Below are 259,414 nucleotides of genomic sequence, written 5' to 3'. Positions count from 1 at the left end.
TCCTAAAAATAGTAAATATCTCACTGCTGTCAGGAACTTTCCCAGAGTCCCGAAAAACTGCGGTTGTCAAACCTCTACTAAAAAAGAGCAATCTAGACAAAACCTTACTGTCTAACTACAGACCAATATCAAATCTTCCTTTTATAGGCAAGATCATTGAAAAGGTTGTCTTCAATCAACTGACCAAATTCTGCAGCAGCTACGCTAATTATTCTCTTTATTCTCTTTCCGCCTCTGCCTCGGGATGCCCATCCCGAGGTAAGAAGAAGTTCCACCGTGTCCAGACGACTGACAGATGCCCATCCCCAATTTGAGATTACGCCAGCTACAGCTGCAGACTGACTGACCATCCCAGCTCCATCTAAGGCAATTCCACCACCAGCCAAGAGAAATATGACCATCAGACCATCCCAGCTCAGACCACTACATCCCCAACCAAGAGCAAAGACGGATTATTTGTCTTATTAATGCTGAAGTTACAATATTTGGTATTAAATGCTAAACTAAAATCACATTTTTTCCTCTCGATGCAGTACTGATGCGCTGGGTGTTGAGATCTGTTTGGTTATAAGCATTATTCCAAATACTCTGTTCATCAGAACAAAGAAATTTATACAGACTTGGAACAACTCGAAGGTGACTAAATGATGACAGAATTTTTGGGTGAACTATCAGTTTAAAGCAAAAATAAGTGTAACTAAACAATAGTATAAAATGGACTCTATTAGCGCTATTTTGTCAAATCTCTTATGTTTGTTGTTACATAATCCAGTTTATCACTAATAGCATGTTATACACATTATTGATGACAACAATTACAAAAGAAGATAGCCTACTGTTAAAAGGCAGAAATATATCACTTTAGTATATTTTTTTCAAAATTCTCATTTTTTAAATATACTAAACTACACATTTTAAAAGTGTGTTAAAAGTTTAATTTTGTAATTGAGTAAAAGCATCCTGTTAATATAATTTATTATATTTAAAGATGGTACAATTTTTGTTTGTGTATTTGCAGTGTATACTATGAAAAAAGGAAATAAAATAATATTTATTTTTCACCAGGGCACACTTCTCTGGCACACACACAAATACACACAGAGGTTATTTACAGCGCACAAAACCCCCCAAAAATTTCTGTGTTTGTTTATCGGTCCGGCTAGTGTCTAATAATATAAATATTTATATTTTATTTAACTTATGTTCATATTCATTTATATAATTCTTTTATTGTATAATAACTGTCTTAAATAAATAATTTGTTGAATTCTGTTGCATGTTAAATATTTTTAATACATAATTTGTTGAATGGGTTCTGTAGATTTTTAAAGAAAAAATCCTGTCGCATATATAGAAAGAGAGGGGGACATACATACACATAGCTTTTGAGACTGGTGTTGCAGTCTAAATTCAAAATATTGGACAAGCAAGTTTAACCAAGGTCCTTCTTGATTTCTGTTGCTTGTTATTAGACATAATCTACAGGAACTCTCTTGTTTGCAGATGTGTACCGAAAGTTGAGGGCAGTCCAAGAACGTGTGCATGAGCAGTAAAGTTTGTTTATGTTGCTGCTTTGAAACTGTCTGTAAACATACATTTTCACTAACCTATTTAAATCTATAGACGCCGACCATGTCTTTATAGGAACCTGTACAAACATGTACGCTTTTAAGTAACAAATAAATAACAAAACTGACAGGGATAAGTCAAAAATCATAACTCATTCACCATCATAGTAAAAAATATACTGAATTAGGCTGCGGTATAGAAAAGAGAGAAGGCAAGTAATAACTGCTGTTTCTCATATTTTGCATGGTACAATGACTCATCAGCTCTGGCAAGGGTTGATAGGGAGTCTAGGGACTGGTCTAGGAAATCACAGCGCTTTAGTTGTTTGAAACAGTACTTAAAGTTAAATATATCGTGTGTGGCCAGCCACCAGCGGAAGAGTGAGTGCACCAGTTCTGCCTGTCATCCCAAATTCTGATATACATACATCTCACACTGTATCAAGGCCCTAGACGATATACCTCAAACACACTCACACAGACCCACACACCTGCTAGATTGTTTTTACACCTCAAATGACAAAGAGACAAGCAACACAATCCTTAGTACATTTGATGCTCATACATACTGAAGAAACCACAGTCACTTATAGACACATGCTGTGGTGCGCACAGACGCTCAGAGTCTCATTGACTAAAAATCACTTAACCACTCAAGCGTTAAGGCAATCAATAGGTCCTTCAAAACAGAATTGCTCATAAATGTCCCCGTGAAGGTGTTTAACTGCGCACATACATAAATTATGTAATGTAAGGGTGTGTGTGTGTGCGTGGATTTGTGCGTGTAGATGTTCTTGTTCTGCAGTGTCCACAGAGTTTGACATCATGGCAAAGCTAGCTGAACCGATTAAGATTATACAACTCTACAACCTTAAGTTCATATATATACAGGTTCTTGTCATATAATTAGAATATCATCAAAAAGTTGATTTATTTCACTAATTCCATTCAAAAAGGGAAACTTGTATAATGTATACATTCATTCCACACAGACTGATATATTTCAAGTGTTTATTTCTTTACATTTTGATGATTATAACTGAAAACTAATGAAAACCCCAAATTCAGTATCTCAGAAAATTTGAATATTGTGAAAAGGTTCAATATTGAAGACACCTTGTGCCACACTCTAATAAGCTAATTAACTCATATCAACTGCAAAGGCCTTTAAATGGTCTCTCAGTCTAGTTCTGTAGGCTACACAATCATGGGGAAGACTGCTGACTTGACAGTTGTCCAAAAGACGACCATTGACACCTTGCACAAGGAGGGCAAGACATAAAAGGTCATTGCAAAAGAAGCTGGCTGTTCACAGAGCTCTGTGTCCAAGCACATGAATAGAGAGGCGAAGGGAAGGAAAAGATTTGGTAGAAAAAGTGAACAAGCAATAGGGATAACCGCACCCTGGAGAGGATTGTGAAACAAAACCCATTCAAATATGTGGGGGAGATTCACAAAGAGTGGACTGCAGCTGGAGTCAGTGCTTCAAGAACCACTACGCACAGACGTTTGCAATACATGGGTTTCAGCTGTCGCATTCCTTGTGTCAAACCACTCTTGAACAACAGACAGCGTCAGAAGTGTCTCGCCTGGGCTGAAGACAAAAAGGACTGGACTGAATATTGTAATTTTCTGAGATGGTGAATTTGGGGTTTTCATTAGTTGTCTGTTATAATCATAAAAATTTCAAGAAATAAACACTTGAAATATTTCAGTTTGTGTGGAATGAATGTATACTTTATACAAGTTTCACTTTTTGAATGGAATTAGTGAAATAAATCAACTTTTTCATGATATTCTAATTATATGATATAGCTTTCCTGTACCTCAGTGGTAAGAGCATTGCGTTAACAATGCAAGGTTGTGGGTTCAATCCCAGGGGATTGCAAATACCTATGTAAAATATACAGGATAAAGCAATGTAAGTCGCTTTTGATAAAAGCGTCTGCCAAACGCCTAAATGTAAATATGACCAGCACCTGTGTGTATGTTTATATATATATATATATATATATGTATATACATATGTGTGTGGTGTGAAGCAGAAGTTATTAAGATAACTGCCGTTAATATAGAAACTGTGTGACCTTGAGACCAAATGATGCTGGTCAAGTTTTGCCTACGTTGGGTTTGCCTACCTGTTTTTCAGTTTTGTAAACCTTAATGCAACACGTTAAAATAAAAATGAAGAGATTTCTGTGGTGAGCATTTGGTGAAAGTGTCGGGGATCGAAAATAGTGTTTCCGACAGAAGTCAATGGAAAATCCCCACCATGTTCAAACAGCAACATGTGCGTTTTGGTAAGGAGAGGAGTGGATCGTCACTAGAGAATCTTAGTGATATTGATTGAAGAAAGTGCTTTCTGAGTCCTTGCCGTGTGCTTTTATCTATTCTGTGTGTGGTTTAATATGTGAGCAGAAAAACTGAGCGTGGTACACTGCTGAGCCATCCAAAGAAAAACAGAGAGAGTTTCTTGTTTCGGTTAATACATAAATCACCTCTGAACACACAGCACAAACACAATGAGAAAGACATATCAACTGAAACCTGCACAGTTCTTTTAGCCATTTTCATCTGGAGTAGCCACAAAACACCATCACACCTTACTGCCTCTGTTTATGTGTTTGTTCATAACCTGGGGGGGGGGGTGTTTACACTAGAGTTTTGGTGTTAGTGGAAAATAATGAGAATCATTTTTCACTATTAAGGTTTCTTCTGTCTCTCTCTCACAAACACACACACACATTCCCTAGAGGCCAGATGCTTGCAATTTTGTGTCTGTTGACTTATTTACATCTCTGCTATCACATGGTTATATGAATATTCATAATCAAATCTGCACATAGGGGGATCTGCACCCTTTAACACAGGCACCTGAGAAAGTGTGTGTGGTAAATGATGCAATTACACAATATCAAGAACATTGTGAATATACAAAAACATGTTTGTGAGCACATTTATAAGAATCAACATGTACAGGGCTGTTGTTAGAAAGTAAGTTTGTGCTTCAGTCAGATACAGTACAGTATACTCAGTAAGAAAGACTGTGTGTATTTAAGTCGGTTGATTATTTCTGTGTTTAAGTGCAGAATTTTTTTTTTTAGAGATGTTATATATTGTTTCTATATGTATCATTTTAAATTACTATTTAAGGAATAGTTCACTTTCAAAATGACATTTCATCATTTACTCACCCTGTAGTCATTATAAACCTGTATGATTCTGCAAAACACAAAAGAAGATATTTTGAAAAATGTTGGTAACCAAAAACTGTTGGTCCCTATTGACTAACGTTGAATGGAAGTCAATGGGGACCAACTATTTTCTGTTGGTTAGAAAATATCAGAAGGAAGAATGACATGAAATGACAAAAGCATATGTAATTAATGACATATTTTTCATTCTGAAGTTGATATATTCCTTTAATTATTTTTTATTTGATGATGTCATTCACAATTCTTCATAACAAATGAAGAAATCCCTGTTGAGAAATCAATGTAAAAAACAAAAATGGCCATAAAAGTGGATGGAAAATGTATGTGGCATTTTTATAGTGCTTATGTTATTTTTATTTATAATATTTTTATAAACATTTACTATACAGACTTCATGTCGTAAAAAACATTTTATGGTAGTACTTATTTTAATTCCTCATTTTTTGTATGCACTGGTGCAGTTTAAGTTACATTAAAATTTCTAGGACAAACTCTTACTGTCCCAGCATCTGTAAAGTTTTCCTGTATAAGGTGAATTATGTCACCGTCTCGTCGGTTTCCCTGCCTGTTTCCCCCAAGGACTCTCCCGCACCTGTTTAGTGTTCGTAATCATCTCACCTGCCCATCATCCGCCTCATCACTGGACTTGTATATATTCACATATGCTATACAAAGCATTTTCGAGTCTTAAATGTTTTGGCTATTTAAAGTGTTTAGCTCCTGAATTGATCTAGTTTGTATTCCTGCAAGCATACCGTTACAAATTAGGCTCTTGGTGTCATTTTCTATTGTTCAAAATAAGATGGATAACTACACAAAGCTATCAAAAGTGACACTTTTGACAAAAACGTCCAAGAAAGACCCTGGGCACTTTCATGCATCTGTTTATGCAAAACACACCCACGCAGATTTCCACCACCAGAGATGACAACAAGGATTGTATGATCTCTGTCACTCTATGATTTGTCTATTGCTTTTATATTACAGCACATGTTCTGTGACGTGTGAACAGTTGAGTCAAACACAGGCTCTTGTCAATTATACCTGACACTGCAATCTCTGTGACCTTTTCACAAATCAGATCTTCTTAACTCATCCTAGCACTGACATCCTCTGCCTGTGTCATGATGATTTTAATCACGTTTTCTATGACTAAACATGATACTGTATGTGATGTGGTGACATGATGTTGTTGAGTTCAAGCTGACAACACAATGACACTTTTGCAGAAGTTAAGTTTATTGCCAACATAAAGTAGACCCTTAGGGCAAAATCTTGATGTTGTATGTAAGGAAAATAATCTGTAATTAATTATTTAAAATTTCTGTTATTCTGTAACTGTGCATCCTTAGTTTGTCTTGATAATAGCATTTATGTTTAAAGGTCAGCCAGTCTGTTCTTCAGAACATATCAAAATAACCCAATTTACTGACCTCTCACAGAATCTACATTGGGAGCAAAATATTAAGTTTATTTTCCAAAATTGAATATTTAAAAAATATTGATTATGTGGTTGATATGTGGTGCTTCTGTAGTGTTTGGATCTAGATAACTTACTTGATGTAGTTTGTTCATAGGAAGAAATTGCTTGATGAGCAGTGATTAGTCCCTTAATGTTAATTTCTTATTGATATATAACCATCATATTATCCTCTATGCATAAGATGACAGTCTTTCGTTGTGATTTTATTTGATGTGTTTTTAATGGCCATTCCGTCAGATCATGTGAGATTTGTGTGGACTTTGCAGAACAAGAGAAGTGATTTCAGTAGTTGGCCATTAAACCATTTCTGATGTTTGTTGAAATGGTCATTGACAGTCAACATAAGTGTGCATTATAAGCATGTTGGCTAGCTGTGTCAAAACTTCAATAAATTAAATAAAAGTTTATTTATATAGAGATTTTCACAATGTGCATTGTTCCAAAGAAGCTTTACAGGAGCAAATGAGAAAAACAAAAAAACACAAAAAGTTAAAACATACTTGGGAGAAACCAGGCTCAGTCAGGGGGCCAGATCTCCTCTGACGTGTCATAGCTGCACTCAGTGACCCCGACAAAAAGGCATCGGGCAAACATCCACGAAGAAGAGGGAGAGACCACCACCCACGACCCAGGAAGTCCCACTCGATGAAACTGTGCAGGTCTATCCTGCTCCCACTCCGCTATCGAAAAACAGAAAACAGAGGAACAACCAGGGAAAAATAGTAATGGCATAATGTAACTTTATTCCTCTGTTGTCCGACATCGACCACAAAACAAGAACAAACCAGACCCACACTGCCCCAACACATGAAATCCCCCAACCACAACCAACAAGCCCCCCCCCACTCCCCACAACATCCACCCACCAACCTTCAATCAGGGTCACTGAATGCAGCTATTACTTCAAACTGCTGTCATGTATTGTAACTTTAGCCTCCCTATATAATATACTCATGTCTTTCGTCCTGTGCCCGTTCGTTGTATGTACTTGTTTGTACCTGTACTTACCTGTGTCAAGCAGTGGCGGAGCTAGAGTTTTTCACATGGGGTGTCCTGGGGGTGGCCAAGGCAACTTCAGGGGGTCCATAGACCATGATAGAAAGTCAGTGTGTAATAGTGATGCGCGGATGGTGGTTAAATCCGCAGGCGCTGCGGATGATCCGCGGGACGGGTGTGTCGGGTAATAAAAAAATACATTCTGATTAATTGGGGGTGGATTATGTCATATACAATATTAACAAAATTTCAAAAAATTCAAATTTGTTTTAAATGCATTTTAAAGAAGGCACTAATTTGCACACTGTGACAGTGACAAAACTAAACAAAACATGGCAAACAAAATTAAGGGCAAACAGGCAAGGACCAAAAACGGGATGGGGTGCGACAATAAAATGAACGAACATGGGAGGGGGGGCGGGGGAAACCGAGAATACATGGAGGGATGTCAAGAGGGGCTAGGACAAGGGGGAACAGTCTTAGTCCTAGGGGGCGCGCGAGAGCGCGGAGTCTTGGGGACATAGTGAAGGCAGACTTGGCTGCTGGCTGGAATGCCTGCATGACCGGATATGGTGAGGCTGGATGGGTCACCGGCTGAAAGGCAGGGCGAGTCACCGGCTGGGATGCCGGCCGAGTCACCAGCTGCACCGGGCTGGACTGCCGGACTGGACACTGGACGCGAGAACACCTGACTCGGGACCACTGGACTCTGGACCACCGGACTCGGGACCACTGAGATGCCCGCTGCACCGGAATGGATACCGGTTGGATCACCGGGCTGGATGCCGGCTGCTGCTCCGGAAGTAATTTTGAAAAATATAGGAGATTTTGGTCCATGTTTCAGAAATGAAATAATCTATGTAAATCAATTTTCAATATGTATTTACTTTTTTATGTTTTTATTAACTAATAATAATTAAGATTAGTACTAAACATATATACATTTGTACCCATAAAAGAAAAAAAATCCCTCTAAATACTATCCAACCATACAGTAATTTTTTCATTACATTTTGATATATTCAGCATTTTTTTTTAACTTCTGCATATTGCCCATAGTTAACACAGGAAAGTCAGAAGAAGCTAGTGGGTCTGTTGTCAGTGTCACTGCAATGGTAAGAGAATATTAAAGAGAGAAAGGCAAGGATGAGGTCTGTGAAAGAGACATTGGCACCATATCTGTAGATAACTCTCAGTGGGTCTAGACTCTCCATCTTCTTTGAAGTTTGTACCAACAGTAAATCCCTCTATTTGGCAACATGCCTTTGCTCTTGTCTGACCCTCTCATTTTCTGAAGCATACAACAAATCTCAATCTGTTTCAGTGTGATATTATAAAAGAGCTATTGCCATAGGCAAACCACTTGACCGGTTCTGCAGCTGTGTGTCAGTCTTGTCCATGTCCTTAAATCTCTCAGCTCTCTATCTCCTTTCTTTACCTTTTTCTATCCTCCTACTCATCTCTCTCTCTCCCTTTTTCTATTCTCTCTAACTTCACTTTTCATATCATGACATTGCCTGGGACCAAGTTTATTTTCTTCTTTTGCTGCTGAACATCCATTATTTTTTGCCATTTTAACATTTCACACACACACACACACACACACACGCGCGCGCGCGCACGCAGACGCACGCACACCCACACACACACAATGGGGACATAATGGAAAATAAATAAAAGCTAATTTTAATTTTAATTTTAATTTTAATAAAAAACATATATGTTGTCTTATGCCTAAACCCATTGTTGGGAGAAATGCGTTACAAAAGTAACTTATTACAGTGACATATTACGTTTAACTGTAACGCAGTAGTGTAAGGCATTACTAATCAATTTTCAGTAACATTTTACTCGGTACATGTTAAACACTTGGGATACAACGCCCGCGAGACATTAAAAACTCAAAAATCCCGCAAGTCAGTTCTATTTCCTGTTCGTGAATAGATGTTTGTGGTGTCATTCATCTCCCTCTGGCTGGCATGATTTCAGGCTATTGGCCCCCGCAAACCTAGCGCTAGTGTTGCCAGAGTCGCTGATTTCACGCACAATTGGGCTGTTTTGAAAATGCAGTTGCGGGAAAAATTATAGAGCCGCAGATTGCGGGTTTTTGGGCTACTTTAATAATTGCTGCGTCCGCCTAAATGTTTATTTATATTCTAAGGATAAATGTTACCTGATGAGATTCTTAATGTGTATTGATGCTCGGATGAATAGCTGCAACTTCAGGACCGGCCCGTTCTCAAAAGTGTGGGGAACGAGTCTGACAGGCAGACTACAGTACAGGGAGGGACGCGGGAGCTCAGCTCAACCAAAGAGTAAAGTATAGCGGTGGTATGAGACAATGCATCCGAATGATGTTTTTACTAATGTTTCGTCAGGTGAATGTCACGTTGCACAATGAAAGAAATCACGCGTGACTGTACAACAGTTGATTCTTCCGGCTGCAAATATCACGTTGAGCAGCGCTATACACAGTCTAGAACAACTAAAACATTGACGTGCTTGTAGACATTATACATAAGAAATAAGCATGGTGAAATTTATTGCATAAGCAAGTCTTACGAACAGAAACACGTTTCTCGTCCATATCCGTGCGTGGCCTCGAGCACACATGGGATCTTTTTTAAAGGGACACCCAACCCAAAAATGAAAATTCTGTTATGGATTACTCGCCCTCTAGTTGTTCCAAACTTGTATAAATGTCTTTGTTCGGTTGAACACAAATATATTTGGTAGAATGTTAGGAACAGAAAATTATTGGTATAATTGATTACCATAGCAGAAAATTTCCTAATGGTGGTCAAAGGTGACCCAGAATGTTTTTGCTTTCCTAAATCCCCCAAAACATCTTTTGAGTTAAACAGAACAAAAATGATATACAATACCTAGAAAACCAATCAGATAAGCAAAAACAGCAATAGAAACATCTTTTGGCTGTTCTTAACTTTGATTTGACACCAGAAGATAATTGGGCTAGTTTTCAACCTCCTTATTAGATTGGAGTGTTTCAAATACATCCATTTGAAATACAAAATGCTATTAATTTGTAACAGTATTTTGTATTTAAATGCGTTTAATCTTAGCATTTTTGGTATTTATTTTGTGCAGCCTAGTTAATGAATCAGCAGTTAATAATGAGGTTGATGGTAAAATGTATTTTTTATTTTGAAAATACAAAAATACAAATTTTTTTTTTAGAATGTAATTTTCTACCTCTGTAGTTATTTTGGTTAAAGTAACTCAAAAGTAATACAGGAGTCATGTAACGCATTACAATTCTGAGACAATAATATTGTAAGGTAAGGGATTCATTTTAATTAGCAATAACAAGTAATCTGTAATGTATTACGGTTTGGAAGTAACTTGCACAACACTGCCTAAACCTAACCCTCACACAAACATTTAAACATTTTTTAAATGTGAATAGTAATTAGTATTTTAATAAGATGGTTTAGACTTTTAACTTACCTAATGGGGACATACTTACTATGGTGCTACCAATTGACTTGCATTGCAGGGTTATGCATCGGATTTAGAGGTGACCAGGTAAGACCCAGTGATTTTAAAAGGGTGACCAAAAAAATCCTTACACAGACAGGAATTCTTTTGTTTCTACCTTTTACACCAATTCTTCATTACACTTAGTTTGCTGGTCAAAAACATGAACAAAATGAACGTAAAGTAAACAATTTATTTGCAATGCTTTCATAGGTCTTTTCCTGCTTACTCTTGAACGTGTTTGTGTTTTGTTTTGCTAATTAAAAATGTGCCATACAAACAGATAACTGTTGGAACATTACAAAAAGATAAGATGTTACAAATAACAAGAACATTAGCAAGGGATTACATGAAACAAAGTGTGTGAAACAAGAAAATGAAGTCATTTTCTGTTATCAACCACATGTACATTCTTTTATCAATTACACATATATTATAGTGCTGTATATGCACTTTTTTAAATCAAGAGAAATCTAACACCTTAATTCTTTGCAAGACTGAATTTGTAACTGAATTATATAAATCAAATGACATCATTGCATTTCTACAAAATATCAGTACACAGACAGTACACTGTCACAAAGCGGTTAGCAGCTTTTCAGCTATAGTCCTCAGACTGTTTGCGTCAGCGTATGACATCATATTAACGTGAGAGTAATGTTCTCGCATTACTTTCAGCGTATACGTTAAATGATCTGCGCAGCACTCCGTAAACTCAGACACATCTTAAAACTGCTTCGCACAACAGAGGTGGGCAGATAGGTGGCCATCCATCATTCAGGGGTAGCCGTGGCCACCTATGGCCACCATGTAGCTAGGGACACAAAACCAATAAAAGTCAATGCCGTTGTTCAGTCACCAACATTCTTCAAAATATCTTCTTTTGTGTTCTGCGGAGGAAAGTAAGTCATATCGGTTTGAAATGACTAGAGAGTGGCTAAATGATGACAGATTTGAACCATCCCTTTAATGCCATCACCAAGTCGTTTTTTATTTCTAAAAAACAATTCAAAAATAAAATCACAAACATACCCAAACTCACACATTACATTCAGAATGGGGGTCTGGCGGAGTTGGCTGTTTTTTTGTCATTAACAAGACATGATTTGCTCCATCGTGGACTAGAAGATGCAATTACATTATCAGACCTTAGATAGATTTTGGAAAGCGCCTGAATAACACTTCTGCTTTGCCTTTAATCCAAATCTTGGATGGTCAACTCAATGAGGATGTACTTTTATGAGGCTTGACCTTCTTTAGAACCCCTGTTACAGCATTGGACTGCAAGTGACTTTTGGTCAACCATGCTTAAAATCTAAACACACACACACAAATTAGCTTTTTGAAGTTGAACTGACGTTATCCTGAGGTCACTGTGTTCTCCATTTTTATTAAAATTTTGTCATCCATCTCTCTTGACTCCCTCCCCGTCATTTCTGTCTCACTCCATGTAATCTATTTTTTTCCGCACTCCTCCATCCTGATCCTTTCATCTTCTGGTTAGAAAATGTTAATTTAAGATCAGACCTTATCAATCATACAAAAAGAGCGTCTGCCTGTTAATCCTCTGACCAAATTAAGCATTTATGTAACACTCTCGAACACTTCAATTCAAAATAAAGACAGAAATAAAAAATTTAAACGGCTCTTACTGAGGCTGCAAACTTGGCAGTGCATGAAAAATGCTCAAAGCGAACAGTGAGAAAAATGATCTCTCTCCATCTTTTCTATTGCATCTCTCTCTCTCTTTCTCCCCGTTCATGTTATCGATCCTCACAAATGCAAGAACTTTCATAAGCGCTTTGATCTACAGGGAAAAAGTATTTTTTTTAAATATTGAGGAGACTATTTCAAAATTGCCACTGTCTATCCTCTCCTTCCAGTCATCACACATATTTTCTGCTCATGTGTATTTACTGAACCCTGCTTAGCCTTTACACTAAACTCAAGAGTGTTCTTTTGATTGTCAGCTCAACAGATGGGCACTGTATTACTCTATTAAACACAGACTGAAACAGCTGGAGTCATCTCTTTAAAATACACAAACACACACACAGCTGGACATTGAGAGAGGACGCTGCTCTCAATGGACCCATTGTGTCCCCCCACGGGCGAGGGCTGGATTGAGTGATGTACCGCTCAGATAGACATAATACCACCCCCACCCCTCCAAAGCTCAACCTTGCACAATGACTCTTGTCAGTGGGTTTGCGAGGGGGTGAGCAGAGATTCACATGTTATGTTACGTAGCCAACCAGCTTTCTGCCAACTAATAACCATAGCTGCAGGACAGACAAATTGAAAAATGAAATGATATATTTGTCTTTGTCAGTCATTTTTGTGATAGCAGCTTTTTACCCCTGCAAAATAACATATTTTAATCGTTTTTGTTGTTTTTTCTGTAATTTTTACAGAAATAAATTATGGCAGTTTAACCAGTTTTTATTTTTCTGTAATTTACACATTTTCACCTTATTTTTATAAATACATGAAAAATCTGTAGAATTACGTTAAATTAGAGTTTTGACATTATGAGTTGAAAATCTGTAAAAAAAAAACGTAAACATGTTATATTACATATACATTTGATTACACTGTAAAAAAATCCAGTAAAAAAACTTACATTTTCTGGCAGGTGGGGGTGCCAGAAATAAACGTTAAAGTAGCAGTTTTCCCTTTAATATTACATGCTTTCATCGTTTTACTTCGTTGTCCTTTTTATGTAATATTTTGGTTTTTGGCCGTAATTTTTTAAATACATGAAAAATCTTTTTTTACAGTGTACTTATGTTGTAAGCATAGCTTTGGTCAGTGTACTCCTGAATCATCCGTATTCTTTTCTTATAACCCCTTTAAAAGTAAAGATACAATCATTGCAGAGTTATCAGGTCCAGCAATGCTTCTTATATATTTGTTCTATTAATTCTGCATATACTTCCTATTTCCTATATCATTTTCTGTGTTGAAATGTCTTTAATGTTAATGGTTTTCATTGGGTTTGCGCCTTTTATCAACCAAGTTGTTTATCATATATTCCAGTGTACAGATAATCTTGGCTCAGGTTTGAGCACTGGAGTTGTCATGTGATGAAGATCATGTTGACTATACTGTTTTTCCTGAAGCTACATTGTGACTCTCACACAGTTAATCTGTGATGTTGTCTACTTGCATTTGCAGCATCACCATGGCAATGACTTTACCTGCAAACTGCTGGAAGAGATATTCCCAAAATGGATTTATGACCTTTATTTTTAGAAATTGATACAGTCCTTGGAATTACAAAAGCATTACTTGTGAGATGTTTCCTGTGATCGAGATGAGAACAAAAACTTGCATGTGTTAAATAATAAGGCTACCAGGAAAATGCAAGGAAGGATGGATAAATTGTTTAAGATGGTAAGTTGTGGACATAGTTTAGCCATTACCACAATGTTGCTCTCTTTGATTGAGTCTTATTCAACCATTCCACAAACCAACAGAATTTTACACTATGGATCAGGATAAGGTAGGGTGCACAAAGTTACTAAACTGTAAATGGCTCGCAAAAAACATTTAATTTTAGTCTCTGGCCATGACAATGGTTTTGATCATAACATAAGGTTGGTGTTGCAATTAAGCTTTTTATAGAGAACAAGTGTATATTTTTTCCCAATACTTACATGTAAAAACATTGAGGTTGGTCTTGAGATAGATTATACCTGTCTTGATAGGTCCTGGAATGATAAAGTTTGGGAACACCTTCCATATACTATTAATGTGCCTCTGAGTTTTTCAATGCTGAGGAATTATTCCAATTGGTCTGCTAAACAACTTCTTCCATACTCCCGATCTGTGGTGGCCTGACTGGCGTGTATGTCTCAGGGGTCGGCAACCTAAACCACGCTTGTCACTATTGGCACAATGAAAGGAAATCAATGGCACGCCAAGCACATGCAGTCAAATGTGATATTAAGTCCAAAATGTATATTATTTGTTTAGTTTACAAAAATGTTTAAGCCCATTTCGGATTCCTATGATATACTACACATTAATCCTTATAGTCGAGTATAGTTGTCACGTCAGGCAGTAGCGCTCAAGGAGTTGACACACAGCCAGGTGCTGATCGAGGAAATAGTGCCTTACAATCTTCAAAGAATTAGGTCTGTATGCACTCAATGTTGTATGCCATTTACACACCTTACTTTGAAACAAAACACAAGAAGATCGCTGAGATAAGAGGCATGATGCAGCACCACAAAATCTCCCTGTAAAATCAGTTTTATTCATGCGGACCGAAACCTTGAATTTAAAGAAAGGTATATGTGCTTGTTAATATTATTAGCCTTCAAATGATTTTAATTCCAAAATGAAAACTCAGTTTTTACCAATTTTCAAGTCATATTTTTTTATTGTGCATTTCAACCAAACTGCAGTTGGTTTGTATTGGTTTAAGCCATAATTACTAAAAAAATACAGCTAACTAGCACAATAAAAATATGATAACATAATACAAAACATGATTTTTATATTTATCTAATTTTAGAAACAAACTCTTCAAATACACTGTAAAGAGGGTCGCACACAAGATGCAATGCACCCGTCTAGACCAGCTGGTATTGCACACCGGACACAGACATATGCGCAAGCTCTAGTTCAAAGTCTACACCTGATTCAAGTTGGACCACGTTATATATATTAAACAATATGTGGTGTTTGAACGTTATTTTTCAATAGGCTCTATGTCAGCTTGTTGAATCCGTTATTGTTGTTCTCTGTCTGCTATTAATTTGGTTTAATTGAGTAAAAAAATCTGTTTTTTTTCGTTATTCCCAAACAGATCCATACAGGCCTACTGTTTCTTGCAGTCTCTAGGATAGAGTATTTTCTCAAAAAATTATGATTCTGACAAATTACATGTATTTAGGTGTGTGGCGCTCTGTGTTGCGGCAGAGTGAATATCATGGATCCATTTGAAGATGTTAACATTATAACTTATTATATAACAAGCAGTGTGAATAATTATGAACGTTCAACTATAGCACGCAGAGAGTTAAAATCCGAGAGGATTCAAAAATGTGGCAGCGCACATGCAACCTCTTCCAGTAAAGTGCTACTGTAATACACGCATGACATGTATCCCACAGAGATGCGAGAACACATTGGAGATGCACATGCACACATACACAAAAACTGTACATTCTATGTTACAACTTCATAAATTGCACTAATAAATTCACAAACACATGTGTGAACATTTGCTCCCCATCCTTTAACATGCTGCACAAACACATGCACATCACCTCCAGCGTGGCTGTGGCACTTTGAGACCGGATGTTCCTTTGTGTGTGTTGAGACCTGAGTGTGGAAATGAACTGAATTGAGGACTAGCACATCCTTTTGAATCTTTAATGCAGTTTTCGTATTTTTTCAGTGAATTCAGTGTTTTGTGAGGTTACACAATAAGAGAGAAACAGAAGCCTCAGCAGCATCTGAGATAACTTCACCGGGAGTAAACTTGTACACTCGACTGTAATTGAATCGATGAAATGGAAGGAAGCAATTAGAACCTTTGACACAAGTGATAAGTAATATGTGGAGAGTACTTATGCTCTTTTGAGCATCCTCCTATCTTATACTGTATGTACTGTACATTTAAAGCCACCATGATGTTGTGACCTAGGTTATGTTAAAAATGTTAACATTTTCAGCTGTGATTTGATGTTACACATCTAAACTTTGTTCAAACAAGCTGCAAAAACTAATTATGTATCCACCTTAAATTTGTTAAATTGATTTTCCCCAAATCGTATCCACCTGGTTTTAAAAATATGATTTTAGACGTGTCTTAATCTCAACAGTCAATCAGATTTCAAGTAATTTTTCGTCATTCATGACATGATACAAAGTGCACAGTATTGTTTGGATCTGTCTTCAGACTTTCTGTGACAGCTGCTTTAGAAAAAAGTGTCTTGGTATTGTGCTGACTCATACAGTACAGTGAATCTCAGTAGCGGTATTAACACAGAGTGGCATGGCACTTTACACGCAGAAGCCATCTGTACAGTCCAACAGTCTGGTGTGTCAGTGGCATGTGCTACTCCGTACACTCTCGAGATTGCATGTGCCACTCAGGTTAGTGGCATGTCTAGTTTTGAGTGGTATGTTAGAGTTAAGGTCTTTGCACATACAGTTCGAAACGTTCATATGCATTTCTTTGTATTTGGCGCTTGTTTGTACGGTGTCTCTGAATTGTTAAACGTCTCTGAAAATGCCTGCTATGGATACAAAAAACACATTTTTTATGCCGGACGAAAATAGCGGAGGAAGTATTTAAATGTGATTGACACGACGCAAGGTCGTATATATATTTTAACGTTCGGAAAATTTGGACACAAATGTCGGACTCAATGGGTTAGGTTAGGGTTATGGATAGCGGTAATGTACCAAGCGACCGTTAGGGTTAGGGTAAGCGGTAATATACCAATCGACCATCACGATGTCCCATTCATCAATAATTCATTTTATTGCCCTTTACGTGACCTAGTCGATCATTTATTACACCAAGCAATCACAACACAACAAAAAATGTCACAATTATGCTGCAGTCACTCCCGGAGACAGCACAACATGCGATCATCCATAGTCCACGACAGCCACTAGAAACCGGACATGTCACTAAATAGTGGCACATGCCAGAGCCCTTGAACAGGCATATGCCACTAGAAACCGGATGTGACACTAAACTTAATGGCATGTGCCAATGTCTTCTGTGACTGAGATGTCATGCCATCTAGTGTTAAAAACCCCCTCACGTGAAACCTTACTATGGCAACCAATGTAGGTTGTCTGAATATCGAGTACACTGTTCGATCAAACAATTCAGATTTTTATGTCTTGCAAAATTACAGTGTGATGAAGAGTCAGTCTCAAAGCACACATTTGAAGAAAATGGATTTGTGTGCAGTTTAAACAAAGCCATAATGCAGTATCTCTGTTTCCTGAACAAGCTATGAAATGAGAAAACAGCAACCAGTATTATGTTATTCGCACTGCTTTTATAAGAACACTTTCATTTTGCCTTGCATGTGTTTACTTACTTGATATAAAAAGTAACTTAATTTTTTTTATAATATTATTAAAAATGACGTTCAAATTTATGAAAATATCGAGCGAGTCACTTCACGAAACGTCAACATGTCGCCAGTAGCCACTTTTTGGAATTAAGTGCTTTGGGAACTCTTAAAACGGCGGACCCCATACACTCCAATTATATGAAGCATTTACCAAACAAACTCAAGAAAAATGTCTCCTACATCTCGGATGGCCTGATGGTGAGTAAATAGACGGAAAATTTGAGTTTTTGGTTTAACTAACTCTTTAACATGTTAAAACACAAAAACTCTAAACGCAAACTCCATTCTTTAAACGCAATGGAGGAGAAGTTAAGAGAGAAAAAAGGACAAGCACTCGAAGCAGAAGAGGAGGAAGACAGAGGAGAAGATAAAACACATGATTAAGGAAAGAATAAGGCACAAGGAAGAATAGGAGAGAGTAAAGAAGAAGTAAGAACATACACAGTGGATAAAAATAAAGAAACTAAGGAACAAATTGATTAATTAAAACCAGACTCAGACGCAAGCTCTCACAGGAGCATTTGGAAGTTTTTATGTTGATGGCAACAGAGAGGGACATCCTCTTCTCTCTTGATTCGGATCTGATAATTGACAAAAATGCAGAGAAAAGTGAATTGTTTCCTAAAGTTATTCTGTTGGCCTTGGTATGTATTTATGTATAATTGCACCGCTTGAAGAAACATTGAAATCTGTTTATAGTTACAGCAAAAACTGTGTAACCTAAGAATAATAAACAGCACATAAATTAAAATCTTTAGTTATTTAGACTGATAAAAAATAATTTGTATTTTCTTATTCATTATTCAGACATGTACACTGTGTGTGTGTGTGTTTATGTGTGTTTGTGTGCGTGTGCACACATGCGTATTGGGCCGGTCCAAATGAAGTCCAGTGCCGAATATTTGTCCCAGTACAGCCCTGTATTATGCTGATTAATCCGTTGCAGCACTCTCTTCCTCTTTTGACATTTTGTTCCATTCTTTCCCATTCTATTCTTCTGTTCTTTTCTGTTTCCCAATCCAAGTCCCACAGGAGCAGATTACAGCTGATGCTTTTGCCACACAGTGATGCTTGGAATGGATTTGTACTGTAAGTGCAGACAGAAATGTTTTTATTTTCCTAAAATAAATATCTTTGTTAATTTTCTTATGTCAGTGTGTGTGGATGACTCTGTGTACAGAACTGTGTGTGGTTTTGAAAGTGTCCCTCAGCCGAGGTCACACTTATAAGGTCTTTATCAGAGATGCCTATCCCCAGGCACAATGGTAATGAAACTACATGAAACTGAAATTAAATTGCACGTTGGCATTAGGCAGTATATGGCATGTTCTAAAGAGATTTCCAAGAGAAGTGTTCACTCCTTAATCTCCCTGACAGACACAGTCTGCGTCTAAAGTAGATCTTTCAACGCTTAAATCTGCCCTAGTCTTTACAAAAGTTGCAGATGACTGTTAGTGTGTCTGAGAGAGAGAGAGAGAGAGAGGTAGAGAGAGAGAAGGGGGCACAGTAGGCTGTAATTAAATAAATAAGTAAAACATCTTGTTTAATTTACAGTAAAAACAAGCAGCTGTGGTTGCCACGAACTGTCTCTGTAAACAAACACATTGACAATGTCTTGTACGTTTGAAATTATGTATTCAGTATTGTATTTTTGTATAAACGATTCAAGCTGTGATCAGGCTACCTGCACATAATAAACTGCCTACACTAATTTAAAACCTAAATATCTTTATATAATTTAATTGTTCAAATGGAATGGAGCTGGGGGTGGAGGTGGGAGATTGTCAGCTCTGATAATTAAAGATAATAGATAGATTAAAGGTAGATTTAGAAGAAGCATGCATTATCTTTGAATTACATGAAGCCAATTAGTTTGATTCACGCTGCGCTATGCCCAAGTACATGCTAATGTATATATACGTTTAATTATCTATCTCTTTCCAGCACTTTTCAGGTCTTAATAAAAAAACAATTTTGCATCCTTTGCTATGACAATATTTGTACTTTTTAAAGAGATCGTATTGGTCTTTAGTTTGTATATTTTAGCCTTCTCTGATAATTAACCGTAGGGAATAAAGATAGAATACATGTACGTGAATGTGTGTGTGTGTGTATTTCAACTTCTAGGGGTAGGTTGCGATAAAGGGTATTTACGCTCCCTTGCAGCCTTCAGACCGACTCTCAAACCAAAGAACATCAGATTAACTTTCCTGTTATTTATTGTTCAAAACAAATATAATTAATAGATAACAAGAGTTTGGTTTCATTGAAAAAAAGCAAAATGAATGTATAGACATTCAGCGTTTTACATTTTGCACTGCATTAAATTACATTTTAGCATTAACGGAAATGTTCCTAAAATAAAGGAAAATGTAGGCCTACTGGTAATTTTCTGACAATCCGTTTTTTTATAGGATTTTTTTTTACAGAGTATGCTGTGTTAGTCTGGTGGCTGGAGTTGTAAGAGGTTCCAATCCACCGGCTATCGGACTTTTGAAAGGAAACATTCTTTGCAGCAACCAATCACTGTCGCGGGGCAAAGCCACAAATAAACGAGCAGGCGACAACTCGCATTGACTCCAGGAGACAAAGCGAGAGAGAGAAAGAAACATACACAGTGAAAGAAACTCAGCAATCACAGTATCGTAACAATGTGTTTGATAATGAATTTGACAAGGCTTTCTAGAATCTACAATATGTTGTCATGTGGTTAAGTGCATATAATGGCAGCAGTTGAGTGATTCAAATGACTGATTAAAATGGAAGAGGTCTGTCCTTCTGCCAGCAGTCTCCATCCTTCACTGGACATGCACCATTGCAATTAAGGCATTCACATTTGCCAAGAATGAAAATATACTCGTGCCTGCTCTACCCTTCAGTAAGACCCAGAATTTCCCCCAAGACATCACAAAGACCGTAGCAGGAAGTTTTTAGTGTAAACACTCATAAGCAAATCATATTATAAGGTTCTATCTCGTTCCGAGTAGTTTTGCATTTCATACAGCAAAAATGTTATAAAAACCAAATTTCTTTCATACTCGAAATAACTGAGACCCTAAATGTATTCTAAGTGTACAATATCAACATTTTCTGTAAATAGTGATTTTGGGAAAAAGTCAAATGCAGGTAGAACCTTCTAATTTGAAAAATCACTTTCTGTTTAGAATTATGAGGTTATATCTAGGGACATGTAAAATTACTTTCTAGAGTTAAGTTTGGCTGAAATAACATGATAATGTTAGTTGTTGTTATGTTGACATTGTGGACTAGTTTGCCTTTATGGCATAGTATTGTAAAATGTAAGGCATTAATTGCCTCATGACATTGTATGTAATATCTCAAAAATGACATTGTATGTAAACAGAGGAATTAGGAAGCTATCGCTGCTGGCTAGTTTGGTTTCTAGAAATATAAAACATCATCTCAACAAAAAAAGAGAAATACTGTTGTTTGAGCTACTCTCCTTGACCAGAGTTTTAATATAACAGTAAACTTTGAGGTTTCTTTAAAACATTGTTTCGTGTTGCACTATCCTCAGATATTTCCCCCTGTCACTGAAGAGCCCTTGCCACATGACAAAGAAAGCTGATCATGATTTAGTCGTCATAGTGCAGATTGGCACAAAGACAGAACCTTATAAAACCTTATAAAACCAAATTATCATAATTTTTTTTAGATAGAACCATTTTTTCAAAAATCCAGAAATGAACACATTTAAAAAACAAAGATAATGTAAATAAGTTAACAGAATAAGAATATGTGCATACCTCAATTTTGACCAAAATGTAAAATAGAAATGTATAATTCCATGGCGACGACATGTATTCACCCACAAATATTGGTATTCCTATAATTACAATACTTTCCTTCGACCCAATCGGTTGTTTTCATATAGAGCTAATTATATTTCCAGTTTCCTAACCAGAGAAAATGCCATTTTTAAATTATTGAGACATGTAGATATTCTCACAATGTTGCAAATACCTTTTTTCATAATGTTTCAATGAACACAGACAGAAATACTATTTATAATAAAATCTATAGGACACTGTAGACTTTAAAACCGATCAACATATATAACATCAAAAATATATAATATAAAATTCTTTAAAAACATGATGTGTATAAAATAAATAATTTATATTGCACCTTAAACATTTGCGAGGACTGGTATTAAGAAACACTGGGTTATAATTAAGAATCATCCATGCCTCGTGGACAGTGCTCAAGACATGTAGGGCTGGGCAACTGCGCTCCGAGTGACCCGAGTTCTAGTCCTGGCTCCACCACCATCTCTCTCCCACTTTACTTTCTAAAATGAAGTAAAAGAAGTAAAAAAGAAATCGTTATTTCATTGTATAACTTTCGTATAATGAAAAAAAAAAGTTCTTCAATCAAAACATACAGGAAAAGTTATTATTTTGGAGAATATTATGAAAAGACTGTTGACAATATTAAAGGAGCCATTCTTGTCCCTCTTTTAACAAAACGACTGGATTTCTTCCTGTCTACATAAAATCCTTCCTTCCCAAACACTCTGATTGGTGAAGCTGAACAGGTATCTTATGATTGTAGTGTGTGTGTGAAGATGTCCTACCTGTAACATATCAGCAAGCTTCCACTTCTCAGGCTATTGTGATTGGTTAGTCCCCTCTCAGTGCGCGTGTATTCTTAAACTTTGGCTTTTAGCAATAAACTGTAACAATGACGTCATTCACTTCACCAGTTAAAAACATGCGGATCGATCAAAGTGTAATGAAGGTCTGCTAGTGCATGTGCAAACTTCAATCTTTGTCAGAGATTGCAATTTTTTTCCTTCTATGGTGAGGGAAATGACATCGGACCGATTGGGTCAGACCGCTCATATTAATTATCACTAATAAAAGAAGCGTTAGTTTTGCCTTTTTTTATATTCGACCTAAATTGGAAAATATAACAAGCAGATTGTGTCAGAAATAGGACTCAGATGCGAGAAAACATTTACATTAACATTTATGCATTTGGCAAGCGCTTTTATCCAAAGCGACTTATATTGCATTATCCTATACATTTGTTTCTAAGTATGTGCAATCGCCTGGGATCGAACCCATGACCTAGCATTGTTAACGCAATGCTCTTACTACTGAGCTACAGGAAAGCTGTAGAACAGAGTTAATTCAAAACAAGCAACAAAAATAATCCAAATCAAAAATAGTTCAGTCCAGCTGGGCGAACATGCGCCGATATCCACAAGGGTATTGAGAGTAAATGGCCGAACGAGAGAAAGGTCCAAACCGGCTCTCTCATAAACTGCCACACTGTGGACAGATGCGGAGAAAAAAATCCTGGTGGTAAATACTGCGTAGAGAGCACAAACATCAGTATAATCCAACTGCGAACAACAAACAATACATCGTCACGAGTGAGGGAAAGCAACAGTATAAATAGAGAGGGAGAATAATAAGGAATGGGTAATTACAGATGCTGTTGTGAGTAGCTTAACACGGGACCAGGCGGGAGGTAGATAAAGGGAACAAACCAAAAAAAAATTAGGGACAGGGCCTGACAGATTGACTAGGAGACATTTGCAGGTAGGTTTTCAAAGGACGTTTCATAGAAGTTTTTTAGAGGTATGGCCACACGCACATACACAATATCCGTTTATTACACAGAATAGCTTTCACAGCCGATGTTAAAGTCATGGAAGCTGTTATTTGACCGTTGGTTATCTTAGAATGTGTGCAGCTGAATTCTTAATACCAGCTGTAGGACTGTGATGAAAGTGAAAGTAATTAATTGTGCAGCTCAGTCATATGTTTACAATCTCTGATAACCAAACACTACTTGTGCAGCTCTTTCTTTTCTCTAAGGATGGCCTCAGTTCTTCTTTGGCGTATTCCTTTGGGCGGAGGTTTCCAAAAATCAGAATAGTGACATCATTTACCCGGGAAGTAGAGGGCTGTAGTCCGATTCCAGCCGTTTCCTGTAGTCATTGAAAAGTAATTCTGTTAAAGACAATTTGCTTGGCATTGAACTTTGAGCTCTAACAGCAACACTACACACTAACTAAAGTTTGAAAATTGGCATCACGGGGAATGGCCGCTTTATAAAAGTCATAGTAAAAATGAAAAATAGCCTTACACCAAAAGCAAATGAAGCGATTTGCACAAGTAAATAACATACAAGGTCAATTCAAAGACACAAATAGTATGTGGCAATCATTTGATGCGTGTTGAATGAGTTTCTGCATGTGGTCATTTCCTAGTTCTCTGTGCGTGTCTTTATTATTTCCCAGATGTTTTTAGACTAGTCTGTCTAGCATCGTCCCTATATGTCATCCTAATCTTAACTCTGCTGAATAAAATCACTTCGCCTGGTTGCCTTTAAATAAAACAAAGCGTCTATAGCACCAATAAGTATCGTCGGCTGATCAACATAAAAATGTAGGCGTCATGACTAATTTAAACTTGCTGTGGGTTATAAAACCTTATTATAAGACTCATTTGAATTAAGCTGTTGGTGAGGAGATCATAGCCCTATTCAACCTGTATGCACACTGCTGCTGCTCAGCCTGCTAAATGTTTTTTCTCTGAACTAAGGCAGAGAACGAGAAAAATATATTTAAATTTGTATTCACTGCATGTGCTTTGAAGGTGGATTTTGGAACATTCTTCTCCTTAAAACAGGGTAAAATGCTGCTGACGCAAGTCAATTTCCCCAGTTTCCTATCTTGGATGAAAAAAAAAACTGTTTTAAATGTGATGGATTAGCGCTAAAAGATATAGAAGAATCAGATAGAGGGATAAAAATAAATGTATTAAACCTATTTTTCATTATAAGTAACTTTGAACCTTTAAGCTGAATGTGTTTATCCAACTGACCCTTTCTTGATATATAATTTAAAGTAATACAAATTATTATAACAGCCTCTAAAGGTAATAACATAGTAATAATAATTGTAACAACATTGTAATAAAATGTTGCATTTCATTATTGCTGTTTGCCATTATTGCATATTGCTGTATGATGTGTCCATAACAGAGTAACATATATGGTTTGACAGTTTGCTTACATCTGTGTTTTTTCATGTGTGAAGTTTGTTTAGGTTTGTGTCTGTGGAAAAGAGTGTAAATAAGGACGCCACTGTCTGACTCTCTTTTTCTCACTTTCTGTCGCTTTAAGGCAGCATGAGGAAGGTTTAATTTTTTAACGCTCCCAACCATAACAGCACCCAGAGAGAGGGAGGGAGAGAGAGAGAAAGAAAGAGAGAAAGAGAGAGACAGAGCGTGAGAGACAGAGCATACGAGGGGGAGGGAATAGAGGAATGAGAGGGGTGTGTGTGAGGACACAGAGAAGGAGGGATTTTGAGTGATCGGAAAAGAAGGAGGGATCTGAGTGACACAGGAGAGGGATGGAGGGAGGGCAGAAAAGAGGTGAGGGGAGGGTTTAACAAAGAGATAGAAAGAGAGAAAGAGGAGGTAAAGCAAAGCATGTTGCCAGTGTTGGCTCCATAACTCGATGTGTGCGGGGACAGAAAGGGAGGGAGAGCTGACACACAGTCACACGTTCACACACTTTCTCAATCACTCTCATCCACACACACACGTCCTCTCATGGAATCAGAGGTGCCTAGCTGAAGAGACAGAGGAGACTGATACGCACGGTTGTAGGAGTGAGAATACGTTCATCAGTGTGCGCTCTGATCAAAATTCTGGAAAATTGGGCTAAAGCAGAGCGCAGGTACATCGGGCTGACCTAAAGGTACCTGGGGATGTTCTTCAAACGGGACCTTCATTGCAAAACCAGCAAATGGAGATAATCAACACCTTGAAGCGCCTATGCCAGACAGATGCCTACATCATTTAACCTAAACATTCCGTTCTCTCTCTCATCTCATTCCTTTATCATTACCTCCTTCATCTCCTCTCAGCCTGTGTGAAGAACACGGATCCACGGTTCTTGCTCAGTGCCCGGTTGTCTTACAGGAGACTAGGGGAGGTTTGGTGCTCCCCTCTGCTCGTTCTCTCTACGCACTCTTGCTTGTTTATGAATGTCACCTTTATCTATGGAAGCAGCTGGAATTTACAAACACTCGCACACAAGCTGGCTGAGAAGGAGCAAAGGGAAATGTCAGGAGGGCTGAGAAGGAAGAGAATTTGTTTTGCCTCCAATTCCAATGTCAACCTCATTCGTCAAATCATCTACTGACCCAGACATGAGGTCCAGGGTCAGATGACTTTTTCTAATTTTGTCTTCCTTTTTGGGGGTCACAGTGTGATGGATGCAACACCCAAAATCAGGTAATGGAATTTCTAAGTTTCCATCAGGATAATGTTGTTTTTCTCCTCAGGATCTTTTTTTATTAATTAGAGGATTGTTGAGAGAGACAGGAAGTGATTGGGAGAAGAGAGGGGAGTAGGATTGGAAAAGGACGCCGAGCCCGGACACGAACTCGGGTCTCCCAGGGCACAGTTGCACCATATATCCGGAGCTAGGTCTACACAGACACAGGCTCCGACCACAGGATCTGTTTTTTTTTTTGCTTGTCTGTCTTTCGTCATTCATCTCACTGATCTGAGGAACCGTATGATGGAGCGAGTTGACATTGTTTGCCTTTTTTCTGAACTTATGGAATCTGCATAATTTCTGAGGATCGGCAGTCGATCAAGAACTAATGCTGAGAGAAAAAAAGTTAAAAGGCCAGTGCTTTTGCCCGACAGGCTGCAAGAGAATAGCAGAAACGCCAGTAAGACACAGACAGAGAGAGCATGGTGGCGCTGTGTCACCTATCTGTCAAAATACCACTACAGCTCCATGGATCATGCACTTGCACTTTCCCAGTCCATACACTGCGCATCGAGACCTGAAATATAGCAGTTACATTTAACAAATCTCAACAACGAAAGTTTCTATTGACCAAAACTAAAATACCAGGAATTCGGTGTTCCGGGACTATTTTGATAACGCAAGAAGCAAATAAAGTTTATTGCGAGCTTCATTGGTGTTATGCCCCATCCCCTAAACCACGCCTCTTTTGCCGCCTATTAAGTTGTGACACATCCTTCTATTGCTTCATTTTTAACATCTGCCCTAGTCTGCTCCTCTTCTCCGTGGCCCTGGGTGAACGAACTGGTGGGCAGCCCACTGACGCCCTCTGCGCACCACGGGTGAGCGGGGCACAGCAAAATGGCTGCCCTCGCCAGCTCGCTGATCCGGCAGCGAAGGGAAGTCAAGGACCCCCAAGCCAACCGCCAGATCCCCAACAAACGCAAGCCCTGCCCCAAGACCAACAAGTCACTTTGCCAGAAACAGATCCTCATACTTATCTCCAAAGTCCGACTTTGTGGCACCCGAGGGAGAAAGTTAGAAAAAAGACCCGGTGAGTTCCTCAAAACCACTTTCTTTGCAGAGTGTTTCAAGTGTATTCAGCTTGTTCACACTTTTCTAACACCATCCATGAGCAAGAATATACATATGCACATGGGAAATAACTTTTTAGAATAATGACATATTAATTTATAAGCAGGCCTACATGTAGTCTTTACCCACAGGGCTACAGCACAAATAATTACAATTTTACAAGTGACCTTTATTCATCAAAGGAGTTTGCTTCATGACATATTTTGAATAAACTTACTTATTCAAGAAGATGCTATCTGTCCGAATCTTAACTTATCAGCTTGATGTACTTATTGGTATTTAAGAATGTACATGTGTTCAATAAGGAATGAATATGTGGTAACGCTGTGTTTGGTCAGTAAGTCTTAAAAGCTTGTGTAGATATTGTTTAGATAGTTTAATTTGTGTGGGGCTTCTTTGTAATCCTTCAGATCATTTCTCGGCATGTCTCACTAGTGCTTTTGACATCACCTGTTAATTTATGACCACCTGACTAACCTGACACACCACGATCCCTCACACGCACATAAAAACGTCATAGCTTCATTAACAATGAGCTGTTCATTGCACCTACCTTCCGTATCTGTGTGTTTCTGTGTTTTAAGGGGTAGAATTTTTCTTTTATAAACCTCACAGAACAAAAGCACTTTGTGAATACATCGTTCAAATGAAGATATAGATCTTGGCACTGGTAATTATAAAGCCAGCATGTGTCAATTTATGGACTATGGGATTGTTAAGCCTGATGTCACACACCACATAATATGGAAGGACATATACTGTTTCCGGGTTCAAACGCTCAATAAGATGCTATTGCTGAACAACAAAAATAGCCAATCTGTAAAACTATTGGAAAAGTCAGCCATTTATTTTTCATAATTTATTCAAATATTGATGTCGGAGATTCCATGAACCTGTGACTGTAGTGTATACTTTGAGTTAATAAATGTTTCGCATAAATTTGCAATATGAGTAAACAGTACGCATAAACAGCTCGTAGCCTCGTTGAAACGAATAGATGCTTGCACCCGAAAACGGTATTCCTCACATCACACCTCAAGAAGCGAATGAGCATAATTAAGATGATAAAGGTAATGTTAATAATTCTGCTCCAAACTTATTGGCAGTTTTGTTTTGTCAATTTTTTATATTAATTTATAGTAAATTATAATTTTCAGGTAAGTTACCTTACAAATGGTTTGGTTTGCTTGCCTCTGTATATTGAGCGGAGATGACAGTTCATCTTAAAAAGATCATAGAAGAATGAACATGAAACAGAATAATGGATCCCCCATGATGCATTATACAATTACATTTTATTATATCAAGTACAGTATACCCAGCTGTATGAATAGCTACATTTTACAAACATTTTCTTTTGAGGAGAAAGATAATTAGAGGTTTACATGGAAACTAAAATCAAAAACCTACTTACTTTATTTGATTTTGCTTTGGAAACATGCACAGATGGATTTATAAAATGTGAAACTTTGCCTTTCACAGCAGGGGGAGCCGTAGAGATTGATGAAGTGGAGAAATGCAAAATGAATCGGAGTTTGTGCAGAAGATAGCAGCATGCACATACACGACCCCTCTGGCTTTCTGGTTGAAAGACGGGAAATATTTTATCAAAGTAAATGAGTAATTCGAAAAAATAAACTTTATTTTTTCATGCAAAGTACTTGGCATGGCCTGAAGGAATGTTTAATGCAATTTTTAAATAGAACAGTAGGCTCCCGGAAGCACATTTCAAATAACTGTCTGTGAATATTTGCCTTTGTGCTTATGTTGCTTATCTAGAAGGACAGGCAAGCCTTTGATACATAATATTTCTTAACTGGGTTGATTCTGGACTATACTTTGGTCTAGTGTTGAAGTTCATATGATAAAGAACAAACATTTGTGGTGACGTCATAACCTGGACCCTGGAATATATTCAGTCATTCACATAGCCACTTTCTTCAATGGACCCCATTTGTTCTTCGGGCACAGCTGTGTGCATGTCACCACAGTGGGATATTTATGACATGTGTGTCCCAAGTTAATCATGGTAATCGCCATGGAAACCATACTCCCGTAACGTGGCATCTGCTGCCGCAAAGTGCCCCACACCAAGTGGTAATTACTTCTATGAAAAATGGTGCCGGTTGGCGGTATTTGGCGCATTGAAGAAAGAAACGTTTTCTGTCAGTTTGGGGTGGTATGTATAGCTCAGTCTGCTGCATAGCGCTCATGTTCTGTGCTTTTGTTACCTTTTGATGGAGAGGATCAAAGACTGCACTTATACTGTTTTGGCTGTAAGCACAAGACAGGGAGTGCTGCTTAGTGCATACTTTATGAAGTGCTCCCTGGTTCTGTAGGTACATTTCTTTCCCGTATTGTGAATACATGTGAATACTATGCTCTTTTTTATTATCTTATCAATGGCATGTAGTGAACTTCTGAATTAAGCAAGCTAATGTTAAATCATGTTTCATTTCTTTACAAGTTGAAGTGGCATTTTGTAGTCTCATTCACCTATTTTAACTTTTTCATTTATCAGGTGAAAAAAATATATCCCAAGTGATTTATGGTGTGGATTCATTGACATTTTTTTATTTAAAGGAGCAATTTGGAGATTTTACATTAACATTTATGCATTTGGCAGACGCTTTTATCCAAAGTGACTTACATTGCTTTATCCAATATATTTTACATAGGTATTTGCAATTCCCTGGGATCAAACCCACAGCCTTGCATTGTGAACGCGATGCTCTTACCTAGCATCATCTAGCGGTACAGCTAACTTCACCCCTCCCCCTCATTGTAATTGGGAGAAGTCCCCTAAGTTTATAAGAAAAAATAAATTGATTATGTATTATTTATTACAGGTTTTGGGTGTTAATGACATAACAGCGTTAAAAACAGATTTGGTATGTCGGGGATGAGATAAAGGACAATATTATTAAATAAGTGGTGGTGTGCCTAAAATGTCTGTCAGATGAGTTATAAAGACATTAGGAAACTGATGATAACCAATCGTCAATCACAACTTCCGCCTCAGCACTAACCAAGGTCATCCCCACCCCTCCAATGGACCACAAGCACATACAAACAGTCCTTAGCTGCCAGTCCATTTAACAACATTTTAATCAATGAGTGATATTTTAATCTAAAAACTAAAAAGACAGAGTATAGGGTATAATAACACATAATATTCTTCACCCAGGACAGGTGATGTACTCGCTGCTGCAAGGGTAGTCCTTTTGCCTCAAGAACATGTGTGTGTTAGTCAGGCGACAAGAGGACAATCAACGATTGGTAACAAAAAAGATTTATGCGGTGCGGTATTTGCTGATCGTTGGAGCAGTTCATTGTTACTGGGTGATTCATTCGCCCACACAGTCTGCCTCTTATTAACACACTCTGATTCATCAACAACACTGTCCAGTCCCACTGTCCTCCATTAAAAGCTCTCCATTACAACTTCTTATCTCACACACTCTCTTCCTGTCTGTTTTATTATCGTGGTGTGGGGGATCTTCTCTTATTGCATGGGCTAGCTTTCTTCTGTTCCTTCTCTTATGCTCTCCTGTGTTTTCTCTTTGTTCCATTCAAGTCTATAGCTGCAATGCTTTTGGCTGGGTTGGGTTGTTTGTCTTGCGTAGACAGTAGCACAGACAGTCATTGAGACTGTATAATGGGGAAGTTGTCTGCTCTGCTTTTGGGCTATTGTCCTGCTCTTATGGGGCAACTGTAGACGTCTGTTTCAAGCTCATTACACTGGGTGTATGAGGTTATAATTCTCTCTTTTTGTAGTATAGTAGCCTAGCTGACATGTATTCATCTATTATCTTTGTCTCCTCAGCTCTTCATTGTTTTCTCACAGATTTACAGCTTTACTATATCAAAGCATTTGTGTGTGTTGTGTTTGCCTGTGCAGGCAAACATGGTAAAAAAACATGGTAACTACACTGTAACACTGAAATCACAAACTGAGAAAAAAATATAAAACATTAAAGATTCTTGGTTTTAGGGAGCCTATTTTAGTTATAAAAAAGCCCACACATAATGTATGCCTGCAAAAGTCCACAGAAAGCTTTGCTTAGTCATCATAACTCAGTTTTGAATGACTGTTTCTGCTCTTGCATGTAGTCTTCAGAATTCTCAAACTCTTATCTGTTTTATATGAATAATCCGGTGACTGCTATTTCTTCCTTAAATTTACAGACTATCACAAAGATAGAATTATATAGGTATAATATATGGTATGCTTTATCCCCTCTTGATGTGACCTTGGTCACACACACAGAAACTCACTGAGACTATTTAAGGTAATATAACTCAACACAAGATGAACAACCTAACAAGAGCACACGCATAAACAATTCAAAGCATTAGTACGCACAAACAAAGACACAGAGAGCATGTTTCCTTTAAAGGTGTAGTGTAACTCAACCCAAGTTGACCAGCTAAATAAAAGAACAGACGTCATTCAGCTGCACCTGCTGTACAGTATAAGTGGCACTGTGAATTCCCATATCTCCCTTCAGCCTTGCTAAGCAAAAATACATTTCCATTACTGATGGCTTTAAATTAGTGTTTTACTTTAATGATGTTATTCTAAATCTCGGAGGTGTAGATAAAGTTAATTAGGACTACGGATGGTTGAGTCCCCATACATAATGTAATGTAAATTACTTCCTTAATGTCGATTATTATATTGACCGGCCTTAACTCGAATACCTAGATTTAGATGTTGTTTTTGGTGGCCTGTTTTAGTTTTAGTATTAGTCATGTTCATACTCTTTAGTCTAGTCAAGTTTCAGTCGACTTAAAGTCTGAGCAGTTTAGTCTTATTTAAGTCAGAATTATCCATGGTTATTTTCGACCAGTTGTAGTCGACGAAAACGGATGACATTTTAGTGTAGTTTTAGTTGACGAAAACTGATGACATTTACTCTAGTTTTAGTCAATGAAATTTTTGTTTTAGTCTCCTTTTAGAAATGCAATTCTATTTAACCCAGTCAATACAGTATAAGTACCTAGTAGTTTAGATGAAACCAACATTTTCTTAAAGCTAAAACCGTTTCAAACAAGGTTATCTTATTATATAATTGTTACCCTATAGATTTAAGAATACATTAATTGCAGACAAGACGCTATGATTTTAATATACGGCCATCGGTAGGGGTGGAAATCTCCAGGCACAGTGCGATTCAATTATGATTGAGAGGGCTGCGATGCGATGTTTAAACGATTCTCGATGCATCTTTTTCCTGTACAAATGTTATTTTTCTTGCTGTGTGACTTTCAAAATCAAAGTATTTGTAATTACCCATACCAATTTTACTTCCAATATCCTTTATTAATAAAACAAATGGAATTTCGCAAGTCCACTGGAAGGTTACATTTGCCAGCATTGCAAAGAACCAATAGGAAAAAAAAGAGTTACTGCCCTCAGTGGCCTGTAGTAGCATACAAAAGGCAGAAAATACTTTTTTGAACATAGCACTGAGATAGAGAGATTTAAGGTTTGGTTGCACAGGGCAAACATTAGGTGCACAAGTATAAATTTATGGTTATTGTAACAAATCTCAATAAAATGGAAGGAAGGAGGCGGGAACCGGCAAACATTTAAACATTTAATAAAGTAATATAACAGCCGGCGGCCCCTCACGGACGACCGCCGGCGAACAAAACATAATATAAATACAAACATAACATAAGTTCGGGCCCGGTCCTCTCTCTTCGACGGTCCGGTCGCTCGTTCCTTTTATATTCTCCCATCTCCTACGTGATTCGAGGCCGGTGTGCGCACAGCTGGCGCTAGTTCACAATTACTCACCGGACTCGAACCACGGTCTCGCCCCGCCTACTCTACTACATACCCCCATCACCCCTCACAGGCCGGGGGGTACCCCCGCGACTGTGCAAGCTCCCTCCCCCTCCCTCGGGAGGGGGTGGGGTGGGGGGTATGCAGCGACAAGACGAGACAACGGAGACGGGAGCCCTCGGAGCGACCGGAAAGAGAGAGGGGAGAGAGGGAAAAAAAAATCCGGTTCCCCGACATGCTGCCGCTCGTTCCTGAACCAGCCGGAGTACTCCTCCTTCGCGGTGCCTTGCGGTGGCCCTGGGGCTTCGGTGGACGGCTCGACCGTCCGCCCCCTGGCGGCCGGCGGTGGCTCCTCCTTTATCCGGGAGTCGGGGCGGGTTCCCCGTCCCCTGTTCCTCCCCCTTGGGCGGACGGACGTAGGCTCCGGCCTCTGGCAGGCGGTGGCTCACCCGGCACTTCCGCCCCCTGCTCCTCCCCCTCGGGGGACGGACACAGGCTCCGGCCTCTGGCGGACGGCGGCAACCCCCCCGCTCCCACTTGGACGAAAGCCACCCCACCTCGACCCAGGGGCGCGGCAGCAAAGGTCGCCGTTCCACCGAAGTTTTGACGGTGGCCGCACTGTGCACTTCCGTTTCCCCACAGCCACCGCTTCGGGCAGCCACTGGCGGACGCCCTTCGTCCGCGCTGCCCGAACTCTCCGGCACCGCGAGGCCACTCGGCGGCGAGGACTCTCCGACAGCATGTCTCTCCTTCCTCCCGGGTTTCGGCACCAATGTAACAAATCTCAATAAAATGTAAGGAAGGAGGCGGGAACCGGCAAACATTTAAACATTTAATAAAGTAATATAACAGCCGGCGGCCCCTCACGGACGACCGCCGGCGAACAAAACATAATATAAATACAAACATAACATAAGTTCGGGCCCGGTCCTCTCTCTTCGACGGTCCGGTCGCTCGTTCCTTTTATGCTCCCATCTCCTACGTGATTCGAGCACGGTGAGCGCACAGCTGGCGCTAATTCACAATTACTCACCGGACTCGAACCACGGTCTCGCCCCGCCTACTCTACTATAGTTATCATCATTAAAAAACAATTATGCAAGTCCAGTTCATCATGAAAAGGCAGGTAACTGACAAAAGACATTCATGTTACATACAGATGGATAAATTAGGGCCATATAATTTTTACACTACCTAAATTTGTTTTAATTTTTCTCATTTGTGATTTTCATTTTTTACTATACAGTACTGGTATATTTGTCAACATAAATTACTGTAGTATACTATAGAATTTACTTTAGTAAAGTGCGGTAAAATTCTTAGATACTATCGTGTTTTTGAACTTTACTATAGCATACAGTGTTTATCAATTTTATACAGGGGCACTACAATTTTCAATACCAAATACTATAGTTCAAAGTATTTTTTGTTGTTGTTGAGTATTCATTTAATGGGTCTTTGGGAAGATTGTAGAAGTTTTTTGTTTGCCGATAGCTTCACTCAAACATTAATCGTCTGTAAAATAAACTCTCGGAACAACTCTGGAGATCAAGTTCATTTGTTCATATCCTCATAGTGCAGACGAACATAAATCCTTGACCATCACTCGTGTTGTATGTTAAAGTGTGCATATAATTCACTCAGACACGCAGAATAGCCATATGACATTTAAATAATAGGGCAGAGTTCAGCCCCAACAAAACATTGCAAAACGTTTTTTAGAGAGAAACGCTGGTGCAGTTGAACATCCTGATGTGATGACGCAATAGTTCAACTATGGTAGCTGAGATGGTTATTCTTTATGTTCTTTTTTAAGATTTTTTGGAGCCTGATGAAATTGGTATTAATAAGTGTTGAATACTGAAAAATAAATCTTCTAATATCTTCAGTTATGCTTAAACAGAGCTGCAGCAGACACATTCAAACGACTTTACTTGGACCCATTGTGCGAGCTGTCTCTTTTAATACCGCATGGGTTACATACATGTTGCTTCTGATTGGGCTTACATTCTTGACAGTCTCTCCATAACAAGAGAAAAAATATCTCAAACCCTGTTGCAAACCAGGAAACATGTCGTTCCACCCCGGAAACTGTAGCAAAACGTTGTGCACCGGTTTGAGCTTGAACATGCCCCAGGATTTCGCTCCACATCTAGGTTAAAGCATCAGATGAAATAACATTATAACATTTCGTCTCGTCTTGTTTTGGTCAATGAAAATCAAAAGACATTTTAGCATAATTTTGTATACCACATTTAGTACATTATACATTTAATTATAGTCGTCGTCACATGACCAGGATTTACGTTGCGTCTTGTCTCATTTTCGTCACGTGATAAAGGTTTGTTGACAACGAATTTAGTTATACTTTTCGTTGAAGAAAGCACCACTACTGCACACAAACAACACCTGCTTAGCACCTTCCCATCAAAGCCCAGAATATTTTGTGATTTTTAAGGTCCAACTTTGGTTTATGGAGTGTACAACTACAAGGTGTAAAAACACTTTAATTTTCTAATAATATGCTAATATGATTAATATTACTAATATCACTAATATATCTAATCCTTCTCCATCCTGTCAGCCTACTCTGATCAGATTGGTCAGATGGTCTCATCTGCTGTGATTGGTTTACCACGTACAGCGTCGCAAATGAAATTTCGGCAAGGATTAGACTGAGTGGCGCAAATCTGACCCTGAACTGAAATGAAAACGACAGGTGACTCGTTCCCGTGATTCAGAGTCGACTCCTTTTTTTCCCAAACCAATAACTTTTTATTCATTCTTTTTTGGGTGTACAATTTGTCAACATTACACACTGCATGAAATGTTATTTTAAGGACATTGAAATAGCTACTCTTTACCCCAAAATAGCAATTCTGTCATCATTTACTCTCCTTCTTGTCATTTCAAACCTGAATGACTTTCTTCCGCAGAACACAAAATAAAATATTTTGAAGAATGTTGAATGTTGTTGTCTTTTGTGTTCCGCGGAAGAAATAAAGTCGTACAGATTTGAAATGACAAGAGGGTGAGTAAATGATGACAGAATTTTAATTTTTGGGTGAACTATCACTTTAACACACACCTTGTGCATTTAGAGCACAGTGTCCTTAAACAGAAATGTCCTTGTGTTACAGGGGGTGTTAGGTTGTGAACTGAGTCTCAAGTTAAATCTCATCCTGGATCAAATATGCAAGCGTAGACACAAAGGCACACACATGCTCATGCACAAAAACACTCGCTTGGAATTCACATGTTGATCATAACACATGGAGTTCACACCTGCTGGGCTGGTAATCCCTGTCTATGATGTGTTTGTATGTGTGCTTCTTTGAAAAATTCATACGTACACATCTCCCTTTACTAGAATGGTTCGAAAACAGGTGTGTTGGAGAGCGGGAAAGAATCATTTTTATCATATGTGCACAGAAGGTTTTTAACAAGCAGGATCCCTGTGACTGGAGTTGCATAGTATGTGTCAATCGTTAAACAGTGTGTGTCCTTGTCGACCTCAGTTTAATCAGATAGACTTTTGCTTCCTCAGATCCTCCCAGAGAAAATTGTATTGCTCAGAGATTGCTCTTTTAGAGCTTAGGAGATTTGAGTTGCGTTTTATTTAAATATAAACTCAGTCTCAAATGTTCATCACGCTCTTGTAATTTCAAACCTGTGTGACTTATTTCTGCGAAACACAAAATATTTTTTTTGTTGGTAGCCAAACGACGGTCGTACCCTTTCACTTGCATTGGTTTTGTGTCCATACATTAGAAGTCAATGGGTTCCACCGTTGTTCGGTTACCAACGCTCAAAAAACGATTTCAAACGATCTCCAAATCCAGCGTTATATCCACAGTTGATATAAAATTCATCAAAATGCGGTAAACAATCAAACACCTTAACTTTGCGAACGCATGCTCTCTCTCTCTCCTGCTTACAAGTGAAAGTGACGTCTGTGTGTGCTCCTCCTGCTCTCCTGCTTAGTCCCTTAGTCCCGACCTTCCCCTGGGCGTCTCGGCGGTTCCAGAGGTGTTAGAGATATTTTCCAAAAGGTCCTTTTCAGGACTGAGCATTCTCCAGCGCGGCATCTCCCACTGTTCTCTTGGGTGCGGTACCCTCATCGAGGAGGGGGATGGACACAATAGCTGCGTCAAGTGTCTGGGCGTCCAGCATGCTGAGGCAGCTTTCGTTGACACATCTAGCCCGCACTGCAGACAGATGGTCATACAGAAGTTGCGGTCACGGGTTGCTGTCTTCCTCCGGGAACCAGCAACCATTTCGTCTGCAACCCGGGCCATGACGTCGGTGGCTAAGACCCCATTGTCCACCAGTGTTAGCGGCTTAGTGATGTGGGGACCACTGCGAACATAAACCCGCCAGGCATGTGCTCACGGGCCGCTCGCACCCCGACTCGCTCTTCTGACTGTCCCCCAACCGGTGGTGGCAAACCCTCCGCATCCTTAGGCACGCACTCGGATTATCCATCCTGCAGGTCCACCTGGCCAACGTGTTGAGAGAGCTCCAAGAGGGTAAGACCAACCCGGGTGTAATGCAGGATCTCCGTGCCGCCACTCTACGGGCAGCCAAGGTGGCGGCACGGGCCTTGGGTCGGACGATGTCCACGGTAGTGGTCCAGGAGGACACCTCTGGCTGAACCTTGCGCAGATGAGTGACACCGAGAAAGTCAGCTTTCTTGATGCACCCGTCTCGCAGGTGGGGCTTTTCCCCCAGCACAGGCGGCACCCCGGAAGCAGAGGTCGAGGGGGAAAATCTCCACCCCGTTAGCAACCTTTTCGCAAGAAGCGACACTGATGGGAAGACCCCAGGGAGAACAACATCGGGCCCGACCTTCACCGCCACGTCTCTGATCGGTCGGTACGGGACGGCTCCTGCCTCGTCACCAAAGCCGGACCCTTTTCAGGGCCTGGCGCCCATTTACTCACAGAGTTTTTCCGTTCTCCCCGGGTGTACTTTGCAGCCGATCCCACACTCCACTGGACTATGCTCGGCAATCCGATCTCACGTCTTGGCGAGGCGTGAGGTCGAACACACACGACCGCAGCCACCACTCTCAAACTGACAGTGCATGCAGCTGTTACGCCAGGCAGGTAAGTAGGCGGAGCCAACCTGCCCTCGGGTCCCCCCCTGCTCCGGCACCGAGATCGATTGGGAAGACCCAACCCCATCCGTGTTTTGTCCAGTACGCACACTGCACCTCTACTTGGACCGCACGCAGAGCTTCAGGAGGTCTGACCAGCTATTTGTCCATTTTGGATAACAGCAGAAGGGGAAGGCTGTCCCCAAGCAGAGACTGGTGCACTGGATCATGGAAGCAGTCACGGCGGCATTCCGATCACAGGATCTCCCATGCCCATTGGCAATAGCCACCTCTGGGGCAGTGCTCTGTACCTACTGTAAAGTATTCAGACCCCCTTAAATTTTTCACTCTTTGTTATATTGCAGCCATTTGCTAACATCATTTAAATTATTTTTTTCCTCAGAAAAACTGCCTGAAGAGCTCAGAGACAGAATTGTGGCAAGGCACAGAAAACATTTCTGCTGCACTTAAGGTTCCTAAGAGCACAGTGGCCTCCATAATCCTTAAATGAAAGACGTTTGGGACGACCAGAACCCTTCCTAGAGCTGGCCGTCCGGCCAAACTGAGCTATCGGGGGAGAAGAGCCTTGGTGAGAGAGGTTAAGAAGAACCCAAAGATCATTGTGGCTGAGCTCAAGAGATGCATTCGGGATGCATTCGGCTGACGGCTGTAGTTTGGGGACCCCTGATTTTGAGTCTGCTTTTTCCAGTGTCACGGATTCAATGACCGAGAATATTGCAGTCTCGGTTAAATGACCAATCCTGCAACTAGATAAGAGAACTGACTGCTGATTGTGGTCGTTTTCTTTACAGAGAAAAAAGGAAAATCATCAGCTGTTAAGTCTTATTGAGGTGAGTGCGGGCAAAGAAGAGCAGAGAATGTTTTAAACAGAGTACTTGAGTCAAGCGAGTTGTTGATTTTAGAGTGGTAGTGCTGAGTTTTCACAGAGGAGACATCAGCAGAGAAAGAAGAGAGGATAGACTGATAGAGGTCAGTAGGATCTTTAGATTTGCGGCACTTTCTCTCAGCAGACCTGAGCCTGGCGCGATGTTCACTGAAAACATCAGGAAAACCAGGGGGCAGAAGGGGATGCACAGGCTGGCCTAGATGTAAGAGGGCATAAGCTCTTTAAGCAGGAAGTTAGTGTGGAGCACAGAGTTTCTGTGGCGCTGTTAGTTTCTAACAGCGAGAGCTATTCAAAGTGAGGGAGCGTGGCATAGACGGCAGAGGATAAGCAGTCAGGAGAGAGTGTACATAGGTTTTGCCAAAATGTATTACCGTTGGGGAAGCATGTGTAGTGTCTGGAGAAGTAAGGTCGAGATCAAGAGTGATGAGGAAATGATCCGATGTGTGCAGCGGGTTGACCTTAGAGTGATGAGTGGAGCAGTAGCGTCTGTAGATAAGATCTAGTTGATTACCAGACTTATGGGTTGCTGAAGTGGTAACGAGCTTAAGGTCATGCAAAGTTGTACCACCTCCAGGCAGCTATTTCAGTCAGAGCAAGACCACAGTCCTACCTACCTGAATGGAGAAAGAGAGCTATATGTGAAGTTGCTGGCAAAAATAAAAATGAAATAGCATATTTCTGAACAGCAATTCAACCTGACATCAACTTTACCATAATTTTTTTTTCCTAACCTGAAATAGCAGTAAAAACACTTTTTTGCTACTGTGCATGTACACAGGTAAAGCACATTTTGTAGAGCCCTGACCCAGAGAATCATCAGTCTTTATTGATTGAAGATTGGATCTTTTTACTGGAAGGCAGGACTTCCTTCGCTAGAGCGACCAATACATGTAGCATTCGCTTCCTACTCATAGTCAGTGGCACATCTTGTTATATATCTATTATCTTTTGGTTGGTCCAAACACTAATAAACATCTTTGTTAAATCTATGGTTGCTTCTTAAAAACGTAGACCTATAAGCACTGCCGGGAAGAAATACATGCTTTAAAAAGTGATCTGTAACGTATTTTGTTAGATTACAGAAATTGTGTAACTTCATCAAAACCAGCTTGAGTGGTTTGATAGCCTGTGCAGGAAGACCAGCAAGGAGAGCATTGCAGTAGTCCAACTTTGAGATTACCAGGGCCTGGACAATGAGTTGTGCCACACGCTCAGTGAGATGGGGTCTAACCTTTCTAATGTTGAATAAGGCTTATCGGCATGACTGCCTTGTCTTTGCAATGTGATCATTGAAGGACAGCTGCTCCGAGGTTCCTGGCTGTTTTGGAAGGAGTGATTATGGTATTGCTAAATTGGATAGTGAGATCATGTTGGATCGTGGGGTGTGCTGGAAACACGAGTAGGTCTGTCTTGGCAGGGTTCAGCTGGAGTGATGCTCTTTCATCCAAGCTGAGATGTCTTCTAGGCAGTATGTAATGTGAGCTGCTACAGTGGCATCGTTTGGGTGAAATGAAATGGAGATATGGGTGTCGTCAGCATAACAGTGATACGAGAAGCAGTGTGCCCGTATAATGGGTCCCAATGATGTTGTGTACATGGAAAAAAGCAGCGGTCCAAGCACCGATCCCTGAGGGTCCCCAGTGATCATGTGGTGAGCAGTGGACAGCAAGCCCCTACATGACACCCTGAAGGATCTACCGGAGAGCTAGAATTTGAACTAGTGGAGAGGAGTGCCTGAGTTTTCTAAAGATGACAGGGTTGCTAGCAGGATCTGGTGATAGAAAGTGTCAAACGCTGCAGATAGGTCTAGCAGAATCAGGACAGAGGATTTATAGTTGCCTTGGCTAGCCGCAGTGCTTCTGTGACCGATAGCAGTGGAGTGGTTTGTTGTATAGCCAGACTGCTTGTCATCTTGTAGTTTATTCTTGGATATGTTAAATATACTGGTGTGCCTTGCTGGTGTCTTTGCTCGGTGGAGTCGCAAGTCTTTACACTTGTCGGTCTTGACAAGAGGAGGGCTGAACTTGATGGCTGACGCTACCAAAGGCACCGCTTAAGAATGTTTTTGAGATTAGCACGAAGTGAATACAGCTGAATACGCCTTCTCGATTAGCAAAACAAAGCCTGAACGACTTGAATGAGCCAGGGATCGAACAGCGATCATCTAGCTCCGTTCTTTTGAGTGCAAAACTATAATGTCTAGCCATAAGGAGCAGCTAACGGCAATTTCATGTGAGTTCAGTAACAGAAAAACGCTAACACCTTAGCTCAAAGTCAACGAAAAAATTTAATAAACAAAATCAAATAATCTTAATTTATTTTAATTTAATTTATGAATTATTAAATTGACAGCAATTTAGCTGTCCCAGTATTTTAGCTAGTATTATAAGATATAAGATATTAGATATTATTGTATAAGATAATAATAGCACTTCTATATTCACTCAATGCAAGAGAGGAAATTGCAAAATAAAGCGATGTCTTTACTTACTTTCTGTGCCTTAGAGGTGGAAGTTTTGTTGCTGTATGTGAAAGAAAAGCTTGTGGACTTCATTAGAAATATCGTAATTTCTGTTTTAAAGATGGACAAAGGACTTACACTTGTCCAACATTAGGTTGGATAATTAATGACACAATTTTCATTCTTTGTTGAAATATCCCTAAAAAAACATTTTTTCTGATCTTACTTTACTTCAAGGAACTTTGAGTGATTTAATGGCATGTTGTTAGCCAAACCTGTTGTGAGCCAAATTAATTCATTCTGTAGTACTGTAGTTCGTCTTTGTATGTGATATTTCGTGATTTTTTTCTCATGATACACTAATAATTCATGACATGATTAATTATTGCTTCATAAATAAATTTCTTACCAAATACTGATTAGGCTTTTAATTACTGTCAAAGTTTATGACCTATTACTGTATTACCATTTTATGTATTACTGCATTAGCATGTTATAGAAACAATAATTTCTCTATTTAAACCCTTTTAACTGCTGTAATTGTCAGGGTTCACATGATCCGTTGTGTTCACATGTAGAAGTGGTTTCAGTTTTGATTTAGTTTTTGACAAAGACAATGTAATAAAATTATATTTGAAAATCATATCATATTATATGAAATTATTATACATAATAATTTCACTTACATTTTGAATGAATTACTTGCTTCAGTGAATTGTCATGTTTCCTAATTTCTTATGCTTTCTTTTTCATTAGAGCTGGAATGGAGCATTGAATAGATAAATCCATTTCGACATATGGTTTCTTTGTAACTTCTCAAACATCTTAAATTTTTTTGTTTATTTTCAGATTAAGATTTAGAATTCATGATTGTTAATTTGGTCCCTATCTGCGTCATTATATTGTCAACACCTCAAATGTGCCTTTCTTTTTCATTTTTGGTGGGTTTTAAAAGGCTGTTTTAGTGTGTGTGTTTACTGTTTTGTTTAATTACAGTCCTTTGTGAATATATTAAACAAATTTTGATTTACATCATGCCAAAAGTTTAAAGCATTCATTAATTTCCCACGACTCCTAAATGCTCCCCTTTTGTCCCTGTCTATATTTTTCTTTACTTCATCTTTCCAGCAATGTCTTGAAAGTTAGTTGGCAGATTGCAGCTTCATTAGGTCTTTCTCTCTCTCTGTCTCTATCCATGCTCATCTGTCATGAATCTGTTTTTCTGACTCTATTTTTCATAAAATGAAGGCACCAGTATGTGTGCTAGGACCCCTCAGTTGTGTTTATGCTGACTCAACATACATTCACTTTTATTCTTAATATAAAGTGACTGGTCTATGGAGGCTGGATTTCCTCTAATTGCATTGTGGGACCCCTGCGATGTGTCTGCAGATGGGCGGGGCCACTCTGCACTTCCAGGGAGTCCCTAGTCAGCAGAAAGTGTTATGGGAGGACGACAGAGAGACAGGGGAAGACATGGCATGGTCAAGACTAGTGTCTCTGTGGAAGAACAAAGTATAATTAAAAGACTCTTAATGGATCTATTAATGAATGGAACAAGTCTGTGTTCGTGCATGTGTGCGCACACTCAGCATCTGCTATCACCACTTTAACCTCATGTGGTATCTCCAAAGCTGAGTATGCAAGAGTACATTTTCCAAGATTATTACAGTTTTCTCCTTTCATTATGCTAACAATTAAAAACCAATTAACGCTTCGCACGCATCACTATTCAGTAATTTGGTAGATTTTTGAAGCCTGTGGCAATTTGAAATAACTGACTCCTTGTCTTCAAAGATTTATTTCACAGTTTTCTTGGAAAAGTTATAGTGTTATGGTAAGCGATAGTGTGTCAGATGTGTAAGTCATTTCTCAGTGGCACCTACAGAGCTTATAAGTACTGAAGAATTATGTTCTTGCTGTAACATTGTCTTTGAAAAATATCAGGCTGACAGAGGAAAAGGAGTGCATGGGAACGATTTATAAAGTATGGTGGACATAAACTTTTCAATCTGGCTCATGAATAATAATAAGGTGGCATAAGATTCACAATCCGTTGATTACTTTTGACGATATAAGGTTAATTATATAATTACTTCACATTTCATGTTTGGACTACCAACTGCATGTTATTTAAACACTGTTTGGGAGATGCTGTTTTTAAAGCTGATAAAATACATGGCCGCCTAAAAAATTGTTGTAAATTTTAGAAAGAAAAAACTAATTTCAAATAATTTGGTGGGTTTGTCTTATGTGACTTTCTTTATATCCTTTCCAAAAGGGTAGAAAAGGACTTATCTCGAATGTCATTAACACATTTACATTATAATCATTTACATTATATTCATTAAGTATTTCACCTACTTGACCAGCCTATGTTAATTATTGAACTGATGTTAGAGAAGGAAACGGTCTACTAGCTTACAGCTTGCCATCTGATTGTGTCCTTTAATTGTCCATTAGCTTCTTTCAAGGTCAGCCACTATAGGTATACATGTCACCTGAAATATAAATGCCTTTTTTAACAGCAGGTCACCCTGTCATTGTTCCTAATACGTTCTTAAGCTGGGATTTGCCATATAAATGTAAAAATGGGAGTCAAGGGAGGAAGTGAAGGATGCATTTTCTGTGTGCTCATGAAGGGTTATGATAGCGTGTCACAGCCTTGCAAGATGTTAATGTTGGACGCATAAAGGGAAATAAAGACAGGTTGTTGGTTTTAGACATTTGCTTTTATATATTATTAATAGTCTGTTACCAATGTAAAAAAAACTGTTTAAAGTATGACTGATTCTCTTTTGGGCCAAATGTAAGTCATACTGTAGCAAGGCCTGTCTTTCCTTTTTAGTAAAAAGCACTTTTTACCCACAAACTATGGGGATCAAGTGAGGCAATTAGTTGTGTTTTTGTCCAGAATTTCAAGAATGCAATAATTCCATTGATAACCCTTACTATCATTACATGTAGTCAGGAACAAGCCTTTAAAAGGCTGCCAGACATTTTCACAGATCCCCTCAAGGCTGCTCAGGGCTTTTTATAGACTTAAGGAAAGCCCTTTCCCTTCTACGGTCTGAGGGATTTATTTGAGGAATAGCTGGCAACCCAGATTTCGCATTACTGCCGTGAATCAATGCAAACATGGCAACAATTAATGAATCTCCTTTGAGGACAGTGTGAATAAGAGCGAGTAAGGTGGAAGTGGGGGGGCACAGGGGGAAGCCTTGGCATGTGTTTGTGTTTGTGTACAATCTCTGCAGTGTGTGTTGTCATCATGTCTAAATGAGTACAAGTAGTGTGAATAAATTCTTTATAAGAATAGTAGCCCTATTCTTTCACAGTTCTCTAAATATATCACGCACACACATATTATTTGTATCAGTAATGAACGAAAGAGTGAAAAACAAATGCTTATATTACAGAAAATGTGTGTATTAGTCTTTTGTTTCTCTGTATTGCATCACCAAATCATCAGATTTTTTTCTTGTATTGTTATGTTTGCAAATATAGCGCACATTGAATATGTCATTAATAACATATCAATGATATGGATATGGTGGTCTAGTGGGTTAAACCACTGAACTGGTAAATCAAAGGTTGCTGGTTCGATCCCAGCAGCCACCACCAGTGTGTCCTTGAGCAAGACACTTTACTCCATGTTGCTCCAGGGGGATTGTCCCTCTAATAAGTGCAATGTAAGTCGCTTTGGATAAAAGCGTCTGCTAAATGTCAATGTTGGATCAGTGACTGAGCAGGTCAGATTATTTAGCCAATCACAGGAGCCCTGCATATGTTCTATATAGTATGTGTGGGAGTATTATACATACATTCTGGACATACTACATATGCCATGTTTTAATTTTCATGATTGTGGACACAAGTAAGGAGCTTCAAAGGTCGTAGGGTCTTGTATCACACTGAAGGGGCTTATTTCGCGATAACAGCTGGCTGCTTGTTATCCTCCTTATTACATGGCTACTTGCCACATGAGAAAAAAACTGGACATAAAATGTGAATTTGAAATAGTTTATTATATATTTATAATTTTTACATAATGTATAATGCCATTCCTTATAATAAGAGGAGATAACCTGCAAGAGAAAAGGACAAGTAGACTGAAAGAGAGAGGCACGGGGGGCACGGTGGCTTAGTGGTTAGCACGTTCGCCTCACACCTCCAGGGTTGGGGAATCGATTCCCGCTTCTGACTTGTTTGTGTGGAGCTTGCATGTTCTCCCCGTGCCTCGGGGGGTTTCCTCCGGGTACTCCGGTTTCCTCCCCTGGTCCAAAGACATGATTGGCATCTCTGGAAAATTGTCCGTAGGGTGTGAGTGAATGAGTGAGTGTGTGTGCCCTGCGATGGGTTGGCACTCCATCCAGGGTGTATCCTGCCTTGATGCCCGATGACTCCTGAGATAGGCACAGGCTCCCCGTGACCCGAGGTAGTTCGGATAAGCGGTAGAAAATGGAATGGAATATATATACACTCATTCCTTACATAAAGTGTGCTATAAATGCAGTTTTGTCATCACGGTTTGTTTCTGCATTTTCAGATTTTTGCTTTTCAATATAAAATTGTTGTGCTTTAGGATTATGTTCTATTCTATTATTGGTTGTTCATTACAAGCGAAGGGGCATAATACTCTCTTTCGTTGCCACATAAATGCAGACTGCATGTTATGAAGACACTGCAATCTGACATCTCCGGCTGCCTCTCAGCGTGTGTTGAGCAAGTTCTAATTTAGTATGTCAGAATTAATACATGCGAACGTTTATAAGAGCATTAAAGCTTAAACTAAACCTTCATCAGAAAATGTCAAACTTTATTCTTAAAGGAGCAATGTGGAGATTTTAGCAGCATTTAGTGGGGAGGTTGCAAATTGTATTCAACGGCTCACTCCACCCCTGCTCCTTCCTGACCTGGCTGACACAGGGTTAAGATGCTGTGGTCTTTTCGCTTATTTGCAGACGGAGATAACCTATTTAGGAAAAGTGCTCCGTAGAGCAGTTTGGTTGTTTAGGGCTGCTCTAGAAACAGCATTCAAAGGTAATAAAAACATAACATTTCATAATGAACACTTCTGAAGAGTTATGCATGTTATATTGCATTTCTGTCAGTAGATCCTCTTAAATATATTGGACCTTCAAGACTCTGATTTTGCATTTATGTCCTGAACAGAGGGAAAACATCTTAGTTGCCTAATATCGCTTCCGAAGGAGGAATTAAGTAAATGAAAGTGAATGAATGCAGCCTGGCAGTTTTCATGCTTTAATGACTTTTGACATCACAGCGAGTGGCAGAGAGGTAGACGAACACCTGATTAGCATTGTGTTCATGTCTTACTGCCGTGACTCTGACTGGCTGAGAGAGAGAGCAAAGGAACATGGGCGAGAAGGAGGCAGAAGGACAGAGCAAGAGAAAAGCCAGCTCAGCACTTTCCGAGAGCACAAAAAAGAAGAGAGGCTGGATAACCTAGGAGGGGAAAGAAAAAACAGACACACACCACACAGGCTAATTGCTTCTCTTTCTCTCTTTTTATTGCTCTCCCTCATTTTGTGACTCTGGGTGAGGTTAAAAAAGCAGGATGACAGTGTCAGGAGCAATTGTTGTTCTCTACAGATAAACTCTACTGCATCTCTGGTCTTGTGTGTGAGGTTATAACAAGGCAACGTGACAGACTACAGCAAGAGTCGTCAAGAAAAGACACTCACATACAGTCCATGTAGATTTGTATTAGTTATTTTAGTAAGGACCGCTCATAGATGCTCATGCTATGTAATTGCGTGTAAGTATAATTATATTAAACTTACCCTACCCCTAATCTTATCCTCAAAACAGAAAATACTTTTAGAAAGCAAAATATGATTTTGTGAATATATGAGCATTTGAAATAGGATGGAATTTCCTAATGAGTATAATGCCATTCATTTCTGTGTCATTTGTAAACCCCTGTTGCCGATCCATCGTGTTATGTGTGCACAACGGCAACTAAATAGTACCCAAAGAGTGTAAGAACAACAGTGACAACTTTGTGCAGTGTCTACCTGGCATAAATCATAATCAAAAGATATAAAGAACTAATTTGTCATTATATTTACATTTAGTCATTTATCAAACGCTTTTATCCAAAGCGACTTACAGGTGGGGTAAGCAATGGAAGCATTGGGACAGCATAATGACAACAAAAGCATAATGACAACAAAAGCATAAGTTCAATCAAAAAAGAAGACTGGTCTCATATAACCTAACACAGTATACAGAGCTAAGTTAGTTATTTTTTATAAAGAGTAGAGAAGAAATAGAAGTCATTAAAATCTACACGAATGGGCCTTTGTGTAAAAATAATACAGTATGGTTATCTAACACTAGAAAAGAAAGATGAAAGTTAGTCACATACATGCAGCAGACTTGGTGTCTAGTGTGAGTGTGTGTGCGTGTGTGTGCGTGCATGGTTGGGACCATTTATGGCCAGACAGAGCTTTTGGATCAAGTGGCATTGACAAGTACTCACACCAGACCATCCCTCTATCAACGCTTTACATCTATCTCTGTCACAATGCTTGCAAGCTATTACACACTGGCATGCATGCAGTCACTATGTATTATTGAAGACATTCAAAGCTCTTTATTGCTGTCATGCTAGAATAATTATATTTAAAAAAAAAACAGAAACTTGTAGATTTGTAGTAAAGTTGGTTTTGGAGGTCCTGCACAATATTGGTATTGATGTTTGCAAAAAAGTAAAGCCAAACCTGTACACTCACACAAAATAAACAATAAACCAGTGTTTTCAATCCCAGTGCTCTGCACATTTTGAAGGTCTCTCATATCTGACACTAAAGGTGCGGCCACACTAGACTTTCAGTATGCAAAATTCTACACAGAGCCCTGTGTGTATGGGTAGCAACCATAAACTGGAAATCCCAACATATCCTCCAACTTGTGCGGTTACGTTCTGTGCCGAGGCTTCGGAGCGTGTGTCGTTAAATCCCGGAAGCTTTCAGTGAAGCGCGTATCGAGGCTTGAATCGCTTTAGACCACTGACGTCATAGATGATGTTTGAAGCCTCACTTCAGCCTGAGTGGTTCAATAAGCGATTTGAATCTTGCCGCAACATTTTGACAGCCATATAAACTAAGTTACACAAGCACATTCACTGCCCTCTGCCCAGTTAAGCCAGACACTTTCCAGTTTCAGAAAAATAATATTGCCCCTTCTTCCTATTTTGACCAAATAATTGAAACCCCCATTCATTCAAGGAAAATACGTTTATTACAGTTAAGTTATAAAGTCATTAAATATAACCAGAAAATACACATTATATTCATATAAATAGATAAGTCTATGTGGAAGTAGATTTTTGTTCTTCAGCGTTATTTCTAAGCCCTAACTGGCGCGAAGTAAAGTGTATAAGAGACCACATCAGGCACATCTGTAATATATATTCTTGTTTTACACTATTTGGCCACCAGGTGGTACTGAGAGGAAAATAAGCCTCGAAAATGAACCCTTTTGTAAACATCTCGGCTGAAAATCTTCAATGCTTCATGGGGCTTCATCTTACCACCACTACCTCCAACCCATACGACATACTTATGTCGTTTGTCCCTTCCTCAAATATGACAAAGCGAGCGTTTACTAAATTAGCGCCTCTCTCGGCTGCATGCAAAACTATTACCTACCTTCATTATTTAAAGTAATTTTTCGGAATTATTCTTGCAACTTTCTGAAGAAAATGTGAAAGAAGCTTTCGTGGCAAACCGCGAACCACAACATGTTGCCTGCAGTTATCTACGTAATGTAACAAGATCGTGCCTTTAACAAATACATTTTTTACGCTAATATCAAGTTTACACATAAAATTATCATGATTAACCACAATGTTAACATGCCTTAGCATGATCTTAACACGATAAGCATGTTAATAACATGAGATTACCACGATTAGCATGTTTGCTTTCATGATTAGCAAATTGCTAACACGATTAGCATGTTTGCTAGCAAGATTTGCATGTTGCTAACATAATGTCAACACGATTAGCATGTTTGCAAGTATGTTTAGCATGTTGTTAGCATCCATTATGTTAGCATTATGCTAACATGATTACCATGTCTCTTGAATGATGATAACATGATTAGCATGTTTGCTAGGATGACTGTCATGTGGCTAGCATCATATGCCTAGCCACATGTAAAATGAAATAAATAATGCGTGAAAATATAGGTATCTAGGTCTATGGTCTATGGGCCCCATTGTTAATTATACGGAAATTTTGGGTGGCTCTTACACCCCAGGATTGCAACCTACACCCAATTGTGAGTGATATTCTTACAGAGCCTGATTGCTTCTTCAAATGTGGTAACCTGCATGTTTCTACAAAATCCTCGCTTGGAGCTACGACCCGTCAAAGTTGAGCACAATGTTGGGTCAATGGGATTTTTCGGGTGGTTTTCTGCACCCCTATCGCACCCCCCCCCAGCCGATCGCTTCTAAAACTCATAGCAAACCATTCCTGAATAGGACGGTCGATTTGAGGAATCATTCATTCGTGGCATTTAGCAATTCGTGGCAAATCTATAATACAACGCTTGTGTCGAAACAAGCTACGTGCACAAACGACCTATTGAGTCATTTTTACTTTGAGGACAGGCAGAGAAAAGCTATTGAGAAAAAATCACTAAGTAATTTTTCATTTATACATCATGGGTTCCGATGTTTTTGCAGTTTTGTTGTTGTTTTCGTTATTTCACAGCTGTACAAAATTGGATTATGTAATATTAGCATTTTCTCCAACTGAAAAGATCAAGCCGAGGCATATCCATCTACAATAGGTAACACGTCATCCATTATGTACTACAAATTTGCAGGTCAGAGTTAACCAAACTTTCGAAGGCAGCAAAATGCGAACATTTTCTGCAGAAGTCGCTTTCACATGTGCATGGGAAGTAAATGGAGAATAAACTCTAGTTTGACCGAGTTTTGAGTTTAGTTCGTGGAGCTCTCGTCTAATGAGCTGATTATTTAAGTAAGGTGTGTTAAATATAAAAGAAATATATGTGCAGACTTCCAGTCTATGTTTGTTTATCGGTCTGGCAGGTGTCTAATATTTATATTCATATTAATGTATATTATTTTTATATTGTATAATAATTGTATAGAATTATTTCAGAAGTACAATTTTTTTAAATTTTGTTGTGTTAATTTTATTAAATAAACAATTGGTTGAATGGGTCGTGTAACGTTGTCGCATTTAAAGAAACATCTAGCGGTTGAGCTTGGTATCGCAGTCAAAATTCAAAACATTGGAAAGGCCAGTTAAGGCAAGTAACAGTTCTTCTCAGTTTCTTTTGCTTATTGTCAGAAATAATCTACAGGCACTCTATTATTTGCAAAAGAGTACTAAATGTGTACTTTAAATCCACTCTAAAAAAAAACAATGATTTAATTTACCAATAAAACTTTCAGATTTATTTGAATTCAGAGTAAGATGGGTTCACTTGCAAATAAACCTTTCATAGCCAAAAAAGTGTCCTTTATTCTTACTTTCATTGTTTCATCTTTTCTTTCATCTCATTTTTTTCATTCTGACTCCGTGTGCTGTCAGCTGTATTTTCTTCCATCTCATCCCCTTCACACTTCACTGCATTTTCTCTGTCCTGCTTTCGGCCAGCCTCAGACATTTTGCTGCACGTTTAGACACAATTCATTAAACTTTACAGAGAAAAAGGTCCATTAGTCTGACTTTAATTAATCCCAAACGGCACCTTCCTTTCAGTTCTGATCTCGATGTGTGGGAGGAATTTCCTTGACTTTTCTTATACATTTGTGTTTATTAAGATGCAGTTTGCTGAAATGCATGTTATTAGAAATAAACATGTATGACCCATGACGTCAATCCGATTTATAAGCCTGTTTATAATAAAAAATAAATGATTATAATATGTTATTCATAGGTAAATCAGAAGTCCTGATGATTTCATAAATAGCTGATAGATAGACAGACGAACAGCTTACATTTATAAGACCTAATGCATCAAATTACAAACTGGTCATACACAGTATCGCTTTGATATATTTTCAATGATTTAAAGTCCCATGCCTTAGGTTTGCAGTGAGTGGGAGAAGTTGTTCTGACGTGTAGGGCAATTATCTGATGAGAATTGTGAAAGCCGTTCCCAAGGCAAATGATTGATTGTCCAGCTAAATATTGTCATTACAAATTTTGCCACCACTGCCCTGCCCACCTTCATTACTCACAGTCACATTAGGCCGCAGGGCGCATCCACTGTAAGTTTATGCACTTTAGCTGAAAACGTCCCCTGAATATGAAGTGCGCACTTGTAGGTACATGCTTCTGTTAGCTCAGCAGAAAATAGTTAATCATTTATTATTTGAAATGTTTTCGGATAGGTTATTGGTAGGATTGATCAGGAGTTGCTAAAAGCCAGTGTCAGTAAACAACAAAATGTACAAACGTTATGTGGCCCAATCTTAACTTCTGGTAGACCTCCGCAAAGAATCAATAACTGTTCAATTTTAATGTCATTTAATACAATTAATATGCAAAAAAGTTAAAATAAATTAAATATATATTCAATTGTTCTATCACTAGCCACTACGCAGATGTAACGTTCCACTGACAGAAGACCAGACGCGATTTCTTTAAGACTGCAAGGGAAGCTTAGCTTCCCATATAATTGTCAAAAAATGAATGTTCAAATATATGTACTATTATGTTAACATTTTATAGACTAAAAATGCGTTAAACACGTTCATCCCGAACGAAAACAATTTCGTTCAGAATCAGCTACTTAGGTCTGCTGACTCGATTTCCTTCTCATTCATTCCCGTAGCGTACAGTGCATTACTCTGTTGAAGCCCAGCGTCCATTGACTTCAATGGGGCTGCTTTAAACAGTTTTTTTCAGTGCTTAGAAACAATACGGTCATTGGATAATGCTGCGATTATGTCCCGCCCACGGACGCTCAGCGTCTCTGGGATGAATGGAGGATTGGGCTGGCCCGGACTCCGACCGTCTGCGTGATGATTGGAGGGTCTGTCATCTCTTTTAATCCACTTTTATGTCCTAAAACGCTCGTTTTTTGGGGTCGACAGTTTATAAAAAGTTTTTTTTTTTTTAGCTTGTTTGCTAAACACATTGTCACATATCAGGTTTTAGACATTTTTTTTTTTTTTTTATAAATCATAAATGACAAGGAGGTGGCAGCTTCTCGCAATGCAAAGAGACGGTTGGTGTGGGCGTGGTCTTCAGATTATGACGCGTATCACTCTGTGTTTTCATTTCCAACTCAGTCCCATCGCGGATTTTGCATGTGTAGTCGAAAGACAAAACCTCAGCTTTACAAATTGTTCTCATTAGTGGCAACAATTGGAGCTACATCTGCAGGTGTAGAAAGGAGCTTCTCATGTTTAAAGCAGCTAAAGTCCTACACCCGTAACACAATGGGCCAAGGCCGTTTAAGCAGCCTAGCTCTGCTGGCCATTGAGAGGACACTGGTCAAGTCACTGGAAAAGACGCCTAGTTGGTACAACAGGGTTACAGAGCATTTTCTTGAAAAGGGACGAAGAGCAGAATTTACTTATAAATAAATGGACAATTTTTATGATTTAGGCCGAAAATGAGCTTCCCCTCTTTAAAAGATCAGCAGCCGCCACTGCAGAAGACGATATCACAGATGATTAGGTAAATAGAGAATGTATTTAATAATTAAAAATGGGAACAAGAACCAAACAGGGTTATCCACAAAACCCGAAACAAAATAATCCAATGAGAAAAACATCCATGGAACAAGGTAAAACAAAAACTGTCACCTTACATTAATACTGGACAAAGAACAATGGGCAAAGGAGAGTACATATAGGGCATTTTCCAAAAGGAAGAGACCAAACCTATGCCCTACTCCTAGCAAAGTGCTGAGCCCTTGAAGTCAACTCTTTCAGCGGTGTAGGGCATTACTGTATCTCGTGTATGCGTTTGGAGCTCCCTTCACAAAGGGAATTGACTGCCCAAATATTACCTTTACGACGCCGCATATGCACTCGGTCCCGGCCAACTGAACGTGAATTCATAAGCTTTGGCTTTTAGCAATAAACAGTAACAATGGCGTCAACTTCACTTCATCAGTTACAAACATGAGGATCGATTGAAGTGTTACGGAGGTCTGATGGTGCATACGCAAACATCAATCTTTGTTACAGAACACGTTTTTTCCTACTATGTCGAGGGAAATGACACCGGACCAGTTTGGTCAGACCAGTTATATTTTAATAACAGAACATTACTTTTGCCTTTTATATTGGACCCGAGTTGGATAATAAAAACAAGCAGATTGACTAGGAGACTGTAAGCAGGACTTCAGATGCCATTTCATAAAAGTGTTTTAGAGACCGAGGTATGCGGACACACACACACAATATCAGTGCATTACACAGAACAGTTTTCACAGCTGATGTTAAAGTCATGGAAGCTGTTATTTGACCGTTGGTTATCTTCAAATGTGTGTGGCTGAATTTTTGTTACCATCTGTAGGACTGTGATGAAAGTGAAAGTAATGAAGACAAATGTTTACAATCTCTCATAACCAAACACTACTCCAGCGGCTCTTCCTCTTCTCTGAGGAAGGTCTCGCCCCTTTTTTGGTGTATTCCTTTTGGCGGAGGATATTAATGGAGACTATATGGAGAATATCTAATGGAGATTATGAAAACCCCAATTTTTCTGTTTAAGTGCTATAATCGGGCTCGTGTGCATCTAGCAACCCAGAAAACGTGAAAAATAAGAACCCAGTAAGTTTGTTTTGATTTGCCTTTCCCTGCAAGCATGTGAGAAATCGAGCCGTTCAGATTTCGCTCCGGTTGTGATGTGCAAAGCAGATTTTATTATAATGTTACCGCCCCTTAATCTACACAGTCACACACACCGTGCCCCCCCATTGTTGTTTTCACAAGCGACAGCGGTGTACGTGAAGCCATGGATAAAGTTCGTGGACAACAAGCAATGTAGTCGCTGCAAAGAGTCCAAACCAAGGAGGAGACTGCAAGTGTTAATTTCGTTGTATTCGTTAACGACATGTTTTCACTGATAAGAACGAGACGATAACTAAATAAAAATGAATGCATGATAACGAAAACTGTAATAAAAATATACTGATAGTTTCGTCAACTAATAAAAACGAGACCAAAATATTCTTGTCCCACCTGGCGGACATCAGTTTGCGCGCATGTGCTGCTTCTCTCATATAAGCGGTAAAGAGAAGTCTCTGGGGTTAAGCAGGCACAGACATATAATCTCTGTCTCCAGACGGTTTACAAAGCGTCTTGTTTTCCTTCACGAACGCCGGTAAAACACCGCAAACTTGAAGCGCGACTGCAGGCGAGACACCCCGAAACACATCACAAAGGCAAGCTCAAACGTTTTTATATGCCTATGTTAACTTATCCGCTAACACGAGCTGCTACATGAAGTGAAATGCAACAGTCAGCCATAAGAAAACCAGCGCTCTCCTCTACTCATTATAGAAGTGATGAAGTGAGTTAAACTGTACATTCGAACCAAAATGTAACATGTTTGCATGACTTAAGAAATATAATACAAATGATGTCTTTTTGAAAGCTATTTATCATCAACTTCTGTCTGAAACAAATACAGTGCAGGCAGCAATTTTCTTCGAAGAGGCTTGCCATGAGCCAATAGCGTTTGAGTGTGAGAGCGTTCAGAGCGTTTCATTGGTTGAATTAACTGATTGAATACGCCCTACTTAACGAGTCATTTAAATCAAACGGGATTGAATGAAGTGGAACATGTCCTTCATGGTCTAATGTTCTGTGTTCCAACAATGCATATCTATCTACTGCTTTTTTCTGAAAAAATAAAGATAATGATCTCGTTTAATTTCGTTCTGAGGTGAAGTAAATTATATCAAAGGAGTTAAATCTTTGTCGCTTTTTTCCAAAGCAATTTACATTGCATTATCCTATACATTTGCTTCTAAGTATGTGCAATCCCATTAACTTGCCGTTGTTAATGCCATGCTCTTACAACTGAGCTGCAGGAAAGCTAAACCATTTCAATTTTAGTAGACTAAATATAATGTAAATTGATGCGACTAAAATGTTTTTCATATTTCGTCGACTAAAACTAAAATGATGGGGTTGACCAAAATGTGAAATCACATTTTCGTCAAAAGACTATGTCTAAAACTAAATCAAAATTTGCTGTCAAAATTAACACTGGCGACAACAGTGGATTTCTTTTTTTTTTATGGATATCCCACAGAAACCATATCGAGACCGATCAGAACGAGACAAAACTGCCGATATGAGTAATAGACTGAAAAATCTTTCACAGCTTAGTAGTTATGCTTCACGTTGTGTGTATCGTTATAACGTGTCAACGACAATCGCTTAACTCCACGTTATTCCGCTAGAATCTGCAGGTGCGCAATCCGTGGATTTAAGGCAAGCATACACGCACAACATGAAGGCTGTTTGCTATGACAGGTGTTTTTTGTATCCAGACGAATGATTTGAGACATAGAGGAATCTTTGTTATTTTTCTGGCTGTGAATATAATTTTGAAGGCCCCCAACGTTAGGAAAGAGTAGCTTTGGATTAGTTTTAAACAAGCTCAATCTTGTTTGGGCAGTGCCCTTAATAGTCAATTGTTTTGTGATTTAGTCAAAATGCAATACAGGGTTTTCACATGGACTGGATAATTATTTGAAATGAACGCAAACAAGCAAATTATTGAAGCTAGAAGCTAAAATTGACTCTCAGGGCAATGGGAATCAAAGCTATTTGCAGGGAACATTTATGCATTCAAATAATGATTTTATTCAAGGCGACCTACTGTGCACTTTTACATTTGTCACTACATGCCTTCTTTGGAATCTAACCCATGCCTACAAAAAAGTCTCTCACCGAATAATCCTGTCTTAACAATTTTTGTCTCTCTTTCCTTCCATTCTGAGTGACAAATGGCAGTGGAAAGTAGACTTCTGTGAAGGCTTTTTCAATGGTTTGTGTGAAGTATGAGAGTCTTCCTCCTTTATTTAGAGTGTGAATATCTTTCAATGAAATAACTATGTCATAACTTTTGCCCACTGCGCTCTTGCTCTCCTTCTGTAACACTTTTTCTCCCCCTCGGGAACGTAACGATTCTATATCCAGCTGATTGGTTGATGTATGGTGTTATTCAGAGAGATGCAAAACCACATAACTCACCCTGACGGGGCTTATAGGAGAGATAGCGCTAGGGAAGGAAAGAGAGCCTGGCAAAGACTGAGAGTGAAATACCTTAAGAGAGAGTGAGATCTCAAACCAAGTGATGTCCCAGTGGGCCAGTGTGCCTGTGTAACTTTTGTTGAAGGCTGGGCTCTTGGCACACTGGCATCCCTGAGCGCACACACTTAAACGAACATCAATATCACCCATCAGAAGTGCCCTTCACACCACTGTCCCAGGGAGGCGTTTTATGGTTATGCAGGGCAGACAGTGAGGGCTTGTGTATCTCTGCCGCTCTGTGTGTGGATTTCAAAACATATCATGCCAGTGATACTTAAGAGGCAGACAAAGACGGATCTGTCAGAGGAGAGAAAGAAATGTGCCTTATCACAGCAGAATGCATCGTTTCATCTGTGAAAATATTTATTTGCCTGCTATTTGCTACTGTTACCGCATTTGAAGAGATAGAAAAGTCATCAGGACACTGTAGCACATATCTGATGCAGACTACTGCATCCATGAGTGAGTTCAAAAATCCACTTGTCTCCATTTCTAAAAGCTTTCCCGAGTAAAACAAGTTTGCTGCTTTTCCGGTCTTACTCGCATCCATGGGAGACATGCATGGGATGGGAGACAGGCACTCCAGCTTTTGTTGCAGAGTTCCCAACCATTTGTTCGCAATCTATTCCGCTGGTTGGGGAACCCCCTTCTGTCAGTTTTTAATCGTTTTTCAGTGGTCGGAAATACAGTGGTCTGTTTGAGTTCCAAATGCGAATAATTGAGCTGGACTGGCCCACATGAGCTCTGGCCCGCCAAGAGCTGCATTTATCACTGTCTGTGGAGAAGCCCATCCCCCCTATGAAAGTGACCTATTTGTCAGGTATGGTGACTCATACCCAAAATTTTACTCATTGAGTGAGTAGTGAACACACATACAGCAAGTGGTGAACACACATTCACACGGGGCAGCTATCACTGCAGCACCCGGGGAGCAAGGTGCCTTGCTTAAGGGCACCTCAGTCGTTACCCGGCGACCCTGTGGATCAAACCGGCAACCTTCTGGACAAAAGTCTGACTCTCTAACCATTAGGCCACGATTGCCTATACATACATTATTTCACATAGAAATATACTTTTATATACAATTACGTATTTTTGCAACTACTGGTAAGTGTTCTCCTTTTTCTTCATTTATCCATCAGCTAACTATCATGAGCCATGAACGCCTCTCTTTGAAGGGTCAGATAGAAACACATAGACATAATAGATACCTAGACACCGCATTGGTCACTTGCTCCGCTGCTGCGACCCGGCCACCTTCAGGTTGTCCCTGCAGCCCCGCCCCCTCCTGTCCAGGCGCCCCATCCTCAGGCGGCCCCCTGTGGACGCAGAGCATCGCGAAGGAGAGCATCAATTACACCAAAAAAATGCACATAACAACATTACATCGCAGTATATTAGGTAAGGTGTCTTTACAGGATCTTCACGGGATGTGCGTGAATGCAAACACAGATTCCAGAAAATCACTGGCAGTGTGAATGAACAATGTCTAACGATCCCGGGACAAATCAAGCATCGATTCATCGATTCACTCTCGTACATCGCCACGTCACAACCTGTGACGCTGGCCAGATGAGGACTTTAAACCCGGAAGGCAAAAATCTTGCAAAAAAGCTCAAAATTAACTAGTTTTCTCTACTGTAATAACTAACAGTTGCTACATTGTTTTCAATGATGTGCAACACTACCAACTCTGTTAACATCTAAACTAATGTTGTTAAGTGTGTCATGACGCTTTAATGCAGAAGCACGCACACACATCGTCTGCGCTTCTGAGAGCAGTGATTTGTCTGTGGACAGTCATGGTGGCAGCCAGACAGTGAGCCATGTAGCTGAATGTTAAAACTGTAGTTTAGCCCCTCAGGGCCTCACCTTCAGAACTGATCAATGGACATTGGCAAATATAGGCCTAGAGAGAGAAAGACTGAGAGAGACCAAACTATTTCTGCAGTGTTTTACACAGAGGGAGGTGGAGAGACAAAAAGAAACTCATGTGAAAACATTAATGTGTGAAAAAAATAGTTCTCATATATAATACATCAGAGACTGTATATATAAAGATCATGTTAATGTATGTAGACGTTTTGCAGTTTAAGGTTAAATGTTGCATTTGGAACTCTATTAACAGCCTGCATTACAAGCAAATATGAATATTTGTTTGCTTGTAATACTTTATATGTTAATACTGGCAGTAAAATGTATTATAAAACAACTAATTATAAAGTTTTGCTAAGGTACAACTTTATAAATTAAATATAATTTGAAGTAAAGCTTTGCAGTGCTTTTAGGGACTACCCAAGCGGCAAGCTTCCCGATATCTCTTGTGAAGCCAACACGGAAGTGAATTAAATGCAATTCATCACCTGGTCATTAGAGTCCGACTCCAAAAGAGAGCAGAATCTTATTGAGGCCTATGTTAAAGTTAGCAAAGTTGCTTGACCTGATTTTGCCAAGTGGTTGATGTCCTCAGGGCAACATATTTTTGTTGACCTAAGGACAACATTTTTATAAATAAAACCTAAACCCACACAAATATGCGGTGTAACAAATCTCAATAAAAGGGAAGGAAGGAGGCGGGAACCGGCAGACATTAAACATTTATTAACAGAAATAAAAACAGCCGGCGGCCCCTCACGGACGACCGCCGGCGAAATAACATAAACATAAATACAAACACAAGTTCGGGCCCGGTCCTCTCTCCTCGACGGTCCGGTCGCTCGTTCCTTTTATATGCTCCCATCTCCTACGTGATTCGAGGCCGGTGTGCGCACAGCTGGCGCTAATTCACAATTACTCACCGGACTCGAACCACGGTCTCGCCCCGCCTACTCTACTACATGCGGTATTGAAGTGCGCATGCCAAGTGGAGGTAGCTGTATCCCTTCTAGCTATAACATCAAAACAGCTCCTCGGAAACCTACGGGTGTTGTCGCGGACACTACATTCTTTTTATACAGTCTATGGGACTACCCAATATAATATATTTTAGATATACCTTAAAGAAAGCTAGGGGGGAAGGTCTAATACAGCAACCAGGTCCAAAGCTTCAGTAAATGATGACTTTGGACAATAGACACTTTACCTGTCGTCTGTGCTTTTTATGGGATTCTTAAATATTTAATGTGCAGCCTTTTACCCTTAAAGTCAGTCTCACAAAAACTGTTTATTTCTTTGGCAGAAGTTTATGGGAAAGTATTTTTGCACAAAACACAAATTTCATATTACTGCTGTTTGCTAAATGCTGAAATATTTATCTTATATTTATATTAAACGTAAGGGATTATGCACATCCAGTCGTCTGTTATGGCAAAATAAATCATGATCGTGTCTTTTATAACCCAGATTTTTTTATAACAACAAGCTGGGTGTACATTTTCCTGCTCATTACATACTTCCCACATGAGTTATAACTAAATATTGATTTGAAATATTTTAGCAGCAGTTTTCTTTAAGTTGACATGAAATAACAGACAGCAAAATTATACATAAAAAATATAAGTAGTGATTAAGATGGCTTGCAGTACCTTGATGAACAGTGTTATAATTTCAGCAGTAACGATTCTCAGAATATAGCAACTGACCAACCAGAATGTAATATTCAAGAGTGTTATAATGTGCAATATTCCTGAAAACATTCTGCACATTCAGGTGTGTAAGAGTGTCCTGACCATAATATCGGTTTTATGAACAGTTAGTGGTTTAATATACGTGGTTGAGCACAGTGAAATTTCATACTAGTAATATTGCATTGACCTTCTCATTTTGTTACCAGTGTCTCAGTGGTCCTATTTTCCCCTAGTCTAGTATTAACACCCCTTATCAACTTTTATATTTTATTTGTTGTGTTTTCTTCCTCCTCTTTTATCTTTGATAGTCTCTTTATATCTGTTTCTTTTATCATTCTGTTCTTTTCCCAAAACCCACATTCAATAGCAAAAAGCTAATTGCATTACTGTATATTAAATTACAGTCATGTTATTAAATTGTAATAATACCACTACATTATTAACTCATCATTGACTATAGTGCTACCATTTTTTTCTTCTGTTGATCACAAAATTTCATATTCTGAAGAATTTAGGAAAGCAAAAAGTCATAGGGCACCTTTGACTACCATTTAAATTTTTCCTTTATCTACACTGTAGGAAATATATTGTGAAAATTACAGTAATTTACTGGCAGCCATTGACAAGTAATACACTGTATTTAAAAATACAGTAAGTTACTTGTCAATTTCTGCCAGTTAGTAACTGTGGTTGTTTTTTACATTAAGTTACTTGTCAATTGCTGCCAGTTAGTAACTGTGATTGTTTTTTTACATTAAGTTACTTGTCAATTGCTGCCAGTTAGTAACTGTGATTGTTTTTTACATTAAGTTACTTGTCAATTGCTGCCAGTTAGTAACTGTGATTGTTTTTTACATTAAGTTACTTGTCAATTGCTGCCAGTTAGTAACTGTGATTGTTTTTTTACATTAAGTAACTTGTCAATTGCTGCCAGTTAGTAACTGTGATTGTTTTTTTACATTAAGTTACTTGTCAATTGCTGCCAGTTAGTAACTGTGATTGTTTTTTTACATTAAGTTACTTGTCAATTGCTGCCAGTTAGTAACTGTGATTGTTTTTTACATTAAGTTACTTGTCAATTGCTGCCAGTTAGTAACTGTGATTGATATTTTACATTAAGTTACTTGTCAGTTGCTGCCAGTTAGTAACTGTGATTGATATTTTACATTAAGTTACTTGTCAGTTGCTGCCAGTTAGTAACTGTGATTGTTTTTTTACATTAAGTTACTTGTCAATGGCTGCCAGTTAGTAACTGTGATTGTTTTTTACATTAAGTTACTTGTCAAATGCTGCCAGTTAGTAACTGTGATTGTTTTTTACATTAAGTTACTTGTCAATGGATGCCAGTTAGTTACTGTGTTTTTTTTAAAGATAATGTAGATGATTTGGAAATAGCCCCTAAAAATATAATTATTAACATGGTTTTAGTTTACTTAATTTCTTAGGATTATTGCTTAAAAGTGAACCTAGAGCCAAACCCGAAATGAATCTCAGATCACTTATTCTGGTTTGGTATCTTTACGACTTAGAGTTTCTGACTGTAAGAATAATACTATTAAGAAAAAAAACATTGTACAAATTCAATGGAGTTCAAGCACTTTATGCTTGGACTTTTACAAGTGGATCACACTGTTTGACAAACACATTGTCTCTATTTTAACGTAAAACACAATTTGAAAACATTTCCTAAACAAACAACAAAATGCTAAAATATAATTAAGTAACATAATAATAATTCACAGCTGAACAGGTTGTTGTAATAAATAGTAAATTATAATATATACATTTTAGATTAAATAAATATTGACCTCAATCTAGTTATTTTGCCAGTCAAACTCTGTGAAGTCCCTGATGAAGGAAATGACACGTGGGTTCATGTATGACCTCTTTCGGTTTACTGACTTTCTAGTTTTCTGGCTTCTGTGAAATTTAGACCTAGACTTGCTGGACTCTGGATTAATCCTGACAAGGAACCTGTCAGAAATGCAGCAGGACATTCTGCATGCCCACACTGAAATCTGATGTTTGCAAGATTTCGGTGAATTTTAATATGCCAAATAAATGCAGAAATCGAAGCTGCATTGAACTCGGACTCTTTACACGTATAAACCACGATGACACCGTAACGTTTAAACTTCCACCTGCACTGTCAACAACTTACTACTGTTTTGTTACTGTTATGAAGTGACAAAGTTTAGTCCAAAGAAATGTAAGATATTTACCGCTTCTACGCAATCTGTGCAGCTACACTCCAATCAGATTTGCGCAGCGCTGCATGACGTTTAAGTCATTACTGGGGAGTTACAAACAGGTGAGTTTGATCAGGGTTAAGGCTGCAGGAAGTTGATGTCGCAGGCCACAGAGTTTAGAACCACCAGTAGTCTACATCATAAGCCTCAGTCAATGAGATGCATTTCTGCTGCTTGTGAACGAAACCTCGTGACAAATCAATATATTATTTATTTCAGAAACGTCTATTTTCACAAAAATATTTAATGATCAATTCACAGATTATCAGATTATCAATAATGTTTAAAGTCTAGTTGTGGTGGACTCAAAAGAAAAAAAGCTATTACAAGCTTGTGCAAGACATTTGTATCCTTTAAATAATGATCATACTTTGTTTGTCATGAACTGTCACGGATCTTGTGGCAAGACAGGGCAGGAGAACCCAAGTGCAGGCAGACTCAGACGTAGGGGTAAGGGTAACAAAGGTATTTATCAAACAAACACTATAAATAGACAAAACAAAACCCACGAGGGGGAAAACAAAACAGGATAAATAATAATTACTAACAAGGACAAGAACACTGACTAACTAGACTATAAAACAAACACTGGAAACAAACACTAAACTAACACTTACTAATACAGGGAACAGGAACAAGGCAAGACGAGATGAGACGAGAGCATGAATATCCTCCAACACAACGAGGTACAGCTTACAATGAACGTGTACAGGACAACGAAACATGAGGACTCTTTATAGACAAACAAACACAGGATAATAACAAGAAACAGGTGCTGGGGATTAAGCACTCGGGGAAAGCTGACGAGGAGTGAGAGGGGCGGGGCCAAAGACGAGACACGAGAAAGAACTATGTCTTTCCCACATAAAACCATCAGGCAATGCCATGGCTCCACTCGAGACAGGAATAAAACATGACATGATAGTGGAACCATGACATAAGCCCCCCCTTAAATGAACACCTCCAGGTGTTCATCAAGGGGTAACTAACAAGACAAGACTAACTTGGACAAGGACAAAAACCAGACAGACAAGGCAAACATGACAAGGGGCAAACATGACAAGGGGCAAACATGACAAGGGGCAGACACGACACGATAATCAACGGGTTGGGGTGGGACAATAAAAATAACAAACAAGGGAGGGGGGGCGGGGGCATACAAGGAAACATAGGAAGTCCAGAAGGGGCAGGGCTGGGTGGGGAAGTTCCAACCCTTGGGGACGCGCCAGGGCGCGGAGCCCCAGGAGGCTTGACAGGGGTAGTCCTGGGGGGAACTGTCCTAGTCCCCTGCAGGACTGCTGGACTGGACGGCGGCTGGGCAGCCGGACTTGGGTTCCCACGCCATGTCTCACCTCGAGTTTCATGACAGAATGAACGAGCCAAAGACGAACCCAGTAGGCAGCATGGACGGTACGACGTCGTCCTTGCGGTCTCGCCAGGCCCACTTAATGCTTGGATTCCGCCAGGGGAATTATGGTGACCGGGAGTTCGCCAGGGCATTCTCGGCGGTGGCGGAGGTGACCGATTTTTGTGAGGCGGAGCTGAAGACGATCTTCGGCTGCTGCCTCACACGGCTCCTCACACCGTCGGAGAAGAGGCTGCTGGCTCCCTTAGGGTTTGCGGACATGGTCAGGTACGTGGCCAACCGCGGCGATCCCGGGGGTGGGGTTCCACATGGGACTTTCACCTCACGGTCGAGCGCTGCGGAGGGTCTCGTCCTGGCCGCCGCTGCCCTGGGGGAGTCAGTACCCTCTGGCTCGAGCTCCACGGCCGCCGGTTCTTCTGATGAGTGGGTGGCTAGAGACTCGGGGGCGACGTCGCGGGAAACCTCCTTCCCGGTACTCCCTCGGTCCCCCACTGGCCCGGCTGAGTCAGCCGTGGGCCAGACCGACCGAAGAGGGAGGAGAAGGCCAGGTGGAGGTCGTCTCAGGCCTAAGTTGAGGTCAACTTACAACAGCAGCAGCAACCGGCAACAGTTCCGGGTTCCCCAAGTCCGGGTTCCCCAAGTCCGGAGTTCCCGAGTCCGGAGTTCCCGAGTCCGGAGTTCCCGAGTCCGGTGTTCCCGAGTCCGGTGTTCCCCAGTCCGGTGTTCCCCAGTCCGGTGTTCCCCATTCCGGAGTTCCCCAGTCCGGGGTTCCCGAGTCCGGAGTTCCCCAGTCCGGTGTTCCCGAGTCTGAAGTTCCCCAGTCCGGTGTTCCCGAGTCCGGAGTTCCCCAGTCCGGTGTTCCCAAATCCGGAGTTCCCGATTCCTGTGGTGTCTAACCCTAAATATTTTTTGGGGGGGCGCTGTGGGGAGGCGACGGTCCGTCCGGCACCGAGCCCGGCCCAGCAGCCGCCAGAGGGCGCTGCCCACCCGCTGGAGAGCGCTGCCCAGCCGCCGGAGGTCGCTGCCCAGCCGCCGGCACCTAGCCCGTTCCAGCAACCGGCACCAAGCCCGGCCCAGCCGCCGGTGCCAAGCCCTGTCCAGCCGGCCTTCCGACCGGCGCCAAGCCCTGTCCAGCCGGCCTTCCGACCGGCGCCAAGCCCTGTCAAGCCTCCTGGGGCTCCGCGCCCTGGCGCGGCCCCAAGGGCTGGAACTTTCCCACCCAGCCCTACCCCTTCTGGACTTCCCACGTTTTCTTGTACATGTTCTTGTTTGCGTAGTTGTCTGCTGTTTGCTTCACGCCCTCGTCTTGACTTGTTCCTGTCTCATTGTCCAGTAAGTGTTAGTTTAGTGTTTGTCTCAAGTGTTAGTTTTGTTAGTTTAGTTAGTCAGTGTTTGGTGTTAAAGTTTATATATTCCTGTCTTGTTTTAGCCCACCGTGGGTCTTTGTTTTGCATGTTTTGTTTAGTGTTTATTTGTTAAATAAAATCCTTGTTACATCTACACCGTCTGTGTCTGCCTGCACTTAGGTTCCCACGCCATGTCTCACCTCGAGTTTCATGATATTGTTTTGGATTATGTCCCATTTCAGAGGTGCCCTGAATATCACACAAAAGTTTCTCAATTCCAAGATTAACTGTAATACCTGTGAACTGGGAAACTATTTATTTTAATTATTTAAACCCTTTATAATAAAGAACTATGAACATTTGATTGTTGTGATATACCACAGGCCTGTCTTGGTTAGGTTAACAAAGTAGTTTTTTCTAGCACTTTATTGTGATTTTCACAATATTTGATTGTAATTTCTCACTGAATATACTTTAATGCTCTGTGACCCCCAATAAGTTATTTCCAGTGCATGAACACAGTGAATTACTGTAAATTTCACACAGTACTTGTTTGTTGTGACTTTCTACAGGACAGCACAGATTACTGTGACTTAGTACAGCACATTCTCTTTAATGTGATTTAAAAAATATTTTGACCAGTATTGTAATTTCTCATTGAAACTACAGTAATTCACTGTGACCCCTAATACAGTTTTTCCAGTGCATGAACACTGTGAATTACTGTAGATTTCACATGTTTTTTTACAGTGTAGTCAATGATGTCCCAGTAGTGTCAGTTGCTAACATTCTCCAAATATCTTTTATTATGTTCAACAGAACGAAAAAATGTATGGAGGTTTGGAACAACCTGGGGGAAAGAAATTCATGACAGAATTTTAACTACACAAGGCTACAGTGTTTACATTTCAACTTATAAGCACACATAGTGTAACACATCCGGTATCGGGGATGAAATATCGCACACAAACAGCGGGTAGAGTGTCAAAATGAAAGATGTGTAATGAATCCATAGAATAAAATAAATATCCAAAGGGGAAAAATCCAAATGATAATCCACACAACAAAATAACAGTCCAACAGAAACATCAACAGGAAACCATGCAACAACGAGTCAATGGGAAATGGGAAATAGGAGTCCGAGGAATACAAAAATACATTAATCATTAAACATACGTTACGTTACTTTAATAATTGACCGAGAACAAGACAAAACTGAAGGCTTAAATAGTGTCCATGGGATTGAATACAGGTGGAGTGTAATAAACAACAGGTGCGGGGTAATCAGTACTGTCAGGGGTGCGAGTGCATGATTGTAATCGTAGTCCTGGGGTAAAAGTCTGATGAAACTGAACATAGAGTGCTGGGGAAGGTGTAGATGACAAGGAGGCGTGGCAGACAACGATGGGGACGTTACACAAAGACAGCATGTTTTAATGAAATTCTCTCTCTCTTTCTCCCAGAACCTCAGCTCAAAGGCATCGTCACACGTCTGTATTGTCGGCATGGCTTCTACCTGCAAATGTTACCCGATGGCACCTTGGACGGCACAAAGGACGAAAGCAGCTCCTTCTGTGAGTGCATTTAGATTTTTGTAGAATTGTGGGCCTGTGGGGCTGCGTGCCCTCAAATCTTTTTTAAACTGTAGGGGATTTAATGAGGAACAGTATTATTTAAACACTATCCTTCACCAAATATGTAAGAATTATCATGAGCTTTTATCACAATTATAAGCAATATATTCTCTGTCACCCTTTGTGAGGGAAACAAATATCAGCCCAAAATCCGATGAATTCAAATGATAATGATCGATTATACTTATCTGGATCAAAGTTCATGATTTGGGGAAATCAATTAGCATTACGAGCGGGTAGCAAGTTCCAGATTATGAACATGAACTACAAACAACGTCACGTGTGAAATAAAACAGGACTTTATTACCTAGACTAGCCACATACTAACCTGACATACACACACATACAGTTTAAAATTGTAAGAAGGTTGGTGTTGAAGCAGAGAGAAGAACAGAGCATGGATTTATGGCAGTATATGATATTCAGAAGATCAATAGCCTGAACTAAACATCAGTTTCTTCTTGTAAAGCACCTTTGTTAAAAAGATTAATGATGCTCTATGCATCCATTAATAAGACTTAGTATGATACTTGCACGCCTTGCCCATCAAAAGAAAGAAAGTGTCCTGATGCAGTTTGTTGAGGCTCCAGTTGATCTTGGCTGGATGTGATCACAGAGAACTAGTTTTATGCAGAGGATCTGTATCTGGAAAGACGAGGCAACAGCCTGGCACAAACTTAGTGGTCAATGGTCAAGTCTTCTAGTCCATCCTTTAGAGATAGTTCTACCCTTGTAGAGGTGGCAAGGACAGAACCCGAACAAAAAGAAAAGAAGAGATAAATAGAAAGAACGAACGCCTCGAGAACCAAAAAAAAACCAAGAGACTCTTCTCGTGGTCTCTTTTAAACTGTAAGGATGTCACAACCTACAGACGTGACTGATCCAATCAGGAGATGGCAACTTTGGAGGGAAAGTTAATTTGTCTTTGTTTTCCACCATCGTGTTTTGCATGTGAAACATCAATACATGGTGTAGAGTATTTAGCATAAGCCAAATGGTCGGAATCATTGAAAGAAGCCCTAAAAAAACCCTCCTTGTCCTGGTTTCTTGATACCATCATCAAAAGACCATAGCAAAACCTGGCTCCAGGGGTCTCGTTTTAGGTTGTGCTATCTCACTGAGAGTTAAGATAACCCTCTGGTTTCTCTGTGGGATATTTACGAGTCCTAAGCTTCAAAGTAGGTGAGATATCTCTCTGTATCATCTCTAACTTAACATCTGAGGCTAACCAGAGAAACTTCTCTGACAAATAGGAACTTATGTGATTAAAACTGTCTTTTTCCATGAATGTATCTAAATGTCGAGGTTGTGGCCATGCCCTCTCTCTCTCTCTCTCTCACATTCTCACTCTGGATAGAGACATGGCATTGCTTGTTTGGCATGCCATGTGCTCTCTCGCCGGTCTCGTCTCTGTCCCCGCCCCCGTCTTTGTCCCCGCCCCCTGGTTTCCTTGTTTAGCGTCCCATCGGTGTTTGATTCCCCTCACCTGCCCCTTGTTAACTGTCCTTTGTTAGTTCCCCTATTTAAAGCCCTTATGTGTGTTGTGTTGTCCTGTGCTGTTTCGTTTTGGTTCATTGTTTTGGTTCTTTGCCTTGGTTCGTTGTTGTGGTTAATGATCTTGTCAGTTTACCTTGTCTGTTTACTTTTTCTAGTAGTTTTTTACCCCATCGTGGATTTTTGTTTGAGTAAATAAAGTTTGTGTTTTGCACCGCTGCCTGCACTTGGGTTCTGCCTTCCCCAATTGTGACATGATTATAGTCTCCAAAGAACTAAGTTGATTTCAAACATTTTACACGTTAAAACTCATAAAAACATCTCATAACAACTCATAATTAAAAAAATATATTAGTGACCTATAATCAATCAAATTGTGAGCAAAATTTTTACTTATATTTTCCCATTATTTCATGTTCCCTATAATACTAATATTAGAACCCCGTAATTAGTTCATATCCACAGTAGCTTATTTATGGGTATCCTGATTACAAAATGTAGTGTATGTTCCACTAAGATAGTTGTATTGCATACTGCAGGTTAATGCATACCACGTAATATTAAAAATAGTTACCCCCTAGTTTTAAAATAGAGCATAAATATGTTTTATTCCCCAAACTTTGCATATTGTCCCCCTTTACCTACAGATATGTACTGTAGAGGTAAATTGCGGGCCGTTGAATGGGTCCTGTAGTTTGGTCGCATTTAAAGAACTCATATGTGACCCTGGACAACAAAACCAGTCTTATGTGTCAATTTTTCGAAATTTACATTTTTACATCATCTGAAAGCTGAATAATTAAGCTTTCTAATGATGTATGAGTTGTTTAGGATAGCAAAATACATGGCGGAGATACAGATGTTTATAACACTGGAATCTTAGGGTGCAAAATCTAAACATTGAGAAAATCGCCTTTAAAGCTGTCCATCAGAGCTGCTGTAGCAGACCATCCACTCACAAAAATAACGTTTTTGAGTATTTATGGTAGGAAATGTACAAAATATCTTCATGGAACATGATCTTTACTTAATATCCTAATGATTTTGGGCATAAAAGAAAAATATATAATTTTGACCCATACAATGTATTTTTGGCTTTTACTAAAAAAGTTCCCGTTCTACTTAAGACTGTTTTTGTGATCCAGGGTCACATATGAGAAATTAAAGTCTGGTCACAAAATATTGGAGAGGCAAGTTTAGACAAGCAATGGTTCTACTCAGCTTCTTTCGCTTGTTATCAGAAATAATGTACATGCACTCTATTATTTGTGAATGTGTACCGAAAATTATGGGCAGTCCACGAACGAGCACATGCATATGTTTGTTTATGTTGTTGCGTTGAAACCATGTTAGGACCAAGGACCATTTGAACCTGAAGGGTTCCATAAAGACCATTTAACATCCATAGAAACTTTCTGTCGGACACAAGATTGTTTTGATTATAACAAAAGAACAAAATTATTCTTATAAGAAACTGTGACTGAAAAGGGAACCAAAAATGATTCTTCTATGGCATCAAGAAACTTTTGTTGCACCTTTTTTTTTAAGAATGAAAGTACAAACATTTCTTTGGGGCAATAAAAACAGATGCCAATGAAAAATTAAAAGATTCAATTTCTGACTTTTAATTTATAGCCTTTGGTACTTTGAAAAATCTAAGCACAGTTTGATCACATTGTTGTACAGTCTACAAGCCAGTGTTATTAAAACGTACCTTCTGTTCTCTTGGCTGCTGGAAGAGAAATGATTTGTTTATGTATTTGTTAGCGTCCTATTTTACCACATGGATGATATAGCCAGAGGAATATTAAAGACTACAAAAGTATTTTTCACAGGAATCAAATTTAAATCACAGGGAACTCTTTTTGATTTTTTAGAAATAACTGGAATATTAAAGAGACTTTGTATTTTTCGTCCTAATGTGCAGTATGGGTTCTCCTGATATCTGCAGTATTCTACTCATAAATTGCATTTGCCTTGTGAGACACATTTCTGAACACGGCAAAACAGATGCCCTGTAATGTCTTTTTAATATGAGAAAGTAACAAAACAAAACAGTCAATCCCAAAAGGTTTTTCCACACTTTCCTGCAGATGGCTTGAAAAACTTTGAGAGGCAAAACTGTTATGTCAGTCGATAAAAGTGTTTTCATCCATAAATCTTGAAAAAGTCATTTAACAGTGAGCTGCTGGCTGATTCGGAACGGGTGAGGTGTGATTCAGATATTATGTAAGTGTGTGTTTGCTGCAGTGGGTTTGACAGAGGGAGACCATCTGGGAACAGATGTGGTTGGTGTGTGAAAGTTAAATAACTTTTGCTGGCGCCTCTTGAAATGTGTCTTCTTTTAAAGGTGAAAGAAAGCAAAACCGAGATGATGGGGCAAAACTGTATGATTGTTGTCTTGATTATATTGCTATTATTAAAGACTGTGCATTGAACTGAGATCAAGGTGAAAAATTGCCATTTCAGATTACCGCTTTACCTTGCTATAGTAAATTACTACTTACACTTTTATAACAATAAGAAAAACACTCAGACCAGAGCACTGTTTGAACGCATGTTTACGTTTACTGCGTCATTGCAATACTTCAATACACCACATGGGTGCGCATGCGCAAAACCCATGTTCTATTGCCATTATCTTAGAACATAACAATTCCTCCCCTCCAGCATTGAGCTACTCACGTTAATTAACAAGGGTTTAACATTTACCAACCCAACATTGCACAATTTATTTGAATAATCTTTTTCTTATTTTCTTCACTGTCTGTGCTCACAGTGCATATAGAAATATACATACAAACATTTCTACAAGTCCAGTTTCTGAGGTGGGTTACGGACACACTCAGGATAACTTTTAACCTGATGCTCAGAACTTTGTGAAAGAGATTGTGAACTGGATGTTTCGCTGACTTCTGGTACTGGCACAACAGTGTTTGACGGAGGATAATCTAGTGTAATTAAAACATACTCATCTGAGTCTTGGGAGGTTCCAGGGTGTTCTGCAGTGTTTTGAGGAACATCAGCCTGATTGGTTGCAGCATCGAAAAGCTGATCAATGTCTGCGCCAAACCATATTGTTACCAACTTCATACAGTATTGTTCAAAATAATAGCAGTACAATGTGACTAACCAGAATAATCAAGGTTTTTAGTATATCTTTTATTGCTACGTGGCAAACAAGTTACCAGTAGGTTCAGTAGATTCTCAGAAAACAAACAAGACCCAGCATTCATGATATGCACGCTCTTAAGGCTGTGCAATTGGGCAATTAGTTGAAAGGGGTGTGTTCAAAAAAATAGCAGTGTCTACCTTTGACTGTACAAACTCAAAACTATTTTGTACAAACATTTTTTTTCTTCTGGGATTTAGCAATCCTGTGAATCACTTAACTAATATTTAGTTGTATGACCACAGTTTTTTAAAACTGCTTGACATCTGTGTGGCATGGAGTCAACCAACTTGTGGCACCTCTCAGCTGTTATTCCACTCCATGATTCTTTAACAACATTCCACAATTCATTCACATTTCTTGGTTTTGCTTCAGAAACAGCATTTTTGATATCACCCCACAAGTTCTCAATTGGATTAAGGTCTGGAGATTGGGCTGGCCACTCCATAACATTAATTTTGTTGGTTTGGAACCAAGACTTTGCCCGTTTACTAGTGTGTTTTGGGTCATTGTCTTGTTGAAACAACCATTTCAAGGGCATGTCCTCTTCAGCATAGGGCAACATGACCTCTTCAAGTATTTTAACATATGCAAACTGATCCATGATCCCTGGTATGTGATAAATAGGCCCAACACCATAGTAGGAGAAACATGCCCATATCATGATGCTTGCACCTCCATGCTTCACTGTCTTCACTGTGTACTGTGGCTTGAATTCAGAGTTTGGGGGTCGTCTCACAAACTGCCTGTGGCCCTTGGACCCAAAAAGAGCAATTTTTCTCTCATCAGTCCACAAAATGTTCCTCCATTTCTCTTTAGGCCAGTTGATGTGTTCTTTGGCAAATTGTAACCTCTTCTGCACATGCCTTTTTTTTAACAGAGGGACTTTGCGGGGGATTCTTGAAAATAGATTAGCTTCACACAGACGTCTTCTAACTGTCACAGTACTTACAGGTAACTCCAGACTGTCTTTGATCATCCTGGAGGTGATCATTGGCTGAGCCTTTGCCATTCTGGTTATTCTTCTATCCATTTTGATGGTTGTCTTCCGTTTTCTTCCACGTCTCTCTGGTTTTGCTCTCCATTTTAAGGCATTGGAGATCATTTTAGCTGAACAGCCTATCATTTTTTGCACCTCTTTATAGGTTTTCCCATCTCCAATCAACTTTTTAATCAAAGTACGCTGTTCTTCTGAACAATGTCTTGAACGACCCATTTTCCTCAGCTTTCAAATGCATGTTCAACAAGTGTTGGGTTCATCCTTAAATAGGGGCCACCTGATTCACACCTGTTTCTTCACAAAATTGATGACCTCAGTAATTGAATGCCACACTGCTATTTTTTTGAACACACCCCTTTCAACTAATTCAACTAATTGCCCAATTGCACAGCCTTAAGAGCGTGCATATCATGAATGCTGGGTCTCATTTGTTTTCTGAGAATCTACTGAACCTACTGGTAACTTGTTTGCCACGTAGCAATAAAAAATATACTAAAAACCTTGATTATTCTGGTTAGTCACATTGTACTGCTATTATTTTGAACAATACTGTACGTGTAGGTGAGGGGAGAAAGTATCGTTCCAGGTTGCCACTTTTGTGTAATTGCCTATAGTCTCTAGAAAGCACATTTTGACCAACTTGGAAGGTTCTGAGCTTTGACCGTTTTGGATTTTGGGTACATCGCTTATTTTTCACATATCGACGCAGGTCAGGTTCAAGTAAGTCTTAACGTGAACGAAGACTTCTTCCCATAAACAGCGTGGCTGGAGACTGACCCGTGGTTGAGTGAGCGGAGTTCCTATAATTGCCATGTTTTCCTGCAGGGGCACTCTCTCTCCTTCCATGGCTTTTAGATAGTGCTTAAAGGACTGAATATAGCGTTCAGCGAGGCCATTCATGGCCGGCTGGTAGGGAACAGATGTGGTGTGTTTGTTGCCATTTACTGAATTTTCTCTGACAGAAACTGGCTGCCATTATCACTGACCAACTGCTCTGGTAAGCCAGTATGAGAGAACAATGTGCAGAGAAGGTCAACAGTCTTTGTAGACGTAGCATGCTTGACTGGAAATACTTCTGGCCATTTTGAATATACGTCGACTACAACAAGGACCATTATGTCAAGAAAGAGTCCAGCATAATCAATGTGCACACGTTGCCAGGTACTAGTGGGCCATTCCCATCTGTGCAGAGGGGCTGCCTGTGGCTGACGCTGAATTTGTTGACACCCAGAGCATGTTTTGGCAAACTCGTCGATTTGCCGATCAAGTCCAGGCCACCATACATAGCTTCTAGCCGGACTCTTCAATTTTACAGCTCCTTAATATCCGCCATGTAGTGCGGAAAGGACCTTAGCCTGTAGGTTTGGGGGCACCACAACACGAGTCCCCTACATGATACATCCTTGTGATATTGAAAGCTGTTCGCAAATTTTTGAATAATCAGCAAGCTGTGGATCACCACTAACGTGCCATCCCTTCATTGTCAGATCAAACACTTTGGCCAGTATGGGGTCACGACTTGTTTCCCTCCTCATTTGAGTGCTGGTGATGGGTAAGGGTTCCATTTGGGTGATCTGGAACATGTCCGCCTCTTCTTCAACAGCAGCTGGGCACTCCTGAGGAAGACATGATAGTCCATCAGCATTGCCATGGTACTTCATACTTTTATAATCATGAGCACCAAGGAATAATGCCCAACGCTAGAGTCGTGCAGCAGCCTGTACTGGAACACTTTTACAAGGGTTGAAAATGGCTATTAACGGTTTGTGATCAGTGACCAATGTGAAATGTTTCCCATGTAAATACTGGTTGAACTTCTTAACTCCCCACACCAAACTTAAGCCTTCCCTATCAATTTGAGCATATTTGCGTTCCGCAGCAGTCAAAGATCTAGACGCAAATGCAATTGGCCTCTTTTTTCCGTTAGTCATAGTGTGAGACAATACAGCTCCGATTCCGTATGGTGAAGCATCAAAGGTGAAGAGGAAGACTGAGATCATAGTGTGTTAACACCCTTTCTGATGTGATCAATAGTTTAGCTGTTTTGAAGGCTTTGTCACACTCTTTTTGACCAACTCCAGTTGCTTTCCTGTTGTAGTAACGCATTCAATGAATGTAACGCAGTGGAAAGTTTTGGCAACAATTTGTGATAATAATTGACAAGCCTCAGAAAAGAGCAAAGCTGGCTCACATTTTCGTGTCTTAAAGACCCAATTCACTTTATCTGCCGATTTGTGCAGGCAGCCTTTGTCAACTTAGTGTCCTCAATATTCAATTGAATCTTTAAAAAATTCACACTTACTTTTATTCGCTCTCAACCCATACTGCGTAAGCCTCGCAATAATGAGTGTTCAAATTCTGGGGAGGACATGCCCTTGAAATGGTTGTTTCAACAAGACAATGACCCAAAACACACTAGTAAACGGGCAAAGTCTTGGTTCCAAACCAACAAAATTAATGTTATGGAGTGGCCAGCCCAATCTCCAGACCTTAATCCAATTGAGAACTTGTGGGGTGATATCAAAAATGCTGTTTCTGAAGCAAAACCAAGAAATGTGAATGAATTGTGGAATGTTGTTAAAGAATCATGGAGTGGAATAACAGCTGAGAGGTGCCACAAGTTGGTTGACTCCATGCCACACAGATGTCAAGCAGTTTTAAAAAACTGTGGTCATACAACTAAATATTAGTTAAGTGATTCACAGGATTGCTAAATCCCAGAAGAAAAAAAATGTTTGTACAAAATAGTTTTGAGTTTGTACAGTCAAAGGTAGACACTGCTATTTTTTTGAACACACCCCTTTCAACTTATTGCCCAATTGCACAGCCTTAAGAGCGTGCATATCATGAATGCTGGGTCTTGTTTGTTTTCTGAGAATCTACTGAACCTACTGGTAACACGTAGCAATAAAAAATATACTAAAAACCTTGATTATTCTGGTTAGTCACATTGTACTGCTATTATTTTGAACAATACTGTAACTCATGTGCATTTCAGTTTGACCTTCTCAAAGTACTGTTTGTAATCCTTGTGTGATATTATTGATAGTGCCGATTCCGTGTCAAGTTCCATCTTTACTTTCATCCCTTCAATGACTGGAGAAACCCAGATAATTTTGTGTTCTGTCTCTTTGAGAGAGTGCAACTCTAAGCATGACATACCTGCAGCATCTGAGCTTTCTGAATTTGATTCAATAAGTTCATTTACCTTCCTACTTCCTTTTCTGGCAAATTATTTTCCCTTTTTCTCGGATGGTCTGATTTTACACATTTTCTGCATGTGTCCCTTTTTGTGAGATTGTCTACACTCTTTCTCTTTAAACCAGCAGTCAGCTGAATCATGTGACTTTCTACCACAACGGTAACTTGCTGAACTTTTTTCACTTAGCTTTGTTGCAAGTTCATGTACTTGGCATTCTGCTGGCGATTTCCTTTGCAGTTCTAGTGTATCTCTAGCTGCCATTTCCATTGCTCGCACGAGCATGAGCTCTCTCTCTGTAACAAGCCTCTTTGGAGTGCTCTCTCTGTGCAGACCGCAGACGAGCCTATCGCGTCAGACAACCCTTTGCCAAATTGGCAGTGTTCCGCAAGCCTTCAAAGCCCGGCCATACATGCAGAAAATGTTCTCATCGGAGAAAGCGAAAACGCTCCGCAATTACCAAGGGCTTTGGATTTAAATGCATTTGCAGAACATCAACAATTTCTTTAAATGTCTTTTCCGCATGCTTTGTTGGTGCAGTTAAGCTGAGCAAGAGGTTGCATGTTTTCGCTTCCATTACACCCAGGAGAACGGCTACTTTCCTGCTCTCCTTGATGGCATTGGCTAAACAATAGTGTTCAACTCTCTCCATATATGACGACCAATCTTCCACGGTACTGTCAAAAACATCCATTAGTCCGACACAGGCCGCCACTTCCGTTTATTTTTCCCGTCCCTTACTTTGTTTTAGTTTAATAATGTCTCTTTTGCCATTACTCACGCAAGAGTAGGCCTTGGTGTTCCCTGCAGCCATAGCAGGAAATTTTCCAAATTAGACAGGAATTCCACTTTTGAATGTGTTCCATTTACATTGCACGAGGGGTCCTTTGAATCTCGTTGCCAATTCTGCTATGTTCTACACTTTCATAACAATAAGAAAAACAGTCAGACACTCTGTTTGAACGCATGTTTTCTTTTACTGCGTCATTGCAATACTTCAGTACACCACATGGGTGCACATGTGCAAAACCCATGTTCTATTGCCATTGCCTTAGAACAAAACAAATACTCATACTGTACTGTTAAGTGTGTGTCGTCTGTGTGTGTGTGTGACATCTGAAGTCATTTGCCATTTTAAACGCTCTAGAAAATAAAGAAATCTGTAAAGGCACCATTGACAGACTAAGCCAAATAATCTCTGCTTCACACGTAAAGATATCTCTCCCCCACTCTCTCTTTCTTTGACTGAGGTCTGATGTTAGTGTTCTCTCTCTCTCTTTCTCTCTGTGTTTGAGGGTCAGATGTAAGAGGTGTCCTCTCATTAGCAGTAAGGGGGTCTCGGTGAAGCTGCTCTATATGCAGCACACTGCGGCGTATGCTAATTACTTCCCAAAACCGCCAAATCAGCACCAAGAGAGAATAAATAATTAACACAATCTGATTCATATCTGGAACCGCTCTGTTACAATGATATATGATTCCAGCATAAATGGTTCTAACAGTTGCAATATTCCTGATTGATGCACAGTTCCTGATAGAGTTCCTGATAGAACAGTTTTTATAGCCAAGTGTTCCTGAACATACGAAAACACTCTCATGTAACATTTGCATTGCTCAAAAACACAATGGAGAGGTCTCTCAGAGATGCTTAAAGCTCATATATGTTTAAAACCAGATTCAACCCACTTTATTGCAACCCAATATGCCTATAGTCTTGGCACTTCTGAATAGGGATGCACCGATACTACTTTTTCCTTTCCGATCCGATTTCGATATCGTATCGGCCGATTCCGATTCTGATCCGATACTAGCACTGTTTTTCATGATCAAAGTCGACTTGCATATTTTAACTTTTATTGCCAGAGGTGGATAGTTAAGCATGTTTACTTTCAAGTACATTTTAAAATATCCGTACATAATCAGAGTACTTTGGACAAAAAATGATTTCCTACAGTATGAAGCACATCATACTTATTCCACTACAGTCCATAAATAAATGTTGTTGTTTTTTACTTTAAATCCATGAGGATATTTTAATCTACCATTTTCCTTTACTCAAGTAGGCTATTTTTAATTAAAAGTGTAATTTATTTACTTAAATGTAATTAAGTGCTGTATTAAACTTAAAAATACATACAAAACAAAAATGTGGTCTCATAAAGCACATATACTTACAAAATGTTTAACAAATAAATCTCTGTTTATTACACAAAGCTATATCAATATAAAAGTATTCAAACTCGCTCATGCACATCCTGGACACAAAATGATGCGCTTAATACATTCGCTTTCTACGTTATTTAAAGTCATGCGCATTGGACGCAGAATGATGCGCTTAATGCACCCGCTTCACTCACGAGCATCCAGGATAGAGATGATCCTGTTGTCGCGGGGATCTTTGCTTCCCAAGTTCAAAACAGTTATAACACAAAGAGAAGAGATATGTTATGTGTTTAAATCATAGAACATTGAATCCATCCTAAAGTTAAAAGTTATGTATGAATGACGCATAACATAGTCCGCTTCCAGTGCTTGAATCTAATAACGATACACTCGAGTGCTGTCTCCGGCAAAATGCATTTTAAACAAAACCACAATCTATTATCTAGTGATTATGAAGTATATTGAAAACTTTGGAACGAGTAACGTCCTGACTGTTACCGGACACACGCATGCTGGATGGAGATTGACAGATGACCGCACCAGCGGAGGTCAGAGTTTTTTAATTATGCTTTATTGGTTTATTCCTCGCATAAAGCTATCAAAATACATGACATCGAAAACAGTGCATGACAACGTTTATGGTAATTTCCTGATAGTAAATCATTTTTGAAGCTCTAGAGTAACATCCACGGGTATCGCAACGGATCGGACTGAAGAAAACGTCTCCGGTTACTTTCGTAACCTCGGTTCCCTGAGAAGCGGGAACGAGACATTGCGGAGACCGCATATGAAACTCCTCCTCTTTTTCACTTTTCCTGAAATCTTATAGGATAACGCCAGTAAAAAAACTGGCCAATTGTCGCAAGAATGCAACCGTATGCAAATACTGACGAATCCAGACAGTATAAATACAGTGCATGTGACGACAATCCTCAGAATCTACGAGAGAACGCCTGCACGGTGATAAGCGGCGAACACGGCGTTCTCCGCAATGTCTCGTTCCCGCTTCTCAGGGAACCGAGGTTACGAAAGTAACCGGAGACGTTCCCTTTCGAGAGCGGTCACTTCGACATTGCGGAGACCGCATATGGAACGGTAGTACAATCCCGCCGTGAGAGCTTGCAAAATCAGCCAGAAAAACTGGGTTAAAACACACAAGCATGGGAAGCATACTATTTTAACCATTCACGAGGTCGCTAAGCGTCAACAGCTGATTGGCTTAAATCGGCCAATAAACTGCTAAATCACTGAACCGGCCAATGAACTGCTATATCGGGCTCCTGCCAAATTTGCATATCCAAACCCAACGAATGCAGCGGGCTGCGCTGAAACAGGGCAGACACCACAACAGTAAGAGCCAGCACGGTATCCCGGGCGGATATAACAGAGATATAAAAGTACACCAAGCACAGCATAAACAGCAACGCGGCAACCACTGTGTAGCATAAGCGATTATAAAGTAGAAGATAAAGAGTCATCAGCACTCACCGAGAGGACTTGAGACGACAAAGAGGACACGTCCAATCTGTAGAACCTGGCGAAAGTGTTCTGCGAAGACCAGCCAGCCGCACAGCATATGTCCTGAATAGATGTGCCCCTAGACCAAGCCCACGAAGAGGCGATAGCCCTAGTCGAATGAGCTCTGATACCGAATGGGCAGTTCTGTCCCTGACTCTCATACGCTAAGGTAATAGCGTCCACCACCCAGTGAGAGAGCCTCTGCTTTGAAACAGCCCGACCTTTAGTTCCCCCACCATAGCAGACGAAGAGCTGTTCAGACTGCCGAAAACCGGCCGTGCGATCAATGTAAGCCCGCAAAACCCTTACCGGGCAGACCGCTCTCGGAGCGTTTGCATTCTGCGAGTCTGACGACTCGGAAAACAAAGCGGGCAAAGAAATGACCTGTGCTCTAAATGGGGTAGACATAGACTTTGGCACATAACCCGATTTCGGCCGGAGAGTGACATTGCAGTCGCCGGTTCCAAAACGAATGAAATCAGCGCCGACTGAGAGCGCTTGTAAATCCCCTATGCGCTTAGCCGAAGCAAGGGCAAGAAGGAGAACGGTTTTTAGAGTGAGCTCTCTTAGGGAAGCCGCGTCCAGAGGCTCGAATGGGGGAAAGGAGAGAGCCTTCAACACCAGCGCTAAGTCCCAAGGCGGCACCGAAGGGGATCGCGGTGGAAAAAGTCTCCTCGCTCCTCTGAGGAATCTGACTACCAGCATGTGCCTTCCAATGGATTGCCCATCAACCGGGGAACGAAACGAGGCGATAGCAGCCACATAAACCTTCAGTGTTGACGGGAGTCCGCCGCTGTCCAGCCTGTGCTGCAGGAAGCATAAAATATCAGACACGGGGCAGGACATCGGGTCGATATTGTTACTACTGCACCATTTAACAAACACCCCCCATTTGAGAGCGTATAAACGCCTGGTGGAAGGCGCTCGACACTCCGAAATAGTGTCAAGTACACGCTGAGGAAGTGCATTTAAAACCCCCGAAGAGGCCAGGCATGAAGACTCCACAGCTGCGGGCTGGGGTGAAATATCGTGCCGTTCGCTTGGGACAACAGGTCTCTCCTGAGGGGAATCCGCCACGGCGGTGCCGTTAACAATTCGCTTAGGTCCGGAAACCACGGTTGATTCGGCCAAAACGGAGCGACGAGGATCACCGTCGCCGTCTCCTCTCTGATTTTGCACAGCACCAGGGGCAAAATCTTCACCGGAGGAAACGCGTAAAGCCGAACGTTCGGCCATCGCACCGTCAGAGCGTCGCTCCCCATGGGGGAATGGGTCAGCGAGAAATACAGCGGGCAGTGCGCGTTCTCGCTCGTCGCGAATAAATCCACTTCCGCCGTCCCAAAGCGCTCCCAAATTGACCGCACTGAGTCTGGATGAAGCCTCCATTCTCCGTGCGGAAGACCCTCCCTCGAAAGCATGTCCGCTCCGCAGTTCAGACGACCGGGGATATGCGCTGCCCTGACAGAGAGTAGATGCCGATCTGCCCACAGTAGGAGACTCGCAGCCTGTTTGAAAAGAGTTCCTGAGCGGACTCCTCCCTGGCGATTTATGTACGAAACCACGGACATGTTGTCGGTGCGAATCAGGACATGTTTCTTCTCCAGTCTCGACTGGAAAGTATGGAGAGCTAGAGACACCGCCATCAGCTCCAAGCAATTTATATGCCATTTTCTCTGTGACTGTGTCCAAAGGCCGGATGCCGGCATGCCCTCGCACACTGCACCCCATCCCGAGGACGACGCATCCGTCGTAACGACTATGCGTCTCGTAACCAGCCCCAGGGGAACTCCCCGACTGAACATGCTTGGGTCGCGCCATGGGCTCAGGGCACTGAGGCAACTGAGTGTAACCGGGACTCGCACTCGACCCGAGGACCATGCTTTCCATGGAACACGAGCCTTCAGCCAAAACTGTAGCGGTCGCATGTGCAGAAGACCCAGGTGGCAGACCGCCGAGGCTGACGCCATGAGACCCAATAGCCTCTGAAACTCCCTCAGTGGAACAGACCGACCCGGCCTGAGCAGATGTAGAGCTGAAGAGATGGACTCCGTCCGCTCTTGAGAGAGGCGAGCGCGCATCTCCACTGAGTCGAAACATACCCCCAGATACGTTATTGACTGACTCGGAGTGAGCTTGCTTTTCTGCATGTTCACGCGTAGCCCCAGGGATGTCAAGTGACGAAGCAGCATTTGCGTATGACCGGATAGCGCCTCCCGTGAGTGGGCTAAAATTAACCAGTCGTCCAGATAATTCAGAATGCGCATACCGCTCGCTCTGAGAGGGGAAAGCGCCGCGTCCACGCACTTCGAGAATGTGCGCGGTGCTAATGCCAGTCCGAACGGGAGTACGGCAAATTGGTACGCTGAACCCGCGAAAGCGAATCGCAGAAACTTTCGGTGGCGCTTGGCTATCTGAACATGAAAGTACGCATCCTTCAGATCCACGGATGCAAACCAGTCCCCGGGACGCACTTGTGCCAGGATCTGTTTTAGAGTTGTCATTCTGAACGCTCGCTTGTGAAGGGCTCGGTTGACGGGTCTCAAGTCCAGAATCGGACGCAGACCACCATCTCTCTTGGGCACTACAAAGTACCGGCTGTAAAACCCGCTTTCTCGCTCGTTCGGAGGGACACGCTCGATCGCTCCTTTCGCGAGCAGGCTGCCGATTTCCTGCCTCAACACAGGCGCATTTTGCGCTGACGTAAGCGACGGAACCACACCGCTGAAGCGGGGAGGTCTTCGTCTGAACTGCAGGGTGTACCCGTGTTCTATCACATTTAGTAGCCAATGAGAAATGTCCGGAATGGCCTTCCACGCGTCCAGAAACAGACATAATGGCCGAATCTCTTCGGGCGTTACCGTCAGCGGACCGTTTAGGGAAGCACGCTGGTGCAGCGAGGCTAATTGCACTGGCGGGGAAATAGCCCGTGCGTGAGACTCCAGCCGTCTCTCGCCCACGGGAAAGACCGTGGACGAGGGAAGGCTGGTTATAGTCGGGATTAACTGCGGCTTCGCGCTGCACCGTGGCAGGGCAAGGAACGCAGCATTGGTCGTGTGAGGGGGAAAGAGCTCTTTTTGTGAACAGGTATGTGTTTTTATTGCATTTACACAGACATTTACAACATTGCAATGTTCGCCCGCAACCGCGGGGGAAAACTGATGCAAACAGCGGCGTTTGGGGGCCACCGGAACGCTCACAAACTCTCTCCTCCTCTTTATAGGTCCGTCAGGATGACGGCTTGGCAGACGATGACGCTCCGCCGTCGTGGCGCGGCGGTCCTCTCTGCGGTCCTCCCTTCGGCCCGTACCTCTTCTTAGGCGGGCCCGACCATTGTTTAGGCCGTGCATCCGGCTCACGACCTCGAGAAGCCTGGGCGGAAGCAGCGTGCTGTTTGGTCGGCCTCTGCGCGGAGTGCGACGCGGATGAAGAACGGGCTCTAGGAGACGGTTGATAAGAGCGTCGCGGGAGCACGTGACTCATGGCCTTGGCGCGCTTTTGCGTCTCCCCGAAGCGCTCCACCACCGACTCCACGACGTCACCAAAGAGGCCGGAGGGAGTGATCGGGGCGTTGAGGAGAGACTTACGGTCAGCGTCTTTCAGGTCCGCCAACGTAAGCCAGAGATGACGGTGTAGGACGACCATGAACCCCATGGATCGGCCGATAGCTTGTGCGGTCCGCTTCGTTGCCATCAGAGCGAAGTCGGTCGCTGCCCTCAGATCCCTCGTGGCGTCCGCCTCCAGGCTGCCGCTATCCAGCGACTGAAGGATCTTAGCCTGGAACACCTGCAGCACCGCCATTGCGTGCAAAGCGGAAGCGGCTTCTCCGGCGGATGCGTAAGCCTTACCGGCGAGATGAGCGGTAAACCTGCACGGCTTCGACGGCAGGCCTGGGTCCGAGCCCAGCGAGGTGGTAGAAGGGCACAAATGAGCGGCGAGGGTCTCCTCGACGGGTGGCATGCGCACGTAACCGTGGGCCTCCGCTCCGACCACGTGGGCGAACATGGATTGCGTAGCGGCGTGAACGCGCGCCGACTGAGGAGCAGACCACGATTTCACCACGTGCTCGTGGACATCTGGAAAGAATGGCGCACTCCTCTTTGATGTGGCCTGACGGCGGCCCGCCTGAAGGTACCACGAGTCGAGCTTACTTTTTGCCGGCTCCTCAGGTGAACTCCAGGTGATGTCGAGCTCGCTGACGGCCTCCTCGAGGACCCTCATGAACTCCTCGTGGAGGTCCGGGGTGCTCTCTAGGTCGGGGCGATCCCGCTCCGACCCTGCCCAGTCCTTGTCTGAAGCCGAGATGGACATGGAGTCGTCGTCCTCCTCAGCGCCGAAGGAAACGGCGCCCAAGACGGAAGGCGGGGGACGAAGACTCTCGTCGGCGTAGAGGACTGGGGAATGGGGTGACGGCAGAGGACAGCGGCCCGGAGCCGTGTCGTCGCCGCTCCCCCTTGGAGCGGGTAGACTCACCAGCGACTCGTTGGTGGCAGTGAGCCTTGACCCTATATTTCCACGAGCGATGTTCCTGCGAGTTCTCAAGACACGCGCCGGCAGGTCCGCACAGTGCGCGCAATCGGACTCGCAGAATGCAGCCTCCGCATGAGCCAGGCCCAGGCAGGCAATGCAGTGCTCGTGCGTATCCTGCGGGTCAATGGGACCCGCGCAAAGACGACAGTATGAAGCCATCGGATGCGGTGAAAAATATCCAGTTGCGTCTTCAACGATGGCAGCGTGAAAAAGAAGATTCTGAGGATTGTCGTCACATGCACTGTATTTATACTGTCTGGATTCGTCAGTATTTGCATACGGTTGCATTCTTGCGACAATTGGCCAGTTTTTTTACTGGCGTTATCCTATAAGATTTCAGGAAAAGTGAAAAAGAGGAGGAGTTTCATATGCGGTCTCCGCAATGTCGAAGTGACCGCTCTCGAAAGGGAACCCGTCAGTCCGATACCCGATCCAGCAAAAAAAGACCCGGATCGGCCCAAATTCTGATCCAGAGTATCGGTAAAAGGTATATGATAAAGTATCATTCTACACCACAAAAAAAACACTTCCTCTTCCTTAGATAAAAGCCATAAACAATGGTCGGAATAGTGTATTTGAAGCATAAAGTTACAAACGTTTGTAGCAATTTACCAAAACATTTATGTCAACTTGATTTCTCATGATCAAAAGATGTCATGTACTTCACAATAGAACAATGGAAAACAAATGTGTATTCCCAAAGACATAGCTGGAAGGACATTGATATGTTTAATTTCAGAGTTCCGTGAGCTGATATCAGGAATTATTTACAGCTTTTAAAAAAAAAAATTGTGACACATCGTGTCGTCTGGTCACCCTAGTTAGACTATTCTCACATGACTCATGATGTGTTTTGGGAAAGATGATACAGGACAAAATTATTAGTTTTAGAATAAATTGGGATCTAGAAAACTGTTGAAATACAGTACTGTCACAAGAACATATGGAACATCTGCTGATCTTCAATCAAAACCAGCCCTGACCAGGACACTTTTATCATCCAAAGTCTTAATTAATAAAAAATAATAATAATTTATTTATTTATAACATGCCTTTCTTTCACTCAAGACACTACAAAATGGTCAAACCATTACAATACAAAAAGAATAATAACAATAATTAGAATCAATTAAACAACAATTACAGCATTCACTGCTTAATTTACCTCATTAAAAAGACAAGTCTTAAGAAGTTTCTTAAAACAATCAAGAGAGGGAGAGGTCCTGATTGAAGAGGGCAGTGTCTTTCACAGACCTTGGAGCCATACAAGAAAACGACCTTCGTCCTATAGTTTTGAGTTTAGAACGGGGCTGAACGAGCATAAGAGAATCATAAGAACAAAGAGACTGTGCAGATGTTGACAGTGTGACCATGTTACAGATGTATTCTGGTGCCATCCCATATACTGCTTTATAGGTTAAGACAATTACTTTAAAATCAATCCAAAATCATACTAGAAGCCAATGTAATTTAGAAAGCACAGGAGTAATGTGTTCTCGTGAAGACATGTAAGTCAGTACATGAGCAGCCGAGTTTTGTATGTATTGCAACCTTTTTATCGAATTACCTGGGTAACCTGCGATAAGTGACTTGCAATAGTCAAGTCTAGATGTTATAAAGGCGTGAATAAGCCTTTCTGCATCAGGCATAGATAGAAAGGGCCATATGCGTGCGATATTCTGTAGATAAAAAAAAAACTACTTTTGTGATATGTTTAAAGGTGGGCATTAAAACTCAACTGTGCGTCAAAAATAACACCCAGGTTCGCACCTTCTCAGAAGGGGAGATCAGGCTTTCGTCCCACATCAGTGCAATTGATTTATGTTTATTAACGGAAGCTGGAGCGCCTATCAGCAATACCTCCATTTTGAGTTTAATTTAAGAAAATTCTGTCTCATCCAGGTAATAAGTTCCACTAAACAAGCAGATAAATATATCAATAGTATAATATAGTACCAATATAACTCTGGGTGTTATCTGCATAGCAGTGAAAACCCAGACCACACTTTATAATAATTTGTCCGAAAGGCAGCATATAAATACCGAAAAGAATAGTACCCAGTACTGATCCCTGCCGTACACCCTCTGTTAGGGGAACAGTCTGGGACCTATTTGAAACAGAATAAACAAATTGTGTACGCTCAGAAAGATTTGACTGAAACCACATAAGACATGTACCGGAGAGCCCAATCCACCTATGTAGTCTATCCAGTAGAATAGTATGAGAGATGGTATCAAATGCATCACTTAACTCTAACAAAAATAAAATGCCACAAGCTCCTGAGTCAGCTAGCACAAGAACGTTCATCACCTTCAGTGGGGCAGGTTTTCTAAAACCAGATTGAAATGGTTCTAACAATTTGTCTAGAGAGAGATGACTTTACAGTTGGCTAACTACCACACGTTCCAGGCATTAGCTAAGAATGGCAAGTTTGAAATAGGCCTATAGTTTGACATATTGTCAATATAACTCCCTGCTTACTTAAGGACAGGCTTGATTGCTGCTGTTTTAAGAGCCAAAGGGACAACCCCAGAATCAATTGATGAGTTAACGATGGCTGTGATATCTGCGACAATGACTGGCAGGCATTTCATCAAGACAGTAGTGGGAAGTGGATCAAGTATGCAAGTAGTCGGATTCATTGCTGAGACAAGTTTAGATATTAAGTCACAGTTAACAACAGTTAAACTAGAGAAATTAGAAACATGAGAATTAGGCAGGTGCAAGTCCACCAATTCAGATGAATCATGAACAGCTGCAATAGCACTGTTTTATCCGCAATTTTACGTGAGAAATAATTGAGAAATTCTGTACACTGCTCGGAGGAAGAACAACTTTCCCTAGTAGTGGGCCTGATCAGACTGTTAATGGTATTAAATAAAACACGTGGGTTAAAGACTCCTCTGATGATAATATTTGAGTAGTATTTTGAATAGCATTTTTCATTGCATTATGGTACTCAGTCTGAAGTTGCTCGAAAATAAATTTATGCACGGTCAAATCAGACTACCTTTATTGTTGCTCAAGCTGCCTACCGATTGCCTTGAGTTCTCGAAGCTCAGAAGTGTACCAGACCTCTTAAAGGAAACAACACGTGTCTTTAAAGGGTCAAACACGAGAGTAGCATTATTCTGATCAATAGAGTGGACAACTGGTAAATTGCTAATGGTGTGAGAGAGAGCGGCCGAGTTCATATCTCAGATTTTTCTAAAACTAATTACATGCTGTTTTATAGATGGCAGACAGGTCGGAAGACTAAAAGTAAGAAGTTTGTGATCACTTATACAGATGTCAGTATACTCGAGCTGATCAATAAACACACCAGTGGTACAAACCAAATGAAGTGTGTGAGCGTACTTGTATTTAATCTGATACATGTTGTATCAGATTAAAACACTCTAAGATTTCCATAAAACAAACAGCATTGTTCAGCAAACCTGATAGTATGAAGGCAAACACCTCCATTTGATGCAGCAGAGTTCTAAAGATAGGTGAGATGAGTGGAGCAAACAGCACACTCTGTTTTTTGACGACGTTTCAAGCTTCTTCGGGACCAGTCTGAGCATATCCCAGTTCCGCCAACAGAAAGACTCCTGCGAGAACCCTGATGGCCATACCTGGGTCGACGAAGAAGATGTAGCGGTCGCAATCCCTCCAACACAGATGGGGAAGCTTCAATCTATAACTCTTACCTCTATATAATTATATCTGTTTAATGCAAACGTTAAGACATATACCTTCAACATTCAATTGTAGGTATTTGTCTTTATGTGTGTTTAGGTCAAAAAATATTGTTTTATTAATAATAATTTATTTAATAAAAATAGTTTCAAGACTAACTTTACTGTACATTCTCAGTTACTTATTTTTGATAATTTTCAGAGTACTGGGTATCTAATTGTTGTGGTTGTCGTGAGTTCATGTTCTCTAGTCCACATTGGCCTACCAGATTCATGTATTCAAGATACAATACAACAGTTTATCTTTAATTTATTCAGGCAAACTTTTAAGATTTACACAGATTAGTATCAGGTTCCCAGATTGCACAGACTGAAAAGAACAGCTGGTATGGCAGTGTTAGGTGTTCCATCATAGTATCTGCCCCCTTGGAGAAGAGGGTATGCAGTCTGGCGGACTGGCCCTGCTCATGTCATTATCATTTTCAATTGAACCAGGAGTTGATTATGTAATGGCTTAAAGCGCCCTAACACACAGGGTTTCTGCCAATCTCATATTCATCTTGAGTACCGATAGAGTAGTATTGCATATGTCATATCTGTGAAGAGAATTTAGTTTGATCACATTTATAAAAGATAGATACAGCTCTACGATTACTTCCGAAATCATTCAACCCATGCGAGGGGAGGGTTAGCCTGAACTAAAGCACATTGTAAACAAAACAGACATCAGTTTTACTTACCGCATGCGGTTCATGTCCAGCATCTTTAGCGCTGGGACGGCTCCATATATCAGTTTCAAGAGATCTCCAAACACAGCGTTATATCCACCGTTTATATAACATTCATCACCCAAATGCAGTGAACAAACAAACACCTGAACTTCGCGAACATGCTCTCTCTCTCCTGAACACAAGTGAAAGTGACGTCTGCGCATGCTCCTTCTCCTGCTCTCCTTCTCCTGCTCTGGGCATGCCTCGTGCTTTTCCGGGAAAATTGTCCAATAAGGGACTAAGAAATAAAAGAAAAAACTTTCCGAAACCTGTACGATCGTGGGGGAAGTGTATTGAGCACAGCAATGCTATGTAATATGCCCAACTCGTTTTTTGACAAGTTGACCATTTTAAGCAAGAGAAGACTGCACGACCTGACCTGACTCCACTTGAAATAAGAGGAAAAGTGGACGAGAGAGCGACAGGCAATCAGATGAGCTGGCTATGCATATAGATTCCATTCATTACTAGGACAAATTGCTGAACTTTTCACCTAAAGGAAATTAATGAAATATTGAGAAAAAACTCAAACTGACTTGTGGAATGACCTAGATGATCACAGAGATTCACAGACGTCACATTAACACTGCGTTTCAGAAATTACAGCGACATTTAAATATGAAAATAAATCACAAAAATCACTGAATCACAAAATGAATTTTATGTGCATTTGGAATTTAACCGTCATTCCTAAACCCACGATAGGGGCTGGACCTGGACTTCTTAGCCAAGAGCAGCCCTCAGTCTGTTCTGTCCTTCTGCGATTGCGTTCCAGGCTGATAGTGCTTGAGTTTTGCGTTCCAAGGTCAAGGTATTCAATGCTTCATTTGTTGTGCAGATAGGAAGTTAAGCCAACCATACATAAAACAATCTATAAAACAACATAAAACATAAACCATTACATTTTCAATGTAAAAACTCATTAAAATAGAGAATGTCATTACAATCTGTCTTACAACTTGTACTCATCCACTCCACATAGGAGCTGAGCGTGCCTAGTGTTGCCCAGGTTGTCATCTCTTACAATTTTTATTAATGAACTCTACCGCTGATGGGTCAAAAGCATTCTTGTATTGTCTAGTTCGTTACATTCCCTTAAATTCAGCATGTAAGGGATGGTTAAAATCTCCAATGATAGCATTCGCTTTACGTTGAAATAGAGTTGAATAAATACATGTTAGATTAAGTTGATGTTCACCTATTACCTTACTTACCCACTTGACAATCTGGTGCAGGAAAATTTTTATTCTTTACTGTCAGACTACCATACCATGATGTAATAAAGAATGACAGAACTGATTAAATAAAAGCAGATAAAATAGTATCATTATAGATCTATCAATATGGGAGGGGTGTGGTTGATGTCCTATTTTGTTGACCTATGAACATAATTTTTAAAAATAGAAACTAAACCCACACCATACCCCAACCCTAACCATAACTTACCCCTAAAATCTCTAGAGGGAAATGATACGTGAAAAACAATGGTCTAGAAGCACCTAATCCTGGTTGGAAGGTTACAATAAAAATAAACTGTAAACTTATTCTGAAATATAATTGGTTGTTTTAAATGTTGTCCATGAGTCAACATGATGTTGCCCTAAGGACATCAACTACTTCAAGTTTCAATTCAAGTTTATTCATATAGCGCTTTTCACAATGTGCATTGTTCCAAAGCAGCTTTACAGGGGCAAACAGGAAAAACAGAAAATGAAAAACACAGTACAGTGCATGGCGTTTATAGAACGAGCAAGATAATTCTAATAAATAATATCTAATTAATAAATTAATAAGTAAATGCAGTATCCCGGTAAGCAAGCCAATACTGCCCTGCTCTGGTGAGGAACCCAAACTCCAATGATTGATTAATGGAGAAAACAAAGCTGGGAGAGCCAGATCCCCTCTGACGTGTCATAGCTGCACTCAGTGACCCCGACCAAAAGCCACCGAGCAAATATCCACAAGGAAGAGGGAGAGCCGACCATCCGCAACCCTGAAAGTCCCACTCGCCAAAAACCTTGCAGGGTCAACCTGGTCCCACTCAACGATCAACACCAGAAAACAGAGGAACAACCAGGGAAAATAGTAATGGCATGTTGTAACTTTATTCCTCTATGTCCGACATCGACCACAAACAAGACCAAACCGGACCCACACCGCCCCAGCAAATGAATCCCCCCAACCACAACCAACGAATGAAGTGAAGTGAAGTGATGATAAAACGTCTTGTTTACGTCTGTAACCTCAGGTCCCTGATGGAGGGAACAAGATGTTGTGTGGAGAATGACGGATGGGGTTCGCCCTTGAGAACCAATCAACTCTGACTACTATAGAAAAGGCCAATGAATTTTGGCGAATGAAATTTGCATGCTGGTCTCCGCCCCCGGATATCCTGTATAAAAGGAAGCCGGCATGCAGCATTCATTTACCTATTGTTCTGAAGAGCCTAAGAGCCTCTCACGACTGCAGCAGAGGGCAATACGTGTTGTGGCATAAGGGACACAACGTCTTGTTCCCTCCATCAGGGACCTGAGGTTTCAGACGTAACCAACGAAAGATGGGGTTCCTATGGAAAACACCACAACGCTGTATCGTGTCAAAATGTCTAGTGAAGCGACGGTAACAGGCCTGGGCATGTCAGGACAAGGCTTTCGCGACATTGTAACCTTCCAGTGTGGTGGTCGGGGGCTCTCAGTGCTTTCTTGGAGAAAGATGAGTACAGCCCTGACCGGTAACCTTTCACGGACGGCGGTCTTAGCTCTCTACTGGTGAGAGGCCGTCCGGATCGGGTTTAAACCGGGTGAGTGCGACTTCCTTAATTAGGGATGCGCTGCAGAGGCCACTTCCTACCCGGGGGGAAGAATACAGTGGAAATAGATATGGTCTCGCCCTTAGGGGAGATCGGATGGAACATGCAGTCTGAGTAGTTAACCGCGAGGTGGAGGTCCACCTAGGGGAATTCAGGGGTTACCAGGCGGGGGAACCATTTCATGAGGATACATCAGATGGAACAGCCCACGGAGGGGGTGTTACAGACATCCGGTAGCACCAGGCCCGGTTAGAGCTGTCTGTTCGTCCGGGCCTAAGGGGGAAGGCTGCTCTGCCCAGCCAACCTCCAGGGGGTGCTTGCTTAGTGATAGATGGAATACCTGTTCTTAACCAGTGTCTGGGTAAGAAGGGAGGTGGACGGAATACCTGTTCTTAGCCATCGTGTTCGTGTAAGAGAGAACGTAAATAGCACACTGACCCAGCCTGCTGGAGGGTGGGGAGGTGCTTTCGCAGGCATACGCCCGTGTCAAAATGTCGGATGCCAGTCCTACATGTCGCCAAGCAGGACGTGGGCTGACACTGGGTTTACGCAAAGGTTGTAAAACCTTGCAGAGGTGTTGGGCGTAGCCCAACCCGCAGCTCTGCAAATGTCTGCCAGGGAGGCGCCTCTAGTCAGTACCCAGGAGGTAGCTATACCCCGTGTGGAATGAGACCTCACTGCCAATGGGCATGGGAGATTCTGATATCGGTATGCCGTCGTGACGGCATCCACGATCCAGTGCGCCAACCTCTGCTTGGAGCAAAGCCTTCCGCTTCTGCTGTCCTCCAAAACAGACAAAGAGCTGGTCAGAGCTCCTGAAGCTCTTCGGGCGGTCCAAGTAGAGGCGCAGTGCATGTACTGGACACAACACTGATGAGGTTGGGTCTTCCTCCCCGATGGGGAGCGCCTGCAAGTTCACCATTTGGTCCCGGAAGGGAGTAGTGGGAACTTTGGGCACGTATCCGGGCCTGGGTCTTAAGATAACGTGAGAGTTGCCAGGGCCGAATTCGAGGCAATCCGGGGACACGGCGAATGCTTGAAGGTTCCCTACCCTCTTGAAGGAAGCGAGCGCCATCAGGAGGGCCATCTTACTCGTGAGGTGAGGAAGATCGGAACCTACAAGGGGCTCAAAGGGGGACACAGAGAGGCCCCCCAGGACCACGTTAAGGTCCCAAGAGGGTATGGAGCGGAGACGCCCCTTAGGAACCTGGTGACCAGGTTGTACTGCCCTAGAGATTTGTCGTACTGCCCTGAGTCGTGACAATTGGCAATAGCGGCTACGTACACTTTCAGTATGGAGGGGGAAATGTTAGTCTCCAATCTCCCTTGTAGGAAGGACAACACGATCCCGATCGAGCATCTCCGTGGGTCTTCTCGTTGTCTTGTCTGGGATGCCAGTACGTGCCCTTCCCCTGAGAGAGCAGGTCCTCTCTCAGGGGAATGGGCCAGGGGGGAATCGTTGTCAGAAGCACTAGCTCCGAGAACCAAGTGCGATTTGGCCAATATGGCGCAACCAGTAACACTTGTTGCTCCTCTTCCCTGACTTTGCACAGTGTCTGTGCAAGGAGGCTCACTGGGGGGAAGGCGTACTTCCGCTTGTCCCGCGGCCAGCTGTCCGCCAGGGCATCCGTGCCGAGGAGGGCCTCGGACAGGGAGTACCAAAGTGGTCAATGGGTGTTGTTGTCTGAGGCGAACAGGTCTACCTGTGCCTGACCGAACAGCACCCAAATGAGCTGGAGTGCGCGGGGGTGGAGTCGCCACTGGTTTTTTGATAAGAGGCTTAATTACAGCCATCTTAAAGGGTCCTGGGACATGGCCTAGATTAATTGACGAGTTGATAATGTTATAAATGGGCTCAATTGCAACATGTATTAACTCTTTTAATAAAGTAGTCGGAATGGGGTCTAATAAGCATGTCGTCGGTTTGGATGTTGCAATAAGTTTAATTAAATCTTCCTGATTTATAGGAGAAAAACACTGTAGCTTTTCTTTTTGGGTGATGGTCGATACTAATTCTTCAGACACACTAGGAGGTTTGGTTTTAGCTATGTTATCTCGTATTATTTTTTACGATTTTCTCTGTAAAAAAAATCATGAATTCATTGCTACCAAGGTGCGGCGGAATAGCCAGGTCAGGTGAAATCTGTTTGTTTGTTAGTTTAGCAGATGTACTAAATAAAAACCTTGGGTTGTTTTTGTTAGTATCTATGAGGTTACGGAGGTGCTCAGCTTTTGCTTCTTTTAGTGGCTTTTTCTAACAGTTTGCACACTTTTTCCATGCAATTTTAAAGACCTCTCATTATCCATTTGCGCTCCAGTTTACGTGTTTCTCTTTTTAGGGCACGAGTGGTGCTATTGTGCCATGGTGCTTTGATCTTTTCATTAATGTTTTTTGACTTCATAGGTGCGACCGCGTCTAATGTATTAGAGAAAATTGTGCCCATGTTGCTGGTCATGTCATCGAACGATTCTGTATTTGTTGGCAAGGTATTTAAAGGAGTCAGATCTGGCAAGTTCTTTACGAAACTATCTTTAGTTGTTGAGGTGATTGTTCTACGCTGTCGATAACGAGATATACAACTGATTTCTGCAGTGCGCAGTGTACATGTTATAAGATGGTGATCGTAACATCGTCGCTTTGAGGTATAATTTTGTAATTGGTTAGATCGGCTCCGTGAGATATAATCAAGTCTAGTGTATGATTAAGTCGATGAGTAGGTCTATTGATGTATTGTGTTACACCAAAAGAGTGTAGTAGCTCTTTAAACGCCACTGCGAATGTATCGTTGCACTATCTATGTGGATAATAAAATCTCAGACAATCATTACTTTATCTACTTTAACCAATAGGTCCGATAAGAAGATCAGAAAATAAGTGTAATGCCCAGGGGGTCTATACAGTAGCAATAAGAGAGAGCAATGTTTTTTTACTTTTGTTTGGAACAATTCTAATGCTATAGAAATATGATTGGTTACAGAAGAAAGGTAAGAAGTCAGAAGAAGACTGTCAACTGTATTTTGCTGCAATGTGTACATGATCAGAGAGAAACAAAGAGACTGATGAAAGATTGCTTACTCTTTGGCGTAGTTGATTACTTTTTGGCATAGAGAACAACATAGCAGTTAGATTAAAAAAAATTATGTGAGAACGAGTAGAAGTTTAAAACATCACAACAAAATAAAATGTTTAAGAAAGGATAAGGCTCAAGCTTCTAGTCTAAGGTAACGTAAAAGTGGAATTACTTTAATTTTGGTCTGTAAATGTCCTACTGGTGACAGACATTTCATATAGAAGCTTTTGACCAATATGCCCAACTAGAGATGGCTCATATAGCACAGCAGATCTATTTTCCCGTCATTACCCCCTTTAGAACACTAAAACTCAAATTTTTATTAAGGTTACACCAACATATAACAACCACCATTCAAAACAAGAAAAGAGAGATGACACAGAGAGCAGAATTGACAGAGAGAAAGAAAGACGCTCTGAACGTCCTCAACAGACACAGATGTCAGATCTGTTGACAGTGTACTAAAACAATGTACTGAGGCATATTAAAAAAGAAAAGTATGATTTTCCATAACAGAGAGAGAGTGAAGAGATGATAATCGACAGGCATGTGCTCTGACCTGCCATGAACCCTATAGGGATCCCTTCCATAACCCATAATGCCAGCGCTGACGGGCTTTGATGGAGGCAGACATGCAGTAAGGTTGTCATTTTTCTGAGCCTCTAAGAATCACCAAGGCAATATACAAAGATTGACAGGCGCTTTGAGGTGACAAGATACTATATATAAACACAGTCTTAGACGCGTGTTTACAGACTGAAGCAGACACACGTCTACAACTCAGACATGCACTCACAACCGTGCTGGTAACTGATTTTATTGTCATAAAATACAATTTTCTGTGCGTATTTACCATCTAATTATCATGAACTGACCCACAGTTATAGGTATTCTCCATACTGATTCCTGTATTTATCCATAGACACTCTTTCTTCTCTGTTGAGTTCATCTTTGACACAGAGAACTGTAATCTACGGTGTGAATGCAGTAGTTTTAGGAATTCCTAAAAGAAAGGATGCGGTGGGCAGAAGAAAATGAGTAAAAGTGGAGAAATTGTGTTAATTTAGTTTATTCATGAAAAATCAATGACCTCCTCACCTAACTATTATAAACATCACTGTGCAGAACCTGATATTTGATCAATATTTGTGTACACAAAAGTTTATGTTACTGCTTCTAGGCAGTGTATCTTCAAACTGAAGGAGCCCATATAACATGACCTTAATCTAAGTATTTCTTTAATCTGCTTTCGACAGATTTTATTCCACAAATGTTTTTTAATTGCCATAGGCTCTCGGGTTCACTTGAGGTCTGCACTGTCATGTCCACACTTGTCACGACAATGGGAGGGGCTGATTAAATCTGCATTTCTCCCATAGAGACGTGTTGCCGTTGGCGATAGCCTATGTCAATACTGCTCAAATCAACATGTCTCTCAAGACATTACTAACCCAAGTCTGTCCAGACCAAAATAGACATACACACTAAAGCACTGCATTTCAGACCAAGCCCAACGGGCCCAGATAAATTTATGGTCCTTATTGGATGCAACAGTGTAACAGTCTTATATTGACCTTTGACTTTTTACTGCACTCATCTTACATTTACATTTAGTCATTTAGCAGACGCTTTTTTCCAAAGCGACTTACAGGTGGGGTAGGCAATGGAAGCAATTGGGACAGCATAAGTATAACAAAAGCATAAGTGCAATCAAAAAAGAAGACTGGTCACTGTCATGGTAACTCATGGCAAGAACCCAATTGCAGGCAGACACAGGACGAGACGAGATCGTACGGGGTTAACAGATTTATTAAACAATAACAAGACTATAAAACACAAAACAAAACCCACGCGGGGGAGAAAACAGGACCAGAATATATATACTTTAACAGGAAACACTGACTAACTAAGACTACAAAACAAACACTGGAAATACAAACACTAAACTAACACTTACTCTGACACGGGGAACAGGAACAAGGTAAGACGAAATATATACATGAACGTGAACAGCGGAAAGACGAGGTAAGACTTGCAGCAAACAGCAAACAGCAAACAGCAAACAGGAATCACATACAATGAACGCGCAACGAGACAAAGAAACATGAGGACTCTTTATAGGAGAAACAAACAGAGGATGGTAACGAGCAACAGGTGCTGGGGATTAGCACTCAGGGAAAGCTGACGAGAAGAGAGAGGGGCGGGGCCAGAGACGAGACACGGAGAGAGAAGAAATCGTCTCTCTCCCACATGAAACAGAGGATTCTGTATGATTCCACCTCTAAACCAAGAAATACCTGACAAGGAGAGGTGGAACCATGACAGGTCACAGTATACAGAACCATTCTTTTTTTTTTAAGAGTAGAGAAGAAAGTAAAGTCAGAACAGTTAAGTAAGAGGTTGACGGAAGAGATGTGTTTTCAGACGTTTCTTAAAGATTGCAGTAGTCCAGTCTGGACAGGACCAGAGCCTGTACTAGGACTTGCGTAGCATGCTCTGATAGGAAGGGTCTAATTTTCCTAATATTGTAGAGGATGAATCTACAGGACCGGGCGGTGCTGGCAACTTGAGCTGTGAAGTGATCACCACTGCCAGGTTTCTTGCCTTTCTGGAAGATGTGATGGTTGATGAGCCCAGTTGAATGGAGAGGTTGTGATGAGTCTTTCTATCGGCCGGGATTACAAGCAGTTCTGTTTTTGAAAGGTTCAGCTGCAGGTGATGGCCATCATCCAGAGCGAGATGTCGGCTAGGCAAACTGAGATGCGTGCAGAAACAGTCAGATCGTCTGGGCGAAAAGACAGGTACAGTTGCGTATCATCCACGTAGCAGTGATAGGAAAAGCCATGTTTCCGAATGACAGAGCATAGGGATGTCATGTATACAGAGAATAGCAACGAACCAAGCACTGAGCCCTGAGGCACACCTGTGTCGAGATACTTGGACTCAGACACCTCACCTCTCCAAGATACTTTAAAGGACCTACCCGAGAGGTAAGACCTGAACCATTGTAGCACCATTCCGGAGACCCCCATAGCCTTGAGGGTGGACAGGAGGATATCATGGTTAACGGTGTCAAAGGCGGCAGATAGATCCAGTATAGATCCAGTATATATATATATATATCTTATATATATATATTATATATAATGTATGTCAAATGCCAATTTATCCAACATATATCAACAACACAACATAGGGGCTCATCATATGAGCACTTTCAAGTTGGCATGATTTATTAGAGTCTTCATGAAATGTCTGTAACAAATTTTGCTTAAAAACACTCAATGGCTGTGTAAACAAAACCCTTTGTGCCTTGTTAAAAACAGCTTTGCTCACAGCAACCCGTTTTGGTGTATGACTCTTTAAATGATAATGATAAACTGTGCACCCCTTCCCCCTTCCATCCGGCGTGTCAACACACGAGTAGTAGTGCCATGGCAATCGTTTGGCTGAATAATATTTCCTGAACTCCTACTCGGTTATTTTCGTTTTAAACATCTCAAATCATTCATGCTGAGACTAAAAATTCCATCACAGCAAACAGTGCATCCTAGTCATATGCTAACGTTGTGCGTGTGTACTTGCCTAAAATCCACGGAATGCGCACCTGCAGACCTCAGTGGAATTACGTGGATTTAAGCGCTAGTTATACACACAACGTCAGATGATAACTAGTATGCTCTGTTTGCTGTGACAGACTTTTTTAGCATAAGGACAACTCTACTCAACGTCTCGGTTAAGGATGTAACATCAGTTCCCTGATGGAGGAAACGAAAGGTTGAGTCGAACCAACAGATGGGGTTCGTCTTGAGAACCTATCAAAGTCTGACTAGTTTAGAAAATGCGCATGAAATTTGTATGCCGGACTCCGCCCCCGGATATCCGGGTATAAAAGGGAGATGGCGTCCTGCATTCATTCACCTTTGGGCTGAGGACCCTTGAGACGTCTCAACGTTGTGTCAAACCGACAGATGGGGTGTCTATGGAAAACGCCACGCCTGCAAGTTCAGACTCCCAATTCGTGTTTGCTGGAGGTGCCTAGCACCACACCATGCTTCCCTCTCCAAAACAAAAAACCCCTCTCTTCCTCTACCCTACCACCAGTTTAAATCAAAGGAGCTTTAGCTCTCAAGCGCCCCCTAGGAGTGTGTAGAGTCATTACCTGGGTAACAGCTAACACTGTTACAACCTGATCTTGAGGGGGAGTGTTTGGAACTTTGGGCACGTAGCCGGGGTCTCAGGAAAACGTGAGATCACCGGACCCGAGTTCTGGACAATCTCTGGACACAGAGAATGCTTGTAGGTTCCCTACTATGTTGATGGAGGCGAGCGCCATCAAGAGAGCTGTCTTCATCATGAGGTGAGAAAGAGCGGCACCTCCGAGGGGCCTGCCAGGAACAGATCAAGGTCCCAAGATGGTACAGATTGGGGACGAGGCGGATTCAGCCTTCTTTTGCCCCTTAGGAACCTAATGATCAGGTTGTGCTGTCCTAGAGACTTACCATCAACTGGGTCGTGATGAGTGGCAATGGCGGCTACAGACACCTTCAGTGTGGAAGGGGAGAGATAACTCTTCTTTAAACACAGATGAGCAACTGTGTCTAGTGTTTCCGAGAAGGTGGAGTTACAATTTTCAATGATAATGTCAAGATCTTCAACGTTGTTTTTCATGCTAGATATCTGAGACAATTCAGGCAGATTATCGAAAAAAAGCATCTTTGGTAGTTGAAGTCATTGTTCTATCATATTTGTAACAAGGAGTATGATTTGCAATGAAGCAGCGAAGCAAACATAAAATCAGATAATGATCCGAAATGGCTTCACTCTGCTGAAGGATTTTTAACATTGTCCACATTTATACCGTAAAACAGAATAAAATCTAGAGTATGATTTTGAATGCGAGTGGGTCCTGACACATGTTGACTAACGCCCATGGAGTTAAGAGTCTCTTTGAAAGCCATTACTAAGGCATCTGTATTCTTATCTACATGGATGTTAAAGTGACCAACTTCAAGGACTCTGTCTGCGGTCAGTTTATTAAATGATTAAATATAGTCTGTGTGGTGCCCTGGAGGCCTATATACAATACCTAGAACACTTTTTTAAATGTTTTGTCCTTAGTATTAGGTGTTGATACACGAAGTACCTTGAAAATAATTGTATTTAGAGTTAGACTTCTGGGAGATGCCAAAGTACAGGGACACCTCCCCCAAATATAATCATCTGGTTTTAGCCATGTTTCTGTCAAACAGAGCATGTCTATTTTATGATCTGTTATCAAATCGTTAACAAAAAGTGTTTTACTAGAGAGAGATCTAATATTTATCAATCCGAGTCATAACAGTTTATTATATGTATTTTGTTCATGTTTGATTCGTTTAAAGTTTTTTAAATTACTTTCAAGAGGTTTACGCATGTTTGCTAATCTGGGGGACAGACACGGTCTCTATTTTATAATGTTTGGGATAAGGGATTGTTACATGTGGTACATTTTGTTTATTCTGCGACGTGAGACAGCAAGCAAACAGTTGGTTAAACCATTCTGTCTGCTCCCTGACCTGGGCCCCAGAGAGTCAAGCTTTAGCATTATTAAGACTTTGTGACATATTTCTAGACAGGAGGGAAGCTCCATCCCAGGAGGAATGGAGACCATCTGGTTTCAACAGGTCAGGTCTGCCCTCAATACTCTTCCAGTTATTTATAAAAACAATGTCCTTCTGCAGGCACCAATCAGACAATCAGCCATTTATTGATGATAATCTGCTATACATCTCATCATCATGATAAGCAGTGTGGGGCCAGAGAATATTACAGTGTCTGACATCATGCTTGCGAGCTTACACACCTCTTTAAAATTATCTTTGGTGATCTCCGATTGACGGAGTCGAACATCATTTGTGCCGACGTGAATAACAATCTAACTGAATTTACGATTAGCTTTAGCCAGCACATTTTAAATTGACTTGATGTCAGCCGCTCTCGTTCCCGATAAAAATGTTAACGTTCCTAACAATAGAATCACCGATAACTAGGGCACTTTCAGCAGGTTTCTCAGTCGGTGCGTTACTGAGGGGGCTAACCTGTTCGAGACTGTAATTGGAATGGTTGAGTTATGTGTTGTCCTGCGACTACGCCGTCTCACAGTCACAAAATTTTCCAGATGCGGGGGATTTTCTACCGTAACGGAGTTCTGTTGGCCAACGTTGTTCACATCCAAAGTGTTTTCTACGGTCCTTACACTCTTCTTATCCTCAGTGAAAGATTGGATGCAAGACTCGTATTCTAAGATCTTCTCTGTCAGCCTAACTATTTTCCTGCATTTATCGCATATAAAACCCTCGCAGCTGACAGAGAAGGCTAAGCTAAACATTTGACATGAGGAGAAAGTAACAACAATCGGAATAGAAGCCATAACTCACCGTGTTGGAAGAGCAATTCCAACTTATCAAGGTTGCTCGATGAATCGTAGTATATACGCTTAAAACGAGAAATAGTTAGCCCACAAGACAAACTAGAGGAAATATGATAACGGTGTTAAGTTAACTATCAATTTTGGTTTAGAATCTTAAATTATAAATAAGTCAGCAACAACAGTGATAAGTAACAATAATAAAATACACTAATATTACAAACTAGCCGCCGGCTGGACAAATGATTTGAAACGTTTAAAAAGAAATGATGTTAATGGATGACTATAGATTAACAAAGTTCGGGAGAAGCAAGAGCATATAATTGAGACCGGCTGGTTCGCAATCAGCAATCATAGACTCAAGCGAACCAGCACATAAGTAGAGAAAGATTCTTACCCGAAGCCATCTCTCAAGGATTACACATCCCACCACCTCCCCGGCTCTCTACTTGAGCTCTTGTCGATAGCAGAACTCCGGGGGGTGAGTTCTGGGTTTGGCCGTTTCCGAGCTCGGCGCACTCGCCCCTACTGGGGGGCGGGAGCGTTCCGGGATCGGATGGAATCGGCGAGCTCGGAACCTGCTCCCCGGACATCAGGCCAAACACGCATACTTTTACTACCCCTGCTATCTTCATTATCTGCTCAGGTGAACTCGTGAAACTACTACAGTGTTCGCCCTGTTCAATAGCAAAACAAGTTGAGGGCTTGCAGCAGCTAATCAAATTCATGCACATAATGTATTAACATTCATACAGCTAAATTCCAAGTGCACATTTTCCAAATTTAACACTGGCTTTGGGAGTTCTATTTAGCCCGTGACGCTAGCGTATGCTAACGATAACCGCTCATATATATGGTACATTAACGTCAATTCAGACTGTTAAAAATAACTTGCATTCATCCATAAACACTCATCCTTATTAGGAGCACTGGAAATCTTGTTGACCATACAACAAAGGTTTGAGGTGTGAGGACATGACTCTTTAATGGATCTCTCAGAATCAGTATCTCAATTCTATTTCTGTTTCAGGTACACAGCAAAAAAAGTATACATTTTTATAAAAACAGAGAATAAATCATTTATGTAATTTCACTACCCACGCTGATTTTCAATCTCTCTGTCTCTGAATTGCAGTGCTGTTCAACTTGATTCCTGTGGGTCTGAGGATAGTGGCCATCCAGAGCACCAAGACAAGTCTCTACATCGGCATGAACAGCGAGGGCTACCTCTACACATCAGTATGTTAAAAACAGAGATCACATTCATCTGTTTAACAAATATTCAAAACAAACATGGCCTAACACATCTTGTATTGAAATTGATGTCAGGAGCCTATTTTTGTCTTGCTACTATTGAAGGTAATTGAGACAGTACAGACTGGAGTGGGAGTAGTGTTGAATGCTCTGTGTCAATCTCCATTAGCAATTTTTTTTCAACCGGTTACCATCTTGTGAGAAAGACAACCAGATGAAGTGCATTTCTTTGTTGTCTAGAAATATCTCCTTTTTATCTTACAAGGAGAGAATCTGTAGAGCATGTGTCCTCCTCATGGGAAGAAAAATGACCTATTTTTCACAAAGGGAATGGGAAATGACCATACCTGAAAAAAACAACGAGAGAGGAAGAAAGAGTGAAAATCCTTATCCTAGAAAACCTCAAGAAAAGCAACCTCTTTTTCTGTTCTCTTCCTTTCTGTGGAGCTCTCACTTAACTCTACCTGTGTTCTAATTTACATTTCTAACTTTCTTCTTTTTTAGCTTAATATTTTAGACCAAAGCGACTGCTAGGAAGCCAGGGAAGCATGCAAAAAAGTGCAGCGGAGACAAAAAACAGACGACAGCACTTTTGAGTAACAGCTTGCTTCCGAGTTTAAAATAATACAATCAAAACATAGATGTCAGGAATGGGTGGACAGAACCCAAGCGCAGAACAGTGAAGGGTTAACAAAAAGACTTCAATATAAAACAAGAAAACAAACACCCTTGATGGGGGAAAATCACAATAAATAATTCATGACTTCAAACCAAAAACTATTCACAAAGAGGATAAGACTCAAGACAGGAAGGACAGGACCCTGACACATAGTCAGTTGTTGACTTTATTGAAATGTTTTGTGAGTAATGATTCTCTGCCACCATTAACTGCTTAAAACTGTGCCATTTGAATACATAATTAACTTTGGAATTTTGTATATATTATCAGTTTTTAGGGTTTAGTAAAGCGGCCATTCCCTGTGAAGCCAATTTTCAAACTTTGTGTAATGTTGCTGTTTGAGCATAAACAATATATGCAAAAGGATAAAGCTCAAAGTTCAATGCCAAGTGAGATATTGTCTTTAACATAATTCGGTTTTCAAGGACTGAACGACAGAGAACGACTGGAATCAGACTACAGCCCTATACTTCCTGGGTAAATGATGTCACTATTCCGAGTTTTTGAAACACCTCCTCCCATAGGAATACGCCAAGAAAGGGGGCAAGGCCTTCCTTAGAGAAGAGGGAGAGTTGCTGGAGTAGTATTTGGTTATCAGAGATTGTAAACATTTGACTATGCTGCGCAAATAATTACTTTCATTTTCATCACAGTCCTACAGCTGGTAATAAGAATTCCGCTACACACATTCTAAGATAACCAGTCCCTGCAGGATTTTGCGATCGCAGAATTTAACACATAATCAAACTCAGCCAGCCATGCGACAGCCATGTTACGTTCTCAAATCGCGCATTCTGTCAAAACCTGCTCCAAAAGTCAAGCAGAGAGACACTATAGAAGGGAGATAGAAGGGTCTGTAACATTTACAATTTGATAACATCATCCATTGCCATCAATTAAAAAAAATAGCCTCTGGTATCCTTTCCTTCGTTCCGCCGAAGGCTTTAGCATTAGCGTTACATTTTTTGGCTAAAGGTAGCAGGCTAGTGGCTTTGAGTCAAGTCAGCCTTACCGATATGTGTGTCATGTTCTAAATCAACACACCTGGAAACAACATGATGTTGTAAACATTTCATTATAAGAGGGACAGCAGTGAAAAATAGACTTGAAATATGTGAAATATAAAGCGTTTTTTTTAACTAGAAAAATGAACATCCTTTGTTAAGCACCCAAAAAACACAATCAAAGCTTCAAAAGCAGCAAATTAATGTCTCCTTTAAATGTATAGAAAATAAACGTTACACATGTGCCTTGTGTGTGTGTGTGTGTGTGTGTGTGTGTAATTACATATTTAAGTTCTGAGTAATAATAATTATCTACATGTATACTGTAACGATACGTAAGGGTAATTTACAGGGTAATTCTTCAAAATCTATGATAAATACTTTATTAAATACATGAAACATGTGTAAGAAGGGCACTGTAAAATAAAGTGTTACTGCTGCTTTATAATCAGAGTTCAGGCCTTGTTGTGGTAAATCCCCTTAGTATTAATTAACACAAACTGCAGGAACAACTTTTATTTCTTCAGTAGAACAGTCAAGAAGATTTTAGTCACAAAACGGCACATTGTATTTTATGAATCACCAAGGAGACTGGTTTCAGCTAAAACTCTTCTTTACTGATCTACTAGGAAACTGTATAACCGTGTTTTTGTCCTCTTCCGAGTGAGAACAGACAGTACAGAATTATATGTGGGTGTTACATAATAGGACTTCCTTACGTTGTCACAAACACACCTCCGTGTGTAAGATCAGACGGCCCTGAACACTCAGCCTCTACCTGTCATACATACTTGCTCCAAATTCTTTAGCCTATCAATAATTCATGTTTTCCAGTGGCTGACAAGCTCAGACATGGACCTCCACGGAGACTAAATCACTCAAACACACATACAGTCTCTCTTCTATCACTTCTATCGAGTGTATGAATTTTAGCAGAGTAGGTTAAGAGGGTTTCATCTTAACAATATAAACAAACATTACTGAGCATGTGCACTTTTGTAACCCTAACTGAACTTCCGGTAAACATTCACATACAATAGAGTGCCTGCAGATTATTCTTATAACAATCAAAAGAAACCAACAAGAACGGTTACTTGGCTAAACTTGTCTCTTCAATATTTTGAATTTAAACTGCGAAACCAAGCTCAACTGCTTAATTTCAATGTACAATACAGTTTGTTAAAGAGTACATAACTAGGGATTTTTACGGTTCTTCTTTGGTTTATGTAGTGTCCAACACAAGTTTGTAAACATATAAGGTGTAAAAACACTTTTATTTTGTTATAATAGGCAGTTATTCTTACCTTACTTCTTGACTGACCCTCAAATGTTTTGATTCACTAGCCAAGTCTGCTATGATTGGTCAGATGGTCTAGTCCGTTGTGATTGGTCTACCGCGAATGAGGCTCACGAGCTACAGTGTTTTGGGGAGAAGAGTGAAGTTTACGCGGGCAGTCCTAGCAAAACCTAGGCGGGGACTATGTATAGTGATGTACATCCGGCGGCGGTTCGCCAATCGGACTAGGGAAGACTCGTTTGACGTTGCGTTTTCATTCTCTCCTATTCTGCTTCTTCATTCTGTGTGTTCTACATCTGTTTAGTTTTTTGGGGGGGGGTTCATTCCCACTCTTAATGTTTGCCTTCCTCTCATCCTTCATTTCTTGCCTCTGTGTTTTTCTCTGAGGTTAGGCCTTTTGAGAGTTATATGTAAAGGTTAAGGTATTTGGAAAATGTTGTGTCATTGCTGTCTTGTAGGGGTCACTGGAAATTGCTTTCTGATAAAAATAGTGCTTTGTCTCTACAACCTGACCCATTTTTAAAACTCAACACTCAGTGGAAGCCCTCCTGGGCCAAGAACACAAAAAGGAGAGAGAGATGATGGGAAAGAGACAGTATACACACACACAGATACATATTTGCACTGATAGAGGTGACCTGACAGAAGTGGAGCAGATTTTGTTGAACAGGCTAGGTTTTTCGTTGCAAAGTTTTTTTCTTTTATCGCTTTCCATTATCTTTTCTATTTTTCCTTCACCTTTTCCAGACTCTGCCCTCTACCACCCTGCCAGTAACACTTTATGTCTCATAAGGAGTCCTTAAAAATTAAGGTGCTTATAAGGATATCATAGAATCCAAATACATGTGTTTTGTAACACACACATGATTTTGTTTGTCCTTGAGGGATTTTATATTTAGCATTTGCTTAATGTAAACAGGACTGTTAAGTGTGTGTTTTGTGTTACATGTGTCGCAGATGGAGACTGTTTGGGTAAGCATGACTGGACACCAATAATAAACTAATGACTCATAGTGGATGAGCTGCAGACTCAAGGGAGTGTATGTAAGGATGTGTGTGTGTAGTGTGTGTACTTTGACACACACACCGCCTACACCTTGATCTGTGCCTCAGGTCCCCACACATCCACACTGATGAAATAATAAGTCTGTAACTGCTGACCCCAAAGATTCCAGCTGACCTTACGTAGACCACCTAGCACACATTCATCTTTTTGCTTTACACACATGCTCTCTCAAACACACACTTGACCTTGCCCTGCCAAGTAGAGAGGAGATTCTTTGTCAACATCTATACCTTTGTTTTTATCCACTTCATCGCCTTTCACTTAGTTTGCTTTGATTCAATAAATATGCATTACATTACAATAATATAATAAAATGTAATATAATATGATGTAATATGATACAATATAATATACATTTTCTCTATGTAATTTATCAAGCATCTTTTAATGATGTAACTTTACATATTGAACTCTTAAAATTAAACTATTTTTAAAACTTGAAATGTACAGTATAATGTTAATACTGTGTACATGAGGGTACCTAGCTAGAAACGCTTTCTTTTGTTATTTTGTTTGGAAAATCCCCAAACACTCTGTTGGGTATAGTCAAGCAGAGCTCTAGAGGACAAGCACACCACTCCAGCTGTTATGAGGTCAGTGTTGCAAAGATGAGCAGGTGTTGTGTCAAGGAAACCCACTTTCCAGCCACTGCTAGGGTCCGTCTGTTTGTCAACTCTGTAATGTTTTTTTTCTAACGTGCGGAAGTTTCTGTCTCTATGGTAGCTCTGATCCGGTGAAAGAAAAAAGAAATTCTGACTTTAATTTTCTGATAGATACAAGGTGTTATTGCTGGTTCAGGTAAAACCCTTCATTTAGCAATTATAGTTTTATTGGATCGCATTACAATATAACAGTGTGCTTTTGGTCTATACAATTAGTACTAATAATGCAACTAATTTGTCTCACCATTATGCAATGCAATATTTCAAGAAGACCACTCTACTAAAAGCCAGTATCATTACCAAAAAAACATTCTGTTCTCAGATGTTCTCCACCGAAATTATAGTTGACGTTTATACATCCAGAGCAGTATAAATTGAATGCTCCAGGGACAAATTTTCCTTGCATGTATACAAATATTAGTACGTTCTTTTAGTAAATCGCTCCTGAAATCGTCTTCATGTCTATTAAAGCCATTCTGCAAGCTTGTCAATGCTCGCTGGCGTGTTAAACCCTAGATTGCTGGTTCTTACTAAGCTGTTTTTGGATTGCCTTCTACCTAGCACTCATCTATCCAGCTAAATCAAAGTCTTATACAGGCTTTTTAAAAAGAAACTAATATTGATATTTTGCTGAGGTCTTACATGAAATCAATTCCCCCGTTGAATGCAGTTACAGATTTCACAGCCACAGCAACCAACAGTTACTGTAAAAGCAAGCACTTTTGCTTTGGGAATGCATGTGTGGGGTTCCCTACAGAGGTATTTATGGTTTTACCCACAGACGAACATGATTACTTTTACGTTTTTTTCTCCCCGTCTGTCTCCTTACATTCTTTCAGTCCAATGATTTGTTTCTTTCTTACGCTCTTAAAGACACCAGAGACAAAATTTAATGTAAAAACAGAAGACAAAAAAGTCCAGGACCATCTGTATCTCTCTGTTTGTACATAATGTGGTAAACAAATAACTTTTCTAATAGGAAACACTAAAATAAGCCTTTAAAATTACTTTTAGTCTTTTGCAATAATATTTAAATTACATATCAACAGCTCATAGGTTTAGACTCACAGGATGTGGTTAACTATTTCTCTAAACTTTTATGGAAATGTTGTTCCTTAAGGGAGTGTTAACACAATATTAATATCATTTTTTGTGAAAATGTTTAATGCATTTGACTTTTAGGGGGACTAAAAGCAAACTTTTGAAAATAAGTTTTAGGGTTTTAGGATTAATTTTTTAAACAATATTAATATATGTACTCTGTATAGAGCACTTTGGGTGTTGTAAACAAAGCTGGTTTAGATGGACTTCTAAACAAACAAACGTTTGAACAAAATACAATCAAGAGAACAATTGTAACCGAATTCACATGTTAAACTAATATATTTAAGATTTGATAATGCATGTTATATTTAAAGAATCAGAACCTTCTCCTGGATCAGTGTTTATATCTTGCAAAGTGGTCTATAAATGACCAAAATCTATTTCTTTTAAAAAAATGATATCATGACCATGCATTGTGCTCCAGTGTACACACATTATTTACACAAATCAAATTATAATCCATTTGTTCTTTTGATAACATTATTTTCAAAGGAGAACTTTTCAGATTCTAGCTCCTTGATGTCATGTAAACGTACCCCAAAAGGCTGATGTCAAAATGCCAGTCTAAACTCCTAATTGGTAGCCACTCGGCCAGCCAATCCAGAGGTTTGTGATTGAATGTATGCAGGGTAACAATAATCCATCCATAAATCACACAATCCTAGATGAAATAGGCAGGAAAGAGAGAAATAAAAGGAATGTTGAAAGAGTTTAAATCTTTTTTAAGATGGTGATGCGGAGGAAAAAGAAACAAATTAAGTACTGGATTATGAGTAGCTACACCGTACACTGATGACAAACTGAGCCATGTGTTGTCTGACACCTGCTGGTGATGGAGAGCACTGCAACCCAAAATAAAACTTCCCAGAGATTTACAAATGCCTCTGCCTATTTTTCTCCTTCACATTCTCTCTCTCTTCCCAGCTCCACTCAAAACTGTTTAGTATCTCTCTTTGGACTATGAGGTGAGACTTGGCACACCCTTTGTGTTAAATGCCACCCTAGACCAATTTTCCATAAGGCTCAATATCACGTTACGTTTTTACTCATGTTACATTCAATCTAATTTATCATTATTAATAATATAAAAATTAAAACTTCACGAAGTAGTTATCTCTCTCAATAATGAGAGAACTGGAGACTGGGGTTTGTCTTCAGTATCACGAGTGAAATGCGCATAATTTATTGACCTTTATAATGTGAATATATTATTAGGCACATATATTCTGCCATCAGTATTTTCCACACTGTGTAAAGGGCCCTAATGACTTGCAAATTGAAAGTCAGCATGTATTACCTTATCTATCTCTCAAAAGTTTTAGAAATACCCTGCATCTAAATGTATTGTGCACACACACTCCAACCCATATTCGGTTCTGCTGGAAGGTCCAATTAAACTCAATTTGGTAAGGAATTAAGTTGCCACAGACTTTTACCTCAAGCATTTAACTCTAAAAGGTGTTTAATGTCCTGCTGAAGCTTTATTCAAAGTAAAAAAATAGGCTTACAAGAAAGATATAAATCTGGCCATAATGTCACTTAAATGCAATCAATCATTGTTATATTATATTATAAATGATTTTCAATATCAAAAATTCATGTTGAATTATTATAAAAATATTTAGTTTTCAATCCCGTTTGACATAAAAGTTCCAAGACAAAGGAAAGCATTAGGAAGCTTGAGTGTTAAACAATATTATATGTTCTTTGACTGAATATATAATAATTGAATAATAAATATACAGTTGAACTAGGAATGTATTTAATTAAAAACAAACACATTATAGAGCAAAAGAAAGAGAGAGAGAGAAACCCCTTATTCAGCTCCTCTGCTCACCAGTCACACCAAGGATCCCAATCAATCCTGGAAATTGGTTTGTTCCCTGACAAGGTTACGAAATGACAGGGAGCGCTAGAGAGAGAGAGAGAGAGAGAGAGAGAGAGAGAGTGAGAGAGAGAGCAAGGAAAAGACAGATGGGATACGATGAGAGAGAATAAAAGAGAGAGAGAGAGAGAGAGATGTTGGTCTTTGCTTACTGACATTCTCTAGCAGGGATTTTAAGAGTGAAAGACTTCGGGTCTGTTTTACCTCGGGGCAAAGATTATGCTACGTAATGCACTTATGTTCACCTGAACAGAACATGTATATTAAATATATAATAAAGAAAGTGTTGTGTATGCCCAGTGGCTTTTGTGTGTGCTCATTTGCTGCTCCTCTGCACATTTATGCTTTCACAACCCTGTCACAGTGGAATGTGGGGCTAATTTTCTCCCTGTCTCAGCTGAACCCAGTATATATATAATAATGGCCAGCAGTTACAATCTGTTATTCTGTATAAATTACTGTGTGTGTGTGTGTCTGTGTTTGTGTGAATTATCTGTGTTGCAGGAACATTTCACGCCGGAGTGTAAGTTTAAGGAGTCCGTGTTTGAGAACTATTATGTGACATACTCATCAATATTGTACCGTCAAACTCAGTCGGGTCGGGCTTGGTACATTGGAATTAACAGAGATGGACAGGTCATGAAAGGGAACCGGGTCAAAAGGACCAAAGGTGCCGCTCACTTCCTGCCCAAGCTCATAGAGGGTATGACCTTGTGTTTTTATGAATAATGTCATTACTATATAAAGGTTTGCTGAAAGATGAATAAATATGTTGTTGTCTGGTCACAGTTTCTTTTAGGTTATACTTAAAGAAACAGTTAACCCAAAAGTGAAAATTCTCTCATCATTTACTCATCCAGTTGTTCCAAAACTGTATAAATGTATTTGTTCTGATGAACACAGAGAAAGATATTTAGAAGAATGCTTGTAATCAAACAGTTCTTGGCCACCATTGACTATAGTAGGGAAAATTACAAAAGTGGTCAAAAAAGTCCCAGAACATTATTAAAAAAGATCTTCTTAAGTGTCCAACATAACAATAATAATCTTATAAATAATGTTTCCTACTATGGTTTAGTTAATGGTGGCCATGAACTGTTTGGTTATCTGTGTTCATCAGAACAAATACATTTATTCAGATTGGAACAACTCGATGATGCGTTGATGATGACAGTATTACAATTTTGGAGTAAATTGTCCATTTAACAAAGACAAAAGCCTTTACTCACAGAATTCTCTCTATCTTTCTTTGTCTCCAGTCGCCATGTACAGGGAGCCATCACTACATGTAATTGGCGAACAAAGCCCACCTAGGAAAACAGCCAAAACGTCAGACTTGCCTGTCAATAAAAACAGCAAGAAGGACCCAGTGCTACTTGCCCCTGCAGTGTCCTAGCGAGAGGAGAAAGAATACAATGTTCTTAGACTTTCCACAAATCCTTAGAACTAAAAAATTTCCTACAATGCATCAGGGCTCAAAAGACCCTTGTCGACAGGTCTAATGCCCACTTCCTTTGGTCTCTCCTACTTCACAAATCTAGCGGAATACTGAGCAATAACAACCATGATGGTCTGGGGTCAGAATGTTCACAAGCACACTCCTTGGCCATGTCACTTTCATACGAACTTCTTAAAGAAAGGATTATTGTCTTCCTCTCCATTTTGTTGTTGTTGTTTTTTTTCACTTAACAAGAAACACTTTATTGCCTTTTGAACATTTTGTGCTTTACATTTAAACCCTACCCTTCCTTTGTTCAGACATTATTAGATCCCCCAAATCTGTGTTATTTTCTGAAACACCCCTTAAATCTTCTGTCATGCTAAACCTGATTTGTTATCCCGTATCACTTTTTTACCTCACCTGCACTTTAATTAGCTTGAGACATAGAATCCATTTTCCACTTGCTAACACAGGAAATGCCCCGCACACTCTCTCGGGAACTATTAAGGATTCTGCCACATACACACATACATACCAAAGATGATGATCTTTAGAGCTGTTCGACCTTAGGCAGTTTAAACCTTTCTATCTCTCTCTCTCTCTGCTCATCGTCTCCTATGCTGATGACTCTGTGTAGGGCAGAAATGTCTGTGTGTGTGTGTGTGTGTGTGTGTGTGTGTGTGTGTGTGTGTGTTGAACAGCAATACAATATAATTTGTAAGATGACTCATAACAGAGGGGAATAGTCCTGCATTATTGTTTTTTTTATATAAGTTGTTGTTTTCCTTGTTGCAATATGCCCAGAGAGCAATATTGTTACAGCTGTACTTTTCTCCCCTCTTTTTAGTATATGTGTTACTTTAGGGCAGGGCTTCTAAGATACGGATTGCTGACTGCTGGGCCTGAAAGTTTTCTAAAGTTCATGTTCCTTTATTCAGTTCCATTCTATTAGATTTGCCTGAGAGCTAAAGCACTTTACCCAGCCAAATGAAACAAAACAATTGCAGAGAAGGTCCAATTCTTATTCAATTTTCTTTTGGTCAAACCGGAAGAGCTCACAGAAAATAATTTTGGAACATTTGCAAAAAAACCACAAAAGACCTGTAAATTCTTATATTTTGCTTTTGGAAACATTTACAATGTGAATAACAACATTTATCATTCTGCTATTTCCTAATATTCACTGTCAATGGCAACAATGTTCACTCTTAAAATATTAGGTGCTTAAAATGTTCTACACTGCAATGCCATAGAAGAACCATTTTTGGTTCCACAAATAACAATTCAGTTAAAAGTTCTTTAAAGAACCATCTCTTCTCACCTTTCCACAGTATGATCTGAAGAACCTTTTCGCCACAAATAACCTTTTGTGAAAGGTTCTTCGGTATTAAAGGTTCTTTATGGAATAATTTGAAAAAAAATACTCTTTTGTGACATACTGCAATGAAGCACCTTTATTTTTTAGAGGGTATATCATATCATTCAAACTGACACCAGTCCTATTTTTATGTCACTTGTACGTCATTCTACTCTCTTGTTTAATACAAACACAATTGGCGACATCTTCCATCACAAATATTATTTGTTGTAAAATTACTGTGGATAACTTTAGCAATAATATTGCTGTAATATTGTTGCAGTGATCAACTTGTTGCCAAGGCGATTGTTTCATATGGTATGATGAACTTTTCTTAGCGATAGCTTCAGGATAATAAGAATCAGCTAAGATTATTAAACAATTTCAATTTAAATTAATATATGATTTTATCATTCACATATTTATAGCAGCCATGTAATAAGTGGGTCTGCCTTAAACCCAACAGGGTGATCAGGATCCCTATGGAAAGTAAAGACCATTGTGGAAGAATCTGAATTCGAATGCCCTTCATATTTTAGTCTAGTTCCTTTGATGCAAACATTAGCTGTATCAAGAGCACATTTCCCTGGTGTTTATAATCATCTTCACAGTAACATGTAAATTATTGAGCTTTATACAAAGTACAAATCAATCTTTTCTCATGGTGATCTGAATAATTTCTTAAAGCATACACCTGGTTTAAAGGAAACAATACTGCTTTATGATAAATATATTTCACTCCCCTGAAGCTTTAGATTGCATTATAGGAGGAAACTAAGATATTAAGACCCAAATTGAAAAACTGGATATTAGATGTGATAGATATTAGATATAAGAACGGCACACAACGAAAACATTTCAAAGTTTGCCAAATTCTTCCATATGTAGATCAGGCGTTAATCTTTCCCAGATTATAGAGGCAGAGTAAAGTTTCCAAACTGCTGATGGGCATACAAATCACAATAACCACAGATATCTCACAATTCCTCTGTCAGAAGTTCTTGGTTGTGGCATTTGTTAACATCCCAGGCTGATTGCTTGTCTTGGGGGCTAAATCTAATTTCTCTGTATCTCATAGCTTCTGGGTGCACATCAGTAATCTTGATTTTTCTTCATAAAGGAAAATGTGATTTTTAATTTTGCCAGAACCAATGCATGGTATATCAAAATCGAGCCTTTTCTACATCAAAGAAGCCACTCACATCTGGCATTGTCCACAGCTCACTTAACTGCCACAGTGTAAAGTTTGCATTTGGTCTTAAAATGCTGCAATATATGAAGGGCTATTTACGTTATATATACAAAGAAGTACATTAACATAGAGAAAAAATTTAGGTAGTAAAGTTTTCACTTAACAACTGGGTTGCTACAGGCTGCAAAGAAAACTTAAGTCTGTCGTGTTAAGCAATGGCTATACCTTGGTTTAACATATTTTATTAATTAAACTGCTGTCTTCATGGAAAAACAAATGCTTTCCCTCGATTTCACTGCGACTTTTGAGCCATGAATGAAACAGAGGCTAGGAGATGAAAGCTAAGGGCTAATGCTATTGTATATGATTTGTACAATTTCAAATGTATTAACTATGCCTTCTGAAACCAATAAGAGTGTAGCACTTTCAGCTCATCATCATCTTTTCCAAACAATTCAGCAGATTTTCCCCATAAATAAACAGAGAAAATGTGAATATTGTTTGCAAATTCTGTCTGGTCCTGGTTATGGGATAGAATTAGTCTATATATTTGGTTTAATCTGAGAACTGCAGCAGTGAGTAAGAGGTGCCCATTAAAAGTGCAGAAATACACACTTTTCTGCAAATACAAATGAATTATTGGTTATTAATATTACCTAACTCCATCCAGGGTGTATCCTGCCTTGATGCCCGATGACTCCTGAGATAGGCGCAGGCTCCCCGTGACCCGAGGTAGTTCAGATAAGCTGTAGAAAATGGAATGGAATGGATAATTACCTAATATTTAAAGAATGAAACCGTAACATGAACACTGTGATCTAAAATGTGAAACCCACTTTCTCCCCAAATTGTAATTAAATTTAGTGTTATATTAATCAAAAGTCCTTCTTTTGACTTAGCACTTTTTTCTGCATTTTTATGACTTTTTGGTGGCAATCAATTTCAGTGAACTTATCATACGCATTGTTATTGTATCTCTGAAAGTATGAGTAATTTCTAAAACAGTATGGAATGTTTGCTTTTAGTGTTGTGTTTACTTCTAGATCAATTTTAACTTATCTAAAACAGTCTGCATTTCTTCAAAACTTTGCTGCATTTTTCCAGTGTTTCAAAGCACAACATATTTACATATTGTTTAAATTATGTTTTTTGCTGTTGTTGGTAGTTTTTGGTTAAGAGTGATTTGAATTGCTGTGATTTGAGTCATCCAAGCAGATTTGATTATTTATTTTCATTTCTATTTGAAAAATTGTTTTTAATAAATGTTAATTTTTTTACTTGTTCATATTCTTTTTTTTGGGCAACTAAACAACAATCATAAACTAGTTTAATAGCATTAACACCAGCAGCTTAGGAAACACGCCTTCCAAATTATGCACTAAACTAAACAGCACCTTTTTTCCAGATGTCTGGTAAATGCATATATTATCAATTGTGTTCCTTTTTCTGCTTGTATTTGGAGTTTACCAGCATCAATTAGTTAACTGTGAGAAGATTCAGAAGATTTTGCTTTTTTAATTGGTGGTGAGATCATTTTCAAACGAATTAGGCTACAGACTGCAGTCAGAAGTCTTCTGACAGTCAGTCTGTAATTACATTCTGTGCGTGTGAGTGTATTCACGTGTCCATGACTTTGTAGCCGCAACCCAGGCATCTGCAATGCAGCAGAAAAGACAAAAACTCAACCCTCCTCCCTTATTTCTACAAATGTCTCGTCCCCCATGATACTCTTTTCCCTCACAAAACCTCTGTGCAAATGTACCACTGTTCCTTTCAGCTGAATGTCTTGCCTCTGTGTGTATGTGACAGAGAGAGAGAGCCCTACTGCATTTTAAAAGCACGAAGTCTCACCACATCTGCATTGCATACACAGCAGTTGGGTATTAGTCGCACAGCAGATGTGTGCAGCCAGGGTGACCTTTAAAAGCTGAGTTTCCCAGCCTTTGGATAATCACTTTATTCCCTCAACATCTATCGAAGTAACCTTTAGTGTAGAGTTTCAAGTTAAACTGGCATCATTGTGGCTGTGTAGAGATGTATCAGGCAGATCATGTTTGGTTACTTGTGTAGAATATCTGTCAATTTAGTGGATTCATTTGGTTGGTGTGGAATTAAATCAATTAACCATATTCTTGAATTGGCAACATAGAAATTAAACCAGTAACTTCTTGTTTTATGTCATCAGATGTCTTTGCAACCGTGAACCAATGTAACTGTGTTTACTTTCTAGACTGTGGATTTAATTTTGGTGTCCCAAATATAGTCATTTGTCCATTATCAATGTTCTGTCCATTGTTATTTTTAATTTCTTTGTTGTAGTTATTGTGTATCAGTGAAACTGTGGATTTGAGCCTGTATTCAATAACAATTTAACCCATTTTGGAAGATCAAAAAGACAATTAGTGAGAAAGGGCAAACAGGCCAGAAATCATCCCCTGTGTTGTGAACACTGATCCCTGCTCTGCGAGAAGACGACGCTCATGATCTTTAATCCATAATGGACATCAGTTGGGATGTACAACAGCAAAACGCACTGCTGGTTGTCACAGTCACATAAACTGTACACACAGGTTGTGTACATGCAGTACTAAAATGCTCACATCTCATATTGGGTGGGCTACCTGCTTATGAACATTGAGAGTTTGCTTTATATCCCATATTTTTTGTATATTCTGCATGAAGGATCCAAGTTATTGTAATGAAGTCTTCCCAAAACAAAGGAAAAATAAACCATATTACGTTTTCTTGTCTTCCAGACCAGACAAAGCAATGGTCTTTCAGTCAAAGCCACGATGACACTATTTTTTATTTTTATAGTCGCAAAAGCTTATAGCAACATTGGACTCAATCATTCCAACTGGCTTTCCAATTTTACAAATAGAATAATGTGGCAGTGGTAAACATGTGGTGTTTTGGAATATTGCGAGGAAAAACACAATACAGTCATGCATGAATCAATATTTACAGGACACATTAAAAATGTAAAATATGAGGACGAGGATTATTCCTGTTTTTAATAACTGTTTTATTAAGTATTTATTAACTCACTGTTACTGTTAATGCTCTATTCTGCATACACTCTCAGCCCTGCATTTGCAATAGAATATATATCTATTTCTATAAGTCTATGGAAGAACATATTATTAAACATTATTAAATAAAATGAATATATTTGTATGATTGTTTAACTAGTGTCATTTGTCTTATTTGGTCTTCTCAATGCTTTGTGTGTTAAACAGCTGTATTATTTAGTGTAATTTATTTTATTTTAAAGGGATAGTGCACCCAAAAATGAAAATTCTGTCATCATTTGCTCACCTTCTAGATGTTCTAAATCTGTAAAAATGTCTTGGCTCTGATGAACACAGAGAAATATATTTGGAAGAATGCTTATAACCAAAGTTTGTGAACCCTACCGAAGTCGTCAAAATACTTTTGTTGAACAAAATAAAAGATATTTTGATGAATTTAGGACAGCAAACAGTTCTAGGGCTTTTTTGACTCTATAATTTTTCCTACTATGGTTTTCAATGGGGTCTACTTACTGTTTGGTTACAAGCATTCATCCAAATATCTTTCCCTGTGTTCAACCTCTATGGTTCAACCAAACAAAGAGATTTATACAGGTTTGGAATCATTCATGAGTAATTCATGACATCATTTTAATATTTGGGTGATCCCTTTAAGCATTTAAATTGGTGCTTTGGTAAGTTTGCTATCTAAATAGTTTTTAACAGAGATGTGAACATTAGTTATGCGTTGTTGAGCTGACTTCCGTAATGATTAAATTGTAATAGTACCAAATTATAAATATGGTGTGTTGCCACTATAAATTAAGTACAGGACAGCTTGATAGAAGCACTTAAGTGAGGATGAACAGGAGTGGCAGTTCAGATTGTCTTTCGATTTGTTCCATCGCAAAAGCAAACTTGGAAAATGATCAATTAAAATATTGTATCCCGTTATCTTGCGATATATGGGGAAAAACTTATTTATACAAAATCTTCTTTATTTCAAAATACTTATCCAAGTGTCAACACTTCATTGCATGAAAATAAATCTGAAAAAAACGTCTTAAAGAACTGTGTAAATATCCTGGCATGGATTCAAACCCATCAAAAGCGCATTTGGAGGAAGACTCAGCACTGACCTCGACATACAGAAAGGCGTCGTGAGTGCTCTGCGTCCTCTTATTTGTTGGTTAGCATCAAATTGAATTAAAAAATATTATGTAAATAAAGAGTATTGGGACAATGATAAAACAGCTAATTGTAGGAAATGTAGTTCCATTGGTTGCTTTGGATTTTAGATTCATCAATTGAATACATTTTTGGTACATAATATTTGGTGTGGCGTGCGTGGAGTCTTTCTAGGTGAGCGAGCGCGCGCCTGTAACCCGAGCAGAGACAGCCGTCTGTGACGACACGCCAACTGTGAGTGCTGAGAAAAAACACGAATGAAGCCACACTTTAACTTTATATGAAGATATCACCGTGAATCTCAATGAAGGCCCAGGAATGGATTATTTTTACTTGTTGCCTCTATTTCCTGTGCGCAAAGGGAGGTAAGTAACATTTTCTAACTTGCGTGTCTGTGTTGCGCGCGAGTAAGAGCGCCCCATAAACTTTTATATAAGTTTAGGTTCTGCTTGCTGTATAGCGTCTTTGACCACCTTTGCTTTCAGGTAGAAATTTCATATGATATCGTGCTTACATTATTTTCAAAAGAGCACATTTAGCTCACGTTCAGTGGTCGTTTCAAACATTTCTAAAGAGGGCCACCAGTATGGTACTGGAAAGCGTAACCTCAAATCACAATATCACAAAAAAACTCTTCGTGTTGTGTGAGGCCAGCGGAATCAAGCCCATTTAGGCTAAATGAATAAATATATCAATTTTATCACTAAAAGCCACTTTAGGTCATACCGGACATAACACATTTATGCTTTAAATGTTAAAGCAGCAGTCGCTGGAAATCGAGCAACGCGAGATTTGATAAATGTGGCGCCTCTTATAAATGCGCCTAACCTTCGCGAACACAGCAGACGTGATGCATAATAACAGAAGCCATAGCAGGGTTGGGTGGGCAAACAGTCACTGTGTGATGCAGGTCTGAGAACACCCAAGGCTATGTGCTTTTATGAGACTTGTATATATTTAGTGTTCAAAAGCATAGTTCAATACCACTCATACCAGTCCTAACCCCCATCCTCACTCAAAATGTTCAGTACTGACGAGTAAGAGGTTTGAGAAGGACTGGGGAAGACGGATGACCGGATTATCCAATGGGCTTTATGGGCACAGGCATAGGGGCCCGTCCGCGATTGGGGCCCAGGCAACGCGAAGAACATCATAATAGCGTTTATACGCCATATTCATTCTGCTGTGCTCTACCCCTTCCCGCGCACATGGAGGTTGGCACACAAAACAGTGTTTCTAAATAAAGAAGTCTGTCTTTTGATTAAGTCACTTTTACTAGCCTTCTAGCGGCTTTTGTTCAGAAGAAGCACATAGCGACAAATCTAGAGACTTCTTGAATAGACCTTAGCTTTCATTCCGTGGGAAAATTTCGCCACTTCTGCCCCGCGACCGCGAGGTCCATCTCTGCCGGCGAAGGGATCCCATCTCCTGGCGTCACTGAGAGGCAGAAAGAAGCAGCACCCGTACGGTGACTCGGTGCTGTGACTCGCGAATGAAATGAGTACAAAACAGCGTTTCCAAGTTGTTAGATGATGTCGCGCCATGAACTGACAACAGAAACTGAAAATATGTCAATGTGAACGGCTTTATTGTTGTAAAATAATGAGTTGATATACGGCTGCCTTAATTCTTAAAAGGTATGAGGTTTTTGACATTTATTTGGTGCGTGCTTACTTGCCAATTATGAATTATTTTATATTGATATGTTGATGAGTAACTGCCTTACTGCATTACCAATATTAAGCCTTCGTTATTAGATAATCCACAGTGCTTTTAGATAGCCTACATTGCAAAATGTTTACATACACACAAATACGATGATGTCGTAATATATAGGCAAAAAAAAGAAGTAGGCTATACTAACAGTTAACGCCTTTATCGAGTACGCTTTGATATGTTAAACATTTCACATTATACGTTTAACAAATGGACAAACTGTTGTAGTATAGGCATTGACAATCACTGCCCGTTTATTCTTAGAAAAATGATGATGAAACTTTTTTTATATTATATTAAGAACAGTTTTGTGAATCTGGCGTGTTTGTGTGTGAATATTAGAAGAATCTGATAGAACTGAATTGATAGAGGTGTAGTAGTGTGTGCTGCTTGCATGCCAGTGAGTTACTGTAACAGTATGCTGGGAAATGTCTTAATATTGTTGCTGCTGTTCCAGGAAAGTATTGTTGCAATAGTGTGTTGTAAATCCTATAGGATTGAACATGTGCACAGGTGTTTATATTATCAGGTTGTGATCACTGTTTGTAACTTGTCAATGTAATCCTGTATTGTATCCTGTATTCATACACATAGGACCCTATAGGCTCCTTTAAAACGTTATTGTGGGCATGTGTGTGAATGGGGGGGTCCGAAAACACTTGTGCCCAGGGACCTCTGTATTCTTAATCCGGGCATGGGTAGACGTGTGACTTGAATTCATGTTTTCCTAGATTGTATAACAAGCACCCATTTGTACAAGCCATTTTCAGTATGACAAATAATAATACAAGTTGATGTTTGCCTGTTAATGGTCTAGGCATACTTTCTGAGAGGTAAAAATAACATTTCTTTACAGGGGCAACAGATACGGAAGATAAACTGATAAAAAAACTCTTTGGGAAATATAACTTCAAAGTGCGGCCTGCAAAGACACCTGAGGAAAGGGTCATTGTTAGGATTGGCATGACCCTTTCGGCATTCGTCAGCCTGGTATGAACACACACACACACACAGACATTGTCTAATACAAAACACCATGCTGATTTTACCATATATGCCAAAATGGAGAATTGTGAAATCCCAAGAATATATAATATAGTTGCATGGGGGGAAAAGGGGAATACATTATTATACATTATACATTTTGTATAATTTAAAGATCGCTCTGTGAAACAATGAAATCTTTGAAATGGTAAAGCCATTTCAAAGATTGAAATCAATGTTTAGGAAGACAACTTTTGGTATTTTTGTGCAATTATAATTAAACATAATGTCAATAAAATTATTAATGTCCATATTTAAATTATTATTTATGTATCATAATTTAAAATTGAAATACTGTGTCTATCAATTACAACGATAAAAACACATTACCTATTTTTGTAATTTGTATGAGTACTTTTACACACTTACATTACTTTTTTTAAAGTTTACAGTTTTGCAAATTCTAAGCAAAAGGAGATTACTTTGAAGATACTCATGCATTTAGTATGAGTGTGATAGTGCTTTATATTAGCATAGCTGTGATCAGGCTGTGGTGATACTTGCAGTAATAATGCATGGCTCTTAGCCAAACAGATTCGAGAATATGTTAAAAAAAATATAGTTAATTAATTTTTTATGCTTTTGGTCAAAACATAATTCCCACAGTTACAATTGTCTTATTTCATGGCTTTGGTGGTTTTACTATTTTTCTATTGTTTTGAATAAAATACAAAGAATGAGTGCGATCCCAAACTTTTGACAAGCAGTGTACATATAGCATCACTAAGATGTACACAAATAATGATTAACATTAACTATTAATCCAAAACAAATCTCAAATATCATGATCAATAAAACCTCCATGCAGAGTATGGTCAATGATGATATCTGTTGATAAAAATACAGTACCTTCAAAACATACAACACATTAGCACTAAATAGCCGATTTTCATTATTTTTATATTTCCGAACATTTTTGGAATTGACAAAGTATTGTAACATAAGGCTTTAGGAAACAATAATGTTTAGTCGTTAACCATTGTCACGGAATGCTGTATAGGAAAGCATGACGAGTTTAATCCAAAATAGAATGTTTAATAAAGAATCCAGATTAATGCACTACACACACACAACGTTAACGTAAGAAAAATACCAGAATATAACCAGGCAGAAACTAAAGGCACATATACACAGGAGAATCAAGGAGAATATGAGATGATTAACAAGACACAGATGAACAGAGTAACATAATTAAGACAACTGGGAAAACTAAGGCCTAGTCCACACCTACACGGGAATTTTCATAAACAGAGTTTTTCCTTTTTTGTTTAAATAAACCTCATCCACATGAAAAAGCAAAAACACGCTATGAATGGCTGTCAAAAGCATGCCAAACTAACAGGTGACGATATTACCCTAACCATAACGCCATGTTGGCCAATCAGAAGCCTGCAATCTGACGTCCAACAACGGAGATTGCGGCACGCATTCCATAGTCATACAACAAATATCTAATTTCTAAACGAACTGGCACGAGTTTTCAAAAAAGTTCGGTTTCAGTGACGAAGTACTGCATTTGCGCGTGGACGAACGGCCAAACTGCATAGAAAAAACTGTGGCTTTGAAAATACCCGTGTTCATGTGGACAGAGCCTAACTGTGCGTTCAGACCGCCGCTGTCGAGAGCGTCTAAACTCATTCTGGCCGCCCTGCCAACAACGCTGTAGAAAGATTTGTGGATGCTCTGGTGCTCTGACGTAGACCAAAGTTTACAGGGCTGCGTTATCTGTATTCTCTCAAGGGTGGACTTCTATGTTCCGATTGGTTGCTGCCGAACCGCGTCATAGCTCATTACCATAAAGTTGACCTGATTTCGACTCTCTTTGATGCCCTCAATGGCCAAAACGCTGCTCGCTGCCGGCTAACATTGAAAATGAATGAGTACAGGGCACTTTGACCCCCTCGACGGTGGCGGTCTTAGTCAAACCAGACAGGGCAAACAGAAAAGATGAAAACATCAACTAAAAGTCCATAACTGTTACAACCATAAGCCCATTTGATTTATTCACAATCAAAACATTTCACATTCTACAAAGGCCGGAGTGGTGTTAAGCAAATAACGTGTTGTGTAATGTAACAAAATGTGACACAATGTTTAGAACAATTTAGTGGGCTCCACTCCTGGTAAATGAAAATAAAAACATTTTAAGAAGAAACACTGTTACAATACTTTAAAGCCCTGAAATAAAATCTTGTTTGACCCCGGTCTGATGTTTGGTTCAGCTGTTGAGTGTGTGAAACAGGTCATCGTATCCTTCACTTCCTAAGACAGGGATTTAATAATTGAGTCTCGGGTGGACATACATGCACATATATACACATTCACAGATGTCTCAAACCGAAACCGTCTAATCGAGGTGCCCTTTTCATATCTTTATTCTCCAGACTATGACCTAATGTTGGTATTCAACCGGCCAAAACAAACAAACATACAAACAATCATGATGTATCACTCCGAATACCTGTATTCTGCCTGAACGTGTTCACATATTCAAACAGAGTCCCTATATGTTACATACAGACAATGTTAAGTGTTTATACAGAATCTATAAATCTGTTACAGCCAATGTTGACCCAGCCCCCCTCTATGTGTGCTCTATGCAGGAGACTAAGCCAGCTGTCCATCTGACATTCCTACACTAGTTTTAAATAGCATTGCGGGACTGTGTCCTGATCTGACTATTGAGCCTCAGAATTTTTCTCTTGTCAGCCAGTCATATCCCATCACCTCCTCCCTCCATTGCCATTTTCTTTTTGTAATGTAACTGGGCTCTAAACACACTTAAAAAGCTTGCGTCCTTTCCTAATAGACATGCATTTGGATTTCTTCCCAATTTCATATTAATGGGGCCATCAAAACAGTATGTCAGTTTTAAACACTAACTGCAAAAATGTGCTACTTTGCTATTATTACTTAAAGCCCTTATGAACCGGAAGTCTTTAAAGTATTTTGACGTATTTCCGTGTTAGATACACAATATCTATCTAGAGTGGTAATGGAAAAAGTATGGCATGGCTTGTGTTTTCCGCTGCCAATTGATTGGATATATAAAAACTTTCATTTGGAGGGGAAGAGTTCATAGACATTCTACCCAAGCTGTCTAACTGATGTCATGAGAGAAGGATCGCCACTAGAGAGCAGAGGTGCATTTTCAGATTTTGACTAAAGATAATGAGGGAAGTAAAAAAATCAGTGACCTGCATGGATAAATAATTTATAATAAACACTGCAATATTCCTTGAAAATGGTAAATTTGGATTTTATGGTGACTTGGAAAAGTTATCTTTCCTGTTCTAACTCATAGATAGGATTCTTAAAAGGATGGTAGGTAAATACTATATTGGTAACTAAATAAAATCAAGTAGTTTAGATGTTATCGCAAGCACATTTATAGGATAACATTTTATTGCAACATAATCCAATAAAGTGCTGTCAATTCTCTAAAACCATTATCATTTCTAGGGTAAAGTCAAACTTTAGAACTTCCAGGCAAATAAAAATGATAATCTCATTTTGTTGTGTTCACATTGTTTTAAAACACTGCATCCAATCTGAATGAAAACGCATTCAGAGTTACTCAATTATAATAACATTTATTTAACAGCTTTTAAATTTGTTTTATTTTGTTTTTCTTTAGAACATGAAAAATGAAGAAATGAACACCATTGTTATCATGAACTTGGTAAGTCAACACAATTTCCTCGGCTCGTCTTTGTCAAAAAACATTCATCTTGAGTGCAATTCAAATTCACCACGCGTTACATGCAATGAAGAAAAGACAAACTCATCTGTCATGATAATTTAATGAGTTGAAATGTCAGCGCTCTGCCACACATGACAAACACAGCTAATGATGACTAGGATCAATATAACACAACTTCGAATGCAAAATGAATATTATGCAAATGCTTCAGATAATATTCATGGCCTAATGTACAGAGATGTTACATTTGGTTTAATTAATGACAGGAGCCATATCATTTGAAATAATTTAATGATATGATAAAATGACTCAACTTATAATTTATTTGATGACCCACATTTGTCTAAACTCAGACTCAAAAAACACACACCTGTTTCAGGAGTGGAAAGATTATCGTTTATCTTGGAACCCGAAAGATCATGGTGGAATTGATGTATTGCGTATACCGTCTGGAAAGGTGTGGCTCCCAGACATTGTTCTCATCAACAAGTAAGTTGCTGTGCTTTGTTAATATCTCAAAGATGCTTTGAGATAATTATGCTCAAATGCACAATATCTTAGAAAGACTTTGTTGATTTTATGTAAGAACTGCTGGAAATAGCACTTGTTTGGGAAATTACAGTATCAGAGCTTTGGTGAACAACTTGTCAATAGATGCACACTCACACTTTACTTTCTAACACCTATGCACTGCATTGTCGTCGACAGGGAGTGCATGCAGGTATATCCCCAAAACTGCTGTTCTAAATATCTTCTCTATGCATATGCAATTCATCTCTGCTTTGTAACCAATTAAACAACATAGCTCTCTACTACAAGCCTCGTTGGTCGTGCATTCACCCCCACGCACACCAACTGCATCCCCCACACTGTTCAGTAAGGAATGTTTTCCAGTCCCATAGCACCATTACTTTAATAGATGGGAAGTATTAACAGTCTTTTTTGTCCCGTGAGGAGTAAACAGTACAATGAACAATATTTCTACAGCCTTTATTAATCTCAGTTAATGTTTTATCTGGCATTTTATAACACATTTTTAAAACAAAATGTTCAGCTGTTTACATTGTTAGTGGATTATGAACTAACAACTGCATTGGCAATAACAAATATTACCAAAGATAGAAAACGTTAAAACCACAATGCTCATTGTTAGTTTATGTTAGCTAATGTATTTACAAACACTAACAAATATAACCTTGTTTTAAAGCGTTAGTATTTGAACTGAAATAAGTCAATTCAAGTCAATACAAGAGCTTGTATTCAGGAAGAAGTGTTTCTGCATGCTATTATCTGCCTTCAGAGAAGCCTTCAATCCATGAGTCACCTTCCCAATATCCCAAACTGCTCTCTGAGTCAAATGAAAGGTGTATGTTTCCAAGCATGGTCAGAGGCATTACAGTGTATCAGATAATCAGCGGTGTGCTGTATATTCAGTAATGCTTAAGGTTGTGTTCAGTATCTAATAAGGGTTTCTCAGTGTGATCAGAAATAATGATGGGGCTAAAATCTCACAATTTGTTTAATGTTTTTCAAATTATTCCATACTGTTCAAATGTGCCGAAACTAATGTATCAGTTCAGTTCAGTTTGCTGGACAAACTCCTAATTCTTGTTTTAATAACTTGCTCCACTCAAACAGGTTATGTTTTTTTGTGTGTTTACAGTAATGATGGGGTGTTTGGTGTAGCTCTTCAAGTTCATGTTCAGGCCTACAGTAATGGACGTGTGACGTGGACTCCACCAGCACTTTACCGGAGCTCTTGTGGAGTGAAGGTAAATTTAACCTCACAGCATGTTTTTGAAAAGTTCACTTACACATGACAGCATAATTAAAACGGTCTACATTTAGATGTATCCAGGAAAACGGATAAAAAGGCTGTAGTATGCACGCCAGGCCAATGGATGGCGATTTTGTTGTGAAAAGCAAGAGAACGTGCCTTGGCACATACTCATGCACATATAAAAGCAAAAGGTGCTTTTTAGAACCATTGGTCAACGTATATCTGAGTGTTTAAAGTCTGGCGAATGTAAATAGTGTGTCTCCACTGGTCTTATTGGTGCAGCAAATCCACATTTTGCTGGGGAAACGTTAATACATAGTCAAGCAGCAAGAGCTCACAGTACAGAAAGCCGGCATATTGTTTGGCTATACTCGCGCACGTTTTTGCATGATGTCATCGTTTTCAGAAAGTTCCGTCTTGCAGTTTGCATGGAAACGAAAACGGCCGCGTTTTCAAAAAGTTGCCCTTTGAGACCCGTTTTCAAAAGTTTGCCTTTTCAGTCCCTCAAAATGCTGGTTCTGTATAAACAGACAGTCAAACGCATAACATCTTTTACGTTTTCATTTGAAAACAGTCTTGTGTAAACGGCCTCTAAGTTATGGAAGAAACCTTTAAATACTGTAATAAAGTCTTAACTCATAAGATGCAAAATGGAGCATAAAATCAGTCATAATCTTTTGTTCACAATCTACACTACGAATAAATGACATTAATTCACAGCTGGGGATAATTCCTTGTTTTAAATACAGTTTTAATAGTAATTATTTTGTAATTGTTTTCTTAACCTTTCTCCTTTCCTCATTTGCTGCTCTGGCCTTGCTCTAGTTTGCCTGTGTTTGATGTTCTGTCTCATCTTCCCATATGTGAAAAATAAAAAGAACAAATGTGATGGTTAAAATATTATCGTAGAGAATAGATGCTTGGAAGCATGCACAAACAAATAGTCATGAGTGGACTCTAAACATACTCTGTTTTTCTCTCTTCTTCTTGAGGTGACATATTTTCCATTTGACTGGCAGAATTGCACCATGGTCTTCCACTCATACACATACGACTCCTCAGAGGTAGATCTGCAGCACACCGTTGATAAGAAGGGAATTGAAATACGAGAGATCGTCTACGACCAAGGCTTCAGTGGTAACACGCTAGTTTACTGTAGATCATAGCACATAAAGCTCTGAATCTCTCAGAGAATTCATATCTGAATGTCAATACCATTCATGTACTGTATAAACACTTACACAGACCCACAATCTGCAGTAAACCATGATAAGCCACGATGTTTTTAATGTATTCACTCAAAAAAGGGATTTGTTGAATTTACTTAAAAAGCTGCGTCAAGTAGTTCCCCTCAACAATATTAAGTAATTTCAACAAGTAACTGATGTCTTTAGATGTATGAACAAAATAAATGTAGGTTATGTTTACAAAACTTTTTTGAGTAAATCCAAACCATTCCGGTTGTACCAGTAATTTTAAGTTAATTTACCTCAATATTTATCCTTCTCAGTGGTACTTTTTATTGTCATACATAAATTATATACAGACTTACTGCATGTAAGTCAAATAACAATGAGCAAATCAGATGAGAGGCATCTCAATAATGGCATTAGCACAGTTAAATCTCATTAAATGATGCAATAGACATCTTGGGCGCGCATAAACCTCTAACAGACTAAGTATATGTACCACTTTTCAACACAATGGCAACCCTAAAACAAAAAAATACAACAAAAACTCTTTTAAACCTCAATGATAAATAAACATTAAGCAGAAAACAAGTATTTTTTCTGTACTGAAAAAAACTTAAAATAACACTAATTTCCTTTGCAAAGCATGCTGAGAGCTGAAAACCCCCTCAACCAATCTTGTTGAATAAACTTGTTTATATTAAAGGGGTCAAATGACATGGCTAAAACGAATATTATGTTTTTTTAAGATGTAATGTGTATACACATTTTAAGGTTAAAAACGCTGTATTTTCCACATACTGTTTATGTTTGTATCTCCTCTTTTCTCCACCTCTCTGAAACGCGCTGATTTTTTACAAAGCTCATCGCTCTGAAAAGCGAGGTGTGCTATGATCGGCAAGTTGGTTAGTGAGCAATGATTGGTCGAATACTAGAGCGTCTCATGGAAATGTAACGCCTCTTACCATATTCAGAACATCAGGTTCCAAAGCAATTGTACTTACACGTGATAAAATGTTATCGTTACGTCCTAATATCAAATCGAGCCCGAATCTGGTACGGAAAATGAAGATGATCAACCTCATACATCAACTTTGCCAGGTCGACTTGAGCAGGATGTAATGGATTGGTAAGGTTTTATTAAAAAAATATTATGTTAAATAGTTAAAAACTATAGCTAACTGTTTCACTTTTTTATATACGGTGTTATACAGACTATAAACAAACAACCATATACATCAGAGAGTTTGTGTGAGATAGAAACAAGCTCGCAGTACAGCATGGAATGGTAACATAATAAATAGTGCGAGCCCTTTGGCCCTTCTTGATCAACCAGTGTTACGCCACGTCTCGTCGCCATTCAGCAAAGACAATAAATCCTATTATAAACACGACATTTGCTGCCTCTCGTTGGAACATTATTACTGATTATTAGGATTATTAGCGAATCTGAAGAGCCTGTCATGCGAAGCTTTTAACCAAAGCTTTCTTGCATTAGGGTTAGGGTTAGGGTAGCCGGTCTTGATATATTCCAGGTTCGTGAAGCAATCTTCTGTGAAATGCACTGCACAAACATGAATATTTGAAGAGCTCTTTTCCAAAACGCATTAAGTGCCAAATTCTGTAAAGTTTGTAATGCCATTTTGCTGTGTACTAAACCTATTCACTGCTCCATCAATGTTTCATGCCAAATCGCTATATTTCCTTGTTTAAAATGTACTGCAAGATGCAGTTTCTTTCCAAATGCTATAAATCCCGAACCTGATTTTAGCTTAAATGAGATATGTCCTCTCGACCAATCAAAATTCGCTCGTTAGTGGTATTTGTATGTGTTATTAATAAATTATTTGTTGTATGTGGTGGAAAATATTGAAACATGAAATTGAAAATATTTAGTTTGTTACTATTTATTTTATTTGGCTGTTATTTATTTCATGCATTTGCATTTAATTGATTTATATTAATTTATAGTATGAGTCCCTGATGTCATATGTTTCATGTTCACTTGTTTGTTTGTTTTTAAAAAGAAATAAACAAAAACTATTTAGATTTTTTTTTTATAATTGACAATATTGTTGTTTCATTTAACAATCATTGTTTAACATGTTCAGACTGAGCCAACAGAGTATTTTAACAGGATAAATTAAATATTAACAAAATGTATGGGTCTAGGTAAAAAAATGACATTTTCATGAAAACTATTAAAATGGATTTATACGTTTTGGAAAAGAGCTCTTCATTTGTAATGTACTTTTCTGGAACAGTGTTGTAAATAAAATGTAACCATTCATTTTTAGCTATCTCATCTTTTGGAAGGGCAAACAAAGAGGCTTTCTTTTCGCAATGAAACACACAGCATCTCCACAACATGGCTGCGGCTGCGAAGATACAATGAGATTTATAAGTACGCCCACCTAACTTGCGTTTACATTCCGGCGGTCTTAGTCAAGTCATACCACGAAATTACGTACATTTGTGGTGGTGTGGTTACACGAGGCGTTTCAGGCAGGTCTGGTTGAGCAATCGCTTTTACATAGAATGCATATTTTGTTTCAACACTTGAATTTTTGCAATTGTACGTGTCTAATACATGCATGGGCAACTTATAACACACCAAAGACACAAAAAAACACGTATTCGTGCCATATGACCCCTTTAAGTAAACTCAACAATAGGTCCAATATTATAGGGTTTTGCTTGACCATTCAAACACTTGTTAAGTAGAGCTGACAGATCTAATTTTTGCTGTATAAATAACATATTTAACTTACATTAAGATACTTGCATTCTTTATGTATTGTGAACAAGGATGGATTAAGTAAAACTAACAGCAGCGACAGTAAACATTTTTGAGTGAAGAAACATAATGCATATTTAAGAAGATTCTATTCCCTCCTTATTGCAAAGAAAAGTATGTTTTGGAACTATAACTTAAAATCTGTTAAAACTTAAATTTGTGATGCAATACAACAGTCCGTACACAACAACTGACCTATTATTTGTACAGCAATTTCTGATAAAGAGGATTAGGAAAAGAGACTGTGCAGTCGTTAATTTTAAACATCACAGAACACCTGAGAACACCTTTACAAGCTTAGGATAATGAGCACAATATGGATAAAGTCCAGCAATATTTTTGCTGTAGGGCGGTCAGAAGGTACCTGCATCTCTAAATGGTCTTTTAAAGGGTTGCAATATTAAATTAAACAACTGAGGTCCTTACCTACCATAGGCCAGGCTTAACATATTCTTTTCCATATGTTTTTGCATTAACACATCTACAACTGCTTAAGTGTATAGACTTCCTTTAAACTTAGTTTTGCACATCATGTCACATACTATTTTTTATGTCAACCTTAAATACTATATTATTATTTTTCCCTAAAACCCTTAATGTCAAGTTCAAGTTTACTGCTTACATAGAAATGACAACCAATGAAAATATTTATCTTCTAGCACATCTGTTTTTTTACATGATTGTGTCTCTTCCACCCCAGAGAGCGGAGAATGGCACATCCGTCACAAGGTTTCTAAGAAGAATGTGCGTGATGACCTGTATGAGGACATCACGTTCTACCTGATCATCGAGAGAAAGCCCATGTTTTATGTGTTTAACATTGTCCTGCCTTGTATCCTCATCACTATCATTGCCATCTTCAACTTCTATCTGCCACCAGATGCAGGTAAGGCTCCGGGTGGGGAAGGAAATGGAGGTCTGTGACCCAAGATGTATGTTCATCTTTAGCAAAGGCTAATTTCACTGCTGCTTATACATTCTTGTAAATTAATTCAATTTTAAGGCCAGTTTTTTCCCTGTATTCAAAGCTGTGATTGTGTTTTTTTGGGTGTTTAACAATGGATTTTATGTTTCTAGTTTAAAAAGAACCTTTATATTTAACATATTTTAAGTCTATCATCCACCGCTGTCTCATTTCTCACGAAACGACTGGATTTCTTTCGGTTTCTTCAAAGTCCCGCCTTCCAAAACACTCTGATTGGTAAAGCTGACCTGATCTGTCGTGATTGGTTCCCCGCTAAGAGTGTGTGAAGATGTCCCAACCATGCCATATTAACGAGTTCCGCTCCTCAAGCTGTTGTGATTGGTCGCTCTTCCTCTCAGTGCACGTGAATTCATGAGCTTTGGCTTTCAGCAATAAACATTAACAATGGTCGTCAATTTCACTTCATCAGTTAAAAACATAATGATTCACAGTGTAACGGAGGTCTGCTAGTGCGTATACGCAAACGTCAATCTTTGTTAGAAATTGGTTTTTTTTCTACTACGCCAAGGGAAATGACACCGCACTGAATGGCATCAGACTGGTTATCACTAATAACAGAGTTGGATAATAATATAAGCAGATTGACTTGGAGACTGCAAGCAGGACTTCAGAGGACGTTTCATAGAAGTGTTTTAGAGACAGAGGTATGCGCACACACACACAATGTCAGTGTATCATACAGAACAGCTTTCACAGCCGATGTTAAAGTCATGGAAGCTGTTATTTGACCGTTGGTTATATTAGAATGTGTGCAGCTGAATTCTTATTACCAGCTGTAGAACTGTGATGAAAGTGAAAGCAGTTTAGCGCGTAGCTCAGTCAAATATTTACGATCTATGATAACCGGTCACTCAGAATGGTGACTGGTAGAGGGCTGTAGTACAATCCAGCCGTTCTCTGTAGTGCTTGAAAGGTGAATTCTGTTAAAGACAATATCTCGCTTGGCATTGAACTTTGAACTTTTTGTCATTTTGCAGGTTTTATTTATGGTCTAACAGCAACATTACACACTAACTAAAGGTCGGAAAATGGAATCGCGAGGAACGTGCTCTTTAATGCAATTCACCGGAATGCATTCATATAGTACAGTATGAGGTAATTAAGTGAAGATGTCTTTCTTCCACAGGAGAGAAGATGGGTCTTTCGATCAATGTCCTGCTGACTTTAACTGTCTTTCTGCTGCTGCTGGCCAACAAAATCCCAGAAACGTCTCTGGGTGTTCCCATCATTGTCAACTACCTCATGTTCACTATGATCTTGGTCACCTTCTCTGTCATCCTCGGTGTTGTGGTGCTCAACCTTCACCATCGCTCACCCAACACACACCAGATGCCCCTGTGGGTCCGCAAGGTCAAGTCAATGTATTTGCTTTACTGGAATCTCATAGCTAGTAACAATTCTTATCAAAGTTCTGGCCTTTTTTCTAAGTCATTCTTTCTAGGGTCTTTATGGCCCTACAGTTATGTTGGCAAATTTATAACAACTATTTATCATTTTCTTTTACTTTTATACTTGCTGGAAACAACATAACAACAAATTAAAAACGGGAAAAATCATGCACAGCAATTTGTTCAAGCACAGAGAGCATTGCAACGAACCAAACAGTATCTTATGGTACATTGTTAACCCTTTTGGTTGCTTTGCTCTGTCAACTTATTTCTAACAAGATAAGTCACAGCCTTAAATTGTTAAATCCGTTGAATTCTCAGTTAAAAATCTTCCTAGAGATTACAGTAAAAACTACATGTCTGTATAAAGAATTAGTTCAGTACTGGTGGATATTCACTCATCACAACAGGATTGTTGAATCCTGGCTGAAAGGTGTGCTGGAGAAATTCAATATGTCTCTTTGTCTTAGAACCTATCCACACAAACAGGATTTCGGATGAAAACGCAGCCTTTTCTCTCCGTTTTTGCCTTTCGATCACACTGAGACGGCTTTTTGAAAACGATCTTGAAAGTCGATAGATTTGAAAACCATGGTTTTGCATTGTATTGTGGATGAGGAAAACGGAGGGGTTTAAAAACGATGACGTTTTTTCTTCAAGTGATACAGTTGTTTCGGCTGCTCTCCTGTTTGATAGCAATAATGTCAGTTCATGCCTACTTCAGATTGCATTTCAGGAGACGCAGTATTTTTAATTAGACTACTCGCAGTTTTACTTCCGCGTACTGCTTGTGTTACCCGCAGCAACACCTCTAAGTTGCCTCATTTCCATCAAATTAATAAAACTTGTCTTTGCTCCACAGTGCCGCGACATAATAAAGCAGAAAGTAAATAAATACCTGAAAGAAATGACACATGCTGATATGTCTAAGGTTTAACTCATGCACAGTACATAGATGTAATCGTTTTCAAACGTTTCAGTGTGGATGGGCTGCGTATAGTGAAAATGATAGTGTGGACGATGAGTGATTTGAAAAATAAACTCAGTTTTTTAAATCAAAACGCATTAGTGTAGACTGTGTTCAGACCACAACCGTTGAGAGCATCAAAAATCGCTCTGGCCGCCCTGCCAACAATGCTGTAGATAGTATGTAGGTGGATGCTCTGCCGCTTTGACCTAGACCAAAGTTTACAGGGGTGCGTTTTCTGGAATCCTCTCAAGCAGTGGACTTCTACGTTCCAATTGGTTGCCGCAAAACCACGTCATAGCTCATTACCATGAATTTGACCTGATTTTAACTCTCCTTGTCGCCCTCAACGGCCAAGACGCGCAACGCCGCTGCTCGCTGACGGCTCACATTGAAAATGAATGACTTCTGGCCACTTTGACGCTCTCGGCGGCGGCGGTCTGATCGAACAGTTAGACACTTTGTGAAGTCATGCAGAGAAAAGGAAGAATCAGCTTTCTTTGGCCCACTGTTATTTTACAACCTTCCATTTTGAAAGCATTGTAGTAAATGATTTGACTTTCTAGGTAAAAATCACTTTCAGTATTTCTTACATTTTTGACTCACAACAAGAGTATTGAAGTGTATAGTACGCTTCATCCTGCATTGTATGTACAGTTTACACGTAAAATATTTGCCTAGTGAAATGACGCTAAAAAATGCTGTTTGTTAAGCAACCACCCAAAAATCTGTATAAACAACATACTATAGCAATGTCCTAGCTACCATCCATAATACTCTAACAATGCAGTAATAACAAAGTTTTGCGTGTATAAGCCCTGTTTACTCACAAATGTCCAGAGCCAAGACCACTGCACATTAACGATGTCTCTCTCATCTTACACAACTGATTCAACTTATCAGCTTTATAAGTACAGACTGCAAAACCTGAATTGGGTGGTTCTGAAGGAGACAACCAAGATGTGGCTGGAACAGGAAAGGGATAAAAATACTGCATTTTACAATGAAAAAATGTGGTCTGTTGCAAAAGTGTATGTAAAGGGTATAGGATTTAAAAATGACACTAACAGGAGGTTTCATTATCCTGCTTATAGTGTATCTTGAGAATGGACAAAACATGTACATAAAACTCAAACATCTTATATTATTCAAAAATACTTTAAGAAAACCAAGAACTGTCTTTTCATTATATACTTTGAGGCTGGATGTTTAAAATTCTAAAGATTGCAAATGTACATTTCTTTTAGATCTTTATCCACATGTTGCCTCCGTACCTGGGGCTACTGCGACCTAAAGTGGAGACTCCCCTGTTTCTCGAGAAACCTCCCAAAAAGGAGAACACTCATGCCATCAGCCGGCTGGCAGATGAGTACTTTATCCGCAAACCAAATAACAACACCTTCCTCTTCCCCAAACCAAACAGGTAAGCTTATAGGGTTATCAGATCATCACTGGTCATTAGGCTCATATGTCAAGGGCTGGGAGAGAAAAGCTGGTTTATGTAAATGAATCAAAAGGCTAGTTTTCTGAGATAACATTGTTACCTTTTTAGCACACTTAGAATAGTATGCTTGCTTGTAATTCTCTGATAATTTAGCAAGCACCTTTAAAGACCCCAGTCATGGCAAGGGCTGTAGCTAATGTTAACATTGGCCTAAGCTGTGTTTTGGGCTATGTTTGAGAGCGATTCTTTTTTAATTTATTCTTGTAAACAACATTTTAGGTGGTCTTTTCTGGTAAAAAATATTTTTTTTATAATAATGCCAGCAGGTTGAGAGGATGGAATAAAGGATAGAAATATAATTTGCCCGGTATGAAAACAATGGAAGTCTGTAAGATGGTCTCGGTAATAACCCGTGTGTGCCTGAGCTTGGCTGAACACTTTAGGGTGTAATTAATACTTTTCCCCTCTCTCTTACACACTTCACCTCCTCCAGGGAATTACACTCTCGAGGACTGAAGTAAGAGAAAAAGGAAGAAATCATCACTAAAATAATAATGATCAGCGCAAATGAGCCCCAAAACACATAAGAACCGGCCTGTATCAGGCCTCAATAGGTGGGGGGTGGGAGGAGTTATAGAGCCAGGGGAGAGAGAGATAGAGAGAGAGGGATATTGATGAAGAGAGAGAGATAGAGGGAACAGGAAGTTATGAGACACTATTAGATGAGGCAGCAGTATCTTACTTTTTTATTGGTTTTATAGCGTGTTTTGGCACCATCTCTAACATGCCTAGTCAAATTAGTCTTTCCTGATTATTCATCTGTGTCTGCCGGCTTACTGCCTGAGGAGAGGGAGGAGGAAAACAGAACATCTCCCTAAGACGGGAGCAGGATGTCTTTTAATTGACTTTTGCTTATTGACAGTCTTATCCACATTTTATGTTAGCAAATGTATTTATCCAAAGAAATTTGCGGTACATTTGGGGTACACAGTATGTTACATCAGTCCATGCATTCTCTGAGAACCTAACCTATATCCCATAAAGTTACAGGTTCTCTGAAAATGAAGCAGATTTGTAAAGAGCTTTTTCATGTAATTAGATACAAGAAAATGTAAACAGCTCTTCTTTTGTGTTCTGTTTCTTTTGAATAATAGTCTAACAGTTTTAGGAGACGACTCCTGAACTACTTCAAAATTGTCATTTGGAAAAAGAATCCTTTAATCACAAAAATGACATTAGATGGCATTGGACAGGCTGTCTGAGGCTGAGACTATAATATTTCCATTAAAGTTCTGGTGTATGAAATTAAGCGGCATCTAGTGGTGAGATTGTGAATTGAAACCAATGGCTCACTCCACCCCACCCCTCTCTTTTGAAGTACTACAGTGGCTGGCACAGCACGAAGATTTTCTTGCCGAAGGAGATAACGTATTTACATAACATGCTCTGTATTGCAGTTTGTCCATTTAGGGCTAATGTAGAAACAACATACTGAATTCCATGTAAGGAGACCCACAGTTTATGTAGAATAGCTCATTTTCAGGTAATAAAAGCATGTTGCATGTAAAAAATATTTGTTTGTCAAAGCTATAGCCATGTGAAAATCATCATGATACTCCTCTGCTGTGCTAAAGCTTTTTTTCTACACTCACTCTTCTAAATCTGCTTTGTTAGAGCATGTGCTCTCAGCATTGCATTAACGTATGTCCCAGTCTAATGAGGTTCTGCTAAGGTCACTGACGCTCACTGGTGAACCACAGACTTCCTGCAATGAGCTGCTGTACCGGGACCTGAATACCCAAACAGAGCTGGGAGCTATTGGCAAATGAAGCCCCACTCTGCCACCTAGTGGTGGAATAGGCAGTTGAAATATCTGGAAGATGGATGACAAAAGAGGAAAAGGGAAAGAGGGCAGAGCAAAAGAAAAAAGAGAGGATGCATAATGAAACAGATGTTAGTGAACAGATTCTCAAAAGATGGCGGCACCACATAAGCCAGATAAGCATTTCATCAGCACATTGGATGTATTTAATTGCTAGGTAGTGACACCATTAGCAGAAGGCGGGGATTGAAACAAAAAATGAGTTTGAGAGAGTGAATAAATGACTAAATTAATGACTAAATTGGTGAATTCATGCCTCTGACAATGATTGAATGTGTAAATTGTGATCTGTAGTCCATATCGGGATGGGTCACTTTGACACGAGTTGCGATTTCCTTTTCAGATGTGAGATTATGTCTGAAGTCAGAGCACATACCCACAAGCAGCAAGAAGGGCGCACAGCCCAGTAAATTTTAAAGCTTTAAATAGTTCTACCCTTATCTTAAGGACAAAGTAATGTGGCCAACACAGACTTAGACTTGCTGGCTGTATAGGTAATAATATTGTGAATAATGTAACTTTAAATGCAAAATTTGAGAAAACCCTTATACACATTTTACCATAAAGAGTATGTTTATGGCCCAATAGTTTGCACACAATAAAATGTTATACATGCTTTTGATGTTCCCCGTGTTGTAATAAAAAGAAATTCCACCTTCATGCCCTATGGTGCAGATACCAGCCAGAGGGTCCGTGCACTGACCTGAAGAAGTTCATTGATGGCCCCAGTCATTACCTCGCTCTTCCTCCGGAGCTGAAAGAAGCAGTGGAGGCCATCACCTACATCGCCGAGCAGCTGCAGGCTGAGAAAGATTATGGGGCTGTAAGAGAATTATTCCCTTTGTTTATTTCTATGTTTCAGGTCTCTTTAATATGGAAGCATATTGGTTGCAATTTTAAATTTTAAATTCAATACGCAAAATGGCAATGCAGTGTGTAAAATGACGATGCAATATGTGAAACATTAAGTGCAAAGTGAAAATAAAAATGTAATTATATCAATTACATTTGTCAGTTCCTACACTAGTTTTAAATTGTTTTAAGATAGTCAAGCAAAACTGTAGAAAAATTTAAATGTTATTTTCCCTAAATGCATTAACATTAACAGGTTGAACATTTGGGATTGTATTTTCATTTACACACAGTGTAAGGTGTTGCAAAATTCAATGTGGACTTGAAAATGCATTTCGAGCTGGCCACGCCCCTTCCCCGATACAGTGTCATTGCGTTAAGGCGGAGCCAGCTCTGTTACGTGTGTTGTTTTGAGGTGTTAAAAACACGTACGACTGCACTGTCAGCACTGATGATAAAAGCGTTAAATCGCTTGCACATACATGTTTTCATCATAAACACATGCAGTATTTGTTGTCTTAGTCAATATCTTAACATAATCATTCAGAAACTGTTTTTGTGGCGCAACGTTTGCGTAGCATTGCGTAGCAACTGCGTCATTGCGTGAAATGGTCATTTTGTGAGACCACTCTACAGCAACTTCAGTTATCAAGTTACACTACCTGCATCTTTACAACACAAACCCGATCCATTCACTGCAACTCGATTCCTGAAGTCACTGTAGAGTAGTCCCACAAATTGACTATTTCACGCAATGACGCTGTATCTGGGAGGGGGCGTGGCCAGCTCGAAATTTATTTTCAAGTCCATATTGAATATTCAGTGTGTGTCAATGAAAATGCAATGCCAAATGTTCAACCTGCTAATGTTAATGCATTTAGGGAAATTAACATTAGAATTTTCATTTTGCTACAGTTTTGCTTGACAATCCTAATATAATCTATCCGGGGAATACATTCTAATTTTGCAACTTAAAGAGCGTATTTAAAATATCCATTTAAATAACATATTCAAACTAGTGTAGGAACTAACAAATGTTATTGATATAATTTAATTTTTTATTTTCATTTTGCACTTAATGTTGAACATATGTTATTTAAAATGTATATTTAAAATGTCATTTTGCGTATTGCATGTAAAATTGAGAAAAGCAACCAATATGCTTACATACTTTAATTCTTCACATTTCCATTATTCTTTCTATTTTCTGTGATCATTATCATTTTCCCTCCATTTATTTTCTTCTATTTTCTTTCTAACTTCATTCCCATCAGTTAAAGGAGGACTGGCAGTATGTTGCCATGGTGGTTGACCGACTCTTTCTCTGGATCTTTGTGATTTTTACCACCGTAGGGACCCTTGGTATTTTTGCCAATGCCAGCTTCAATGCCACACCCACTGATCCTTTCATGAGCCCCTAAACCCGAGGGTCACCTCTCTAACCATTGACTTTTTACTCCAAAAGCATTAAACTGACATGTTTTAAAGTAGACTGCTATATGTTTATGGTATTTAGCTTTAATAGTGGAAGTGCAGAAATTCAACATACAATAATTAGGTTATCAATGAATAGAAGCAAAACAGCTTTATATGTCCAGTGTGATTATTTAATGCGCTGTAAATACAGTTAATCTCAATATTTTACCTTTTGATGATATATATCTAGATGTTTTTGCTCTGCAATGGCTTTAAATGCTAATTTCTTCAAATTAAAAACATCATATTGTTGATGAAACAGCTGTTGTTCCAAGTAGTTTAAATACATCTTTTATTTTAAAGTACAACATTTCTTATTTTAAAACTAAGTGAAAAATCAAGCCATGTTTTCCAAGAGGAAGAATTCATTATATTAAATCATTTGTTTGTGCAAAATGACTTGTATTGGCGCATAATGTGTAAGATGGTCTGTTCTGTTACTTAGTGTGACGTGTGCTTTTAAATGTGTGGAGGTTGTTTCATGCTATTTCATGTCATTTTTTAATGAAAGTTTTATTTGTTGAAAAAATCTTTTATGTTGTGTTTTATGTGATGAATAAAGAGAATGTTTCCAGATGTTTCAGAGATTATAAAGACTATTTCACATACCTAAAATCAAAGCCTCGTTGTGTTCTACTTGTTATACTGGGCTGCCTTCCAGAGAGTACAGTAAATGTGAACTCTACTGTATATTTCAATTGTGTGACCATCATAAATTATAAGCTTTACCAACTGTATTTATTAAACGAAGGCACGTGTGCACTGTGACATAGAAGGACAGACAGAGACACAGCACACAGATACACATACACAAGTGCATTTCACCACATTTCTCATACAAATTGTTTGAGATGTGGGAGAGAAAGCCACCTGTTGTTTAGCCTTTATGTTGTTCTTTAGGTGTCAGAAAGGGAGGGGGGAAATCAAAGGCAAAGATAAGCCACAGAATGTCCTGAGAATGTGATGACCGACGTTGAGAGAGTGACTGACCTACTGCACTATCATTCATTACTCACCACAGATCTCATACTCTACTGGCCTCTAACACACACACGCACGCACACACAAACACACACAAACATGTTACACAGCTATCTTTGTGAGGACATTCACTGACACAGTGTAATCTCTAGCCCCCTTACCCAAACCTTTACCATCAGAGCTATCTGTCTGACCCTAACCCTCATTTTATGAGTGAGGGAAGAATAATATTTATTTTGGAGTGTTTTTAAAAATGTATTTTATAAATCCAACCTATAGATTTATAGGTAAATGTCTACTTCATCATTTTTTTAATTCATGAGTCATTATAATAACCTTGACCTCCTCAAAATGACCTCTCTTCACTTCGGTCACAAGGAATGGTGCGAGGGCGGGGCTCCAATACTGACTGATGGCACTGCCATTCAAATCTGCCATCATTTTGTTAGCAAATTTTCAAATATCCAATCAGTTGCAGACATCAATCAGTCTCGTCCTACATTTCTTTTTCTCATTTCAGAAGCTGTTTCACTCAGATACACGACATAATATGGCAAACAAGACAAAATTGCTGCTGCTTTTTCATGGTGACTTTAAAGGTGTCTGTGGCAGTGACAGGGGCGTCGCAACCGTGGGGGGTGAAAGGGTTAAACACCCGCACTTTTTTTGCAGTTTTTCAGCAGTTTTGTAAAAACGCCTTACAGCAGTCGGTCCAGCGTTTCTCTTGCCGCTCTGTGTCTGCGCTCGATGCGGCTGCTTCCTCTCCCCTCCCACTCAAACAGAACACCGGCTTTGAGTGTGACCGGATGATGATTGGCTGTTCTGCCTTAAGTCCCGCCTCTCTTGGTGTGTTAGATTTATCGGTCAGCTCGTGCTGAGGAGGCGGGAACGGTTATGGTTATTTACGTCTTCCTTTTCCAGCGACTTTGAATGAGTGTTTATGCCTTCGACGTTTTTAAATAACCTTGATTGGTGTTTGGGGAGATGTTCTGTTTATGTTTTGTTGATATGTCGAGTGTTTTCTGAATTATATTTAGTTTTTAGACTAATGCTAATTGCAAATTGGGATATTGTTCAGAAATAGCTAAATTCGGTTATTTATGTGGCATGCAATGTATAAAGTAATTGTGATGAAGAAGGGAGGGAATTGACGAGGATGAGGGACACATTGTCCTTGTTAAGCAGTGTATTTATGAGTTTATTGATTTTGATATTATGAACATTGCTTTTTTTGTTTAGCTGAATACTTTTGTGGATACTTACCTATTATGTTTGATTGTACCTGTTGAAGAACTATGAACGAAAAGTGTGTATTATTTTAATGTTTAAAAACAGAAAATTGTTACATTATTTATACCACCAGAGAAAAAGCTTTGCGTGGGCGTTTTTTTATATCTCCCCTTTTCAAGGTGCAAGTAAGCAAACTTTAGCGGTCACAGTCACAGTCCTGTCAGACCCATGTCACTATCAAGCTTTCCACTGTCTTTCTCCCCTGGGATTATTAAAGTATTTCTGATTCATTAGCAAGTCTACTGTTGTGTATTTTCACAACAGAGTTTTGACTTATTTTCTGTGTGTTCACACATTTAAATGGTAAGCTTTTTATATCTTGTATGTTATACCTTTTGTACCTTTCTGTCATTACTTTCAACGTTTTCATTGTTAACAAACAAAACACATCCATCCCCGCACTTATGAAAAGCTTGCTACGCCCCTGGGCAGTGAGGTCTGACTAAAATGTCCTTACTTTATACATACATACATTTGGCAAACAGTTTTATCCAAAGCGACTAACATTGTAATATCCTATATATTTGTTTCTAAGTATGTGCAATCCCCTGGGATCGAACCCACGGCCTTGCGTTGTTAACACAATGCTCTTACCACTGAGCTACAGGAAAGCTTTATACGCTTAATTCTTAAATTGGTCCTCACAAAGATAGTTGTATAAGTACAAACACACACAGACAAACAAAATCCAGATGTTATGATATTAACTGCAATGTTTGTCCAGTGGCTTCTAGGAAGTTTTGTGTTTTGTATGATTGAATATATTCTTTACTGCCTGTTTTTAATCGGAAGCACAGTCAATACTGTTGTTATCATCGGTGATGGTTTATGAGCTACACTGCTACATCTGCTTTCACTTTGCTTCCTCCTTTACAACTTAAAGACAGACAGACAAATTTGTTGAGAGGTCCAACAACCTCATGCCTTTATGTTGGGCAACTATTGTATATGGATGCATGTGAATGGTGATCCTGCATGAGTAGCTACAAATTTTGTTAATCTGTATGTCCGTATTAAATTGGTTAAAATGATTATCCAACAAAGAATGTTCATTTCAGTTCGGCCTCATTGGAACATTTCCACAAGAAAAAAGGCATTCTCAGAAGAGAATAATAATTTATAATAGTTTAAGTTATATTTTAGGATTGGGATTGGTCTATGGTAATTTAATTTGATTATATTAAGAACAAGTGTGAATAGGAAGTCCTCACAAAAGTATGCAGCCAGCCATATGTGTGTTAATACTAGTGTGTGTTCACTCTCGTCATCTCTCTCTCCGCTCAGAAAGAACAGTTATGCCCGCCTCTTCCTTTTGTTCTCACCCAAAAATAGCCCATTGCCCCGCCCCCACATGCGCCTTTTACTCTCTCTATGTCATACTCACACACCATCAACAGGTGCCTGCAAGAGCTGCTTTATCAAAGTCGAAACACATTCCTTTCTACCTCCCATAATTCCCTGGCTTTCCAACCAATCACAGACCTGTTTTCCACAAATCAAAACACCCCCCATGACAGAAAAGAAAAAAATGATGGCATGACCACCATTTAAGATTTGGTGAGAGAGGATGTCATAGTGAAACCGCATCAGCCACTGGACCTGTTCACAGTATTGGAATTAACAGAATCACATTGTCGGGTTGGGTGTGTTGAGTGTATATGAGAGCTTGTACGGGTGAGTCTGTGCATGGTGCTGGTGGTAAGAGCTGGTCCTACTTGAAGATACCAAAGTGAGGAGATAAAGAGAGGAAGAAAATTGTGTTCAGAATGAAGGCTTTGCTTTGGGTCATTTGGAGCTACTGGCTTCTCATTTTCACAGGTAATCCAGATTGATATTGTGTGTGACCTTTGGTGGGTGGGGTCGTGTTATGATCACAAAATACTGTAATAAGAAAATGGACATTTTTGTATAATTTTTGTGGTGAAATAATGCCTTTCCTTTTTTAATAATCTTTCACACATACAGTGCCTCACATGGATATAACGAACACATGGCGTTATTAAAAAACTACATTATATCAATACATTTAAAATGAAATGGTAATAATATGTTCCTACGCTTCTAAAATTTAGGTGTATGGTTATATAAAAAAGAAACAATATTTTTCTGAATACAGGTTATTAACATTTACATTTAGGAATTTGGCAGACATATTATCCAAAGCGACTTACATTACATTATCCTATACATTTTACATGGGTATTTGCAATCCCCTGGGATCGAACCCACAACCTTGCGCTCTTATCACTGAGCTACAGGTTATCACTGATTGTGTTTGTCACCACTGCTTATTATTTATGTGTCATACAATTTTACAATGCCACAGCATATATGACCTTTAAAGAGGACAAAGAGAGCTGTGACAAGACCAATGACTTCTCCAAATGTGGTCAGGTTTCAAGCACTGTTATAAACAACAATATAATTTTTTCAGCGTTTTTAAACTAAATTTTACTTATTTTTTTGTCTCAAGTTGTGCACACATTTTTTGTAGTACTTTTTTGTAGTATTTTTTTTTAAATTTTACTCTAAAAACAGTTTTTTAGAGTAACAAAAACAATTTTATTAATGTTTTTACACCCAACTTGTAAATTTGCGGCCTACTGATTAGTAAACCTACTAAATTATGCTTATTTAAAAACACAAAAAGCAGATTGCTGTCAGGGGTTCCATTTAGATGTGTGGTTTGGGATTGGGGATAGAAAATACCAATAGATCAGAATAAAACTAGAAAATAATGGCATATTCCCACAATAGAACCAGACTAAAGTTGTGTTTGTGTGTGTGTACTGTTTGTGTTCAGTGGCATCAGAGGCTGAACGAAGGCTCCAAGAGGATTTGTTTAATGATTACAACCTGAAGGTGCGTCCAGCACGTACCTGGGATGAGAGAGTGATGGTCAGAGTGGGAATGACTTTAGTTCAACTCATCAGCTTGGTATGATCCACATAACACTCACACATAAACACATGGACACACACTTTCCAATGTGGAATTACATTCTGATCCTCTCTTTATTCATTTTCTTTTCCAACACAAATCTCTCTCTCTCTCATCACTCACACAGTTTGAGTTTAGTGACATTCACAGCAGGCTGTTGGAGATTAGCAGCCCTGCTGCCTCTATTGCACTTACTGGGCAGCCTAGCCAATGCATCGACAACCTTTAGCACTTAATCCCCTTTCAGCGAGCGCTTTCCATCCATGCATTGAACATTCGTTTTCATATGAAAGGACTGTTTTTTACACCATTCGTCCCATTTGACAAGCGCTAATGTAACTATCTTTGCTCTCTCACAGAACGAGAAAAATGAGGAGATGACAACCAATGTGTACATGAATATGGTGAGAGGCAGATCATTTATTTCACTCCTCATAACTGCTGTTTATTTTCCACTTAAATTGCCACTTTTTGTAACTGTGAGTTATTTCAGTCTTTTTATTTCATTTGAATGCTGTCTCTGGTGTTTTCCTCTGATAAACAGCTAATGTGTGTGTTTGGTAATCTGTTCAAAATGATGTTTGTGTTTCTCTCACTTTCTCTTTGAGGCATGGGTTGATTACAGGTTGTCATGGAATCCTGAGGATTATGACAATATTGATGTTGTGCGAATCCCTCCCACAAAAGTGTGGCGTCCAGACATCTACCTTATCAACAAGTGAGTTCACTTACCTTTACATAACTTTTTCAACTATTTAGAAGATCCTTTTCGAACAAAATGCCATTTGTTTTGGAGCACACCCAGATTGCACAGGTTCGTCTGTGAGATCTCTGCTACAGATCTGGAAAACATCTGCTGTGTAAAAAATTTGATAAACGTCTTAGAAAGAGTAGTTTTACATACTTTTTTAAAGCGGGCATAACACACAAGGTTTCTGCCAATCTCATATTAATCTTGAGTACCTATAGAGTACTATTGCATACTTTGTATCTTCGAAGAGTATTTAGTTTGATCACATTTATAAAAGATAGGTACAGCTTTACGATTGTTTCCGAAAACATACGGTGCGTACGGGGGGGGAGGGGTAGGCTGTGTATATCAGTTTCAAATTATCTCTAAATCCAGCGTTATCTCCACCGTTTATATAACATTCATCACCCAAATGCAGTGAACGAACAAACACCTGAACTTGGCAAACATATTCTCTCTCTCTCCTGCTTACAAGTGAAAGAGACGCCTGAGTATGCTCCTTCTTATGCTCTCCTTGCTGCGGTGTGGCCGTGCCGCTTGCTTTTCTGGGAGAATTGTCCAATAAGGGACTAAGAAAAGTTGTTACAAAACAGTTTTATAAGTTCGAAAAAACTTTCAGAAACCTTTACGATCGCTGGGGGAGTCTATTGAGCACAGAATTACTACATACTACGCCCAACTTGTTTTTTAATAAGTCTACCATGTTAAGCATGAGAAGACAGCATGTTTAACATTGTAAAGAAGTCAAAATGCATGAAACACCGTTGCACGGCCGTTTTAAATTAGAAACATCTATATGACATTTGACAGGAATTGTCTCAGGCGTATTGGAGATGAGCAAACCATATAAAATACGTCTTGCAGATGTTAATGCAGACATCAAATAGACGTCACCCATATCTATGTGTGCTATCAGGAAAAAGTTTTGAGAAGACCAGATTTTATGGTGTACCTCAGATCTGCATCCAAAAGAACTTGGCAAACTTTCTAGATAGATTCACATCGATTTTGATTGATGTTTACAATAATTATTTTACCTGTTTTCAACATTATAAAAGAAAATGCTTTATTGTTTGCTATGAAACAGGTCTAAGGGCACAAATGCAAAGGGTACACTTTTTCAGAATTTCAGACGGTTCAGAAAGTGACTAAGAGCTGTTCTCTTTTTGTTTAATAGTAATGATGGTCAGTTTGATGTTGCCCTGTATGTAAACGTGCTAGTGAAAAGTGATGGAACTGTCTCGTGGTTACCACCAGCCATCTACCGCAGCTCGTGTTCCATAGAGGTACACTTACAATTGTTAGCATGAAGCTGACACATGACAGGAAACATTTCTTTATTCCGTTAAAGGAATGTTTCTGGTTCAATGAAAATGTTCATTCCATTGTGATGCACTGATGTAAATCTGAATCAGAATTACTTTTTGTGGCAGCATCCTGTCACGGATGCTATCGATAGATGGGTTAAAGAGCTTAAACATTATATTTGCTAATTATTTTCATTTTGGTCCAAACTGACCACACTTCCTCTTTTCTGTAGGTGGCGTACTTCCCATTTGACTGGCAGAATTGCACAATGGTGTTTCGTTCTTATACATATGATTCCTCAGAAGTGAATCTTCAGTATGGTCTAGATGAAGATGGCAAGGAGCTTCATGAGATTGTGATTGATGAAAATGCGTTTACTGGTAAGTCCTCTTAAAAGTGACATCATTTTCTGTTCACTGTCACTTTAAATCGAAAGCCATTTTATGTGGGCCCATCTAAACACTTGTTTAAACCTTAGGTTGGAACCAGTGAGCCAAAAGGCATATTCACTAGTAGTCAACAAAACCCATGTGTTCTTTCATTATATTGATGTTTTTCTCATTGTTTTTCTCTTTTCTTAGAGAATGGAGAGTGGCAGATTTGTCACAAACCGACTAGAAAGAATGTCCAGGGTGATCTCTATGAGGACATAACTTTCTACCTGATCATCGAGAGAAAACCTCTGTTCTACATTATTAACATCATTGTGCCCTGCATCCTTACCAGCGTGTTGGCCATATTTGTCTTTTATCTGCCACCTGGTGCAGGTGAGTGTTCAATTTGTAGTGTTAACCACTGCTACTGTTTTGATAATGCCTTTGGATCACAAACCAGTTACTAAGTCAGTTAGTTAGTTATTTTATTTATTAAGCACATTTCAAAACAACCTAAAGGTTGACCAAAGTGGTATACACGAAATTCGAAACAAGACAAAGAAAGAGAAATTAACAATCAGCGGAATAAAATTAAAAAAATTAAAAACACAGTAAAATACATTAGTAAACGGCAAAGATAAAAAATAAGATTTGGATTTAAACAAAGTGAGAGATGACACTGTTCAAATTGACAGTGGTAAGCTGTTCCACAGTTTAAGGCCTACCCTAGCAAAGGACGTGTCCCCTCTATGTTTTAGCTTAGTCTTGCACACAGAGAGTAATCAAAGATCCCCAGACCTAAGTGACAATAGTCAAGAAGTGTGGTGATGAATGCATGAATAACGGTTAAAAATATCCTGAGGGAGAGAAAAGTTTTAACTGAATCTAAACGATGTAAATGAAAAAGCATGATTTAACAACACAATTCATCTATTGGTCGAACCGAAGTCCTTAGTCAAATGAAACACCAAGGTTTTTCGCACACGGAGTAACCTGAGAACTATATAGATCCAGATCACCCCCATCACTATAATCAATTGGTCCAAACAATACAACTTCAGTTTTACTTGACGTTGTAAGGAATATTCTGCCTTTTGCCAATGAGCTAACCTACACACTGCAAATTTGGGTGATGAGAATTTTCTCATGTTAAGGTGACTATTGCATAACAATCTGGAATGTGTTCTTAAAACATGTTTTCTAATTTCCTTCCCAGGTGAGAAGATGACTCTGTCCATCTCAATCCTCATCGCTCTCACTGTTTTCATGCTATTGTTGGCTGACAAGGTTCCAGAAACATCTCTTGGCATTCCTATAATTGTTAACTACGTCATGTTCACCATGATCGTGGTGACGTTCTCAGTCATTCTCAGCGTGGTGGTCCTAAACCTCCACCACAGGACACCCAGCACGCACCACATGCCACTGTGGGTCAGAAAGGTGAACCTTAATAAATTTCAGGAAGACTTTGATTCAAAGAGCAGATTAAAATTGCTGCTGTCCTTCTTAAACCTTGTATCTGAATATTTTGTGATTTTTTGTCATAAATTGTTATCATTCGTCACCCTCTATGTTAGTCACTGGGTTTTGTAAATATCTAACTAATTAAAATAATGGACAAGTGCTTTTTAACTTTGACAGCATAGTATTTGGTTTTGGGTTTCCTGAAGGACAGCTCGGACTCGCTTTATCATTGGATTTAACTGTACTAGATTAACTTTTGTTAGCGGAAGGTGAGGTTTGATCTCACAAACCTGGAATTGCCTTACTAGGTACTGTCTCACAAGTACATTCTGGACATAGTTTCTTAAATTCCATAGAGATTTAAGAAGTCTCTGTCCCCCCTGGCGTAAAGCTCAATGTGTTAAAAAATATATATATGTTAAGTCAATGCCAAAAGGACCGCTAGGACTCCTATTATGATCATTTATTATCATTGGATCGGACGTTAGTAGATTAACTATTTGTCTTCATTATAAACAATCTATGCTCCAGGTGAGTCACAAACTCACAACCTCAGCATTGTCCGCAACGTATTGCCCTATAAATACAGAGTGCTGACCGATTGGGCCACTGAGATAGATTCACGAATTCACTGTTCCACTGGCTTGAAGCTCACTACATTAAGTTTTGAACACAGTGGTGTTTTTTTGCTATGTAAAATCAATGAATCAGCTCGGACTCGCATTATCACAACTCGTATAATCATTAGATTTAATTTAACTAAGTTTTTCCTTGATAGAAAGTCTTTCAAGGTCAGATGGAGATATGCTTAAGGTGAGGCTCAAACTCAAAACCTTGGCATTGCCCTCCTATGTACTGCCTTATAAGTAACACTCGCTTCGCAATTGCGCCACTTGAACAGTTCTGTGGCAAGCTTCTCAAGTTGCATAGAGATCCACAAATTCTCTGTCCCACTGGCTTGAAAATCCCTATGTTAAATGTTGTTATAGTGGTGTTTTCTTTATGTTTAGTCAATACACAAAGGAAAGCACAGAGTTGTATTATCATATCTCTCACTATCATTGTGTTGACATTTACTAGATTAACTTTTGCCTAGGAAGAAAGTATTTTATTATCATAAAGTAATGCTCCAGGTGAGGCTCGAACTAACAACCTCGGCAGCATAGAGATTAAAAAATGTTTTTATTCCACTGGCTTGAAGCTCACTACCTCAAATTTTGAACATAGTTGTGTTTTTTACTGTGTTAAGTCAATGCACAAAGGACATCTCGGACACACATTATCATTGGATTTAACATTAAAAAAGTACAGTGTTTTTGATATTTCCTGAAAAACAACAAATTTGAACATACAGGGTTTTGGAAGGATGTTATTTTTATTGTTATTTGAACACAACTTATAGTACTTCATGTCATTCTCGCCAATCATTCTGCAGGTGTTCATCAACTTCCTCCCTCGGTACCTGGGTGTGCTGAGACCCCAGCCTGAAGAACCAACAGAGGAAGAGCCCAAAGAAAGCGTCCCTCTAGGTTGTTTGCAACAAGGTCTCAGACCTGGAGGTGAATACTTCATCCGAAAGATCCACCCTGAACTGGTAATACCCTGGAGGGGAAGGTAATTCATACTACAACAGTTTTTTTCATTTGCAATGAGCGCTTCATCAAAAGTGAGTGTAAATATCCTTAGCATTGATTGTTGAGCAGTGGGAAAACGTGATTTTTTTGTTTTGTGAAGTTATAATTTTGGTTTACATTCAAACTAAACAAAGCAGTCTGCTTTTTATGCATTCTTCTTAATATAGTTTCACTCCAAAAGCTTAGTACAACTTTGTTTAATACATCCCTACGTGATCCTCCTCTTACCCAAACAAAACACATGAATCTGTCAAATCAATATGCAGCAGGATGAAGAAAGTCTCTGTGCTGGCTGTTTCAACTCTCAATCCAAGGGCATTTGATTTCAGCCCATTTAAGCTCAGCCACCCTTCCAAAGTCGCCAGAGCTTAAGCCCTTGTTGAGTTTGGGCATTAGAGTGTTATGCACACATGAACAGCAGGGAAGTGCCGGGCTGCAGAGGAGGGGTTTTCTCTGAAAATATGTGTGCGTGACTCTGTTCATTCCACTCTGCTTGAGTGTATAGTGTGTGTAGCTGCGATACAATCTCCATCTGTCAATGATAATGAACCCTAAATACTGAACACATAGACACATTGACTGTTTTTTCTCTCTCTCTAAGTTTTGTTCCACCCTACAGCCCTTGACCGGGCTGTCCATGCTCTGGTGCCACTGCGTGTGCCCACCCTCTTTAGACAGTCTAACAGGTGGACTTAAATGGCTGCATGGCATCAGATCTGATATTACAGTGCAAAGCTCATAAGTCTTTCAAGATATAGTGCCAGTTTTCAGGGGGGCAGAATCTGTTTTTTGTAACAGAAGTGACTTCACGTTACTGATCACAAAATTGTTAACGACAATTTGCATTTGAAACTGATGGACACAAGTCCTCTGCATGTTAAGTTTTGGTAGTAAAACCATTTTTTTCTCTATTAATTAATCATTGGAGTTTGGGTTCCTTGCCGCAGCAGGGCAGTGTTGGCATTAGAATGATCTTGCTTTCTCTATAAACACCATGCACTGGGCTGTGTTTTACCTTTCTGTGATTTTCTTATTTGCTCCTGTAAAGCTGCTTTGGAACAATGCACATTGTGTGAAAAGCGCTATATAAATAATCTTGAATTGAATTAAAACACATGCCACAAAAACACGAGTATAAGAAGCTAAAAGTCATTACACAACGTTAATGCATAAAACACTCCTTGGCCAAGAAATTGTAAGACCAAAAGAAAAGAAGCTTAAAGTACATATGTTGTGTCAACATGGAATGTTATAGAAAGGGTTTTTTTTTTTTGCTGTCTTCACACATAATATATACCTGGATATTGAAACACCACGGTGTGTGAAAACAAATGATACATGTTATACTCATTGACTGTATGTGTCATGTGCCTCACGGTTCGTCTCTGGATAATCCTTGTTGGAAAAAAACTCCACTTTGAGAGAGTGGGAATGTGAAAGAGGAGAGGTCATTACACAAGCTCTTTCCGCATCGTATGACAGCCTCATTCCCACTATAGCATTAAGTAACACATTACTGACCTCCGCAATACACATGTGCTATTGTACAACACAGCGCACAGTACCACACAATTTCATACATTGTTTATATGTTGCAATGTACTACAATTCACTAGATCGCAATACACAGCCTTCGAATAGCCACAGTTAATTGAGGGCAGAAACATAAACTGTAGGGTAAATAATCTTCTATTGTATAGACACAAAAACCACAAAAGTGAATGACTGCCAGTAAACAAAACTCTTCAAAACTTGAAATTTGCATCCAAACAGTGTAAAGATTTTGTCTAAATTCAAATAATTTGTTTATTTTGTTCAGATTATCAGTGTATCATTTAACAAAAGAAAAAAAATGTAATCTCTAAATTCAAATTAAAGTCAATGTCTGGGACATTAAAGTATACATAGTTGCACCAAATATGTCTGTATGAACTTTTTAAGTTTCGACTTAATCATGATTTGTGTTTGTGTTTCAGTCATAATGAAAGCACTGTGAAGTTACAAAGATTTTCAAACAGTGACAACTATTGTCTCATTCTGCCACCCAATCTCAAATCTGCCATTGCTGCCATCACTTACATGGCTGAACAACTGAAGAAACAGGATGTGGATGATACTGTAAGTCATTAAACAGATCCGTTCTTTCAACACTCTTTCTCGATTTCCCCTATTTTCTGCACATAGACAGCTACACAAAGAATGTCTCTCTCTTTCTCTCTCTCTCTCACTCACTCTCTCTCTCTCATTTCGTCATGAATATTCATAAATTGAAAAATAAACATCCTCCTGTGTCAGTCAGATAAACATGTTCCATTGTTTTGCTTGTGTGTGTGACAGATGACAGATGACTGGCAGTACATTGCTTTGGTGTTGGATCGCCTCTTCCTCTGGCTCTTTGTCATCATCACTACACTGGGCACATTGGCCATGTTTATGGATGCCAGTTTCAACTACACTCCTGACCAACCATTTCCCTGAGCAAAACTATAACTATAACTATGCAACCCCACTGTCCATGAACTCCAAGAAACAACGTGGCTGTAGTTTCTGTGGATTCACTGAAGAGGGCACCAAAGAATAAAGAATTTATGTGGAACTCAACAATTTTGTATTAATTCAGTGTTCATTTAACAGAGAGCACTCACACTGTAGCCTTTTGCCTTGGTTATTGTTTATTGATTGTTCATTTTGTAAATTATTGTCTGTAGAAAATTAAGCTCCATAGTTTTTGTTGTTAAATATAATCGTACATTTGAACAGGACAATAAAACTACACCAACAAATATATATATATATATATATTAATACTTTAAAAATATATATCAAGAAAAAGTAAGACAATCGACAGATCAACATCATCAAAATGGAGTTGCTGCAAATAATAAAATCTGGTAAAATGGCAGTATGAAACGATTAATGTAATGTTTAAAGTCAGTATTAAATTACCAAATTATTAATTTAATTGATGTGATGCCAAACAACTGAAACATAATAACAAGTGAAGTTAATTATGAATGCAATATATATATATTTTTTGCATTGTTATCAGGTTAAATATCTAATTTAAAACTGGTTCAAATTAATATAAATAATCTCTTTCAGCAGATGATTTTTTTGTTGTTCTGTATATGTCAGTTATTTTATTGTCATTTGGGGTTTTGTTTATTTGAGTTACCAATAGAAAACAGTGCTATAAACTATTTCATTGCAATTACTTGCATTACATTTCTGTGAAGGCACCTTCCTGCATAATGAAATAATGAAATCATAAAACCTCATTTCCAGAGTCACCAGTGTTGAGGGGAAACAAGAGAAATGTGTTTTATTGCTAACGGTTCAATAGGCTTCTAAAGGTGGATTACCTCAATTTAATCACAGTTTTTTCACTGTGTCTGTAAACTTAAGAAGGCTCTGGAGCCAAGCAGAAGAAAAGACATAAAGGGGGTTTCTGTTCTTCTTTGGGTTGATTTAGCTCTGTCTGCTCCATACACCCCTCCCCCCTAAACTCGGGGTCGTACAGGAGTTGAGGCCTCCAGAACAAATGTCTGTTTACTGGATCTAGGTGGGGACAGAAGCTTAGAAGTTTCTTTTGTATGTCAAAGTTATTTTGCCCAGTGCTCAAGTTCCAGCCGGTTGGGTGACAGATAAATCACGTTGCCAAGGGTGACCAGGGTAGTGTGTGCTAATATCAAGATGTTTCTTGAAGCCTCATCTCCTTTAACCCTTATTCTCCCAATTCTTTAACTCTCATGTACTTTCCTATGTACTATTAATTCACAATAAATAACATTATTTTTTAAATACAATTAGAAACATATGTCCATTAAAGTAAAAACATAGTTTCAGCAGGATATCAGATAGAATTAAAATAATTTCCTCTTTGATTAACATTTTTGCTTCCGCACTCTTTCTTTCAGTTTGGGGGATATTTTCTCCTTCCCTTGGTGAGATCATTGTACCGTTGGTGCCAATTTCTGCACCGCAGGCAATAGTTGACAATGTTCCTGGATTTTTTTTCTCTAGTTTGACCATGAAGGAAGTGCAGAGGTCACCTGATGGAATGACTGGACGTGACAGACGTGTTGTTGTGTAAAGACAAGGTGTAGATACTGTTGTCGTTTGTTGTTAATGTATATTAATATAGTCTCACATTTCACAGTTGTATCAAGCAAGGTCAAACAAAACGTAAATGTGCTTACAGAAACACACAGTTCATGTGGGGTTAGTCTGAGAGTTTAATCAGTATAGTATAGGCTAATCGTTGATGGTCTGATTTATGGTGGAATAAAAATTCACCAAAATAAAAAAATCAATGTATAAGTTTAAGTAATGCCAAAAAACGAATCATTATTATTATTGGAAAAGAGCATGTTGATTTGCTGCTAGGTGTTTATTATGAAAAGACGCAAGTGATTTTATTCAGCGTGACGTCACGACCTCAGGGGCATGGCAGAGCGGGCATCTTTGCGCACACCGGTATGCATTCATCCATCGAGACGTCTCATCAGCATCTGTGTTTTACTCAACACCTCGACTGCTATTGACATCTGCGTTGAGAGTGAGGTAGAAATACCTTAAGCTGGTTGACATTTCTTCACTTGGACAGTTCTTCTCAACTTGGCATAAAGGCTTCGGTGGGAGTCAACAGAAGTAACAGGAGCGGCGATTTGGAGTCGAGACTTCGATAGTCTGTTACTCACCGCTATAAAGTTTTCAGAAGTTTTCATCCAACTGACGCTCAGTTTGCCATAAAGTCTCAATAATGGCAAACTCGGGCGTTCAGTTGCTTGGATTTGGTCTCTCTCTCATTGGCATCATTGGACTGATCGTGGGCACCGTCCTGCCACAGTGGAAGATGTCCGCGTACGTGGGTGACAGTATTATCACAGCAGTCGCCACCTACCAGGGACTGTGGATGTCCTGCGCGTTTCAGAGCACGGGGCAGCTTCAGTGCAAAATCTACGATTCTATCCTACAATTGGACAGTAAGTATTAAAGCACCCAATCTAATCTGCACATCCGCTTTACATACAATTTATTATCCATTTCTTTTAGACGTGTTATGTCTTCCAGTGATGCTGTGTTTTTTAGAATCATTAATTTTTTTATTGAATCATTATTTATTCCCACAAGTTAATTATATTTCTAAGCTTTTTAAAAAGAATGCTGACATCTTGCCCAGTATACTAAATATAGGCTTAAGGATAAACTTAATGACATTTCCATATAAAATTTGGATTGCTTTATATGACTTTGATTTTAGTTTATGTACATTTTCACACACTATTTTTATGTTGGTATGTAAAATATACAAGCGCATGATAGATAAACAGATAAGAATACATGTCAGTTAAATTAAATTGAAAATAATGATTTAGGCCTAATTCTAATAAACACTGTATTATGTCACATAGGTTTCGTTGCGTTTAATGTTTTCCGAACAGATCAAGCTGTTTGGGTTTTGTACACTTCTCTATACATGTATAGGTGGTTATAGAATCTTCTAGAATAGCTGATGTTCCCCACCCTCTTTCCTTCACATACCCACTCAAAATACACTGGTGCCATTCCCAGCTTGTCTTTGATTAATAGATGCTGGCCTTCTCAACAGGACCTTGAATCTACAGTATGCCTGTAATGTACTACAGCAGGGCAGGTAGTCATGGTGACAACAGCATAGAAGAATTAACGAATTTATAACGGCCCAAGTATTATTGTTAACCCACCTATCCACCACAGTCATAAATCAGTAGTTGGTAAATTAAAGAGTTGTCATAAAACCATTCCCCAAGTACTGTGCCAGGAAATCATAACCCTGCACATACCGCCTCAAGTTAAATAACCATTCCGGGATATAGACTCTTGAACATCTCACTCTTTCTTGAATCTACTTATTTACTGTGCAGAACCTCAGTGCTGATTTCTGAGAAAACAGTGGGAAACTTCTAGCTTAAACTGGAACTGCACCTGACAGCAGGTTGAATTAGGATGGAGGGTGTCCCTGTACATTCCACAGCCGACTGTTTTTTATGCCTGGCAAGGAATGCCTTATTGTGTTTCAATGAATAAAGGACAGAAATAATTCTTCTACTTCACTAAAGTCTGCACCCTGCCCTTCACACTTTCTGTTTCTTTGCTTCTCATGGTGGGTTTTGTGTGCATGTGTACAGGAATGAACTGGCACAGACTGGTTGTGGTTGGAATGGGCTCTGGCTTTGTTTACCTTTAATCTGCTTTATTGCCTTGGTGATATATATGAAATGTTTATTTCAGGAAATGTTTTATTGCTTTTCTTTTGTCACTCTCTAAAGACAGTGGATTATAAAGTCAGTGGTTAACATAACTGTTACTGTTGATAATAGTTTGGTTTAACAAACTCCCAACTATATGTATGTATGTATGTATAGAATTGTAAAAACGACCTGCAGAAGTACTATCTGGAATCTGTTTGACAATTCCTTCCCTGTTTTCCTGTCAGGTGATCTTCAGGCGACTCGGGCGCTAATGATTGTGGGTATTATTATATCCATTGCTGGACTGGGTGTGGCCTGCATAGGGATGAAATGCACCACTTGTGGAGCCGATGATAAAGTTCGCAAATCTCGAACAGCAATGACAGGTGGCATCATACTGCTAGTGGGAGGTAATTGTATGTGTGAGAGAAAAAAAAAGGTTGTGTCTGTGAGACTTTATACCAGCTCGAGCAACATTTCTGTATGGCATTTTTGAACTTTATAAAGTGGCAAAGACAGTCAGTTGTTTTGTCAAGGCACACTCTGAGTTTCAGTGAGCATCAAAGCAAACATTTGTAATGACACAAGACTATATGTATTTATCTGCAACAAATAGAGAATGTCTAGAAAGAGCAAGAACTACACTCGTACTTTGAGCAAGTTAAAGCTGTTATGAATTATTAAAACAAATGCATGCATCGAAAGTAGCTAACGCTTTGAAGATTTTGCCCAAAATCTTGTCTTCTCTTCATTGAAACAATCTCTGTTTTGTTCCTCAGCTCTCTGCGCAATTGTTGCCTGCTCGTGGTTTGCCCACAACGTGATCCGAGCATTCTACAACCCCTTCACTCCGGTGAACACCAAGTGAGAACCACACAAAGAATTTACTTTATGCAGTTTATGGAGCGGTGTTTCTCAACCGTGTTCTTGGAGACCCTCCAACACAAAGCACTTTGGATGTCTCTGTTATTTTGCTCAGCCAATTTAATAAAGACTGGGTGTGTTCGGCTGGGACAAATCCAGAATGTGCAGTGTCGCACATGTGGGGCTCCAGGAACACGGTTGAGAAACTTTGCACATCTTACTCAAAGCTTTGGAATAAAATTGTCAATCCTGTTTAGCACGAACAATATATGTTCACATATATATATTTTCAATAAACAATTACCGTGTTTTAGGTAAAGCCGAGCTGTACTGAACTGCACTGTCTTATCAACTTGTGTGTGTTCATGTGGAGTTCAATAAGTGAGAGATAGAGATACTGTATAAACTGTGTGTCAGCCGAAGTTGTTACATCTACTCACCGGATCAATTTTCTAATCTTTCCGTCAGTTGAGTTGTCTAGGTATGACTCAAATGCTGCTTTCCATCATGAAAGAATTGATCTATTGACTTACTGTACACCATGTACACCAAAAAAAATTCACTTGATGTTGATATTTAGGCCTGTTATTTGCATTAATGCTTTCCTGTAGCTCAGTTGTAAGAGCACTGCGTTAACAAAGCCAAGGTTGTGGGTACGATTGCAGTGGATTATACATACTTAGAAACAAATGTATAGGATAATGCAATGTAAGTTGCTTTGGACAAAAGCTTCTGCCAAATGTGTAAATGTAATTGTCATTAACTGTTGCAAGAATAGACTTTAGTAATATACTTGTTCAAGCAACATTTAAGCTGCTCATGTAAGATGTTGTCATCGAAATCATGTCCCCAAAGGTAAAAATGTGGTTAACCCAAACCCTGACTGTGTGAACATAGCCATAAATAATATATTTAAGCAAATTAAAGCAATTAAGAAAAAGCAGAATATGTACTATAATTAGAATTACTAGATAACCACATTTCAGATGAGACATTTTCATAACTTTTCCTACATCTTGATTTCTCTTATCTAATTAGGTTCGAATTTGGAGCTGCCATATTCATTGCATGGGGTGGCTCACTTCTTGACGTGCTTGGAGGAGCTATGTTGGCAGCCTCTTGCCCTCAAAGTAAACAAGTGTCAAAGTATCCCAAAAGTAATTCTGCACGATCTACCACCGGCAACAAAGAGTATGTCTGAACAAGACTGCCTCTCACTGGAGAGAGAGAGCAATTTTTATTAGGTGAACAATTTCCTCAGCAGATTAATGGACTGAGCATGTTGTTCTTTTAAATTGGGTTTACATGAAAGCTTAACAGGTTGCCACCCATGGGGTGAAAAAATTGAACGGCTTCATTTTTGACAATTTAATGGGAAAACCAACATTTAAGGGTTGCATAAAATGAGTGTATGATATGTATTTACAAAGATCTTAAAATGAAAAGTATGCAGAAATGTAGTGCCAGTTATGAATACGTATGGCAGGCAAGATCTCTCAGTGTTTCAAGGAAGCCCAAAGTTGTTTTCCCTCACAGATATATTTAGATAGTCAGGTCTCCTGGTGTTTTTAAGGTGTCCACTAGGTGGCACTATAACTACAGGCTTAGCAGGTGTTACCCAAAATGGAGGGGGATATTCATTTTTTTAGCTAACATTATTAACACTGCATGTATGATGATCATGCATATCTGAGTCACTCTTATGTGATACATTTTAGTGTTTCAGAAAAACTGTCCAAGCTATTCAATGTTTATTATATTACAATAAACTCTTATATTACTTTGCCTAACTCAAATCACCATTAACACAAAACTTACAGTGTGCCAGTCACTATTTTCTCCATGAGCCCCTCTGAATATCTTTGACCTTCTTTTTTTAAAATATATCTTGATATTGAGAGTGTTTGTGTATTTACACATCCCTGTATGAAACTATTGCTTATATTTTCAACCTTTTCTCTGGATTAAAGTTTACTTCTTTGTACCTGACTGGTTATCTTTTCTTCCGTTTGAAACCTAAATGCTTTAAATATAGACACATAAGTCTGGTCATGCATTCTTTAATACTCCCAGTCCCACCGCACTCCCCAAAACAATTTACTAAAACAATCAATTTGCCAAATTTCCCATGCAAAACATCAACAAGTGAAAAACAATTCTAAGAGCAACACACATTTTACCCAGCATCATCAATACAGAACATTTGCTTGTTCATTCAAATCAGTGAGAGAATACTCACTCCAAACCAAAGGCAACAGGCCCATTAAAACAGTTTTACTGATGTCATTTAGACTACATCTGAGACATATGTCAAAGCAGACCAAGTTTGCTCCCAGTTACCAAGGCTACCGCAGGTCGTACAAAATGGTGCGTTACACGTTAACAGAATTTCACAGGAAAATGTCCTCTTTGGGAGATGAGTAAACCAACCTGCTAAGGTCAGCATTGTTTTTCTTTTTCTGCAGTAAAGTGCAAGTTTAATAAATATAGCCCTGTAAGATATCACCAAGATCTCCACTGCGAGAAATGTCCAGAACAAAGGAACACAGGCATCTCCCAGTGCCACAAAAGCACAACATCAACTGTGATAGGCAAGCGAAAAATGTAGAGGAAGTGAAGTCACCCGTTTGACCTTGAAGCATTGAAAAGAGTGAATAAAAGTGAGAAGTTAGTTCAATTTGATACTGTAGGCCTGGTTTGGTGTGTTGGCCTCTTAACAGCTTTGGCACAGTCTGTCATGCATTAGGCAACAGGTGACACTCTCTGCAATGCTGGGAAACTTCTGTTATTGTTTATTATGTCATCCAGATCCTCATCATCAATAACCACTGTAAAACAAAACAAGAGACAAACATCGTGTTACAACGGAATACAATTTCACAAACCAGTGGTTATTAGCACCAAGTTGGTTTTAAACAGCGTAACGTTATATAGACCTACCTCTCGTTGACCGCCCGATCTGTCCGAGTTTTGGGGCTCTCTGCGTTCTCCGTGGGGCGGCGTTTCTCCCTGCCTGTCCGTGGTCGTAGGGAATCACAGGACTGGGCTGTAGTGCACCTGACGGTGGTAGAAGATCGGGCATTCCTGCCATTCCGTACATGTCTTCCTGCTTCTCTTTGGTAGATGTATTCATAAACAACAACCACGAATCGGTGGTTGGCTGTGCTCTTCCGCTAAGGCGACAGTTCTTTGTTAATCCACCCAGAAATGATAAAAAGCAAGTGCTTACTTTACCTGTGGACTGTAAAACAACAAAATGAAGCGATCCTCGTTAAAACCACAAACTATACTTATTAATATCACAATGTATCACCGGGCATGGACTTTAAACCCATCTATCTACACTCTGTATGCCCTGGTCTAACGTTAACTGCTACCGTTGGCATTATGCGTTTCGTATCCGGATATAACACTTCATAAATAGGACTACATGTAACTGTTAGCGGCACCTTACATACATAAAATGGAAAAACACGCACCGGATGGGCTAATGTGTACAACAACAACAACAACACAGCGTCGCTTTACCTTTTATGTTGTCAGGAAAACAAAACATAACCGCTTCTAAACCGCACATATATAAACAACGAGACGTAACTCACTTACCTGATATTTGTCACGAACGCGAACCGAGTGTGCGTGTATTTGGTTTGTATGTCGACTGATACTCGGCGTTGGGTTACGGCTCTCGCAGTCGGAAGTTGCCCACTATCTTACGGCGGAGTCTGTCGTAACTCTCACTTGGGGATTTCCTTGCTCGTTTCTGCATGCGTCACAGCGGGGGAGGGCCCGATGCAACACTCATGTAGTGAGCCCGTGGGTTGCTACAGTCAGTCAGTTAATGAAAGTTCGCCCACCTCGTGTGGGTTCACAAACTGCAGCCTACATAAGAACCCCCCTGAACGTTAGAGAATGTTTATTAACTACTGCAATTTACATATGAGGGACAGAACAAGAGCCTGGACTAGGATTTGCGTTGCAGGTCTAATTTATCTAATATTGAGGATGAATCTAAAGGACCGGATGGGGCTGGCAACCTGATCGTCGATCACCACTCCCAGGTTTCTGGCCATTCTGAAAGATGTGATGGTTGATGAGCCCAGCTGAATGGAGAAGGTGTGATGAACCTTATTGTCGGCCGGGATTACAAGGAGTTCTGTTTTTACAAGGTTCAGCTGCAGGTGATGGTCTTTCATCAAGAGCGAAATGTCGGCTAGGCATGCTCAAATGCGTGCAGAAACAGTCAGGCTGAAATGACAGGTGGAGTTGTGTATCATCCGCATAGCAGTGATAGGAAAAGCCATGTTTCTGAATGACAGAGCCTAGGGATGTCATGCATAGATGCATAGAAAATAGCAACGGACCCAGCACTGAGCCCTGAGAGACCCCTGTGTTGAGATGTTAGGACTCTGCGACACCACCTCTCCAGGATACTCTAAATGACCTACCTGACATACCTTAAATTACCTACCTTAACCAGCTCATCTAAAATTAGCTTTAAGATTTTGCGATTCAAATGCTGTCATATAAAACTCAACTCTCAACTCAACTTTATTTATATAGCGCTTTTTACTATTTTTATTGTTACAAAGCAGCTGTACACACATTGAATACAAGAAAAGCAACTAAAGGCATATACCTGTAAAAGCAAGAAAAAGGTGAAAACAACCAAAGACAGACATACAAATGCTCCACACACACAATATGCATACATACTTACACACATTGACAAAGACACACACACGAAAACACACTCGCACACACGCACAGTGAAAGAACACATTTGAGACAAAGGAAAGAGAACCACAGGTCTAAATTCTAAAGCAGCCCCCCGGCCAGGCAAATAGTGCAAAACAATATGCAAACGGTGGCGAGGAACCCAAAACTCCAATTGAGAAAAAAAACCTCAGGAGAACCCAGGCCCAACCAGGGGACTCCAGTTCCCCTCTGGCAAAAGCTGCTGCCTCTGCACAAGCTCAACAGTGCTTGCACAACAAGGCTAAATAAAGAATAAATAAACGTAATAATAAGGTAAATTATAGATTTAAGATTATCATTAACAATCTAATAGCATTTGAAGTGTTGTAGAAAAATCGTGTCAAGTTGCCGCGTCCTTTATCCAGCTCTATCATCTCAGCTCTTGTCAGGTCACCTCTTCCCATTTTCATAAAATACATAATTATAGGCCTATGTGGAGATCCGCATAAGGCGGTATGGATGGGACATGCATAGTATCCCTTGCTTAATGGCCTTAAATGGCTAGCATGTCGGATATATTTAAGAACGCAACCTTGGGTACAATGACACTTAAAAATGAAATATCTTTACTTGACCTTGACAATACATACAACATATTGGAGTATTATGTATATGTCAAATGGAGAAATTACAGAAAATATGCTCTTTATTTTTTCTGGCATCAAATGTGACCCTGGACAGCAAAATCAGTCAAAAAAGGGTCAATCTTTCGAAAGTCAGATTTTTACATAATCTGAAATCTGAATAAATAAGCTTTCCATTGATGTATTGTTTATTCGGATATGACATTTGCCCAAATACAACTATTTGAAAATCTGGAATCTAAGGGTGAAAAATAATTAAAAAAATTTGAAAATTAAAGTCACCATGAAACGGAAGTTGGGTTGTTGCCAAAAGTGATGCGGCCAGAAGTGGTGCAAAATCTCACCATATAATTACAATAAATTACATTAGCTAACGCCTACACCTACCCCACCCCTAAACCTAACCTTACAATAAAAAAAATGAATCGACTGTTTTCAGCGTGACAAATATTATGTGTATTGAAGTGCGCATGCCCAGTGGAGGTAGCTGTATCCCTTCTAGTCAAATCCTGGAAGTTGCGATTGACTTCTTTTCCATATCGTGATTCGTGATGCGTATTCTAATGAAACGGCTTCTGAAAAAAAAATTGGGCGGGGCTCCATTTTGCCCTTCCCTTTTTGATTGGTTTGCTGAATGTTGGGCCTGGAGGGGAGGGCTAAAAATTGGTCATTGGACAGTGACTATATCCTCCTACCTCTTTTTTGCTGACATCATGTGGTGAATAGTTGTTGTTGAGAGGGGCTTAACGTTTTTGATTACAGATTACAAGTGCAAATGAATAAAAAAAAATAATGGTGTGCACAAATGAATACATTTCAAAATATCTTCATGGAATATTATCTTTACTTAATATCCTAACAATAATTTTGACCCATACATTGTATTTTTGGCTGTCACTAAAAATGTTCATGTGCTTCATAAGACTGGCTTTGTGGTCCAGGGTAACAAATATTGCAAAGAAAACAAGTTCATATTCACTTATAGTTCTACAACAGTAGAGACCGTACTGTACTATATTTAGGAAAAGTTTTTTATTTATTTAAATTTTATATTTAGATTTGTATCACACTTTTCATGTTTATTGTTACGCTGTCAGTCTTTTACGTTGTTGTTTGATGACTTTTTATCACTCCTGAGGTTGGATTTTGTTGAAATTCAACAAACACTGGACTGGACACAACATTTAGAAATGCTGATTAGGTAAAAGAAAATGTACAATAATCTCTTAATTTTTTCCTGTGTTTGGCTGTAATTGTCTTTTTCTGGCGTGCCAAACAAATCAAATAATAGTTTACCGTTAAAGGGCACTAAACCAGTGAACTCAATTTCACGACCTACAGTTACCTCTATTACACATTCATTCCAGGTATTCAAACGCGGCGAGCGTTACCTGACCCACAGGAAAATATTTATCAGATCGGACCGGTTTTCACTTGAATTTTGTCATTTAGATTACAGGTAAACAAGCAATTTCTCATTCAAGAAGGTTAGAGGTATTCACAAGAACATGTTAAGGCCTATTTATAATAAGGTGGATTTTGAAAACCCAATGCCATCCCTTATGAATAGTTTGGAGTAGTGGGGAGCTGGGTGGGGTGGATGGGGTGTGCAATCATTGCCCAGGCGGATAAAAGCAGGGCACATATCTTAACTTTCCATACGAGCCATATAGTGAGAATGTCGAACACAGTCTCTCTGGTTTTTGTCCTGGTGATTTTAACCACGATTTTGTGCAACAACTCAGGTAATTCCTCTGGGAGATTGTGTTCTATGATTGCAGCTTTGGTCCATAAGTTGATGCTTTGTAATTGAAAAGGCTTGTGGGGTTTATGATGCTGGTTTTAATCAATGTAGATCCTCTCTTATGAGACTATCTTTCATCTATATGTTGCAGTCTGTTGCAGAGGATCTTGGAAAGGACGGATCAGATGTGGTTGTAAAAGTAAGTAATCATTACATTTGCCATAGTGTTAAAAACTATCAAAAATATTGAATTGAATCATCAAAGTTACAATTTATACTGTACAATGTAAACTTTTAAATTTAATTATCTGTTTCTAGTTCATCCTGAAAAAGGTCTACAATGCTCAAAGAGACACAATTTAAAAACTATGGATGACATGATGCAATGTATTTGCAGGAACCCCCGCACTTGTAAGTTCATTTGTAAGATCAGAAACAAGTATGTAATTGTAGCAGTAATGGAGAAATGCAATGTTTAACCATACATATTTGACCTTTTATTCAGACTTAACTGATAGCTCCAAGATGCTGTTTCGGAAGATGTGCACGCCAAACGTATCTACTCCTTTGTGACTAGATGGAAGTTTGAAGTTATCAGTAGAAATTATAACCTATGTACCCCACATGCATGTTTAAATCTTTACAAAGAAAAATGCTTAAAAAAGACTATCTTTACAATATCGCTGATTTAAAAGTTAAGTGTTGTATTCATACAAGATGAATTTTAAATCCATATAATAAAACTACGCTAAACAAAATCTTTTTGTTATGCCTTTGTGTTTTTGTTATGACAACACAGAGATATATCATGTAGGCTACCTTATCTTGATTGGTAATCTTGTCTACTTTAAATACTTTTTACATTCACAATAGGTCCTTTTAATAGTATTTGAAATCATACATACAGTAGATTACATATTTCACTTTAGTAAAAAAATTTGTCTATGTCTAAAATGTAAAAACGAAAGAGGTCCCTTAACACATTGTTTGTGGTCTTGTAACAGTCTACATATGTACTGGCTTTTGGTAGTTGAGGAATTAAAAATGTTCTTTAATATTCAGTTGGACCTGCTGTCTCAATGGTGCTGCGCACCTTGATATCTGTAAGTAAGAAATGTTCTAACTTTTGCTACAAGTGAAAATATCTTGTTAAATTGGATCATACATAAATCTATATCACTTGAATGCAGTGGTTTCCAAACTGGGGGGTTGGACCCCTAAATGGGGCATGAGGTCATAACAAGGGGAGTTTTTGTCCTTATTGGACTGTGTCAGATATGGAACACCAGCCTCACTGGCCGCGCATGCAGCTGTAAGGGAATATTGAAGCATTGAGGTGAAACACAAGCTCTCCTTCACACACACACATACACTGGCAATGATATCAAACTACTGTGAAAAGAGACGGAAACAAAAAATATATAACACAATCAAATAACAATTTTTATAAACGAGTGTTATCAGTATTGATTATGTTAGTATTGCATCTACTGTAAAAAATGTTTTAAGGGGATGGTATTATTTATGTGATTTAAATCTGTTATGTATGCATAAAAACACACATTCACACACAAATAAGGGCCCACATATACACTTGCATTCCACCCATATAATGCTTCTTCAAGGCAATGTGAATATCATGTGATAAGCATCTGTTCTCAGCACCATGCTAACTGAAAGTTCTTGTTGGGAATTCTGTAAACAGACACCCAGAACAAAAACTAGGGGCTGGATTCACTCAACTGTTCTTAAGACAAATTACACGATTGTTCTATATTATAGGAAGCTCGTAAGAATGTTCAATCTTGTGAAAAAAAAATAAAAAGATCTTAACACAATTTAGAAATTAGAATTTAAGAAAAACTATGGCAGTTAAGAAGAATTTTCTTTTTAAAAATGTTATTTTTTGGTGCAGAGAGAGAGAGATTATGTGCTCTGCGGGGTTATGCTTTCTTTTCTCCAATGTCCATATTGTTTAAATTTAAGAATGGTTTATGCATAAAGTTGCCAGGCATATCAAATTTTACATTACATTTTTAAAGTAGTCAATAACCAATTGGATTTCTTGAAAAGACTGTTTTGTCAATATATAACTGACAAAACATTTACAGGTCGGCTCGGACATTGATGTCCTTAAAAGACTAAAACTCCCTCAAAAAATCTTATTTTAATTTTACATTTTAATCTCTTATTAATTTGCCATAAGTGATGCTTAGAAATAAGTGATTATTATGTTTATTGCCTTTTATTAAGTTTATTGCAAAATTAAGATATTAAAAAACATTTGGTTCCCAGGTGCATTAGAGTAAAGTTAGATAAATAATATCCAATATTAAATAAACATATAAACAATAATTCCCGCTTCCGACTTGTGTGTGTGGAGTTTGCATGTTCTCCCCGTGCCTCGGGGGTTTCCTCCGGGTACTCCGGTTTCCTCCCCTGGTCCAAAGACATGCATGGTAGGTTGATTGGCATCTCTGGAAAAATTGTCCGTAGGGTGTGAGTGCGTGAGTGAATGAGTGAGTGTGTGTGCCCTGCGATGGGTTGGCACTCCATCCAGGGTGTATCCTGCCTTGATGCCCGATGACTCCTGAGATAGGCACAGGATCCCCGTGACCCGAGGTAGTTCGGATAAAGCGGTAGAAAATGGATGGATGGATATAAACAATAATTATAAATACATCAAGAGAACAGTTTAATTAAAATTTTATTCACACACAATGACAAATTCTGCCCTGCGATGGGTTGGCACTCCATCCAGGGTGTATCCTGCCTTGATGCCCGATGACTCCTGAGATAGGCGCAGGCTCCCCGTGACCCGAGGTAGATCGGATAAGCGGTAGAAAATGGAATGACAAATTCTAGTGAATCATAACACCAGTGTTTATACCGAGCATAGATGTATATACACTGAAAAAAACTTTATTGCTGTTATTCTTTTAAATATTTTTCACGTAGAATTTTTACAGATTTTTTAAATGTATTTTTTAACCATTATTTTGCAGTTTATTTCTGGTGGCCCAGCTGCCAGAAAAAAAACTTTATTAAACAAGATTTATTTTAAAGCAAGAATATTTTTACAGTTTGCTTTTAAATATGGTCAAAAAATGTGAAATTACTGAAAAAGACAGCAAATTGACAAGAAAAACGGGGAAAACTATTTATTATATATCTTTATATCCTAATAATTCTAATTTTACAGGGAAAAAAATATTGTTTTGCAGTACATTTCGGTCACTCCAGCTGATAGAATTTTTTTTCACAATAAATCTGCACACTGCAGTTCTAAGCGTTGGTTGTGTCTGGATATCTGGGCCCTCATGTATAAAGCTTCTCAAAGTGCTATTTTAGTCTAAACTGCTGAGAATTCATGAGAGCTTCCAAACTTGAATATAAAAGCAAGTTATCAAATTTCTTAGGGCTAAGAATCACTCTTACTTTCACAATTATTCAAGACAGCTGGAGATGTCTCTCAAGTGCTTAGGAGTTGCCATAGGGGCTTGTGATGGTGTGAGGAGACAGAGACATATGTTGGACAAAGGGATTGGCCAATTGAACGGAATCATTGAGAAAGAAGAATCAGAAAGAGCTTTATTGTTATATTTTTTTGAGCTTTATGTTTGCACAAGGAATTTGTTTTGGTGACAGGAGCATCCAGTACACAGAATCAGCAACAACAGTACACAGAGATCATAACACAATAGAATACAGTACCCAGATGATTTAAATTAGGGCCTATGGGTATAACAAATTAAGAAATACAATACAATAAACATAAGAGTAAAGCTAAAGAGAGTAAAGCTATGTATGAATGTAAATATGTACAACTAAAAAATAAGAATATAGACTATTGTAGTACAAGGTATGTGCTATATACAGCAGAATGAGATATCATTTTCAGAGAAAGTTTTATAAAAATAGAAAGTGTATTATCTGGAGGATATAATTAATATTGCACTTATCTATTATTGCACAGAGTTATTAATTGCAAGTTGGGTGAAAAACATTTAACTGTTCAAGAGGTAGATGGCCTGAGTGAAGAAGCTGTTTGATGTCTGTTTGTTTTGGTGCTCGGTGCACTGTAGGGCCGACCAGACGGCAGCATTGTGAAAAGATGATGGCTTGGATGTGAGAGGTCGAGGGTGATTTTCTGAGCCCTTTTCCTCACTCTGGATGTATTCAGTTCATGGAGGGTGGGCAGGGGAGCACCAATGATCTTCTCAGCAGTCCGAACCGTCCTCTGTAGTCTTCTGATGTCTGACTTTGTGGCTGAGCTAAACCAGACAGTAATGGATGTACAGAGGACAGACTCTATGACTGCTGAGTAAAACTGTATTAACAGAGTTTGTGATAGGTTGAACTTCTTCAGCTGATGTAAGAAGTACATCCTCTGCTGGACTTTTTTAGCAATGGAGCCAATGTGATTGTCCCACTTCAGGTCCTGAGAAATGGTGTTGCCCAGGAATCTGAATGACTCCACTGATGCCACAGTGCTGTTCATGATGGTAAGAGGGGGGAGTGCAGGGGGCTTTCTCCTGAAGTCCACAATCATCTCCACTGTTTTAAGCGTGTTTAGCTCCATAGTTGTTATGATTGCACCAGACAGGCAGCTGTTCAACCTCCTGTCTGTACACAGACTCATCACCATCCTGGATGAGGCCAATGACTTTGGTGTCGTCTGCGAACTTCAGAAGTCTGACAGAAGGGTCCTGGGCAGTGCAGTCATTGGTTAACAGGGAGAAGAGAAGTGGGGAGAGACCCTGGGGGGGCCAATGCTAATTGTGCGGTGCTGGATTCCGCATTATACAAAAATACATTTTGTATACCTTGCATAAGCGATTGAGTAAAAAACTAATTTCATCACTGATTCAGCATCACAAATATGACAATTAAGACTTTTCAAGAGAATACATTACGATATAGACATTAGAAATAAAAGAAACATGGATCAAACACGTTTCCACCATTTATTAATTACCCATTTTTAACCTGTGCTGAAATTTGTTTTTATTTGCTTTAGTCGAGTATTTATATATTTTTTGTTTTAAATACAATGTTATTTTCGGTATAAATCTTTTCTTGCGTGTGAAATCACACATAACATTGAGAACAAAACAGCATAACGAGAATGCACAAATAAGAATGCAAATTCATTGCAATAGAGAATAACAAGATGATCTATAGCAATACAGCATAAGGAGAATGTCCAACAGTACTGATTATCCAGAGCATAATTTGAATGCATGCAGTATGTACTGACTGCGTTCCTTTTATCTTGCGCACAAAGAAGTTTGTTAAATGTGTAAATTTGATTGTGATAAAAATTTGGTAGATGTGGTTTCATTAATAAATGCCTTTATCAAATTCATACTTCACCATTTGCGCCATCACAAGCCCCTAGTAGCAACTCCTGAGCACTTGAGAGACCTCTCGAGCTATTTTAAATAATTGGGAGTGTAAGAGTGATTCTTAGCTTTAAGAAATTTTATAACTTGCTTTTATATTCAAGTTAGGAAGTGGGAGTAAATTTCATGAATTCTCAGCACTTAAGACTAAAAAGGCACTTTGAGAAGCTTGATGAATACGGTTCTGGTCTTGCCTTATTGCCTTGTTGCCGTTTAGATCAATCTGTTTAGCTTTGCCCTTGCCATGTGGATCTGTTTGCTGTTTTGGACTGACCACCTTTGTTTGGATATATACCTGTCCTTTGGATTTTGTCTTTGGATTGACCCTTTAATAAACTGTATTTGGATCCTCATCAGTGTGTTTTCAAGTAGTTCATGACAGCAATACAACATCTAATGTCATTACAATAAAAATGGTTAAAGAATAGAAAAATGACCTTACAGTGTAGATTCCAAATCAATTTAAATTGGTGTACTATTCATGCAGTGATGGTCAAAATAAAGTATTCAGAAGGCAATCTGACAATAAGCTTATAATCTAAACCATAAACTTTTGCGTAAAAAATTTAGACTTCTAAATAGCTGCATATATTGTAGCCACGTTTACAACCGTTTCCGGTTACACTTTATTTTACGGTCCCCCTGGTACAGAGTAATTACTTGATTAAATACTATGTAGTATCTAGTGTACCATCATCTTACAAAGTGTACTTACTATAAAACTACATTATGCAACAATCTATACTTATAGGTTGTAGTCATGCACATCAGCACATGTAACACGCAGCAACTGTTACACATGTTACCGGCCAAGCCTGTTACACAGGTACGGATGGATATTGTTACAAACCTCGTACCATGTAATTATATTACTTACACATAGTTCTACACAATGTTACCACAATTACTTAAATGTAGAAAACCTGTTTTTACACATGATCACTTGTAAGAGGACTGTAGTTCGTAACGTGCCAAGTCGGTTACTCAGCTGCAGCTGTAATACGGAGAGCCAGATCAGATTTACAGATTTCTATTTGTTTATTTTTTTACATTCATTCATTTTCACCATCCACTGCTATAAAGACAAAAGCATAATTCTTGCAAAAAAAATCATTGCTGCTCACATGGATTCTGCAGGATCTCAACAGATACAACTGGCTTCCCTTCCTTATTAAACATATTTGTCAATTTATTTGTCTGTTCACATTTTTCCAAGTGGATTAAACATTACATTAAAAAACAGAATAACCGAGTAAATGAATAATACATTAAACACAGTGGGGACACTGTTTTAGGTCCCCATGATGAAACCAGTTTACAAATCATATAAAATTAGGTTTATTGAAAATCTAAAAATGCAGAAAGATTTCTGTGATAGTTAGATTTAGGGGTAAGGTTACAGTTTGTACAGTATAAAAACCATTATGTTTATGGAATGTACCCTAAAACATGAAAATCCAACATGCATGTGCTTGTGTGCGTTTATTGGTTTGCCTTTCTTCTGTGTCAACATATAGGAGAAATCTCTGCACCAATTGCTTCTGCCGTATGTTATTCACATGTCTACCTACCGTATCAATATGTACTGAAGTGAACCGTGGTATCTTCCCACCTTATCGATCTGTACTTTAGTTTGAACAACTCACTAGTTCACAGCCTAAATACATGTAGTTGCTTGCACATTAGTAATTTATAATCTACATATCTGTCATGCTGCAAAATTGGTCGGAACTGCACCCAAGTTTTTCAGCTACTGTTACTCTTGTGTATATGGTTGAGTGACAATAAAGGGATTTGATTTTGATTCGATCCAGCTAATCAATGTCTTCAGGATTACTAGAAACTTCTAAGCAGGTGAGTTGGAGCTGGTTAGAGCTTAACTGTGTGGATTAGTGCCTCTTCAGGAATTGAGTTTGAGGCCACTGCAATAAAACATATGAACTCACAAGTACAGAGCTAAATTGATATGATAAATTAACATGTATATCCTGCTGCATGTAAACATTCAGTGTGAATTTATTTCTGCTTCAAAATCCTGAAGACAATAGATATTTACATAGTTGAAGTAATAGTTAAAAATAGCTTTATTAGACACGAAAAACACCAAACAAAAGCCCACAAGACTAGACAAGACACGATAGAAATAAAAAGAACAGGATAAAACGAGACTAGACTGATATGTAATGGACTGACAAACAACACTTAAAATAAGATAGACTGAACACTTACTAAACTTGACAACATCATGGGCGACAGGGAACAGGAAAAGAAATAATCCAGACAGGGAAAGGCAATCCACACAGGAGGGTAACAGGAACACGAGCAGGTAACACAACAAGGTGGCTAATACACTAACGGGGAGCGTGGGCTGGGTTTAGACCGTCGTGAGACAGGTTAGTTTTACCGTACTGACGCGGTGTTGTTGCGACAGTAATCCTGCTCAGTACGAGAGGAACTACCGGTTCAGACATTTGGTTCTGACGACCCACTAGTGCGAGGCTAACGTCTGCGGGATTACAACTGAATGCCTCTAACGCGGAATCCCTCCTGAAGGCAGCGATACCGCAGCGCCATTGGAAGCTCGATAGGCCACGGATAACCGGGGGCCCGAGGGAGAGGCCCGACAGGCGCCCTCCCTCTTCAGACACGTACCACAAGTTTGTGAGAGAATCGGTGCCAAATGACTCGTAGACGACCTGATTCTGGGCCGGGGCGTCTTTCGAGAACTTTCCAGCGACTCCCGTCTCGTCGGCTTTATGATCCGAAAAAATGCCTCGCCACCACGGTGTGTCGGTCCGACTTCCATGTCTGAACGGCCATAAGGTTGCTAGACTGGTGTAAACCAACTTCTTTCAGGAAGGTCGTAGAGACTCAAGCGGGCCACGTTGGAAAGGTCTCGCCGAGCAGAGTGCAATGGCACCGGGTACGAGGAGCTGGGACCCGCCACACCGGAGCTATTCGCGGCAGACAAATTCGACCTTCCGGAGGGCATTGCTCCATGACGCGGAGACGCAGAGACCTTACCGTTGTCATTCGAGAGGTCTCGAGGGTGGCTCTCGAACACAGTCGGCGGCGCCTCGCTGCAACTAATTCAGCATATAGATACAGAGTTTTTTAACATAAATATTGTTCTAATGGCTTGAAATGGGTATCCCTTGGCAAATGTGAAAAGACTTGCTGACTCCTGATATACTGTATATCAAGTATATTGTTTTTTTACTTTGTTGTACACATTTGTTATCAAATCAGTCAAAATGCATCTTGATAACAGGCGTGGACAAAACCTGAATGGCTGCTATTTCTATCTGTTCTTGTTTACTTTACAGCTCGAACAACTGATGATGTGGTACGTCGGTACCACAAAGTTTTGAAGGCATACAAGAATCAGGGAAGCAAGACTAAGGCCTTCAAAACTGTAGGAGTGGATCGCAACACACTGGCTCTGTCTGCCCCCCTGGCAGAAATTTCTATTGCTTTTCCAAAAATCTTAAAGAGCCTTCCATATTTTAACTTTAAAAAGGATAAGCTTTTAGAATACTCCAAGTGTTGTGCAGAGTCGAAGACCCCGGAGGTCACTACCAAAATTGAAGATCTTAAAGCTAAAGGCAAGCTCCTGCCAATCAAGTACAAATACAGATGAGCCACTAAGTAACTTGATTAATATTGTTATCGTTTAGGGATATTTTGTATTTTTTTATTTGTTTATCTATTTTGGATTTTTTATATTGGTTCCAGTATGTTAAAATGCAGTTGAACACTTTAATACGCTTTAAAAAAAGAATTGGCAAGATAACGTTTGGCTTTACGTTTAAAAAATCTTTTGGTGTATCATTGTATTGAAACTTAACATTAAAGGTTTGAAATCGTTAAAATCTGCTTACATCATATTAATTTCTGATCTGAATTAAAGGGATAGTCCACACAAAAAGAACAATTCTGTCATCATATACTCACCCTCAAGTTGTTTCAAATCTTTTTTTAAATGTCTTTGTTCTGAAAAACACAGCAAACGTATTGGTTAGAATGCTCATAACCAAACAGTTGTTGCACCCCATCGACTACCATATAGTAGGATAAAATACTTATCTTTGTTCAACAATTTATACTTCATGACAGAATTTTAATTTTTGGTTGAACTATCCCTTTAATAACATCTATTATATTTTTTACTTAAGTTAATATTTTATTTTAAATTAAAGAATGTATTGCTGTCCAATACCAATGCAAATAAGAAGCCACTACATGTGATCTAGTGCGTTCAAACTAAAGTACAAATTGCAAAGGTATGTAGGAACACAAACAGTACAGTAAAGTACAATCTTGGTACACTTTATTTTACATAGCTTCTTCCTAAGTAATAGTCTGTAACGCAAATGTAATTAGGAAGCTAATACATGTATTTAGGCTGTGAACTAGAGAGTTATTAGAAACTAAGGTACAGATGGGTAAGGTGTGTAGATACCACGGTTCACTTAAGTACATATTGATACGGTAGGTAGACATGTGTAGAAATACGGCAGAAGCAATTGGTGCAGAAGTTTCTACTATATGTTGACACAGAAGAAAGGCAAACCAATAAACACACAAGCACACGCATGTTGGGTTTTCATGTTTTTGGGTACATTGCATAAACATAATGCTTTTTATACTGTACAAACTGTATGTATACTGTAACCTTAACCCTAAATCTACCCATCACAGAAAACATTCTGCATTTTTAGATTTTCAATAAACATCATTCTGAATGATTTGTATGCTGCTTTTGTAATAGGGCCTAAAACAGTGTCCCCACAATGTGAAAATGTACTGGTATCACTACCTTTGTTCCTCATAAGGTAAGGAATACTAGGACCACACACATACACAATGACATAAAGTACTTCACTTCTAAACAAATATTCTAAACTATAATGTAGATTTAACCGAACACTAAATTTACTATTACGCATTTACTCGGTTATTCAGTTTTTTAATGTAATGTTTTATCCACTTGGAACAATGTAAACAGACAAAATAATTGACAAATATGATTGAGGAGGAAGGGAAGCCAGTTGTATCTGTTGAGATCCTGCAGAATCCATGTGAGCAGCAATGATCTCTTTTGCGAGAATTATGCTTTTGTCTTTATAGCAGTGGATGGTGAAAATGAATGAATGTAAAAAAATATACAAATAGAAATCTGTAAATCTGACCTGGCTCTCCGTGTTACAGCTGCAGCTGAGTAACCGACTTGGCACGTAACAGACTACAGTCGTCTTATGTTGTGTTCAGACCAAACGCGAATGTCGCGAATGAATCGCGCTATTCGCGCGTAGTTGGACGCTCGAACAATTTGAGTTCACTCGCTTCGTTCGCGCGTCAAATTCACTTCATTGCAATTCGCGTCATGGGAGGAGCTTCTGCCAGGCGGCTCCAGTCTCGAATATATATATATTGCTCAAATTGTGTAAAGATCGTTTTTGACAACTTGCCAGATTGTCCGACCTCCTCCCTCACTTTCGTCTAAGCAAGATCCTTTTTATTTCTGTTTCGATAAAAGTAAGATGTATCGTACAGCTCCAGGTATCCATATACAGCAAATAATATTTTATCCTCCATTGTTGTTTGGGATTTCTGCCTCCGCTCGCAACATCATAATCACCTGACTGCTAGAGCAACTTCCTGATAGGTTAACGCGGCGCGAATTGTCTCCAAAATTTGACCCTCGCACGATTCGCGTCATTCGCGCCGCCTCATCCTTATGCTCTCCTTGCTGCTGTGTGGCCGTGCCGCTTGCTTTTCCGGGAGAATTGTCCAATAAGGGACTATTGCAAGTAGGTCTATCGCGTCTTTGCATTGACTTAACATGTAAATCACTCACGCTTGGCGCGCCTTTCGCGTTTGGTCTGAACACAACATTAGAAGTGATCATGTGTTAAAACAGGTTTCTCTACATTTAAGTAATTGTGGTAACATTGTGTAGAACTACGTAAGGTATTACATGGTACGATGTTTGAAACATGACCATCCGTACCTGTGTAACAGGCTTGGCCGGTAACATGTGTAACAGCTGCTGCCTGTTACATGTGCTGATTTGCATGATTACAACCTATAAGTATAGATTGTTGCATAATGTAGTTATATAGTAAGTACACTTTGTTACATTATGGTACACTAGATACTACATAGTATTTAATCAAGTAATTACTCTGTACCAGGGGCACCGTAAAATAAAGTGTTAAAAATAAAAAGTGGCTAATTGGATTACAAATGACAGGTAAACACAGTCGTAAAACCACAAAATCAAGATGCAAAGATTAAACTGATCACTCGCCTGTGCTTGTGATTATTTATACAAAATCCGATTTTAATAATGGAGAATATATCAATATTTTTCACATGTATTACCTTTGTGAACAATTTTTTTTAGAAAATAGATCATATATTGTGAATGCTGGGCATGGAAAATTCAGCAGAACAAAAAAATTTGATTTATGATTAATGCAGTTTCCTAATGTTGTTATTAGCACTAATCATGCAACACATATTGTTGTTAGATTATGAAGATTAACACTGTTTTTGAAGATTATATAGCAAACATAAATGCTTGCAAACAAAAGCATGTCAGACTCGCTATCGTGGGTTGAAAACAAAATGCATGAAAACAAAAAGATAGCTTAGCAAAAAATAAAATATATATATATGTAATGTAATCTGTATCAATAAAATAGTAACTGTACTCTGATTACGAGTATTTTAAAAAGTAACATTATCCAATTTCAAGTACTTGGTTTTTGGAATCTGATTAGGTCATCCAGATTACATGTAATCAGTTATTACACTGCTCTGGCCGCTGGCGTGTTTGACTACGACCCTGTGAAGATGACATCAGTTAGTCAAAAGCATACAGAGCAGTCTGCTTTCAAATGAGTTCTGTGGTGCTTTCATTTCATCCGTGGATCAGTCGGTACAGTAGTACCACATGAAGTCAAACAAAAAGAAATCATTTCTTAGTTGCATAAAGCTATCCTACGTGTTTAAAAGTGTTGTAATTGACCAATAGGCATATGATCTTTCTAATGGTTCTTTAATGGGACTTTTGTCTGGGTCATCAAACATCTTTATATCTAATTTGGCACACTGGGACCTTAAGATATAGAAAAGGTTTAATTACTGTAAGGTTTCTTTCAGGTTTTGTTAGTTATTAACTGGTCTTTCTAGTTATTTACATTTATTCATTTGGCAGATGCTTTTATCCAAAGCGATTTAAGTAGGAGAGCATATAACAATTTGGTCAACACGCTAAACAGTTAGTTATCCAAGGCCATGCTACTAGGAGGATTAAAGCTGGAGTAATCAAAGGAGAAAATGAACAACCATAAAAAAAGCTGCATTCCGGATCATTTGCAAGGGCTTGACTGTATTGGTTGTAAGAGAATTGCAGTAGTCCAGTCTTGATATGACGAGTGCTCGGACTAGCAGCTGAGAGGCATATTCCGACAGGAACGGCCTGATTTTCCTGATGTTGTAAAGCACATACCTGCAAAGTTGAGTGACTGCTGACATGTGCGAGGTGAATTTCAGCTGAGTATCACTTTCGCAACAGATAGAACTATCTTGACCAGTGAGTTTTGGGAAGTTTAAATGAACAGCACACCTACTTGTGTCTTAGTGTTTCTGTGACTTAACGGTTGATCTCTTTCCATTCGCCTCTTTGGTGTGATTGAACACAGGTCTGTGATTCTTCCAGTCTCTCATTCAGGTAAGAGTAGTTATTGGGATTACTGTAGTTACATTTGCGTTGATTTTGCACTTAATAATGAAAATTAGGATTAAGATTTAAGAGCTAAATGGAGAAAAATGGAATTCAAAGTGTTAAAAAAGATCAAACCTGATATGATTCTTCAGCTAATTCAGCTAAAAAGAAAATAGTATTTTGTATTGTCTGTAGTTTTTACATGAACAAGTGGACAGAGTTTAGACACGAGCAAATATATTATTCATATATATTTGATTTACTGTATATCATACATACCTTTTTACCATGTCTTTGTATGTGCTTGTGTGTGCATGTTTTGTTGCATTAGGATGGCCATTCAACAGCCTAAGCCTTTTGTCATGTCACACACCTCCAACCAATGGAGCTCTGGAATCTTTGACTGCTGTGACAATGTACCAGAGTGTGAGTCTCTCTCTCTCTCTCTCATTTCTGTGTACTTTGGTGTGCCTGTGGGGCAGCATGGATGCAAATATTTTCTCAAAGAATGTCATGTATGTCTTTAACATTATTGTGATAACAGTGTCAGTGATAACTGTGGGAGGGTTTATTGACTAAAATGTTTCTAGAAAGGTTACCATTATGAAATTCTGCCTACATGGGTAATTGTCATCACTGACAGTATTGTTAATATTTGTAGGTTGCTTTTCATTTTGGTGCTTTCCTTGTTTTGCCTGTGCGACGGCTCGTAAGCATGGTGAGTGTTTGTGTCTCCCTCTGCTTGACGGATTTGGATGCATCCCTCCAATAACAATTGCCATGCGGGTATCAACGCGCCGACGTTATGGAATTGAGGTTTGTAAAAATACATATAACTTGCTGGCAGGCACATACCTTAAGGTCTACAAAAGCTATTGAACCTTTTCAATTACTCCCTAGGAAAAAGGATTCATTTAGTTTGTTAAACACACCCTAACTTTTTGATGGCATGCATCTAGGCATTAGATGCTAAAAAAATCATTCATTTATTTTAATTTCATTAATTTCTGTTGTATATTTATAGATAAATCTGTCTGTCTGTCTCTAGGGTAATATCTGTGATGACTGCCTCTATTCCACCTTCTGTGGTATCTGTTCCTGGTGTCAGATGTCTCGAGAAATGAATGTCCGTGAACAAACGGTCACACTTGTCAACTCTCGAGCAAGATGAAAACAACCCAATAAATGTCATATCGTTATTATTTTGTACAAGTCATTGACAAACTCTTAGAACTGCAAAATTGGGTTTGTTGTAAGATAAATATACAATTTGATAAACATCTGCTGTGAGGTCAATATTGAAGAGCATGTTTTAAAAAAAATCACATTATTTTATAAATTCATTCAGTGTATGTTTTTATAGCAAATTAAAGCATTACATTGTGTACAGCTAAAACTTACTGCAAGGTTTTTCATTTGTTTTGACAAATCATTAAAATATTTTAATCATTTACAAAATAAATAAAATTTAAGTCTGAAATTAAAACTGGTTTCTATGAAAGTAAGGGCATAATGTTGATGTCAGTTGGGGTCATATAACAGTTTGCAGGAAGATTTTAAAAGAATCATTGTCTAGCAGATAGCAGATGAAATCATGACCATATAGCAAACTTTAAAATAAAAAAGAACAAAGGAAAGAATTATATCCACTGACAAATATTAAACATAAACCAGCTCAATAACACCTTTATAATATACAATTTCACCAGGGGATGGCAGTGGGGGCCGATCAGGGAGTGTTTGGTGACCTGCGGATTTTCATTGAGCTTGGCTAGTTGGTACTTGTCACATGACCTGCGGTGCGTTTACGTCTTTCTGAAAAATTAGAAAATGTTCAACTCGATACTGCGCTCCTGAAAAAAAAGAGCGCGTTGGGTGTCGCCCCCTACTTCCGCATATGAATCAGGCCTCACGCCAGTTTAATAAATCCCCTTAAGCCTAGCTCAAACTACAGGAGTTTTAAAATCCTAAAAGATTTTAAATTCTGGTTGCAGCACACACATAGGGAGAATCTTGACAGATCATTTTATTTAAAATCTTAAACCTGGCTCAGACTACAGGAGTTTTAAAATCCTGAAAGATCAAAAATCTGGTTGCAGTACACACATAAAAAGAATCTTGGCAGATTATTTATTACATTTTTTTAAAAATCTCACACTCATCAGTGTACAACTAAATATATACTACACATATTTTACATATACATAGGATCTTACAATGCAGTTTTGTAAAAGGAGTTTATAGTAACCCTTTTAATGGGTTTACTATTTTTAGATGTTGACATCGCATCTACATTTGAATCTCTTTTATAGCACTACAAAAATAGGTTTGCCCTTTGTAAACTTGCCTTTCTGAAAAACGTTTGGTGTGTAAAGTTATGTTTATAAATAAGACAAAAGGTAGCAAGTGGAAAAATAAAAAATAATTGATTGAATAATTGATACAGCACATTACCCCCCTTTAGTCAAGGCTTGCTTCAATCTCCCAGCCACCAAAAGATCCCCGAAGACAGGAGACACAGAGTTCGATCTTGCACGGGATCAGGCAGTAGTCCAGGGTTCAGAACCGCGGTCAAGCCAGCCGCAGTTCGAAAATATACGGTCAAGCCAGCCGCCGTTTAGATTTGTTATGCGCGCATACTTAGTAAACTACGGTATTTTCCAGAAACACCGCTTTTTAAGCTTTATTCAACTGCGGATCGTCTGTGTGTCTCCTCAATATTATATATTGTGTTTTACGTTTAGAATTTCCGTTATTGAAGAACTTTTTTGTCAGAATGTTTGCATTATGCAGGTTGTGAAAGCAATGTCTCCGTCTGCAACTTTTGTTTAACAGTTAATGTTACTGATATTTCCGTCAAATAAAACGGTTTATAATTGTTTTATCTATAGCCTACTCCTGTGAAATTCTTTTTTTAATGTGTATCCTATAGTAAATGTGTTGTTGGTGTCTAAATGATTAGTTACAAAATGCAAATTCATGATTTTAAATACAGTAAAATAAGTCCACATATGGTGTGCATATAGTGTGGGATGCCCCCTACAGGAAGAGACCATACGTTTGTGTAATTTATTAGAAATCGTGTATTAAAACCACTAAACTTGTTTTGAACAAATAAAAATCATGGTTAATTGTCGTAGGAATTTAGATATTAGACAAATAATTGAATTGGATAAACTGTTTTATTTGCAGGACAAAGGTCTATATTAATAGGCTAGTTTTAGACGGAGACATTGTTTTTACAATAAAGTAGGCCTACTTTAGCCTACAGAAATTATAATGCGAACATTCCGAAAAAATACATAAATTACTACAAAAATGACATATTCTAAACGTAAAACAACATATATAATGTTGAGGAGACACACAGACGGTCCCATTTAAATAAAGCTTTAAAAGCGTTTTTCTAGAAATTACCGTAGTTTACTAAGAATGCGCGCATAATGAATCTAGACGGCGGCTGGCTTGACCGTGTATTTTGGAACTCCGGCTGGCTTGACCGCGGTGGTTCGAGGCACCAGCACAGTGGATGCTCAAAGTGACGCTTAAGTTTAATAAATAACGGAAGAAAACAATTGTCGCTGCCGAGAATAAGCATGAATGCCAATATGATTATAAGATATAGCATAAAAACAAACACATAAACCCATGTTATATGTGTGCCTATATCCAAATAACAATCTGTTGAACGAAACTACAAGCTGCGCGTTAGCAGTTAATTTATCCGGTACATTTAAAACCGACGCGACTGCTCCCCAGCTCTTTTCCGTATCTATGCGGTTGTGGTATGTTTTTGAGGATACATTAAAAAGACCATCATGTTGTTTCCACAAGTTGTTCCTCAACTGTCCAACGTACCCTTGCAGGAGCTTTTGCGGTCGACATTTTTAAAGGGCTGTTACTCATCTCCGTCAGCTGTGTCTCTCATTGTCTGCAGCGAAAGTACCAACGTCATAACACCGATTTAAAATCCTAAATATCAAACATGTTTGATATGATCGGGGCGGCTAAGATTTCTCTCGGAGCAGATCGGAATGTGTAAAATTCGATCTGTGAACGCCTCAAATTACGTGATGATCTGGGCCGAGCCTCGGACCCGATCGTGGACACGATTTTTTCAAAGATTATCGGGATGGGAAATCGGGGTATAATCTGGCCGAGAATACTGTTATCTGAGCAAGGCTTTACTGAACGTTCAGACCGCCGCCGTCGAGAGCGTCAAAGTGTCCGGAAGGTATTCAATATTAATGTGAGCCGGCGACGAGCAGCGGCGCGGCACGTCTTGGCCGATGAGGAGAGGTAATGACGTAATAACGTCCTTGAGTTGTTGTAGTTGAGAGCTGTGGTAATTTTTACATATTTTGAAATGAAGCAGTCACTTCTGCCTTTTTTTCCTTAAGGAAAAAAGAAGCTTACTTTAACTGGTCTCCCCTGTGGTAATGTCAAAAAATTGCTTAGCTGGAAAAATTTATGATAAATGTATTTTAGGCTTAATATATATAAACAGTCAGTGAGACAAACAGCTATGCCATTTCGAACAAGCTATTCTGGGTAATGTGAGTTTATATTGAATATGTGTTTTCTATTGTCTTTCACTAAAATATGAGTGGAGAAAAAGGTGGAAGTCTCTTAGAGACACGTGCAGAAGAGAGAGAAGGAAGGAGAGGAGTGGAGCGGGTGCGAGCAGTGTGTTCGACCATGCGCTACAGTGGAGTCATAATATTTGGAGTAAAAAAACGATTTATTTAAATACAAGAAACAAAACAAAACAAAAACCCACGATGGTTTAAATCAAGAGTACAGGATAAAAACTCAATCACGGCAGAACATAGACTGACTAAAACTGGACTAAACAGTGGAAACACTTGACACAAACTCTAACTAAACACTTACTAAGACTTACTTGACTTTGGCAATTCACAGGCTGGGATGACAAGCAAAAAAAGCGAAATGCAAAACGAACGATCACAGGAATATGGAAGAATATGTGACCCTGGACGACAAAACCAGTCTTATGGGTAAATTTTTCAAAATTGAGATTTATACACCACATGAAAGCTGACTAAATACACTTTCTATTGATATATAGTTTGTTATGATAGGACACTATTTGGCCGAGATATAACCATTTAAAATTCTGGAATCTGAGAGTGGAAAAAATCAAAATATTGAGAAAATCGCCTTTAAAGTTTTCCAGAAGTAGTCCTTAGCAACGCATATTACTAATGATGGGAAATAAATGAAACTTACACCATTGATTTACCACAGCTTAAACTGTATACACACAAAATTTCATAAAAATAATTCTCCAGGAACATATAAAATTTTACACTTGAGCTGGCAACGAATCATCATTAACAGAGGCAGATCTACATGCTAAGATGATGTTTTGTTTACATTTTGTCAGAGCAAAATTGGCATAACTTTGACATAAACAACTCATGAAAACAACTACTTTGTACAGAAGGCATTTAAGAACGTTTGTGACTAACTGACCTGAACTTGAAGAATTTTCCCACTCAAGCGGGTTGAATTATGAGTCCGCAGTGAACACTTTGTATTCCTTCATGTCACGGAGTCGAAGCGATCTAAACATTGATTGAATTCGTCGTCTTCCGGGGCATCCTCTTATGTCAAGCCGGTCTCTGGACATTCTGTATTATCTTCCCAATGATTTGCGAAACAATCATTTACTAGGTTCGTTAAATTATTGCTGTCATTAGTGTTTAGATTGAGCAAACGCGCTTCCATCAGAATCCATGTTTTGAAGCGCGATCATGACGGATTGTGTACGCTGCACGTGAGACGCTATAGCAGGCCGTTGCTAAGAGGAAACAGGTTTGTTTTAACACTCTCTATTGGCTTACCCTTGTAATGACATAGAAGAGAGTAGATGAACTTAAAAGCGGAATCTCTTAACTTTACATAGATAGCAAACTTGAATGGGTAGTTTTCATAGAGCGGACAGCAGCGAGTTAAGTTTGTAGGCATGTTTCTGACCATTTTTTGTTCGCGATATTAAGGGATCGACTCACAAAAATAAAGTTTTGACATATTTAGGGTAGGAAATTTACAAAATATCTTCATGGAACATGATCTTTACTTAATATACTAACGATTTTTGACATAAAATAAAAATTCATCATTTTGACCCTAACAATGTATTTTCGTCTTTTGTCAGAAATATACCCGTGCGACTTACGACTGGTTTTGTTGTCCAGGGTCACATATGTGGTGCAAAATTCAATTTGCAATGTAATATGCAAAATGGCAATGCAGTATGTAAATTGACAATGCAATTGTGTATCTAAATATACATTTCAAATAACGTCTTTGAAGGTGCATTAGGTGCAAAACGAAAATTAAAATTCAATTATATAAATTACATTTGTCAGTTCCTACACAAGTTTTAATAAGTTATTTAAACGGATATTTTTAACGCTCTTTAAGTTGCAAAATTAAAATGAAAATGCATTCCCGGATTGATTATACATATTTAAGATAGTCAAGAAAACTGTTGCAAAAAGAAAATTCTAATGTAATTTTCCCTTAATGCATTAACATTAACTAGATTTAATATTTAAAAAACAAATAATGTATTTACTGTTTCGGTCACAACCCTCCCTGCTCCCTCTCACAATGGTTCATTCCACCTGCGCTCGCTAGTGTAGCGTCTCTTGCTTATTGGACTTGCCGCAGACAGTGACACACGCAGACACGTCACATCAAAAGTCAGGGAAACAAAAACGGAAGGAAAAGAAGTCAAGAGAAGACAGAGAACGCCAAAGTCGACAGTATGTCACACAGTTTTTCAAAAAGAAAGGTAGCTTGCCATATTCCTGTATTCCAAAACTTATTTTTGTTGCTACATGACCTGCTTTTATCTAGCGAGCTTAGTAAAATAATTACTGAATTATGATTTACATCCAACAATAATAACATCTCTGCTGTCTCCGGGACGGGTTATCATGTCTCGTAGACACAGATTCAGCGGCTGCTGCACACCCACGTCCCCCACCCCCCGTCCCCGTCTCAGCCGAACAAGGTGAGCCTGAGCGCGAAACTTCGCGAAGATTGAAGCCTCTAAACACGTCTTATCTACTGTGTTCGCCACATGATGATAACTTCGCAAAACAAAAAGTAATCTACACGCTTCAAAAATTACAAAATTAGTTTGCCGTGTCGTGTGTTCTGTGAAGTGACAGTGCGGCTGCTAAGATCGATACTGTCAAACTTGACGTTCTTAATATGAATAAAATGCCCCAGAAAAATATAATATAAAATTGAATAAAACGTGTCTCTACTGTAGCTGATGTTTCCTGAATGAGCAGTTTGACCCAGCTAAAGCTTGTTCATGTTAAGTATATGTCAATACATAATGTTCTCTTGTGCTTGCAATTGCAATTGAGATAATAAATGTTCTCCCTTTTATGTAAACAAGTACATATTTCTAAAAAAAATTCTTGTTTTTGTAGGCTTTGTACTCATCTTTAGACATTTTAACTATGCAATGTGCTAAGTATCTTTTTTTAAGTATACAGGGCATGTTTATTGGGTTAAATTTTATCTGGTTGAACATTTGGGATTGCATTTTCATTTACACACAGCGCGTTGAGTGGTGCAAAATTCAATGTGGACTTGAAAATGCATTTCGAGCTGACCACGCCCCCTCCCCGGTTCTTTACATTCTTCTCTTGTCTCTTTTCTTGTCTCTTTTTGTCTTTATAGATGAACAAATTGATAAAGAAACCCTCCTGCTGGACATCCACTTCCAAAAGTGCACACCACACTGTTGTCTACACACTCCCAGGAAAAGAATCCTCTTCAGTCAGACTGCTCTGTGGATATTTCAGGTTAAGCAGTACTGGAACCGAAAGAACTGAAACTTTAAAAAAAATGTAGTTTATATGAAGAGGAAAGTTCACAGACTTATACATTCCTTGCAAATGTTAACCAATACCATGAAAAAAGTTTTTACCAAAGGTTTTACTCTACTAACTGCACCTCATCTACATTTGGTGGTTCAATACCTGTGTGAGGTCTCTCTTCAAGTTAAGGTATTATTGCTTCAGGTTTGTACATTTTAGTTCACAGAAATCCTACAGTTTGTTGCCTCCCGAATACGGTGTCCCTTTTTCACATCCATAACGCTTGTTTATTTCCGTTCTTTAAAATAGAAAACTTGTGCATAGACTGATATTTTATTATATTAGTGCAGTTCTATCAACAAGGGTTTAGTAAAATAAAAATAAATGGTTCAGTATATTGGTACATTCTCTGAGTGTTTTTGTCACATCCATAATGCTGGAATTGCCCAAAAGCATTTTACTCGTGCAACTTTGTTAATTGTATTTTGTAAACAGTTATGAGTTTCGAAGTGGAAAGTTGTAGAACTATTTACATTTTCTTTTGCGACTTTATGTATATGTTAAAATCTAAACTTATGTAATTAATTGATTCTTATATTTTTTAATATGTATAAGCATAAATTGCATAGAAGTGTTTTATATGCCATTTTATTGTTCACTGAGCATTATTGCAAATTTTTATGAATTCCTTTTGTCTTGCATATTGATCCTTAATAAATCTTCAACTTTTGATTCTTACTAGTGCCTCAAGTAATTCTGTGATTATTATTTATTTTCAAACATTTTGGGTTTGTTTTAAACCAGCAATGTAGTAGTTGATGGTAAATAAAACAACACAGCATGTTGGGTCAAAGATTTAACCCAAATGGCTGGGTCAAAATAACCCAACGCTGGGTTTGTCCATATTTGACCCAATGTTGGGTTACCAAAATAACCCAAATTGGGTTGTTTTGACCCAGCCTTTTTTTAAGGTGTAGGAACTGACAAATGTAATTTATATAATTGAATTTAAATTTTCGTTTTGCACCTAATGTTGCACATACGTTATTTGAAATGTATATTTAGATACACAATTGCATTGTCAATTTACATACTGCATTGCCATTTTGCATATTACATTGCAAATTGAATTTTGCACCACATTCCGTACAGGAAAAGAAACATGTTGATATTAAATATGGAGACTAACAAAGGGTTTCTCTGATGGAAAGCTAACGAAGAACTAGAGGGCGCGAACAGAGACAAGACCGGAGAGAACATGCGCAAGGCCATCAGGTCCAAGATGCCTCTCTCCACATTAAACCTAGCTTTGCCATGACATTTAGTTGTTCAGTTGAAGCTGTTTTAGGGTTGTAAGTCACACTCTGGACCCCTGGATCGGAAGATGATCATAATCAATTACTGAATAGTATAACATAATTAAAATAAATGATCAGTAAATCCTATTAAAAACTATATTAGGCACCATAACACATCAGTAACAAAACAAAAATGATAAAAGTTTATTTGAATTTTATACAACACAGAACCATTATATTTGACCTTTTCTTTTTCCTTACGTAGGACTCTATCTGCAATGACTGTGTGTATGCTTTCTGCTGTAAACCTTTCTCATGGTGCCAGATCAGAAGGGAGATGAAGACAAGACTTCATCCTGTCACTCTGTTCAACAACAAGCCAATATAAAAGTACAACAAAATCATCATGAATTTTCTTCAACACTAGTCATTGCCTTCCCCATCATCCTTGCCTTTGTTTGGATCCCTATCGTGTAAGTCATAAAGAAAGACTTGCTTGTTCTGCTGGTCAAATCTGGAGTTTTGATCTCCTCTTCCTCCCACACACTGATCTGAGGTATGTTTTTGCTGGCCCATTGTGGAATGTCCTGCAAATATTGTTGGTGTTCAGCCCTGATCTATAGGGAGCGTTATGGAGTGGTCTTATTCACTCATAACCACTTCATCCCTTCTGATAAATACATTTGTAAATTTGAAACTTAATAGTATTGTACCTCAGCACATTTTATCTACAGAAACGTCATAAACAGTTTTGGCAAAATTGATTTCTAACTATGGATTTTTTTCTATTCGGTATTCAAAATATGTTCTAGGCTTGTTTGCCTAGAGTTGACATGTTAAAACTGTAACTGTAGAAATTCAAACGTGGTTATAAAAATATAAGAACTGTATCATTGAGGGGCGCGCTTGAGCATCAAATATATACATTTTGGACCTCGTAACTGTTCAAATTCCATTGGAAACACATAATAAGTGACTTAACTACCTCTTGACTGGATAAATGCCTCCTAAACCGGCCAAACAACAAAGTGAGAAAAACACAACGCAGGGCGATACCAACTCCTCGGCTAGAGTTTGCGCAGAAACAGGTGCCTAATGCTAATAACATGGACGCTGGCAAACGCAAGTAACTGCTTTGCAGACTTCTATCAACTCGTTTCGGATGGAGAACCAGGCCTCTATTTCCTCTCTACATTCGATCCTGAGTACGTATGGCCAACGAATTACCGATGTGGAGGACGGGCTGAATGAGTTTGACAAGAGGCTGAGCAGCGTGGAAACTTCACAAACTTCGCTGATTAAAGAGAATGATGCGTTGAGGGAGAAGGTAGCGTACTTCGAAAACTACACTAGATGGCAGAATGTACGCATTGTCGGGATATCAGAAAATCTGGAGGGCCCACGACCAACAGAATTCATCACCAAACTACTCATCGATGTGCTTGGGGAAAATCTGATGCTGGAGGAAATCAGCAATGCAATAATGTCCCTTCAGAGTGGAAAAGCCCCTGGCCCAGGTGGATTTCCAACTGATTTTTATAAAACATTTTAAGATTAACTTGCCCCTCTTATTCTCTCAGTCTATGCAGAAGCACTGGACAATAATATTATCCCGCCTACGCTCCGCCATCTATTACACTATTGTTAAAGAAGAATAAGGACCCTCGAGATTGCTCATTTTATAGGCCAGTCAGCTTGACCGACTGTGATGATAAAGTGTTCTCAAAGGCCATTGCACTCTGGCTTGAGACAATTCTTCCTCATGTCATTTTGGAGGACCAAACTGGGTTTATCCAGGGCAGACAATCCGACTATTTAATATCATCTACACTAAATCTTGTACCATAACCCCCGGGGCAGTAATATTGCTTGATGCAGAAAAGGCGTTTGATCGGGTTGAGTGGGATTATCTTTTTCATACACTTGGAAGGTTTGGCCCTTACTTCACTCACCTTATCAAGCTCATTTACGCTGATCCTACTGCCTCAGTCTATACCAATGGTATCTCATCTAAGTATTTTGCTCTTCACAGAGGGACAAAGCAAGGGGATCCAGTGAGTCCGTTACTTTTCGTTTGAACTATAGAGCCACTTGTCGTAGCTCTCAGATGCAATAATAGTCTACAAGGTATCTCACGAGGGGGCCTAACTCAAACTGTCTCTCTCTATGCAGACGACTTGCTACTATATGTCACCAACCCCAGCACAACTACCCCTATAATCCTTAAAATCTTGCAGGAATTTGGAAACGTATCTGGTTATAAACTAAATCTTAATAAGAGCGAATACTTCCCCATTAGTAATAATGCCAGAGAATATCCCGATCTGCCATTTAAGATGTCTGCCGAGTCCTTTACATATTTGGGTGTAAAGTCACCAAATCCTATTACATTCTATTTAAAAGTAGTATCACTCCTCTGTTGGAACAATGCAAACAAGATATCAAAAGATGGTCAATTTTGCCCCTATCTCTTATAGGGAGAGCGAATTATGTAAAGATGAATATTGTACAAAAGTTTCTATACCTATTTCAGGCACTGCCCGTCTATATACCACAATCTTTTTTCAAGGCATTTAATCAAATGATTTCTTCCTTTATATGGAATAATAAATCAGCTCCCATAAGAAAAGAATTTATGGAAAGGCCAAAAGACGGCTTTCACTTTTTTTTACTTTTTTACGCAAATTTACGCACCTACTATTGGGCCGCAAACTTAAATGCCATCTCTCTGTGGTTAAAAGATTGGAATGGCAGGACCCCTTCATGGCTCCTGATTGAAAAGGTTACAAGCAGCCCACACTCACTGCCTGCTTTGCTCTGTTCACCCCTTCCATCACTAGTTAATAATATTAAGGATAATATAATAGTAACTCAATCACTACATATCATAACTCAGTTCAAAAGCTGTCTGGGTATTCAGAGTCAGTCTTCTCATTCACCAATAACACATAACCATCTTTTTCAACCATCCTTAATGGACAATGGCTTCCAAATTTGGTATGACAGGGGCACTCATAATATTGAGGATTTGTATGTTAATGATACTTTTGCTAGCTTTGAACAACTGTCCAGAAAATTTGGTCTGACCAATAATAATTTTTTTCGATACTTGCAAATTCGAGATTTTACTCGTAACAAGTTTGCTAATTTTCCTACACTCCCCTCTCATTCCTGTCTGGATTCCCTATTAAGGGTCAATATGGTCAATAAAAGTAGAAAATCGTTTATTTATTCCCATATAATGGATGGCTGCAACCTTTCTATTTCACATAGTGACTTGGGGGCGCAGCTGTCTGATGAGGAATGAGATATGGCTCTTACTAGAGTCCTCTCTTCTTCCATATGTTCCAGACATTCTTTAATGCAGTTCAAAGTGCTACACAGGTTGCACTTCTCAAAAGCTAAATTAGCAAGAATATTTCCCTAACGTAGATTCAATATCTGATAGATGTAAAAAGACACCAGCTACTTCCTATCATATGTTTTGGTCTTGTCTCGTCCTTTTTTGAAGTCATCTCTAAGGCTTATGCCTATAACATCCCACCTTCTCCCTTGCTTGCAGTCTTTGGTTGTTTTTCGGATACAACGGGTCCATTCCCCCTGTTCATTTACAGAAGGTCATTGCCTTTTCCTCCTTATTAGCTAGACGTTTAATTTTATTTAAATGGAAGGCTGCTACTCCTCCATCACACCAGTCCTGGATTAGGGACATTATGCAGAATGTCAAACTGGAAAAAATCAAATGATCCCTCAACGATTCCATCAACAGATTCTACAAAATCTGGGACCCTCTGATAACTTATGTGAACAACTTACCTGGTCTGGAACTGGAACTCTGAATGTTTATACCTACCCTTGGTCAATCCTGTGATAACAAATGTTAGGTGCATTTGTTTTAAGTTTTTTATTTAATTTTGTTACAAAATTGTTACATTTACATTACATTTAGCAGACGCTTTTATCCAAAGCGACTTACAGTGCACTTATTACAGGGACAATCCCCCTGGAGCAACATGGAGTAAAGTGTCTTGCTCAAAGACACACTGGTGGTGGCTGCTGGGATCGAACCAGCAACCTTTGATTTACCAGTTCAGTGGTTTAACCCACTAGACCACCATCTACATATGGTGTTGTCTGTTACAAGTTTGTCAGGTCGATATTGGGTCTCGTCTGTCTTTGTCTTTCTCTTGTTGGGTTTTCTGTTTACTCATTTTGCTTATTGTTATTTGCACAACTGGGTCACAGGGAGCCTGCGCCTATCTCAGGAGTCATCGGGCATCAAGGCAGGATACACCCTGGATGGAGTGCCAACCACACACTCACTCATTCATTCACTCACGCACTCACACCCTACAGACAATTTTTTCCAGAGATGCCAATCAACCTACCATGCATGTCTTTGGACCAGGGGTGGAAACCGGAGTACCCGGAGGAAACCCCCAAGGCACGGGGAGAACATGCAAACTCCACACACACACAAGTCGGAAGCGGGAATCGAACCCCCAACCCTGGAGGTGTGAGGCGAACGTGCTAACCACTAAGCCACCGTGCCACCCTGTTGTATACAATACGTGGAAAATTACAAATAAAGTGTTTAAAAAAAAAGAACTGTATCATTTATATGACCTCAAATATTATTTTTACTCTTGGACTAGGCCTTGTTTGTGAAACTGGGCCTTTGTTTTGCAGTTTACCATTGTGACCTCATTCTGAGAACATGTTACATTACGAAGTATACAATTAAAACGTTCATACTGAAATGAAATTCCAATGTGAAAACAATTGGCACCAATTGTATCATTCAGTCCTGTCAATTAAGATTTTTTTTAATTGTTTTTACTTTGCTGTTTTGTCAGGAGAATAATATGAGAAATCCTTAGGGTGACATTTGTCCTGAGTTCTGCATCGCCAACAACATTGGCCATTATTCCCAAAGGTAGAATCTGTTTGTACCAGGTAATATGAACTACAGAATGGAACAGAGGGAAGAGGAAACTGTGGCTTTGTGATAAAGTCCATAAAGTGAGTCATAGCCTGGATTCAGTCACCAATTACACCTACTTCTATTGTTTTTGGCAGCCCAAAACTCTTTCACCACAGCAAACAAACCCCTTAAAATATACGAGCACTCTTTGAGACAAAACCCCTATTTATTGTATCTTGTATTGTGTTATTATGAGGTGATCTGGAACCTTGGCTATCTAACACTCGGTTTTCTTAACTACAGATCTGTTCTGAAAATAAATAAATCCATGAAACTATTGCACTCTGTAGATTTGAACATAATATATAATGTTAAACAGTTGTGACCTTCAGTCGATTCACTTTACTGGATTCACATTAAAGTAGAACATCAATGTGTTTATGAACTTTGAACCGCTAAACCCTCAGAGCAACACAAAGTTTTCAGAAAGTCACGGCAGTTGGCAGAAACAGGTGTTTCATCAATCTTATAACATAATGGTAAATAGCACCTTGCAGTGTGAATATGTAAGTGTAATGGTGTTTAGACTAATGCTTTTAATTTAATTATGGTCCTGGCCGTTAACCAGGCCTATCTCATTATTTCTTTTTTTGACACAATCTAAGTAAATGTTGTGAGCTTTATTTCTTTCCTTTTTTTCATTTTCATTTCTTCAGGATGTAACAACACTTATGGGTGTTGGCAATACTGACTAGCCATGTATGGTTAAGTCAACTTCCTAGAAGTTGCCAGAGCGGCAGCAGCATTTTGGTGGTTCATGTTGATGGCAGCCATTGGCTCAACATAATCCTGAAGGAACTTCACAGTCAGGGTCATAACCTAACAGTGATGCGCTCCAACAGCAGTTGGTACATCCCAGAGAAATCCCTGTTCCCTATCAAAAGCTACACTCGATGCCGCGTTTCAAACGCTATGGGAGAACAGTCTTTGTTCAACCGGTTGTGAAGCACGTGTGTCAAACACGGCAAAAATTATTTTGGCTTTAAATAACCTCGGCAGGTGACGTGGCTAATTACACCCGCACCTGCCGGTTATAAATACGCGTGAATGCGGACGCGTCATCAGGTTTTTTGTCTTCAAGGACCGCTTTGTGTGTGCGTGTGTTGTGAGGGAGAAGTCTCCCTCTTTGTTATTGTCACAAACAAATAAAAAAAGAAGACACTACCTAGATTCTTACACTAGTGACCAAGCACTCTCTGAGTTACTTAGCCTAGTATAAAAATAAGGAAAACTAAACAAAACCATGACTGACTCAGATCGGAGATGTGTTCCTCCTTGTGAGAGGATCCTCTCCGATTTCGACATGCATGAGTTCTGCTTTGAATGCTTGGGGGCTGACCATGCCACCCAGGGACTTGAGGGAGAGTGTGAACTCTGTGATGTCTTTGATTTCAGAGTTCTGCGTGTTCGGCTCGCCTTTTTTAAACGAGACCGAGCCGCCTCTTCCTCATCCTGGGGCTCGCGGTTTGAGCTTGCTGAGGCACGGGAGGCGGATCCGTCCGCTTCTCCCGTGCATTGGCCGAACCGTCCTCGCGTCTGCTTCTGGAGCGTGCCACGACACTTCTTCTGAGCTGGCGGAGGATGAGGCTTCTCTTGTTTCTGCGGGGTTAGATAGCACCGCCTCCGAGCGCCGCCCCTCTCTAAGGCGATTCTCCGAGCGCCGTGATTCTAAGGCGATTGAGGATCTCCACGGCGAGCTATCTTGCTCATGGCAGAAACCTCACTCCTCCCGCGTTTTTGTGCCATCAACGTCGATTTATTCGACCATCGTTGGTGCGAAGACACGGGGATACACTGTGATGCCCAGGGTGGAAGAGACGCTGGCTAGCTATCTCACAGGGCCGCTTTGCAATCCCCGCAGCTACCTGCCTTTCGTTGATTAGTTGTCTCAAAGATGCTAAATATTCGGTCGTCTCCTGCCACACTGCAGGGCACCGAATGTCTGGCATCCCCCCAACAGGACTAAGTGTCAACATTGATACCCCTTTCAGAGAATCTGGCAGCGTGGAAACTACTGCCAGGTATCTCTCCATGGGTAGAAAGAACTGTAACCAAAGGCTACAGAATTCAATTTGCATATTGCCCTCCGCGTTTCAACGGCCTGGTCTCCACTTCCATGCAACCGGAGCGAGTGAATCTGTTGACACAAGAATTACAAGCTCTGCTGGACAAAGGGGCCATAGAACATGTTCCCCTATCAGACAGAGAGTCAGGCTTTTACAGACGGTATTTTCTAGTCCCTAAGAAGGATGGGGGGTTGCGTCCAATTCTAGATCTACGCGAATTGAACCGCTACTTGAAGACACTCAAGTTCAAAATGTTGACAATCAAGATGATTGTGTCTCAAATTTAGTGTCACGACTGGTTCGTGATGATCGATCTCAAAGACGCATACTTTCACATAGAGATCTTGCCACAACACAGAAGATTCCTAAGGTTCGCTTTCGGGGGCGAATCTTACCAGTATCAGGTTCTTCCATTCGGCCTAGCCTTGTCACCCCACACATACACAAAATGCATGGATGCAGCTCTGGCTCCTTTGCGACTCCGGGGAATCCGCATTTTGAATTACATAGACGACTGGCTGATTTTAGCTGAATCTCGAGAGCTAGCGCTTCGACATCGGGATGTCGTCCTAGCTCATCTCAAAGCTCTAGGGTTGAGACTCAACGTCAAAAAGAGCGTTCTTTCCCCTACACAAAATACAACGTATCTCGGGGTCATATGGGACTCGATCGAAATGCAGGCACAACTGTCTCCGGCACCTGTCGAGTCCGTACAAAAGCCCCTGAGGAGCATCAGGTTAGGCCACAAAGTGACAAATCATTACTTTCAGAGAGTTCTTGGTCTCATGGCGGCGGCTTCCACAGTGATACCTCTGGGCCTCCTGCATATGAGACCGTTTCAGTTGTGGCTCAGAGCCAGGGGGTTTCATCCAAGGGCCAACCCCCAGAGGCATGTAAGGGTGACGCGCCAGGGGCTTCGCACCCTTTCTATGTGGTTCAGACCTCGGTTTCTGACTTTAGGTCCCACTCTCGGTCCGTATTGTCGTGGCAAGATGCTAACGACAGACGCATCCCTCACGGGTTGGGGTGCGGTCTTAAATGGCCAACCAGCCCAAGGGATCTGGAGAGGTCATCTTCTCGATTGGCACATCAATTGACTCGAAATGATGGCTGTATTTCGGGCCCTGAAATACTTCCTCTGGCAGTTGCAAGGCTACCATGTCCTAGTGCGGGTGGACAAAACTTCATTAGTCTCATACATAAATCACCAGGGCGGACTGAGGTCACGCCACTTGATCAAATTGGCCCAGCAGATTCTGCCCTGGGTGGAGGGCAAATTTCTGTCCCTCAGAGCAATTCACATCCCGGGGCATATGAATGTGGGAGCAGACTTGCTGTCCTGACAAGCTCTGACAAACGGGGAATGGAAACTCCACCCCGAAGTAGTCAAACAAATCTGGGAAAGATATTTCGAAGCAGAGGAGGACCTCTTTGCTACACAGGAGACAGCACAATGTCCCCTCGTCTTCTCTCTGACTCATCCAGCTCCCCTGGGTCTGGACGCGATGGCCCATACGTGGCCCAGACTGCGTCTTTATGCATTTCCTCCGACAGCTCTGCTCCCGGGAGTCCTGGCGAAGGTCCGTCAACAGGGGTCTCGCCTCTTATTGATAGCTACCCGTTGGCCAACCAGAATCTGGTTCTCGGACCTAGTATCCCTCCTAGACGGCTCTCCTTGGGCGATCCCAGTCAAGAGAGATCTTTTATATCAGGCACAGGGGACAGTGTTTTATCCACGTCCCGAGGCTCTGGAACCTCCCTGTCTGGCCCCTGAAGGGCACCAGCTGAGAGGCACAGGGCTCTCGCCTGATGTAGTAGAGACTATTCTAAGCGCTAGGGCTCCCTCCACTAGAAGGTGCTACGCCCTTAGATGGAGCGTTTTTGACAGATGGTGCATTGCGGACCATGCAGACCCAATTCACTGTCAGATAGTTTCAGTGTTGGAATTTCTGCAAGAGAAATTGTCCTCAGGGATAAGCCCTTGTACTCTCAGGGTTTACGTGGCTGCCATTTCGGCCTGCCACGCCCTGATTGAAGGGGTTACTGTGGGAAAGCACCCTTTAGTTGTCCGCTTTATTAGAGGAGCGAGGCGACTGATGCCTCCTTCTAGAAGGACCGTCCCTCCATGGGACTAAGCGACAGTGCTCGAGGGTCTAGTTAGCGCCCCCTTCGAACCTACTGAATCAGCGCCTGTCAGGCTTCTGACCTTTAAAATGGTTTTTCTAATGGCAATCACCTCTCATAAGAGAATCAGAGATTTGCAGGCGCTCTCGACCTCGCCGTCCTGTTTAAATTTTGCCCCTGGGATGGTCAAAGCTATTCTGCATCCTCACCCGAGTTATCTTCCTAAAGTTCCGTTCTCCACCGTGCATCCGGTTATTCTTGAGGCCTTTTGCCCTCCGCCGTTCACGACGTCGGAGCAGGAACGATTACACCTACTGTGTCCAGTACGTGCTCTTCAGACTCACGTCCACCGCACAACCCAGTGGCGTAAATCAGAGCAACTTTTTATATGCTATGGGGGCCACAACAAAGGGGCGGTAGAAGCACCTCATTTATGGACCGAAGCATACAGAATGTCTTGGTATGCTTATTAAAGCTTGGATGTGCCATGTTTTCTCTTGGCCATCTTGGCAAGTTGTCTCTGGATGTTTTAGGTTTTCTTCCTCCACTTTTTCGCAAAGAAGAACAAACAAGAGTAGAACTTGAGTAGATGATACTGATCTCAAAACGACATATGAACTTAAGTAAATAAAATAAAAAATAGTTTTGATTCTTATTATCTGATTTTTTTTTTATATATTTATCATTAGACTGAGTTACAATGTACTGCCATTGTATTGAATTCAGCCAAAAGGATCATTTTTTGTGTTCTGTGCAGAAGAAAGAAAGAAAAATGGGTATTTAAGGACACAAGGGTGAGAAAATAATGACACAATTTGTATTTCTGTATCATAACTGCATAAAAATAACCACAAAACACTGTGTGCTGCCTATTGCTCGGCACTAAATAAATAAATGCTTTTCCCTCCAAGAGTGATCCAGGCTGTTTTCTGGCAACCCGAAACATGTGTGAGCTGAGTGTTGATAGCCCTCCTTCGTTCTTTTCTGTTTCTGTGCCCCAGTTTTGCCCAGTACAAGAGACCTTCATACCTCAGTTGTTCCCAACAACACAGAGAGAATGCACAGAGTTTGTTTTTTGTACAAACAAACAGAAAATCGATGAGGGTAAAAAACATTTATTTTCATGATTGAGGGTGGACTAAGCTGAACAAGTCTCATATTACAGTGAATATGAATCAGTCTTGACAATAAAACAGACAGCCTTCGCCTGATTCGTCACGTCTTAAACAATGTGGCTGGATATGGTCATGTCTGTGTTGGAATCTTGCGAATAAGGTTTGGAAACCCAACGCTTGTTTTGGCAGCGTTCACATCAACTGGACTGTAGACAGAATAGAAAGGTAAAGTAAATCTTTTTAAATCTTTACGTTCATCATGCTAACATGAAATACAAAAACACGATTTACAAAAAAATTTACCACAGCATATTTTCCTAAACGTATGCAAGCATATAAACCCATGGATTGTTTGTTCTTACTTTGGTGAAGGATTAATGGAGTGTTTGCAAAGATCTGTCTCACTTAAAACAGATGTTTGTGCTAAAAATCCTCAGAAGGTTTGAGAAAGCCATTGGGAGGAGCTAAACAGGATGTTGACTTTAAGGCTTAGGGAAGTTAAGCAAGAGTAAAATTTCTAACAGTTGGAACTTGGACATTCAGGATGACACAGATTTTGGCACTGAACATCGGGAAGCTGCTAAGACGCTGCCATATTGTGCTGAAAGCCGGAGAGCTGCAGAGCATTTCTTGTTTTTTTCCTCATGATCTCTTGTGGTGAGATTAAGATCTTGGCATCGTTATCATTTTATCTGAAAGCATAATCAGGTAATTTCAGTAGAGGAAAACATGCATGGCACGCACAAACCAATATTTCTTTACAACAATCAGAGTGGTTTTATTCAGTGTGGTTTTATGAATAATCTCTGATGGTCACTGATTTGTTAATATTCTGATGGTAAATAAGAAAACATATTTATGTGGTCAGGACTAGAATAAAAAAATCAGCTAACGAGGAAGGCGGGACGAGAACCATGAGGCGGGGCCGGTGGCGTGAGTGATAGTGGGAATCAGCTGTGTGAGCAGAGGAATTCGGGCAGCGAGGGCGAGGGATGTCCGCCAGTGGCTGCCCGAGGCGGTGGTGCTGGACAGAGACCTTGCTGCCGTGCTCCTGGTGGGATGGCAGCCGTAGAAGATGGAGCGGAGGAGTTGTCGCCGTTTGCCGTGGGCCGGAGCCTGCTGCCGTCCGCCCTGAAATGGGGAAGAGCAGGGAACGGGAAACTAGCTGCCGACTACCCTCAGCCAGAATGGTCACCGGCAGGAGGCGGAGGAGGATTGGGCCGGTGGTACCCCCTGGGTTGTGAGGGGTGATGGGGGTATGTAACGAGGAAGGTGGGATGATAGCCGTGAGGCGAGGCCGGTGGCGTGAGTGATAGTGGGAATCAGCTATGCACACTCCGGCCCCGCATATCTCACAGAGGAGATTGGTAGCATGAGAGGACGAGCGACATAATTACGGACAAGAGAGGACCAGGCCCCGGACACAGATACGTCTATATTTATGTTTACCGTGAGATGGCTGCCGGCCTTTTACTCCGTGTTATTGTTTGTTTATTTTGATTAAAGTTTGTTTGACTGTTCGCTAGTTCCTGCCTACTTCCTGCCCTACTTTAAACTTTGCTACATCAGCTTCTTTATTCTTAACTGCTTATTAATGTTAAAAATTGCAGTGTTATTCTATTACAAGATGGGCAAATGTAATCAAAATATTGCACTCTCTGCATTTTGAAAGTGTGAATCTTTAGTCATTTTTATGTAGAAATCTGTACATGTTGAATAAGAAAAAATGTCTTGAGGCTGGGCAAAAACACAATAACAAAATAAAAAAGTATATTATAGTATATTAATACAAGCACATGTGTATTAAATTATGTTCAAACTTACATTTTACATGTATTTCCCAATTTAAAAATAGTGCCAAGAAAATATTTTCTTACGTACTTCCTTAATAATTTTTATACCAATGTTCTAGCTCTAAAACTGTAAACATCTCATAGTCTTCTGTGCTTTTTTAGATATCTGAAAGATGGATGTGAGTTCAAAACAACTGGCTCCACTGACTTGTCTGCTCTTCATGGTCTGCTGTTGTCATGGTGGAAATGTCTTGGTGTTCCCTGAGGATGGAAGTCACTGGGTTAACATGCAGGTCATTCTTAGAAAGCTCCACACGCATGGCCATAGCATTACTGTGGTGCGATCATCTAAAAGCTGGTACATCCAAGAGACTTCTTCGATCTACAGCACAATCACCATCAACCCTTCGAAGACAGAAGATGTTGGACCCGATTTATTCAAGATGCTATTAGAGAGGACGCTAGTTTTGCAAAAGATGTCACCTCTCATTCGATTCATTAACCAGCAGAAAGATATAGCCAACATTTTAAAGGTTTTTCACAATGGTGCGCTTCATATGATTTCTGCTATATTGGAAGATGCAGCTCTTGTTGAGCATATGCATGATGCTAAGTTTGATCTGCTGCTAACAGACCCTGCTTTTCCTGCTGGTGTCCTCTTAGCCAATTTTCTCCACCTCCCCATGATTTACAATGTACGTTGGCTAAATGCAGGAGATGCTCACATGGCAATTGCTCCATCACCCCCATCCCACGTACCGATGTATAACTCATTGCTCGATGACCAAATGAACTTCCTGCAGAGAACTGAAAACTTCCTGCGTTATCTTTTCAGCCTTCTTCAGGAGCATTGTATCATAGTGCCAATTTACAGAGAGCTGCTTGAGCATCACTTTCCCCCAGGCACAGATCTTCTGTCTTTGCAGCAATCTGCTGACATTTGGCTAATGAGAGTGGACTTTGTTTTTGAGTTTCCACGCCCCACCATGCCTAACGTGGTATACATGGGCGGATTTCAATGTCAACCAGCTCAACCACTTCCTGTGGAGCTTGAAGACTTCCTACAGAGCTCCGGGGAACACGGAGTGGTAATCATGTCACTGGGAGCTACGGTTGGTAGACTCCCTAAAGAGCTCAATGAGGTCATTGCTTCTGCCTTCGCTAAGATCCCTCAGAAAGTTGTGTGGAGGTACCACGGAGATCCACCCTCGTCTCTCGGAAACAACACTCTTCTTCTACAATGGTTTCCCCAGAATGATCTCATTGGCCATCCGAAGACTCGAATGTTTGTATCTCATGGGGGTACTAATGGTATCTATGAGGCTATTTATCATGGAGTCCCTGTTTTAGCTCTGCCACTCCTCTTTGACCAGTTTGACAATGCTATGCGACTACAGGTTCGAGGTGCGGCCTGTGTGCTTCAAGTCGCAACTCTGACAGAAGTAGAATTTCTTGAAGCCCTCGAAGATGTCCTTGAAAACCATGCATACCTAGATAACATGCAGAAACTGTCAGAGCTGCACCGTGATCTGCCCTTGTCTCCTCTTGATACTGCCACTTTTTGGATTGAGTATGTTATGAGACACAAAGGGGCACCACACCTTCGCTCAAAGGGTATTAACATGGCTTGGTACTCTTACCACAGCCTTGATGTGATGGCATTTCTTCTGTTATTCCCGGTGATTGCTCTTTGGGTTTCAGTATATGTATGCAAGCTTTTGTGTTGCAGGAAGTCAATCAAAAAGAGGAAGATGGATTGATTTAAGCTTAATTTATGAGTGTGAAAAAACGTTGCAGGTAAACTCAATTGTGCCCTAAAAGTGATAGTGATAGCCTGTCATCAGTCAATCTCTCTTGTCATTTAAAACCTGTATGACTTTCTTTTGCAGGATATGTTTTAGAGAAATGTTGTAATGGTGGTACCCATTCAGTTCTACTTTATGTGACCCTAGATCACAAAACCAGTCTTATGTAGCACAGGAACATTTTTATTAAAAGACAAAAATACATTGTATGGATCTAAATTATTGATTTTTCTTTTGTGCCAAAAATCAGTAGGATATTAAGTTAACATCATGTTCCATGAAGATATTTTGTAGAAATATATCAACTTTTTGATATAGTGGATGGTCTGCCATAGTGCCCCTGATTAACAACTTCAAAGGCAATTTTCTCAATATTTCGTTTTTTTGGCACTCTCAGATTCCAGAGTTTTAAACTGTTGTATCTCAGCCAGATATTGTCCTGTTCTACCACTCATACATCAACAGAAAGCTTATTTATCTAGCTTTCAGAACATATAATCATGTCCATTTCGAAAAATTTACCCATAAGAATGGTTTTGTTGTCCAGTGTCACAAATGGACACAAAACCAATGCAGGTCAATGGGTACCGCTGTTATTTGGTTGCCAACATTCTTGAAAATATCTTCTTTTGTGTTCTGAAGAAGAAAGAAAGTCATACAGAGGATGAAATGAAAAGAGGGTGTCTAAATGATGACAGAATTGTAATTTAAGGACTAACTGTCCCTTGAGCCTTTCGATGTTCCTGTAGCTCAATAGGTAGAGCATTGATAATATATACTTAGTTTTGATAATATATATTCCTGGAATTCATTGTTTGAATTGGTTTGGATAAAGTGATTGTAATAAGCATATTTAATTATAATAATAATTACAATCAACACCTTTCAAGGTAAAGTGTGTAAAATCTGTATCATTAATATGCCAATGGTGTGGCAAAAACATAACCATATTATTGATAAAAAACTGACACAATTCATCTATAAATTAGCACGCTAACTTAAAATCTACAATAAATTCAGTTAATTTAACAAGAATAGCTAGATAGCACCAGCAACATTTATGAGACTCCGCATTATCAGTCTTTTAGCTGTGTGAAAACAATTGAAAAATATTGTTTTAAATATTTGGTATTATTTTCATTTAGTTTCTACAATTCCAATACTTTTGAGTATGATTTTTACTACATAAATCATTATTTTGAATAATAATGCATAACTATTCTTGTATTTCTTCATTTAATTTGTATAAACTGTATGCAAAATCTATCATTTGTGTTATCGTTACCATCTTATCTTTTAAAGCCTACACCCTGTATTTATTCTTATCAACATAGTATAATGCCTATAAAGAGGCCAAAAAGATTCATTTCCATTTTAGCCTTGACACTACTCTCACTGTGAATGTGTTAGCAATCATCATTAAAAGTTAAAATGGAAACTGCTTCACTTGTTTCAGTTCTAATCAACTTCTTTTTTTTTCTTATCTCATGTCATGAATACTTTCCTCCTCTCCTTCAATTATCACATGTTCTCATCTGCTGCTCAACGTTGTCTACTGTTCAGCAACATTCTTAGCAAACGACACAAACACATAAGTAATATACACGTGAGAGAAGTATAATCAGGTGCTAGTAGCTTTCCTGTAGCTCAGTGGTTTGAGTATGGTTTTAGCAATGCCAAGGTCATTGTTTTGATCCCAGGCATTGCACATAGTCAGAAACAAATGTATACTATAATGCAATATAAGTCGCTTTGGATAAAAGCGTCTGCCAAAAACATAAATGTAAATGTAGTAACACCAAGGTGTCAGCCCTGTTGAAAGCTTACATGTCAAAGCTTGTTACCTTAGGTATTATTGACAAAATTGTTTTAGATATAAGGTTATTATGCGAATCTGGTATTCATTACACTTACATGCATTTGAATGAAACGTTTATATCTGAAGCCAAAAGTACATTTAGTACGATTCTCATTTGACATGTAAGCTTCCAACAATGCTGACTGAATGTACTTAATTGTACTGAATGTACTTTGGATCGCTTCAGATATAAACGTGTCATTCAAATGCATGGAAGTGTAATGAATACCAGGTGTGCATCATACGCTTATATCTAAAACAATTTTGTTAATAATACCTAAGGTAACAAGCTTTGTTTAGTGGTCTTGAAAGGTTTGTACTGTTTAGGCAACTTTGCTGTACATTGTATACAAACATTAAACGGCGTTCCAATGCAAAACAGTTAGGGGGGTCATAAGGGTGTCACATGGGAATATGGAAACAACTGTGAGGGTCTTTCAAACTTGTCTCTCAGTGGCCCTCCCATCTAAAAGAACAGCCTGGACTCTCTCATATCGCGTCCTCGCACAATGGGCTTAAAGCAGGAGGGTGTTTTTGTTCTGGAGGAGAAAGGCTTCAGGATGTTGCTGCTCAAAAGCAGTAGAAGTGGCTTCCTGCTGGGGGAAATGATCATACAGCCAGACAAGCCCCTACCATGAACAAGGCAGAACTTTACAAATTTATACACTAAAACTTACACACATAAGCTGGGAATGCAGAGCACAGAATCGAAATCTATGTGAGGTGAGTTTGCAAGATGTTTTCTCCTTTAAAAATACTAGGTGTAGGTGCTTAAACTTAACTTTATGAGGTTGATTGTTTTGCAGATTATATTATGGTTGTATCTAAAGGCACCTAATATTTTTAGAATGTAACTCTCCTGTGTTTTGCCCATGCATGTTTGTTTAAAGTGCTTGATGTTTAATGGGGGGTTTGGAAAATCAGATGTCAAGGACCGGTACAAACCACAGACACCATGCTTCTGAGTAAGTTCCTCTGCATTATATTCAAGAGATTGCTAGACTTGTAATGAACATTTGTATTTTTGAATATTCTTATTTTCATTAGACCTGACCAATGGGAGCTGCCAAATACCTCTGGAAAACGACCGACTTGGTCTGACCTACATCTATAGCCTTGCTTTTTCAATTGGACTTCCAGCCAACCTGCTGTCCCTCTGGGGTCTGTATCAGTTAGGCCGGTTAGGGGGAGGTGGCTGCCAGCTGGTTTACATCCTCAACCTACTGCTTTCAGATCTTCTTCAGCTACTTACATTGCCACTGTGGATCCTTTACCTGCAGGGAGAGCACCGCTGGCCTTACGGCTCTGTGCCATGCCATCTAGTGGGTTACGTTTTCTATGTTAACCTCTATGCTAGCGTCATATTTCTCTGCCTCATTGCACTGGACCGGTGTCTAGCAATCGTCTATCCGTTAAGCAGTCGTGGCGTACGGAAGGTGCAGGTGGCCGCTTTCTCTGGTGCGGTAGTCTGGACTTTGATATTTCTTTTCTGTCTGACTGGCCTCTATCCATCTGTGTTCGAACCCCAAAGACAATTATGTCTAGAGCAGTATCCCGTAAGCACCAGATATGCTTACTTTAAGATCACCACTGTCGCTTTAGGCTTTCTGATGCCCTGCTCTATACTAGGGTAAGTGCATTTTTGCACCCACATGTTTTTGTTTGCCATATAAAAAAGATGAATCATCCTGTATTTATTGACTTTGTTGATACATGCTATATCAGCCCATGAATTAACATACCAACGAAATGCCATTGCAAAGATGACAAAGACAGATAAAATATCTGTCTCTTTAAAGGAACGTTACTGTAATTAAAAACCATAACTGTATCCATTATAACCTGGTGGCCTTTCTCGCCCCTTTAGGTATACCTCAGCCCGAATCGGGCGGACTCTACTGAACTCTCCTTCGGTCTCTGATCACGAATGCCGGAGAATTGTTGCGACCCTGGTCGTCATTACTGTTATATTTATTGTAATTTTTGGTCCTTATCACCTGGTGGGCGGTTACAGATTTGTTACCCTGCTTCTCACAGAAAGTGAGGAAGACCAGTGTGCAGTTGAACTGTCCTTCTACCTTTACTATCGAATCTGCTACGGGCTCACCAGCCTCAACACCCTCCTCAACCCTCTTTTCTACATCTTTCTTTGCAATGACGCTCGCCAAGAGCTTCGGAAATCTCTTCTCTGCTCCTGCAGGGGTCAGAAAGAACGGCAAGGATCTCAAGTCACGAATGTTCCCAAAGCAAGCAGAACAAACGTGTAGCCATTTTGTTCAGATGCTAATCTGTGTTTGCACTGCATGTGCTCAAACCCTGTGGATATTCTCACACAAGTATGTAAAAATGTTTTATCAGGTCGAACTCTGAAAAACCTTATTTAGGGTAAAAGCAAATGTAGGCACAAATTATGGGCTAAATTTTCATTTTCACGTAATCTAAATGCAGGCAAATTAACCTTTGTTATTTTTGATTCTGACATTAAAATAATATACATAATGAACGTACGATTGAATGCAACTACAGATGGACTCTGTGTACTATGTAGGCTACCTGCTTTGTGTACATTTGACCACCTGAGGGCAGTATGTTCACTGAAACATCTAAACTCGTATGTTGACGAGTTTAGATGTTTACTAATACTATTTCTGCAGAATACACTGTGGTTTTATCGGACGCACGCGACGTTATAATATAACAATTTATTTTATATTTCATTTATATTTGTTTTAATCAGCCAAATATTAACAGTTTATTGTATATTAATTGTGTTCAATTAAATTAAAACTACTCAACAGTTCTTGGCTCTTTGTGGAGGTCTAAATTTAGGCAACATAAGATTGAGCCATTAACCATGGATTAAAATGTATAATTTGGTCTGATATCCAAGGAAAGGCATTTTTATTCAAAATGAAATAAAATATAAATTAATTTAAATAAAAAACATTTTTTACACATGCTAAATTTATATATTAATTGGTCGTCAAGACTTTGATTAAAGATGTAACATAGTGAGATGATACCATGTCATGTCAATGTAACATATGTTATTACACTTTATGAAATATTTAGGCATATCGCTGTACATTTGGTAACTATTCATTTTTATGGCACTGTACAGCATATCCTGTGCAGTATGCAGTACGTAAATAACACATTTAAGACATATTGAACTTTTATGCAATCCGCATTAATCACGTCGTGGTTACGGTCTGAATAAACTGACTTCAACTGGCAATTTCATGCTGCTTTTCACCTTTTTACCGAACTGGCACATTGGAGCAACATTGCCATCTATTGGCGGCTGGACTTCACTTCAGTTTACTTAAGAATTAAGAGTCCTCTCATAATAACAAAAAGATTTTTGTTGGGTTTTTGGTCTGTCATCACAGTTTAGGAAATATTCTATCGCATTTCCTGTCACAAACCTGTTCTGTTGGCAAACTACATTAGCATACAGGAAAAAGTAATTGGCCCACATGTTATATTAGAATGTTACATTAGATAGACTAGTTGTAAATATTTCCAATATAGTTTTTTAATTACTTCATTACATTAATGTAACATCCTTTACAAACTCATGTTCAGGCATCATTCATGCTCTGATGTTTCCCAACAGCTGTTTTCAGCTGTCCTTAGCTGTCTCTCAGATCTCCACCTTCACATTTTGTCACACATTTGATGTGTCGTTCCTTAATCATCAGTAAATGATCAGCCAACATCCTGGAGTGATCTTCAACATTTTTTATGGTCTGTATCATTTTTTACCCCCATGCAATCGTAGTACTTTCTGATGTAGGCTATTCGATATCCTTGCTGTCATGTCATGTACATGTCATAACCTCTGCAACAGGCATTAGAATTTTAGTTACAGTAACACAATTATAATCGTTCCTAACAAAAACATTTTTGACGAAAGTAAGTTATCTGTAGTGTAGTAGAACAAACGGTAATATCATAATGTGTACTTAATGTTTTAAATGGTCATTTAATTTGAATAATACAGTAACTTTGTCAAAAAATTAATAATGGAATTACTTGCACTGTAGTTTTAGGGAATATTAAGGTAAGTAGAGCTGTGGTGTTATGGGGAGGGTAAAAAGTAAAGCAGTCATGCAATCTGAGTGCAGTAAAATTGATCTTGAGATTGACACACTGATTATTTACAAAACGTTTGCTTGATACACATAGTAATGAATTGCGACACCGAACACTTATACTGAAACCATTAAATTGTGCGGCTGTTGCATGATGCATTTGTTAAAGACCCTAAACATTGAAAATCACTTAATGACATCTCCAGTAGATCATATTAAAATAAAAATATCTAGACCTGAAAACATGCACACTTTTCCCAAACGTATGTCAGTAAATCTAAGAGAAAGTCATTTTCTTAAGTGTAGTGTTGTTTACGAACATCACAAAGTGTTTTCTGAATTCATGTTTATAGTAATAAACATTCTACCAAATTTAGCAACTACAAAGCTGACGCCAATAGGACAAACACCAGCGAACCAGGAGCCGCGTGCACATGCGTCGCGTCGACCGGTCCCGGAATTTTAACCAATCGCAGCGAGCCACTTTATGACTGACAATGCAATAGACCATTCACGACCGGGAAACTCATTAAGGGCGGGGCGTATCGTAGAGATGGGTGGGGATTCTGGGGTCATTCACATTCTCGCTGCTCCAGTTTGACGGCGTGTGTAGGAGAGGAAGGGTGAATTAGCACAGCACCACAGCCTCTTAAAAGAAGAAACGTCCTCATCATCAGCATTCGGAGACCAAGTTGAGGAGGACTCATACTCGGACATCACGAAATTACTCCGACACACACAGGAAGCGTGAATTTAGGATAAGTGATTGTTGATAAGCGGTTGCGCTAACTGTTGTGCTAACACCTCGTTTACATCCAGCGTCATCTGGCAGCATCATTCTCCGATCTAATCTGCTCCAGACCCGACACTAACCGCACTCTTGCGCTGAAGTCAGGCGTTCATTAATTGTCTTGCCCCGCCGGGAAGGGTGTCGAAGCTGAACCCCTCCTCGAGGCTCCTGTGCTCCCCTGTCACCTTTGCCCCCTCTCTCATCCGAAACACTGGACACACACAAGCTGCCGGAGAACGGCGAGAGGCCCGTGAAGCTGGGGGTGGTACCGGAATCGCACCCTGTCGGGGCGCCTATAGAGAGGCAAAGTCTAGGGGACGCTCCGACGAACATGGACGGGGTGTCGGTGGAGGTGCGTGGCTCTAACGGGGCCTTCTACAAGGTAACTGTATTAAAAAATAGGATGCAAAAACAGAAGCATAATACATGTGAGATTAGACCCGGTTAAGCGTGCATCACCATGTCGCGTCAGTTAATGTGACGCAAACGCACATTCTGATACGCCTCATTGATTGTAGTATCACTTTCAAAGAGGCCTGAGATATTGGGGGGGGGGGGGGGGCTGTAGATCGGCGGTACCGTGTCTGGTGTTATCGGGCAGGGTACTGGTCGTTTTAGCCAGTCAAAGGCCTGCTTTGGGTTTTGTTTTGTAGCTTGTAAACGGGAGAATAAAGGTGTGCTGTTAGCAGGCAAGCTAAGAAAAAGCCAATGCCCCAAATCTGGCGAATCGCCTATCTAGACAGCATTTTATGTTTGGACAGATGATGGGTAGATCGTTGGGTTTTGTCGGGACACTGCTTACAGACCGGGGCCGTGTTTTTCTAACCTTAAACGAAAGTGGCAATGTTATATTGCGTGTCCTAAGGTGCAAAATAGGATCTCTGCTGGCAATCCTTGTGTGTTCACACGCCGGTCCTCTTTGTTTGGTCAGCTTGAGTTCAAGTAAATCGTGGGAAACGACTTGGTCAGGCTTTTAAAAACGAAAACACGATGTTGTTTGTGAAGGGAGTATTGTCTACGCTAGATGGGCAGTTTCGACGCAAGACCCGTTTCCTGATATAAACACGGTCCCCTTTCCGAACCGCCGTCGCCTGTGCATGTGTTCAGATGTGGATCACTGTTTATTTGTGATGCAGGCGCTCCTCTGACCAGCCACATGGCTTTTGGTTTTGTTGCCAGTGTTTAACCGCAACAACAAAGTCGCACACATGTGTGATTAATAGCTTGAAGAAGTTTTCGCAGATGTTTGAAAGTATTCCCTACAGCTCTGTCGAAGCGTCAACTCTTTGACATGATTTAGTCGTGGTGTAGTTTTTTTGTGAGGTGGCTGTGACGCCTGTCTCGAGCTGAGGGGCCGAAGCAGGTGTGGTGAGATGGAACAGGTGATCTTATTTGACACTTCACAACCCCCAACCCAATACTATTACTACAACCCTCTTATTTGGCCTTATCATATGCTCTCTTTGTATTTTTGTTTTTATTATTATTTTAATCTATTATGTATATATTTTTTCTTCATCGCATAATCCAACCACAATAAACTTCTGCCAATAGTTACTTATGTTTTATATTATAAACCGTTAGAAATTCATTCAGGTTTGGTCCATCTCAAGGGTGAGTGAAGGACAGCGTCCGTGGTTGATTTGCTGTTGACATGGTCACATGTAATGTTGGGACAGGTTTTAATTCACTACTCTCTGTCCTTCTCCTTTATGTAAAACTGACTCATTTTCATCAAAAGGATACTTTACACAAAAATGAAAGTTCTGTCATCATGTACTGAACTTTGAGATGTTCCAAATCTGTGTACATTTCTTTGTTCTGATTAACACAGAGAAAGATATTTGTAAGAATACTTATAACCAGACAGATCTTGTCCCCCATTGACTACCATAGTAGGAAAAAATACAATGTTAGTCAAAAGTGCGCCAGTACGGTTTGCTGTCCTACATTCTTCAAAAAGCATTTTTTGTTCAACAGGACATAAGGTATAATGTAATTTTTCCTATTATGCTCTCTTTAGCCTCATGCACATGGTGGCATCCACAGTCACTTTTTGGTCATCTGCCATCTCATTTGGGTCCTGCCCCTGTAGTGTCACATTCCCAGAACTGCAACAGTAATGTAAGACACTGGGCTTTTCTTGGTTTAAATTGGTCAGGAGTTCATTTCGGCAAACTAAACTACAGTCTTATATTTGAATGGTCTCCACACAGGATTTTGTATTACAAAAAGGCAGTGATGTATCGATGTCACAGTTAATGAATATGTGTTTAAAGAGAGAATGTATGTTTTTAATTATAGTACAATTGGTGATTCGAATGAATCAGTACATGTAGTAAGAATTATTTCAGATACTTCACCATTCTTGTTTGGCAATACACATTATATAATTGTATTTTAATCCATGTCTTTCTGGTGACTCTAAACAGGCCGGTGTGTTAAACTTGTAAAAGATTTCCTAGTAGCAGTGATTCTCTTCCTAGGAGGTTTCGTACCGAAGCAATTTTTTTGCCACATTCTCTTCGTCCAAAATTAGGCAGTGTCATTTCTAGCAAGATTCTCTTGTGGTAGGGGTGGTGACTGGGCTGATAACTTTATGGCGGCTCTTGTAGATGTGTAAAGGAAAGTGATTGATGAGGAACAGATTTTAAGGAGGGGACTGTGGTGCCTCCTCCCAGCACCTCAATTATATCTCACTTTCACCAGCTATCACATGCGCTACACCTGTAACATGATTGTGCTCACGTTTCTCTTACACAGACATGTTACTTTATGCAAGACCCAACTTGAATAAACATTTTCACTCAATCAGTAGTTGAATGAATGTGTGTTTTCTTTTTTGTTGTGTCTTACATTAGTTCTGTTTTTAATTATAAGGGAAGGAGCTTCTAGCATTATTGTTTTCCTGAAACTGAACACATTTTCTCTTTGTTTTTTAGGGTTTCATCAAGGATGTGCATGAAGACTCGCTCACAATAGTCTTTGAAAACAAGTAAGTTGGCTGAGCGTCTTCTGTCCACACTCATTCTAGAAGCTTCTGTTTGCTTTCTGATGATAGTTCACTCCCTGCATTATTTATTAGTTATGTAGGTAACAGAGGCATTTACCTTTAAGATATTTACTCTGCTGTCTCAAACAAATTTTTGTGAAGAAGGAAACTATTTGTGATGCTAAAAAATTACATCAGTTAATAATTTTATAGTCAAATACACATTCAATAGAAGAAATTCTTGAATGCATTTCCCCAAACCTAGATCCAATATAACAGAATAAAACTTACTGCGATATACTTGAATAATGTACATTTAGTAATTTCTGCATGTTTACGAATATTACAAACGTCACAAGAGTAACAGTTTTGTTATTGATATTACACACTGACAAACTGTCTGAATCTAATAAGGGATGTTTTAATTTACTCGCCTTCGGGTTGTTCCAAATCTATGTACATTTCTCTGTTCTGATGAAAACAGAGAAAGATATTTGGAAGAAGGCTTATAACCAAACAGTTCTTGGGCCCGTTAACTACCAAAGTTGCAAAAATAACTTTGATTTTTTTTGTTCTGTTGGACATAAAAATATATTTTGAAGAATGTAGGACAGCAAACCGTTCTGGGGCACTTCTGACTACCATTGTAATTTTTTCTACTGTGGTAGTCAATGCAGTCCAAGAAGTGTTTGGTTACAAGCATTCATCCAAATATCTTTCTCTGTGTTCAACCAAACAAAGAAGTTTATAAAGGTTTAGATCAACTAGAGAGTGATTAATTCATTACAGAATTCTCGTTTTTGGGTGAACTATCATTTTCAGCGTTTTGTTGGTGGGCAGGAGGAGAGGCTGACTGGTCTTTCACAGTGGGTTTTATCTTTTGTTATAATCGCTTTGTTAGGTCTTATATAGAGTATTACACTTTTACATAATATGTAAAGGATGTGATTGTGCTTATTTCTTTGGGGCTTAATCACTTCTACTCTACACTTAGCCATGTGCTCCACACAGTCTCCCTCGCACCTGTGCAACTTATACCCGACAGCTGTCAGACAGCCTTTTATAGTTCTCCCCCTTTTTATAACTCATGACTCCCTCTTTCCCCCCTCTCTCGTACTCCTCTTTATCAATCTTTCAACTCCCTCCCACACTCTGTTTCAAGCAAAAGGGAGGTCCATAAATAGCCCGATGAGGTTTGCAGGCGGGGAGAGTGGAACAGTGGCCTTGCAATTCTTGGGATTGTTCGCCTGACCCACCAAAAACCAGTAACACCATCACCTCTCTGAGACCATTTGCTGTACTTTATTGCATTTTATAAACCCTAGTTCATTATCTAATCTGAGTTCAGCTGTTGAGGTGGTCGAAGAGATTTTAGTTTTTTAAGGAAAGGTCAGTATATCTGGTGTTTGGCTTAATGAATAAACAATTAGTATTTTTGGAGCCTTATGAGCTTTAGGGCGTATGTTTGTCAAACCATTTCAGCGGAGCTTCAGTCATATCTCAGTGTTGGCAGGCTTCCGCGCATATTTACTCTTCCATCAGAACGCTCTTTGCCAATTGACACCGACATCTGTGAGACCTGCAGAGGACAAAATGAGTCAGGTTTGATAGTCGAGTTCAAGTGGGAGGAGTTAATAAGTGAAAATTTGTGACACATTTTGTGATGTATCGTCCCTGTGGTTAAAAAGTTAACTAACACCTGTGTGTGTGTGTTTTCCAAAGCTGGCAACCGGAGAGACAGCTGCCCTTCAGTGACGTGAGGTTGCCGCCCCCACCCAATTACCACAAAGACATTTGTGAGGGAGATGAGGTGGAGGTACGAGACATGTATTCTGAAATTGAAGAGAATATACCTCAAGTCATCACTCTTACATCTGAATCATTATTCCCCAAAAATACCCTGAATGCCCCTTTGAAACAGGGTTTTATTTAATTTTTTCATCTAGACATCTAATGGTTTTCTTTACAAATGCACCTCGGCTGTCTCTTTCTCACGCACACACTCACTCCTGCAAACATGCTCCCACTATCAGACACTATATATTTCCTGTTTTCCTCTACACACACACACACACACACACACACACACAACACATCTGGTCATTCCTTTCTGTACTCTCATACAGACACACTCACCTGACCTGGTCTTTCTCCTGCAGGTTTACTCCAGAGCTAATGAGCAGGAGCCCTGTGGCTGGTGGATGGCGAGGGTGAGGATGATGAAGGGAGAGGTGAGTCGCGCCAGGTGTAAGACTGGCCACCTTGCACGAATGCATTGCTGGGTTCAGGGTCTGCTCTACATTTTGTTGACCGTTATTATTCATTCAGCCTTGGCACGTCAGTATAAATTGAATATTTGAATATTGATAAGAGGAGGTTTTGGGACTCTAGTACCACTCCAGTAGTCCAAGAAAACACACATCTTCAGCACTAACCCAGTTAACCATAATCACTGGAGTGATCTCATTTATCAAGTCAAATTCAACCCCCTACTAATCTAACAGCAGATGGACTTAAATGCTAAAATATGTACCCAATTCTTGTGTTTGTAAAAACCTGACCTGTGAGCTTTAAGGTATTTGCATGACTTTCTCGTGGAGAACACAAAAGAAGATATTTTGAAGAATATTTATGACCAAATAACACTGGCCCCCATTGACTTGCATTGTATGGATCCAAAGCCATAGTAATTTCTCAAAATATCATCTTTTGTTTCTATATCAAAACAAAACGCACGTTTCGATTGAGATGCGGGTGCACGATGAGCAGTTTTATTTTTGGTTGAAGAATCCCTTTAAAACATTCCTATATATAACTCAGATAATATGATGTATTCCTTTTATGTTAATAAACTTATGCAAAGAATTTATGCCCAAATAACAAGAGCAAAAACATTTACATGCATTTTGCAAAGCTTTTTATCCAAAGTGCATTCAAGGTAAACTTTGTATCAGTACTCGCAAATACACTCGAGAGCGCTGCCTAATGCCTTCGAGCTTGTGCCTGTTGGCCAGTGTTTACTAGAACAAAGTCCCTCAAGCCTGGCTAAATAGGTTAATGCAGCATACGGGTTAACAGGCAAACTCTCACAGTGTTACATGAAGCAGTAGGGAACTGTCTTCTCCCTCTTGCATACACCCGCTCTAATACTGGGCCAGTCGAATAATTGGATGAATTTAGACCTGACTTTTGACTGCATTCAAGGTCATTGAGCGTGGTGGCATTTTACAGCTGATATGAAACGCAGCCGGTTTGTTTTATTATGGGGTAGCTTTTAGGTAGGAAGGACTGGACCCAGATTATCTTCTGATCGATATTCCTCGCACAGCGTGTGCTGTATTCTAGGGCTTTGCGATGTGACGATGTTATCGTATATCGCCAATGTCTCGCAAATATCCCGATGTCAATTACAACAGACAGATTCCAGACGATAATTGATAATGGAAAATACATCGCGTTATCATGCGATGTAGGCTTAAGCGTGAACGTTAATGTTGTGCCATTGTGATATCAATTTTGTCATTTCAGTTCTATGTGATTGAGTATGCAGCCTGCGACGCCACATACAATGAAATCGTCACATCTGAACGAATCCGGCCAGTCAATCCCAACAGTCCTTGTTCTCAAAACTCCTTTTTCAAAGTTCCCATCGCTGTACCTGAAGACCTCCGAGAAATGTAAGTCACCAACATGAGGAGTGTTTTATGGATTTCGCTCTGCATTTTTTCATTGATTGTTGTTTATGAATTATCAAAGAATCAATATTTATTCTGTTTTATCTAAATGTGACAGCTGTTTGACCGAGAACATCCACAAAGACTTCAGGAAAGCAATCGGAGCCAACTGTATCTTCTATAGTGCATCAACACAACAGCTTATTGTCCTGGTCAGTAATTTATTCGTCTTCTACAGTAACTTTGTAATGAAGTTAAAAGCACTGTTGTGTGTAATGGTATCCGTACGTTTTTTTTTCAGTCCACAAATGAGTCCACAGTGAAGCGAGCAGGCCTTCTGAGTGACATGCACTTCAGGAGTATTCGTACCAAACTCATGTTGATGTCCCGCAATGAGGAGGCCACCAAACACTTAGAGGTGTGTAAATGCACAAGATAGGACTCTCTTAAATCACTCTCTGTATGTTAAAGGATGTTCCCTGCTCTGAACAAGTGCCAGACACAATCTAATGTTGTAAGTGGTAAAAGCAGGTTCTACAGAAATTTACATAGGAACCATTTGCACTTTAACATGGCACATGTTTGTATAATAGCAACTTCTCACTGTGATGATACTCAACCATGTAAATTTTGTCTTCCATGTTAATATCTTCTTTTATAGATGGTCTCATAAAATGTATAAAGATTTCTAAGAAATTCTTTTTACAACACTTTTCCCTTATAATTAAACTATATTTGTATAAGAAAATAAGTATGCAAAATTTATTTCTACATGTTGTCATTAAATTTTAAACCGTAAACTGTTGTTGTAGCCGTGGGAAGCCAAGACACATACATGTGGTGATTCTGTCTCTTAAAGAGAGATGCTTTTCTTATGTCTCATGCTTGTAAAATATCGTGGTCGTGTCGGATTCCCCGTGTGGTTCAATTAAACAGAAAACCAAACATTTGTGTGTGTCACAGACAAGTAAACAGCTGGCGTCTGCGTATCAGGAAGAAGTGAGGGTGCGTGAGGATCTAATGGGTCTCGCCATCGGTTCCCATGGCGCCAACATCCAGCAGGCCCGCAAAGTTCCTGGTGTGACTGCAATTGAGCTGGAAGAGGAGAGCTGCACATTCAGGATCTATGGAGAGGTCTGTGAAACACAGTGACTCAAAATTACTAATGCTTAGTCTTTGTTTCCTCTAAAGGTAAGCTCACACCACATGACTTTGGCAGAATTGTGCTGGACTGTGACAAACCTTTAGACTAGTGAATTTATGTGAACTCTGCCTCTTCCTCTTGACCAAAAGTTTTGTGGTTTGTGCACCTCATTAGTATTGGAAATTTTGAACAATTCCACATTCTTACAGTCCTGATACCTGAAGCCTTGGTGTTGCTCCCATGCAGAAGTTTTCCTGTGTGTTTTTTTTAAAGCGTTCTCGGGCATGTTGAAAATGGTGTGTAGATGAGTTTAGGATGTTTTAGTGACGGCAGTTATTTTTTTCTGAATGCTTGTTCTGTCTGAATCAGACCCCAGAGGCAGTTAAACAGGCCAGAACATTTTTGGAGTTTAAGGAGGATTCCTTCCCGGTACCTAGGAACCTAGTAGGTGAGTTGGATATCACATGCATTTCCTTCATGTTTTCGATGCATTTGATTGTAGCCAAATAATGGCACATTTTTTAAAACTTGAAATCAAACATTTCTTTCACAACAGGCAAAGTCATTGGCAAAAATGGCAAAATCATCCAGGAGATTGTGGACAAATCTGGTGTTGTTCGGGTCCGGATCGAAGGGGACAATGACAAAAAACTGCCCAGGGAGGATGTAGGCAGGCAGGGGGAAGGCAGAAACAACACAGTCAGCGGCCAAGAGGTGAATGAGCCGGTCGCATGATACAACAAGCCCCTTCACTGTCCTCACTGAGGAAATCAACATGTCAATAGTTTCCTCTTCATAAATTTCAAGTTCCTATGTGTATTTGGAAAGTTTTTAGGCTTCTAAATTAGCCGTGGTTTTTGCTTACTGTCCTTTCCCCTCTTCTTTCTCTTGTTTCAGGGATTGGTTCCCTTTATTTTTGTCGGAACCAAAGAGAACATCAGTAATGCTCAGGCCTTGCTGGAATACCATGTGGCCTACCTACAGGTAAGTCTAAATGACTTCTTTATCTAAGGGCAACTTATTAAAGTACTTATGAATGTGATTGTATTATACTTAAGAGGAGCTCTAATAATGAACGGATGTCAGCTGATCTCCATCATGGAAAGCTGTTGGTCACACTTAAGTACCAAGTCACTCTAAAAATACACCTTTTTGGAGTATAACAGGGGGAGGGGTGTAGTGTGGATTACATGCTATCTACCCAGGCGCCTCTCGAAATAGCCATTACCCCTCCACCTCATGGTCGCCCACGTTGCCCCTCTTCTTTCCGTGTTCAGCTGGAGTTTCATATGGGCAGCTGTCACATTCTGAGTTTCACCACAATAAATGCTGGCTGTGCAGTTGAGAGGTTAGAGATGGTGTGAAGGCCAATCACTCCCATTACATCAGCCTCCTACCTTAGAGAAGACATTATTTAGAAACAATGTTGTTGATATTTTTACATGAATAGTTTTCTATTTAGATTGTCAAGCATAAATATCCCAAATATGATAAAATAGTTTGTTTTTACCAAATTTACCTAAACCTCAACCAGTCATTTGTACCCAAACAGCTATTTTTATTTATCTTTGTTTTTTTAACAAAAGGAGAATTTCTGATTCTCATGGATCTTAACAAGTTTTTTCAACAAACATTGTAGGGACTTTAATGGACCCTATTAAAGTACTATTAAAGTAGTTTATAAGACAGTTTCATGTCAACTTCAGTTTTTAAAGGGATAATCATCATTTACTCACCTTTTGATTTGTTCCAAATCTGTATACATTTCTTGTTCTGGTGAACACAGAGAAAGATATTTGGAAGAATGCTTATAACATAAGACAGATTTTGCCCCCCATTGACTCCCATAGTAGGAAAATTACAATGTTAGTCTAAAGTGCCCCAGAACTGTTTGCTATCCAACATTCTACAAAATACTCTCGGTGTTCAACAGTCCAAAAAAACTGTCACTGGGCACTTTTGACTAACAAAGTTATTTTCCTACTATTTTCGTCAATGGGGTGCAAGCCTGGTTATAAGCATTCTTCCAAATATCTTACTCGGTGTTCATCAGAACAAAGAAAGTTATACAGACTTGGAACAACTCCACCTAAAAATGAAAATTCTGTCCTCATTTATTCAACTTGAAGTATCCCTTTAATGGTTTAACTGTTAGCATCAAATGTTCTATGTTGTATTGTCAATGTGAAATTTTTTCACCTTTTTATGCTTGAATTTTACTAATTATATATACTTCTGTTACACTTTTATAGATCACCACGTGTCCATCTTGCTTATGTCATTTAATAACAATCCCTGGCACCTGTCTGTTTCTCTTTCTCATGCACAATCATATACTGTGGTTGACAGGAGGTGGAGCAATTGCGCCTTGAACGTCTACAGATAGATGAACAACTGCGTCAGATCGGGGTGGGATATCGTGCTCCCCCCAGCCGCTCTGGTTCCGGGGTTGCTGGTGAGCGTGATAGAGGTTACCTTACAGACGATAGCACCAACTCCCTGCAGACCACACGCACGTATGGAGGAAGAGGTCGTGGTCGCAAACCAAACAACACATACTCTGGTTATGGTAAGATTTAAACTCGAATAATAACCAGCTAAGTTTCCATACTACTCTATGAACCTCCTGCAATATGATGCAACCCTTTCTATAGTTTAACTAGTCAAACATTTTGAATTTTAAGGAAATACAAACTGGATAAATGTGGTATTTGGTGTGTAACTTTAGTATTTAAATACAGCTTGAAGATCACAAAAAACCTATTTTTTATACTCTTATGTAGATGCAATGCTTTGCTTTAGCATGTAAGATTTACATGTGCTTTGCATTTGACAGTTCATTTACATCATTCTGAAAAAATTTGGCAGGTGTATTGAACCTAATATCCACTAAAATACAACTTGTGCTCAACAATGAGAAAAATGACTTAATACACCTGCTCACAAATAAAAATACTGCATCAGTCTTTATACTAGATGTAAAAAATGTTACTACAAGACAATGTAATTTGGTGTCTTTAAGCAACAAAGAGGTATATGATGCGTTACGTAATTAATAAACGACACGTATATCATTTATTAAATTTTTGCACACAGCCAAATACCTATTTGTCTAAGGCGGCAATCTATTCTAGCGTGCATGTCTGTCAACTGACCGTGCCTCTCAGCGCTTTGTTTTGTTTCGTGTCCAGCTTGTCTAGACTAACTCGCAATTGTTCTAGGCCAAGTGCATAAACATAGCCGCAAAGTTGAGAATATGTCTTAACGAGTCTCACTGACTAGCAGTTAGTCAGAACTAATCAGTCTTACTTTTTAGATTTCAATTAGACAAATCTACCTTTATATGTAACTGACTTAAAGAATTTATGTCCATTCTTGAAGAAAAGTTATGCAAACATAATCACCCAAACAAACAAATACACATGCAAAGAGGTCAATCTCAGCACAGAAACATTTCACAGTCGGATAAATAAGACACAAAAAAGAAAAGTTTTACATCTCAATTGTTAAAACACGTCTGTTTATTTGAAACACAGGCCTTTTGTTTGAATTTGTCTTCCCTGCAGGAACAAACTCTGAATTGTCCAATGCATCTGAGACGGAAGAGATAGCAGACAGAGATCCAAGGCCAAGAGGAGTTGAAAGAGATGATAGAGGTTCAAAGCGTGGGGGTCGTGGCCGTGGCTCCAGCGCTGGCAAGGGCCGGGGTGGACAGGGACCCAGAAACACTAACACTATCAGCTCAGGTAGATGCAACGTTTATAGGGTGTTTCTTTTACAAAATTCTCATGGGAATGGAAAGCCTAAAAGCAAGTAATTCTCAGCTCTAAAATTGAATTGGATTGTAATTAGGTTGTTGTGGTGCATTCTCCCTGAAGATGTTTGAACACTAACCTAGTAATAGCAAATGACTGAAACAGAAATGGAAACCCATTGGTCAAAAGGTGGAATCCTTGTTTTAAGAACTAAGTTTATGAGATAACATTTTCTGGATTAAAATCATATGTTAATGCTATGAACGCTGTGCATATTGTGGTTCTTCCCTAGTAAAGGTTTGTTTGTGTTACAGTGCTTAAAGATCCGGACAGTAACCCATACTCTCTGCTGGAGGGGGAGGGTGAGCTCACCGGTGATACTGATGCCAGCGAGAGCATGGGCGGGAATGACCATAGGAGACGTTCACGTCGTCGCCGTAATGACCAGGAACCCAGTCTGATGGACGCAACCGCCAACGAATCAGACAGCCAGGCAGCCGCCAGCGAGAACGGACTGGGTACAATAGTTTTATTGTACATTATACTTGTTTTATTGTACGCTCATATTGTAAACTCATTTGAAATTGCACTCTCTGAACACAGAGTTTGCATCTGTATAAAAACTTACTTGTAGCAGTCTTCTCTTAAACTGTTTATAAAATAAAATAAAAGTGTCTAATGCTATCAGTGGGAGGACAGGCAACAGTGAGAATGCAGCCTCTAGAATCTCGCTTGATTTCTTCTCTTGTGGACACTTGGCATCATCTTGCTGTTAGCTCAGCTGTGTTGTGCATTTTATATTTTTTCTTCACTTGTTTTAAAGAGAAGACAGTTTTGTTTGAGGACTATGAAATAATTAATAGTTTATAATTAATCAAACATCATTTTTAAGCTTAAGGTGTAACATAACATCTCGCGAATCTCGTGCATAGTGCGGCTTTTCAATGGTGCTTTAACAAGTCACACTGCTTAAAACCAAATTATTTTGAAAACTTTTTCGTTTTTTATGTCTAGGATAAAATTTATATCTTCAGTTGTATCATACTCTCACTATTTAGTAACGAAGTATCACCTTATGGTTAATAAGCATTTAGAAGCTTTGTATCCAAGCAATCGCGACTTAAAAACAATTATGTGCTACAACCTCTTTTATAAGGAAACATGGAACAGTTTCTGAAAAATGAATATGCGAATGCTTGAAAGAGCATCACCAGAAATGATTGTCCACTTTAAGATAACCACTCGGTTGTAAAAGGAAACTTGTTTAATGGGAATTCGTAGAAATGACTCTACTGTAAATACTGAATATAAATTGGTCCCCTGACATTTCATGCTCTTTTCTGCTCTCCCCCCTCTTTCTCCGACTCTCAGAAGAAGAGGGCAGGCCACAGCGCCGCAATCGAAGTCGCCGCCGCCGTAACCGTGGCAACCGCCCTGAGGGAGGCTCTGCCAGCCGTGACAGACAGCCAGGTGAGGGTAAGTGGAAAAAGAAGGGAGTCAGAAGAGACGTCAGTTTCTTTTTACCATGATATTCACATAATCGTGAGTGGCGATAAAGTGTCAAAAGGAGGAAGTCTGATAAACATTGTAGATTCATCCTCAGTCTCCCACATGAGCACAATGGCTTCAGCAGAGTTTATTTTGTCCCTTAAGGGTATCAAGATTTTTTTATTTGCCTTATTTTGCTTAAAAACGTAATAACTGTGAACCAAGCATCAAACCGCTATCTACATATTAGTAGTCAAATTAACCTCCTGGTTAGTCCTTCCTACTTTCTTAATGTGTTTCCCTGTGCTTTGTGTTGATATAGTAACTGTTGCTGACTTCATCTCTCGTCCTGAATCCCAGAGCAGACAGAACCTCCCGGGAAAGGATGAAACTCAGCATGCAACACATCCCAATGTGAGCAAACAGCCCTTATCTCAAACTTTAGAGTTAGTGTAAATGGCTTTTGATTTCATTTGAATAACAAATTGATTGCTGTGTAGCAACTGAATCAACATTTTGTAGCTAATTGGAACATTAGGCATTTTCAATTATTTTAAAATGTTCTCAACAGGAAAATGGGACTAGCGTGAGTAAGGAAGACTCACCCTCTAAGCGTTCCCCCAGCAACGGCGTGGCTTTGCCTGGGGAGGCTCTGACCCTGGTGAATGGCGTTTCATAAGAACCTATTTCGCCCTGTCAAGACCCACGTCTAGAGCAAGACACCACGGCGAACTCTGTACCTGCTTGCATTCACGTAAACCTTTAAACTGACGAATGAAAACGACTAAAATCCTTGAATTTATACAAGTTTACGAGAAGAAAAAGATACAAAAAATGACAAATGCATCTACTTTAAACCACACATAACAGTGTATGTTTATCTTATCTATCAGTACTTAGTGCTTATTTAAGACAAGCTTGCCAAAAAGGAGCTGATGGATATGACTCAAAATTCTGACACAACACAGAAAACAGGACGTGACTATTTGGGATTTTTTTCAATTTTTTTTTTTTTGCTGTCGTCATTGCTGTCATTTTTTGTTTTTGTTTGTTCGTATTCACTGATGTGGGAATGTAAACACACTCCCAAACAGACGCATCTCTGAAACAGTGTTAGCAAAACGAGGGAGGAGGTGCTAGCGGAGAGGCAATGGGATGAAGGCGGAGCCTCTCGTAAGTGAGTGATAGTTGAGTCTGAGGTACTCTGAAAATAAGGGCAAAAAGGGGTAAAGGAGAGACATTGTGCCTTGAATTTGAAAAACTTGAGTATTTTTTCCTTAATATTTACATTGTTCATGGGATGAATTAAATGGTTACTGTTTTTTTGGTGTTTTTATTTTGAAAGGTTTATGCAGAAAGAGCGTTGGGTTATGAATAAAAGGAAAAGACAGAATAATGCCAATTGTGAAATTAGGACATTCGTCCACCATCGAGTCATTATTTGAAAGGCGTTAGTGTGTGTGAGTGTATGAATGTTTGTCTGTTTGTACGTGTGTAGTTGTGGGAGATGCAGTGGCAGCATTTCGATTTGGAGGAGCGTTACATGATCAAATAGACGGCCCAGTAGAATTCATACTGATAGGATTCCTTTTCTACAGTTGAATTGGAGGAAAGCAGTCTTTCCTGGGTCTCTGCTGTAGTGAAAGCAGCCTTACCAAACAGAACCAGAGAGAGAGGTAAACAATAAACAACAAACTGACAGGTTTATTCGCAGCAACCCGCCAAAGGTTCTAGTGGAGGGGAGGATTTGATGTGTGTTGTGTACATGTAGAAGGTTGCGTGCACGCACACTATAGATTCCGGTCCTTGTTTACATCTGACTCGAGGGAGTTGTTGGCTCCTCACTGTCGCCTCTAGAGTGGATGGTTGGTCTTTGGTCAAGAAGGCACTCTGGGAACAGTGCAACCTCATAAGATGAAAGCTAGAAGCACTGAGACGGTCATTCACACACATCTGAAAGCTTTGTCTTTGTAATACACTCCAGTTTTCTTCGAGTTTTGGCCTCTTCTGTCTCTGCCAGGGAGCTTTGATGTTGCACCAGAGAAACTATTGAAGGTGTTGGTCATGTCCCTTGGTTGTCAAGGTTGATAAAAGTTAGGGACCCCTCCCCCTTACTTTAATACGTTGTCTTTGTTCCTGCTCTCAAATATTTTTTTCTTTCCACATCATAAAAAACAGATTAAAATGGAAATGAAATAAATTATTTCTGGAATGACGCTATTGTTTGTGGTTCTTTTTCTTCTCCCATTTCAATTTTTAAAGCTTAATACCTCATTAAAATAAAATTTAATGAAATTGGCTTTTCCTTCTGACAAGATATTTGCTTTTGCTTTAGTAACCATTGTAACATTTATCCCAAAAACAAACAAGCAGGCAGGCATATGTAGGAGTTTCTAATACATCCTTGCATATGATAACCTTTTAAATGAAAATGAGCTTTTGCTTCAGTCTATGTGCTAAACTAACAATACAAGTTGGTCATGGATTCATATGTCAGTAAACTAAAACCTTGTAATGGCAGTTCACTTAAATCCTATAATCGGTGTGTGTTTCTACTTCATCACTATGGATGTTGTATTGTATTCATATTACAAAAAAGGCTCTATTGTAAACCATCGCTTTATTCCACGCTGTGCCCGCAATTCTGGTTTTGTTCCAGGATGTTGCATAAGAGCTTAAAACTAGAAATCAATAGAATACATGTTGTCACGCTACTTGATCCCTTATAAACCATAAACTAAAAACAATGGGTCTTGAGTTTTTTCCCCGTGACTCATTAAAATAAATGCTTTGTTTAGTTATTATGGTCTAATTGCAAAATAAGCTCATTAAATCAATAATTTAATTTAAGAACTGATTTCCTGCCAATGACAGGAAGCTCTCGCGGTACATTAATGTTGCTTGATCTGCGCAACACTATAAACAGAGATACTTTTATCATAGGGAGTAGTAAGGGTCTGTAATACTTCCAATTGGAGAAACCATAATGGCAAAACCCATTGACATCCATTAAAATAATACCATCTGAACTCTGCGTTCCGCTGAAGCAAGGGCGTTAGCATTACGCCCCCTTCACATAACAAGAGACTGTAACTGCAAGTGTCCAAGGGTAGACGATTACCGGCGAAGCTCAATGCAGGAGCTGAAAGAAGAATTACGTTAACTACCATCTACACTCCCATTGGCTGTCGCTCCTAAATGTCGCTCCTCATTTTAGAACTTGCATACACGGTGGTTGCTTCTTGATTTGAGTGTACTCTCACTAGGCCAGGGTTGTCCAATGTCGGTCCTGGAGGGCCACAGTCCTGCAGAGTTTAGCTCCACCTTGGCTCAACACACCTGTTAGGAAGTTTCTAGTCTGCTTTGTGGGGCCTTGATTAGCTGTTCAGGTGTGTTTGATTAGGGTTGAAGCTAAACTTTGCAGGACACCGGCCCTCCAGCAATGACTTTGGACACCCCTGCAGTAGGCAATCTGAACTGTGCCCGAGCACGTTTGACCCCCGAAGCCCAGTTCATTTGACTAGTGTCATCGCTCCGTATCGCGCCCGGGCATGGTTTGTTTAGTGGTCCCTGGCTCGCTTGGAAGAGGTGGTCCAGAACACGGTGCGGTTGGACTTGGGCGTGGTACACATGCAGTTTGAGCGCAGAACTGAAAGCATGACGTAAATTATTTGACTGCTTAAATTTCTTCCTGAGATTCAACCGTCACCATAAAAGGGTGATTTAAAAGCGTATAATGTGCCGTTTCCTCTCATAGCGCTCTCTTATGACATCATTTTAGAATATCGGTCTGTGCAGCGCACGCATGAAGTTAAATACCTCTAAAATGTTCCAGACTGAACATTGCCATGGATTCCACATACATAGTAGCTATATTAATATATTAACTATATGAATATTAAATGTACTGTCTGAAATAGGTATACATTTACAAAAAAGGCGTAATCTGTTCCACGCTTGCGCACCTTTGTACCGCAAGACTTTCACTCACAGCGAAAGAAAGAAAGTTTGCCTTTTAATAAAGGTTCAAATTGCCACCTTCACATGTCAAGTGAACCAATTCATTTAAAAAGATCTTAGTATGAATAATCATCACAGTTAAGAATTGCTGTAAAATTAAATTAAAATCAATAATGATTTCTTAACATAATAAACAAGTGGAAAACATTTTAATCACTTACTTTGTGATTTGTTAGACACCATTTAGTAAAGTGTGTGTTTAAATTTTAAGTTATGCTGTACATATTTTAGCGTACTTTAACAAATGTCTGTTTTTAAGAAACATACAGAATTTTCTGAATTTGTTTAATTAATAAATTTGCTCCTTCTCTTCTTAAGTCATTCATTCACTCACTACCTCCCTCCATCCCTGCCTCCCTTTGTCACACACTCACTCATCTATTCATATACTTAAATTGCTGATTGATGAGAATGGCATTGACCTTTAGGCCTTGTTTATCAATACAGTATGCCAATGAAAATTCCTTGTCTTCTTGATACTGAAATACCAACAAAAAGTCATCCTTCGCCTTGGAGAATTGATCCCTCAGGACCTTTCAGAGGACATTTTGTTGATCGTCCCCGTGCATCCCCAAAAATACAGGCTCTGTCCCCTCTCCACGGAATAAGTGACTACAATTTGTAATGTCTTTTGATGTTAAGTGCAATTTTAAATAAAGAGTTTATTATTATATTGCCATAAATTGTTTCGGCGGAAGCAGACGCACTTTCGCGCATCATGACGCCACCCGATACGTCCCCTGAAACACGATTTTGACTGGATTAATCGCATGTGGCGTCAGTTTCGCACATGTGCGGAACAAATCGTGTTTCATTATGAAATTTGGGCGGGACCTTGATACCGCACTCCACTTCGTGCTCACTACTGCAGACTCTGGCTCCAAATGACGTAAATGTCGCAGGAAGTCACCAGCTCTTCGACTCTCAGTGTCACTTTGACTCTTGTAATGTGAACGGGGCATTAGCCGTTACGCTTTTTTGGCTAAATGTTGTAGGTTTTCCATCTAGTGGCTTTGGTATTTAGTCAAACACCAAGCACCTGCTGCTCATGTAAAATTATGGTTATGCCAAAAACATGGTTCCTACACTTTTTTACTACAAAAACACTGTGTGTAATGAAACCATGGTTGATTTTTAAAAGGTACAGTTAATGTTAAAGGGGAGGTAACACACGCAGTTTCTGCCAATCTCATATTAATCTTGACTACCTATAGAGTAGTATTGCATACGTCATATCTTCAAATAGTATTTAGTTTGATCACAATTATACAAGACAGATACAGCAGTATAATTATTTCCGAAAACAGTTGACCTCCTGGAGGCGTGCAGTTGGCGGAACTAAAGCACGAGCACACATCATCGCATTATCCCTGCATACATGTAACTGTTGATAAAGCAATAAGTCCCAAGAAGCAGTGGGTTACCAAGGTATTTTATAACGGCTTAGAACTCTGCACAGCAAACTTGTGGGAGTGCTTTTCCGGGAGAATTGTCCAATAAGGGAGTAAAAACCCTTGTTACGAAACAGGAATTCATGTTCGAAAAAAAAATCTGAAATCTGTACGAACCCTGACAGAGTGTAACGAGGACAGAAATACTACGCAATACGTCCAACTCGTTTTTCGACAAGTTGACCACGTTAAAGCAAGAATAAACAATCCAGCATGTTTAACATTGGAAATGAAGTCAGAATGCATGAAATAGCAGTGACTGATGTGCTACCAGAGAGCTCTGTGGTTCTGTGTCCAAACAATGGACGTCAATGGGCTAACGTTTTTTGTTTCCAAGTGTTCTTTAAAAATACTATGTAATGAAATAGTGCAACATCGTTGATTTAGATGAGGTAGCAGCAGCAGCAAAATACAATATTTACACGTTGCAACTAAAAAATCAATAGATGTATAATAATGAAACTTGAATGTTTATTGTACAGCATTACCCCTGGTGTGATTATCTACTCACAACTAAATAACCTCACAATGCAATCACCTCAACATGTCACTCAGCATTTCTGTTCTACATGATTCAGACTAAACTAACAAGCACTCAAAAAATTAAAGATCCACAAATCCAGTTATGCATGTGAGTTTAGCATTTCTGTGTTTGTGTCCTTTGTTATGGTCCAGGGAATCATGTTATACAATATGACATTTGGCTTCATAACCCATAATCAAAATAAAATTGCACCTACTTATTGTGGTGCACAATGGTGATGGTAAGATATTGAGTTTCGTTTCAGGGCAAACATGCGCTGTGACGTCTGTCTTGCACTCGCCTGTGCTCACTCTGACTGATGCTCCACCTACAACTTGGTGCCTTTTGTTCCACCCCCCCTGTAAACACCAGACTTGCTCAAGACCAGGCTTCAGGTAGGTTGGTGTTAGTTTTTATCAGTTGTTTTCTGTAATATTGTTTAATGAATTAATAAAATAAAATAAAATCAACAAATGTTCATAGCATGTTTTGCATGGGAATGCATTTGGAGAGTTTTTTTTTCAGTAAAAACACGAACATGTTGGTGTTTAATGTTTGTTTATCTTTAAGATAAATACGTTTCCATTTTTAAGAAGTGTGGTGCTTGTGCTTCGGCTGAGTGTTACTTACAAATGACTGAGCTTTAACGCCAGTACAGGGACCAGTCCCTTACTTGCTCATCATTTATGTTTTATATAATAATAAGCATGTAAACGAAGTCAAAGCCATTTCAATTTTTTCAATTCTTCTAAGCATAGCGGTGTTAAAATGCCATCATTTAATTGATATTTAGTTAATATACTGTAATAATTTTTACACTGTAGGCTCTGATTTTTCCTTGTAAATGTGCTTTTGTAATGGTCTTTTACTGTATGTGTCTAAAGCTGACGAGTTGAATTGGCAGTTATATTAGTACACAAATGCTGCCTCCCAATTCGCATAGTTATACTATGCACTAAAAGTATGTACTGGTTTTGTTATGAAAAAGTATTTACATTTTTGTGTGGTAACAAAACAGTATGCGCGCACTGTGCAAAACAGAAGAGGTCATGGTTGCCTAGACAACACTGTGATCGTTAACTGTCACAAACATCAAAATACAACCGTTGCATTATTCATTTATTATTTCTTAAGTGATGTTTACAGTATACTTACATTTATTAATTCAGCAAAGCATCTTTTATTAAATTGTATTAATGCAATCACTAAATCAATGCACGTCACTAAACTCCGCCCTCTCACGTTGCATTGTGGTTAATATCAGCTATTTGAGTCTCCATGGAACAACACTTCGAATTTTCAACGTAAACATTGGACCATCCAGGTACTATTTTCATCATTAGTAGGGTGGATAGTATGCGAATTGTGATGCTCTGATAGTATTTTTGAAGCATGTCCATAGAGAAGAAACAACGGTTGTACTCTAGCTGAGATATCAGAGTTCTTTGTTTTTTTTCACTATTTCACTAGTCACTATTCTGTAAATCCGATCTTGGATGAAAATCACTTTCCTTTTTTCTTTAACTACATTGTTAAATACATTATGGTTAATGTTTTACACCTGTGTAATATGAGAAGCTGAATCACTCATTTACAAGTAAAATGAAGGGGGGGTATGAAAACCAGTTTTCCAACACCAATAACCTGCTTTCGTCAAATGTTTTTCTGTGGTCCTGGCAACCAAACAAGGTAAATTCTTTTATTCTTTTCCATCTTTTCTATTTTTTCTGTCCTTTCTATTCTCTATGTTCTGTCCTCTTCTTCAGAGGAATAGGTGCGGATTTTGCATTGTAATTCCACTAGCCATGCAGGTGGGGAAGGGAGTTTTCTTTTGAGCTAGCTCAAGTTTCACATTTGAGCTAGCTGTTTATAGTGGAAATTTTAGATTGTGTCAGGCTGACATATAAAAGCTATGGCAATATTAATCCTGCAGGTCTTCTTTTTGTCATTTTAATGTGATTCAATGTATAGAGGCACTGACCAAAAAATACTCATAGAACTTTTCGAAAAAGTAGTATACATTGTATAACTAAAAAAATGCTCTTTAGGCGATACAAAGTATGTATAAACGTTGTTTTCTTAAATAAAGGGTTTATAACACTGTCATGAGCAGGACTGTGAAGTATCTCATTGAATGTCTGTGAGTGACTCTTGTGCTGTGGATTTTCAGGACTGCGATGATCATGATGGCACATTCAGCTGTAAGCGTGCAGCCAGCAATGGTGATGACCACTGAGAGTGCAAAGATTGGCCAGTGGAGCAGTGGAGTGTGTGACTGTTGTGAAGATATGAGCGTCTGTAAGTGGTTTTGGTTGGCAGGAGATGGAGTTAATACTACAAATAGGGCTGCACAATTATGACAAAAATCATAATTGTCGATTATTCACCTTGATATTGTAATTACGATTATTACTGTCGATTAATATATTTTACTTTGAAATTACTTTGATGTTATTGTTTCACCTTGTATACTCGATTCATTATCGATTAATTGTGCAGGGGACCAGTGGTGTATGTAGATAGAAATAGCTCAAGGTAATAAAAACATAATGCTTCATTATGTAGGTCTTTATACACTATCTAAACACAAAGTTATGCATATTATATAGCATTTCTGGCAATGGATCCTCCAAAAAAATCACACATTGGACCTTTAATGGTCAATGTAACCAGTTTGCATGCATTTGATTAGTGATCAGGAAAAACCGTCAAAGGGGTGTGATAAGGCACTAATCCCACTAGTACGACTTTTTTCCTCAATGAGGAAATATATATAGGGGAAAATAGTCTCTTCACCTTTAAAACACGAAATGTGTTGTAGGCATATAAAAATAAACTCGTTCTTTATGTAACAAATTAAACTTCTATTTTAATTAATTATATAATGCAGAAATAAACAAAATGTAAACTATTTTGTCACAAACTCAACTGACAGGCAGTATTTGCACAAAAAGTATGCTTTGTTTTCCTAACAGGTGCAGCTTTTAGAAAAGAGCTGTGGTTATTTTCTATATGCGTTTTGCATGGTGCTTGTGTTAGCAGAAGTGGTGATCATATCAGACAATCCTCCTTCCTCCACTGACTGAACCTTCCTAGCCTTAAGAGAAACAGTTAAACTACATAAACACATCACGTTTTATGCTTTCATTGCACATACTGTGTGTAAGCGACAGATTATCCTTTTTTGAAGAAGTTTGCCTATGAATGTATTTCAAATAACGTGATGTGAACTTGCAATTGCTATACGGTACTTGTGGTACAGTCAGCTGGTGTTCAGTAGTGCGCTCCCAAAGAGCTACTTACAGCGTGAATCCATCGCAGTAAACACTAGAGCTGTCACGACCTCGCGATTGTTTGACCTCATCGTGATGGTTTCAGATCATCGCAATTATTGCACATCTCTATAAAAGACACTAGGTAGAGCTGTAGTGCCACTAGGTAGAGAATAGTGTATATATTGTTACTAAAGCATGGTAATATTGAACTATTTGTACTATTTGGCGGTTGTATTATTGATAGGTAAAAGCCTAAACCTTACATTTATGATGACCCAAATTTTTCTGGTGTATTTCCAGTCTTACAAATATGGTCGTTTCAAATCTGAATCAAAATGTATGAGAATTAAATGTCAAAGCTCTAAAACAGACAATGAATCTTCATTATCATCATAGTCCGAAAACAGACAATTAAATGTCATAATCGCAATTATTTATTAGACAATTATTTATTTATTAATCGTCAGCCAAATTTCATAATTGTGACAGCCCCAATAAAAACTAGTGCTATGCTCGAGACGCTGTGGACGCGCGTGCCCAAATGTCGAAACCGTCCGTCTAGTGCGTTTACATAGAGAAATGGTGGGAAAGTAGAGCTGTTAGATGGAAAATCACGTTCTTTAAGAATGGCCGTGCCAGTCACTGTGGCTCATAGCCCCCACATAAATTTAGCAGTTATTAGCGTGGTCTGTACAGCAATGCCAGTATCGCGTTACTTATTAAGGGGTTACTCAATTCTGACCACTTTTTTCAGTAACAAGTAATCTAACGCGTTACTATTTCCAAACCAGTAATCAGATTAAAGTTACTTATCCAAGTCACCGCGCGTTCCTATTTTTGTCATTTTCCTTTTCATAATTTGTCAAATATATATTTTTTCTTTCTTCTTGCATCTAAGGGAGTTAGGTCACATATGCAACAAGTCAAATTTTCAGCATGAGGACAATTCACGTGTAACAGTGACACAAAGCTAAACAACAATGGATGGAGGAGAGAGAGAGATGCACATTTTCTAGCTGGAAATACAGACACTATTTTGAGTTTGTGTCAGTTTACGATGGCAATATTAAGGTTCGTTGTACACTATGCTGGCGACAAAGTGCTATCTAGCTACAAAATCTATCTAAAAAAAATCTAAATGCTATCTAGCATGTCAAATTTGAAGAAACATTTGGAGTCGCAGCAATGCACAGATATCAGCCTACATGTGGTGTTATACACTTGTTTTGTTTTGTCAAACAACTCCTTGCTGCTCTAATGCTGTAAACAACAGGTTCAATGTTCATAAAACATGTGAAAAATAATTTAATAGTTACTATTTATAAATGTAAGTTTTGCCATTATTACAGTGTTAACAGTTAAATATCCTGCCAGGGAGCCTGCCACAAGACCAAGAAAGACATGACATGATGAGGCTGAGAATCACGACAGTTAAATATGTCAGGTCAAGAAAGACTGTCTTTATTTAATTTTTTAGAAAAACAAGTATTTTTTCAGGAAATCATTTTAAGTTCAACTTAAAATGTCAGGAGATACATTGTTGACATTACTCTTAAAAATACACTTACAATAGTTCCTTAGTTACTTTTAAAATCAAGTAATCTCTAAAGTAACTAAGTTACTTTTCAAAGGAGTAATCAGTAATCAGATTACTTTTTCAAAGTAACTGTCGCAACACTGGTTGTGTATAATAATGAAAACAGGTCAAACCTCAAAAAATGTGCACTCACAGAAATGCTTCCAAATATATTTTGAGGTCGCACAGGTTCATTTCAAGCCCATTACTCCATCATGCCAATTGCGTGAGGATATTGTGTTCCTCACAAGACCAATCGGATCTCGTCACACCCCTAACTGCCAACTCATAAAATGTTTTCAAGCATTCATAACTTCTTAAATATGAAAAGCAGATTTAAATTAGATCTAATCAGATCCCTAATTCTGAATTTTGACATTCAGAATAAAAATACTAATTACGATTAAAAAATGTATCTGTATCCTATAAAGATATATAGTTCCATCTTACCCTGACAACATCGAATAAATACCATTGTTTCCATGTGTCATAATGCCATGTCTTAAACATACATCTTTTGTACTGTGTATCGGCAGGTTGCTGTGGTTTCTGGTGTCCTTACTGCCTGATGTGTAGGACCAGTGAGAATTTTGGAGAGTGTTTCTGTCTCCCTCTGCTGGAGATTTGCTTTGGAGGCATGTTACATCCTATCACTCTTGCTATGAGGAGTTCTATGAGAGAGCGTTACAACATTAAGGTACATACTGTGGTACAGAAAGTTTTCTTTGCCTTCATTTGGTTATTCATTTCAGATTCCATTATCATATTAAGTAATTCTGTTGAAAACATTTTCTCTTATGAAGGGTTCAATACCAGATGACTGCTGCATGGTGACCTGTTGCACTTTGTGTGTCTGGTGTCAAATGGCGAGAGAGATGAAGACTCGACGCCGCTCCATTGTGGTCATTAACACTGCCATTAATACAGCACACCAGCAGCCACAAGCGTTGAATCAGTCAAACCAACCCATCTATCACTCCCAAATCCCCATGCATTCTCCCTATTAATGCCTATACAGGCACATGTGTACATCTGCATTTCTATGTAAACCTTCATGCCTTTCCGCTGGCATTTCGAGTAATCAAGAAATCTTGATTTTAATATTTAAACTAATGCGTTTAAAAGTGCCTTTATATATATATTGATAAACAATATTTTAGTTGATAACATTTTAGCACTTTCTTCTATAGAAATATTGCCAAATGTTCTTTATACTCATAATATATTCATATTAAGCAATGATTTAGCAAACAAATTCAATTTTAATAAATAAAGAGTATTTTTCTTCAACTTTTCTGTCTTATATATTTACATAAATCAATTACTAATGTGGAAACTAAAACACATGCGAGCCACCCAAATTAACATGCTCAGATACTTTAACAATTACAACTTTGTAGTGTACAGTCATTTTAGGTTTTTTGTTCTGCATCTGTGGTTGGGCTGCTCCATACAGTTTGTAAACAGATGCCAGTTTTGTTGGATGTCTAATCTCTATGCCTCGTTAACAAATAGGGTGATCCAAACGTGCTAGGATGATAATAATAATATATCCAAAACATCCAGGGAACAAACAGAGAACGGCAATTTGAGAGCATTTGTGTCAGTGCACATTTTGTTGTGGTACGACCAGTTTTCATTACTGTACAGAACACGCTAATAACTGCACAAAGTATGTGAGTGATGTGAGCTACAGTGACCGGCCCGACCACTCATAGAGAACAATAACTACCATCCCACGGCGCTACTTTCCCACCTTTTTTATGTAAACACACACTAGACAGACAGGTTTAAACGTTCGGACAAAAGCACTAGTTTTGGGCAGTTTGCGCTGCCAGCGCGCGGCTGAACAGCAGAAAAACAACAGAAAAGCATTGCATTAACACATGTTTTGCTATACACATGTTTGTTCCCTTTGTGTGTATTGTAACAAAACAAAAAAAGGGAGGGAAAAAAGCTTATTTGACAATGTCACACAAAACTCCAAAAATGGGCTGGACAATATTATTGGCACCCATAACTTAATATTTGGTTGCACACCCTTTGGAACAAATAACTGAAATCAATCGCTTCCTATAACCATCAATAAACTTCTTACACCTCTCATCTGGAATTTTGGACCACTCTTCCTTTGCAAACTGCTCCAGGTCTCTTAATTGGAAGGGCGCCTTTTCCCAACAGCAATTTTAAGATCTCTCCACAGGTGTTCAATGGGATTTAGATCTCATTGCTGGCCACTTCAGAACTCTCCAGCGCGATCTCGGACGCAAACCTAGCTTTCTGACACTAGGCCCTACATTGCTACCTGGAACAGGTGCAGAGCATGAAATAATTAACAATAAATAAGGAAACGTGGTGGAGGGAACCGAGCCGAGAACGGAGAGAGCGCATATTAAGTCATGACAACAAAAATATGCCTCTCTCCACGCACAACACGAGGCTCTGTCATGATCCTGCCACTAGATCAAGGGAAACATGACATAATGGGGCAGAAACATGACAGGTACTGTCTGTGATGATCATTCACTTACAGCTATAAGCAAAACAGTGTTGATGTAGCCAGTGCCGGCCCACCTAATAAGCAATATAAGCAGTTGCATGGGGCCTCCGTGGCAACTAGGGGGCTCCCTGCCGTGCGTGAAAATTTTATTTACTTGCTTGTTGTGTAATTGTCAATCAACAAATCAACATGTGCGTTAGCTTTAAACTGTGCAAAGATTAAAAATGAAAAGACGGCACTATCAGTCTGCTGCAGAGAAGAGGAAAGAAGATGAGAAAAGAAAGGATCAAGAAAAGGTGAGTGTTCAATAAAAAATTTAATCAATTTTAACAAGACACTGTATATAAAACATTGTTTAAAATAAGCTGTATGTACTTGAAAAGGTTCTGTACAAGGATTATCCGCTCAGTAAACATACTAAAGGGAGCTTTATTTTTAAATAAAATATGCTTAATTTGTTCAGTGAGGGTTAGTGTGGAAGGGGACAGAATAATTTGACCAATGTGTGAGCGCTGTGTGTGTGTGCGTGCGTGCATGCGTGCGTTTTGCACCTTAGGGGCACTTTTGAAGTATTTTGCAAAGAAACTTACAGCTGGTGAAAATGCAGATCACTCTCCCAGTGACCGTGGCATCAGTGGAGCGAAGCTTCTCAAAACTTAAGCTAATAAAAACCCACCTCAGATCCTCAATGGCACAAGAACGTTTAAATGCACTTGCCATTATTAGCATCAATCATGATGTTGGCGGCCAGGTATCCTATGATGATATAATAAATGACTTTGCAAGCAAAAAAACAAGACCGGCAAGGATTTGGGGCTTGGCAGCAGAAAGAGATGCCTTGATGGCAAAATCCACATCTATTATTTGTTTATTAAATGAAAAATATACCAGAAAAGTCTAAGCTTAAAGAATCGTTAACTAGTGTAAAGTAAGCTTGGTCCATGATTTTCATGGGGAAAAAGATAACTAATGGTTACCTAGTTTTCTGCTGTGAATGTGTTCAAATAATAGTAGTTGTCATCTTTTTGCCCGCATTCGGTCTAAGGGAATTTTTATATTAATATTTAGATCATGTATATCGGCCAATAAACCCCTCTTGTAGTTTCTTGCATATACACTGTTTCAACAGCAATATATATTTCAGTCAGAATAATGTAGCGCCCCTACCCTCTTTTATGGTGTGTTTTAGTCAGATTTAGTTTTAGGGCGGGCAACGGGTTCAATTATGTTGTCTCTCGCCTGCATATATGTATAAAAAACAACTATCCTACTCTGATGCAACTACCTCAGACTTAGGAAATGTAAATGGAGGAACCGGGGTAAGTAATGCTTCTAAAGTATTTAATTAAAGCATAAAGTTAACAACAAAAAAATACAGAAATAAATACTAAACAAAAGAATGCTTTAACTTTGTGTGCTTATAAAGAGATGAGTTCAGTATAACATGACTATAAATTCACAGTATAAAAAAAATTGTGAACAGTGGAAATAACCGAATGGATGTTACAATAGTACCAAAATACTGATTGAACTACCTGGGAGACGTGTGCACAATTGTGAAGCACTGAAATAGTACACTTCACATGCAAAAATGTTTACATGCAGTTTCAGAATGTTAATAAAACGGTATTACGTTCAAACAGAAGATGTAACTAATAATACATACAAAATAAACTCAATAATTAAGCACCTGGGCCCACGCAGCAGTACTCACACAACCCCCCAATGTTTTTTTGTGTATTTTCCCTCAGCTTTACCCGTTCCTCAACATTTACGACAATTCCTCTATTTACTAAAGTTTAGTCACACTGTAAGACCTTTCCAGGCATTTCTACAGTCAAATACTGGCAACACTGTTACCAGCTACTTACTGTAATGTATATTCCACAGTAAGTAGTTGGCAACAGTGTTGCCAGTATTTTACTGTAACTGAGACTTTACGGTGACTAACTGGCAACAGTTTTGTCAGTATTTTACTGTAAATCAAGAATAACAGCTAATAACTGGCAAGAATAGTGATAGTTATTTACTGTAATGCAACACAATCACAGTAGAATTCTACATATACAGCAGGGAAAGTAAGTATTTGACACATCAGCATTTTTATCAGTAAGGGGATTTCTAAGTGGGCTATTGAGACAAAATTTCCACCAGATGTAGCCATCAAGCCAAATATTGAATTCATACAAAGAAATCAGAACATTTAAGTATACAAGTTCAAAAACAATGACACAAGGAATAAGTATTGAACACACTTTATTTTATACTTTGTAGAAAAGCCTTTGTTGGTGATTACAGCTTCTTGTATGGAGAGACCAGTCGTCTGCATTGCTCAGGAGTGATTCTGGCCCATTCTTCCACACAAATGGTATTTAAATCTTGAAGGTTCATTGGGCCTCTTTTATTGAAATGTCCACCCTCTTTTCATTTTTTTAGCTTTCTGGTAGATGGCAGCAGATTTTTATCCAGAATGTCCCGGTACATTTCTCTATTCATCCTGCCTTCAATAATATGAAGTCTGCCAGTACCCCTTGCTGAAAAGCCGCCCCAAACCATGATGCTTCCACCCCCAAACTGAACTGTTGGTATGGTGTTCTTGGGGTGGGCAGTGCCATTTCTTCTCCAAACATGGTGTGTAGAATGACAGCCAAAAAGTTCAATTTTGCTTTCATCTGACCATACTATAGTCTCCCAATAATCCACAAGCTTCTCCAAATGCTCTTTCGCAAACTTTAACCGAGCCTCAACATGCTTTTTGTTCAGCAATGGAGTCTTGCGTGGTGAGCGTGCATGGATGCCATGGCGGTTCAGTGCATGGCTTATAGTTTTCTTTGAAACAACAGTACCTGCTGATGCAAGGTCTTCCTGAAGTTCTGCCCGAGTGGTTCTTGGCTCTTGGAGAACTCTCGTGATAATTCTTTGTACTCCTCGGACAAGGATCTTACGTGGAGCACATAATCGTGGCCGGTTTATGGTGAACTGATGCTCATTCCATTTCCAGATAATGGTCCCCACAGTGCTCACAGGTACAAACAGGCATTCTGCAAATGCGCCTATAACCATTCCCATCAAAATGCTTTTCAACGATAAGATTGCGAAGATCTACAGAGCGTTCTTTGCTTTCACCCATCATGAAGTCTTTCCTGTGTGCGTCCTAGTTAATGAGAAGCCTTTATAGGCCATCAATCAGGACTAAAGCAGCTGATATCAATTAGTACTGATAGGGGGCAGGGTTCCTCTCTCAATACTGACAGATTTCAGGCGATCTCCTGGCTTTCTATGCCATTTTGCACCTTGTTACCTTCATGTGTTCAATACTTATTCCCTGTGTCATTTCACTTTATTTATTATGACTGAACTTGTATACTTAAATGTTCTGATTCCTTTTGTATTAATTCAATATTTGGCTTGATGGCTACATCTGGTGGAAATTTTGTGTCAACAGCCCACTTAGAAATCCCCTTACTGATAAAATGCTGTTGTGTCAAATACTTATTTTCCCCGCTGTATATATAGGAAAAAATATTACTGTTGCATTCCACGTAGGCGAAAAAGGACCATAGTCTGCTCTGAAGATGTTGTATGCATTCTGCAGAGAGAATACATTTAAACAAACAGGTTCAAGGCCAGGGTGGTCCAGCTGGAGGGTCCATAAGCTGTTGTGGTCGTTTTATCACCTAAACATGCAGAAACGGCAAGTTACATGGAGTGTAGGAGAGACTATTATTACATAAGTTTCATTCACCAAAAAGTCATAATTACCTGTGGTATCTCCTTGCAAAAGACATGTTCTGACTCTGTAGGCATGGTTGTACAATTCTGACAAGTACACCTGTGCCAAAGGTTTAAATGGGTCATTATAGCAGCAGTTTTTTGACAGTTTTGTAAGCTGACTTATTTTTCATATGATCATCTTACATTTCATAACCACCCCACTACAACTAGTACTATGGGTCACCAACAACATTAGCGCAAGTAACTTGTGTAACATGACGGTAACAGCATGATTGGTCATTGTGTTTACGTAATTTGCAATAAAGCAAAAACAACAAGCCTAGCATATGATACATAGACAAACAAATATGCGTGCACTTGTTTTAGCGAAACGCATAACGTTAGTATGATGTAATCATTGCAGTACAACAACACGGTTTGGTCCGAGCTGAACTGTTTTGACTACGTGACTGTTAAAAAAAGTTTTGAAGACTTAAGTTTGTAAAAAAAAAAAACACCACGTAGACACATCTCTATCCAATCCGAACTTGTACATCTTGTTCGGAAGCCTCTTCTTCTGTGTCCGACACAGGCTCAAACATATAAGGTTGAACCGCTCCGTCTCCTCCAGCAGCCATCTTTCGCTTAGGATTTACACTCAACGGTTTCCATGATAGCTTGAGAAGGTACGGGCGTGGACACACCTCCGTGAAGTTGGGGGTGTGGTTATCAAGTGCCCATCATCATCATACAGGCAGAGCCGGACAGTAACGGAGTAAATTTACTTGAGTAGAGTACTAAAGTACAATTTTGAGGGATCTGTACTTTAATCGAGTATCATTTTAGTATCCAGTACTCATGACTTTACTCAAGTACATTTGAGAGGCAAATATTGTACTCTCTACTCCGCTACATTTCTATCCATAACAGTGAGTACCCGTTACTTCTTTTAAAAATAAAAAAGGAAAAAAGATTTTTTTTTCAATTAGTTGTTCCCTCTCAAACATGATTGGATTGTGCAGGCGCCACTGATTGGGACAGCCTATCAGCAATCACCTTCAGCTTTCCGCCAAAGTCAACTCCATGGTCAGATTTATATAAGAGAAGATGGATTAAGAAGAGTAAAACGCAGCAGGTCCATCCCGAGAATGTGCCAACCCGTGGCCCCACCTCGACAGACTATTTAATTTTTCTGAACAAGTTAATGATAGTTTTCGCTTCAAGTGTTTGCTCTATTTACTACAACGGCGTTTTAGCGCCACGTTAAAAATAAAAAAATCCAAGATTTCGAGAATAAAGTCGAAATGTAACGAGAATAAAGTCGAAATGTAACGAGATTAAAGTCGAAATGTTACGAGTTTAAAGTCGAAATGTTACGAGATTAAAGTCGAAATGAGAATAAAGTCGAAATGAGAATAAAGTCGAAATGTAACAAGAATAAAGTCGAAATGTTACGAGATTAAAGTCGAAATGTTACGAGATTAAAGTCGAAATGTTACGAGATTAAAGTCGAAATGTTACGAGATTAAAGTCGAAATGTAACAAGAATAAAGTCAAAATGTTTCGAGAATAAAGTCGAAATGTTACGAGATTAAAGTCGAAATGTTACGAGAATAAAGTCGAAATGTAACAAGAATAAAGTCGAAATGTTTCGAGAATAAAGTCGACATGTTACGAGATTAAAGTCGAAATGTAACAAGAATAAAGTCGAAATGTTACGAGATTAAAGTCGAAATGTTACGAGAATAAAGTCGAAATGTTTCGAGAATAAAGTCGAAATGTTACGAGATTAAAGTCGAAATGTTACGAGAATAAAGTCGAAATGTAACAAGAATAAAGTCGAAATGTTTCGAGAAAAAATGTCGAAATGTTACGAGATTAAAGTCGAAATGTAACAAGAATAAAGTCGAAATGTTTCGAGAATAAAGTCGAAATGTTACGAGATTAAAGTCGAAATGTAACAAGAATAAAGTCGAAATGTTTCGAGAAAAAATGTCGAAATGTTACGAGATTAAAGTCGAAATGTTACGAGAATAAAGTCGAAATGTAACGAGAATAAAGTAGAAATGTAACGAGAATAAAGTCGAAATGTTACGAGATTAAAGTCGAAATGTTACGAGAATAAAGTCGAAATGTTACGAGATTTAAGTCGAAATGTTACGAGAATAAAGTCGAAATGTTACGAGATTAAATCGAAGTGTTACGAGATTAAAGTCGAAATGTTACGAGATTGTCGAAATGTTACGAGAATAAAGTCGAAATGTTACGAGAATAAAGTCGAAATGTTACAAGAATAAACTCGTAATAATTTGAGAAAAATAACAGAATTGCTAGAAACAATGGATGTGGAGGATTTGGTTAAATCCTACTTTAGACTATTATTTAGCAATAAGGAAATTCTTTGTCTTTTGACGCATCATCACGGAGTTATAATTTAGTAAAAGGACACTGCAGCGATTATGTAGGAAACTGAATTTATTCAGAAGAAAAAATCAGACATGAACTAACTAACTGGTTCAGATGACGTGCTTAAAAATAACCTAAACTCTTAAACTATGACTTTCACGTAAACAAAATACGTTTTACGTCGACTTTATTCTCGTAACATTTCGAGTTTATTCTCGTAACATTTCGAGTTTATTCTCGTAACATTTCGAGTTTATTCTCGTAATTTCGAGTTTATTCTCGCAACATTTCGATTTTTAATCTCGTAACATTTCGACTTTATTCTCGTAACCTTTCGACTTTATTCTCGTAACATTTCGACATTATTCTCGTAACATTTCGACTTTATTCTCATAACCTTTCGACTTTATTCTCGTAACATTTCGACATTATTCTCGTAACATTTCGACTTTATTCTCGTAACATTTCGACTTTATTCTCGAAATCTTGGATTTTTTTTATTTTTAACGTGGCACTAAAACGCCGTCGTAATTTACCAAAACAGAACTTCATCACCGCCTACAAAAATTCATCCTCCAACTTGCGGAAGTACGTCAAGGTACGTACATTGAAATAAACTTCCTTACATTTCTAAAATAGATTCTAGCTATAGAAAAGTGTACTGAATGATTGGCTAGCTGCCATAATTCAGCTTTTTACATTCTCGGTTACGTTTGATTAGACGAAGCCACATGCAACCCCCAATTTGCCAGCTGTAGTTAGCCATTCAGATGGCTAACTTTGCCCTGACAATAGTTAGCATAAGCCGAGGCAAGCTAATCGTGTAACATAGATAATCAATTTTTGACATGCCCCTGACAAATAGAGAGAGCATACAGTGTATCTTTTCTAGTCTGAGCTCGAGTACGAAATGTATTTTTTACCATACAAATAATTTAAAAGCCTAATTAGTTCAGCTGTAGTAGGTTGCTACTATTCTAGTTGCAAGCAGGGCATTTATTGCATCAACAAATATTAAAAACTAATATTGAATCATGCTGCGTTCACACCAAACGCGGATAAAGCGTCAAATTTGCGTCTACCGCGTCTAGTTTGCCGCTTGAACATTTTGAATACATTCGCGCGTCCCAGGCGAAATCCGCTTCTCGTGGGAAGGGCAAGTGCTAGGCGGTTGCCTGTTTGCAAGAAAGGCAGCAAAATTTCAAAATACTATTGTTATTGTGTCCCGAAATGTAGTTTTAAGAGTTGTTCAGTCGAGAATGTCGTTTTTTAAAGCTCAAATCTGTGGTTTATTTATAAAAATAGCGCCTATTTAAAATTTTGATCTGACGTTTTCGGATTGGATCCAACGATCACCGGGCGCTCGCCGCTCATGTAACCCACCTTGAACAGCCTTACCTCGGCTAGTCCTCTTGACGTTTGCCAACGCTAAACGAGAAATGTTTAAATTCACAATCTATAGCTTCGGTTCTATTATATGAAACATATAAATTAAAAGACATTAATGACTCGTTTTAATGTAGGTCAAACGACTTCATCCAACAATGATTCTATGCAGTTGTTTACTTACAAACTAATAATAACAACAATATGTGTTTGTTGGTGTGATTCTGTGTTTTTAATCAAGGCCTTGGTTACATCAAGGAACATCTGCCAGAACACGATGAAGGTCTTCGGTCTCCTGATACCACATCAACCTCTTCTGATGAAGATGACTTCTTCTCCAATGTCAAGCAGACGCATTCCCATGAGATAAGTAAGCAACTTGATGGATACCTAGCCGCTACAGCTGAAGGAGTGAATACACTGGCCCCCTATCCAGCTGTATGTAACCTCTCACTAAAGCTCAACACAGCCCTGCCAGCTTTAGGAGCGTGTGAAAGGCTTTTTAGCAAAGCAGGTTTCCTTTTCACCCCAAATAGGGGATCAATTCATTCACAGAATTTTGAGAACCAACTTCACCTCAAGTTGAACAAGAACTTCATGACATTTGATTGAATTGAAGTACAGTACGCACTCACACACAAACACAGAGTTGTCACACATGTTTTATAAATGTTAAACAAAGCAACATGGTAGAAGATGAAAATAACTTGATTTTACTTTCAATTCCTTTTACATTCTCCAATGTATTAACATTAGCATTTTTCAAAACTCCATTTAGGATGTTTCTGTACATAAATGTAAGCACTGTGGCAGTAGTAATGCAATATTTAGAAAATGTACTCTTGATACTCAAGTACTTTTAAAAACAAGTACTTCAGTAATTTTACTTAAGTAGACATCTGACTGTAGTACTTTTACTTGTACTTGAGTAGAATTTAGCAAGGGGTATCTGTACTTTTACTCAAGTAATGAAGCTGTGTACTCTGTCCGCCTCTGCATACAGGAGAAGCGCTCAGAAGCGGACATTCTTGAGAACGCGTTTTTTTCCAAGTTGAAGATAGAGCCGTTGTGCTTCAACCTTGAAGTATTTTGACCGAAAAATGTCACATCTCTTTTATAAAGACCTCAGAGCACTCTATCAACTTGGATAAAGTAGGTAAAAACCTCCCCTTTAAGGGATGACTACGTTTACGAAAATAGTTTATTTTTGTCAAAACGAACTTCGAGAGGAATAAATAGAACATGTATTACGTTCAAATCGTTATAACCCGACCACAGTTAATAAAAACAAAATCGAAATTACGGCGGGAAGAACGAAACGAAGGCGACATAAAACGGATTCCTAACAATTTATCACGAAACAAAAGTTTTACATAAAGCTAATGTAATGTTTCCCTTACAATGTGCTGTAAACAAAGTGACGTTAGCTGGAGTTAACATACCGTTTGCTTCAGGGAGGTACGTCGACAAACCTTATTTGTTATTTATTATTTGTGACGGATGAAAACGCAACGAATGTTTTAAAAGTAAGAATGTAGTAAACAGAAGAGGAAAACCGCTTTTTGAGATTTAGTTTGATGCTTCATTGTCCATTACCTGCGCTCGTCAATTCGCAAAAGCACGCAATCGCGGAGAGACACAAGACGAAACGACATTTTGTGACTGATTAAAATACGGAACGACTTAATGACTAATTAATAACATTGTTTTAAGACTAAAACATAACTTGTATTGCTGATGAATCCGCTACCTGCGCTCGCCATCCAATCTGACCATGGGCGTGGTCGCTGTCCATTCTCATCCCGCGACGCGATTGGCTCCCGTCCAATCTCACAATGGTGAGCGAGGGCACCGATTGGCTCCCGTCCAATCTCACAATGGAAAGCGAGACCGCCGATCTTGATCCAGGTAATGTAAGCAAATGCAAACACACTCAATGGGTGCTTCTCATTTCTTATTTGTGCGTCCTCGTTTCCTTTCCTCGCTTCCTTTCCTCGTGTCTTAGTTCCACCTCTTCAGGACGCGAGAGAAGGAATCAAGGAAAAGACGCAAGGACGGAGGAATCGAAGCAAGTGAAATGGTATATCCTCGCTCTTTAGCGTCACTTCAAAGCCTCGTCAACTAATGATGTCTCTCTACACCGCTGGATTTAGCTTGAACATCGGGATTCTTGAACATAAGATATAATTATCTATATTGTAACCGTTTCAACCTCGACAAAACACCACATTTGTTCTTATTTTTTACCAGTTATTATTAATTAATCATTTTTGTTGTGATTTCACATACATTGTGTTTTTTACATGTAAACAATAATGATAATGATTATAATAATAATAATTAATAAACAGTGGGAAGAACACCAGTTTTACTAAAGCAAAATACAAAAAAGTTGGCAAAAGTTTGGGTTATTTAACTATTAATTAATGCACAATATATAGCCTACTGTAAAAAAATGTTATGTTTCTGCTAACATAAATGGATAAATTGTTTACAACGCTACTTGTTAGCCTAGTGATTGTCAGTGGCGGTTCTACATTGAATCACTCCCCGGGCGAGATCCGCTCTGGGTGCCCCCCCATCTACTCCCACCCATCCGAGAGAAAAAAAGCCATGTTTTACCATAACTATATAAGTGTAAGACGAACCTTATATTTCTCAATTGCACAAATCCTTCAACAGAACATTTTAAAAACACAATTCTGCACAAATCAGTATAAGTTATCAGAACTTAAATATACTCTATGTACATAAATGTTGCAACATATGTACATGATGTACATATGTATCATGATGTAACACGACCAGAGAACAACAACATTAAAATATTAAGAATAATATACAAATAAAATATAGAAAAAATATTCTAAATAGCACAAATCCTTCATCACACAAAAGCAAATCTAATTATTACACTATTGCACTAAGAACAGAAAACACAAACTAAAACCTGACCTTTCTGGCCTTCCTTAATGCAAAATCATCAATAATGTCATCATACGAAATCTGCCCCCTATTGAGTTATTGATACTGATGATAGGAAGGCCAGTGAGCTGTTCTTGAGACATGGTTGACCTCAGGTATGACTTGATCAACTTTTGAAAAGCTCCTCTCTGCTTGAGCCACAGTGACTGGCAGAGTAAGTGTAATCCTGAGAGCAGTCCAAAAGTTGGGGTAGATCTCTGATAGATCCTTATCATGCATAAAAGTGATAAAATTCAAGGAGGCTGATGGTTTTTGATGGCTGACCAGTGACAGAGGATTCTCCAAAATACTTTAGAAGTGCCCATGAATTTGCAATTGAAATTGACATCAAAAGACAGTAGGCTACAGTATAACTCTTATGAATTGCAAATTTAAATAAACATGCCCTTACATGCCAAATGTCTGTCATGACTCATTAGACGCTTTATTAATCTAATCTAAGGGAGGAACAATTAGCTCCTTGGTTACTGCCTCAAATTATATTCTTTGTCACGCAACAGAGTTATAGCAAATGTTTGCCTTTGAACACATCCAGACATATGGTAATTTCGTTGGCTAATTACAGGGCCCAACATTAACCCCAATGATGGAAATAAATAATAACTTTACTTGTAACAGTTTTGTTGCAAAGCACAATCTTATGGTGAAATTAGATCTCGTGTTTGTTGAGTTAAGACCGAATTATTGTTGTATAAGCATCATAGCAAGAAGGCTAACAAACGTAAGAGTTAACGTTACCACCCATTAACATTAGCCCTTCATTGATGATGGATAACGTCACCGTAATCATACAGAGAGAACGTAGTTACATACCTTTATCTTTTGCTCCTTTCTCCGCTTCTACTTTGATTTTTTCTTATATTGGGCACCTGACGGCTTAAACCTTTTTCTCTCCATCGCTTTCATGTTTATCTGGCACTCGACAATCAAGACTAAACCACTTCACCTCCACATAATCGTTTTGGATTAACTTTTTTTATTAGCCATTTCACACACAATGCAGAAAAAAAACGTGGAAAAATAGGCCTGTGCTTTAAAATTATGAATGAAATGTGCGTTATTTAGAAGAAAGTCAAGGTGTGACTGATTTTAGCCCACTAAATGGGCCCCCCTCCTTGTCCGCTCCATTTGGGAGAGGTGAACTGTCCATCAGGGGATCAGCCCCTCCCCTTTACAGTTTTCACACAGCTTCTGCGCTTCTCAGCAAGCAGGGGCGGCGATTTGCCAATTCCCCACACAGACAGTTATATTATACATAATAGAAACCTGCTTTGCGGCGCGGATTATTTTTCTTTTTCAAGTGCTTGTGCCGCCCCCCACGTGTCGTGAAAATTTGGCGCCCCGGGCGGCTGCCCGGTTCGCCCGTGCCTAAAACCGCCACTGGTGATTGTTGTTAATTCCATTACATCATCATTGGACTTTAATAAGAGTCAGGTGTGTATTCTGTATATAAATCAATTTGTGTTACACATTTCCATCTACAATTACGATGAAACATGAGTAGGTATATCCTGTGCCCTATAATTATACCACATTCTTCACCAAATTGCGCAACATGAACAGTGTCGATCAAGCTGATGGAAAGCACGATTCCGTCATTATGTCCTACTCCTAGCTGAGGTATTGTTAAAAATACTATGTGCACATACTGTATGTTTTGGTGTTAATATTTGAATCAGATTCACAGCATTCTATATTTTTCTTAATTATAGGTTAAAAGAACAGCTACTCCGATTTATACTGAAATAAATGCCACCGTACCACTGCTAAAATTATACTTCGATGGTAGGCAGAACCTCAAGGTGGACTTTCGACTCAACCGGGACTCTATGGAAGCATTGATGTGAATGCTGCCACAAGATGAAGCACATGGATGAGGACGTCTCATAATCACCCTGATAACTGTGTACTGGCTAGCACATGGTCTGTCATACAGTGTGGTGTCCCCGGCCTTTCAGGTGCCAGTATCGTCTGTTTGTAGGCTGGTTCACACAGGAACCATAAAGATTGCAGACTTGCGCCAGCAGGTCGTTCAGTTCCCAGATGCACAAGACCTTGATGAGGTTGTCCTTGGTTTTGAAAATTTGGCCAACAGCCCCATCTTCTCCAAGTGTGTGGGTGCTATAGATGGATGTCATGTCCGCATAAATACCCCCGCTGGACCCACTGGCCAGGACTAAATCAATAGAAATCTCTTCCCATCCATTCAGATGCAGGCAGTATGTGATGGGAAGGGCCGGTTCCTTAATGTTTTTGTGGGATATCCTGGTTCTGTCCATGACACTAGAGTCCTGAGAAACAGCAAGATGTATAAAGATGCATTGTATCCTCCACAAGGATACTTCCTTTTGGGGGATGGAGGCTACCCCTGTATCATTCATCCTGTGGCCATTATTACTCCATACCGGGAGCCAGTGCAAGGGAGAGTGCAGGCCCGCTTCAATCACTACCATCCCAAGGCTCGCTCCTTAATTGAGTGGGTGTTTGGAATGATGAAAACACGCTGGAGGTCCCTGCTTTTCAAGTCTCTTGAGGTGGACGACACCTTTGCCCCAACAGTTATCATGGCGTGTGCAGTTCTGCATAGCATTTGTCTGACAACAGGAGACATGATTGAAGCCCCTGAAGTGGTGGATGATGTTGGTTTACCTCCACCCTGTCCAGTGAGAAGGGTCTGTAGTGGGAATGCCTGGCGTGATAATCTGGCAGCAAAACTCTCAGCTCCTCAGGTGCATCCGGTGGAGTTAAATTAACATGATTATTTGTAGACACATAAAGACAAATTTTGCTCCACAAAAGGTTAAGATTCAGATTGTGTATGGAGTAAAAAAAATCCTTGTGTCTCTAGCCACATGCAATAAATAATTTGCAATACCCACATCACCAATAGATACAATAGTTTAATGTAAATAAACATGTTTACCATTTACACCAATATTTTTGTTTTGTACACATATGGCAACTGTGTTTACCATAAATTGTCTATTAAGGCACATAATGGCACACAAATGATCAAAGCAACAAAAAAAAGAGATTGTGTTCAACTTTTTTAATCAATTGTTCAAAGAGGTCAAGGAACCTATTTAAAGTAGATTGCATTAATTTGTGCTTTGCTTGAAAACATTCCTCCTCTTTTTCTGTCTCCGTTTCTAGAAAATCTAGCACTCTGTTGGTTCTTTTCTTTTTAGGTGGCGGGGGACCCGAAGAAGTACAGGGGGTTTCCTCGTGAAAGTTGCCTGTGCCAGACGGTGCAGAGGTTGTGGAGTCCTCCTCCTTTTCCTCCACAGATGCAGATGGTGACAAGCTCATTGCACACAGCAGAACTGCCAGTGACTTCTGCGTCGCATGAGTCTATCAGAATGGGAGGCTCAAAAGACGGCCTCCCCGAGTCATAGGATGGAGGATAGAGAAGCGAGGAGATGAAGAGGGATATTGAGAAGCACCCCTCGTGTCAAAAACGACACTTCGTCCCTGGGTGGGCTTGAACCACCAACCTTTCGGTTAACAGCCGAACGCGCTAACCGATTGCGCCACAGAGACAGATGCACATTTACTTCATAGATTGACATAAGAACGAGCCACCAATCTTAAACAATTTTAAAACCCTATTTTTAAAATGTCTCCTTGCAAAATCCTTAAACTTAATAACACCTTAATAACAATGTGCGATGGATAAATGAATCATTTAAAAATACCATAATTGTTTATCTTGCCAATTGTCATCCACATGAGTACCACATTTAACGGTGGAATTAGTAGAAACTTTTATTTTATGATTTAGTTCTATCTAAATGTATCTAAAATACAGAATATTTCAGAGAAGTAACGTTAGGTCTGAAAATAACACGGATGCTTTGTGTGTGACAATGTAGATTTTATAGACCTCTTCACGGCAGACGTCACGATTACGTCACAGCGCAAGCTTAAGGCAATACAAAGGAAAACTACAAACCAGCACAGATTCGTATACATATGGAGTTTTAAATATAATCTTGTTTTGTTGTTTATTGCCACAATCGACAGTCCTGTCTTTTGTTGGTATGGATTAGAGTTCGGGTATATGTCTAAAAACGTATCATGTTTGCCCTCCTAATCACAACAACGGAAGAACAAGTTAAGATATTTTCCCGTATTAGTGCATCAATAAGCTAACTTTAAATATTAATGTTAGCAGTTAGCCAACAACCAGAGACTAAACAAAAAATTAAAAGTTTGTCGTTGCCAACAGTCCCAGGAAGTTACTGACCGTACACATTCAAATTAAATCAGATTTTCTCCTGTCGCTGTCAAAAAAACAAGCTCGCCAGTGTTAGTGAAGCAGCCAGGGGGATCTTTCTGCCTCCACGTGTGCTCCACCCACAAAAACGTGCCAAAATGTTTCACAAAAGTAGAGGACTATGAGCAAACTACTTGAGATTTTTTTACAGGAGTCCCTGATACAAACACTGCCCGGCTAGCTCAGTCGGTAGAGCATGAGACTCTTAATCTCAGGGTCGTGGGTTCGAGCCCCACGTTGGGCGTCTAATTTTGGAATTGGCCTGTCTCTAGTTGCCAGACGAAGAAGGAAGATGTGAAGAAGGAGGGTGGATTATTTTGGAGGAACTCTGGCACCACATAATTTCTCGAATAAAGTTCCAGGAGTAACATAAGTTAAAGTAAGGATGGCCTGTCATTCGTGAACTATGTTTTCTCTCTTTACCAGGTTGCATTCGCACAAGCATTACGGCCACTTTAAGCGGCCCTAACACACACGGTTTATACCAATCTCAAATTAATCTTGAGTACCTATAGAGTAGTATTGCATTCGTCGTGTCCTCGAATAGTGTTTAGTTTGACCACCTTTATAAAAGATAGATAAAGCTTTACGATTGTTGGCACGTGCGGTGGAAGGGGTATACTGAACTAAAGCACGCACGCACCCATTGTCAACAAAACACAGACATCAGTTTCACTCACCGATATTTCACTCACCAATATTATGGCTGATATTGGTTGATATAAAATTAAAATTTTGCAGGAGGAGTGCAAATCAGAACATATACCACGTCATCCACAATATACATCCTTTGCGCACTTTTAGTCCATAAATTAAATTGTGGCGAGTCAACCCTAGCGCAATCAGCACGCCATGGGAACCAACTAAGAGCAGCTGCCGATCGTCAGTAGCTCATCTCAATCGGCATAAAAGCAGACATCCCGAGAGGTATGGTGAGAAACGACTCCACACTTCTATGTATCTTACACCGAACTCTTGTCCGAACTCCTGGAGGTAAAGACGGGAACGGTCACGCACAAGCAGAAAGAGCACGGAAGGCAGCCAGGAGGCACTATATAAACACCCGGGGACACTCACCACAGGACACTCATCTGTGTTGTTTATTCTCACGGCCCAGAGCCAGTATTTGAATAAATCTCCCCTCTGGGATGTGATAACCCTAACTTTGTGTGTGTGATGATCCTCCACCCGTCATAGTAATATATATATTATATATTTCCTGTTGTGTACAACAGATTTCCTGTCAAATAATGGTTCATGTCCCGCATCTTTTAGCGCGGGGATGACTCGATATATCAGTTTCAAACGATCTCCAAAATCCAGCGTTATATTCAGTGTTTATTTAACATTCATCACCCAAATGCAGTGAACAAACAAATAACTGAACTTCGCAAACATATTCTCTCTCTCCTGCTTACAAGCGAAAGTGACGTCTGCGCATGCTCCTTCTCCTGCTCTCCTGTGGCCGTGCGGCGTGCTTTTCCGGGAGAGTTGTCCAATAAGGGACTAAGTAAAGTTGTTGCGAAACAGTTTTATATGTTCGCAAAAATACTTTCCGAAACCTGTAAGATCGCTGGGGGAGTGTATCCAGCACAGAAATACTACGTAATACGCCCAACTGTTTTTTTGACAAGTTGACCATGTTAAGCAGAAGTCAGCACGTTTAACATTGTAAAGAAGTCAGAATGCATGACACATCGTTGCAGGGCCGCTTTAAAACACTCTTCTGTGACAGGCGTTCATCCAGTCAACACACTTGCGTCACTGGCCTTTCCTTTTCACAAAGAACATGTCTTTTGTTTTTTGTTTGTCAAGGAATGCAAAGACTTTATTTTATTTTAAATTTAAATAGATGCTTTGTAAATGCACTTTTTTTGGAAATGCTTTTTATTTATAGTTAAGGTGTAACTATAATAAAACTCAAGTTTTTTGTCCAAAAAAGCATTTAAAGTAAAGTTATTTATTACCTATTTCCAGCCTGTTTTTAATTAATTTGCTAAAAAAATTAATTTGTGTAAATCACCAGCCATCACGGTCATAAAATGCTAATCAACTGACAAGGAGGTGAAGCCACTGAAAGCGTTTAAGCAGCCATGCTGTGCTGCCCAACCAACAGAATAGAATAGAACGTCAGAATAGTATATGCACTCTAAAAAAAGGCTGGGTTAAAACAACCCAATTTGGGTTATTTTGGTAACCCAACGTTGGGTCAAATATGGACAAACCCAGCGTTGGGTTATTTTAACCCAGCCAGTTGGGTTATATCTTTGACCCAACATGCTGGGTTGTTTTATTTAAATCAACTTTTGCTTAAAAATGACATTGCTGGTTTAAAACAAACCCGAAATGTTTAAAAATAATAATAACAAAATCACAGAGAAATACTCCAGCATCAGTAAGAATCAAAGTTTTATTAAGGATCAAAATGCAAGACAAAAGGAATTCATAAAAACATGCAATATGTTATGCTCAATGAACAATAAAATGGCATATAAAACACTTTGATGAAATGTATGTTTATACATGTTTAAGGAAAATTAACTTCAATAAATTACATTAGTTTAGACTTTAACATATACATTTAACAAGGTTATTAAAGTGGCACAAGTAAATATAAATAGTTAGACAACTTAACACTTCAAAAATTCATATACAGTTAACAAAGTGGCATGAGTAAAATGCAGCGTTATGGATGCGACATAAAAACACTATAAAAAGTATTTTACTAAACCCTTGTTGATAGAATCGCATTTATATGATAAAATATCAGTCTATGCACAAGTTTTCTATAAAAAAAGAAATAAACAAGCGTTATGGATGTGAAAAAGGGACACCGTAACTTTCCTCTTCATATAAACTCACAAAACATTTTAAATAGTGTTAGTTCTTTCGGTTTCAGCACTGCTTAACCTGACATATCCACGGAGCAGTCTTACTAAAGAGGATTCTTTTCCTGGGAGTTTGTAGACAACAGTGTGGTGTGCACTTTTGGAAGTGGATGTCCAGCAGGAGGGTTTCTTTATCAATTTGTTCATCTATAAAGAGAAAAAGAGACAAGAAAAGAGACAAGAGAAGAATGTAAGGAAACTGGGCTACCCAGAGCACAATGGATTATAATAAACATATAAAGAAGTACATTAACATTTTACCTAAATAATGTTTACCTTTAAGCCTGTTATGAAAACATCCACGTTCCAGTTGACTTTCTCTTGAATAGAATGATCCATTAATATTAGCTGTTATTCTGTAACCTGTCAGTGGGGGGAAAAAAGAAGAGTGGGATATAGTACAGAAAGTGAAATACAGTCTTAAAAAATAATATTATAATCGTTAACACAACTCTTAACTAATTCGACACACTCGGGAATAAGTAGAAGTCTAAAAAGAGCATCAATTGTTCGTCTCATATACCCAAAATAAATTATATCTCACGGTTAACCACTAACGTTATAAGAGCGGCTACTCCCGAGGCAATGGCCGAGATAGAGCTGCTCAGCCTGAAGCTCACACCTCCGACAGCGTCTTAACAAAATCTCAAAGAGGCGTTATGTTGATATATAAATCACGTATTTGTGTTCTTAACAACTACATTCTCGTCTAAAAGACTATTTAAACTAAGTTCCCTCACCGAAAATTAGCGGTATTTAAAATAAAAAAATTGCTGGATGTTTGCTTTTTACACGACGCTCTCTCGTGTCGACCTTAAACTAATATCAAGATGCGTAAGTTACTGAACTAAATGATTCACACGAGTCAGGAATTTCAAAGGGAAATGTTGACCAAAAATGAAGTTTAAATGATTAAAAAGCTGTAAATTAGAACAACGTGGGCATAACGTTACAGACTAGCTATACAAAGCTAACGAAGCTAGATTGTAACGTTACTTTCAAACCTAATGCGAACAGCCGAATTTTGCATACTTTTGCATTTTTTTTGTACAGTAATAGTTTTATACATTAAAAACTCGTAAACATACCTTTTCTTCTCCGAATAACAACTTTTCGAGATGAGGTGGATCAAAATGCCCGCGAAGGTAGAGTTTGTCTGATGCGTCGAGGAGTGGGAGGGGTTTACTCTCTCAACTGTCACTCAATTGGACCCGACTGCTAACCCAGCGTTTGGGTTACTCAAAAAATGACCCAACACTAAGAAAATAACCCAACAAAATGACCCAACAGGCTCAACCCAGCTGTTGGGTTAAACAAATAACCCAGCATTTTTTAGAGTGTGTGTAGAAATTAGGTAAACACGATATTATGTGCATGCAGAAATTATCGACCGATATTGGCTTAACATTAATAGTTTGCGGGAGGAGTGCAAATCAGAATATATACATTCATGACACCGTTTAATTCCTTATTATGATACAGTACATCACTCCAATCCAGATATAAACGCAGAGCTGGATAATTCAATGGGCATTTTGGGCACCGGCCCAGGGGCCCATGCACGCTTGGGGCCAAAGAAAGGGGGAGAAATGTTCTCAAATCAATGTTTTCGCTATTTTCAATTTGGCGTGTGCCTCTCTGTTCCGAACATACAGTGCGCACACAAAACAGTGATTCTAACGTACGCAATTATGTCTCTTGATTTAGTAACTTTAAAAGCCCTTTGTTGGCTCCCCCGAGCGCAAGGTCTCTACCCCGCGCAGGGATGGTCTCAGTGAGCGGCAGGAGGTAGCAGCACATTCGACTCCTGAATGAAATGAGTACAAAACAGCGTTTACAACAGCCTGTCACTGTTATCGACTGTTTTAATGTATAAACATGAACACATTACGTCTGTAAATATGCACATGATTACCTAGACAGAGGCTATGTGAAAGAATATAGCGAAAATCGGCGCTTTTTATGGTGATTTGTTGGATGTCGCGTAAGAGCTGACAATATAACTGAAAATATGCAGCCTAAATGATAAAAAAAAACATTATTGTTGTAAATATTATCTATAAATTAAATCTAAATTACAATGCCCTCACGGTTGTCGCTAAAATCTCTAAAGTTTTTTTAACATGTATTTGGTGGCGTTTCTTCTTCAAATAATGTGGATCAGTCATATTGTTTAGCCTTCGTTATTAGAAAATCCAGAGTGCTTTGCAAAATGTTTACTTGCAGACTAACACAGGCTAAAAAAGTATACCTAATATGCGTTAATTGCTTACATAAAAACGTGAGTCGCGATCGAGGTACTTGTTTAACAAATTGACAAATTACAATCATTCACAAAGTCTGCCTTTTTATTCTTAGAAAAATAGTATATTTATAAGAAAATATTGATAATTACACTTAAGAATATTCTTAAGAACGTCCTATACTTTATTTTAATAAAGTTTTGTGAATCCGGCTTGTTTGTGTGTGAATTATGGAAGAATCTGATAGAACTGAATTAAAGGTTCTGTGTGTAAGTTTCAGAGGCCACTATTTGGTATGTAGGAAATTGCAACCCATAGCTCCGATACCCCCCTCTCCCTCCCATTGGAGAAGCTACGGTTACCGTCACAGGACAAAAGGGTTCCGTAAATGATAGCGGCCATTATCGTTGGTGTTGATAATTGCAATCTACGTCTCACAGGCGAACAACAGACCGAGCGTGTTATCTATGTCTGAGCAGACGTTTGGCATCACCCTAATTGATCAGTTGTATCTTCTCAAATCTTCGTTGACACTGTATTGCTGATAAACTATGCAACTTGGAAGTTTGGCTTTTATCCTATCAATTATTGAATTACACATTTGTATGCACAGAAGCTAAACAGTATTATAATATAATTTACACCCGATTTATGCAAATTATGATTGTAAAATAGATTTCTAACCTGATTTGCACACGACCATGCAAAAAGGAATTATAGTACAATTACAAAGAGCTAAAAACAAGGAAAAACTCACTTGATGCTCATGCTCATCTATTAGCTAAAGCTATCAAATAAACAGTTCACTTACATAGCGGAAATTAGACAAAGTTACCGGTCCAGCAGAAAGCTGGCAACTTCGGCATCGCTTAGGAAACCCTTGTCCTGCTTCAGTGCCCTCCATTTGGGAAAAGCCACGCCAATGTTTATTCGGGTTTTCTGCCGTTTTTTGTCTCGACTTCGCCTTGCTGCATTGTATTTTCTCTTTTTTGAACGAACAGATTAAAGCTCTATCGGCTCGTGTGCAGAGTATGTGTGGTCCGCCATTATCGCAAATTTAGCTTCTTACTGCAACAAAGAACCGTTTATATTTCTAATAAAAAACACAAGTAAATGCTGTTATTGTTCTTCCTCTTCTTCTGCTAATCCTTCTATGTAGTCGCTTTGCAAGCTGCCTCAAAACACAGCCGAAGAAGAAGAACTAGTCCTGTGCATCCTTCGTTTTACGAAACGCGCTAAGTTTGTCCGTGTAGTGCTACTATAGAAACATGGAAGTGCACATTGATAAATTACATGTAAGGATGTGCACGCGGTGTATATACAAAAAATGGCTCATTGTAAGGTAATATAAACATTTCGCTTCATTTTGTAAGGTATTTCTTCAGCACTTACAACATAGTTTTGTATTATATATTACATTTTGGTGAATAAATCCTTCAAAATCCTACACACTTTACCTTTAATAGGTAGAGGTGAGGCAGTGTGTGCTTGCAAATGCCAGTGAGTTACAGTATGCAGGGAATTGTCTTGATATTATGTTGCTGGTCCAGAAAAGCATTGTTGTGGTGTACATCCTGTATGATGGAGAATGTGTACAGGTGTTGATTGTCCTTCAGGTTGTAATCATAGTTGTAATTTGGCACTGTAATGCTGTATGATAGAGGTTTCATAAATGTATTACCCTTGTAGTGTATTTCGGGGAAAACTATGAATTTGATCACAGTAAAATACGTATAATTAAGATTAACTATACCTATTTAATACACTTTAAGCCTGATGCAGTAGACCTAATAATCGCGACAAACTAAATGCACTTGTCCAGCGAGCAATCAGCAGATCGTATATCAACTCTAAGAAATATTACTTTCCTGGACTTGGAAACATAACACTCTTACTGTTGTGCAGTACCGCTTCAGAAATTATAACGAAATCAAGCAGTGTGGCGAGGCGCCCAGATCCTAATCAGCGTCGCCAAGGTAACACGTAATTATCCACCCACAGCTGCCGGTCGACAGCACCTGTAGCTCGTTCCTGGGCCCTATAAAGGCGGGAGAGAGGAACGAGACTACAGACTTCGGTTCCACTGGCTAAACCCGTGACTGAACACTGTGTCTATTTCTCTCTTTAAACCGGTGACAGCGCAAGGCGATCGGCAGAAGGATCAACACACCAGCATTTCCCTACCACATACACAGGGCTGCACCCGGATCTCCCATAGGGATTATTTTGCCCGGGGGGGGGGAGCCGCCAACGGAAACGGCATCTGACGAAGCCCAAGACAACCGGCTTCATAGCAAGTACCACGGGGAGTGCTCGAGAGGGTGAGTATGGTCTCCAAACCTCCGACTCCTCTGGTCTGTGTCCCCAGGTGACCACGGAAGTACCCAAGGTGAGAAAACGTCTGGAGGACGGTCGGTCGACGGAGATGTCGACCCATTCAGCGCAGAACGGTGCCAGCACCCCATGCATCCTCTCCCACATCCCGTGGTACCCAACGGTCTGTTTCACGGTACTGCGCAGAGAAGGGGGGAGGAAAACGGATCGTGGTCAGGAAGGACTACGAGGTCGACGGACGCCTAGCCCCGGTACACAGGAGCCGTCAGCGCAATGTAGTGAATCCACGATCGATTGCAAAGGACCTGGCTAGAAGTTTGCTGTCTCACAGTCGTCCAGTTGGCCAACAGACTGTACCCCGCCGACCTCCTCCCTTTTCTTCCATCCCTCTGCGCGGCACCGAGGTGTCATCTGTGCACGAGAGATGGGACCTGGAGGGTTCATGGCTGGAGTCTTCCCGTGGCCAAGAGCGCGGCGGCGCCCTCGTCGAAGACGTCCTGCGCGTTCTGAGGCCCCGCCCCTAAGGACAACCCCGGAGACAGCCACTGCCCATAGTCGAATGACGTGGCCACGAGAAGCCCGGGCAGACAAACGCCACCAACCATGAGGCCCAGAACTCTCCCGATATCATGGTGGAGCCATGACCTTACCAGGTTTCAGAGGGCGCCCGTCAGGGAATTTTTTCCCCCCCACCTCCCCGCCGGCTAAGCCACACACTGGACCGGTGAACTTGTGGTACCAGGACCACGCTTAGCGGGGGGAATGTGGCGAGGCGCCCAGATCCTAATCAGCGTCGCCAGGGTAACACGTAATTATCCACCCACAGCTGCCGGTCGTCAGCACCTGTAGCTCGTTCCTGGGCCCTATAAAGGCGGGAGAGAGACTTCGGTTCCACTGGCTAAACCCGTGAATGAACACTGTCTCTATTTCTCTCTTTAAACAGGCGACAGCGCAAGGCGACCGGCAGAAGGATCAACACACCAGCACTTCCCTACCACATACACAGGACTGCACCCGGATCTCCCAGAGGGATTATTTTGCACTTTGTTTCCCCATTTGCACTATACTAAACTGCCCTCCGGGGGTATTTTGCACTACCCTGTGTTGTTTCGTGCTTTGCTCGCCACAGCAGTTTAAGTGACGTTAATATGTGATAAAGAAACACAGCAACAATTCGAGCGTGGAGACAAATGTGGGTTTATTGACCGCACTAAAGGGAAAACAAACCGACAAACTTAACAAATAACCATCGCTAACAAAGAAAAATGAAACGTAAAAGCACTTAAGAAATGGAAGAAATAGACAAAGCAAAGAGTGGCAGTATTACAAACAACTATTCACATCTGCATGAACCATCGAGGACAGTCTCCTTAGTTAAAAGAAGGGATGCACCGATCCGATCTTTGGATCGGAATTGGGGCCGATACGGGTCTTTTTTTGCTGGATCGCGTATCGGACTGACGGGTTCTCTTGAGTCCGATCCGTTGCGATACCCGTGGATGTTACTCTACAGCTTCAAAAATCAGGAAATTGCCATAAAAGTTTTCATGCACTGATTTCGATGTCATGTATTTTGATAGCTTTATGCGAGGAATAAACCAATAAAGCATAAATAAAAAAACTCTGACCTCCGCTGGTGTGGTCATCTGTCAATCTCCATCCAGCATGCGTGTGTCCGGGAACAGTCAGGACGTTACTCGTTCCAAAGTTTTCAATATTCTTCGTAATCGCTAGATAATAGACTGTGGTTTTGTTTAAAATGCATTTTGCCAGAGACTGTACTCGCCGAGTGTAACGTTTTTAGATTCAATCACTTGAAGCCGTCTAAGTTATGCGTCTTCATACACCATAACTCTTTTTTTTTACTTTAGGATGGATGCAATGTATATGATTTAAACACATAACATATATATTCTCTTTGTGTTATAACTGTTTTGAACTTGGGAAGCAAAGCAGTGGCGGAGCCAGAGGGCTAGTTGGGGTGGCAATTGCCACCCCAGACGAAGTCCTCGCCACCCCTGTTGCCACCCCGCTGAAAACATCACACTGTTAGATTTTTACGAACATTTCCCAAATCCCCCAGCAGACGTGAATGCATCCTTACGTTGCTGCTACACTTTTCATTGGTTAAGCTGACACGCAGCACCTTCGTGACGTGCTCCAAACGGCTCCAAAACAACGCTGACAGCACACGGGATCGATGAAGAGCATTCTGCTGGTATGTACGGCTTTTATTGGTATTAAATTAAACGAAGTAGTGTTTTAACGGGAAGTAAGAGAGACGTTGCACTTTAGTGCTTAGCATTAATACTTCATGAGCATTACTAGTCGTGAAACTGACTGACTAATACTGTCACGCCTGTGTGAATATGCTTAAAACATGTCGTTAGCAAATGTTCAGCAACAATCACAGACATTAGGTAGGCTTATTCATATTGGCACGTGTAATGCAGCACTAATCTTAGTATAACAGACCGTTGTCATGAAAAACAGAGCGTTGCCATGGACGCAGGATTCTAACCGTAGAGACCGAACGGACTATTTTATTTAGCGGAAGCAATATAAATAGTTTTTAAATCAATAAACTCCCTTTTAAATCAATATGTTGTGTCGAATTATTTATTTATTTGGTAGGTAGCCATGTAATAAGCGGGATAATGTATAGCGAGGTGGTTGTTATAGCGAATACAACCCCTTCAGGCTGATTTAAGATCCCTCCGCTTCACGCCGGGCTCCTAAACAGCCTGTCGGTGTTGTATTCGCTATAACAACCACCTCGCTATACATTATCCCTTACTTAACATAAGATGTCTAGATGTCTTTAAGCAATTTTTCTTGTGTTGTCAAATAGTATAGAGAATACAAAAAAAAAAAGGTTAGTGAACTACTACTTATGTCCCCTTTTGCTTTCTTGTGCTAGGGCAAATCAAATAAGATAGGTCACTATCAGTGCCAAAATAACACAAGTTCTCCTTTCTTTAGACCAAGACTAAAGAGTAGATTAAGAATATTAAAAACATAAACAGCGTTTTTCATGCATAGAGAACATCTTGGTTAAGGAGGTAACCTTAGTTCCTTGATGGAGGGAACGAGACGTTGTGTCGAACCGACAGATGGGGTTCGCCCTTGAGAACCTATCAACTTCGACTAGCTTAGAAAAGGCCAATGAAATTTGCAAATTAAATTTGCATGCCGGACTCCGCTTCCGGATTTCCGGGACTAAAAGGGAGACGTCGTGCTGCATTCATTCACCTTTAGTTCTGAGGAGCCTGAGAGCCTCCCACGACTGCTCCCTCCATCAGGGAACTGAGGTTACATCCATAACCAAGACGTTCCCTTTCTGTCGGTTTCTCGACGTTGAGTTGAAACTACAGATGGGGTTCCTATTTAAAAATGCCACAACGCTGTGCCGTATCACAATCTCTAGCGAAGCGATGGTCACTGGGCTGGGCATGTCAGACGTGAGCGCTTTCGTGAAATTGTAATCTCCAGTGGATAGGTCGTCAGAGGGTCCCAGAGCTTTTAGAAAAGGTGGGAAGCCTCTACCTTCGGTCTTCACAGGCAGCGGCGTTAGTTTCTCTAACAGCAAGAAGCCGCCTGGTGCCGTAAGGCCACTGGGTAAGTGCCCTTCCTCGAAAGGGGAACACACTACAGAGACCACTTCCTACCATCGAGAGGAGTTCTAGTGGGGACACCCACATGGTCTCACCGTCAGGGGAGAGCTCATGGGAAAAATATGCGACTGAAGTGG

At 39.4% G+C, this 259,414-nt stretch overlaps 10 protein-coding genes, 2 long non-coding RNA genes and 2 other non-coding genes across 25 annotated transcripts; 11 read left to right on the top strand and 3 right to left on the bottom strand.

Moving 5' to 3' along the window:
- Positions 1–26,470: 26,470 nt before the first annotated feature.
- On the top strand, positions 26,471–116,878 carry fgf11a (fibroblast growth factor 11a). Its single transcript, XM_056745797.1, has 5 exons — positions 26,471–27,230; positions 66,823–66,933; positions 101,942–102,045; positions 110,262–110,460; positions 111,017–116,878. Exons 1-5 carry the CDS (start codon positions 27,038–27,040, stop codon positions 111,151–111,153), a joined length of 744 nt encoding a protein of 247 aa, XP_056601775.1. The 5' UTR covers positions 26,471–27,037; the 3' UTR covers positions 111,154–116,878.
- A 1,289-nt stretch (positions 116,879–118,167) lies between these two features.
- On the top strand, positions 118,168–139,737 carry chrnb1 (cholinergic receptor, nicotinic, beta 1 (muscle)). Of its 2 annotated transcripts, none has more exons than XM_056749483.1 (11): positions 118,168–118,311; positions 120,519–120,652; positions 124,344–124,388; positions 124,789–124,898; positions 126,073–126,181; positions 127,182–127,326; positions 130,877–131,062; positions 132,288–132,511; positions 134,764–134,939; positions 137,518–137,665; positions 138,969–139,737. In XM_056749483.1, exons 1-11 carry the CDS (start codon positions 118,251–118,253, stop codon positions 139,113–139,115), a joined length of 1,485 nt encoding a protein of 494 aa, XP_056605461.1. In that variant the 5' UTR covers positions 118,168–118,250; the 3' UTR covers positions 139,116–139,737. The 2 variants fall into 2 exon arrangements, with proteins under 2 accessions (XP_056605461.1, XP_056605462.1); XM_056749484.1 differs by lacking the exon at positions 118,168–118,311 and adding an exon at positions 119,226–119,583.
- A 3,232-nt stretch (positions 139,738–142,969) lies between these two features.
- chrnb1l (cholinergic receptor, nicotinic, beta 1 (muscle) like) lies at positions 142,970–152,712 on the top strand. The gene is made up of 11 exons (XM_056748009.1): positions 142,970–143,259; positions 144,245–144,378; positions 144,741–144,785; positions 144,990–145,099; positions 146,310–146,418; positions 146,673–146,820; positions 147,022–147,207; positions 148,031–148,254; positions 149,714–149,892; positions 151,889–152,030; positions 152,250–152,712. Exons 1-11 carry the CDS (start codon positions 143,208–143,210, stop codon positions 152,388–152,390), a joined length of 1,470 nt encoding a protein of 489 aa, XP_056603987.1. The 5' UTR covers positions 142,970–143,207; the 3' UTR covers positions 152,391–152,712.
- A 1,679-nt stretch (positions 152,713–154,391) lies between these two features.
- Positions 154,392–158,993, top strand: cldn7a (claudin 7a). The gene is made up of 4 exons (XM_056758600.1): positions 154,392–154,897; positions 156,391–156,555; positions 156,925–157,009; positions 158,048–158,993. The coding sequence occupies exons 1-4, from the start codon at positions 154,675–154,677 to the stop codon at positions 158,208–158,210; spliced, it is 636 nt and encodes a 211-aa protein (XP_056614578.1). The 5' UTR covers positions 154,392–154,674; the 3' UTR covers positions 158,211–158,993.
- A 60-nt stretch (positions 158,994–159,053) lies between these two features.
- si:dkey-112a7.4 (uncharacterized) lies at positions 159,054–160,775 on the bottom strand. The gene is made up of 3 exons (XM_056758614.1): positions 160,616–160,775; positions 159,950–160,250; positions 159,054–159,837 (listed from the first exon to the last, which is right to left on the bottom strand). The coding sequence occupies exons 2-3, from the start codon at positions 160,140–160,142 to the stop codon at positions 159,752–159,754; spliced, it is 279 nt and encodes a 92-aa protein (XP_056614592.1). The 5' UTR covers positions 160,143–160,250; positions 160,616–160,775; the 3' UTR covers positions 159,054–159,751.
- Positions 160,776–163,907: 3,132 nt separating this feature from the next.
- Positions 163,908–164,847, top strand: LOC130428530 (uncharacterized). The gene is made up of 4 exons (XR_008907482.1): positions 163,908–164,096; positions 164,247–164,294; positions 164,414–164,506; positions 164,601–164,847. It is a non-coding gene; the product is annotated as an uncharacterized LOC130428530 (long non-coding RNA).
- Positions 164,848–174,304: 9,457 nt separating this feature from the next.
- ponzr5 (plac8 onzin related protein 5) lies at positions 174,305–178,721 on the top strand. Of its 2 annotated transcripts, none has more exons than XM_056749679.1 (5): positions 174,305–174,335; positions 177,213–177,241; positions 177,567–177,661; positions 177,897–178,051; positions 178,284–178,721. In XM_056749679.1, the coding sequence occupies exons 3-5, from the start codon at positions 177,568–177,570 to the stop codon at positions 178,404–178,406; spliced, it is 372 nt and encodes a 123-aa protein (XP_056605657.1). In that variant the 5' UTR covers positions 174,305–174,335; positions 177,213–177,241; position 177,567; the 3' UTR covers positions 178,407–178,721. The 2 variants fall into 2 exon arrangements, with proteins under 2 accessions (XP_056605657.1, XP_056605646.1); XM_056749668.1 differs by lacking the exon at positions 174,305–174,335 and adding an exon at positions 175,193–175,313.
- A 17,893-nt stretch (positions 178,722–196,614) lies between these two features.
- ugt5g1 (UDP glucuronosyltransferase 5 family, polypeptide G1) lies at positions 196,615–201,729 on the top strand. 4 transcript variants are annotated; one of them, XM_056753405.1, is made up of 4 exons: positions 196,615–196,915; positions 197,234–197,398; positions 197,559–197,946; positions 198,646–201,729. In XM_056753405.1, exon 4 carries the CDS (start codon positions 198,657–198,659, stop codon positions 200,241–200,243), a length of 1,587 nt encoding a protein of 528 aa, XP_056609383.1. In that variant the 5' UTR covers positions 196,615–196,915; positions 197,234–197,398; positions 197,559–197,946; positions 198,646–198,656; the 3' UTR covers positions 200,244–201,729. The 4 variants fall into 4 exon arrangements, with proteins under 4 accessions (XP_056609383.1, XP_056609375.1, XP_056609389.1 ...); XM_056753397.1 differs by having other exon boundaries at positions 197,559–198,140; XM_056753411.1 differs by lacking the exon at positions 197,559–197,946.
- Positions 201,730–202,684: 955 nt separating this feature from the next.
- On the top strand, positions 202,685–205,112 carry si:dkey-165a24.9 (probable G-protein coupled receptor 132). 2 transcript variants are annotated; one of them, XM_056752306.1, is made up of 4 exons: positions 202,685–202,869; positions 203,037–203,111; positions 203,194–203,776; positions 204,014–205,112. In XM_056752306.1, the coding sequence occupies exons 2-4, from the start codon at positions 203,102–203,104 to the stop codon at positions 204,411–204,413; spliced, it is 993 nt and encodes a 330-aa protein (XP_056608284.1). In that variant the 5' UTR covers positions 202,685–202,869; positions 203,037–203,101; the 3' UTR covers positions 204,414–205,112. The 2 variants fall into 2 exon arrangements, with proteins under 2 accessions (XP_056608284.1, XP_056608289.1); XM_056752311.1 differs by lacking the exon at positions 202,685–202,869 and having other exon boundaries at positions 202,905–203,111.
- A 1,717-nt stretch (positions 205,113–206,829) lies between these two features.
- fxr2 (FMR1 autosomal homolog 2) lies at positions 206,830–222,302 on the top strand. Of its 3 annotated transcripts, none has more exons than XM_056750882.1 (17): positions 206,830–207,415; positions 209,976–210,028; positions 211,748–211,841; positions 212,185–212,256; positions 213,554–213,702; positions 213,818–213,911; positions 214,001–214,117; positions 214,663–214,833; positions 215,213–215,291; positions 215,400–215,557; positions 215,741–215,827; positions 217,193–217,412; positions 218,410–218,589; positions 218,913–219,116; positions 219,973–220,074; positions 220,409–220,500; positions 220,658–222,302. In XM_056750882.1, the coding sequence occupies exons 1-17, from the start codon at positions 207,365–207,367 to the stop codon at positions 220,763–220,765; spliced, it is 2,031 nt and encodes a 676-aa protein (XP_056606860.1). In that variant the 5' UTR covers positions 206,830–207,364; the 3' UTR covers positions 220,766–222,302. The 3 variants fall into 3 exon arrangements, with proteins under 3 accessions (XP_056606860.1, XP_056606868.1, XP_056606854.1); XM_056750890.1 differs by having other exon boundaries at positions 219,970–220,068; XM_056750876.1 differs by having other exon boundaries at positions 219,970–220,074.
- Positions 222,303–226,474: 4,172 nt separating this feature from the next.
- On the top strand, positions 226,475–232,221 carry ponzr6 (plac8 onzin related protein 6). Of its 4 annotated transcripts, none has more exons than XM_056752210.1 (4): positions 226,475–226,479; positions 228,251–228,378; positions 231,468–231,628; positions 231,735–232,221. In XM_056752210.1, the coding sequence occupies exons 2-4, from the start codon at positions 228,258–228,260 to the stop codon at positions 231,936–231,938; spliced, it is 486 nt and encodes a 161-aa protein (XP_056608188.1). In that variant the 5' UTR covers positions 226,475–226,479; positions 228,251–228,257; the 3' UTR covers positions 231,939–232,221. The 4 variants fall into 4 exon arrangements, with proteins under 4 accessions (XP_056608188.1, XP_056608161.1, XP_056608172.1 ...); XM_056752183.1 differs by lacking the exon at positions 226,475–226,479 and adding an exon at positions 226,527–227,404; XM_056752194.1 differs by lacking the exon at positions 226,475–226,479 and adding an exon at positions 227,440–227,769.
- A 15,167-nt stretch (positions 232,222–247,388) lies between these two features.
- On the bottom strand, positions 247,389–247,462 carry trnan-guu (transfer RNA asparagine (anticodon GUU)). Its single transcript has one exon. It is a non-coding gene; the product is annotated as a tRNA-Asn (tRNA).
- Positions 247,463–248,369: 907 nt separating this feature from the next.
- Positions 248,370–248,442, top strand: trnak-cuu (transfer RNA lysine (anticodon CUU)). The gene has a single exon. It is a non-coding gene; the product is annotated as a tRNA-Lys (tRNA).
- Positions 248,443–250,811: 2,369 nt separating this feature from the next.
- Positions 250,812–252,425, bottom strand: LOC130427519 (uncharacterized). The gene is made up of 3 exons (XR_008907318.1): positions 252,175–252,425; positions 251,363–251,449; positions 250,812–251,233 (listed from the first exon to the last, which is right to left on the bottom strand). It is a non-coding gene; the product is annotated as an uncharacterized LOC130427519 (long non-coding RNA).
- Positions 252,426–259,414: the final 6,989 nt, after the last annotated feature.

Source organism: Triplophysa dalaica, chromosome 1 (genome assembly GCF_015846415.1).
Source record: "Triplophysa dalaica isolate WHDGS20190420 chromosome 1, ASM1584641v1, whole genome shotgun sequence".
NCBI lineage: Eukaryota > Metazoa > Chordata > Actinopteri > Cypriniformes > Nemacheilidae > Triplophysa > Triplophysa dalaica.
The sequence above is the reverse complement of the archived record's forward strand: the minus strand, read 5'-3'. Positions and strand labels throughout refer to the sequence as shown.

What these genes read in the sequence shown, in the direction of transcription:
- ugt5g1 (XM_056753411.1), top strand. Translation starts at nt 198,657, where the DNA reads ATGGATGTGAGTTCAAAACAACTGGCTCCACTGACTTGTCTGCTCTTC.
- si:dkey-165a24.9 (XM_056752306.1), top strand. An exon ending in ATGCCCTGCTCTATACTAGG is followed by an intron (nt 203,777 to 204,013) that starts GTAAGTGCATTT and finishes TCGCCCCTTTAG; the next exon opens with GTATACCTCAGCCCGAATCG.
- ponzr5 (XM_056749679.1), top strand. Translation starts at nt 177,568, where the DNA reads ATGGCCATTCAACAGCCTAAGCCTTTTGTCATGTCACACACCTCCAAC. An exon ending in CTGTGACAATGTACCAGAGT is followed by an intron (nt 177,662 to 177,896) that starts GTGAGTCTCTCT and finishes TAATATTTGTAG; the next exon opens with GTTGCTTTTCATTTTGGTGC. An exon ending in GCCGACGTTATGGAATTGAG is followed by an intron (nt 178,052 to 178,283) that starts GTTTGTAAAAAT and finishes GTCTGTCTCTAG; the next exon opens with GGTAATATCTGTGATGACTG.
- cldn7a (XM_056758600.1), top strand. Translation starts at nt 154,675, where the DNA reads ATGGCAAACTCGGGCGTTCAGTTGCTTGGATTTGGTCTCTCTCTCATT. An exon ending in CATCATACTGCTAGTGGGAG is followed by an intron (nt 156,556 to 156,924) that starts GTAATTGTATGT and finishes TTTGTTCCTCAG; the next exon opens with CTCTCTGCGCAATTGTTGCC. An exon ending in TTCACTCCGGTGAACACCAA is followed by an intron (nt 157,010 to 158,047) that starts GTGAGAACCACA and finishes TTATCTAATTAG; the next exon opens with GTTCGAATTTGGAGCTGCCA.
- si:dkey-112a7.4 (XM_056758614.1), bottom strand. Translation starts at nt 160,142, where the DNA reads ATGAATACATCTACCAAAGAGAAGCAGGAAGACATGTACGGAATGGCA. An exon ending in GATCGGGCGGTCAACGAGAG is followed by an intron (nt 159,838 to 159,949) that starts GTAGGTCTATAT and finishes TTTGTTTTACAG; the next exon opens with TGGTTATTGATGATGAGGAT.
- fgf11a (XM_056745797.1), top strand. Translation starts at nt 27,038, where the DNA reads ATGGCTGCCCTCGCCAGCTCGCTGATCCGGCAGCGAAGGGAAGTCAAG. An exon ending in AGGGCTACCTCTACACATCA is followed by an intron (nt 102,046 to 110,261) that starts GTATGTTAAAAA and finishes TCTGTGTTGCAG; the next exon opens with GAACATTTCACGCCGGAGTG. An exon ending in CCTGCCCAAGCTCATAGAGG is followed by an intron (nt 110,461 to 111,016) that starts GTATGACCTTGT and finishes CTTTGTCTCCAG; the next exon opens with TCGCCATGTACAGGGAGCCA.
- ponzr6 (XM_056752183.1), top strand. Translation starts at nt 227,277, where the DNA reads ATGCAATCACTAAATCAATGCACGTCACTAAACTCCGCCCTCTCACGT. An exon ending in GTAAACATTGGACCATCCAG is followed by an intron (nt 227,405 to 228,250) that starts GTACTATTTTCA and finishes GTGGATTTTCAG; the next exon opens with GACTGCGATGATCATGATGG. An exon ending in TTGTGAAGATATGAGCGTCT is followed by an intron (nt 228,379 to 231,467) that starts GTAAGTGGTTTT and finishes GTGTATCGGCAG; the next exon opens with GTTGCTGTGGTTTCTGGTGT.
- chrnb1l (XM_056748009.1), top strand. Translation starts at nt 143,208, where the DNA reads ATGAAGGCTTTGCTTTGGGTCATTTGGAGCTACTGGCTTCTCATTTTC. An exon ending in CTGGCTTCTCATTTTCACAG is followed by an intron (nt 143,260 to 144,244) that starts GTAATCCAGATT and finishes GTTTGTGTTCAG; the next exon opens with TGGCATCAGAGGCTGAACGA. An exon ending in TGCCACTGTGGGTCAGAAAG is followed by an intron (nt 148,255 to 149,713) that starts GTGAACCTTAAT and finishes ATCATTCTGCAG; the next exon opens with GTGTTCATCAACTTCCTCCC.
- fxr2 (XM_056750876.1), top strand. Translation starts at nt 207,365, where the DNA reads ATGGACGGGGTGTCGGTGGAGGTGCGTGGCTCTAACGGGGCCTTCTAC. An exon ending in GTGAGGGAGATGAGGTGGAG is followed by an intron (nt 211,842 to 212,184) that starts GTACGAGACATG and finishes TTTCTCCTGCAG; the next exon opens with GTTTACTCCAGAGCTAATGA. An exon ending in CGCCAGCGAGAACGGACTGG is followed by an intron (nt 219,117 to 219,969) that starts GTACAATAGTTT and finishes TCCGACTCTCAG; the next exon opens with AAGAAGAGGGCAGGCCACAG.
- chrnb1 (XM_056749483.1), top strand. Translation starts at nt 118,251, where the DNA reads ATGAAGGCCCAGGAATGGATTATTTTTACTTGTTGCCTCTATTTCCTG. An exon ending in TTTCCTGTGCGCAAAGGGAG is followed by an intron (nt 118,312 to 120,518) that starts GTAAGTAACATT and finishes ATTTCTTTACAG; the next exon opens with GGGCAACAGATACGGAAGAT. An exon ending in CTACGACCAAGGCTTCAGTG is followed by an intron (nt 127,327 to 130,876) that starts GTAACACGCTAG and finishes CTTCCACCCCAG; the next exon opens with AGAGCGGAGAATGGCACATC.